Source organism: Pogona vitticeps, chromosome 5 (assembly GCF_051106095.1).
Source record: "Pogona vitticeps strain Pit_001003342236 chromosome 5, PviZW2.1, whole genome shotgun sequence".
Classification (NCBI taxonomy): Eukaryota; Metazoa; Chordata; class Lepidosauria; order Squamata; family Agamidae; genus Pogona; species Pogona vitticeps.
Window position 1 is genome coordinate 75,165,622 of NC_135787.1, and position 239,082 is coordinate 75,404,703.

A 239,082-nucleotide genomic window follows, 5' to 3' on the forward strand; every position below is an offset into this window, starting at 1 on the left:
TTTTTGTCTTGAAATTTTTAGTTCCTGCATTTGTTTTTATGCCCTTTTCATATTTCTTTTTGCGTCTTAAAATTCACTTGCAACTAAATCATTAAATGTTACTTTTTTGGGGGCATTTCATTTTCTTGGAATTTAATTTTGCTTTCAGGGGTCATTGGATTTAAGTGTCTTAAATAAATAAATAAATAAATAAATAAATAAATAAATAAATAAATAAATAAATAAATAAATAAATTTAAAAAAAGATATCACCGGGGGGAGGGGGGTGATGATAACTTCCTCAATGGCTCAAGGGGGCGTTTCTTTCAAAAAGGTTAAGAACCACTGTTCTAGATAGCAATGTGGAAGGAATAAAGGAATACCAGTTGTCTTGCTAACTAAGCTCCTCTCCCTACCCATTTATTTCAGAATGTGCTTTCTTTAATAATACCTGGTCCATTTCCATGTTTTACTATGCAATCTGTTTACCACAGTCTTTGAGGTCTGGCACAAACTCATACATCAAAGACAGGCAACTTGAGGGTTGCATGTAACTTTCAGATGTAAATTCTCTTATGTCTCATCCCTGCAGACAATGCTAAGAAGCTGAAAATTTCCCTTCACCAAAAAGAATGTGCAGGATTCCCTAGCATTCTTGATCAATGTTCTGAGGTTGATATTTTCTATATATTTGTCAGGGTTCCCCCCCACACACCTTTCCCCCCATATCTCTCCTTTTTGCACAGAATTGAGCAACTGAATTGTACAAATTGACCTACATTAGGATGACTGTTGCTTTATATAAACTTGAAACACCAAGTGGGTTGTTTGTGTCTGTCTTAGCCATCAGCCACTCTCTCTGTGTGTGCTTTGCTTCTTAAAGGGAAAAAAAATATACAAAAGACATTTTGCACAAATTACAGAGGACTTGATTGGAATTCAAAGGTCTTTTGGCCTTGGTTGGAAACAAGAAATATTGGGTGACTTTAACATTTTCTAGAGAGCCTAAATTGTTCAGGAGCAGCTAATTCATACCTAATTCAACACTTGGACACTCTTTGCAGGATGTAGAACCCTGCTTATATTTCTATAAATATAAATCGGGCACCAGCTTGACTTGGAGGAACAGATTCCTGTTTTCCTTGTTCCCTTGACCGCAGGAAAATTGTTCTTTTCAGCTGAGAGTCAAATTAAAGGTTACCTGTTAACCCACTGCTGGCAGGATAGCTCAATTTAAGCATCTGGCTGTGGAGTCAGAAGTTGTGTGAGTTCAATTCCCCAGTCTGACTATACATTCCCAGGGTGCCTCCAGAAGGAGGGAATGGTAAACTACTTCTGAGTATTCTCTACCTGGAAAAGGATCACCAGAAGTCAGAAATGATTTGACAGCACAGGATGGTAATGACTACCCCACTGGTCTTGGGCAGGACTGCAGGTATGAGAACAGAATTCTTGCCACTTTATCAATTATCCTTCTCATCACAATATCACATTGGCCCATTCACTGCATTATATCACAAAAGGAGATCTCCCTCAGGTCCTTACAATTTTAACTTTTGGACCTTTGTTCCTGCAAAAAAGAAAAAGAACAAATAGCAAGGTCCCACACTAGTCTTGCCCACTGCATAGCTTCAGAAGAAATCCATTGGGATGAATGCAAACCCCTTCCTTCAAAAGGTTCCTCCCCTTCCTATACAGGGTGATACAGAAATAAACTGCACTGGGGCTTAATTCTACAGATGTACTAAATTGCAGCTTTAAAGCTGTATATTTGCAGTTAAAGAAACAACCCAGTAAACTTATGTTTTACACTATCTTCCTACAAAACACTGGCTGAAACCCCATTGTACAGTATTAAACCATGCAACAGGGATGATATTTGGGGGAAGAAAATACTTTCTCAAGCACACAAACACCCAGTTTTCAGGAATCCTCTCCATCCTGGGGCAAACTTGTAGAACAGGAGGTGAAACCATTTAAAGCTGGGCAGGCTCTCAAAAGTGTTTTATTGCCCTAAAATGGCAGAGGCATTGCTGTCGCTGATTATATCTTTATAAGGATGTCAACCAGCCATCATCTACCAGTACTTGGTACCAAAAACTCACAAACTACTGTATCAAACATCAATACAGTCACAGTTGGGATCTCTGGATATGTGGATTCCATCCTCAAACCTCATGCCACCAATATATCTAGCTATGTAAGAGATAACACAGACTTTCAAAGGAAACTTTAATTCACTCAAGACCCCTCTTAACAACCCCATGATGGACGTAGAAGCTCTCTACACTAATATCCCACACAGTGACAGACTACAGGCTGTCAGGAATACCACTCAAAACAAGGATGAAGCACACCTTGTCCCCACCCTCTGTGATTTTGTGCTCACACACAACAATTTCACCTACAAATAAATACTACCTCCAGATCAACGAACAGCCATGGTTACACACATGGCAAATATATTCATTGCTGACCTAGAACAATTTTTAACTGTTGTACCCAAAACAACTGCTCTATTTGAGGTACATTGGTGCCTTTTTTAAAAATCTGGACCCACGGAAAGGAAGCTCTAGAGAAATGAGACCATGATTTCAATAATTTTCATTCAAATATTAACCTCAGCTTGGCCCAGTCTACAGAAGTGGATATTTTTGACCCCACTGTGAAGGTAAACATGGACATCTTAGCACTATGCTTTATGAAAATCCAAGGATTTATACATCTACCTGCATGCCTCCTGCTTCCATCCTGAAAACACCACTAAAACTATGATTTAAAGCCAGCTCCTCAGGTACAATCACATCTGCTCAGACCCATAAGATACAGACTCCAAACTCAAAGATTTACAAAATGCATGTTTCTGACTACTATACTCATCTAATATGGTAAAGAACAAATTACACAGGCAAGATGAATACTGTACCAAGAAGCAACTTACTGCACAATGCACCCAAAACGATAACAACCAAACACCACTAGTAACTGCTGAAGCGAACCAAAGTGTCCCCAGAGCATCCCTAGCTTCACCCCTAAGAGCTCTGTTAAAGGCTCCCACTTTTTCAGCCCACAACTGAGACCACTCACAGGCATCATAAATTATCTCCAATGCATTTTTGAGAGGAATAATTCACTCTCCCTAGCACGTGGTGGCAAGCCTATACTTCCTTACAATCTCACAGTCTCAAGATACTATTGGCACACAACAAATTACACAACACAGTTACAGGGATGTGTCTGTGTTGTGTAATTTGTGCCATCAAGCTGCCTACCATGTCACAGTCAGCTTGATGGCACACCACAGATACAGAGATGTACTATATCTGTGTTGTGTAATCTCAAGCTACTATTGGCACACAACAAATTACACAACATCATCAAGCTGCCTGCGATTTATGGCAACCCTATGAATGAGCAATCCAAACTGTCCTGCTCTCAGCAGCCCTACTCAGCTCTTGTAAAATTTAGCCTGTGGCTTCCTTTAGGGAGCAAATCCATCTCATCTTTAGTTGTCTTCTTTCCCCGCTGCCTCCCACCTTTCCCAGCATGATTGTCTTATCCAGAGAATCTTGCCTTCTCATGATATGCCCAAAGTATGGCAGTTTCAGCATTTTTGCCTCTACAGACAGTTCAGGCTTGATTTGATCTGGGACCCATTTATTTGTCTTTCCAGCAGCCCAGGGTATCTTCTTCAGCACCATATTTCAAAATACTAAATGCTTTCTTGTCAGCTTTCTTGACTGTTTTCACATCATATACAGTGGTGCCTCGCTATGCTGAAGCATCGTTGAACGGGGCAGGGAATTCCATTGGAACGCATTAAACATGGTTTAATGCATTCCAAATGGGCCGAATACTCACCGTTCAGTGATGCTTCTTAATGGCCGGCAGCCATTTTCGCGCCCTCCCCTCGCTTAACGAGGGCGCGGAAATGCTGCGCGCGGCCATTTTGGGCCATTTCCGGGCTTCCGGCGGCCATTTTGTCTGCCTAACAGCTGATCGTTGGGGCTTCGTTTTGCGAAGATCAGTAAGCGAAACGCTTACCGATCTTCGCAAAGCGAATTTTGCCCTATCTAAAAAACGTTGAGCGATCGCATTAGCGATCCCAAAAAAGGGATCGCTATGCGATTTTGTTGTTGTACGGTGCGCTCGTTAAGCGAGGCACCACTGTATGATGATCAGGAAGACAAGAGTGGATGATCTCGGTCTTGGTCTCCAATGATAGACCCCTGAACTTCATGATTTTATCGAATTCCTTCATTGCTGCCCTTGTGAGTCTCAGTCTTCTGATTTCTTAGCTGCAGTCTCCATTGGGGTTGATGATTGAACCAAGATACAGTGGTGCCCCGCAAGACGATGTTAATTCGTTCCACTGAAATAGCTGTTTTGCAAAAACATCATCTTGTGAAAAGCGTTTCCCCATTGGAATGCATTGAAATCCATTGTCTAGCGAAAATCGCCCATAGGAAAGCCCTTTTGCGAAGCGTCGATCAGCTGTAAAATCGCTGTCTTGCAAAAAATGGAAGCGCCAATCAGCTGTAAAAATCATCGTCTTGTGAAAAACGGTCTGCAAAGCATGGACCAAATCACTGTCCAGTGAAATTCCCCATAGGAAAAACCATTTTGCGGATCACTATAGCGATCGCAAAAAGTCATCGTCCTGCGGATTACCCGTTTTGCGGGGTAATCGTCTAGCAGGGTACCACTGTATACAAAATCTCCTATTTAAATTTCTTGTCAACACTAAAATTACGCAGTTCTTCCGTAATGATGGTTGCCTTCTTAATGTTCAACTGCACTTTGGCACTTTCTTCTTTCACTGAAAGTCATTTCAAGTCATTACTGCTTTCTGCTAGTAAGATGGTGTCATATACATATCTTAAATTATGTTTCTTACACTAATTTTTAAATGTGAAATACCACAATAATTATGTTGTTATCTGCAGTCATTTTCCATAGCCAGTTTAATTCCCAGCCAAAGCCACCCTTCAAAGGTAGTCAGTGCTTCTTATTACCATTATCTTGTTTCTGCTGCTGTTTCTATAGCCTGAGGTTCCTTTAGCTACTAATCATTGTTGCTGTTTATAGGACAAAGAAAATAACTAATTGCGAAACAGAAGACCTAAGTCATCATTACGTGTGCAATGCCACACTTACACAAAGTTTGAATCTCCTGTCTCTTTATTTTAGAGCCCTGTATGTTTTGCCATGTAGTCTCTGTATTCTCACTCCTATGTCAAAAACAATGGAAGCTTTCCATGAAAGCTCACATTCAGATATACCACTTAAGTCTTTAAGGTACCACAACATCTTTATCATCTTTATTTTTTCATGTTTGTTTTCTTTTGTGAAGGCTGCCAGGGAAGCTTACTCCGCTGTCTGGATAAGCGAAGCTTCCAACCAGCAGGTGGAACTCCTCCGTATAATACGTGATCTATCCAGAATTGGTCATAATGATTGGCCTCCCCTTACCATCTCACCTGACCAATTTGCAGCATAAAAAAAAAAATCTAAAGTGGAGGCCATCCGCCAGGACCTAACCCCCTATTTGAAAACAATAGATTGAGCCAAGACATCCAGTCATGTCAGATGAGAATTACTCAGTTTCAGCCAGTGATGTCAGTAGAGGTGGACAAAGTGCTTGATCACTGTCGTGCCACCACCTCTTCCCTTGAGAACAGACTGAAGACCTGGCTCTTCAGACTGTTCCCTCCAGATATTACTTAATTTCTTCCCCTGGTTTATGTTTGCTTGTTTTAGGTTTTTTTAAATTGATGTTTTTAATTCTATTGTTTTTTGGACTGTAAAGTGCCTAGATTTATCTAGTAGATGGGCGGTAAAAAAGGTAAAGGTTCCCCTTGACAATTTTTGTCCAGTCGTGTTCGACTCTAGGGGGCGGCGCTCATCCCTGTTTCCAAGCCATAGAGCCAGCGTTTTTGTCTGAAGACAATCTTCCATGGTCACATGGCCACTGCGACTTAGACACGGAACGCTGTTACCTTCCCACCGAGGTGGTCCCTATGTATCTACTTGCATTTGCATGCTTTCGAACCGCTAGGTTGGCGGGAGCTGGGACAAGCGACGGGTGCTCACTCCATCGCTTGGATTCAATCTTACAACTGCTGGTCTTCTGACCCTGCAGCACAGGCTTCTGCGGTTTAGCCCACAGCACCACCACGTCCCTTCAACGTGGGTGGTATAAAAGCCAAATAAATAAATAAATAAATAAATAAATAAATAAATAAATAAATAAATAAATAAATAAATAAATAAATAAATAAATAAATAAATAAATAAATAAATAAAGCCCACCTCTTCAGTTACCTCAAGGCAGCACTCATGGCTCTTGTCCTTCCCACTTCATCCTCATGGTAACCCTGTAAGCTAGATCAGTCTAAGAAGGGGTAAATGGTCTTTGTCACCTAGGGAGTTACATGGCACAGTGAGGACCACAGCCTTGAGTTCTCAAATCCCACTCCTGCACTACACATCACTGACTCTCACAAACAAAACCCTCTTCCAAACCTAAGCATGGTAGAGGATGTGGGGCAGTGGGGTGACCACAAGTAAGATTTAACTAGTAAGCCGATCTAACATTTGGTACACCATCTACTGCCAGAACAATATTTTCCCAGCACCCAGGAAAGAGAGATTTTCATTTTTCTCTGGACAAAACATGCACTCTCCTATTCAGCACTGCCTCCTTTTAAAGAGGCAAACTGGGTTTTTCCCTTGCAGCAAAGCTAACCCCTAAGCTAAAGATTCCCCTCTGTATGGTTGCCTGAAAAGTAACAATATAGCTAAGGACCAACGGTACAGTGATACAAATAAAAGGAAGTCACTGCCAGAACCTTACAGCAGTTGCTAAATGCTGGTCCAAAAATATTGTTCCAAGTCAACTTACTCTTGTGGTACCTTAAATATTAAAAAGCCTCATCTGGCCTAAGCTTACATTATCTCTATGCTGTTCTTTCAGATGCACAGTCTTGCCCTTAGACAAACCTTTAATTTTTAAATATCATTTTAATTTTATTTATTACAAACCAAAAGAAAGGGGGAAAAGCAAAGGAGAACTATTAGTTAGGCATACACATTAATGTAAGTTGACATTTCCAAAACAAATTCCATTTGGAGTTGGTGTCAATAAAACAGACAGACATTCCTATACACCGTGTTTCCCCGAAAATAAGACAAGATCTTATATTAATTTTTTCTAAAAAAAACACACATTATGGCTTATTTTCAGGGGATGTTTTATTTCCTTCATGTACAACAATCTATATTTATTCAAATACAGTCATGTCATCATCTTGTTGCTGCACAATGATGGAGGGTGGGGTTTCAATTGGCTTATTTTGGGGTAGGGCTCATATGAGCATCCGGAAAAAACATACTAGGGCTCATTTTCAGGGAAACAAGGCAGCTAAAGAAAGATCTTGGATCACTGAATGATGGATGGTGTATGTTTATCTTTCCAACCTTGCAATATAAGTATTCTGGCAATGGTAGGAGCTTGTAAGATCCAACTGCACTGACCATCCATTAACCTACTAGTATACAAACAATGTACAATGTTGGGGAAGTCCTTCTTCTAAAGCTATACTCTATGTAACTGAACATGTGATCCAGAGCATGAAAGCTTGTATCAAATAAAACTTGTGCGACATCAAGGTGCCATGAGACTGTTGTTTTGCTGCAAGAGACTCCTGGCCATTTCTACAGAGGCCCCGGAGTCTACTAATAACTAGCCATGCTGTCTGAGGCATATTAGACTTCATCCAATTACATATGGGCATGCAAATTTGGGAGCTACTGCCCTACAGAAAATAATCCACTAAATTTGCCTACTAATGCCCTATGTGAAATCCACCACTATACATAACTCTGTTTCTTCAGAAGCCATGGCTGTCTGGCAGTTCTGGGCTTTAACAGAGGCAGAAAATACTGGCCAGTGTTTTTTTTCAGGACAGGTATCTTCAGCAGCAGTGCTATCCCATATAGGTTTCCAAACTGGAGTACAGGTTAGAGTGTGATTAGATGGACATTTAGCCTGCTGTTTCGTTTTCTGTGATTCACTCCTTTTCCCAGCAACCACCAGCTGTAACTGCTGAAGCGAAGCAAAATGTCCCCAGAGCATCCCTAGCTGCACCCCTAACAGCTCTGTCAAGTGCTCCCACTTTTTTTGGGTACAGGTAGGATCGCTTTAATTTGGTCTTTTTCCAGCACATGTGATTACTGAGAATGAACTAAACTTGAAAGTTAACTGTCAGGGCTCCCTCCATTTTGAATTTCCAATATTGTGGAGTGGCTTAATAAGTGAGACACTTCAGGATAAGGGCAAATTGAATACTTTATCTGTTGCTCAGTGGAGGGGCAAGGGAAGTGATTGCTTTCTTTATGCTATAATTGATGCACTGCAACAGTTATATACAGTGGTGCCTCACATTATGACATTAATTCATTCCAACGAAATCACTGTAGAATGAAAACGTCATAATGCAAAATTAAAAAGCCCATAGAAACGCATGCGTTCCTAGGGGCTTGAAACTCACCGTCCAGCGAAGATCCTCCATAGCGCAGCCACTTTCACTGCCTGTGCAGCGAGGAATCTGTCCCAGAAAAGAGCAGGGAGCCAAGTTTTTTATCTGGCGGCCATTTTGAAACCGCCAATCAGCTGGCTGAAAATCATCGCTTTGTGAGAATCGGTTCCCGAAGCAGGGAACCAATCATCACAAAGCGAAATTCCCCCACTGGAAACATTGTTTTGTGATTACTTTTGCAATCGCAAAACTTTCAACGTAAAGCAATTTCGTCGTAAAACAGAGCACTCGTAATGTGAGGCACCACTGTAAACATTTTACAAATATTTTCTTTGCTTTGTCTTAAAGGGCCAGCTTTGCCTGTGGGAAGTTTTTCAACAAGCCCTTAAAATAACGCAGCTTTATAAAAATTATATAAGTGGTGCAGCACTTCAGTGATGGTCTACCTCAGGTTTTAAAGGATTTACTCCCTCCCCCCCCCGCCACTCTACCAAGCAGAGGAAGCGTTCATCCTGAAGTGGATCACTTGTTAAACCACTTCACGATATCAGAAATCTAAAATGGAAAGAGACAGACCACACAGGGTCATTTGAGCTCTGATATGTTCTCGGGATGCAGGCATTGGACACCTCCATCTAGCCCTAAGCAATTTTATTTAACCTACAGCAGCCCACTTCAAAATGACCAGTGTAGATGAGCCCTTAGCATAGTGTGAGCAAAAAGTAGAATGGGGCCTACTGGTCAATCTGCCTGATTTCTAGCTCCCACATTTCTAAAACACAGCAGCAACAAAACTACTCTTCCCTGGCCCTAACTATACAGCTGAAAAGAGCAACACGAGGAAGGGATGCAACCAGAAATAGATTTATAGACGAAACTGTTCAGGTTTGATACTCAACTGAAATTCCTGTAGCCAACATTCTTCAATCTTCTTTTGTGCACCTGGGTCTCGTTGATGGAGCTGGTCCCTCCCCCAAATAGCACTGATCCCATCTCTCCCCCAACACAGAACAGAGGCTTTCAAGTCAATGTACAGTACATAGTATTTTACTGTAACTTAACAGTTTCCAGTCACCTAAATCTACCAGGGCAATACCCAGCCCTTGCCATTTGGGCAACGACGTTCCAGAGAACAATTCTATTACCAAAAGATCTGAGTTATCCGATGTGATCAATTTACTGTTGGAACTTCTGCATGACTACCACAAACGCCGTTTTCCAAATTGGTAGCCAAGATCACCCACGCAGAGAGAAAAGCACCCCGCAAAGACGACAGTCCGAATACTACACGCCCGTGTTGTGTTGCGAACGTCTGGCAGCCAACTCCCCTCTCGACTTTTTCGCTTGCTTAGCCTGACCAAAGGTCTGAAGAACTAAGAAGCCGGCATATTGTTTTGGGGCCTTTAAGATGGCTTCATAAAACGTACTGTGAATTTTGAGACCCCGCTTCTTTGTGTCCCGAGAAACGGGCAGGCCTTTGGCGCGGCCGTCTGGGGACACGTTCTAGGAGCACCGAGGGATTACAAAGGTCGTTCGTTGCCCAGGCCCCAAGAAACGACGGGGAAACCCCTCAAAAGCCGAGCCGCAATGGTAAGCAACTCTCCGCCGGGATGAAAACGCACGCGCCGCCGCGCCTTCACTTTGAAGGCCGTCCCCGCCCGCCTCCAGGCCGCTTCCTTAAAGCTCACGGCGGGCTGGGCTGCAAGCCAGGGCAGCGGGCAGGGGACGACGGGTTCACCCGCCACCTCCCCATCGGCGCCCGGCGGCCCTGCCGTTCCCTCCCTGCCTCCCTCCCTCCTCTGGGCCGGGCAACAACAACAGCATGCAGTCAGGCCGAGCGGCCGTGTTTACTTTGGCCTCCCCTCGCGAGGGGCCGGCTCCCAGCCCTTGGCGCCCAAGCGCCCTCCACGCCTTCGCCGGCGGAAGGGGAGGTGGCGGCGGCGGCAGGGCGGGGGGAAGAGGCGCTGCTCCTTTCCCTCCCTGAAAAGCCATTGCTTGGCTTCCACAATGAACCGCAGGACCCCAGCCATCTTTTGCTCTTCCGTTTGCTCTCGCGGGATAAATCTCCTCCTCCTCCGCCCTTCTAGCAAACGCTGCCCACTCGCCCGTCCTCTTTTATGGCCTCCCTCCTTTTTCTCTCCTGATCCGAGCAGCCCTTCCCCGAAGAAGGCCTTTCTTCCCCCCCCCTCCTCAAGGCGTCCAAAGGAAGGCTCCCCCTGGCACGTCTCTTTCCCGTAATTTCTTCCCTCCCTCCCCCTCAAAATCACAACAATTCTTCCTCCACGTCATCGTTGCCTTCCCTTCGCCGCCTGGATTCCCACCCCCCTTTTTCCTCCTCCTCAGAAAACATCCTCGAGAGAAGGCTCGCAAGGTCCTGCTGTCTCGGACTCACACCTCATGCCTTAGAAGAGCCCGATCCCCCGGCCCCGTTGGGTCTCCGATGTTCTCCCTCCTTCGAAGGGCAGGGCCAGGCTCGGCTCCCCTCCCACTCCGGGGAATGGGAAGGCGACTCTTTAAATAGGGGCGGCGCGGGCGGGTCGGAGCCACTCGCCGGCCTGATCCTGCCCCGGGTGCGCGTCTCGCCGGGCGGCGTCTGCTCTCCACCTCCTGCCAGCTGCGGCATCGCCTTCTAGCCCGGGCGCGGGGATCCTCATCGCGGGAGGTAGGAGCCTCCGGGTGCCCTCTGGGTAGACTGCCGGTCGGGTGGGCGGGCAGGGATTTCCCGCTGCGGTTTAGCTTTTCGTGGGTTTGCTTTGCTCGGAAGGGATGAGCCCATCTTGTTGGCGTTCCCCCCCTCTCTTTTTTTAACGGGACAAAGGACTTTGGGCAAAGTTCCTTTTACAAGTTGGGTGGATTGTGTCTGAAATATTCATTTCCCCGTGTATTGTATTTCCGTGGTGTTCCTGAGTATATGAATATAGCTTTTACAGACCTTTCTGTGTAATCAACGGCATACCGAGGTCCCCTCTCTTCACAACGCTGCCTTTGTCAGCCCGTTTGAATGACTCTTGCGGTTTTCTGCACACACACCCCAAATCTTTCTCAGCTCTGCTTCCTGTATGAGGCTGACTAATAACGTTTGTCTGTCTGTCTCTCCCCCCCCCCATCACTCACTCTCTCTCACACACAAAAACTGTGTATAGGATTCCAGCATTAGGGCTCAGCAGATTCCTGGAGATTTTTGTTCCAAAAGCACTTATTGTACAGCTGCTCTGAAGTGGCCTGGTTGTCTTTGATGACTGGTAAAAATGATTCTACTTTTGCTAGGAATACAGTAATTTATTTCACAATTTAAGACCAGCCCATTGCGTCTGAATTAACCTGGAATAAGTATCACAACCCGGCTTCATAATTCATTATATATATTTTAAAGCAAGACCTGTGGTCTTTAGCACTCAGCTTGCAGTCCTAAGACATTTTTCGAAGGTAGGAAACATATTGAATTACCAATTTTCAGTAGTACCACATGTTACTATAACTGACTTATGTTTATTTACTAAATTTACCACATGTTACTATAACTGACTTATGTTTATTTACTAAATTTCCATTCAAGAAGCTTAAAGAAATACACCTGAGACTTAATCTCCCCTTCCTCCTTGCAGTGATCCTGTGAGGGAACTTAAGCAGAATGACTGTCCCTGGATGACTTAGTGAGGATTTGAAGTCAGATTCTGCCCCCATTCCCAGTCCCAAGAGTTTCTAGGCACAGTTTAAGGTACCCATGCAGAAGTTTTGTCCAACTTGAGATGAGATTCACCAAGTCTTGTAACAACAACAACAATAATCCCATGGGAACATCAAGTAGAGAAAGTGTCAAAAAATGAGGAAGTCAAGATCTTGTGGGATTTCCGGATCCAAATGGATAGACACCTTGAACATAACACACCAGACACAGTAGTAATAGAACGAAGAAATGTCCAGATCATTGACATTGCAATTCCAGCGGATTCCAGAGTTGAAAATAAAGAATTGGATAGCCTAACAAAGTGCAGATACCTGGCAATCAAAACATCTTGCTTGTGGATGAAACAATTCAGTGGTCCCTGTTGTCATTGGGGCTTTGGAAACAATATCAAGAAATTTCACAAAGTACTATAAGCAGTTGCAGATCTCAGAAATCATAGCATCAGAGGTACAAAAAAGGCAATATTAGGAACAGCATACATATTGCACTGATATTTAACAGATACTTAGGTTTTTGGTTAAAACCTGTACTGTATACCAGTCAGTGTTTTTATAGTTTTGATTGACTATGCAACAACAACAACCATAATAAATAATATAAATGTATGCCGTCAAGTCAGTTCCAACTTGTGGCAAACCTTTTCCAGGGTTTCTTAGGTAAAGAATACTCGGGAGTAGTTTGCCATTACCTTCTGGGGGCATCCTGGGATTTTGCAGCTTGCTCAAGACTACCCAGGCTGGCTTTTCTCCCAAGAGAGACAGTGGCGATCAAACTCCCAACCTTTGGCTCTGCAACTATATGTCTAAACCACTGAGCTATCCAGACAGGTATTATGAAGATTACAACTGAATAATGGCTGTTGCTTAGGGTAGTAAATTGCACTAGATTAGGCCCATTGCTTGGGAGGGAACAACAGGATTTCACCAATGTGTGTAAAGCACTAAGAATAATAACATGTATAAAGCACTGAGAATAATCCACCATTCTTTCCACCATGTTTCAGTTGTGTGTTTGTCAGGGGCTTTTGGCTGGGCGCCATAGACACAAACACTAAACTGAATGGACCTTTAGTCAGATACAGTCTGGTAATTCTACTAGTAAGTGATTAAATAGAATATCCGGCAAAAACAAATAAAAATAAAATATAAAGATGAAAAAAACATTATGGCACTTAACTGCTGAATTTTAATGTGAGCTTTCATGGACAAATCCACTTTCTCAGCTTTTGTGAACAAGTCCATTTCCCACTTCCTTTGTCTGTGAAAGCTCACATTAAAATATAACAGCTGGTCTTCAAGGTGCCTCAACATTTTTTATCTTATTTTATTTTTATTTTGTTTTTGCCTGTTACGCTATCACAGACTAACACTGCTACCTCTTAAACAAAATAGCCGGAGCTCCTTCTGGCCATGTTAATTAGTTAAATAGAGTCCAACAACAAAAGGCAAACAACGCTGGTGTGATAACAGTGGGTGAGGTTTTAGCATGCTAACTAAATGTGATCAGTTTAACCATTAGCCATTAAATCAAGGCTAATTTATCCATTCTTCTTTTTTTTTTTTGTTTAGTTGTTAAGTTGTGTCTGACTCTTCGTGACCCCATGGAGCAGAGCACACCAGGCCTTCCTGTCTTCCACTGCCTCCCAGAGTTGGGTCAAATTCATGTTGGCAGCTTCAATTACACTGTCCAACCATCTTGTCCTCTGTCTTACTCTTCTCCTCTTGCCTTCACACTTTCCCAACATCAGGGTTTTTTCCAGGAAGTCTTCTCTTCTCATGAGATGGCCAAAGTGTTGGAGCCTCAGCTTCAGGACCTGGGACAATATACAGCCTTGTCGTATTCCTTTCCCAATTTTGAACCAATCAGTGTTTCCATATCCAGTTCTAACTGTTGCTTCCTGTCCCACATATAGATTTCTCAGGAGGTAGATGAGGTGGTCAGGCACTCCCATTTCTTTAAGAACTTGCCATAGTTTGCTGTGGTCCACACAGTCAAAGGCTTTTGCGCAGTCAATGAAGCAGAAGTAGATATTTTTCTGGAACTCTCTGGCTTTCTCCATAATCCAGTGCATGTTAGCAATTTGGTCTCTAGTTCCTCTGCCCCTTCGAAATCCAGCTTGTACTACTGGGAGTTCTCGGTCCACATACTGGTGAAGCCTACCTTGGAGGATTTTGAGCATAACCTTGCTAGCGTGTGAAATGAGTGCAATTGTACAGTAGTTGGAGCATTGTTTGGCACTTCCCTTCTTTGGGATTGGCATGTAGACTGATCTTTTCCAATCCTCTGGCCACTGTTGAGTTTTCCAAACTTGCTGGTATATTGAATGTAGCACCTTAACAGCGTCATCTTTTAAGAATTTAAATAGTTCTACTGGAATGCCATCACCTCCACTGGCCTTATTGTTAGCCATGCTGTCTAAGGCCCACTTAACTTCGCTCTCCAGGATGTCTGGCTGAAGGTCAGCAACCACACTCTCTGGGTTGTCCAGGACATCCAGATCTTTCTGGTATACAGTAACTCCTCTGTGTATTCTTGCCTCCTCTTCTTGATGTCTTCTGCTTCTGTAAGGTCCCTCCCATTTTTGTCCTTTATCGTGTCCATCTTTCCACAAAATGTTCCTTTAATATCTCCAGTTTTCTTGAACAGATCTCTGGTTTTCCCTTTCATTTCTTTTCCTCTACAGTGGACCCTCGACTTACGGAATTAATCCGTATTGGAATGGTGGCTGCAGGTCGAAAAGCCTGTAGGTTGAGGCTCCATTGACCTACAATGCATTGAAACCCGGTTAATCCATAACTGGCCGTTTTTGTTCCATTTTTTTTTCTGGTCTGTAGGTGAATTCGGCTGCAAGTCGAAACTAAATTTTGCGGCCAGAGAAGTCTGTAATTTGAAAAGTCTGTAAGTGGAGCCGTCTGTAAGTCGAGGATCCACTGTATATCTTTGCACTGTTCATTTAAGAAGGCCCTCTTGTCTTTCCTTGTATTCTTTGGAAGTCAGCATTCAATTTTCTGTAACTTTCCCTATCTCCCTTGCATTTTGTTCCCTTCTCTTCTCTGCTATTTGTAAGGCCTTGTTGAACAGCCACTTTGCTTTCTTGCATTTCCTTTTCTTTGGGATGGTTTTTGTTGCTGCCTCCTGTACAATGTTACGAGCCTCCATCCACAGTACTCCTAGGCACTCTGTCCACCAAATCTAGTTCCTTAAATCTGTTCTTAACTTCCACTGTGTATTCATAAGGGATTTGGTTTAGATTATACCTGACTAACCCAGTAATTTTTCCCACTTTCTTCAGTTTAAGCTTGGGTTTAGCTATAAGAAGCTGATGATCAGAGCCACAGTCAGCTCCAGGTCTTGCTTTTGCTGACTGTATAGAGCTTCTCCATCTTTGGCTGCAGAGAACATAATCAATCTGATTTCGCTATTGCCCATCTGGTGATGTCTATGTGTAGAGTCGGCTCTTGTGTTGTTGGATAAGAGTGTTTGTGATGACCAGCTTGTTCTCTTGACAAAACTCTATTAGCCTTTGCCCTGCTTCGTTTTGAACTCAAGGCCAAACCTACCTGTTCTTCCTTTTATCTCTTGACTCCCTACTTTAGCATTCCAATCCCCTGTATTGAGAAGAACATCTTTTTTTGGTGTCAGTTCTAGAAGGTGTTGTAAGTCTTCATAGAAATGGTCACTTTTAGCCTCTTCAGCATTGGTGGTTGGTGCATAAGCATGGATTACTCTGATGCTGAAAGGTCTGCCTTGGATTCGTATTGAAATCATTCTATCATTTTTGAGATTGTATCCCAGTACAGCTTTTCCCACTGTTTTGTTGACTATGTGGGCTACTCCATTTCTTCTACGGCATTCTTGCCCACAACAGTAGATATGGCAATCATCTGAATTGAATTTGCCCATTCCCGTCCATTTTAGTTCACTGACGCCCAGGATGTCAATGTTTATTCTTGCCATCTCCTGTTTGACCACATCCAGTTTACCAAGGTTCATAGAGATCTTACATTCCAGGTTCCTATTCAGTATTTTTCTTTGCAGCATCGGACTTTCCTTTCACTTCCAGGCACGTCTGCAGCTGAGCGTCCTTTCAGCTTTGGCCCAACCACTTCATTAGCTCTGGAGCTACTTGTACTTGTCCTCCTCTCTTCCTCAGTAGCATGTTGGACGCCTTCCGACCTGAGGGGCCCATCTTCCAGCATCATATCTTTTAGCCTTTTGTTTCTGTCCATGTAGTTTTCTTGGCAAAGATACTGCAATGGCCTGCCAGTTCCTGCTCCAGGTGGATCGCCTTTAGTCAGAACTCTCCACTGTGACCTTTCCATCTTGGGTGTCCCTGCACACCATAGCACATAGCTTCTCTGAACTACTCAAGCCCCTTCGCCACAACAATGCAGCAGTCAGTGAAGGGGATCCATTCTTCTGCTCCAAAGCAAATGTAATTGACACATTGTAGAAAGTGTGCGGGCGGGGGGGGGAGAACAATCCAAGCAAACTGCCTCACCCCCACCTGCCATCAAGTCCCCTAAAGAAAATAATCAGAGAAATGCTTGTAACATGAACCACTTGGGTGTCTACAGGGAGACTGGCCACTCCAAAAAGCAGAGCTAGGCCAAACAGTTCTGAAATCCTCACATCTGTTTCACAGTGTGTATGTCTTGTGCAATAAACCCCTCACCACTCCACCGATTTGGAAGGGGAAGGAAGGGAACAAAAACTAGGGTGTGTGTGTGTGTGTGTGTGTGTGTGTGTGTGTGTGTGTCAGTTTGTCAGTTGCTAGTAATAGTTTAACAAGTGGCTTATAGAGTTTCAGGAAGGGAGAGAAAGAAAAGGGACTGCTACTCTATATATGTTCTGTGGTGACTTGATAAGCTGTGTCTTACTTAGTTCATGTAAACTTGCCCAGACTTTTCCTCTTTGTATGGCTTGTGGTCCTTGTTTCTCAACAGAGAGGCCATGGGAAAGATCAGTCAATAGGCCTATTTTGTTGCCTGCTACCTACCTTCAAGCTTTTCTGAGAATATGGGCCCTCCACTTTAATTAACTGAGAAGCCTGCTATGTTTATACAGGTCAGGAAGACATGAAACAGAAGGCGTATGGCTCTTCTCATCTAACAGACAGACCATTTAAGCCTCTTTGGTTAGCCAGAGTTATAATCTTACTTCTGTGCCCTTTCCTCCACCTCTTTTCCTACCTTCTGCAGTCAAGAAAATCTTGCTTCTGAAAACTCTTGCTGAAATATAATAACTTCTGGAGAGATTGGCATTCTCTGTGAAAGAGGAAAATCGAGTTCATGCTAGCTGGGTTTGCCCCACCGGGTATCAATGCTTGAAAAGTGATTTTGTGGGGACTGTAACTCAGTTCCTTAGCTAGTATGGTAAGCAGCTAGGCTGGCTGGGGATTCTGGCGGTTACAATCCAAAAAGTAATTTTTAGAGTCCAAAAAGTAACAAATGGTAGCACTTTTCAGATATTTGAAAAGCTGTCATACAGAGGAGGGGCAAGATCTGTCCTCGATCATCCCAGAGTTCAGGACACACAACAATGGGCTGAAGTTAAAGGAAGCCAGATTTTGGTTGAATATCAATGTTTTAAATGGGAAAAATCACTTCACGATGATCAGTTCCCTGCTTTGGGAACCGATTTTTCGCTTCACGATGATCAGAAAACAGCTGATTGTCGGGTTTCAAAATGGCCACCCACTGTTTAAAATGGCTCCCTGCTGTGCTTAGGACGGATTCCTCACATTACAGGCACCAGAAAATGGCCGCCCTATGGAGGATCTTCCCTGGACGTTGAGGTATTTCACCCACTGGAATGCATTGAGTGGTTTTCAATGCGTTTCAGTGGGCTTTTTCATTTTGCTTGACGAGGATTTCGCTTAACAACGGTTTCTGTATTTATGAAACCTGTTGTTTTCCACTTGATCTTGCAACCAAGACATTATTGTCATTACCAAACTCAGGGAATGTGATTTATTTGGACTATAACTCACAGCATCTCTTCTCCAATGTGACCTTCTGGCTGGTGATTCTCGAACTTACAGTCTAAAATGTAATTTTTCCAAGCTCTGATCATTGCAGTGATTCTCAGACTTTGGGAAACATTTTACTGCATTCCCTAGAATTGATGTAGGCTAGATTTAAATGGGATTCAAAGCAAATATCAAGCTTGATCAAGCAGGAACATTTAATTAACAAAAAGTGTTTCTGCTTAATTGAGAAATAATAAGAAAATATGACTTGGTTTTAGTGTTTTAAATGCTCAAAACAAACTCTGTTCCAATCTTCTTTCTAACCAGAGCAATCATGTTTGAAATTAAGAAAATCTGCTGCATTGGTGCTGGTTATGTTGGAGGACCAACGTGTAGTGTCATTGCTCATATGTGCCCAGAAATTAAAGTCACGGTTGTTGATGTCAATGAAGCTAGAATCAATGCCTGGAATTCGGACACGCTTCCAATTTATGAGGTAAATATTTTCGGTAACATACTTTCCCACCTTTTCTTAACTGTACTTGCCTCATCATACACTTCTTCCCTGTTACTGTTGTCGGCCTCTACAGAAATGCATGCCATCTTTATTAAATGGTCAGAATCCTATTAGTGTTTATGAAAAATTTATGGTACAGAAACGGCATTGGTCGTCCTGTGTGATGCCCTGTTGAGGGAGTCTGACAGGGGCAAAGTGTCTCTGCTGGTCCTCCTCGACATCTCAGCAGCCTTTGATACCATTGACCACGGTATCCTCCTGGGGAGGCTCTCCGAGCTGGGAATCGGCGGCCTGGCACTGGCCTGGCTCCGTTCCTTCTTGGAGGACCACCCCCAGAGAGTGCAGCTTGGGGAGAGCATCTCAGCCCCGTGGAGTCTCAATTGTGGGGTTCCACGGGGTCACTTATCTCCCCAGTGCTGTTCAACATCTACATGAGGCCGCTAGGTGGGGTCATCATGGGGTGTGGAGGCTTGTGTCATCAGTATGCCGATGACACTCAGCTCTACATCTCCTTTTCACCAACTGCAGGAGATGCCGTTCTGTCCCTTCAGCGCTGCCTGGGGACTGTACTGCAATGGATGCAGGAGAACGGGCTGAGGTTGAACCCTGACAAGACGGAGGTACTGAGGGTGGGCGCCCCCACAGTTGGGGATTTGGGAAACTCCCTCTCTTTTGGGGGAGTGACTCTGCCCGCCAAGGATGGGGTCCGCAGCTTGGGGATCCATCTGAACCTGGCACTCACTATGGAATCTCAGGTGGCGTCCGTGGTCCACTCCTCCTTTTTTCACCTTAGGCGGATAGCCCAGCTGCGGTCCGACCTTGATGTTGGGGCGCTCACTACCTTGGTGCATGCGCTCGTAATCTCAAGATTAGACCACTGTAATGCGCTCTACGTGGGGCTGCCTTTGAGGCTGCTGCGGAAACTACAGGTGGTGCAGAATGCGCCGGCCAGACTTCTTAGTGGAGTGAAAAAATACCAACATATCTCACCCACTCTGGCTGCATTGCATTGGCTGCTCATCCGGTTCCGCATTGACTTCAAAGTGCTGATGCTTACGTACAAAGCCCTAAACGGTTTAGGGCCTCGATACTTGGTGGAACGCCTACTCCCACCAAGATCTACCTGTGTCACTCATGCGAGCCAGGAGGTGAGGCTGAGGAGCCTAACGCCGAGGGAGGCCCGGAAGGTAAAGACAAGAAATCAGGCCTTCTCGGCGGTGGCTCCTTGCCTTTGGAACAACCTACCTCCTGAGATTCGCGTGACACCCTCGCTGGGTATCTTTAAAAATCAACTAAAAACATGGATGTTTCGGCAGGCCTTCCCTCCAGACAATTCCTGATGCCCTCTCCTCTCCCTTTCCTATTGTTTCCTCCCTCTCCTATAGTTTTTTCTATTTAAAATTCTTTATACTATTTTATGCTGTTAGCTGCCTAGAGTGGTCTTAACCGACCAGATAGGTGGGATATAAAATAAATAAATAAATAAATAAATACCTTTCCATGGCTAATTGTAGCTAAATTATGTTTAGTCATGTGCCCATGTACACATAATTTGTTTAGTCATGTACAACTGAGACATACATGGTCATCTCCTCAGTTAGCTGATCAAGTTCTGCATACCTTAGATGAACACAAACAGAATGCTGGCTTTTATGTTTGTACAGTTGATAATCTCATGTGTATCCCTCAGAGAGTCCAAGGTGACACATATGGGAACTTTCCATTTTTTGCCTTCAGAGATAGCAGAGTAAAACAGTAAGATGCTGATTGGCTGAATGGACTTCAGTCAAGTTTGTGCAATCTGTGCACTCCTCCTTTGCTCACTGTTTACCCAGTGAACTTTGAATCAGGGCTTCATTAGATGGTGAAACACTAACCCGTTTCAGCAGAGAGGAGATGGGTAGAATTTAACAGTAGAAGAGGAAGGGCCAGACATTGGCCAGGTAGAAACGTACTGCGATATTATTGATAAACTACTCTCAAATTGGCAAGCATCTGTTTATTTAAAATGTGTATACACTTCGGCTAGAAAAATCCGTGATTTTTTCAAATCAACAACATGGTCTCTGCCTTCAGGCTTGCAATATAAAATAAGGCAACACACAAAAAAGGAAGGGGAAGGAACCCTTTCTTAACGCTACAATGTTCTAGTAACAAACTGCTGTAATGCAGCTGAATTTTATTGGCCTGTTATAATAGGAACAGTTTAAAGTGAGGAAATAGCAAAAGTCACTAATCTCTCAGGTGAGCTGGCAACCCACATTCCTCTTTTGCAGCTTGATGGAATAGCTCCTGAATGAGGATTGGGGGAAAGGCAAATCTTGAGGGAGCTAATCATGAATTAAGTGCATGATCTTTCACACTAATCTGGGAAACTATGCATAATCAACGCCAGTTCTAAGGCCTGGCTATTCAGATAGGCCTTTCCTCCAAGCACCACATAATATCTTCTTATTTCCATCTGGAATGATTGTTAATCTCTGTAAATGATGGTATAACTATTTTATATGCTAATTGTTTTTATATTCTTTGTTGTGAGCAGCCCAGAATAGACTGTGTCTAGATGGGCAGCAAATAAATAAATAAATAAATAAATAAATAAATAAATAAATAAATAAATAAATAAATAAATAAATAAATAAATAAATAAATGAGAGGCAGCATGGGCTCCTAATTCTTACTTGTGCAAGTAGTTAGAATGGATTGTGTATAAAACTGCAGGTGTGGCCTCGGATCTAGAATCCAAAGAATGCAAGTACAGTAGCCTGGCTCTATGTGTAACTGTTATATAATGTATTCATGGCTGTATATGAGCTGAGCATCATGAGGTGCCTTAGCCAAAACTTAGAAAAGTTAGGGTTTTTTTTACTGCAGCTCCCAGTCTCCCCATTTGATGGCCATGCTGTCTGGTGGATTCAAGGAGTCGTTGTCTGGAAAAAGGAATTTTTCCAGGCTCTGCCCTTGGTAGGCTTTTCTCAAAGCACTGAAGAGCAGTCATATTTCTGTCTCAGAGAGAGACATCAAAGTGTAAATTTGCTCTTCCACCTGCATGATGTATTTGGGTTAATGGGAATGATAATGTCTGGAAGCTGATAATGTCAGCATGATGCTGTTTTGGGATCTGATTAGACCAGAGCAGGTTCATATTTCCCCAAGGCACATCTCTTTTTGAAAGGTGACAGTCTTGACAACTGGGGCATAGGATTGTCATTTATTTAATGTTGACACATCTGACATATCCAAGAAGTACAACTTAGCAACATACTGTGCAGAGACAGCACACTTTTTGACTAGTGTAGTACATCTGGACTACTTACCTCACAAATTGTTCTTGGAATGCAAGAGAGAAATGAAATAGGGCCCATTTCAAAATATGCAGAAGCATTCAAGACCATCAGAGAAGTGGTTAAGAGTGCTTTAGCACTTCCTTTTTTGAAAATAAGGACCATATCAGTGAGTACTCATTTTTAACTCAAAGGGAATTTCCAGTATCAAGGAACATTTGTGCCTATAACACTCCAAAATCCCAAAACTAGTGTCATAAAATACTGAGAATTACTGCTGCCATACCTTTTACATGCCTGTTTCATGGGTAGTACGTCATGACATGTCAGATGAGTTGAATGCTATTAGTTTAAAAGATGGGCTCCACATTTTGTCTGACCCTTTGTTGCCCTTCCAAGAATAATTTTGTTTCCTTAGCTTGGGCTGATGAATGGGGTGGGTGGCAGTACAGCATATGTGTGTTTTTTTGGTGAGACGTTTTCATTGCTGCTGTAGTAGTGTTACTGGTGGCAGTAGCAAAAATGCTATATAGTGGTACCTCTCAAGAAGATTACCCCGCAAAACGGATTTTTCGCTAGACGTTGACTTTTTGTGATCGCTATAGCGATTCGCAAAACGGTTTTTCCTATGGGAGATTTCGCTGGACGATGATTTGGTCTGTGCTTTGCAGACCATTTTTTTGCAAGACAACGATATAAACAGCTGATTGGTACTTCACAAAATGGCTTCCCTATGGGCGATTTTTGCTGGACGATGACTATTTCCCCCATTGGAATGCATTAAATGGTTTCATTGCATTCCAATGGGGAAATGCTTTTCGTTAGACAATGTTTTCACAAGACAGCGATTTCAATGGAACGGATTAACATCATCTAGCGAGGCACCACTGTAGCTGTATTCTAGACAGCAGACAATGGTTCTGGCTGACCCTGACCCCTCCCATTTTAACTCTCCCATCATTTTCAGTTGATTGTAGATGCTAGTCAGTTGGACAGCAGCACCAGCCCTTGATGCTGTCTATGTAAATACCCCATGCTGGTGGGATGCTGTTCATTTCTAACCAGTGATTTTGCCTATTCTTCTGATGTTAGCCTCTTAGTTGGCAGATTAGAAGTTTAGACAAAGCTACAGATTAGGCAAGAATCACGTTTATTTTTAATTTATTTTTTAAAAACACAGGCAATAAGAATTCTGTAAGGGCCTTAGCATAGTTAGACTTTAAAATGCTTGCTTATCTTAAGAATATATGACAGGTGTGTGACTCTTGTCCACTTAAGTTTAGTGGAGTTTGTCTTTACTGTAATCTAAACTGTAAAGGAATGCTGTGACCTTTGTTAAAGCCCCATGTCTTTGTTTCTGAGGCTGACTTGAATTTATAGCCAGATCATAAAACAAGAATGAGAAACCCACAGCCCCAGGACTGTATATGCCTCTTGACCTTATATAAAAAGTCAGCCATAATAGGTATAATACTCTTTGGTTTATGGAGCTATACATTCGTTTTCTTTTTAATGAGTTTTGCAAACACAAAGCACAAAAATGTGGTGTTCTTTAAAATAATGAAACAACAGTAATACTGATATAAACACAGTCCAAAGCTGGATGCTACAGTTTGTACACACCTGGATTTTTTTCACCAACACAAGAGAAGGAGTTGCTTGAAGCAACAAGGAAGAAGGCAAATGTCTCTTTGCAGCCAAATAAGAACAAAGTTTCAGATATACTTATTGATTGAGGTCAGAGATCCACAATATAAAGGAAACAGCTCCAAGTGTACAGTCTTTAAAGCATTAGAATAAAATACAAATTCAAACACGAATACATAATATCACCACATAGATTTACCCTTCCAGTACCTTTCCTGCACAAGCATATTGAAATTCTGTTACCTACACCAAGGACCTACATCATCCTCCAAGGAAACAGCCGTTCCTGCCTTCTCCTGCTCTCCCACCCTTTGTCCACTAAAATTTTGAATCACAGCACCACCGCCCCTAAAATCTCCCCACTGACTGAAACAAATAGTCCATGGGGTTACACAAGCAATTCAGAACTCTGGGAAAAGCAATCTTTCCTTCCTGAGGGTATATGTTGTGGTGGTGATGGTGTGGCAGAAAGATAAAAAGAAGGCAGGGAGAGAAAGGCGATATGACCAGTCTGGGTATTATATTTGAATCCCAGCAAAAATGCCTGCTGGTATATTAATCCTCATAAACTAGATGTGAGTTTGGGTATTTGTTTGAAACATGATTCGGGATAGTAATAGATAATCAGAGGTAATGTAAGTTAGGTCTCAGATCTAATTTGCAGTAAGATAGCAACAATAGAAAACAAAAAAGGGGACTCCGTGTCTTACTGAGGAAATGTTTGCTTTCAAGACTTAAGCCTGCACTTCCTAGAAAGGGAGTACAGTATTATACAGTAATTGTAACGGTAGCATCACGAGTCCATAAGATTGTATTGTATATTGTGAACCACCCAAAAGGTTATAACTTTAAGGGGGCAATATAGGAAATAATACATACAAAAATAATAGGCATTTTAGAGGACAATCTGGGACATAGACTTGATATTGGATTATTGACGGCCAAAAGTAAACAGACTATGCAAGACCCAGTGAGTCAGAGCAGAGCAAAGCAAAGAGCAGTACAGATAAGCAGAATCAAGGCACAGGCGGTCAGTTTGTTACGGGAACTGATGATCAGTCTTCCAGAAGGGTCTTCCTGTTCCCTCTATACAGTATATTCTGGGAAGCTAAAGCTAAAAAGAGCAGGAATTGAGAAACTTTGGCCCAATAAGCATGGACGACACCTGCCTTCATCCTTCTGATTGGTCCTTTCAGGTGGAGCTGATGAAAGTTGTAGGTCAAAACATCTAGATGACCAAATTTGCCCTACTCCTGCTCTAAAGTGAACTTGTATTGCTTGACTGGGCAAGGCTGTAGATTTAAAACATCCACCACTAGTATCAGATTTAGACTACAGAAATCATTCCTCTGTCTCCTTGATTAGGTTAAACCAGTTATTATATTCTTATGCAATTAATGTCACAAGTCTATTATGAATGACCATATCTTATGCCATCCTCCTTCTAACAATTGTGCTGCAAATCAGCAATATTTTAAAATGTCCACCTGGCACAAATCCTTATACTAGGCAACAAGGGCTAACTGGTGTTTTTTTTTTTTACAAAAATGTTAACTTGGACCCATTTTATTAGAGAAATGTAAAGAATGTGCAGTTTGCTTTCATAACTTCAACTAGTTTAAATGTAGGGATCCTCCAGAGTCTTGGGATTATCCATACATATTCAGTGTACTTGCAATCTATAATCAGAATTGTCCAGAGTACAGCAGTTTAACAACTCAGCAAAATATTGGGAGAGAAGATGCTCCTTTAACATCTATACGACAAGTATAAATTTCACAAAAAGCATTTTTGTGGAAGCCACTGGGAGTCACACCATAGGCAGTAAAAATGAATAATATTGTTATAACTTGGGCAAGATTTGAACAATCAAGATAACATAATTCCTTCAGTTGTAAATATCTTTTACACCCAAGAATTTTCCTAGAATTAAATATTTTTCTATGCTTTACTTCCCTGTTGTTCTACCCTTATTTCTGTATTGAGGATGGGCTCATTTCTTATCATTTGTTAGTTTTATTATTACAATAATAGTGTGCCATCACTTATGGCGACTCTTTTCATGTTTAATCCTAAAATAACTTGCTATTTTTTTTTTCAGCCAGGGCTCAAAGAAGTGGTTGAATCCTGCAGAGGGAAGAATCTCTTTTTCTCCACCAATATTGATGATGCTATTAGAGATGCTGATCTGGTGTTTATTTCTGTAAGTAATAACTTTTCCCCTTAAATATCTCAGATCTGCTGAGGATGGCAGCAGTTGTAATTGGGAGAAAATTATGAGCTATAGTCAGTTTGAACATTCATATTGGGTTAGGGAGAGGATTGCAATTAAAAAAAACTTCTATTCTGCCATAGATGGTGGGTTTCACAGGTACCTGGTTCCCACATGTTCAGCAGCAATATTTGCATAAGCGCTGGTAAATGTCAGGATTTCTTCAGAGTGAATAAGGAAAGGGAGATTGAAAAAGAGTCATCTTCCTGCCTCTATGGAAACTCAAAATGCATGATTCCTTCCTTTGTGGAAAATTAAGTTCCTCTAAGTTCACTGGGAATTAACTCCTAGATAATTAGCAGCAAAGGCAATGAAAAGTCTTGTAGCATCTTGAAGACAAGCACCTTTTATTCAGCATAAACTTTCATTGGCTCCAGTCCATATCAACAGATGCACTTCAACAGATGGTACCTCCATTGGCAGGTTAGCATCTTGCATGCTTGCAGGTGCAGGATTGTTATCACTGAGGTCAAAAGCAATTGAATACAAGTGGTTAACACTGATAACAATGACCAGTGACAAACAACAGTTGGGTGTTAACACTGGTACCTTTGATCACATCACTCACACGAGCACTGTCAGTGCATAAGTGGGTTGCAGGCTGAGTCTTCATGGAGATCACTACTTGCACAAGGCAACACTTGCTTAAGTGCCACTGACTGCAGTTATTACACTTGCAAAATCTTCTACTCACTGAAAGCTCAGTTGGTTTTTAGGCAAGAGGAGATAGATAAGAATCTCTGTAGGAATTCCTTATGCAGTTGAGATTTGTGCAGGAATCTGTCCTTGAAGTTATTTTGTCCAAGAAATAGATGGGTGTCCACGGGATTATAGTCTAGTCATTTGAATTTTTGTGTGACAATATGACAGAGGGCCATGTGAGAATGCTACATATGTATTTTTAAAATCTAAATTCAGATAACTTTTTGCATCATAGTAAGCTGCCTTGCTGAGTCAGTAAACTAGACCTTCTACTTTAGAACTGCTACACTGGCTGGCAGCAACTGTCTAGGTTTCAGAGGGAATCTTTTCCATCTTGACCATGAAATACCAGGCAAGGACACCCGTTCTATTACCAGAGTGAGGCAGTTGCTTCAGGCAGCGAATGCTTGGCAGCAACAGTAAAGTACTGGAAGAGAAACCACATGCGATCTAACTTGCCCTATACTAAAACACTCTCCCATCAGTATTCAAGAAAGATTCCCTTCTCACAAATGGGAAATGAGAGAGTGCTGTCTTTGTTCTTTGCTTCAGGCAAACAGATATCGAGGGCTGCCCTAATGCAGGGGGTTGAGTCTAGAACTTTTAGCACACAATACATGGGTTATTAATCGTGGTCTCAGAATTAGTTTATATTTTAGAATTAAAAATACCAGAGATGTGCAGGCAAAAGCCTCGACTGCCAGAATGCATTCTTGTTTATAATTTAGGGTAGATAGATCAAAGAGAAAGATAGGTTTGGTGTAAATTAGAAGGATCATGTGGCTCTGAAGTTGTAGAAATGCTCCTGCACGGTCATAATCCTCCATAAGGCCAGTGACATTTCTAGTAGCCATGTGGGAATTGACCTGCTAAATGATTAACCTGCCTGCCAGCCCACAACTGGATAGACGAGTGGAAGAGAAATCTTTCTTAGTTGGAAAAGCTTTTACAGGCAGTTCTCTTTTGCATCTTCTTCACATAAATGGAATGCAAGTTGCCACAGAGTTCAATATAGACAATTTTAAACCAGGCTGGCTATTTTTTTCTGGGCAGTCATTTTAATTGTTTGGAAAGTTTATTCAGCTCAGTACTGAATGATAAAGTCTATATTAATTTGGCCTACATTTTAACAAATTAGCATATGATTATGAACTGTGTAGCTACATATGAAAATGCATGTGTATATTTCTTGGGAATGGCAGCAGTCCTGCAAACTGAAGCTTGGTGCCATGGCAGCATTTCCAACAAGAAGATACATAGATTTGTCTGAGTATGGGACAAGGTTCTGCCATGTCAAAGGAGCTGATGGCAAGAGAAGTTGAGACTAGAAGATGACAGGGACAACAGAGTCCTTGAGCTGAACATATCAAAGAGCAAGTTGGATCCAGAAGCATTTCTAAGTATCAAGCCACCATAAGATCTGTGTTGGCTTGCTGGTGTTCAGGATGCCTCTTTGACCACTTTGTCATTGCACACTATAGTCTCAGATCATGCACATACGATCCAGTTCACAACCCACCACAATTTTGAAACTTCTCTCCCCCCCCCCCCCATATAACCTATACTCGTCTTGCAGTATCTTCATTCTCTGGAGCAGCCTTCTCCATGCTGATGCTGTCCAGATGTTAGACTTCAACCCCCAGCAGTCCAGACAGAAGAAAGTTGGAGAAGGCTGCTCTTTTTATTTATTTAAAATATTTTTATCCCACTCCCTCCTTTTAAAGAAACCAAGGTGGCTTAAATCATTAAAAGACAGTATTTAAAACTAACAACAGGGATTATACAAATACTAAAAAGGATCAAACAAATACCATACTAAAAACATTAGCAACACAAAAACACACACATTCAAAGCAATAAGGATCAACAATCCATTTTAAAAAGCCCCACTCAGGCAGCCAGTCCCTGAGGGGAAGTTTGTCTGAAGAGAAAGATCTTTGCTAGCTTGTGGAAGAACAGTCAAGGTGGGGCCAGCCTAGTTCTAGACCTTCCCAGAATGTCCTGGACAGTTTTCTTTCCCAAAACTGAATGCACAAGTTTTGCACAGTAGCCAAGAAATGAGATATCAACAGATTGTTGTTTTTTGGTAAGAATTCCAATTTTTCTTTACAGGTTAATACCCCAACCAAGACTTACGGCATGGGAAAAGGCCGGGCAGCAGATCTGAAATACATTGAAGCCTGTGCAAGACGGATTGTGCAAAACTCCAATGGTTATAAAATCGTGACTGAGAAAAGCACTGTCCCCGTTCGAGCAGCTGAGAGCATTCGGCGTATCTTTGACGCAAATACAAAACCAAACTTAAATTTGCAGGCAAGAGATCTGCCATTTTGAAATCCGATGGATTTTTACCTCATTGATGCACTTCTCATTGATGCACTTCAACTCAATTTTTTTATCTTTGTCTACAGGTTTTGTCTAATCCAGAATTCCTAGCAGAAGGCACAGCAATCAAGGACCTGAAGAATCCAGACCGTGTCCTCATTGGGGGTGATGAGACTCCAGAGGGCCAGAAAGCTGTTCGAGCTCTGTGTGCCGTCTATGAGCACTGGGTGCCCAAAGAGAAAATCCTTACAACGAATACTTGGTCATCTGAACTTTCCAAACTGGTTAGTACAACTGGAAAACATTTCAAGTGTTCACACTAGGAAAGTAAATGAAGTATCAGCTCTGTGGCAATGAAAGAGACTTTCATCTTTCATTAGCCTCTGAAAAGCATTGTTGTAAAAATATTGGATAAAAAAATACATTTCATTTTTTTAAACTCTTCCACTGATTTCATAATTACACAGTTTGACAGCATTTTGGCAATATTTACTTGGTTTAATTTGATTGCTTGTGAGTTATTATCTATGCCATTTCTTTGTTGTTCTAACATGCCATTTAAAATCCAACTGCATGGCTGAAGACTGACCAATTCTGCTGTGGGATTAGAATAGCAAAATGAATAATAACCGAAGAAGGCACTACTTTTGTGGCCTTGATGAGGCCACTGAAGTAGCAGAATAATCCATCAAAATATGTCCTCCTTTGAAACACAGGATGGAAAATCCCAGCATAACATTGGACTCTTCCATTGCTTAGACTAGGCATACACAGAGTAAACCCCCTATAGTCACCATTTGTTACTGAACAACAATCTTTTATTCCCCCAGTCTCATACAGCCTCCACCTCAGCCATTTAAGAGAATGAAGAAATCCCACCAAAAGGATAGGATTTCTTGTGTTCTCCCTTTTATAGAGATAGGGCTGAATTCCACCAGCTTCCCCTACCCAAATAGACTCTGGCAGAGGTTAACAGGAAATAGTAGCCTTTATTTACAGGATTCAGACACGAGTATGAAACATGGTGAGTTGGCTGACTGACAGAATTCAGTTGTTCTTTCATATTTTACTTTTTTAAAGCATTCCCTGAACTTCATATGAGCATGCTAACACTATGCTGCACCGCCCTGTTTCCTTTTCAAAATTAAACATCTCCCGAACGCCATACTGCTTTCTCTATCACTCTCCTTTAACTCACTGGCTCTTGAGTGATAATTACTGGATTTCCTTTTCCAGGTTAGGAATAATTCAGGTTAGGAATTCAAGGTTAGGAATAATTTTTAAACAACCGTTATGCCTCTAGCAGCTGTGTTTCGACATCTAGGAATAAAAACATATACCATAAAAACTTGCCATAGTACTTGCATGAGCAGGAATGTCTTATGAAACAAAAAGAATCCTGCACCAAGACAATCCGAATTATATGACTTGTATAAAGTATATAAATTGAGAAAATACTCTGCAGCTCATCATAAACAGGGGCAGCTTTCTATGAGGGCAATAAAAGGCCCCTTCCAATCATCAGAAGTCATTTCTCTAGCTTCTAGGTTTTCAGGAAGTGCTATCGACATCAGTATCTACATGCCTACGGGCTAGAAATTTGTTTGTACATTTATTGACAAAATGTGAGGTTCTCAGGAGACTGATTTCTGTGTCCAGTGCCAAACTTCACGCTTGAGCAGTGCAGTCTCATGTTAGAGGTGGTGTGAGATTCTGGCTACAGAGCAATAACTGTTTTGGTCCCAGCAAGTACTTCCGGTGAGAGCAACCAAGTTTAACACTGTGCAGAAGGTAAATGTAAACACAGGAATTTTATGTGATCCAGTTTCTAATACTTTCTTGCTCCAATATAAATGCTGCTGTTGTCTTTATGTACTGGTTACCTGCTGTGCTTCATATGTTTCAACAGAATGTAGCTCTCTGCATTTGCTTTCTCTTCTCCATCCCTAGGCAGCCAATGCTTTCCTTGCCCAGCGGATTAGCAGCATTAACTCCATAAGTGCCCTTTGTGAAGCAACAGGTGCTGATGTTGAAGAGGTTGCAAGAGCCATAGGAATGGACCAAAGAATTGGAAATAAATTTCTGAAAGCTAGCGTTGGTAATTTAAAAAAAATGTCTTTCTTTCGTTGTGACAGGGAATGGCCTTGAAGCTGGGGGACAGTGCCCTCTAGATGTTTGAGGGCTTTCGGTGCTGTAAATCTCAGCCAGAGTTACCCATGGACAGCAATTATGGGAGCTGTAGTCAAGCAAAATCAGGAAAGCCAGACGTTTCCCAGCCCTGTATTTGACCATGCATGTTTAGACCATTGGTTCCCAAACTTTTTCAAGTCACAATTCCCTTTTTAAGTTGCCAAGTAATCTGTGACACCTGCCCAACCATGTTTGCATAAAAAGGCATTTTTAAGGGGGTAAAGCCATCCATTCTCAGAAAGCAGAGGCTTCTTTTTCCTCCCAGAGAGCCTGCTTCTCATACATACTCTGTATGTATGGGCTAATTTTAATATCCCACTCTGAAAAATCAAGGAAGAGATTATTCAACAAGGGCTATAACATATATAAGGTGACCTGTGACTGTGAGGGTTCAGTTTTCGGGGCTGTCTGTTCTTCAAATAAAGGACGAGACGGTTGAGGTAAATCAAAGGGCTCAGTATTTATTGCAACATCAACTCCAACAGGATTCACACCTAAAAAGGGGTTCAAGGATTCTTGCAACATATTGCTTGGCTTTAACGGTGTCCATAAAACATTTAGAAAAGGGTTTGTCGTCTCTGGGTTCCAAGGTCCTGTTAATAACGGCACAGTCCCCTGCCCAGGGTCCAGTTCTTCATCTAAGGATATCAACGGTAGAGTCTCTTCATCCCCGCTCCACTCACCCCAGGACGACTCATCTCCTCCATCGACTCCCCAGGGGCCGGGTAACCCCCCAGTTTCCTCAACTCGGCTATATGCCATTGCTTCTTCCGTTCAAGCTCTTGAGCTACCGCTTCTCTTTCTTCACGGAGTTTCCTCCTCCACTCTTTTGCCTCGGTCTCACCCCAATACGAAGGGCGAGGCTTCAACCCCAGTTGGCGACGTTTCTCCGCCTCCTCATGGGGGACTCGGACCTGCTCCCATTTGTGGGAGGAGCCTCCATCCAAGGATCCTCCATCCAAATCCACTCCCATCCCCCCTGTATCTCTGCCGTCTTCCCCCTTATATCTCCCGCCGCCGCCTCAATCTCCTCCCTCTTTCTTCCCGCCAAAGATTCCCCGGGTCTCGGGGAAAGGGTTAACCCTTTCATAGTCACCTCCAAGTCTTGGGTATCTACCCCCTTACTCAAGGTAAGGGGTTCGGCGACCACTTGTCCCCAATCTGGGGTCCCCACGCCTTTCTCTTCCCGACGCATTGGGGACGGAGGTGGGGATGTCTGTGTGTGGAGGGTTCTCCTTGAGAGCGACGGCACTCCCACTAAGGCCTCCACTTTGGGGGCCTCACAGTGACACACACACCCAATAACACTTTGTGAACCCCCAGATTGGGAAGCACCCGTTCAGATAATTATAGTAGCTAGTAAGTGGCTATCCATGTCCAAATGAGTTCAAGTTCCTTTGGATTTGTTAAATGAGACTGCACTGCTTTTTGAGCTTTTTGCGTAGGTAGAGTAACTAGGACTGTAAATACAAAGGTATTTATTGTATAGCATTGCCTAACAGCTGTGAAAACATTCAGGAAGCAATCTTAGGTTCTTCTCACTGAGGTCTTCCCTCTGTGAAAATTAGAGGATATTTGGCTGGGGATGGCCTGGTAGCTCTCATGACAAGATAGAAAGCAATTGGTGGGGAAGTATGTGACCCTCCAGATAATGATGGGCTACATCTCTCTTTAGCCTTCTGAGGGGCTATCTCCTGAGATCTCAGGACTGCACACATTCATCCTTGGAAGGCTGCTCCTGAGACTCCCGCCCCAGTATTAGCTCTCTCTACCCTCAGGGGGCACAAGGGGACTTTGTGGAGCAAACCTTTTTCAAAAATTGGAGGAAGATGGGAGAGCTGGAAGGCCACATGTTGCCCTTATTCTGCTCTAGCCGACAGAAGGAGGCTGGAGGAGGGACATAGACCACTGTTTCCTTTTTATTAAGAGGCTTCTAAGCAACTGAAATTTCACCAAGATACCTGAATCTTGGCTTTCAAGAAATCTGATTTTATCCTACAAATTATTGGTTATATTGAAGTTTAGAACTGGGTTGTCTTGTTTAGATCTTACTCCTGTTTGTTTGCTTATTTATTTATTTGATCCATTTAAAAATGGTTATTTCTTGCTTCATAGAATCATAGAAAAGTGAAGTTGGAAGGGGCCTACAAGGCCATCAAGTCCAACCCCCTGCTCAGTGCAGGGATACAATCAAAGTATATCTGCCATGTGATTATCTAAGTTTTTCTTGAATGCCTCCAGTGTTGGAGCACTCACCATCTCCCAAGGTAACTGGTTCCACTGTCATATTGCTCTAACAGTTAGGAAGCTCTAACTTCAGAGTACTCAAAGCATTAAAACTCACTGTTATAAAACAAAGAATATTTTTCTATCAGTTTTATCAATAAGAGTTTGTTTCCAAAACATACTTTGTTTTTAATTTTTTATTAATTACTTATAAGACAAAACAAATAATAGCTAAAATGGAAATACAATAGGTGTCAACACAAAATTATAATCTCCAAGAATCAGGTGTATAATTTAAAAAGACACAAGCCTCAACAAAGATCAAAGATTGGTCCAATACAAAATTAATTCAAATAATAACTCCTCTCCAAGTGAGCTTATGACTGGGCATGACCATGGCATATGACTATCAAGAAAATACATCAAGAAAATCACAGCACTAATATTTAGATCAGTGGTTCCCAACCTTGGATAACCTTGGTGTTCTTGGTTATCTGTAATGCCCAGAAACTTCAGCCAGCACAGCTTGTGGTGAAGACTCCTGGGAGCTGCAGTTCAAGAACACCTGGATTACCCAAGACTGGGAATCATTGATGTAAATTATTTGCTCAGACCCTTTCTAAAGTATGTTGTAAATGTGATCTTTTGTTGAACAAGTCATAACGTATCTATAGGTGTCTCGGATACACTAGCAAGTGCTGTCTTCCACTGATGAAGGCAAAATCATACCATCCATCTCTGAGACCTTGTGCATCATATTTATTAGCTGACAATAAATACCTATAAAGAAGTAATGTAGGTCTATTTTCTTGGACTGATACAATAAGGAGGAGACTCTAAAGCACTCGGTACTGATGGACTGTATTTAGATAGCTACTGTAATTATAAATACTGCCATTTGGCTGAAGCTGGCAAATCATACCTACTTCTCAAGTAGGCAAATGGCGAAGATTCATCCAATTAATGGGTATAAAGTAAGGATTCCTCAAGGGACGTGGTGATGCTGTGGGTTAAACCACAGAAGCCTCTGTGCTGCAAGGTCAGAAGACCTGCAGTCGTAAGATCGAATCCACGTGACGGAGTGAGCCCACGTCGCTTGTCCCAGCTCCCGCCAACCTAGCGGTTCAAAATCATGCAAAATGCAAAATGTAAGTACAGTGGGGTCTTGACTTAAGAACGGCTTGAGTTAAGAACATTTTGACTTAAGAACCACTCTCATAGGAAAATATTGACTTGACTTACAGACTTAGATTTGAGTTAAGAACTGAAAAAAACCACGTGGGAGGCAGGGAAAGTGCAAAATTGGAACTTTCAGTTGACTGTTGGCCAGTGAAAAGGGTGCCTATCTGCTTCCTCACTCCTCCCCGCGTTTAGAGAGTGGATTGGGAGACAGTCTTCGGACTGCCTGGTACTGTACTGCCTGGACTGTATTTTCCCTGCCTTCCCTGAACCTTTCTTGACCTAAGAAAAAAAAGAAACAAAATATCCCCCTCTAGTGGTCGAAGGCAGAATAGCAGCTTCCCATTAGTTTCTATGGACGGAAAAGAGCAGATACGGATCAAATGGTTTTCAATGCATTTCTATGGGAAATGCAGATTTGACCTGAGAACGTTTTGACTTGAGAACCGCCTTCCAATACGGATTAAGTTCTCAAGTCAAGACCCCACTGTAGATAAATAGGTACCACCACAGTGGGAAGGTAACAGCGTTCCATGTCTAGTCGCGCTGGCCACATGACCATGGAAGATTGTCTTCCAACAAACGCTAGTTCTGTGGGTTGGAAACGGAGATTAGCATTGCCCCCTAGAGTTGGACACGACTGGACAAATTGTCAAGGGGAACCTTTACCTAAGGACTCCTCTGTCCAGGCCCTCCATAAAAAGGACTTCTTTCCATTTTTTAAAAGCAGGTTACCCCATAAAGTTAATTTAGCATGTGAAAATGGGTCAGATCAGAATTGTTGTGACATAATTCTCTTACTGCAGAGATTGTTGGGGGAATGGAATCTTTTTAGGCATACTGTATTTAGACCCCAAGACTGCCCTTGGAGAGAGGCTCTAGACAGGAGATTTCCAGGAAACAAAGATGGGTAATTTGACTGTAGAATACAGTTCTAATAATTAGTATATATTTTTAAAAACTGAGCTGTTAATGAATTGATAGGAAGTACTCATTGGGTTTCACTCACCTAGGAATACACTTCCTTATTTTCTTTGGTGTTTACTTCTAATTAATTAGGATCAGGCTGCAAAGAGGAATCCTTGTTGTGAAGGCTGAGTCTTTAATATTTTCCTCTCTCCAGGATTTGGTGGAAGCTGTTTTCAGAAAGATGTTCTGAACTTAGTTTATCTTTGTGAAGCTCTGAATTTGCCAGAAGTAGCTCGTTACTGGCAACAGGTAAGAATGGATATTTGGAAATTCTACCCTAATACAGTTGTTCTTGCATGTTGTTAATAAGAGCCTTCTATAATTTATAGTTGGCGAATAAATCTGAATTTTTATTAGAAATGTGTTTACATTGTTTGTGGTCCGGAGACTAGCTGTTGGACAACTAGTAAATGCAATAAATATATAAATGAAAATGTGTTTGTTAATATCCACTTTGGTCCTTCTAGTTACCAAATTATCCAAAAGCCAGTTGACATTAGTATTCCATTGGTTATATCTGTTTATCAGTGATACAGTATGGCAAATAGTGCCAACTTTGGTCCACATTAGAACAATGTAGAAACTTAGACTAAGGTTGCATGACAAATGGCAAAAGAACAGGCAAGCAAATCCACATCCCTTTAATATTGCATCTAGTGTTGTTTGCTTCTGATGTTGAATCAGATGCAATCCTGGAACAGAATTTGGGCTACATGTTCAGATGTTATGAAAGGAAGAGTAAATCTCAAGTTTGTGTGAGCACTCATGTTGGAGTCACGAAATGAGAAGGCTGATGGGCTTTGTGATGGTCACCAGATAATTAGGATAGCAAATAGTCTCTTAGTGACAGAAGTTAAAGAAGTAATCCACACACAGGGATGTCTGCCAGCAGTGCTCCTGATGGGCGACTAGTCTGAGGAAGCAGAGTGAGAAGTCTTCTCTGCCCTGGCCCCAGGAGGACTGTGCTTTTATTAACCTTACAAGCTCACAGATAGTTGACAGTGTACAGATAGTTGACAGAGTTCAGCTAGGACAGTGGTTACATAATGCCATTATGATTGGCCTAAGGAAAGGCTCTTTAAGCAAGCTCTCTAGCACCTATGAGAAAGAAGAATGGTGGGCAGTCATGCCCCTCAGAAGCAGCTGTGAAATCATCCAGGAGGGTTTGCCCTCTACTGTAGATTAAGCCAACAGCAACTTTGGGAGTGGCACCCCCACACGCTCATTGGTCTGTTTACCTGGGAAGAGAGAGAAGATGTCAGCTCTAACACAGTCATGGGGTCATTGGTAGCAGATTTATTCCCCAAAGACTTGTGAGAGACCTAGGAATAGCCTAGCTAGATGGGAGGCTAGTGTCAGCCTGTAGAATAGTCTCAGAATAGCTTTCCTCCTCTTAGTCATTCTCCACATATGTTGGATTACAATTCCTATTATCTCTGTCTGGCTTCTTCCGTGGCTTTGCTGGCCAGGGTTCATAGGAGTCCTGGTCTTATACAGCAGGAGGATGCCAGGTTCAGGAATGCTGTTGTAGAGATGCACTTCAAAAACATCCAGTATTTGAAAGCAAGGATTTTCTTCCTGTCTTGCTTGATCTGTATCAAGGTTTTCCATCCTTTTACTAGAACCTGTTTTATCTTTTGCCCACCAAAATGTGTTTCTTCCATAACATTACTCCTGGGTGGGGTTGGTAGGTGGGGAACCCCCAAGACAATCTGTTTCAGGCCGAATTGGGTTTAGATAAAAGCTTTGCATATACAGTGGTGCCTCGCTTAGCGATGTTAATACATGCAGCAAAAATCGCTGCTATGCGATTTCATCGCTAAGCGATTTTTAAAAGCCCATATAAACGCATTAAAACGCGTTTAATGCGTTCCTATGGGCTTAAAAACTCACCTTATGCGAAAATCCTGCATAGGGGCGGCCATTTTCGGTGCCTCTAAAGCGAGGCAAAACAGCGGGTGGCCATTTTGGAACCGCCGATCAGCTGTGCGAAAATGGGGCCTTTGGGATGATCGCGGAGGAGCGCTCCCCCGTGATCATCGCAAAGGCCCCGCCGATCAGCTGTGCGAAAATAGGGCCTTTGGAATGATCGCGGGGGAGCGCTCCCCCTCGATCATCGCAAAGCAAATTTTCCCCATAGGGGCCATCACAAAGCAATCACTCTTGCGATGGCAAAATGTCCATCGCAAAGCGATTTCGTCATAAAACTGAGCGATCGCTATGCGAGACACCACTGTATAATTGATACAGAAGAAATTGACTTGTACATGTTAGTGCCTTGTGAACATTTTCTTGATCCTTTGTTTCTTGGTTTGATTTTTTTCATTTCATTTCTCTGATCTCTAGCAGAATCATGGCAATTGTTATTAATATATTATGACTACCAAACTAGGGCACTTTGTAAATCATATTCATTCATTCTTTATAATTGCAGGTGATTGACATGAATGACTATCAGAGAAGAAGGTTTGCTTCTCGAATCATTGACAGCTTGTTTAATACTGTCACTGATAAGAAGATTGCTATTTTGGGATTTGCATTCAAAAAAGACACGGGAGATACAAGGTAATACAAAGCAAACCCAACTGGCAGGTGGAAATAGCACATAACGACCTTAGGTAGATTCAGTAATGCTGTGACCCAAAACAATTCCAGCTCCTAAACAAAGAAAACTCAAATCTCCTGATTAAAATGACTTAAAAATCTTTCTCCCCCCCCCCAAGAATGCTTATACCACCCTTATACTCAAAGGGTTCTTGCTGCGGCAGTTTTGAACAAGTCAGCTTAATTGTCCTGCTGCATGGCATACAGACATTCCGGAATGTGTAATTTTAGAAACTTTTCATTAGTAGCAAGGTACTTTCTGGAGAGGAATAAGTAAAATTGCGGCAAGAATATTTTCCTCTCCATTGACCACTTACAACTTGTCCACAACGTTTTTGCATGCAAGGGCTGCTGTGTTAATTGAAAAGTAGGGTTTGATCTGCACATAGCACATAAAGATGGATCTTTTCTCTCCTCTACACTGATAGGGGAAACCCTTGCAGGTTGGAAGAATACTCCCCTGTCAATTAAGGAAGCACTAGCTGGGAGAGTAGTAGATGCGCAGGAACTATAGAAGTCAAACTGCTTGCCCTACATCCATTATGCAAGTAGTTTGACTGACCATAGGAAATATCTTAGGCCAACAGGTGCAGAAGTTCCTCCTCCTCCTCCTCCTCCTCCTCCTTCTTCTTGTTCTTGTTCTTGTTCTTCTTTCTTTTTATTTTCTGGCTGGGATCCCAAATATTGCAATCCAACATCATCTGTAAAGAGACAAGTCCTACCTATAGGGCAACTCTAGGCGCTGCTGGATGAAATGGATTTTCTGGATCCATTTCAATCAGGTTTCAGGCCAGGTTTTGGTACGAAGATTGCCTTAATCGCCCTGTAAAATGACCTTTACCAGGAGAGAGACGGGAGGAGTGTGACCCTGTTGATACTCCTGGACCTCTCAGCAGTTTTCGACACCATCGGCCATGTTGTCCTTTTGGATAGGCTGGCTGGGTTGGGTTGTCTGCTCCTTCTTAGCTGACCGTGTCCAGAGGGTGGTGCTGGGGGACAGTTGCTCTGTCCCATGGTGTTTGTGTCATGGGGTTCCTCCGGGCTTGATACTGTCCCCCATGCTGTTTAAGATCTACATGAAACTGCTGGGAGAGGTCATCAGGAGGTTTGGGCTGAGGAGTCAACAATATGCTGACAATACTCGGCTCTACTTCTCATTTTCCACCAATCCAGGTGAGGCGGTTTCTGTGCTGAATTCGTGTCTGGACCTGATAACAGACTGGATGAGGGTTAATAAATTGAAACTCAATCCAGAAAAAACAGAAGCGCTGTTAGTGGGTGCTTCACCGGACAGGCTGGAGGGCCATTTCCCTGCCCTGAATGGGGTTACACTCCCCCTAATGGACAGGGAATTTGAATCCCAATTTCCTGGATCAAAAGTCAGGATTTTATTCACCCCAAGAGCCATATCAATCCTCCAGATACTGTCAGATCACAGCTCCCCTCAGTCCTAGCCAGCATAGCCCTTGGTGAAGGGCCATTGAAGGTGTAGGTTTCATATGTAGAGGATCATGTCTGCTCCACAGAAGTGAGCCATGCAGTGCCTTTTCTCCCTCTGTCAGGAGTTTAATCGTGATTGACTAGTTCATACATTTAGTTAAACTTGTTACATCCAGCAGGAGGGAGGGGATTTGTTATCTGATAACTTGTGTTCTAGTTACCTTTTACCTGCAGCAGCCTGTCCTTTTATCACCTTGGGGTTAACAGAACACACTCATGCAGTGACTCAGCAGTCATCCTCGGGTTTACCATTTGGGCTGTTGGCACTGTTAACTGCTAAGGTTTTATTAACCAAGGTAAACAGTGCTTGCCTGCATGGAGTAAAGGACATGAAATTATCACATAAAACAAAACACAGTTTACTTTCTGAAGATCATAGCTTTCAAAAATCATGCTTCTAGCTTCCATGGGGAACAGATATTTTCAAAAACTAGAAGGCTTATTTGAAAGTGCTACCTTTTTACAATATGCAGATCTATGGATGCTTAGTCAGAAATATGCCCCAGTGTGTTCAGTGGGATTCAGTCTCCAGTAAGCATGTTTAGGGGTGCAGTGGTAAAGCACTTTCTAAGAGCTGTCCCTAGTGTAGCTCATGTCCATCTTTATCCAAGAAGTTACACTTGATAGGAATTGAATGTAGCTATCTTGTGAAGGTTTCTGAGTGAAAGGCTGTTAAATTCATTCTTAGAGAATCCTCCAGCATCTACATCAGCAAGTATTTAATGGATGAAGGAGCCAAACTTCATATCTATGACCCCAAAGTAGTCCGTGAACAAATCATTCTGGATCTTTCTCACCCAGGTGTATCTGAGGATGATCAAGGTATGTGAAGTTTCCTTTTGACAAGTTCTTTTAGCTTTGAGAATGCAGACATGTCTATATAATTGAAATTATATTAAGGCTCGAACCCTCCCAAGGTGATGTGCAGAATAAAATAAACGATGCAAAATGCCAGAAGTTCAGTAACAGGACATTCAGGCTAATTCAGGAGTGGCAAAACTTTGACCTTAGTACATTTTGGCCGACAGCTCCTATTAGCCTCATGCATTATAAATCATGGCATGAGACTGTGGGAGTTGCAGTCCTTAACATCAGGAGGGCCAAACATCCTCCACCCTGAGGTAAACACATCCTTAATAACCTGGACTAGAATTCAGAATATGTTCCCTCCTCCATCTGTTGAAAGAGATTTTAACATAAGCACACTCTTCCAAAAAAAAAAAAAAAAAAAAAAAAAGCAAAGCAAAACAAGTATGAAAATCAGAAAGGAGGAACAGAAAGGAGCCTCTTGGGAAAAGGAATTCCACAGAACTGGGGCCCTCCCTGAGTAGGTTCCATTCATTGTTGATCACTTAAGTGACTAAATATAGCAGTGATCTTAACCATGATCTTAAAATAGTGAATGAACACATGTATTAGACTGTTCATTAGGGTTTATGTACTATATGTTGCAGTTTTGTGAACATACAGCATCAAAAGAGTTCTGTTCCCAAGCTGTGAAAAAGCAAAAGTTAGAAAGGAAAAATTGTATGGATTCTACTGATGTCCTAACTTAAAGGACAAGGTTGGCTTCCCCATAGTCCTATTTGTTTGTCTCAAACGATCTGAAATGATAAGTACTGGAGTGACAAGATTTCGAATGGCTGAGGTTGATATAAATTAAATTACCTCGTTGGCTACATCTGAAAATCAGTTTCTAGAATCCTGTTAGTCCCAAAAGATCTCTGAAATGGGAACAGCTAGAAATGCTGAAGTTGAAAGAGATACAGTACACGTATTTCCTGTCTTTAACTGGACTGGTTATCTCTCCAGATTGCTCCCTCCTAAAACCCCAGTTGGGCTCATCGATAGCTTGCTTTTAGTAATGCCTGATCATCGACACTGGTTTGTCTCTTATGGGAGGCTTGTATAAGATGAATGAGTACCAGCCAAGAGACAGAGAGACCAGTGGGAAAGAAAGAATTGGTGCCTGGGGGTGGGGGTGGGACAAAATATAATGGTGTGAGCTTTGCAGTGAAAGTGGGACTCCTGGGATTCTAATCCAGACAAAACTGAATACATTCCTTAGTATGGAGTGCAAAATTAAACTTTTGGGAACTCATGGTTCCATTGATTGTTAAAGGAACTCACTAGCCATTCTTGCCAAGGAGTTATGCTTGAAAGTGTATGAACAGTGCCTGCTGACGTATCTGAAGCCAGAGGTGAATAGATTTTCCAAGGATTGGGACTGCTGTGCTCTTGCATAAATTTTTCCTGTTTGCAAAATCAGAACGAAATATGCAAAAGTAGATATATTGGGCATAGCTTCATGATTTACATATGTGACACAGTTCAGCTTTTTTTTTTCTCTTGGGGGTTCTGTTTATTTGTTAGTGTAGAACAGTGATTCTCAACCTTAGGTAACCTTGGTGTTCTTGGACTGCAATTCCCAGAAGCCTTCACCAGCTGTGTTGGCTGGGATTTCTGGGAGTTGGAGCCCCAAACACCTGGGTAACCCAAGGCTGGAGATGACTGGAGTAGAATATATTATCCCCTAACTCTAACTCCTTCCTGAAATGTCATAGCAAACAGAACGGTAGTAAAAGCTCACAATGTGAGAGGTGAGGCAAGGCAAAGCATGAGCCTGTCCAAATTTGAAACTAAAGTTGTGCAAATGCTTGAAACCCTGACATTAAAATTAACAGGACTCAATTATAATGGTTTAGAAAATGTTTTTCCTTTCACTACAGTGTCTCGATTAGTCACTATTAGCAAAGATCCCTATGAAGCATGTGATGGAGCCCATGCCCTTGTTATCTGCACAGAGTGGGATATGTTTAAGGTAAGCAGAACACTCCTACAGAACAAAACGTATAGAAAATTACAGGGTCATAGCGCCTGTCACTGAAGTAGTCTCTGGGGTCATTTGCAGGAACTGGATTATGAACGGATCCACAAAAAGATGCTGAAGCCAGCTTTCATCTTTGATGGCAGACGAGTCCTTGATGACCTTCACAATGAATTACAAGTTATTGGCTTCCAGGTAATTTCCCCCTTTCCCACCTAGTGGCTCACAATCAGATCATAGTATGGCTTCATGGGGAAAGAGAGGAAGGATTTATTTCATCCCACACTGTCATCATCTTTGCACAGAAGTCTCTGTATCTTGGTGTGTTTGTAAGTGTTATATATAGTTGAATATTTTGATACTTTCCTGGATCATAAAATTTGCTACACCTGATTTTCTAGGTCTTATGATCTCAGTGCTTTTCTAGACCATTAGATAACACAATGTTAAAACATTTTACTCAGATAAAAATTAGTTTGTAGGAATTAGCCGGGACCATCCTGGAGCAGTGTATGTCAAGGGCGTATGTCATGCTAATTCCTATGTGAATTTTGATGCTGTCCTAAAACATCACCATTACAGAAAGAAGTATTTCAAAGATAAAACATTAGTATGGCACTGATGTTAGGTAAAAACAGGTTGATGATTTGCATTGGCATCTGCTACTATAGGGGACATAAGTAACTAGGTTACATGGACAGGGCTGATCACTTTGTTAGGAAGGCTTTTCCTCCAAGACTACATTGACTAAACCTGGAAGGAACGGCAGGTTGGAATGATCCTTTCAGGTACCTATCTGCAATGTATTGTGTGCTTTGTGGAGAAGCGTTGTCAACATTAGGTAGGTGGATCTACCCTGTATTAGGTGAGGCCAATGTAGTCCAAAATGTCAGAAGGTTATCCTAAGAAAAAGTTCTTAAGGCATACTTGCATATTTTTACGCATGATGTGACTGAAAGCTCGCCTCAGGAATGTATACATTTCATCAGCCATAGATGGTTGTAGCCAAAACATTGGGGATCCTCCTAACATAGATACTGAACTGCTTTCACTGTGCCAGGTTCAGAGTAACGGAGGTCCTTTATTCAGTTAGTCGTAAGATTTTGGTTTCAGGGTTGCTTTGTACAACCAATAACAAAAGCATGTAAGCCCAATGCTTGTTTCCAGTCATACCATCATCACCTTTATGGCCAAGTAAAAATAACTAATGCCATTTTAAAACAAGGGCCAAGCTAGAAGTTCAAAGCTCTCACATAGTAAAGCCCTCTTCAGACCATACTACTTCAGAGGGTAAGTACAGAATCAAGTACTTAAATGGATTCCTTGTTTTTCACCTTCAGAAATGTATACAACTATTCCAGGTAGAGCATCTGTCCAGCTTCTCTTGCTGCTTGGTGATGGAGGAGACTGCAGGTTGCTGGGATTCATATCCAAACAAACCTACTTTTCTTCTCTTTAAGAAAAATGTTGCTCTTTTAAGATATTTCTAAGAAAACATTTACAAAAATATACATCAGTTTCCATGCTGAGGTTCTGCTGCTGATGCTATTTTATATTGTTGTTGTTGTTGTTGTTGTTAATGCTTTTGAGTGCTAATTGAAACTTTTCTACTGGGAAGCTCTTGCTACAGATGTCAACAGAGAAAGCTCCATAATATTAAACTCCAACAACAATAAACCCTGATTTCTGAAGGAACAAAAAAGCACTGAAAATCATGAGAGAAGCTACTGTTGTGAGATAGGAGGAACATTGTGTAGGTTGCAGGGAAACTATCTGTAAAATCAGTGTAGACACTGATACATTCAGTAGAATGATGCTCTGTCTGGAAGAGTCCCCAAAATGGTTTAGAACAGTATGTTTTTCTCTAACCAATTTTCTTGTGTAATATTTTTCTTCCCTTCAGATTGAAACAATTGGGAAGAAGGTTTCAGCAAAAAGGATCCCATTTGCATCTTCATCTGACATACCAAAGTTCAGCTTACAAGACCCTCCACTAAAGAAGCCAAGAGTATAAGTTTTAACTGATATGGAAGGAGTGTAATGAATCTTCCCATGTGACCAGCATGATTTAAAAAGAAAAAATGGGTACATTTGAGGATGTGTTAAGCACCGAACCCCTTTTGATATCAGTATGAAAGTAAGCATATGCTTAAACATCTCCCATAGAAATCAATGGAACTGAAAAGAGCTTAACTGTGGATAGATTATGCTAAATATTTTCTCAGAATTAAGACATCATATGAATGGTAGCATTTATTTGGGACACTTCAATTTAGAATCTGTTTTGTAATCTCTATTTTTATAAATGGAATGTCACTGAAGTGAAAAACTATGACCAAATCATTTCAGTAATAATTTTTATATATAAATAACTCATTAACTTCAAACTGCAAGACTTCTAGTGTAAGAGGTTTATGGATTGCATTTTACATTTTTATGACATGTTTTAAAATCCAAAAGAAATAAGGAACTTCCCCATCCTCTTTTATACTCCTATACTATAGAACATTGTTGGAACTTTTGGTTCTAGTTGGATATGCACAGTTTACTCAAGGACAAGTTTTATAAACAAAGCCCAGAAGTTAACAGAGTATTCTGTGGTTATTATTTTAAGATGACACCCAGAACTCTGCCCACATTAGAGGCAGCTGGACATGAAGGAATGTCGGTCCTTTTTTTCATTTAGGCTGAAGTGCTACATAAGTGGGTTAGTAATTTTTCTATGCCTTTTTGGAGATTCAGGAAGGTGTGATTCCCATCATAGTCAGGACACCTCTGTATGATCTGAATAAGTTGTATATTTCCCTGATGAATGGATGTTGGCTGATCTGAATGAGATGCACTGTGACTGTCGTAGTGCAGGAAAGGGGAATCTCTGGCCCGTGAAGGATCTCTGCTTGTCATTTAGCATCCCTCCTTGACTAATTTCAAGGGAGAGGGAGTCTTTTTTATCTCCAGAGATCAGGGATAGAAATGATTCCAGTTCTCAAATGGTGCCTGTGTTTCCAGTTCAGGATTCAACAATCTCCTAGAAAAGCTGGCTCCAAGTACTTTGCTCCTCTTCCTCCTTCTCTGCAGAGGAAAGAGGAGAGGAAGAGTAAAGCCACCTACTTCTTAACTGGCACTTCCAGGAATTTAGCTGGTGCTTCCAGGAACTCCTGCAGTTACCAAGCGAGAGAGCGCTCTCTCTCTCTCTCTCTCTCTCTCTCTCTCTCTCTCTCTCTCTCTCTCTCTCTCTCTCTCTCTCTCTCTCTCTCTCTCTCTCTCTCTCTCTCTCTCTCTCACACACACACACACACACACACACACACACACACACACACACACACACACACACACACACACACACACACACACACACACACACACACACACACACACACACACACACAGGGGAGAAAGCAGGGTCACCTGGTACCTTAAGAACTAGCTGAGTTGTCAATTTGGATATCAGCTATCTTTGTGTGCCCAAGATATGGCTTCTTTACAGCTTGTGGAAATATCTCCTTAGTGGTGTAGTTCTTAAGACCTGTGCATGTTGATGAAAGGGAGACAGGTTCCTCCTTCCCTTCTATCAGAAACTAGAATTTTAATCAGTGCATAGAGTGAATGGGAGTGTGATCCCCACCACCATTGGTACTGAGTGTGCCACAGGACATGAAATGGCCAACATCTGTTTAATAGAATTGCTTCTCTGCTTCCTTATTGAATAGAGACCTCTCACAAAAATACATCCTGTAGCCGCACCTATCTGCTTTTCTTTGTTTAGCTGTAAAATGCCTTTTTGTCAAAACTGTCTCAAACCGTTTTTCTTGACTTGGGGAATCTCATTGGATCGTTTGCAGAAGATTTATTGGTAATTCCTGTTACCAAGGGGAAATCACATATCTTATAAATCAAGGACAGGGACCATGTGGCCCTCCAGCATTTGTTGAATTGGAAGTCCCTTTTCCCCCTTCAGTTGTGTGTCTAACACTGACTTGAGTAACAGTTCAACACCTGCAGGTCCAGATGTTCCTCAGTCCAAGACAGACACCATGAGTGTTCAGAACATTCAGTCCGAATGAAGCAATGACATTTTTATGAGTACCACATGATGTTCAATCCTTTCCCCCTGCTATTTTGATGCTTTCTGTTAACATAAATTCTGCAGGAGCCAATGTTCTGTGACTATAGCAGAACAAAATCTTTTTATGTATTAATCAGCTTACTACCTCACTCTGATTTGAAAATAAAATTTTTATGCTCTTTGGTATTAATCTGTGTTATTCAGCTTTATTTCCCCTTCCCCAGTTTTTAACAGAACAGTTCAAATAAATACATTTTGAAGGAAACATTTCCATTGCTTTCTCTTCTGGCTGAGAAAAGGATCAACTGAGCAACTTTCGTTAAAGAGCACAAGTACTACCTATATATGCATCACAGGCTTTTACACGACTGTGTTGGTGTGAATATATTGGGGCTGTTTAGCACTTTTTTTCCTAATGGAGTATTACTAATGAGTTGGAACTGATAGGACTTGTAGTTCACCATCTGGTAGGCCACAGGTTGCCACCTCGGCTCCAGCATATTTACATCTTTTCCCCTTCATGGAATACATTAAGAGCAGCAGAAACCTGAATTGTGAGTGACCTAGAAACCCCAATGAACCTAAAGAACAGAAGACAGAACGCGTAAAAGAAAAACACCAGTTAGGAAGGAGCCCAATTTTCCTTCAAACTGATGCAAAAGCTCTTGCTGACAGTATTAGTAGATGACCTCAAAAGTTTATATCCAGTTGTTAGTCCCAACTAGAAAAGGCTCATTGCATCGCTGGGATTTACCCAAGTGTAAAAATTAGATTTAGCACAGGTTCTTTTTATAGCTATTAGTGTTAAATTATCATGCATACTCTGAAACATGCTGGGCTGAATACAGGGTTTGTTACCATATAAGTTGTGCTTAGAATTTTCTAGCCAGTGGGTAGTGATGGATGTGGGGACTGTGGCTGATTTCCCTCTACCATTCTGTACCAGATTTTCCAACTTTCAAGCATTTCAGATGGCAGAGAGAAAAGGGAAACAATCAGCAAAAACTGCTTCCAGAAGCACCAATGTTTTGCTCAACTAGAACACTTTCCTCAACAGAAAAGTCCTTTCCATCTGTAGCAGATTTTAGATCCACCCTGTTATCGTTTTTTAAACCTAGTATTTTGGCAAAAGACTGAGACCAAATTTATCCAAGTAAAGCGATAGTTTCAATTTTAGTGAAGTTTAATTTGCTTATTATCTCCCCTTCTAATAGACTGAGTACAAATCATGTTATGTACATTGCTGATGGACTTTGCTGTCAAAATGTTCTGTGTAATTTCTTTGACTATCCAATACAGAAAGGGCCATAGCCATCCACCTCATAATTCTGTCTCCAAGGTAAGGGCACCATCAAGTAATAGTCTTCACATGGATAAATATATCATATAAATAGTTCCAGCAGTATTTCAAAGGTGCTTGCTCTTAGATGCTTCACGGTGCCTTGTGCTGCTGCACATAAAGCTCACAAAAGGAGAAAAAACATTATGTCTGGTCCCAAACACATGTACTATGTCTATGTACTAGTTTATCATAACAATTCCTTAAGAATGGTGTGTGCTACCAGTGCTAAGTATCATACCAGCTTTTAGGATGAAAAAAAAAGAATGTTTAAATATTTGTGTATTTGAAGTACTAACAAAGTTGCACACAGTGCCTAGCTGTTTTTATTTAATAACTAGTGTTACCCGCAAGGCATTTAAAATCTGCATCTAACTCTCTTGATTTTTCCAAAGTATATCTTTCATGGCTGTAGTTAATCCTCCCATTTTCTTTCATATATTACAACATAAAAGATTTAAAGCCATTTCATGCACATTAATCTATATTTTTACCATACTGGATGTGTAAGATTTAAAGAACAATCCAAATACTTCAAGGTTGGGTTTAATTTTGATTTTTAAAAAAGGCTGAGGAATGTCCATCCCTTACGCAGTTTGTTCTTCAATGCTGCCTTGAATATATTTAATTAAAGTAGTAGACTCCTCCTTGTGGATATCTGAGTTTTCAAATGTCTTTTGTCTTCCTCTTCTGTATTAGATTTTTCAAGAAAAATTCACCTATGTACAGAAAAACATGCATATCAGTTTCAACGAAGTTACAGATATTTTTAATCACATTTTGTTGATAGTATTCTAGATAACCCCAGAACACTAGCAAGAACTGCTTGCTAAAGATGTCTTCGATATCTGTCCTTAGCACTAGAAGCATTACCTTTAGGACAAATGGAAGAAGTTACACGTCTAAACAATTCCCCACATTTTTAACAAAATCAAACCTTTAGGCTGCAGTTGTACACTCATTTATCTGGGAGGTAATTCTGATAGTGGGATGTTCAAGTAGACAAACATAGGATAATGCTATTTGGATTTAAATTTAAAAAAAAATATTAAGGTTTTGGGCAACAGAAACAAAGATCCAAGTCACAGCCTTTAAAAATAGATTAACAATATCTGTATTTCTAAGAGATTTTAGTGGAGTGTATTCCCAGGCCGGCAGGTGTAAAATTATAACAGCCAGAGTCTTTTAAAAAAGATTTTTCTACCTTTAAGGAGAGGGCAACTGGAGCCTTTTCCAATGTATAAACCACAGTAACTAGAATACCGTATTTGCCGGCATACAAGGCGACTGGGCGTATTAGATGACCCCCCCAACATTTCCACTCAAAATATAGAGTTCATGGGCAGCGGCGAGGAGGGCGAGAAGGAAAGGGAAGGGAAGGGAGCGGCGGAGGAGTAGGTGGAGGGGAATGAGAAGCAGCTCTCCGGTGGCGCACGGGCGAGCTGGCTCACCGGCGCGCTCTGGCCGCTCAGGCATGGCCGGCTCTGCTTCCCTCCCTCCGTCCGGACCGACCGCCTGCCTGCCCGCCTGCCTTCCTCTCCACCCGGCGCGGCCCCGCGTCACTCAACGGTGGTGGTGGCGGCAGCTCCTTCCTGGCCCAAATGAAGTGCACCCGGCGTACAAGACGACCCCCCCCCCCATTTGGAGGCATGTTTTTGGGCCAAAAAAGTCATCTTGTATGCCGGCAAATACGGTAGCTACAATTTCTGACCCTTTTGTTACTTGGCTAGCTACAGGAGACACATTCAGAGCAGTAATAGGACCACTTGCAGATGACCGGTTTCCTCAGTAACTATCACAAGCAAATATGGCAATTGGGCATGACTGGAGGTTGCACAGAGATGGGCGCTATTCCATATGTAGCATTCTCTTGTAGACCTCTACTGGTACATCACCAATAACATCATTAGCAGTGGCAGGTTGCCATTGATTTCAGAACTGCTCCGAAAAGTGAAAAAAGGAACTTTTAAATTAGTAGCAATGAGCTGCTGCCAGTGACATCATTGCTGACTGAGTTCTGCAAGAGAATACACACCATGAAATAGAATGGAAGACACAATACCTTTCTGTTATACAGTCGTGCCCCGCTGGACCATTACCCCACTCTACGACGAATCTGCTTTACACTGATGTTGTTGCGATCGCATTAAATGGTTTTTTTCCGCTGTGCGATGATCAGTTCCCTGCTTCGGGAACCGATTTTCGCTTTACGCTTTACGACGATCAGCAAACAGCTGATTGTCGGGTTTGAAAATGGCCCTCCCCGCTGTTTTCTAGGACAGGTTCCTCGTTTTACAGGCACCGAAAATGGCTGCCGTATGGAGGATCTTCGCTGGATGAGCAGGTATTCAGCCCATTGGGACGTATTGAATGGTTTTCAATGCGTTTCAATGGTTTTTTTAATTTCGTTTGACGACATTTTCACTCTACAGCGATTTCACTGGAACAAATTATCGTTGTCAAGCGAGGCACCACTGTATTGAGTCATGTGAGCCAACTCTGATTTCAACATACTTTAATATGTTGACTCACCAAATCCCTGTTGATTTAGTGGGCCTACTCTAGTGGAACTCACTAAGCAATAGGATTTCAGCCAGTTTCTCTGACCAAAACTCTATTGAATTAAAAAAAAAAGAGTGCATAAGGATAGCTATGTAAGCATTTCTCCCCTCTTGCTGGTTGCCCAGATATGTGATCATCTATCTGTTCAACCCCTGGATGTGGGGGGAGCTCAACAGTACATAATCCAAGTAGAATTGCTTGAGTGGTTTTCCATTAATCTTCCATGTTTGCAGGAGAATTCTATTGAACATATCAATACTAGCAGTGCTTTATGGTTAAAGTTATTCCAACTAGTTACATGTTTTACCTGCTTTGTATGAAGAACGCACAAGAGGTCCACTAGCAGTATAATGAAATCCAAGGTCATTTCCTACTTTTTCCCAATATTTAAATTTCTCAGGAGTAACATATTCTTCAACCTGCATAGAGGAATTTAATTAGATCACAATCTTTGTTATGCACCATCAAGCAGAACTGACTGAGTCTAATTGTGTTTGCAAGGTACATGAAGCATTTCAGAGTGGTTTTACCAAACCCAGTGAGTTTCCATGGCTGAGCCAGGGAATCAAACACAGGTCTCATGAGTCTTAGTTCATAACTCTTTCTACTACAACACACTGGATACCCCCCAATCATGATATTCTGATATGGAATGATATTTCCCTTAAGTCCCAACAAATACAAATTGCACCAACCGGAAATACAAAATAAGAAGATACACTAATCCGTGTCCCCACTGTAAACAGAAGAGGGTGCAATGGCCTAACCTTATGGGATTTGTTTTATACTGTTTGCGGAACAACATTTTAAACAACAATTAATTAAACTTTAGGGAAGGATGGGCAACCTGTGAACCTCTGAATGGTGGGTTGCAACTCCCATCAGCTCTAGTCCCATGGGAGTGGGAGTCCAACAATACTTGAAAGACCACAGTGCTCCTCCTGATTTAAGAATAAAACACTGTCACAGCTCCCTTGTGCAAGGCAAGGCAATAATGGTGCTATTGGAGTGACAGACCCAATCTCACCACTGTATGATATTGTGCTTGGCTTTTCTTACAAAGAAAGTACACTGATTTGTGATAATGCATACACTAGTTGTTTCCTGTGTGTGGTCGGCTACTTCATGTAAAGAACAACAGCTATAGGTGTACACTGGGTCAGTGATAAGTCTTTACACCAGAAGGTCATGATGTTCAAATATTGCTATATTTTCAATACAAAACCAGATACTTCCCTTTAAATGGCGCTTTGTTGGTTGCATGTATTGTCCCAAGGTCAAACAATCTACATCTGCATCACGTAATACTATAAGAAGAAATAAATGTACCATTAGTCGGAAATAGAATCATGGTATAGCATTGTCATGGCTCTATAAACACACTTACATGAAAGTAAGCCTTGCTAGAGCTTATGAATAAAAACTGCTCGGGTCTTGGTGAACAAAAGCACACCACATACTTAAAGTCAAATAAGCACCTAGGATCTGGAGATTACTGGCTTTCTTTCTTTTGCAAAAAAATGCAGGTCAGAAGCTGCACAGCTACCACAGGGCCTTTAAATGACATACAGAACCACTGAGCTGTGATCCCTCCTCCTTTGAATCATGGTCTCTTGTGCACCCGGAATTCTTACTTACATTTCAGCGTGGAGAGTATTTGTTGATCGGTTTCACCTAGACCAAGCATGATGGATGTTTTAGAAATTACATCAGGCTGAACCTTCTTTGCATGCTTCAAAACGCTGAGGGACTGCTCAAAATTAGCTCGAGGATCACGAACCATTCTTTAAGAAAAAGAATAGCAGTAACATGTTTTGAGCAGAATAAAAGTGGTTTTAATTATGGTTCTCAAAAAGCCTTTGGCAAAGGCTACTGGATCAGAGCCCTCAAACTACAGAAGATTACCCAAATAAAGAATATCTCCAAAGTTCAGCATAACTAGGTTGAGAGGGCAATAAGAATCTGGTGATAGTGATAGAAACAGATTATTCATTTCAGGACAAAATGGGGAATATCAAATTCTGGCTGAAATCCTGTTGTCTTAAAAAATGCTGTGTAAGGCTAATAGTGTCAGCAGCAGCAATCTTCAGAAATTAAACACCTCCCACTACTGTTCCAAAGATGTTAAGGTGGCTCTATAATCCCTTTTCTTTTAAGGAACTTGTGGTGGGTGTAAAATGGGAAGAAGCTGTCTTTAATTACCAAAAACTGCTGCCTACAGCACGGTCCATCCGGTGGTGGCAATTTTTAGTAATTAAAAATTTCTCTCTTGTTCAGAAGCCCTCCACAGCTTATCAACAATAAAGGGCATTCCTTCAAAGCTTCAGAATGGAAGGCAAAAATGTTTTTTTTTTAAAAAAATCATTACTGCTTATGACGTCATCACCATTATGCAGCATAGTTTACAGCAACGATATTTCAGTCACTGCGTTTTCTTAATTACAGAATCTGATTTTTGCCATCTTATTTTCAAAGGCTTGAATCTATGTCTACCTATGCACATACCAACATTTCAGTTTATTAGTTCTAGTATCAGAGGAAGGATGCTTTGAAAACCACTTGCTGGGAAACACACCCCTCGGGATGCCATGATATTCATGCCGTACGTCCCCTAGGCATCAAGCTGGTTACTGTGGAAACAGTGATTTAGATGTGCCCTTTGTGCTGCTGCAGGAAAGCTCTTCTTAAATTCTTCTTTTCAGTGATGATGGCCAATATCCATGCTTCTAGAAATTGACTTGAATCCAGCTAGCACTGCCTTTCACATCTTCTGTCTCACCAAGTCTTTTGAACTACAGCTCCCATTAGCCACAGTCAGCATAGCTGATGGGAGCTGAAGGCCAAAACATATGAAAGGGTCTAAGTTGAAAAACACTGATTAGAAGTTCACAATTTACAAATTGGGCATTTTAAAAGGGCTAGATATATAAGATACATGTGTAATCCAATTAAACAGAAACAATGTGCAGAAATCAAACTCTTGACTGAATGTAACAGAACATGAAGAGCCAGTTTGGCAAAAGTATGCTTATGTTTGTAGGCTGTCTTCCTTTACCCAGAAAGGAGCTAACCTTAAGAGATACTCATGATAAAAATTTCAGAATTATGATTGAATGACGCAAAGGTAGAAAGAATTTAAGCATATATAGTTTCCGTGATACATAATCCCCTTTAATAAGTGCAACAACAATAAGCAGACAGAACAAGTATTCTGCATGTATATTATCCCAAATATGGATCTATTGTTCTGTCTTCTATAAGGAAAAAACAGCTAACACAGTGATGAAGTGCAGATCACTAGTCTGTCTTAACAGAACTCTTTTAAATTCAGGAGCCTCTAGCTAACAAACATCAAAGTAAATATATGAAAGCATTTAAGCTAAGCAAATCTTTTTTTCTGTATATGTACATTTATCTTACTGTCTATATATATAGATCACCTTTAATCACCTCTGCAATTCTGGAACTGTTTCCACATTGTGGGCAAACACATCTAATCCTGACAGAGCAACTTTCTCCACAGCTTTAAGATCCCCTCGGAAATCAGGAGTTAAGCATTCCACTAGAATTCTGGGATTCCTGAGAAAATGGATTAGAAAATAAATGTGCATTATAAAGAAAATATTGCAGCCAATTTTTAGAAGTAATCCAATTAAATGTACTGATATTCACATTTACCTTTCTTTTAAGTGTGATACTGTCTTTGCTAAGTGTGCTGCTCCACCATCAGGGATATCTAAAACCAACACGCTGCAGTTATTTTACATGCAGAACAAGCTTCTACCTTTACACAAACCTAGTAGCACTAGTGTGCATATATGATTCCTGTACATTTCACTCTTGTACATGTAGACTGGCTCAGCCAGAAACAAAACATGCAAAAGCCCTTGAAGGCAATAAATACAGGAATCAAATCCACCAAAAGAGAAACAGACATAATTTTCAAAATTCTATTTTTTCAAGTACAGTTAAGAACAGAAGGGACAAAAAACAAACAAAAAAATCAAACCATTTAAGATTCATGGAATTCCACCCAAAGCATTCATTAATCTTTGTTGTAATTTTGGCACTGGAGCTGCAACTCTAAAGAGTTTATAACAAAATTTATCATAGGCTCTTTTCAACTGCATCAGTTCTATGGAACAACACTGTGACATTTAAGTAGAGAAAATGTTTTGCATAGTTTAAAAATAATTTAGATGTGCTTTAAAATTGTACTGGCCAGATTCCTATTGTTGATTTATGCCAACCTAACTGCTCTTGAGCAAAGTGTGTCAGCCAGTTGCTGCTAATGAATGGGTTAACATTCACATTCCTGGTCATAAGCCAGCAGCATGACTTGGAGCATAATGCAGAAATGCAAATAGCAATTTGTTAATTAGTGGTGTGAGTGGGTTCAAGCTTAGATTCCTTCTAACCTCCCTTTCGCTCCTCAAAAAGTAGTGATGGCTCTTCAAAATGCATAAACTTTTAATTTAACGATAATGGAAAATCATGCACAACTACTTCTATAGGACCAACAGGTCCATCTAGTATATCCCTCTTTGTCCAACTCTTTGAACTCCCGCGCAAAGAACGACTTCAACAGGGGTTCACCCCAAAGCACTCACAATCCGTCGGCTTCCTGATTGGGTTCCTTAGGCTGGGGCAAACAGTCCCACAACAATGGTGTCAAGCCCTCTCTCCTTTTGTAGTTATCTTGGGTTGGGAGCTCGGCACTAGCTTGCCTCCCTTTTTCCAACGATCCCCCTCTTTTGGATACACATACACAGTCCATTCTATCAGTTCTTTTTCTTCCAGTTGCATGGATATTCTACCTCTTCCCCCTTTTTGAACCTCCTCTCTCCTTCTCTCTCTTTTAGCTTCTATTGGGGCTGAAGTATGATATTGTTGCCTCCTCTCTCTCTCTCTCTTCAAGGGGCAATTTCATATGGACTCTCTCCCTGGTCCATGGAACCTCCATCTCTAGCCACCCCCATCCTAAGGGTATATCTTTGCCCTTCTCCTCACTTCTCTTTTTCTTCCCATCCTCCTCCTGTTCTACCAGTGTCTCCCAGTCTACCTCTCTTACCCCCTCCTTTACCTCCATCATCAGATACCCCTCTTCTATTGGTGTTTCCTCTCTAACCATTGTTTTCCTGCCTTTTTCCTCCTTTCCCACTCTTTTTCTTTTGTATTCCCCAACTGAGCCATTGCCAGTAGCAGAGTATGCACGGTTTCGTAACCCTCCATGGTGGGAGTCTGAGGGAACGGCTCACTCTCCATTCTTTCTGGTGGGTTTTGTTCCATCTCACAAGTGGTTATTCACCACCATAATATTTGCAATTATACTTATTTTGGCATGAATCCACAATAAGTTTTAGGCATTATTTTTGCATTAAAAATAACTGCATTTTCCTAGGGCAATAAAATACTCTTACCATCTCTATCCACAGAGGTCAGAACGACATAATCCAGCCCCCACTCAGCTATTGCTTTTGCTGTATTATATGGTTCATCAGGATCTAGTGGGGGAGGGACTTTTGCTGTTTTTACTGAACAGAAGCGACAACCTCGTGTACATGTGTCCCCCATTAGCTGATAAAGAAAAAAAAGGTAGTTTTTAAACGAACCTATTTAAAAAGCACAGACCTTTACTATAAAAATTCAAATACTATCAGCAGGTAGCATGCCTCTCAATATCAACTCCCGGGGAACATAACTGGAAGACAGCCATTGCCTTCACGTCCTGCCTGTGGACTTTCTGTATAAATTTGCTTGGCCACTGTGGAAAACAAGCTTCGTCTAATACAGCAGAGGCTCTTCCTGACTTCTCAAAGGAATAAACGTCCTGTTTGAGAGCTTCCATAGGCAACGTAAGATATACAGAGCCTGAAACTTCTAGTTTCAGCACACCTAGTTTCTAGCACAATTGATGAATTAATGCATCAGTACATAAACAACAACAATCATCATCATTATCTTAGAACTGCAAAACTTAAAGGGATCATCAAGTCCAGCCCTTGTCATGGAGGCACAGTGGAGAATTGAACTCCCAACCTCCGGCTCCACATCCAGATACCTAAACCACTAAGCTATCTATTTTGATACTGTGGCTTTCTCAGCAGAAATTAAGCTGCAGGTCTCTTTCCAAATGTTTATCTTAACAGTATATCACAAATGAAAGCCCTGAACCACAACAAAATGGGCTAAACTACGCCAAATGCATCTGAATGCCCATATTGTCCACCAGGAGGACACCACTGCATACAGATTAACAAATCAGGAATGATATTTATAGTTTGTGAGCCAATTCTTAAGCACAGTTGCAGCTTTTTAATAGCTGTATACACTTGAGGTACTGCTAAAGCAGCTTGTAGTCTGAGTGGGCTATGGGGCAACCAAACATACTAACCCCAAAATAAAAGGTTTATTAACTCCAAAGTAGCATGCTCAATGCACAAAGCACAGGGTGCTAGTACACTAATATATTTAGATAAGAAGAGGCAGAGCTGCCCCCTACAAGCCATATTAGAGAGTGTAGCCATGTTTTATGCTCCTCCTTCCCAAGGTCTCCTTATTTTTACTTTGTAGAATAACATAATGACTTATAGCACCATGCAATGAGAATTCTCAGAAGTATTAAAGACACTGTTCAGATAACATAAGAAGCAGACTCAAATGCTGATTACAGTTCCACTTTTTATAATGACAGGTAACAAGACAAATGTTTTCTCTTGCTGCATTCTTTGTTCTGATACTATCCTGAATAACTAAAATAAGAGTTTTCTGAAAGTCCAGTTTTGCCATTTCTGACCCACTTACCATTATAGTTGCTGTTGCAGTAGCATATTCACCTCCTCCCCAGCATTCTCCAATGTTTGGACAACGTGCTTCTTCACAGACCTGCAGTTAATGAAACAATCACTAATAGTGTAGGAATAAATATATGATAATAGTAAATACTACTATTACAATTATCATTATTTCACAAAAAGGAAATTAACATTCAGGGGTCAAAATCACAACAAAATGCAGTAAACTGCAACACTAGATCATTTCTAGGAGTGAGACTTAACACACGAACCAGCCCATCATGCACATAATGTACCCCCATTAGAAACAGACTGCAAGGAACAAGAATATAACATATTGACACAAGTCTTAGTTACATCTAAGCTAGACTATCAGAATGTGCTCTGTGTAGGGCTATATTGAAGAGTCTTCGGAAATTTTAGCTGAACCAAAGAGAATCAATATTAGTGGATGTTTGTTCATGAGATACATGCTATACTAACAACTGCACTCCTGCCGAATCTGTTCCTGGGCACATTTCAACAGCTTTCCTTAAAACCAGAAGCACTTTGGGTATGGAACATCTAAGAAATCCTATCAGTTTGTCAATAGGCTAGGGTCTGATGGATAGACAGTTCTTTATGGTGCAACTATAATGAAGATTCACCAAATAGGAGAAGCAAAATGAACTTTTTAATCCATTAATCAAGCACAAGATTTACCGTATGGAGATTTAAACTGCGCAGTGTGTTCTTCAGCTTGTTGTAATTTTTTCCAATTGGGATCTCAGTTTTCAGCCACGGAGGAAGTCTCAGCCTAAAAACAAAGTACTGTACTCATTTTGTATTATCAAATTTTGTTCTATCAGACAATTTGAATTGGAGGAATTGATTTAGTTCCCATATGTCTAACTTATCCAATATAGAAATGTCTTTTTTTTAAAAAAAACCTCTCACCTTCTCTTAAGTACATAGGAGCGCCATTCAATATAGCTCACACTACACACAGAGCTAACATAGATTTCTAAAAATTATCTCTCACAAGTTTTATAATAACCTGAGCCTAAACAGAGATGGTAGAGTGCTTAATAGTTTACATTTGTTTGTTTTAGGCTCTCTTACAATTTAGGGTACAAATCTTTGGATGTAGTTACAACCTTTTGCTATCAAACCCCATCCACCTCAAAAAAGTCTTCTTGCAAGGCTTATGTTCTATTCACTTTGGTTGCAGAGCTGTTAAAGAAACAATATTCATTCAGATACAAGGAATTCTGCATCAGGCCACAAAAAGCATGAAATTGCATCAGATTATAAATAAAGCATTCTAGTATAGAGAATAACTAAGTTCTTTTACACACCTCTCTCCTTTTTGGCGCTTCAAACTGCCTTTATATTCGGCCCACTTAGTTTTATCCGAAAGTTCCCCAGACACAAAGTCTTGCAAATCAGGTCCATTTTGCAAAAAAACCTTCTGTTCCTCTGGCAATGAGCCTGATGCTCTGGATTGGTTACTGCTTCCAAACACCTAACAAAAAGTAATTCCATTTATTTGCAAATTCAGAATTTGATAAGATACTGTATACAGAACTAAAATATGTAAATCAGGAATGGAGAAAATATTAGCTCCTTTACCTGTTGCCAGACTGCAGCTTCCATCATCCCTCCCAATGGCTATTTTGTCTAGGGTCAATAAGACCTCCGATCTAACAATAACTGGAGAGCCACAACATCTCCATCTCAGTTACAGACCCAGACTCAAGAGGGAAAATAAAAATGGCTGATTTCTCAGCTAAGTCAATGGACTGGCTTTTCCTCCTGTTTCCTCTATACCACAATGGACAACTGGTGGCCCTCAGACGTTGCTGATTGGAACATCCATCATGTCTCATAATTGGCCACACTAGATAGACCTTAAGATAGTCCAGCATCTGCAGAGTCACAAATTGTCCACTGGCTTCCGACAAAATAGATCCTTGAAGATAAAGGTTAAAGCTGTCCCAGCCATGGCCAGACTATATAGCTCCAGGGTGACATCTGGACAAGGAAAAACCAATTCAGCTTGTGCCTGTATTTTCATTCTTTTATAAGCTTTCCACTCTCCATTTAGAAAACAGTGGTTTAAACATAGTAGACAAACCAATAAAAATTATAAACTAACTACAATACCCTAAATAAAAAATGGTGACCCTTTTCTAGACACTCAGGTTTATGATTCCCTTCTTCTGGGGGGTATCCCGAGACTGCGCAAGGCCACACAAGCTGGATCTTCTAGGACAGTGGTCAATAACCTTGGGCCTCCAGGTGTTCTTGGACTACAACTCCCAGAAGCCTTCACCATCACCTCTGCTGGCCAAGATTTCTGGGAGTTGAAGTCCAAGAACATCTGGAGGCACCCAAGGTTGGGGACCACTGTTCTAGGATGCACAGTAAACTCCCAGCCAGATACTTAACTCACTGAGCTACCCAGACAGCTAAACACAGTGTTTAAATTTTTCTAACTCTAGCTGCTTCTGCTATTCTGGATAGCTCAGTGATTTGGGTCTCTGGCTGCAGAGCCAAAGGCTGGGAGTTCAATTCCCCACTGTGCCTCCTTGACAGGGACTGGATTTGATGGGTGCCTTCCAGCTCTGCAATTCTAAGATGTTTCTAAGATGATGATTATTCTTTTTTTCTGAAAGGTTTAACATGAAGACTCAAGAGTGGAACCTAAATCCTGAAATGGGACAACAAACACACTGTCATAATGTTAAGACCTGCCCAAAACATCTCCAAGAGAGAAAAAAAATTGCCAGAAGTAAACGCCAACAAGAAATTATGACCAATAAACTGCAGAAGGGGGACACTTGCAACTTCTCCCTCCTCAACTGGAGAATGCAGTGTTTTCCCTATGCCGTTTTCCCCTTCCTCTTATCAAATATTCTCTTATATACTCTTTACATTTAATTGAACAAAAATACTTTAGTTTCTTACTTTTTCATGTTATTATTAGTCTACCACCCATATACTGTTTAACTGAGTGCTATAGACAAGGCAGCACGCAAGACACAAAACACCAGACACAAGAGAAAATTCGAATTAGAACAGTACATTTCCAAAGCACCTACTGAACTGAAAATAATCAGCATGCAACCGTTAAAGTATGTAAGTACTGTATGTATGTATATTAATGTACATGTGCGTGTGTATATAGATGTAGATGTGTGTGTGTGTGTGTGTGTGTGTGTGTGTGTGTGTGAGAGAGAGAGAGAGAGAGAGAGAGAGAGAGAGAGATGCACGGAGTGGGGGCGGGCGGGCGGGCAGGCGGGCTCTCCCCCTTCCCCGAGGCTGGCGGTCACTGTCATGCTGGCTCCTAAAAGAACGACAGGAGGGACGCCTCCCTCCGACACCCACCGGCCTCCCCAGTCCTGGGCCTCCTTTCAGGTTCGCAGTGATGGCAGCTGCGGCGGCGCCAGTCCCCCCGGGAAAGCCTCGGCGGAGCAGAGCCATGTGTAGCCTCGGAGCCGCCCGGACAACCCGACCAGCAACTGTTTTTCCCCCGAAGCTCAATTTCTCCCCGGGTCACAGTCTTTCAATCGAAGAGCTCAGCACTCAGCTACCCCCGCCTTCATTGTCGGTCAGGCCAAAGGGCGTTGTTCGGCGATCGATTGATCTGGTCTCCGTTCAGAAACTAACCGCGAACGTGCTAGCGTCAGTCGGCCTATAAGACCGTGATGACGCAAGACGTTCCTCCTTTCTTCCCTTCCGCTCGCTGAGAGGTGAGGGCGGTTGCTTCTTCTTCTTGAATTGGAGGGGGACGAATCCGGTTCCATCTGGGAAACGGAGGCCGTTTGGGGTCTTGAACCTCGCGCCGCGGCGGTAGGCAGGCATCCACGTAGGCAACGGGAATGACTCTGGCGGCGGGTTTGGCTGGGCTCGGGAGGGAGAGAGAGCCAGAAGTCCTCCCTTCCTCCCTCTGCCCCGTTTTGCTGTGCCGGGGCGCGCGGGCCCAGGTTTTAAGTGCGCCTGCGTGAACTGACCTGTGGACGAGGGCTACTGTTTGTACCCTTGTTGTTTGTTGTGCTTGAAAAGGGAAAATGTTGGGGCTGCTCTTTATTTTCAAAAGACGGTCGTTGTGAAATAAGAGGAAGATTATGCCAGTTCCAGACATAGACACCCATGTAACGGAGTCTATAGATAGATGTAGGTGTTCTGGTGTGCATCGTTGTTTATGGTTTTCTCAGGGCAGGTTGCTTGTTGTGTTCACTGGGGTGGCCAGCCTTTGAAATAACCGGTAGTGCTGAATGGTAATATCAAGGTTTTAATTCGGGCTGGCAAGTCTCAGATACGTGGAAGCCTGTTGGCACTGCTTGCAGCACCTTTCTTTCTTCCTGAAGTGTGACTAAAGCATAGTTTTGCATTTCATCCAAATGGCGCTTTTAAGGTGGTTTGGTAGCCTGGATTGTTTCATGTATCAGTTGCTCTCTCATTGTGTTGTCAGGGCGTCATTAGACAGAAGAGAACAGAATGAGATTCAGCAGTGTAAGAAGCAGCGGGCTGTGTGAAATAAGATTTTGGGATTCAGTGATATAGCATGTGGTGTCTCATTTCACTTGAAGTTGTATGTGAATGGCACTAAAAGAAGAAGCATTGCACAATGTATTTGAACTTAATTATTTTTAATTATTTTGTTACTTTAGTATCTGTACAGTATTTGAAAAAATACTTTGCTTCACATTTTTCTAGGTTGTAGGTCTCTGAAAAAGGTGAACTTAAAGCTTAATCAGTAATGTGCCCATGTATAATATTTCATTTTGTTTTTCATGTTAGATTCAAGATGAAGACCATTCTCAGCAACCAAACTGTTGACATTCCTGAGAAAGGTATGAATATGTTTTTGAAAAGCTTTAGTGTTATATTATCTAGTTGAATTACAATGTTAATTTTTCTTTCTTTTTTTCTCCCCAGTTGACATTGCTCTGAAGGGGCGGACAGTTATTGTGAAGGGCCCCAGAGGAAGTCTACGAAGAGACTTCAACCATATCAATGTGGAACTTTCCCTTTTGGGAAAAAAACGCAAGAAGGTAAGGAAATGTACTGTATTGAAGTTTAGCATATTTCTCTTGTTTGTTTGTTGATTCATGCTTGCTTTTCTGTTGAGAAGTAAAATAGCATTCAAAGTGGCTTTTCTGTTTTTATTCCGATTCTGTGTCAACTTTGTTCATCACCCACAAGCTTTTTGGAATTTTTTGGTTAGAACCTGCAGTAGGTTGGTGAGCCCGTCTGTGTTGTGGTAAAATAATGGCATGAGGAGTTCACAATGGGAAAATAGTTCACCATGAGTAGGGGAACTCTCTCTGTGTCTTAAATATTTCTTTACTATTTCCCCTCATTTTTTCTCTATTGTAAATGTAGATCTGGAGCACCTGTCAGGACAGATTTTCTGACAGACACAGCAGGTGCGGAAGGGTTTGTCGTGGAAATATGTGGTCACATTTCATCAGCTCCCTTTATCTCTCACCAGTGGCTGTGCTGGCTAGGAGTCATAGGAGGTGCTGTTTAATAAGTTCTGTGGGTTCACCTGTTCTCTATTCCTGGTTTCAGTTTTTACCTGCTGCCAGTAGTTCCCTTACCTTTGTGCTTTTAGCACTGTTGAGCCAGCTGTAGAACATGTGTTTGTGGTATATGTCTGGGAGTGCAAAGTATTGGATGTGGCAGTCTGCATTGACTAGTAGATCCCAGAAGTTCCACATTTCAGTGTTTGGTTCAGGAAGAAAGAGGCATAGGCAGGGGAGAGGTTTTGAAAATCTAAGGTGGATTCTATACACATTAAAGTACAAGGCTAAGGATCAAATTAGGTCAAGATAGTTAATACAGTGGTGCCTCGCTTAACGAGCGCACCGTATAACGATTAAATCGCATAGCGATCCGTTTTTTCGGATCGCTAATGCGATCGCACAACGTTGTTCCCATAGGGAAAAATTCGCTTTGCGAAGACCGGTAAGTGTTTCGCTTACTGATCTTCGCAAAACGACCCCCGCCGATCAGCTGTTCGGCGGCCAAAATGGCTGCCGGAAGCCGGGAAATGGCCTAAAATGGCCGCGCGCAGCGTTTTCGCGCCCTCGTTAAGCGAGGCGAGGGCACGAAAATGGCTGCCGGCCATCCTGAAGCTTCGCTGAACGGTGAGTATTTGGCCTATTTGGAACGCATTAAACGATGTTTAATGCGTTCCAATAGAAATCGCTGCCCCGTTCAGCGATGCTTCAGCATAGCGAAGGTTAATCCGGAACGGATTAACCTCGCTATGCGAGGCACCACTGTATTACTCCAGTAGAAATGTACTGCTTGTAGTTCAATAGCCTTATTTGAAATGTGTTAATATATCACACCATCAAGTGGAAGAAATATTGTGCAGTAAAATGTTTGTTCTGTTTATTAGTATAGTTAGTGTCAAGTGTTTTTAGCTACTTATTATATGCATATGTACAGATGGTGTTATGTTATTGAAATAGTTACATTTAACACTGATTCTAGACAGGGTTTCTGAGAATATTAGCCTTCAGCTTTTTCAGAGCCATGACCCATTTTAATCCCATTTTACAACAATCCTTTTTCCACGATATTCCCACTTTTCATAATTAGTAGGGCTCGTTTTTAGTGTTTTAACATCATACTTACCACATCTCAGATGATATAGAGTTGCCTTTTCTTTAACTGCATTCCTTAAGAAAAGGAGCGTCTCACTACGCTTAGGGTAATCCTCAGGTTTGCAGAAATGGACTAAAGAAATTTACTAAAGAAAAAAAGCCCCCCCCCCCAAATTTCCAAACCTAGCCTACTGAGGATGAAGCATGATCAGTGGGCGTGGGATGCTGACTGAAGAGGGAGAGGATGGAATGGAGTGGCCTATAAGAGGAGCTGGCTGGCTGTTTGGAACTCTGAATAGGAATACTTTCCCCTGTAACATTTTGTTCCTAATACTGTTTGTCTGGCCAGATATGATTGTAGAATGTCTATAGGTGGGCACAAACCGTTGATTTGGCAGTTCATGCAGGTTTATTTAGCAGTCGAACATGGGTTGAGTGCTTCAGAGCCCCTCCTCCACTCCCTTCCCTGCCTCCTGCATTGGTTTGTGCCCATCTCTAAATATGTCCTAGTCATAATTAAAGTAGTAGAAAAGAAATTCAAGCTTCAGTCATTTGAAATTTTCTGTTTTTCACACAACTGTTCTTGACCATCTCCGGATAATCTAGCATGTGAACTGAGTAAACTGTGTTTCCCCAAAATAAGGCAGGGTTTTATATTAATTTTTGCTCCAAAAACACATTAGGGCTTATTTTCAGGGCATGTTTTATTTTACAGTCATGTCATCTTCAGGTTGCTGCACAATGGTGGAGGACGGGGTTTCACTTAACTGGAGCTTTTGGGGGGTAGGCTTATAAGCATCCTGAAAAATCATATTAGGGCTTATTTTCAGGTTAGGTCTTATTTTTGCGGGTTTGTGGTCTTATTTTTATTAGGTCTTATTTTATAGGGTATGTGGCTATAGTTAGAGAACCACTGACAATTCCTGGGCTGGAAGATAGCTTGAAAATGACACTGAAGTTGCAGAAATTGCTGCTCTCAAATTGAAGCTATGTGTGGCAGTTTACTTGCTCTGTTGTTCTTATATGCCTAAGGGCAGTGTGGTTAGGTTGAATCATTTACAGAGAGTGCAGTTTCATGGGTGAACCAGCTTTTGGTTTATCTGAAATGGCAACATGTCCTTTTTATTCATAATATTTTAAGAATTGTTCAGATTTATGTGCTAACAGTGTTGATAAGTATATTAGTGCTGCTTTAATGCTTGCTGTGAGACAGTGAAAGGAAATTCTGTGTCGTCTGCCATCATTCAGTGGGGAAAGGGCCATTTTGTCAGTTGCAGCAACTCTCACTGAGCCAAGGCTGCAAAAGGAAAGATCAGCTGCTCTAAGTTCCTCTAACACCCACCCAATGAAGGTGCTGCTTGAACCACTGGATAGCTCAGTGGTTTAGGTATCTGGCTGTGGAGCCAGAGGTTGGGAGTTTGTATCCCTAGTGTGCCCCCCTGACCAGGGCCAGACCCGAGGATTAGAGATGGAGATATTCATATACAAATACCCCCACACAGCTGAACTTAATGAGGTTCGGACCCCTGGGCCGGACCATCCACTCATGCATCTGCTGGCAGCAGCCTCAGTCAGCCTTCCAATTGCTCCTGGAGCGCTGCTCTCTTTCTGCTCATCTAGCCACTTGGCAGCCGTGCATGGATACTCGTCCTCCCTCCCCGTTCCTGGAGTTGGCTAGATGAGCAGAAAGAGAGTGGCACTCTAGGAGCAATTAGAAGGCTGGCTGAGGCCGCCACCAGCAGCAGACACATGGCCCCACAGCGAAATCTAGCTATGCAGGGATATTTGTATTCATATACGAATACCCCCATCTCTATTGATGATCCATAGGGTTGCTTCCAGTTCTGCAGTTCTAAGATTAAACCCATGCTAGATCACTTACCAGTAGGTGCTGTTTATGTTCCAGGGTGCCCAAATCATTCCTGCAAGATATATAGGGTGACTTTGCATTAGTCAAGCTTTCCAAACCAGAGGAAACTTAAGTCTTGCTGGATATTTGTGTGGCTAATAGAAGGCCACCATGGGGAACTTCCTGCTTCCCCAACAGTCACAAGTAAAAATGAGGTCAGTGGTGGCGAACCTTTTTGGACTCGTGTGCCCAAACTGGGGGGGGGGGGGGGAACAGTGGGTGGTGTGCCGCCGCCACAATGGCGGCAGACCCAGAACCGAAAGTGGCGGCGGAAAGGGGAATCTTGGCATGGAGGTGCCTCAAGACCCCTCCGCTGCCAGCACCAGCTACAGCCACCTCCTGAGTTTTGGCTGCACTGGGGGGGAGTAGCGATCTAGCAACCTATGGCTCGTGTGCCAGCAGAAAGGGCTCTGTGTGCCATAGGTTCGCCATTGCTGAACTAGGTAATTCAACAGCTATAATAAGAGCAGAATGCCTGGATCTTGTATTAGAGAATAAGAAAACTAAATTAACAAATGCAGTAATAAGCCAATTCAGATAACTTCTTTTGCAAATATAGACAGGACAAAATAAGAAACTAGGTTCCTTGGGTCTAATTATTTAAGCATTAGATCTCTTTTGTACTTTAGGCAAGACACAGAGTGTATTTCACCAGAGTAATAGGATGCAGAAAGGATACAGAGGAGATAGTGAGGGTGTTACTTTGTGGCATCACAACCTTTTATGTTTGTGATCTAGCAATAACATCTTCCAGCAACCAGCCAGAACCAGTAAAAAGCAGAACTTCCCACTGCTGTATGTGTAAGCTGTCATGGGCAGATGAAGTGCAGTAACTTTCCCAGTTAGTATTCCTTGCCAGTTGACATGGGCAGGTGCTAATAATAGATAAGCAGATGTACCCTCCTGGGATATTGTACATTAAATTGTTGTGAAAATTCATCTTGCAGCTCACCCTTTCATTCTGCCATGGGCAGATGAATTACCTTTGTCTTTCTTTTCTCTTTCTTCCCTTTCCTTTGATTGTTTTATGAATTTTTTAAAGTTGGAGATCAAAACATGTCTTCATCTCTTTTTAAAAAAAATGATGTGAGCCATTTTGGGAGCCCATTGCTGCACTAGCTTGACAGGGATTACTCTCCTCCCCCACCTTACAGCTCTCAGTACTGCCTGTTTACTGTCCCCCAGGAACAGATTTTGAGGGTGTAAGAGAACCTCTCCTCTGTTTCATTGAAAGAAGTACAGTAGCTCCATTAGAAGAACAGCCATATTGGATCGTGGCCATTATTTCTCTAAATGTTATAATAATAATCATATGCTGTCAAGTCAGTGCTGACTTACGGAGACCCTTTTTCGGGGTTTCCAGGCAGAGAACACTCGGAAGTGGTTTACCGTTCACCCTGGGACTGTGCAGTTTGCCCATTATACAGACTGGCTCTACTCTCAGGAGGCAAGATGGGGAATTGAATTCCCAGCTTCTGGCTCTGCAGCCAAATACCTAAGCCATTGATGTTTTTTAAAAAAATTCTTATAGATGCTGAGGTAGAAGGTCATAGAGTGAAACTTTTTTTTACTAGCAGTAATATTATGCAAAATACTAGTGTATTATAACCATGAGCTGGACATGAACAACTTGGCATGCTTTCCCCCCCCCCTACAGCTGCGTGTTGACAAATGGTGGGGAAACAGAAAGGAGCTGGCAACAGTGCGCACAATTTGCAGTCATGTGCAAAACATGATCAAAGGTGTCACATTGGTAAGTCTTAACCTTAAAAGAGAGCTCAAAATTCAATCTGTGTTAATCAAAGCTTCATCTTGGCAGTTTTTCAGCTGTGTTATTTTAAATATGCCATGCAACATTTGAAGCATTTGTAGTACTTCTCATTTGCAGTTTTGAAGGAAAAAATATTCAAGATCTTCCTTTATGTCTGTTGTATGTATGAAATCTGTATGATTTTAGGGCTTTCGCTACAAGATGAGGTCTGTGTATGCCCATTTCCCCATCAATGTAGTTATACAGGAGAGTGGTTCACTGGTGGAAATCCGTAATTTCCTTGGGGAGAAGTATATCCGCCGGGTACGCATGAGGCCAGGTAAGGAACTAGATTCTTCAGTGGCTTTTATTGCTCAGTTTGAGATATAAAAGGAAGTGGACCAAGAGAGAATCACTGCAATAACAGATCCTCTATTGTTCTCTAAAAGCTCCTGGCCAAGCTCCCATTGGTCCCGTGCAGCCTAAAGTATTGTTGGATAGCAAGTTACAACATTCTAAGCTCCCAAGTGGCTGAACTAACCTTGTGCAGCCAAGACTGTATTGCACCAGAGAGGGCTATGCACATTAATCAGATGGTGCTGGCAGAAAGTTCTTCAGGATACTGTCCTAGAAATGTGAATGACTGGAAAAAAAATTTTCTCATTTTTTCAATAAGGTCACAATAATAAATTATGTTCATTGCTTGTCTTCAATGCTTATGCTTGAATATAACTAATGTATGTGTTATATTAGTGGCTCCCAACCTTGGTTCCCCATATCATACAAGTCCCAAAAATCATAGCTAGTGGTGAAGGCTTCTGGGAGTTTTAGTCCAAGAACATCTGGGGACCCAGAATTTGGAACCATTGCATTAGATCAACTGAATGTGTCAAAGCACCAATTTTTCTTTTAACTTTTTTCTCTTTTTTTAAGATGGGTAATGTCATTTAATGATCTTTTCTGAATAAACAAATATATTTTAGGTGTAACATGTGCATTATCTCAAGCCCAGAAGGATGAGCTGATCCTTGAAGGAAATAACATTGAATTGGTATCTAACTCTGGTATGTCAGCTACATATTTTCCTGTTCTAGAGGGAATGTTTTGCTATGTTGTGTTTTGTAGTGCTGTATGAACAGGATGTGTTATGTTTTCCCTTCATAGTGCGTTTCTTTCTAAATTACTGAATATGGACAATGGATATTGTAATGGGAGAGTTTGACTTGGAAATGGAATAATTTTAATTGAAGTTAGCAATGTCTGCCCTAGCACTTAAATCTGGTTAATAGAGTACTCTTAACTTAACATAATCTTCTTTTCTTTATAGCTGCCTTGATCCAGCAGGCCACCACAGTCAAGAACAAAGATATCAGAAAATTCTTGGATGGAATCTATGTTTCTGAGAAGGGAACAGTCCAACAGCCAGATGAATAATAAAACAATAGGTTGGTAGCCTTTCCACATGTCTATATCATGTGTTGTGGAAAAGGCTGAATTTTTCTTATATACTGCAGAATTAGCAACCCGTAGCTTTTTGATCTTCAAAATACTAGGGAGCAGTAGTGTCAATGTGATGGAATTATCTATCCTCTGGGTAACCCCACTTCAAATCTCGATGTTTATGGCCTGTGGGCGACAGGCAGTGTTCCAAAGCCCCTGGAACTTTCATGGAGATAGGATTTTCCATTTTAAGACTAATTCCCCCCAGCACCTTTTATGGGGGTGGTGGAAAATTTACAATGGAGGCAGAACATCCACAGTTGCCCACTTCTACAGAAGGACACAGATGACTTTTCACAACATAATTAGTCACAGTATTTATTGACTTGATTAGAAATCCTGGGTGACAGCAGTATGGAAAGATGTTCCTTCTCACTCAGAAGAACTGTAAGCATTTATGGTGCTAAGCGGTCTCACTGTTACTGTGTTACCACTTGGTAAATGGTCACATATCTTCACTAAGTGTGACTATTTAAGCGATTCTGATAAAATTACCAGTGTGGAGTGGGGAAGCTTACTTGCTGATCCTGCTCCCCTTTTTGGAATTTCTCATTGCCTTTCCAGATCTTGGTATTCAAACTTGCCTTCTTTATGAGGTTCCTGTTAAGGTACCTTTTCACACAAAGTTGATCCTTTCTGGACACTCTTCAGCATTTGCTTATTCAGAAGGCTCTAGCCAGCAAGTGAGGGTATTTCTCTGGTTATTAGTTAATAGAGATGCATGGTGGCAAAAGCATTTCTATAACTAACCATCTGAATGGATCTCTGACTGCTGGGTCCTGAAATTAATATTCATCACCTATCAGACTATTTAATGGAGGAAAATGCTGTATGCTTCTTGATTATCTTGTATTATTGCTAGGGATTGGGAGTATTCGTATTCATACAGTGGTGCCTCACTTAACGGGCGCTCCGTTTAGCGACGAAACCGCTTAGCGACGATTTTGCGATCGCAAAAGTGATTGCGATGTTTCCTATGAGGTTTTTTCGCTTTGCAATGATCGATTCCCTGTTTCGCTAACCGATCATCGCAAAGCGGTGATTTTTTTAACAGCCGATCGGCGGTTCCAAAATGGCCGTGTTTTCGCACGGATTCCTCGCTTAAGAGGCAGCAAAAATGGCTGCCGTATGGAGGATCTTCACTTTAAGGTCAGTTTTTAGCCCATAGGAATGCATTAAACAGGTTTTAATGCGTTTCTATGGGCTTTTTAAAATCGCATAGCGATGAAATCGCTTAGCAGCGATTTTTGCTGCATGGATTAACGTCGCTATGCGAGGCACCACTGTATATGAATATCCCTCCGTAGCTGGAGTTAATGAGGGTCCAGCTGCTGGGGCTAGACCGTCCACTCACACATCCGCTGCCGCCACCCCTGCTCATCCTTCCAATCGCTCCTGAGCACCATTCTCTTCCTGGTGGTCTAGCCACTCTTGGCAGAGGGAGGGAAGACAAGTCTTCCTGCAAGTGTTGCTCCAGAGTGATTTGAAGAAAGAGAGGGGCTGCTGGCGAATGTGTGAGGAGATGTCGTTAACTCCAGGTGTGCATGGATATTCATATACAAATACCCCCATCTCTGATTATTGCCTATATAGCACTGTCAGTGTGCATGGTACTGTATAGGGCAGGCAAAAGCAAGGAAGCTTACCATCTTGTGTCAAGATCTGGTTGCTAAAACAAGAGATAAATTATCACAGCCTTTACTGATAAAAGGGAGAGAGGTATCTAACCGAATTGAATATGGACAGTGAGTTCCTATTAACCATAATATCTCCCACTCCACCTGAGCCCCCAATACTGTCATGCTCTTGAGAGGCATATTTTAAAATATTTGAGACACTTGAAATGTTCCTTGCAAATGAGTTTTCCTAAAATGTCTTCAGGAGCTATTTGAAACACCAAGGGCTGAATGATCATTTGAGCCCAGGACGTTTGCATCTCTATAGACCAAAGAATGTACTTGTAATGACTACATAAATTGGTAATATATGCCACAATTTTTTTTATATTGTACAAGGCAAGATACGACAGGTTACTTTGTTGGTTGATTGCTTGAAATAGGCAAGTTTGAATTCTCAAGACTAGTGTAAACTGTGTGTGGCTCTTAGGGAGATGAATTCATCCAGTATTCCTTTTCTTCCAGTATTCCTAGTATTGTTTCTGCACAGACTCATACAATGACTTTTTCATGAACTAATAACAGACCTGGATTTGAAGTAGCTTGCAAGGGAGCCTGATCTGCATTTTCCTTGATTTGTATCATGTGCATGTATAAGATATAGATATGGTTGATACAGAAAAAAGGGTAAGAATTTCTCTAGGAAAGGGCAAGGGAGTCAATACTTTTGACATTGACTTGTTATTTAATATACTACTTTTAGAACTGCAGAGCAGGAAAGGACCCCACGGATCATCAAGTTCAGTCCCTGCCAAGGAGGCATAGTGGGGAATTGAACTCCCAGTCTGTGGTTCCACAATCAGATGCTTAAACTATTGAGCTATCCAGCAGTTTTAAGCTATAAATTACAAAGAGCCATATAATTGGATTTTGGGTTGTGTTTTTAAAAGGCAAGAAAATTTAAAATAAGTGGAGTTAGGTGAACAGAGTTGAAGTCAACTGATTTTTGCCAAGACATTTAATTTTATTTCCCAATAACTAGGCTTAAAGACTAAGGGAGGAATCTGACATATTACTGAATGCTTTATCATGGGCTAGTTACTATGAAATTTAGGTTTTTACTGATTGTTCTGACAGTTTAATCTGCTTCATTGTTCTAGATTGACCATGAGAACCTGGGCTTGAGCATACATCCTACCTTCAGGCTCCATCAACTTCAATTTATATGGAGAAAAATAAAACCATCTGTTTCAAATGTGGTTTTGGGGTGTGTGTGACTGAGCATGGAACAATTCTGTGCTGAATGATTAGCTTTAAGTATATCACACAATTTATTCTTACATCTTTGAAAAGCAGTGTGAATGCTTTGAAGAGGTCTTCTGGTTCGATTCTCCTTTGCCATATAGAACAGTAGTAGCAAGCATCTTCAGATGTGCTTCCAAGCCTTTTTCATTATTCTTACAAGTGTTAGGTTATCTTTGAGAATCTGTCAAGAATGTACAGTAGAATAATGCTGGTACTGTATAAATCTCCAATTTATTCAAAAATTAGGGGAGAAATAGAATATTGTATCTCAAAATTATCTTAATTTAGGGTGAAGGAAGGCTTGCCAATGAGTGTACAAGCACAGCAGATAGTGAGGTTTGGTTTATACCCTGTTTCTTGCCCTAACTGAGGCACCCATAGTAGATTACAATATAAAAATGAAGCAGTCGGATATCAAAGAACTGCAGTTACATAAATGACATCCAGTTCAATCTTCCTTGCATTCAGATATGGTGACATTGTATGATTGCAGGCTGAATATGAGTCAGCAGTGTGGTGTGTCTGCTAAAAAGGCCAATGCTATCGTGTTCCCTGACAATAAGACAGGGTCTTATATTAATTTTTGCTCCAAAAAAACATTAGGGCTTATTTGGGGGGCATGTTTTATTTCACAGTAATGTCATCTTCTGGTTGCTGCACAATGATGGAGGGTGGGGTTTCACTTAATTAGGGCTTATTTTTAGAGTAGGTCTTATATTACGAGCATCCTGAAAAATTATACTAGGGCTTATTTTCAGGTTAGGTCTTATTTTCATGGAAACTGGTTATTGTAGGTGGTGTTAACAGAAGTATAATCTCCAAATCCCATGAAGTACTTGTTCCCCCATGTCTGGTACTGGTTAGGCCCCATCTTGTGTACAGTTTTGGACACCACACTTTAAGAAGGATGCTAACATCTGGAGCAAGGTCAGAAGATGGCAAGGAGGACAATCGGGACTGGAAACCAAGCGGTATCAGGAAAGACTGAAAGAACTGGGCATATTTAATCTTGAGGAAAAAAGGCTGAAAAGTATGATAATACTCTTCAAGTACTTGTCATACAGAGAGGGACAAGATTGGTTCTTGATCAGGAAAAATGTCCAGACTTTGAGAAGTAGGACAGTGGAACCAATTACCTCAGGAGGCATTGAAAATAAGCTTGGACAGCGATCTGTCAGATCTACTTTGATTTGGATTCTTGCACTGAGCACGGGTTTTATTTTTTAAAAAATTACCCTATTTTTCTTAGAAAAGGACCCAAGGTGGCTTGCAGCATCTGAAGACAATAAGAATAAAACAATGAGTATACATAATTAAACAGCAATACTTAAACATAGAAACACTAAGTATAGAAATATTAAAAACAAAATACCCCTCTTAGAAATGGGAGTCACAAGCAATATTAAAAACAGAAGTGATACATAAAAATCTGTCCAAAAAGATCACACTCAGGCAACCAATCATTGAGGAAAAGCTTGCCTGAAGAGAAAGGTCTTCAGTTGCTTGCAGAAGGACAACAAAGATGGGGCTAGTCTGGCCTCCTGTAGCAGAGATTTCCAAGGTCTGGGAGCAGCAAGACCCTCTTGTGTTTCCATCAAATGCACCTGTGAAGCTAGTTGGACCAGGAGAAAGGACTCCCCTGATTATCTTGGTTCTCAGTGACCTCATAGGTCCCTTCCAGCTTAATTCTATTATCCCTGTTCAGCCTCAGAGAAATAAGTGGTATGAAGACCGTAAGTCATAAGGGAATTGTGTTGAGTAATAACTTTTTAAACACTACCTAGTAACCATCCAAAGAAGCATAAATGAACAAGGTTCCACTATTGTTTTTCTGAGGGATAGTATATGCATCTTAATTGTTATTGGCAAACCTCCCCCACTCCTGAAATATGAACTGAACTGCACAATATACCATTGCTACGTGAGCAGCTTCAACTGAAGAAAGTAGGAAAAAACTACTGGCCTTGTCTATAATCTAAACCAAATCTCTTATGAATACGCAGTGGAAATGAAGAACAGATTTAAGGAACTATTTGGTGGACAGAGTGCCTGAAGAACTTTGGATAGAGGCGCGTAACATTGTACAGGAGGCAGCAACAAAGACCACCCCAAAGAAAAGGGAATGCAAGAAAGCAAAGTGGCTGTCCAACAAGGCCTTACAAATGAGAAGAGAAGGGAAACAAAATGCAAGGGAGATAGGGAAAGTTACAGAAAATTGAATGCAGACTTCCGAAGAATAGCAAGGAGAGACAAGAGGGCCTTCTTAAATGAACAGTGCAAGGATATAGAGGGAAAAAATAGAAAGGGAAAAACCAGAGATCAGTTCAAGAAAATTGGAGATATTAAGGAACGTTTTATGCAAAGATGGACATAATAAAGGACAAAAAGGGTAGGGACCTTACGGAAGCAGAAGACATCACGAAGAGGTGGCAAGAATACACAGAGGAATTATACCAGAAAGATCTGGATGTCCTGGACAACCCAGAGAGCGTGGTTGCTGACCTTGAGCCAGACATCCTGGAGAGTGAAAAGTGAGCCTTAGAAAGCATGGCTAACAACACCAGTGAAGGTGATGGCACTCCAGTGGAACTATTTAAAATCTTAAAAGATGATGCTGTTAAGGTGCTACACTCAATATGCCAGCAAGTTTGGAAAACTCAGCAGTGGCCAGAGGATTGGAAAAGATCAGTCTACATGCCAATCCCAAAGAAGGGCATTGCCAAAGAATGCTCCAACTACCATACAATTGCACTCATTTCACACGCTACCAAGGTTATGCTCAAAATCCTACAAGGTAGGCTTCAACAGTATGTAGACCAAGAACTCATAGAAGTGCAAGCTGGATTTCGAAGGGGCAGAGGAACTAGAGACCAAATTGCTAACATGTGCTGGATTATAGAGAAAGCCAGAGAGTTCCAGAAAAGCACCTACTTCTGCTTCATTGACTATGCAAAAGCCTTTGACTGTGTGGACCACAGCAAACTATGGTAAGTGCTTAAAGAAATAGGAGTGCCTGACCACCTTATCTACCTCCTGAGAAATCTATATGTGGGACAGGAAACAACAGTTAGACCTGGACATGGAACAAATGATTGATTCAAAATTGGGAGAGGAGTACCACAAGGCTGTATATTGTCTCCCTGCTTATTTAACTTATATGCAGAATACATCATGCAAAAGGCTGGACTGGATGAATCCCAAACTGGAATTAAGATAGCCGGAAGAAATATCAACAACCTCATATATGCAGATGATCCCACTCTGATGGCAGAGAGTGAGTAGGAATTAACGAACCTCTTAATGAGGGTGAAAGAGGACAGCACAAAAAATGGTCTGAAGCTCACAATAAAAAAAACTAAGATCATGGCCACTGGTCCCATCATCTCCTGGCAAATAGTAGGGGAAGATATGAAAGCAGTGACAAGTTTTACCTTCTTGGGCTCCATGATTACTGCAGATGGGGACAGCAGCCATGAAATCAAAAGACGCCTCCTTCTTGGGAGGAAAGTGATGATAAACCCAGACATCTTAAAAAGCAGAGAAATCACCTTGCCAACAAAGATCCGCATAGTGAAAGCTCTTGTTTTTCCTGTAGTGATGTATGGAAGTGAGAGCTGGACCATAAAGAAGGCTGACCGCCGAAGAGTTGATGCTTTTGAATTGTAGTGCTTGAGGAGACTCTTTCCCTGGACTGCAAGGAGAACAAACTTATCCATTCTGAAGGAAATCAACCCTGAGTGCTCACTGGAAGGACAGATCCTGTAGCTGAGGCTCCAGAACTTTGGCCATCTCATGAGAAGACTAGACTCCCTGGAAATGATCCTGATGTTGGGAAAGTGTGAAGGCAAGAGGAGAAGGGGACGACAGAGGATGAGATGGTTCAACAATGTCAGCGGAGCTACCAACATGAATTTGACCAAACTCCGGGAGGCAGTGGAAGACAGGAGGGCCTGGCGTGCTCTGGTCTATGGGGTCACGAAGAGTCGGACACAGCTTAATGACTAAACAACAACTTGAGCAGCTGATCAAATTTCCCCCCCAAAAAAACATCTTTGTGAAGCATCGCACATGCTTATTTATTTATTAGATTTTTACCCTGCCCCTCTAGACCATGTCTTATAGCTTAGGGATACATGTACTGAACTATGTCACATACACATCTCCCTCAAAATTAGATTTAGGTCATTGAGGGAGGAAGACAGCCTAGTCTACTTTTAATTAGCAGTTTCACAATTCAGCAACTGCAATAGCTTTATCTGATAGGATAGTGGAACTGAGAAAGAATTCCCCCAAAGATCTCAAAGTCTGGCAGGCTTGTATAGAAACTACAGTTCTTCAGGTGTTCTCACTCCAGTCTCCTAGGAATTTATTGGCCATAATAGAGCACTTTGAACTATGCCTAGCCCATACGCACAGCAACACTGGACTAAATGAAGTTCCAAGCAGCATAATAATGGCTCCAAACCTCCAGGTAACATATTTGGTGATTTGACACCTGAATCTGCCTTCCAACATTTTAGAAAACACCTCTTTAGACGCAGATTCACTCATGCCAAGAGAAAAGGAAATTGACACATTTTTGCAGGCTGAAAGTACAACTTTAATAGGTAAAGTGTATATCAAAGACTGACAATTTCTGACTGGTCTGAAGAGAAATATTTCAACATTAATATAGAATTATATGCTTCAAATAAATATGTAATGGCTTCATCAGTCACGGTACATGACTCAAACCGGTTAAAAAAGGAGGTGCATTTGTCTTAAATGGAGTGTCAGCTTTTAAATAATGGCCATTAATAAACTGTTAACAGTTATGTGATTGTTTGAGGCAATATACTGAAGTTTTTTTAAAAATCCAGGAAATTCTGACTGCTGAAAACTGAATGTTTTCCAAGCTTCTTTTTAAAAATATTTTGTAGTTCTTACCTCTCAAATGTGGCGGGACACAGAAAAACTGGCCATCCTGGCTGGAGGATCCTGGAAGTTGCAGTAAACGCACATGCACAAACAAAAAACACATCTACAAGCTGTGTGATATGGCTGTGCCTTGGGAATGCCCACCCATAAAAGCCTTTTTTCCCTATTTGCAGCAACATGTAATATGGCCCACATTAACTGTAGATTCTGTGTCTCAGAAGGCCAGATAGACATATACGCCCTCAAAACAATCCTTGACATTAAAATAATTCATCTAGCCCCCATAATGAAATCCCTGCTTGCTTCAGACTAATCTCCACAACCTGATTTTGACTTGTGTTGAGCCTCTTTTAGATTTGTTCCTTTACTGTCTAATTTCACCGTAAGTAATGATAGGCGATGCTACCAACATGAATTTGACCCAACTCTGGGAGGCAGTGGAAGACAGGAGGGCCTGGCGTGCTCTGGTCCATGGGGTCACGAACAGTTTATTTATTTATTTATTTATTGGACTTATATACCGCCCCATAGCGCTACAAGCACTCTCCGGGCGGTTTACAATTTTTAATTATACAGGCTACACATTGCCCCCCCAGCAAGTTGGGTACTCATTTTACCGACCTCGGAAGGATGGAAGGCTGAGTCAACCTTGAGCCGGCTACCTGGGATTTGAACCCCAGGTCGTGAGCACAGTTTTAGCTTGCAGTACAGCGTTTTAGATAGGTGATATAACATATAATTGCTGCAGCAACTGTGGTGATTACATAATCTTAAGGAGGCCTTGCTTTTGAACACAGGAAAACTGACCTCCAGATATTGTTGGGCAGCAACCCTAAGTGTTTCTTCTCATTAGCTTTGCTAGCTGGGGCAGATGGGAGTTGCAATCCGAACAGCTAAGACCTGCCCTCAATGCACTGCCACTTTTGAGAAACATTTAATTATTCTTGTTAATGCAGGTTTTGCCTTTGCAGCAGTAAGGACCAGAGGTATCTTCATATCGCAGCTGCCTAGATGAAACTTCCATTTTGCTAAAGATGGACTACCGAATAGTCACATTTTGGCAAATGATATGTCTATGGCTCATTTGAAAAATTAATTGCAGTTTGTAGTTTAACTAAAAACCAAACCAAACCAGAACAGTCTGTTTCACTGGCAAGTCACAACAGATGACATAGCTTAAGAACTCGAAAATCGTCTTGTCTGCTTTGAACAAATTAGTTTATATTAGGATATACAAGGAAAGCCTTAGTACTTAAAATGTCTGAAACCCCAAAGCCATGCCTGTCGTGTCAATGCACATATGTGGATGTTTCCAAGGAATTACACCAAGAAGAACACCACTCCTCCTTGGGTGTGTGGCACAACTGGTTGTGCAAGCAGTCTGTGCGAGAGGTTGTACAACAACACCTGGAGAACTGCTTACAAAAGATGGGTTCTGCTGTTACACAGATTTTGCAACCACTTGCACAACTTAAAGTTTACACCAGTGTAGCTACACAACAGGGAACTGGCCAACAGATTGGAAAATAAGTTATCTCTACTAAACTTTTTCTTGTCAGGAAAAAAAACCCAAACAAGCATGAAAAAATAAAGAAGACAAAAATGTTGTGGCACCTTAAAAGCTAACTGCTATATTTTGATGTAAGTTTTCTTGGACAAGCCCACTTCCAAGACCACAACATTTCTGTCTTTTCTTCTTTTTGGTTTTGCCTGACACGCTAGCACAGATTAGTTCTTCTAAAACTTTCCTGCAGCCCTTCTGTCCTAAAGGCTTGCTCTCATCCAGAGATATCCAACCATGAGATCAGTTAGATTAATCAGACTGGTAACATGTTTATATTATACAATCAAAACTGAAAAAAAAATGAAAGAAGAATTTGTGCCCCTCCCCCACCTGTATTGTTATATGAGAGCATAAAGAGAGGAGTTCAGAGCTCAGAGTGTGACTTACAGGTGAACAAGCACATGTGGTTGAATATCCTGGACCTTCTGCTGTATACCTGTATGCCTTAGTGAGATCTGAGCTGCTCCTAGCCCTCTGTTTCCAGCCATCTGGACCCACCAACTTCTCAGCATTGCTAGGACTGTGTCTCATGTGATACCCTGCACACACTTACCAGTGACTGAGAAAGCTTGCATTCTCTCCCTTTATATTTAGTTTAGCTGAAGATCTGATGGCTTAACACATTTTGCCACATTTTACATCCATGTTTCTTCCACTCCACCTAGCCCGATGGCAAAGTCTGGAGAACTAACTTGCACACTTTTGCAAAATGGCATTTGGTTCTAATAAATGTATTACCTGACTGCAGTTTTTGTTTGTTAAATATCCTGGAATTCTTTGACTATATAAATATAAACCGATGGAGATTCTGGGTAACAATTTTGAATTAACCGCCTTGAGTACTCTACCCAGATGTGCTGTTTCTTTTACAAGTACCTCAGTATACTTTAAGTGGAGTAACGTGGAGTGCTTTCAACAATCTTTCTCACCTTTGCTAGGGGCATACATACATAAAGGAGGCAAACCTATATCTGGTTGAGAACATTCTTCTGTCTAGTTTTAACAGGAGCATAGATTGGATGGATGTTTTTTGACCAAGACCATTTCCTTCTTTTCCTTTTGTGAAAAACAATAATACTTAGGAGCAAGATGAGTGTACAGACAAGACAACATCCAAAGAATATCAGTGGCTTTTTTTGCATTAGAAATAGGCAGAGAGTACAGGGTGCTTTTTCCTTTGGTTGATTACACATCTTGTCTGCAGGCTCCAAGGGGAAGCCATTGTTGCTGATTAGAAGGTTGTAGAATTGGACAGAAGACTTGGCTTTGGATTCAGAGGTGAAGAACCCAAGTCTGGGTCTGGTGATCTCATCAGTCAGTTTAAAAGCAAAATACCCTCGTACATTGATTTTGTCCATATGATAAGCTGAAAGCAACAATAGAGAGATAAAAGTTAATTATTGAATTGTGCCAGTCTATTGAGTGGAGAAGCCATTATACAGCTCTTACAGGTATCATTCACCCACAATAATTGTTTTACTCTTGTCTTTTCCATTCCTTACCCACACTCTTTTATTTTTCATGGTGTCTCCCCTTGAAAGGGCAGGTGCTGTTGGACGATGACATTTCCCATAGCTTGTTTCTAAGCTAGTTGCACAATTTAAAATTATTGAACCATTTGAAGTATAGGTAAAATTAAAAACAAATTAAAATGTTAATATCATTCCATTATCCTAAGGGGGCGCCATCCCCACATACTGGGGCAGAAAATTACAGAAAATAACTGTGTGTGAAGGAGTACCTTCTTTTGTTTATCCAGACTCTCACATTGGTCAATGCTAAATTCTAGGAAGTTAGAAAGGAGACCTTCTTTTGGTCTACTTTTTCTAAATGAGGCATCAAAACTATCTCCCATTATTTGTCTCCAAAGGTCAACCATGATGTCCATTCCCCCTCAAAACTGTCACTCAGCCCCCCCCCCAAAAAAACAGCATTTCCCACATAATCAACTTACTCTGGTTGTTTGTCCTTCTCAGACTAACAGCATAATACAGTATATTTGTGTAAGGGTAGTTTTACAGTTTCCTGCCATTATCAATAACAGCTGCCACCAGATGGAGTTGTTGCAACCACAACGAATATGCATCAGGTGGAACCTAAGGGAAATCCTTGCATTTATTTTTCTCTCCTATTTTGTCTTGCGTACTCTGCATCTTTGGGGAAATGAGGAGGAAGAGGCCAATTGCTATTCTGCCTCAAGCAGCAAAATGTCTTAGGGTGGCCCTGATTCTCACAAGCATCAGTTGACGAGAAACGTCTGTCTGACTCGGGAACTGAGACTGTTGGCTTTTTGATCACCTACTCACCTTTTAAAGCTTCTTGTACATAGTTTTCAATGTAGTATTTACGGAGGGCATCGTTATTTGCAGACTGATCATCTACCCCGCTGGCTGTGATGTAGATAGCGATGTCGCCATAATGCTTTTTAATCCAATTTAGGACTTTCCGTAACCCTGAAGGTACCACCGCCACACGAGATGGGGAAAGTAGGCATGTGAAATCTTGCAGAAACTGAATGTCCTGGTCAATTTCATATCGACTTCCATTTTTGGATTCATGGATCACAAATCTTGTGGTGAAGTGGTTCAAGGCATAAAAATCAGCTGTCCCCTTTACAAGTTCCTTCTCTCTGTCTGTGAAAGATGGCAAAGAGGAACTGGAGAGGCCTTCGCTCTTCTTATAGGCAAGGTATTTCCTCATGGCTTCTGGGTAGTCTCCTGTCACAAAGATGGGATCTGAGAACCATGCTATTTGAAACTGAAGAAATCTTTCAGCAGCTTGCCAGTGGGTATCAAGAAAGGGATTGGCTGGTTCTGCCCAATCAGAATGCAGGGTCAAGGATATCTGACCATACTGAAAGGATCGATATTGTTTATCATAGACATGCCAGGCCAAAGCGTGTGCTATTAACAAATGGTGTGCTGCCAGGTAGGTGTCATTACTGCTGCTGTTGTAAATATCGCTCAGTCGGTTGGGCTCATTTATTGTGATCCAGAATTTAACCAAGTCCCCAAGTTCCTTGAAACACATTCCTGCATAGTTTCTAAAAGCTTGGATAGTGGACCGATTCAACCATCCGCCATTTTGAAGTAAAGGACCAGGCAGGCCTAAGGAACGATGAGTTGGATAATATAAAGTGACCACGGGGTTCACACCGCGTTTGAGCATTTCACTGATCACACAACGATAGTAACGAAGGACTTCCCTGTTTATAGATGACAAATTGCCACTAGGCAAAAGGAGTGACCAATCGAGTGCAAATCTGTAGTGGGTGACTTTCATTTTAGACAGCAGCTCAAGTTGTGTTTTAATGCTGACAAAGTCAGTACATTGAGCTGGTCGTGTTTTCAGCTTCACCCCTTTCACCTCATAGAAAAGTCCATCTCCGGTAACATTCCAGAGATACAAGTTGGAATCACAGAACTGTGGAGAAGAAGCGACAGATTCTGCCTGCAAAGGAAAATAAAACATTGGATCCTTAATTATTCCTCCCAGGTAATGTAGAGTCGAATTATATAAATTATCCTTTTTGGGTATTTTGTTAACGGCAACTGCTGTCAGTGCTATGGATCTAAGCAGTAAATAGCATGCCAAGCTTTTCTCCTGCCATCACTAGAGACTACTATTCTATCCAATAGTTACTTTGCCTTAGTGCAAGAGCAGGAAACCTTCAGAGGGTGGGACACACATGTCTATACCTGGGCCCTGGGTTCCTGCAGCCCTCACTTTCAAACAAAGATCTTACAAAAATATGTGTGTATGTGTTTTAAGAGAAAGGCTTGCTTGCACTCTATAAAGGCCCTGAATCATTACAAAGACCAAGGGGGAGGGCTGTGCAGTTCCTTCAGGGTGCTGGATGAGCCACAAAACATAGTCAAATTGCCTCCAATCCTCTTAAGAGGGCACAAGGGTACATTTGGGCCCAATCCCCATAAAAGTTTTAAAATAAAAGTAGCCATGAGGAAGATGCTGTGATTCCATATTTGGGTTTTGGGAGGACTGCCTGTTGCCCACCCCTATCTAAGCAAAATGCCAAGGAGGGAAAAAATCAAGGTATCGACTATGAACATGTAAATTGCAGGTGGCTGTGTGAAAGCAAGTGGATGTACTAGTTCAGTGTTTCACTGGTCTGCAGTTGTTGTTGAACTTCAACCCACAGAAGCCCTGTCCTGTCCAACAATGTTTGGGATCCTAATTCGCAAATGACCAAACAATTTGGAGGAAGGTTAATCACCTTGAGACCCAGCCAAAGTGAATAAAGGCGCTGCTGTCAGGTGGATCTTTTGCCCAAATTAGTGGCATTCAATCTCATTAAAAGGGGTTGTACATGTACTAAAGCAGTGGTTCCCAACTTTGGGTAACCCTGGTGTTCTTTGATTGCACTTGCCAGCAGCCTTCACCACCAGCTTTGCTGGCTGGAGTTTCTGAAGATCACATTCACATTTAAAGCATACTTAGTGCTCCAGCACTTTCATTAGGGGCTCAATGCCTTCTGTCAGCTCCAATTAATATGTAAAAAATGACCTCACCTGGATATAGGTCATCTGATCATAATCACCCATGTTCTTCTAGCCTTCCATTTATCTCAGTGCAGTGGTCAAAATCCTGTTGCTTAGTGTAGTAATGACTGCACTAAGGAGCAGGACTTACTAAAGTTGTGACTTTAGCAAGTCCTCTTGCAGTTAGAGTTGATCCATTTGAATCAATAGAACTTACAGAGGAGCTGACTCACTAAATTTCTATTGGTTCAATAATCCTACTCTAGTACAATTTATTGCACTGAGCAATGGGATTTGGGCCAATGTATTGTATGTTGGGTTGTCCGTATGGTCCAGAAAACACATCTAGTTCAAAATTGGTCTACAAGTGGATTAACTGGACTAGGTATTTTGATTATGCAACACCTGTTTTGCTGCTGCTGCTGCTGCTGCTGCTGCTTATTAGTATTATTATTATTGTTGTTGTTGTTGTTGTTGTTCAAAAACAATAGGCACAGTCAATCAAAATTATAAAAAATTGATTGGTATTATATAACAGACACAAGTTTTAACCAAAAATCTAAATATCTGTTAAATATCAGTGCAGTATGTATGCTGTTCCTAATATTGCTGTTTTTTTGGTAGCTCTGATGATGTTATGGTTGTGGGTTTTTTGGGCTCTCTGGCCGTGTTCTGAATGTTGTTCTTCCTAATATTTTGCCAGTCTCTGTCGTCAGCATCTTCAGAGGACAGCACTATGTGCTCTGATGATGTTATTTCTGAGATCTGTAACTGCTTATAGCATTGTGTGAAATGTGTTGTTGTTGTTATGCTAAACAGCAGGGTTTCAGCTGGTATGTGCTTTCTTTGATGCTGTGATGAGATGATTACATGATGGAAGGGGAACATAGTACCATCGTGAACTACCACAAACTCCCCACAGCCAGTGTTGGCAAGGGAGGCTTTAGTGGCCAAAGGCACAGCTTCACTTATCCTTTAACATGTTCAGTCATTGCAACCACATACAGCAAGTTGTAAGACTGAAGAAGGAGAGAGAGTAACACTAATGTAGAAGGAACAAAATGAGCCACAAGGGAAAAAAATCTGCAAATGACAAGAAGCAGCATGATTAACAGTCAGCGTTTCTTTTCCCTCTCTATTTTGTCAGTAGCTGTATTTATTACTACATTTTATCATTCTGTATCTCTCTCTCAGCATTAATCCTTCTGTTTCACTGTCAAATTACCTTCTTCTGACCTTGCAAGGTTTTCTACTAAACTAATAAAAGAAATTATGTATATCCCCAAACTAACTATTAATGTGGATTGATATCAATGAGTAGTATGATATGTTTAAGCCTTTTTAGCGGTTGCTTGGAGCGGAGTTGAAATGAAATTATATTTCATTTTTCAACAATTAGAAATGTATTATAATGAAAAGAACCCACTACCACAGAATACGGAAATTAATATTTTAGCACTTTCTTCTTTCTTGGTGTAGCCTCCCTGCCCAAGAATTATTTTTTGGCATTCTTGACAAAACTGAACAATAGGCTGTGTGGGTTGGAGTGTTTTTCTTTTTAGTGTTGCTTTTTTGTTGTTGCACAAATTGATTTTGCAGAAATACAGCTTTAACATCAGTAATATTTTGACCAAAAATAACACAAATTGTGCAAAATGACAATGCCTATTGCTTTGTTGCATGTACTTCTATGGAACAGGAACTTCAGAGAGGTTATCTGCATCCTTTTAAACAGACAGACAGTCCTCAATCACCACCTCCTCTGTGTTTGCTCTCTGCATCTCAAAGTGAAAGGATACTGATTTTGCACAAGGACAGGTTGCAAAATTATGAAGCCTATGGCCAAAAAAAATTAAAATTAAAAAATGCACTCTTTGTTTCATTCTCAGTTGCAAGCAAAGACTCTTGTGGAGTTTGAACATTATTCACTGAGGAGCCTTGTCAAGATAGTGCAACCAACAAGAATGAAGAACACAGTGTCTGTTTTATATCCCCTAGAGCAGCGGTCCCCAACTGTTTTGGGCCCGCAGACTGGTTAGGGGGGCTCTGTGCATGGGGGTGTCAACACAACACACACACCACGAGTGCAACACAGCCCTGCACATGTGACATACCCACCATCTCCGTGGCCCAGTTCCGGCAAGCCCACGGAGCAGCACTGGGCTGCGGACCAGGGATTGGGGACCCCTGCCCAGACCACTGCCCTAGAGGCTATGAAGACTGCTGAAGAGAATGTCTGTTGTGATAGTGGCAACATGCTGAAGGAAAAACTTTCTGAAGCGAGGTTTGCCTGCCATATTTATAGCCTTTCATTCACTGAGCAATTACTTTTTTTTTACTTAGGCCCTTTAAATATTTTATAATTGTTCCTCTCCATTTTAATAAATGATATGTTGTATCATTAACACTCTACCTATTTTTTGAGTCATGCAGACACCCTCTGTTATGAGGTAACTAAAGAAACATAGTTATCTAGTAAGTTAAATAAATAAATCTAAGTGGAAATCTCAAACTATTTTCAGTGATCATTCTATATAAGAGGCAATATCATTCAGAGAAGGTTAGGAGATACCGAATTTATGATATCTAATGTTTTAGGAAACTCTGAATAAGCAAAAAGTTCTTGTTTAATCTATTTGATCTCAATGCTATGTTACAATTTATTATGCTTACCTTCATAACTGACTCTGTTACACCCCAAGAGAAGTCACAGGGAAACTGTTTGTGCAACGTTGTGATTGATTCATTCCTAGGAAATCCATTTTCTTGTATGATTTGCTTGTAATATAATGCAGACGTCTTAGGAATCCGTTCCTTTTCTTTACTACTGAAATCTATATAAAATAGTCCACGTCGGTTTTTTACACCATGTTGCCATTCATAGCCATCCAGGAGGGACCAAGCCATGTAACCAAACACATCAATTTGATCATATTTAATAGCTGTGTAAGGGAAATATATGTTATTTTAGCATAACTTGAGTATTATTTGCATCAGCAATGTGCATATAAACATAGTTTTGGGACACGGTTCTTTACGTAGGAAGCTGCCTTGTATCAACTCAGACAACTTGCCCATCTGGTTTTGTTGTTATTGAGATCTGTTCCTCTAGGATTAATCAATGGTGGGCTGTATACTTTTGGTAGAAAGGACAAAATAGGATACTTCTATCTTTTTGCCACTCCTCCTCTCCTCTCTCCTTCTTCTGTTCCTTTCTTTTTCTCAAACAGAACATCTTCATCTAGTGATTGGTGTGTGTGTGGGGGGGACACCAGGTAGCTCTTGCCAGATACCCAAATGGATTTCTAGCTTTGAAATTGGGCAAAGGGCTGCAGGTTACCTAACCTATTTTAAATCGTTGGCTCCAAAGGGGGATTTCCCCTTATCAAGGAAGGCAAGGCATTTTGCCATGCCTGCTTTGAGTCTATTACTTATTAGCAGAGAAAGGTGATCATAGAATCATAGAAAAGTGAAGTTGGAAGGGGCCTACAAGGCCATCAAGTCCAACCCCCTGCTCAGTGCAGGAATACAATCAAAGTGTATCTTCCAGGTGATTATCTATTTTTTTTCTTGAATGCCTTCAGTGATTTACATTTCAAAACTCTTAAAACACAAATATGCAGCTTTCCATCGTTTTTTAAAAAATAATACTGGTTTTTTTCTGTGAAAAGTGGGAAACCACTGAGGAAACACAGATTGAAGACTGTTTTTTTGATAAAACTCTGTGAATGAGGCAGTGTGATTGCACAGTAAAAAAACACACTGCACAGTAAAAAGCACACAGACATCCAGACAGACATTCTATGTAATGTGATTCGAGTAATATACCAATTTTAGTACCAAACAACATTACAAACCTTGTAACACCTTATTGATAAAATTCTTCATTAAGTAGATAACAGTGGTGTCTTCTGTTTGTACATGGCCATTTGTGAACCACCCATTTTCTGCAATCAAGATTCTAGGATTGTTATATTCCAGTTTAATCCAGTTCAATACTTCCCTCAGGTTGAGAGAGAACGTTTGTCCCATTTTGGGGAGCTTATTTGGTGGTGTAAAATTATCGGGACCAAAGGAGAAAGCAAAGAAGTCAGCAGTCCCTTTAATGTAGTTTCTCTCTGCCTCAGTAATATTTGGCAAGAGAGAGGTGAGTTCCATCTTCAGCTCTTCTGGGTAATCCCCATCCCCATGTATTGGCTTAGCAAACCACCCCAGCACTTTCTGCATGGATTGCTGACACTTTGCAATGTCTGACGTGTCCTTGAATTTGTTCGGTTCAATCCAGTGGGATCCCAATGTTATTGACAAATATCCTTTCTGATGGGGTCGAAAATGGGTGTTATAATTATGCCAGGCTCTTGCATGGGCCTAAAGGAGGAAAAATATGCAAACACAAATAGTATTTGAGTAAATATTATAACAGTTAAAGTTTACAACAATACAAAACAATTTGAGTTTCATAGTAATTTTTACAGATGGAGGGTGATACAATTATTAAATAATGACATGATAATCTGGTTTTTTGTTCATTACTGAATTGTTTACTATATGCTTTCCATTGCAAAAACTATTTTTATTGTTATCAAGATACATAACATTTAATTCATAAAGTAACAAAGCTATAGGATGAGATTACAGGACTGTAAAGAATGTCAATTCACTGCGATCAACTAAAAATGACTTTCCACAAATCAGCATGTAAGGCAGGAAGAGGAGCATCCTCTTTCTTTGAGTTTACAAAAGTTTTGTAAAAACGGTGTGCCATCCCCTTTTTCTCGTAACGCCTCGGCTTGAGCAGTTAGCTTTTCTGTAAGTCCTATGTACCAGAGGTCACTATACCAATGAGAAATGGTAATATCCATCATGCCCTTCCAATGAGCTGCAATATCCAACCTGACAGCTAAATATAACATTGAGACCAGCTATTTATGTAATAAATTTGCATTTTCTCATTGAAACAATGTCAGCAAGCCGAGAGGGGGCGAATTGGATTTTTCGATTTGTAATTTTCTCCATCTGAAAGTAGACTGCATTCCAAAACATTTGAACTTTTCAACTGTGTATTAATTTTAAATTGTGTTCCCTTAGTTTGACTGATATGTTCTGAAATACTGATTTTTTTCCACATTGACTGCCTGATATCATTATCAATGCTGCATTCCAGATCACTCTCCTAAGTCATTTCTAACTCCTCCTTAATGTCATATAATACTGAAATAAGCTTCAAAAGGAAGGATTTGTACAGACTTCTGTTTTTGGATGGTTAGTACCGTAGTACAGCGCTGAGCTATTTGGAACCAAGAATGTGTTACTCCTTCTAGCTAGTTATTTGCTCTGTTGTGTTTGGAGTTTGGTTAATAAAAAGACCTTGCCACCAATAAGGACGTTTACCTTTCAGTTCCTTAAACTGAAGGAACTTGTCTTTACCAAAATAGAGAGAGGGATCAGTGGAGAGGGAGAGATTATTAATCTTTTAAAGTATTTTAGCCATATTAAAAACATGTTCTTTTAAAAAGGGTTTAGGGTTTTCGAAACTATTTTTGATTGTTCCTACACACAAAAAAGAAGTTCACCTTACTTGATCTACTTTATATTTAGATTGGCTATCTCAAGAAGTAGCCAGGTCTGAGTTCTATCATCCAAAATAATGCAAATCAGTTGGTTCAATTTAAGTGCACCGCAGTAGGTTTTATGATGGAGAATCCAACTCCTCCTAATTTCACTGATCTGTACATAGCCGTCTTAGATATCCTCAAGTGTTTGCTCAGGTTGATAAAATTATTTAGCACTCCTTGCCATTGTGAAAAAAAATTGTGCCCAATACAAATTGGAATAGTTTGCAGTAAGAAGTTACCATATTTTTCCGTTTATAAGACACTACTTTTTCCTAAAATTGTTACACTGAAAATTGAGGAGCGTATTTTACATGTATTTTAAAATGCCCTGATACATTTGTGTCTTTAGTAACTAACATCCAACCGTCATGTTTCTATTTTCATTTCATTTTATTATGTTTTTATTATGTGGTTTTTAATGTAATTTGTATACTACCTTTTATACAGTGGACCCTCGACTTACAGACGGCTCGACTTACAGACTTTTCAAGTTACAGACTTCTCTGGCCGCAAAATTTAGATTCGACTTGCAGCTGGAGAATCGACGTACAGACCAGAAAAAAACCAAAATGGAACAAAAATAGAATAAAAACTGCCAGTTATGGGATTAATCGGTTTTCAATGCAATGTAGGTCAATGGAGATTTGACCTACAGACTTTTTGACTTGCAGCCACCGTTCCAATACGGATTAATTCCGTAAGTAGAGGGTCCACTGTACTGTTGTTGATTACCCTTGTTATTATGTTGTTGTTTATCCTCTTTGTAAACTGCCCAGAGTGGCTTTGGCAGTCAGATGGGCAGTATAAAAATCAAATCAAATCAAATCAAATCAAATCAAATCAAATCAAATCAAATCAAATCAAATAAATAAATAAATAAATAAATAAATAAATTTATTTATTTATTATTCATTTGATTTATACCCCGACTATCTGGGCTACCAGATAAAATAAGCTGAGATAGCTGCGGAGAGAAAAAAACGGCACATACCTTGCCTCTGTAAACAGGCTTTTTTTCACTCATGAGACTTAGCTTCCTATAGTCAGGAGATTTAGCTCCTTCCAATCATGAGCTTTATGGAACTTAGGTTAGCTGATGCTGTACAAACCAACTGGAACACACCTCGCTGGAGATGGAGCCTGTAGGCTCAGATGCAACAGGGACTCAAAGTGTCTGACTGTTCTGAGCCCAGAAGCTGAATCCTCAAAGCTTTCTCAGTTTTTGGGTTAGAAAAGTGTGGAGGGAGTGCTGTTACAAATGGGGGCATGTTATAAATTGGAAAATATGGTACTTTTGGAAGTATGATAAGTTTAAATGCTCCTATCTGTCCAAACCGCCCTTGAGCATTTCTTTGACCCCATTTAGGACAGGGCAAAAAATTCAAAGAGATGGCACTGGTAAGTTTACTTGAAATTACTATCCTCAAATATTTACTCATACTTGTACTCACGTGCATAATTGTAACATACACTGCTATGGACTAGAATTAATTTCATCAGAAGAAACTCATTAAAGCTTATGCTACAATGGCTGAAATCCAGTAGCAGTCTTGCGAGGCTGATGTGGTTTTGCCAGCTCCACATGGATTTTAGTAGCAGTTAAACAAACTATGGACCCTAACTGTGCTCAGCTAGCCTTAATGCAAGAAAAAGGCTTAACTGTTCTCACTTTGAGTAACAGCAACTGAGAAGCATGTACCAGCATGCTTGCTCATTCAGGTTAAACTTGTAACATGCAGCTCTCAGCCACAGTTTGAAGGGGACGTGTAGACCATCTAGTCCAGCCTTCTGCTCAGTGAGATAATCCAGTACTCAAAACCACAAGGTTTAGATACAATAGGCAAGAGCTCATGGTGTACAGCTGTGTCTTCCAACAGAAGGGAATGTTCTGAGCAGTTCAAGATAAAGAGAGAGGAGAGGAATGAAAGAGGGAAGCCCCAATTGTGGCAGCCTCCTGCTATTGTCCCCTCATCTCCTACCTCCAGTGCTTACATTTTAAGGTGCTTATCTCATTCTGCCTGATAATAAAGAAAGCCTCTGTGAGGTGAGAATACTGTAAATAATTTCAGGTTTTCCCATCATGACATGTTCAACTATGGAAAAACTGCCCCTGCTGAACCTCTGCCTGCCAGGTAGCTGTCACAGGTAGGTAGGTAGGTAGGTAGTGTTTTATACGGTACTGCATATTGCCAAAAGCTGTTGACATTACTTAACCTGTTAAGTGCATAATTTTATATGCTTTCCTCATGAATGACAGCTCAAGATGTATTGGATATTAAAGATGGAGAATCTAAGAGCACTTCCCAAAGGTAAATATATAATACATTACATTATTGACTACTTTTTGTTCTCAAGTGTATTTCCAAATATGCCACAAAAACTTCATCGTGTCTAATGTTAGGGCCTTGCCCACTATATGCCATGATCTGCCACGTAGTAGATGGTTATGTGCAGAGATGGGGATATTTGTATTCATAAACTAATATGAATATCCCCATCCCAGGTGCACCTAATGCGGGTCCAGCCCTTAAAACTGGCCTGTCCACTCACATGCCACTGTGCTGCCAGCCTCCCACTCTTTTTGCCAATTGCTGAAAGTAGCTCCATCACCAGGTCTTAAGGAGAGCCTTGAAATGAATTTGACCTATGTGAAGCAATTTGACCTCTCCTCCTTTGCTAAAGATGCCTGTCTGATTATCCAGAGATTATTTCTGAGGCTTGCATCTTTGACTTGGGATGAAGAGGCTATAGCTTCACATACAGAGGAAAATGCTGACAGATATTGGGAAACACTGCTTTGAGGTAACTCACCAATGACTTTGCAAAGCAGTTCTGCTTAAACATTATTTTATGTGGAAACTGTCACTAGTTGAGCATGTCTAATCTCTGAGTGGAACAGAGTCCAAGAGAGGTGGCAGCTTGGGGAATACTTTGAAATCTTGGGAAACATTTTGGAATGACAATATGGCATGACCTGGTATCAGCTGTTTTATGGGTTTCCAGTGCCACCCTTTATGTCAGAACATTTCATCAAGCTCTAGATGATTTAAATGAAGTTAAATGGAAGGGGACACATCAGCATCAGCCATGTACTGATAAATCCTATTAGCCATAACACTCAATGGATGGCCTTGGATTTAGCCTATGCAGGATAGCTGTGAAAATAAACTGGAACAATTGTAAGCTCTGTAAATAAAAATCAGGATCAATGTGTTGGAAGGGGTCATATTTTCTTCTCTAGAGGACACCTTATCACTTTCTGTTCCTGGCATTTATCCTGTCTTGCCCTGTCTCTCACTCTGACTGACAGACCACAGCCACAGATTATGAACAACTCATTAGATATTAATTTTTGAGCAAATTTTGATTAGAAAACTGATGCCTTCTTCTCCCCACCAGTTTCTATTTAATGCTTAAACCATTATACACCTTGAAGGTCAAGGCTAAATGTTAAGGCTGGAGTTTCTCAACTCCAGGCTAAAAGTTAAGTGGAGTTTCAGTCAATAAGAGGGGCTACTGTAAATCCTGGATATATAAGGCAATAATTTCTGCACATTTTCTTATTATTTTAATCAATGTCTCATACTAGATGATTTAATTTAAAACGATAGGGAATTTTTTAGAAGTTAGGAATTTAACCCTAAATCAATATTAATTTCTGAAATATTACTAATAGTAGACAGCAACTTGTGTTTGTTTGCTTTCCTGCAACACTGATGAACATACAACAACAAATTCCGGATACAGAATGCTTCTTAACCAAAAAACACTGGATTGCAATACAGCTTATAATATCTATTTCAACATGGCCAAAAAATGCTTCATTTATTTTCTTCATACTTTAAATGGAAGTTAGCAAAAACAAAAAACAAAACAAAATAAATTTGATCCTTCTGTACCTGGAAAAAATAACTACATACATTTACTTCATACAGTATCTTGCATTTAGCATACATACAAATATATATATTTACTCAGAAGCATGTTGCATGGGATTTAGGGTGTGATCTGACAGAAACAGCTTACATTTTGGATTGCTCATGGCACAGTCCAGGGCAAGTACTTTTGCAGCATTCACACAACACAGAGAGATTGGGAACCAGCCCAATCTGCTCCACACCCAAACTGGATGTTGGAGCTACCCATTTTTATGGATCCAGGCTGAAGCAATACCTGTAAGAACAGAAGGGCTGCTCTAAGAGAGATAACTCCAAGCAAAGCAACTCTTTCCAGCACTATAAATAAATAATAAAATTCATCCCTCCCCAGAAAGATTAGAACCACACACCAGAAAGGCCACCGTTAATGACCCATGATAATGGGTGGAGAGGGACTGCAGAAAAACGACCCATGATAATGGGTGGAGAGGGATTGCAGAAATGGGATTATTCCTCAACCCCAGTCCTTTGTCCTTCTAACAAGCCTATTCAGGACAGGGGAGAGTGATACCAATCTGGAAGATATATCAGGGATCTCCTACTAACTCTCCTCAGACTGAAGAAGCTACTTAGATGAGTAGTGAAACATTTCAACATAACAAGAAAGAAATCCAGTTGCCATGACTCAACTTCTAGATAACCACACCTGGATAACTGAGAATCCTTACAGATATACCCATTATTTTCTTGAAATCATGGGAAACAGGGGAGGTGCCAGAGGACTGGAGGAGGAACAATGTTGTCCCTATCTTCAAAAAGGGCAAAAAAGAAGAACCCGGGAACTACAGGCCAGTCAGCCTGATATCAATCCCAGGAAAATTCTGGAACAAATCGTAAAACGGTCATTGTGCAAGCACCTAGAAAACAATGCAGTAATAACCAGAAGCCAACACGGATTTGTCAAGAACAAATCCTGCCAAACTAATTTGATCTCGTTTTTTTGATCATGTCACCTCCCTGATAGACAGAGGGAATGCTGTAGACGTAGTATATCTCAACTTCAGCAAAGCTTTTGACAAAGTGCCCCATGCTATCCTGAATAGCAAGCTAACTAGGTGTGGGCTGGATAGATCAAGTATCAGGTGGATACACAACTGGCAACAGAATCTGAGGGTGATGATTAATGGTCCTTCTCTAACTGAAAGGAGGTAACTAGTGAGGTACCCCAAGGCTCAGTCCTTGGCCCGGTGCTCTTCAACATTTTTATTAATGACTTGAATGAGGGAGTGCATGGAATGCTTGTCAAATTTGCAGATGATATCAAATTGGACAGAATAGCTAATACCCTAGAAGACAGAAACAACATTCAAAATGACCTGGATAGGATGGAGCACTGGGCTGAAAGCAACAGAATGAAATTCAGCAGGGATAAGTGCAAAGTAATGCACTTCAGAAAAAGAAACCAATTGCACAATTACAAGATGGAGGATACCTGGCTCAGCAAAACTACGAGCGAGAAGGATCTTGGAATTGTCATAGATCACAAGCTAAATATGAGCCAATAGTGTGATGTGGCTACAAAAAATGCTAGTGCTATTTTAGGCTGCATTAATAGAAGTATAGTTTCCAAATCCTGCGAGGTGCTATTCCCCCAGTATTCAGCAGTGGTTAGGCCTCACTCTAGCCGCCTACAGTGGCCTTTTAGGCCAGATGGGTGGGGTATGTATGTACAGTGGTGCCTCGCATAATGATTTTAATTGGTTCCAAAAAAAAAACGTTATGTGAAACATCGTTATGCGAAACACCATTTTCCATAGGAATGCATTGGAAACCGATTAATCCGTTCCAATAGGCACGGATTGCCGTCCTTAAGCGAAAAAACCCATAGGAAACATCGTTAAACGATACAATGTTTCCTCCATTGGAATGTATTGAAGCTGACTCAATACATTTCAATAGCTTTGCGAAGTCAATTTTTGCAAAATTAAGTGTGTCATAAAAGGGTCAAAAATGGTTTTAAATGCTTGGATTAGCTTCTGCACCCTCTAAAACGGATGCAAAAGTTAATTTGGCTTTGATCTGACTTTTCGTTAATTTATGGTGAATTTTTCCCCCCAACTTTTGACAGCTGTCAAAATCTGACAGCTCCATTATTTCCTATGGGGGAAGAAAAAATTCACAAAAAAATAACGAAGACTCAGCAACTGTTCTAAATGCTTGGGTTCGTTAGAGGACCCCCTAAGTCGTGTGCAAACCTGATTTGGCTTTGATCTGAACTTTCGTTAATTTATGGTGAATTGTTTTCTCCCCCATAGGAAAGCATGGAGCTGTCAGATTTTGACAGGTCCATTGGTTCCTATGGGCCGAAAAAAAAATCACCATAAATTAACGAAAAGTCAGATCAAAGCCAAATCAGGTTTGCACATGACCTAGGGGGTCCTCTAACGAATCCAAGCATTTAGAACCGTTTTTGACCCTTCTAAGACACTTTTTAAATTGAAAAAAGAAACATCGTTAAGTGAAGCAGGGGACCTAAAATCGCATTTGTTATGCGAAGCATGGTCCCAAACTTCGCTAAGCAAAAATCGCCCATAGGAAACATCGTTATACGGTGCATATTATTTTCTTTAAAAAACACATCGTTATGCGAATTCATCGCTAAATGAGGCAATCGTTAAGCGAGGCACCACTGTATGTATGTATGTATGTATGTATGTATGTATGTATGTATGTATGTATGTATGTATGTATAAACAAACAAACAAACAAACAAACAAACAAATAAATAAATAAATAAATAAAGTATTGTGTCCAGTTCTGGACACCACACTTCAAGAAGGATGGTGACAAATTGGAACAAGTTCAGAGGAGGGCAACAAGGATGGTCAGGGGGCTGGAAACCAAGCCTCATGAGGAAAGGCTGGAAGAACTGGGCACGTTTTGCCTTGAGAAAAGAAGACTGAGAGGTGATATGGCACCACTTTTCAAATATTTGAAAGGCTGTCATACAGAGGAGGGGCAAGATCTGTTCTCAATCATCCCAGAGTGCAGGACACACAATGATGGGCTCAGGTTAAAGGAAGCCACATTTCGGTTGAATATCAGGAAAAACTTCCTAACTGTTAGAGCAGTATGACAGTGGAATCAGTTACGTCAGGAGTTAGTAAGTGCCTCAACACTAGAGGCATTCAAGAAAAACTTAGATAATCACCTATGCTTTGATTGTATTCCTGCACTGAGCAGGGGGTTGGACTTGATGACCTTGTAGGCCCCTTCCAACTTCACTTTTCTATGATTCTATGATATCAACTGCTAGTGTAAGACATTCACGATTAAAATTAGTATTGACTATGTATAACATTGGGCATAGGCAAAAGATTATCTTGAGCCACCTTCTCTATCATGCAAGAAAAATGAGAGGATCGAGCCAATACTGTGCTGGTTGAGCAAGATCTATTTTTTATTGTAATTAAGCCCAGGACCAACAAAAGACAATATCTTTTAAAGTATCAAAGGTCTTATGCTGACTAGATAACCATGGATTAGACAGTCAACTTCTAGTAACTTTACTGGTTACTAGATAACTAACATTTTATCTGAAGCATGCTCTGGTAAATAAAACTCCTAGAAAATAAAATCTAATTGTCACATATTCTCATTTTCTCCCCCTGCCTCAGATTTTGTATATTGCCATGTATACATTTCATTTCATAGTGTTGTGACACAGTTGTATTAAAAGCAAGGTGAACAACCACAGCCTTCCACATTTTTGCAGCCCAAGAACTTTAGTCACTCCAATCTGGCAAGGGGAGTGGCAAAGAATTCTAGGAATCCTTACAAACCAAAAACTCCTGGAGGGCCACAGTAGTCTATATTTCGACAATTTATAACTGGACGGGTTTTACTTGTGGAAGAGCCATGCATCATCTTCTGAGGGAGTAAAGCCGGGCCTTCCAGTCTGGCATCCACTAACGCTGCAACCCCCTGTGTGAGAATTTGCAAGTGGCCGTTCCTAACTGGCAAGGGAAAATCACTTTATATATGCTCTGAGGGACTCTTTTTAAAAATTACTTCTTACATTAAATTAATCAGTTTTCAGAGCCTTGCCTAAAAATTATGAGCTCAAGAGCCACCACATGCTGATATTCCTACACTGAAAGCATAATTTAAGGAAACTATGATGAACATTGTTTTATTCTGCATCAGGTTGTTTGTCTGCCGCTTTATCAGAATAAGTTATCCCAATCTTTTTTAGCTAGAGATGCTAGGAACCGAACTTTTTTTGCATGAAAAGGAAGGGTTGTGTCATTGGTGAGGGGGACCACATGAATCAAAAGACTGGGCTTCTAATCCTTTATTTTATTTAATTGGCTAATATGTTTATTTGATTTCTATATTGTTATTATGTTTTTGAGGTTATTATTCAATGTGTTATTGCTGTTTATTTTGTTGTGAACCACCCAGAGTAGCCTTGGTAGCCAGACGGGTGATATACAAATTGAATTAATTGAATGAATGAATGAATTAATTGTCAGCAGCAGATTGCCAATGATTTAAGGCTTTCTTTATTGGCTTCAGGGTGAGCATAACTTTGTCTCATTGCGTGCTTCCCCCCTCTCTACCAGAAAGAGCTATCTGAAACTACCACCTGAGCTCTAAAGTGGAGGGGAGCTAGAAGGCATCAGTGAATGTGCAGGAAGGGACAACTTGCAGAATTTATCTCAAGAACCTGTTTTTCATAGGCTATTTATCTGTACCTGCCCACAAATATTTATGGAGAGAACAGCCCAGAGTAGAAGAGAATGCTGCAAATAATGGGCTTGGTTATCACACAGTTAGCAACATGTACATCTCTTAGATTTTTTAAAATTACTTTGTGACAAGTGGTTAGATAACAACAATTTGGTAGACAATGAGTGATAACTGCTAAGAACTTCATAATCCCTGGTTTTACTGTTGTAATAATTGATAGGTAAAGCATTAATTCAGTATAGGACAATGAGAGAGTGAATGGCCAGCAACTAGAACCTGAAAACAGCCGGCTAGTATTGGCAAGGTGGTACAGGCTACATGGCACACCTGGCTCTGTCTTCCCATATTTCACTGCCACCTGCTTATTAATCTGCCTCTTCCCCACTCACAAGGCACTCACTCACACAAATGCTGCAACTCCAGCAGCAAGGGCATCGGTGTGCATCACATAAGCAACAGAGGCACAGAGGTGATGCCTGATGGAATCCACAGTTTGGGCTGACTGCTTGTCTACATACACTCATGATAAAGGTATGGTTTATGATGCTTGGAGAGACGGTGCCCAAGCAAGACAGTCAACCAGCCTAAGCCAACAAAAAGCAAACATTTTCCCTATCTGAATCCTAGGAAGGTGGAAACAGCTGGGGAAGCAACTGCCCCCCCCACTGTCCCCAGTATCTACCACCTGAGAAATCTGCCTCCTTTTGCCTTGTGCCTTGTGCCTTATGTTGGCAAACATGACCAGAATCCAAGACTCAACCTTGCAAAACATTCTGGTCACCCACAGGGACCTTGCATATTGTTTTTCAGAGAGCAGTGACTTTAGACGCTCAGTGTTTCTCCTAACCACCCTCTGCTCCATGGCAAACAGTTTTGGGATATAGCATAAGATTGGGAGTTTGATTCTTCACTGTGCCTCCTTGGCAGGGGCTGGACTTGATGATCCATAAGATCCCTTCCAGCTCTGCAGTTCTAAGACTATTAGAAGCAGCTGCTGTTAAAAAAGCAAGAAAACCTAAATGTGTCTGTGCAAGAGTTTGGACTTCCTCTTGTATCCCTTTCTTTCTGTAACCACAAGAACCAAACACCAAGAGCAGGAGAATATTTGGGGATTCATTCTATATCTTAAATAATTATGGAGAAAAAGTATCAACCAAATCCTCTAATGCATATTGTATTTGCCATGTTCCAATTTATATTTTAATTAATCCCCAGTTTGATTAACTATACAAAGTTTTAGCATATTTTAAACAATCATGAACCCCAATATTGTGAAGGACATGAGTTAAACAGAAAGACGCCGTTTACCCTACCCTGCAAGAAAGTAAAGCATTAGGGAAAAGTCCAGCTGACTCATTCAGGTGATGTTGGCAAAACAATTCTTATCTATATATGTCAGACAGGTAGAGGACCTCACGGATTCCAGTGAAGATCAAAACATGAGAATTCACCATAAAAAAAAAAACAAGTGCTACATATTTCTCACTTAGATCTGTGGGTTTGGTGAGAGGACTTCTCACTCAGTGTGATGACCTTCCAACTTGCCTGCTCTAAGACAAAAAGCAACAGAAATCAGGGCAATGTAGGGCAGTGATCCTCAACCAGTCAACCAGTAGTACATGTATCTCTGGTGGGACACACATAACCTTCACTAAGAATTTGCTCTCCCCTCCCTTGCCTTTTTGCAAGTGTGACATACCATCTTCTACCAACTTTATCTGTCATATATGATCCACCTGTGACCTTCTGGCATACTACTAGTGGCTTTGAACGCTCAGTGTTTCTCCTAATCACTTGTTATCCTGCCCTCCAACTTACTGTACTATAAACAATTATGTAATAACAGAAGTTCAGTACTATATTATAAACATATAAAGGTCCTTCTTGGAAAAAGTTTTTTTTTTAAATCATAGTAGGATTTGACAGAAAACTGGAAGAACACCACATAGGGAAGCTTGAGAACTTCTGATGTGGAAAATTTTCTTTATTCATGAACAGCTGTCATCCACAGCACAACACAGTAGCCCAGGTGTGCTCTACAGATAGATCCTAGACAATTCTCACTGGTTTATGGAGATTCCACCACCCATCCAATGTCAGGAATTGCTATCGACACCAAGGCATGTCTTTTATCAAGACAGGTAGAAACTGGTTTAGCTTCTACTAAACAGATGAAAACCGGCCAATGGCACTGATGTTTTTTTCTGAGACCAGCATTGGTAGTGTTTCCTACTGTAACCCCATACCAACTTTGGAAACCTTATGACTACAGAATAAAAAATAAAACCTGCCGTAAATGTCACAGAAGGTTTAGTGGAAGCTAGAATTTTACGGTCTTTCTCTGAAAGAAAAGCAGAATGGACTCAAGTTACAGATGTCTCCACTAAGATCATTGCTTAGATGGTCATATTTTAAAACAAAACATGTTACCCATCACTTGTCACCAGACAGGTTACCATTATCAGTATCACTGTTATTATCAGATAAATAATTTACTGCATTATTCCAACAACAGGTTAGAGAGTACAAGAAAATATACTTTGTTTATTTCAAATGGTTAGCTTTGATTCTGGACCTTGACAATATATAGAAAAAAAGAGAATACCAAAGAATTCTTCCCTTGCTACTTAGGACTGACAAAAGAATGGCATAAAGGATTAAAAATATTTTAAAATTTCCTCTGAAATGGCTTAAAACATTCTTTCAGAACAACTTTTTCAAAGTAACTAGGTGTTACTCATTACACCTAAGTAAATAGGTTACTTAGATGTTACTCATTACATTTAAAATTGTTTTTAACTACAAGGTTGTCATACATGTTACTGAAAAATGTAGTCATACACAACTACATTATGAATAACTAGCTACCTCTTAGCTCTGACTTAGATATACTGTATCTCAATTCAGTGCTACTTAGTGACTAAACTATTACAACACTATCCTATTTATCTTCTCTCTTCCTTCAAGAGATGCTCAGGTTTACCAGTAATTGAAGTACAAAGGTGCACACCTTTTCCCTGCAATTTTGTTATTATGCCATTTTAAAATAATATTTCAAAACCATGCATTTGCTTGAGAAGCAGCATCAAACAATTAAGTCTCCATAGACTTAATTTCCTCTGCTGAGGTCTCCCACAGCAGTGGTGGGGAATCCAGAACTTTCCTGGTTTAATTCTTTACTTTCTTGTTTCTAAACACATGTGCGTATTCTGTTAAAGCAAAGACAAATAAAATATTACTATGTTCATGGCTGGTGGCTGACCCATGAACATCACCTGATGACTTACAGCTGAATGTAAGAACCTCGTATGGTGACCTAATGTTCTACCCATGGTTTATTTGTGACACTCTTACACACAAGAAGATCATCACCATCTGATTTGCAGACATTATGTTATATGTGTAGGTGACAGTTTATTCCCCTTTCTCACATATCCATCCAAGAGTAAAAAGTCGATGGTGGCAGTGAACCTACTGGAGGGTTTTTGACAGCCACGAATGTACTAGACAGCCACGAATGTACTAGACAGCGTCCCTTAAAATATATTTCCCTGTCTATTATGATTAAATGGTATTTGGGAAGGTGTTGAGCCTGACCACTGGTTTAGACAAATAATTTACTGCATTTCGGATTAATACTACCAACAGGTGAGGAAAATAAAATGACACCAGAATATAGAATATTTTGTTGTCATTGTGACACAATCATGAGATTCTGTTGTCACCTACCAACAGAGGAATCTCAAATGTTGCTGCGTATTTCTATATATAGATATACAGTTCAATTAATTTTAGAATTATAAACCAATTTCATGAGACATTAACTAAGTCAACAGAAAGATGATCACTTGTTTTAGAGGTATAGTTCAATGGAGTAAGGAAAAGCTATGGACTCAAACCCATCATTAGTGAATTAAGCATCTAGAAAAACAGAAGTGGCTTGACGTCATTCTGAAGTTCTTAAATATTGACATAAAGGATGTCTCTTTGCAAACAATTAAACAGAACTTGGTAACCTGTTAGTTCAGTATAGTGGACACTATTTGCAATGTGATTTTATCAGGCTAGGACATATATTTAATTATTCTTCATTTATGGTTACTTTGTTCAACTATAATTTGTCACATTTAGGAGTACTTAATCTTTTTTTATGTTGACCAAATAACCTCAACATATGCAGGGTATCAGTATGGGACCAAGCAAACTAAGATGAAAGGAAATGCAAACTCTCTAGTAGAGGAAAAGTAATTAAAGGCAGAATCCAGCCAAAATAAATCATAGAACAGTAGAGCTGGAAGGGATGCCAAAGGTCATCAAGTCCAACCCCCACCAAAGAAAGAAATCCAAAGCACTGAAGAGCTGACTGAGAATGTGATGGCACTACTTGGAGTTTAAGACACAATAAATAAAATTTACTTCCCACTGGAGAATGAATGATGTGTATATATGACCTAACAACTGATATTAGAGGAACATAGAAGTTGTCAACTTTTTGAACAGGAGCAGAGCTCTGTACAAGAGCACATGTGTTCCATACAGAAAGCCCCAGATTCAATAACTGGCATCTCCAGCTAGAAAGAATCAGGTAACTGATCAGCAGAAAGACTTCTGCCTGATGCCATGGAAAGCCACTGCCACTCAGAAAAGACAATTCTGGGCTATACAGACAAACTATCTGGTCTGGTGCAAAACAGCTTTCCTAGCTTTGGCTGGTTCATGTCTCAACACACTTTACTAAAAGAAGAGGTGTAGTAATTTTTCCAACAAACAGAAAATAAGACTTACTTATTTTCTCCAGGCTTTTAGGCTACCAGAAAGTAAGAAATATTTATTTACAAAGGCTGGACATAAGCAATCCTCTTTCAAGCTTGTTGTGAGTCACATTATATTCTCATACTATCTTTCCTTCCATTAGTTGCTGCAGGAATACCCGATCAAAGAAAAAAAAATCTATTTGTACTGTACCTTGATCAGATTATGTCCTACTGTGTAGACATCTCTTTCCTGCCTCTCCCCAGGTGCATGAATCCCCGTGCCATACCCATGCCAAGCAGCTAGGTAAGGATTGTGGATTGTAATCCAGTACTTAACCCGATCTCCAAATGCTTGGAAGCAAAAAGTAGCATAGTCATTGAAAATGTCAATCAGAGAGTCATTTTTCCAGCCCCCATATTTCTCTTGTAGTGCCCAAGGCAGATCCCAGTGGAAAAGGGTGACTAGAGGCTCAATGTGTCTGCGGGCGAGAGCATCTAGTAGGCTGTTGTAGTAGCGGAGACCCTTTTCATTGACAGCTGTTACCATCCCAGTGGGGAAAAGCCTTGGCCAAGAAATTGAAAAATAGTAAGAAGAAACTCCCAAAAAATCCAGAGCTGATAAATCTTTTTCCAGGAGATTGTAGCTGTCACTGGTTCCATCTGTTTGGAAAGACTGTGAATGAATGAAGTGATCCCATATTGAGGGTCCCTTTCCATCCTTCCTCTGGCTGCCCTCCACCTGAAAGGCACTGGTCCCCACACCCCAGAGGAACTTTGGAGGGAAAGTGTCATGCAGGAACATCTGAGTTTCATTTATGGGACTTAAACCAGCCTCTTTTTCCCATATAGTTCTTCCAGTCCTGTCAAATCCTGTAGTGGTTTGTAGAAAAAGAAATATCCATAAAGCTATGGATCCTTTTGGTCGTTGGGTAAACATGGTGCAATTCTGGAGCATATGTTAGAAGTCACATTTCTTTTTGGAGTCTGGAGAAAATCCATTCACTCCCCAGGATCCCTGCTGCGCAGCTTGTCTCCATTTGCCACTAACTGCTGGAGTGTCTTATCAAAGCTTCAGCAAAAACCTTGTGACTGTAAAACTCTGTTAATCATTAGCGTGAACTACAGGACTTAGGATCAGTCCCTAAAAAAGGAAAAAAGGCAAAATAATCCCCTTCTTATAACAAGTGGGACACCTACATGGGGGTCTTTTGTTGCTTCAGGGAAAAAAAGATGCTATCATTAACGCTTCTCAATCAATTCATAGTTGCTCCACATGTCTGAGAGAGCAGTCATGCTGGCTGGCTGTCAGAGGATACCAGTTGCTGATTTGATTATGTTTGAAGAGAACAGAGAAGAATGAGTTTTTTGACACAATTTATCTAAATGACAAGCTGCCACTCTTTAACACGTAATCTAATAGTTAGGAGCAAACGCCACTGTTTCCAGTAACTGCCGCTGTAAAAACAGTAAATTGTTTTTTGGCTTGTGACAAATTTCTGGAGGCACAAGATTTCATAGGTTAGGGCTTCCTTCTTTGGCTGCAGGAACAGTGTGTTTCCTTGGAATCACTGGCACAAAAGCATATGGGAATCGGTGCAGGCAAGCTGCCACGTTTGAGTTTGGGGTGGGTGTTCCCTGCTTTGGTACCTTCAAACAACATGGATATAAATCCTGACAGCAAGACACTATGAGATCTTTATACATTTTCTCTACTTTAAAAATGAGGGTTTCATTAAGTTTTTCCCCACCTTAGTGATATTTCACATATTTAGGTGGTTCTGTCTTCTTCTAGTCACGACAGTAAAAATTCTGTCCAGGTCATTCTATGTAAGACAGCAGTTAAAAGATTTACATTTTAACATTTCTTTCCCATTTTCACAAATCTTTGTTGAAGAAATAACCATAGAAAAGATGTATGATGCATTTCACTAGGACTTTTTAAAAAAAAACAGAAAGGTTCATGATGGAAACTTTATAGCTATGCATAACTGAATTGCTCTTGGGACTAGTTAAGTCAGATGTTATCATGGGGGCACTGGAAAGGAACAGGTCAGTTTGCTTTCAGCCACCAGTATTCAGATTTTGAAACAGATTCCACATCATGCAGCAAAGAACCAATGCAAGGGTGCACACTTGGTTTGTCTAGGCTGCTAACCTGGTCTGTTGGGTTTTACTAGTGTCACAAGCAGAACATTTTGTTTGCCCAGAACACATGCAACACTCTCCAGCAACTGCATGTTGCACAGCAAGTTTACTAGTAGTTGGCATTTCTTTCCAGTATGTTTGCCTGCCATTACTTCCCTTCACATGGGCTTGTTCAACTGGTCTCTATGGAATGTGACTGTTCAGCTATAGTAGTACGTGGTGGGAAGCACCCAATAGGTTCTAGAAATAAAGTATACAGATAGGCTGTAACTTAAGCTTAAAATCACGATGGCATAAAATAACAAGTAAGCAGCAAACACTGCTTGAATCTATGAACAATGGAAGTCTTAAAGCACTGGTTATTCTTTTATGTCTGACATTACAACTGTGGTACTGCTCAAGAGAAAAGATGGTAAATGAAGATGGATTAGGCCCCAAACATACTAATTATCACATTTCTGCAAATTTTTCCTTGTTTGCATTCAAATATACACATTCACACACAGAGAGCAAAGAGTTACGCATATTATTTCTTCTTGTATGACACATTTTAACTGTTATTTTCATTAATGTTTTACTTTTTGGGGTAAGCCTTCTTATGAGCCAGTTCTGGTTGATGAGGAAACAGAGTAAAGAATATACAGTGTAACATACATATTTCGTCACTACATCGCACATGTCAAAACTACTGCAATTTCATTTTCTTACCAAGATATTAAGCCAGCTACAGTGTTGCCTCACTTAATGATTGCCCCGCATTATGACAAATCCGCTTTACGATGATCTTTTTGCGATCGCAATTGCGATCGCAAAACAATGGTCTAAATGGGGGAATTTTGCTTTAAGATGATCGGTTCCCTGCTTTGGGAACCGATTCTTCGCAAAACAATGTTTTTTTAACAGCTGATTGGAGGTTTCAAAATGGCCGCCGGGTGATTAAAATGGTTCCCCACTGTGTTTAGGGACAGATTCCTCGCTATACAGGCAGCGAAAATGGCTGCCGTATGGAGGATCTTTGCTGGATGGTGAGTTTTTAACCCATTGGAACGCACTGAATGGGTTTCAATGCATTTCAATGGGGTTTTTATTTTCGCTTTACGATGTTTTTGCTTAACAGCGATTTTCCTGGAATGGATTATAGTCGTTAAGTGAGGCACCACTGAACTGTGTTTTCTACATAAAAAAGATTTTTGTGTGATGTAGATTCTTTACAAAAAGCTTTTTTAAAAAAAAATCTGTGAGTGGGAGAGCAGGTTTGGAATTGGGCTTTCAAGATTTCCTCCTTGAGAACTACACTGTTTCTGGGATAAATCCAATACAATGCTAGTGCTAGCCTCTGGAGGGTTTCCAAGCCCTTTAGTGTAAGTCTTCAAGGCACATAATGGACTACAGGAAGGAGAAGAGGTCATCTTGCCTGATTCTATCAGTATAGGCATGGCATTACATATTGCCCTGTTTTCTACAGAACAATCTTCCTTATTTTCTCTCAACATATTCTACGATAGTCCTTATATTCCCTTCTAAAACTCTCAGACATCTCACACATACATATAAACACACTTGTGAAGAATTATTATTTGTTATGTTTTTATTGTTTACAGACTTATTCCTTGTAAGATCAAAGGAAAAGCCAGTATCTCAACAGAAGTGCTAATCATGCTGTGCAGTTCCAAAATGCCTGTAGGCAAATAATTTATATGATTCAGATGTGATTTCTGAAAGTGAAGGATGATATTAATGTGTATTTATTCTAGTGGTACTCTAAAAGTCTGTCTGAGATACAAACCTGGGTGGGATCTGAAAAAAAACAACACCAAGACTTCATCCAATGCAGAAATATGACAACCTATATCTGAATAATACCACAAATTAGCCCATTATCATTGATTTACAAAGGATACATTTATTTATAAAAGAGGAAACACACACAAAAAGAGTGCCTGACTTAAATTATATATGTGTGTGTGTGTGTGTGTGTGTGTATGTATATGTGTGTGTGTGTGTGTGTGTGTGTGTGTGTGTGTTTGACTTCAGATGGTCAGCATGTTCTAACCTATTACCTTTTACAGCCTTAATGTTCTCTTGAGAGATGGGATAGATATCCTATAAATAAATATTTAGGCATACAAAATTGTAAAGTGCAAAGTATTCTGTAAAGAGCTGTGAAACCTGTTAAACATATATAAACATAACAAAAAGGTAGCATATCAAAATTAAGGTTCCTCTTTCCTCTTTTATTATTCCTTTGTCCTTGAAAAGCAATATAAATTAGATTTTGTCTGCAAAATGCAAATATCAAATACAGATGCAGTTTAACAAAGAACAATACTGTATATACATTAATTATACCCATGAATATGAATTTGGAGAGGCAATTAGCAAAATGAGCTAAATAATTAAAAAGAATAGAAGGAAAGGTCATGGAGGGGAAAGATAAATGATCTGTAAGAAAAAAGAGGAATACAAAAGTCATAAATTACTCAATCTCAGATTAAGCAAACAGTTTTATATATGGCTAAAGCATGAATATCGGTTGGCAAGAACCTTGCATTTCAGATGAAGGGGAACCAGACTGTTGTATTATTTTTTTTCAGTGGGAGTCATAGTTTCTTGGCCCTTCTCAGTAAACCTGTATATGAACTTTACTTCCTGTATTTTTTTTTTGTAACCATTGCTGTTAATTTTTTTAGTTCCATTGTTCAGGTTCATTTTTGGACATACTCTTTTCCCACAGTATAACTCATCAGTGCTTAATGTTTACAGTAAAGATCCTAATTTAATCCTCCCTAGAAGTCACAATGTGTAACAAGGAAACATTCCTTATTATTTAAAATGCACAGTGACTAATTGTGATTATGTTCTTTTTTCTGAGAAGCTCAAGATTCATAATTTGGAGGAATCCATGGCACAGAAACATTTGATAGATCTATGTAACATATACTTGATTTGTTTCTATTTCTTCAACCAGAGGTGATCTACTCTAGAGATTCCAGGTTTCTGCCCCAGGACCCAAAATATGAGAAGGAAAACAGAAAGGCAAAATAAACTGAAAGTGGTCACAGTCCCACTGCCAGCTTGAAAACTGGCATTTTGAGATGTTAAAACACATTGGGTACAGGTTAAACCAATTTAAAATGCTGTTGCATCTGGAAGCTTCCAGGAGCAACAATTTACATTTTTTGTTGGGAAAATAGTTATTTTAGTAGAGCACTAGGAAGTCTGATAAAGCTAAAAACAGCCATCCCCAGTAACTGGTATCCAGAGGCATAATGCCTCTGATATGGGAAATAATACTGTATATGGTTGTTGTATGTTTTTCGGGCTGTTTGTCCGTGTTCTGGAGTCAAACAGCCTGAAAAACCTACAAGACCCATTGGATCCCTGCCATGAAAGCCTTCAAGAATACAATACTGTATATGTTTTTCAGATAACAAGGAAAAATGATATGTTTTTATTTATTTATATTATAAGCATAAGTAATACCTGAACTATCTCTGGAGACAAAAATGTTGAGCCTGAGGCTGTCCTACTTTGGATACATCATGAGAAGTCAGGATTCTTTGGAAAAGACAAGAATGCCGGGAAAGGTTGAAGGCAGCAGGAAAAGTGTTAGACCGAACACGAGATGGATTGACCCCCCCTAAAGGAAGGCACATTCTTGAGTTTACAGGAGCTGTGCTGAGCCTTTGAGGACAGGTCATTTTGATGACTGCATAAGTTGGAAGCAACTTGATGGTACATAACAACAATGCTCTGTTTTAATGCTAAGTACAGTATTTAGGGACGTGGTGGCGCTGTGGGCTAAACCGCAGAAGCATGTGCTGCAGGGTCAGAAGACCAAGCAGTCGTAAGATCAAATCCACGCGACGGAGTGAGCTCCCATCGCTTGTCCCAGCTCCCGCCAACCTAGCGGTTCAAAAGCATGCAAATGCAAGTAGATCAACAGGGACCACCTTGGTGAGAAGGTAACAGCGTTCCGTGTCTAAGTCGCACTGGCCATGTGACTACGGAAGATTGTCTTCGGACAAAACGCTGGCTCTATGGGGATGAGCACCGCCCCCTAGAGTCGAACATGACTGGACAAAAATTGTCAAGGGGAACCTTTACCTTTACCTTACAGTATTTAAAATAGGCAGTTTTCAAAAAAATCTGCTTCTGGTGGAGATAAAAATGATCACAGCTCATTGTTATAGAGATCATCAGACTGGCCTGCAGTTTTGTCCTTCCTTGAGGATGGGGGATTATTGTGGTGACTGTATCACTGCATCAGTAGCTAAACAACTAACAGCCACAGAAAGTTCTGCCCTCCCTTGTCGAATCATGTGTTTTAAGCTGACAACTCTCGTGTCCCCACATCCGGTGGCGGCAAATCCTTCCATTTTTAACCCATACTCTGTGTTAACAGAGCTCTTGCCTGTCCTGAATCCCCACAATTTATTTAAAGGAGACGAAAAAAACGTATCTCTGGATCAGCTTGGGGCTCTGCAAGTGCTCTCGGACTGCAGCTCCCATTCATTTTTGAGTACTTGGCTGCGCTGAATGGGGCTGAGGGGAATTGCACTCTCTAAACCAGTGGTTCTTAACCTTTGTTACTCGGATGCTTTTGAACTGCAACTCCCAGAAACCCCAGCCAGCAGAGCTGATGGTGAAGGCTTCTGGGAGTTGCAGTCCAAAACTCCTGAGTAACTCAAGGTTAAGAACCACTGCTCTAAACCACACAGGGAGGCCCGCCACTGGTCCAACCCTCGTTCTGTGACGCCTTCCGACGTGTTGCTGTTCGTCCCTCGTGTTCCAGGGTTGCCCTCCTCCCCCCCATGCCGAGTCCCCTGCGCCGGGATTTCTCGAAATTCGGCCCCTGAGGCAGTGGGGCTTCCTCCTCTCCCCGACCAGCAGGGCTTAGCCAACAGGCGCACGTCAGAAGGGTCCCAACACGATCTGCGGGGATCGCGAGCACCAACCACGGTTCCTACGAACTCCGTTGAGTTCCGCGCTCCCCCTCCTCCCGGCTCGCCTTCCTCTGACGAGATCACCCCGCGCGCGCCTGCGCTCTCGGCCTTGCGGGTGGCGTTGGCGCCAAGGGGACCCCGGAAGGCCGGCGGGCGGGGAAGGGGGGCCGATGGAGCCTGGCTCCGCTGACCTGCTGCTGCTGCTGCCGCTGCCGCAGCCAACGGCATAAGCCCGACGTTCCGCCGGAGGCGCTTCGGTTTCAGCCCCGGCGCCAGCCCGAGCATGGTGAGCCTGTGTGTCCGTGCGTGCGTCCTTGCCCGCTCGGAGGGCCAAAATCTCTTTTTTCCCCCCGACTGTTTCTATGGAGGGATCGGGGGAATGCTTCCTTGTTTCACTTCCACCCCCCGAGCAAAATAAATGCACGCGGGGCTTCTGGATTACTACAGGTATTATTGTCCTGAGCGGGCGGAAAGAAGGGTTGGGCGAGGGTGCCCGCGGAATAGTCTTTGCCCCGTCCTTACGTGGGCTCAGTGCTTCCCCGCCCAACAAAGAAAGCTTAATTTGCTTTTTTTTTTTTTGCGGGATTTGTGTGTGTGTTTCTTCCTCCCTGTCCTTCCCTTTCAATGGAATGTTTCAGCCCTTGAGGGTATCTGGATTTTTAAATCCAATCCCCAGATTTCAAAAGCCCAAGGAATTATGGTCAGAAAAGATGTTGAAGTGGGGTGGAAGCTTAGGGGATAATTGATTGTCTGGATGTTGACCTGGAGCTTCCATCAGCCACAGTCAGTGTAGTCCGTGGTACAAGATCCAGGGATTTGCAGTTGCAAACATCTGGAGCAGTGGCCCCCAACCTTGGGTCTCCAGATGTTCTTGGACTTCAACTCCCAGAAATCCTGGCCAGCAGAGGTGGTGGTGAAGGTTTCTGGGAGTTGTAGTCCAAGAACATCTGGAGGCCCAAGGTTGGGGACCACTGATCTGGAGGACCAAAGTTTCCCTATCCCAAATTACTGCAAAGGTTTTTCAGGGCGAAGCAAACTCGCTAGTCCCTACTTTGTTGACACAGATTTACTCAGTAACAGTCTACTAGGGAGTATTTTACATATTTCACCAGTGTTCCCTAACGTTGGCTTCTGTGGTGGTGTTAGACTTCAGTTCCTAGCCAACTTGGCCAGTAGTCAAGATGCTCTGGAAGTTGAAACCAACTAACAGCAACTGGGGATCTGAATTTGAAAAGCACTACACAGGAGCAAGTGGGTTTATCAGCAAGTGGAGGCTCAGTCGAGAACCACAGCTAATTGACATGCCCTGGTTTAAGTGCCTGTGTAATGCATAAGTTTGGAAACATTCAGTTACCGCATCCATGAATTTCATGTTCCACGTTTGTGTTTTAAAGGTCTGTGTATATTTAAACAAGTGTACGTAAGAAGTGCACTAAGGGGTCTCTTAGTAGGTATAGTTTCAAGCACCCTCACTTGTAGATATGAAGTCTCTTTTTTCCGTGATATGTCCCGGCTGCCTCTGGTGGCAGTTTGTGTGGCCTAGGTCACCCTTGGATATGCTCACATTTTCCAGATGGTGATTTCTGCTGTGATAACAGCCCAGCATTAGCTGGACATAATTCTTCAAGTTGCTTCCGTTCACCAGGCCCATGTTTATGAATGGCAGAGATTACGTGCTGCATTTGCCATCTAGATTTACACATGGGTATATAGGCAGGTTATGCCATACAAAGAATGCTTTGAGGCTTTTTCATCCAAGACAGTGCCAAGATGTTGGAAAATACAGAATATGCACGCATCCATTTCCACATGTACAAATACTAAAGGGTCCTGTTATGTATACACTGTAAATCAATATATTTCAAACCAGTATGAGGATGATGAAACTACAGTATATGTGTATGGCCCTGGTCAGAAGCTTAATCTCATGTAAAAATGGGATGCAAATTCAATAAATATTTGAATTGACCTACCTACCAGATAAGTACATTCATTGCATGTCAGTGTACATGCAGTATAACAGTTTCCTATGCTAAAGTAGTGACTGTGCAGAAGGCATCCCCTGTATAAAGCAGCCAAATTATTGTGAATATTTTTGTGTTTTAAATAAGTATACAAAGCTATCTAAAGGCATGTAAACTTTTTCTTATATGACCTCCCTTTCTAAGACACACTGGCCTCATTATCTTCTAAAAACTGAATTACGTACAAGCTTTATTAGCAGTCATTTCTAAGCTTTCCCAATAGAAAAAATTAAGGCTGGATAGTTTTTGCTGAGAACAGCCTTGTTATTGTACCCTTGCCATTAAAAAGGGTTATGAATTATGGAGCTGCGATCATTGGACCCAGTACTATCAACCACTGACTAGGATTCCCAAATCTTCTTTAAGAAAATATGGGAAATATGTTGAAAACCTTAGTAGTAAATATCAGGCATAGGTTTTCTGGGAGAAGTGGGAAGTCTAATTAATTAGTAACTAGGAAAAATAAAACATTTACTAGCAAAATAACATGCTAGTTCTAATTTTGAGATGGCTTAAAATAATTTATGAAGCACTGTCAAGGTAATACTTAAAAACAACAGTATTGTGTAAGCAACTCGGCTTCTTTACAGGTATTCTAGAATTGTGCAAAATAACTACTTGCTGATAATGAGGTAGGTGTTACAGAAGAACCTACTTCTATTATAACCGACAAAAAAACCCAGTTCAGGCCACACTTTGTCTCAGATAACCCACTCAGAAGGCTTTCTCTTGCAAAAGAATCTACTTCTAAAACATTGGACTATAGCCTTTGCCGAAGAAAGGAGAATTAACTAAGTCACAGGCCACACCTTCTTGTCTCATAAAAACCACTCAGAGGGATCTGTCTTGCTCCCCATTCAATGGCAGCTGTTAAGATGGCTGCCATCTCTGGGGACACTGCTTGTGAGCAGGTATGAAATAAATTATATGTTATAATTAAAAATGGTAAGCTTCTACCTCTGTGTTAGATCATGTATTTTGTGCCTGATATATTTTCAGTTTTGCTGTATACCCATTAAACTTTATTCTTTCCCCATTTGATATTTATAGTTTCTTTAATAAAAAAATGTTTTCGTGGTGAGGGCTAAAAAGAGACCTAGTGTTCAGCAGTCTAGTTCTTGAAGATATTGGTAGAGTCACCTCAGTATTATTATGTGCCAATAAATGATATAAAATAAAATGATGCCTGCTGTTTTTTAGTTCTAGTATTTGGGAATTCGAAATAGATTTTCAGTCAAGCTATGTTGTTAGTTAGAGCAGAAATGCTAATTGTTATCTATATGGTATTCAAGCAAATGCAGTTTAGTAAAGAGCGTAATAGTGAATTATGTTATCTTTAACTAGGAATCTGTTTAAGATACCAAACATTTGAGGAAAGTTTTATCTGGTGAGAATTAGCCAGTTAACTTTTCTTGAAAGCTTGAGTAGGATGGCAGGGTTTTGCACCTGTTCCTTTAGGTTAGCTTTGAACTGTGGCTTCAGCTGTAGTAATAGTAGTAGTCATAGTAACATAGCACCTCCTATTAATTCCTACATGTTAAATAACTGTTAAAAGCACAACCACAGAAAGCTGAAAATTCTAATTGTGAATTGGAGATTCATTGGATTTCTTGGTGTTGCTCTGTGCTCATTAAATTAGGAATCTGAGAATTTATTTACTGCTTTATTATCTTTGCTGGTTCCATTTGTTCATTTGTTATCTTCCTCATCTGTTTGCTGAAGCTTCATTTCACTTAAAGCAATCTTTAATGGTTTGCCTTTGAGTTACTTGATAAGAAATGTATCAGTGTGTTCATGTTCCATTTCATGTGATACTTAAAGTGTGATAGTACAAAACTATTTTGTTTGGAATATAGGATGGAAAATGCCAACCATACTGCAAGTGAGGGTGCTTGAAACTATACCTACCAGCTAACTTTAACTCCCCTCATACAAGCAGACTCAGCAGGGGCATCTGTCATGAATTTTTGAGACTCTGGCCTGGAGTTTTTATGCATCATCTGTGAAGGAGTGGTGTACAGCCTGAAGAAATCAGATTTTACTCACAAAGCTTGCAATTTGTGCATTTTAAAAAAGTGCTTCAATAAAAATATCACCCTGCATCTGCACTAGTGAGAATAGTTACTCCTCACTCAGTTCAAAATTTTGTTTTCAGAGATCATGGGGAGAAGATTCAGTCTGTAATCAGATTCAAACTGTTTAATTGTGGGGAGAGTTAAACCTCCTTGTGATTGAAAAGGCTAGAAATAATTGGATATAAATATCAAATTAATTTAGGTTAAATTTTAAAAACAGCAGCATTGCTGATCCTTTGGGCTTTATCATGGGAAAAAATATGCAGACTTCACCATCTCTCTCTGCGGTTGCATGAAATTGACGTAGGTCACGCCTGTGGCATCCTGCCAACATCTCTTTTGGAGGCATTTTGTCTAATCAGAACTTAGCAATAATTGCCTGATAGCAGTCTGAGTTCAGAAGGATAGGGCAAGGACACGGCTCTGTTCTCATCAAAGCTGTGCAGATGATTGCTGCAGTTATAAGTATACTTTGGAGTAAGTCTAATAGGCCCCAGTGGAAATTAATGTCTGAGAAGAAAATGTAGCATCAGTAAGCACACACATTGTACCAGGTTGTACATATTGAGGACTGTAGAGAAAAGGGTGTACTCTGCATAAAAACTGCAAATGAAGTCTTCAAAAATCTGTCTTCTGTAAATTATACAAACAATCCATAGGACATCCTTAAATCCTCAAATCTCAAGAGCCAACAGATCTGAAAATGTCTTTGTGGACAGCTAAGTCTGGTAGATTTATATATAATATGAGCCTTTCTTTTTCACTTAGCAGCATTACTATATGCAGAATTAAATTGTAACCTGTTATATTCATCTTCACAATAGGCTTGTGGGTTGGAATGCTGCTGAAGGCTATTCCTTATTCCACAGCAAATCCAGGATTTGAATACAAGGCTCTTATGCAGATTTCATATGTGCAACTTAAAATGCCCTTAGACCTCTTTCCACTAATACTGTATGTTTGTGTGAAATGCAGTAGTAAAGGTTTTGACTCTGAAAGGGGTTTACAATCATATTCACTTTTCCTGTTGTGTTTTTCTTTAGTGGACATATAGTCTTCCATTTACCATTTCTCTCAAAACAGCTTTTCTGCTGCATATTCCTAATCTTCTCTCTTGCTTTCTGTCTTTTTCTCTGGGTATGTTTGTTCAGAGCGTGGTCTTGTCAGTTTCACCAAGGCAGATCTTCTTCACTATAGTCTTTGCTCTTGTGTCAAAACAACAAGACTAGGAAAAGCTATGAACATTTCCTCAATGCTTGGAGAACTCTTCCTACTAACCCCTTTCCCCAATTCCATCACTATTCCTGATCCTTGTTTTCAAAAGAGGGTGTATATGCAGCAGTATTAGTATTTATTGTAACAATATATTTTTTAAAAATTCCATTCAGGAGTTGAGAAAAAAATCATGAGACAAGTGACGGTGGGTTGGATACTCTCTCTTATATTTTAGTGTGTTTGTAGGGCAATGTGGGCTAATATTTAGAAGAGTGGGTGGGAAGGTATTTTCTCCCATTCAAGCTGAAAGGGTCTGGTAAACTTTAAAATAGCTTGGCGGTTAGTAGGCATGTGCAGAAGTAGGGGGAAGATTGCTGAATGACAGGTGAACACCTCAAAAGGTGCTTTCAGCACTGCAGGTGTTAATGTTGAACTATAGCTGGGGGATATTGGCGGGGGCCATGTTGGGTAGCAGTAGCAACATACATAAATGGGAGGGTGGGATGATTAAGTGTTTATGGATTATACTGCTTCGTGGCACAGGAGGTCACAGGGCTGACAACTCTGCCATTAAAAAAGAGTCTCCCTGTACTTAGCAATTTTGGTATAACAGAGAAAGATTCTGGCACATCCTACTGCTTTGTATATTTTTTAAATGACAGATGTGTTTGATCCTAACCTGTGAATTAAAGTGATACAGTTCAGTAGTGGTTTTTCTACTTCAAAGCTGCGGCTTTGAAAATGTGACCCACTCTTCTTGGATCCCATGGAATCATTTTAAACAAATTTCAGACACATTGTTTGAAAATGTTACCGAGATCATTAGTAGTTACTTTCAAGTAATTTATTTAAAGTGGAGGGCAGGGTGGATTTGATTTAAATCAAGATTCAAAATTTAAAAATCAGGGTTTTTTTGGCAATTAAAAAATTTAAATCATGATTTCACTAAATTTGATTTTTTTAAAAAATAATTTATTTTTATCCTCTGGTGGAAGAGACACTATCATAACATCTTACTTAGGAATAAACTACATGGATTTCTGTGAGGTTGCTATAAATATATTCTAGCTATCACATTCTTAGGTAGATCTTTGTAGTATATGATATGTTGAGATTTCAAATTGCTTTATGGGAGTCATTTAATTGAAGAAAGTAACCTTTGAAATACTATTAAAAGTCTGAAGATTCATTTAGTCATGCATCTCTAAAAGTTTCAAAGGATATTGGCAAGTGACAGTCATCTTAGAATTGTTAAGAACTACTTACTGTTTAAAATACAGTGGTGCCCCGTATAGCGACGTCGCTATACGGAAACATCGTAAAGCGAAATAAAAAAGCCCATTGAAACGCATTAAAACCCGGTTAATGCATTCCAATGGACTAAAAACTGGCAGGGACAGGGTGGGTGGGGGATCCCGAAGGCTTCCAGGCAAAAGCCTGGAAGCCTTCGGGACCCCTCCACCCTGTCCCCGCTGCCCCGCGCTGCCTTCCCTAGCCGAGATCGGACTCCCAGGAGCCCGATCCAGGCTGGGGAAAGCGGCGGGGGTGGCTGCCAGCGAAGGGGACAGGGTGGGTGGGGGATCCCGAAGCCTTCGGGCCCCCTCCACCCTGTCCCTGCCGCCCCGCGCTGCCTTCCCTAGCCGAGATCGGACTCCCAGGAGCCCGATCCAGGCTGGGGGAAAGCGGCGGGGGTGGCTGCCAGCGAAGGGGACAGGGTGGGTGGGGAGACCCCTCCACCCCGCGCTGCCTTCCCTAGCCGAGATTGGACTCCCAGGAGCCCGATCCAGGCTGGGGAAAGCGGCGGGGGTGGCTGCCAGCGAAGGGGACAGGGTGGGTGGGGAGACCCCTCCACCCCGCGCTGCCTTCCCTAGCCGAGATTGGACTCCCAGGAGCCCGATCCAGGCTGGGGGAAAGCGGCGGGGGTGGCGGCCAGCGAAGGGGACAGGGTGGGTGGGGAGACCCCTCCACCCCGCGCTGCCTTCCCTAGCCGAGATCGGACTCCCAGGAGCCCGATCCAGGCTGGGGAAAGCGGCGGGGGGTGGCGGCCAGCGAAGGGGACAGGGTGGGTGGGGAGACCCCTCCACCCTGTCCCTGCCGCCCCGCATTGCCGAGCCCAGGATGCCTGACAGGCATCCGATCTCCCCACCTTCCCCCCACGGCATGGATCGGACCCGCGGGGGCTAGCCCTGCCATGGCTGGACTCTTGGGAGTCCAGCCATGGCAGGGCTAGCCCCCGCGGGTCCGATCCAAGCCGCGGGGGGAGGGTGGGAGAGCGGGGGGATCCGGATGCCTTTCAGGCATCCCGGGCTCGGATCCCACCCGCCGCCGGTTACCCAAGGCTGGGTAACCGGCGGCGGGTGGGATCCGAGCCCAGGATGCCTGACAGGCATCGGATCCCCCCACCTTCCCCCCGCGGCTTGGATCGGACCCGCAGGGGCTAGCCCTGCCATGGGCAACTGCCGAGGCTTGGATCCGAGCCTCGGCAGTTGCCGAAGAGCCCGGCCATGCCTTCCACCCCCCCCCCCGCAGCTTGGATCCAAGCTGTGGGGAGAGGATCGGAGGCATAGCTGGACTTCAGCCGGCTAAGAGGCCGGCGATCGGGCAGGAAGAGGTGGGAAGATTCCCCCACCACCTCCTGCCCGATCGCCGGCCTCTTAGCCGGCTGAAAACCCGGCGTTCGCTCGGGAGGGGTTGGGTTAAACTTCCCACCTCCTCCTGCCCGATCGCTGGCCTCTTAGCCGGCTGAAGTCCGGCTATGCTTCCGACCCTCCCCCCACGGCTGGGATCCAAGCCGTGGGGAGAGGATCGGAGGCATGGATGGGCTCTTCAGCAGCCACCGAGGCTTGGATCCGAGCCCCGGCAGTTGCCGAAGAGCCTGGCCATGCCTTCCACCCCTCCCCCGCGGCTTGGATCCCACCCGCGGCCGACTACCCCAGGCATGATCGGACTCCTGACAGTCCGACCATGGCCAGGGAAGCCGACCGCGGGGAAGGGGAATCCTGGCGGTGGCCTCTGAAGGACCCTTCAGAAGGGTCCTTCCGAGGCCACCGCAGGCATTTTCCCCCAGCTGAGCTGCGGGAGTGCTCCTTGGGAGGCTCCCGCCGCTCAGCTGGGGGAAAATGGTGCCTATGGGGAAAACATCGCAAAGCGATTTTTCCCCATAGGCAACATCAGTATGCGATCGCTTTTCCGATCGCAAAATCCGCATCGGTATGCGGATTTGTCGTTAAACGGGGCACTCGTTATACGAGGCACCACTGTAAATTATCTCACTAAGGTATTTCTGGTATTTCTGGATTTTACTTTTAAAATCATGTAGTTCTCCAGAATGAAAGATCATAAAATGCTGAATTGCTTTTTTAACTCCTTTCTTTTGTCAGGATATTCGGAAATTCTTTGGAGTTTTAACTCCTGTAAAGAAATATGAAGGCAACACTGCCAAGAAAAATGAGAAGTCCAAAAACAGGGAGGGGACTTCAGACGAGAAGTTAAAACTGAAGGAAATCAAGGTGAGTGTATAGTCCTAAAATACATGGCTTTTTGAGTTTTCCACTGCCTTTGTGGTTTGTTTAAATGTTACTAAATTCCTTTTAGTAATAAGGATTATGAAGTCAGAAATGGAGAATTAATTGAAAGAGAAAAGTGTATTCGTATGCAAAAAGCTGTTCTTAATCATTGTTTTTCTGATTGCAATTTTCTGTGTATCACTAATGCTTAGTGCACATACGATGTACATTTAATGCAAACCTGAGCAACCCACCAGGGTCTGTGGGGCTAATGCTGTGTCTGATTCCCGCTCCATGCCTGGATTCACTTGGTGGTGGTGCTCCTATAGCTTCTGTTGACTCACGTGCAGGCTTAACCAACAGTGGTGGCACTGTACCAACTTTTCCTGCTCTTAGGTCTGTCTGCTTGATTGTGCTCCAGAAAGAAAATGAGTGTCTCTTTTATGTCCATTTGTAAGCAATGTTTTGTGAGTGGGCTTATATAATAGTGGTGGTGCTAGAATAGTCACATAGAAAGGGAGGGAGTAAGGCTTGGTTGGTGCATGAGGGGCTTGTCAAAGGCAGTTTGTGGGGTTCCCAAGAGGTCAAAGCTGGGCCTGATCTCTTGTGCCTATTGTATTTTTGGATATGATGGAAGTTAATCCACTTGATTGCTCTCTCTTAGAATTAGGTAAACAAGAGAAAGTATTGCAACATTGTTTTGATTCATTCATAATTCAATTACAACTAGGTGAAAAATACATCTCATGAAGAAGATTTCAGACAAAAACAGACAAACAGGAAGAAGAGGATAATCTATGATTCAGGTAACATTTATGCTGCTGTTCTGATCTCTCTCTCTCCCCCCCCCCCCATTGTGAGATAGCTTTGGTCTGCTACAGCTCAACCAGAGAGAAGCCTACAGGATCTTGGCTGAGGTCTCCACAATCAAATGACTTTCAGTTATATATTGTGGAAAATACTTCTTTGCAATCATGATATTCGTTAGGGCCTGTGGAGGTTATAATGAATACTACTAATAGCATGGATTCAGCTTGGCCTATTTTTACTATTCTGCCTACTCTGTGACCATCGTCACACTATTGTCTTGTCCAATCCAGTATTTCTTGTTTTCATTAGCTATGGCTCCCTGAGATTTCAGACCATTCTTAGCCTTGTTTCTAGACTCCACTGAACTGGAGATACAAGCTGAAGAATGTAATACCTGTTTCTTTTTTATGAAGAGCATTGATAAACTTCAGCAGGTGAATAGATTGTATAATTTTGTACCAGTAGAAGGCTAAATTAATAGTACGCTCTAAAATAATAATTAATTAATTAATTTCTTGAAAGTATGCATCCACAGCTTTTCTGCCCACCATGTCCTGCAAACATACTTGATAGTGAGGTTTTAAAAGACAAAGAAGGATAGCTGAAGGACTGACAGTAAAATCTTTGTATGGAAAATTAAATACTGCCACTGTTGATTTGCAGATTCTGAAGAGGAGGTGCCGTTGGCAAAGAAATCTAAGAAGCCCCCAGACAGAAAACTGACTTCAGTACCTGATAAGATTCTAAAGAAGGATCCTGTTGTTTATGTTTCGGAGACAGGTAAAGGGTTTGGCATAACAGCTCTTAGTATATGGAGTTTATGCTCTATTGTAACATTTAAAAATCTTTCTAAAGATTTAGTTGGCATCCTTCAGTCTCGAGAGACTATGGTAACATGCTCTGAATAGAGGTCTTGGAACAGTGTCTAGTGTGGCTGAGAAGGCCAGTTCGAGAGTGACAATCCCTTCCACACTGAAGACCAATCTTCGCATTCTGAAGATTTAGGCTGTGCTATTACAGTACATGAAGATCACAGTGAAGAAAATTTTGCATATACAGTAAATGGTGGCTTCTGACCAGAAGACATTTAAACAATTTATACAGTGGTGGCCTGCTAAACGCTTACCCCGCATGACGTCGAAATTGCTTGACGACATTTTTGCTATCGCAAAACGATCATTCCAATGGGGAAAATCCACATTATGTTGATTAGGAGCCTGCTTTGCGAACCGTTTGTTCGCAAAATGATGTTTTTTCTGGCTCCGCAAAATGGCTTTCCTCCCGTCGCAAAATGGCTGCTTTCTGGATCCCTGCTTCGGAAGATAGCAATTTTAAACAACTGATCGGCGGTTCTCTATGGGCAATCTTCACTGGACTATGAGGTATTTCCCCATTGGAATGCATTGACGCATTCAGTGCATTCCAATGGGTTTTTTTCCACTTGACGACGATTTCGCTTAACAGTGATTTTCCTGGAACGGATTATCGTCTTCAAGCGGGGCACCACTGTATTTACTTCTAAAGACTGTTGTAGAATGTGATCTCTTACTGTGAAGAGACTGTGAGAGTTTTTGAATTCTTTTTAATGATTCATTTTTAAAAAAGGAAATAGCAGGTCTTATTGTTTGTGTAGTGTACCATCTTTCTATGGATGGGATTTGTTGATGGTGCAGAATGTGGTGTAATAGTTGCTGCGCTTTTACTTGTGAACAGATGTAGTCACTCGTAGAAGGATCACTAAAAGGCACCTGAATTACTGTTATATAGGAAATAGATTTTCTGGTGATAAAGTACTGGTTCAGTCAACTGTGTTTCTTGTTTGAGGCCAGACTCAGAATTTTGGCATGGAGTATGTTTTGGACACAATCTGTATCTTGAAACAGAAAATATATGACCAAACAAGTGGCCATAGCTCTCACTTTTAGATTAAAGTACAAGGATAAGCTCATAATGTGTCAGTTTATTCTTACAGTGTGGTCATTAACAGGTGATAATCCTCTATTTTCTGGGAGCAAGTCTCAATGAAATCAGTAGTTACTTCTCAGCAAGCATTTGGTATGCAGCCATGATGTTAGGTCCATAGTTGACAGAGTTGAGGATCTCTGAGTTTTGTTTTCTGTAATGGCTATCTAGTTTCGTATCACTTTCAAAGCCTCCCTGATTCTAGGATACCTACTTGTTGTGTGTTGTGTGTCTTAGTAGTTTTTATTGCTTTTTCACTTCCTTGACAAACCAATTTGTACATTAAAGACGTGTAAATTAGCCTGAACAAGGATTGTAAATGAGCTAGTAGAAAATTTATCACATTCTGTGAGTTTGTCAGTCCACAGAAATATTGGTTACTCGGTTTTGATCTAAAACAGGGATGAACAGTTCAGAGAGGCAGGAGATTTCCTGGTTGTCTAAATGAAGACGCTCATTGCTTTTTACAGGAAGGTAGATGTGCCATTATTTATAAGCTCATTTTCAAGTAACTACTAACATTTCAAATAACTATATGATAATATTGTTGTCGTTTTGACTTATATATACCACCCATAGCACAAAAGCATACTTTGGGTAATTTACAACATAATTATGCAAACAGCACCTTGTCCTCCAGTCAGCTGGGTACTCATTTTACTGACTAGGATGGAAGGCTGAGTCAGCCTTGCGCTGGAGACCTGAATCTGTTGGGATCAAACTCATGAGCAGAGGCTTGACTGGAGCACATAATGTATATGTGCAATTTTTAGCAGAAACCTTGTTTTCAGAAATAATCTGTACAGTAGTATTACATTTTTGTAGGCAGAGGGCAAACAAGCTATCTGATGGACTGTGGATCTTGATGACTAGCATTCTTGATGAACTGAGAATGAAGGGCTTTGGCTTTCAGTTTTCATAATGCACAGTCTCTGTAGCCTTTTCAGAAGTACAGTAAAGACTTGGAAATGTACCCAGAGGTAGGGCAACCAAAGATGTTCTGTATTATGTAACAGTGGGTGGTGCAGTCAATATTTTCCCTGTAAGACGTACCAGAAAACATTGGTCAATGTTAATGGTGAGATACTACAATTGCAGATCAAGGTTATTCTTATCTACTGAGTGCAGTTTAATAACTTGATGATATACTTTGTGATTGCCTGTACATAGGTGATCTTACCTACTGCCTATGAACAGTGTGGTGGCTGATAGTTATTTTCTCTTCCCACTGCATGCCTGCTAAAGCTCGGTAGCCTAGAAATATATGGAAAAATTTGCTATGCAAAATTGACTTCCACTGGCCATTTGTGTGTGTGCTGTGAACTTAACGATTGGTGTGAAATAATATTTAGGCATTCTATACAAGATCCACTTGACCCATGGCTCATAAATCTCTTTTCTTTCCACTTCCATAGCCCCCCTGGTCCATGTAACAGAAAAACAAATCAGCTTAAAAAGGAGAATCTGTGATCCTGGAAGTATACATTAATGTACAGAGCATGATGCTTAGGAGTAAAAAAAAAAAAACAGTCGCCACATCCCCTGCCTACACTAAACCTAATCCTAGTTTCATTTAAATGGTGGTGCAACTAAATCTGTGTGGGGCAAAATGGATTGAATCCAACACTTCATCTCTTTCTAAGGCTAACTCCTGCCCTTAAACCTTCTTGTTCTGTCAGAGCACAGGGACGTCTTTTTTTGACAGACAGCTTATCAGACCCAGCTGCCAAATCTCCAGATCATTTTGTTACAAGGCATCATTTGTCTGTTTACCTTTCTTTTCTGCCAGTGCCTGTCAGGGTGGATTTGATTTAAACCAGATTTTTTGATGATTTAAATCAGTGGTTCTTAACCTTTGTTACTCGGATGTTTTTGAACTGCAACTCCCAGAAACCCCAGCCAGCACAGTTCTGGGAGGCTTCTGAGTAACCCAAGGTTAAGAACCAGTGATTTAAATTAAAAAAAACCAATTTTTAAAATTTAAACCAACTTTATTTTAAAAAAAATAATTGCCTGAATAGGGCTTATGGGAGAAACGGGACTGGGACAGGATGTTGCAGTGGGTCTTATCGCCGTTCCAGCTGCTGTTCCTATCATTTTGAGAATGTGTTCTTAACTCCTTTTGGACATCAACTCTCTGGAATTGATGCATCTTCAACCCCCCCCGCCTCCCCCCCTTCAGTGTCTTGTGGAAAGCAGAACAAATGTTGCCTCTGGCTTTTGGTGAAGGAAATAAGATTGTACATTAACAAAGGGGATATTTTGTTATCGTTAGCTTCCCTTCATATTCATATTCTTTCTGTCCTTGATTTTATATGGAATAGTACCCGGGGAGCTTTGATAATGAAATTTCAGAAACGTTGTTCACAGGTTGCCAGATCAGTCCTGCAAAATATTCACTGATGATCTTATACGCCTGGGCTTTGATTATTGTAACTTGGAATTCTACATCTCTGAAAGCTAAGTTCTCTAAGAGCAGAACACACCCTTGTTTATTCTTATACAGAAGAAGTGTTCAGAATCAGCAGAAGTTTCAGAATGTCACCCCTGTTAAATTTGTTATATGCTAGATTAAGCAGATAAAGAAGTTGAGGGATTTGGTTGTATTATATTAGCACATGGTAATCAAAAGCATGGATACTAAGGGTGCAGTTTTGGAGACTGTAATTTCTTGGAGTGGGTAAGATAAATTTTGGAAGTACTGTACAGCTGTTCCTCCCCCTGCCAATTCAGTCCAGCTCCAAACCTCAACAAAATGTTCTTTTAAAGCTTGCTTTAAAAGCTAAAATATGGACAAGAATCTGAAGAGTGCATTGATCCTTTTGCCCTAAAAGATTATTTTAATAACTGTACTTGGAAGATCTGCTCATGATGCTTGTGATATTCTTGGGCTTACAGTGTAAAGGTTATAAAGGAAACCACAGTGTTTAGTTTCCAAAGCAAAACAACATAGTGCAAGTGTGTCAGTGTGCTGTGACTGAAATGGTGCTAACTGTGATTTTAAAATATCTGTGAAGTAATAAATACGGATTTAATACTTGGATAGACTCACCAGATGAATCATTAGAATTTTGAGTTTTGAGATTTCATTTGAGAAACGATAGTTGCAAAGAGCCACACTATTTGAAAGTAAATTTGTGATTCATCTCAGTTTAAAGCACATTTTAAAAATCTGTGTAGGAAATTACAAAAACCTGTGCAGAAGGGCAACAGCTGAGCAAAGGTATTAATGTCACAGTTGGGGCAGCACTGTGTCTTATTTTAGAGTCTAGAAAATCTTGACAAAGAGACTCTTATAAAGGTGGTTTACTTCTAGAGAAGTTGCTTGGTTCACATCTGGAAAGAATTTTCATGGGACTGCTGATCTTTATCTTAAAGGAGAGGTGGCTGTTGGAAATTCCTAAATTTGTGGCTTGGATCAAAATCTAGGAAAATGAGATTTATCAGTTTATATAGCTGCATTGTCTCAAAAATCTAGTGCTGAAAATCAAACACTCATCCCCTGCACAGCATGCTCTTGTCCCAAGATTTCCTACTGGTCATGATTTTCAAGGTGCCTTCTCTTAAAGCAGCACTTATGGAAATGGATAGAGCTGCTAAGTAGCTCAGTGAATTAAGCTCTGTTAAGTAGCTCAGTGACTGTGAAGCCAGAGACTGGGGGTTCAGTTCCCTACTGTGCCCCACAGAGCACCCCCAGAAGAAGGGTAAATTATTTATGCATACTCTGTACCTTAAAAAACCCTGGAAGGGAGGCCCCATGAGTCAGAATTGACTTGACAATGTGTAATTATTATTGTTGTAGAAATGGGGGGAGGTGATTATCGCCTATCTTTGTGTGTGTGTGTGTGTGGGTGGGTGCTTTTGAGGCCGTACTCCAGGAAAAGAAATGTTCCTCCATGAGGAAGAGAGTATCCTCATGTCAGGCTGAGGATTCTGAGATCATTCTATTTGTATTTTTTTCAAATTTACTGCAAGAATTTGTAGAATAAAGAAAAGCTGTTTTCAAAGAATACTTTGTTCAGCGTCTTGGTATTAATGAGCTTTTCGTTGCATTGTTTTGGCACTCAGATGAAGATGAAGACTTTGTGAATGCGAAGGCTTCCCAAAAACAAAAGGAGAATGGGACATCTGCAGGCACATTAAAAGTGGATGCCAAAGCAAAAGTGAAAAGCAAACCCATGTCACCTGTGAAACTGATACCAACCTCTGTAATTGATTACTTTGGAACTGGTAGCGTGCATCGATCGGAGAAGAAACTGGTGTCAAGCAAACGGAAAGAAGTGAGTGGCACAGAAGGATGACACTTTCTCCTGGGTCGCGTGTGACCCAGGCTATGGGGTGTTCCATTTATGTTTCCTTTCTTTTGTAGGGTGTGTGAATTGCATTTAAAGTAAGCAGCATTAGGGAGAAGAGGAGAGCATCCCCCTCAATTTGAATTAACTGATTTGTTTGTATATTTATAGGTTGACCTATAAAGAATGATATTGTTCCAGGAAGTTCTGAGGTGGAGCCTGCTTTCTATCTGATTTTGTACTTAAGTCATGTTAATTTACTTCCTCTATTAAACTGTTTTGCATATGGCAATACATTTATGTCACTTAAAAATTTATGCATTTATTTTGGCTGTATTGCCTGTTTTTAGCCCCAAGTGTTCAGAGCAGCTGGCAAGGTAAAAGTGTATCTACATTAAAATATCACATATAAAAAATGGTAAAACAACTTTCAAGAAAATAACTGTGACACAAGAGGCAACTTGAAAACAGTGGCCAAAATCCTGTGCAGCTTCTGTTCAGAAGGAAGTCCCATCAGTGTAATAATGTGCAAGTGGTGCCATAATTTAAATATTTTAAAATCAATTAAAAACTAAATTATAAAAAATGCAATTTTTAAATATTTACATTGTAATTTAAATTATGACTTAAATCAATCTGACTTGAATCAAATCCACCCTGTGCTATTGTGCAAGGGGTTATCTGTGAAGAAGATCCACCTTTTGCAACAACAGCACTATGCAGATGATGCGATTCTGTGTTACTGTACTGGCAGGAATTTCCTCTCAGTGTAGGTTCCATGGGATACTCATCATCAATCTTAGGAGTAAATACCCCTACCCCTATTGTGGAGTCACCACGGAAAAGCTTTAACGTTAGTGGTGATTGATTTCCATTCTTTGTAATACAGTATGTTGATTAAGGGATGGTTTATCTGATCCTATGAGTTGGATCCTGCTGCTGCAGAGTAAGGTTTGTCATCTTTCTAAATACAGTGGTGCCTTGCTTTAGGATTGCCCCACATTACGACGAAACCGCTTAACAACGACCTTTTTGCAATCGCATTTGCGATCGCAAAACAATGGTCTGAATGGGGGGATTTCACTTTGCGATGATCGATTCCCTGCTTCGGGAACCGATTCTTCGCAAAACGTTTTTCGAACAGCTGATCAGCAGTTTCAAAATGGCCACCGGGTGATTAAAATGGCTCCCCGCTGTGTTTAGGGACGGATTTCTCGCTATACAGGCAGCGAAAATGGCCACCGTATGGAGGATCTTCGCTGGACGGTGAGTTTTTACCCCATTGGAACGCATTGAACGGGTTTCAATGCATTTCAATGGGTTTTTTCGCTTTACGATGTTTTCGCTTAATAGCGATTTTCCTGGAACGGATTATCGTCAAGCGAGGCACCACTGTATAGCAGAGTTCAGAATTGGGTTGAACTTGTGGATGGCAATTTGGTTCATGGTCCAAAGCTGTGATTAGCTCAGTAATGTTAACGATTGTTCACCTAGCATCAAGAAAGAAATTGGTCATCTGCAATAAATGAGCATTTAAGGGAAGTGGAAAAGAGGTAATCATTTTATCTTACTGATTTTTTCAGAAGTCACGTTTGTGACTTGCTGGTGAAAGATAAGGGTCATTCTGCCCTTTACTGTAATATTGACATGTACCTTTAACTGGCAGGGTAGACGAGATGTGTTCAAATGACACACAATTCAACAAACAGTATCAGTTTCTCCTGTTCTTTATCATCAACCGTTTAGTCGATTAGTAGAGGATTGAATAATTTGCTCACTATCCTGCCCAAAGAAAATAGGTTACAGATTATGAAAGAAAAGCATGCCATATACTCTTCATTCCCTGGGACCAGTCATTCATTTGGTTCTATTAGAAACTGAAAGCAGGAGAAAGTCAGTATAGCACAGTGGTTACAGCGTGGGATTAGGGGTCTGAGAGATCCAGGTTCTGGTCCCCCTGAGGTATGAAACTGACTGGGTGACCCTGGGTTAGTCTGTCTTAGCCTGACCTATCTTCCAGGAGTGATGTAAAACTGGAGGAGAAGACCCATATCTTCCATGTTGATCTTATTGGAAGATGAAGAGGACATGACTGTGAGATCCATCTATCTGTTGGTCGGTCTGGTGGCTGAATTAATTTTAGCCCAAATTAAGGTGGGATGGATGTAGATTGAATCCCGATTGGTTCTTTTTCTAGTCTTGGACCTGTTTATTGCATGTGGTTGTCAGTATCAGTGTTTATGTAATCTTCCATGCAGAAACCTGTCAATTCTAACCTCTAGATTTAAGAAGCAAAACTGGCCCAGTCCTGCTTAATGCTTTAGTAAAGGACCTATGTTAGAACAGCACAGAAAGAAGGCAGGGGCCATGCAGAGTTTGTTCTATGTTTTAAGTGCAGTTAGGATGAGGTTTTCTGCTTTCTTATTTGTCTAAAAATGTTGCTTGGTGCACATCAAAACGATGGGATTGTGAAATCCCTTATGATTCTTCTCTCTTTGTGGTGCAGCCTTCCCAAAGCGGTGATTCTACACTAGATGATGAGGCTATTGCCAGGCGACTACAGCTTGAAGAGAATACAGAGGTAAAATACTTTCCCCAGTTTTTTAGCTGCCTTGATGCTGAATCTGCGTGGTCTCTTTTGTCCATGAAGCTCTTCTACTGAATTTCCCTTTTCCAATTTATTTAGCATTGTTTTTAGTTTCACTCCATCTCCTCTCCTTTCTTTCCCATCTCCATTTTTACTTGACTTTTTCCTAAGGCCATGACTCCCAGAGTCAGACTTTCAAGTTTCTTCTTGAACTTTGCACTTTGTGACCAAATATGCTGCTATTCTTCTCCCACACTGCTTAGAGAGTTATTGCCTTAAGCTTGGAACTTAATAGGCTTTTGGGAAGAGTAGGGTATAGATAGCTTGCTTGCTTGCTTGCTTGCTTGCTTGCTTGATTGGATTTATACCCCGCACCATCTGGCAACCTGGCCACTAGGCTGAGATACTCATTTATCCTCCCCCTGTTATAATCACCACACACACTTCCTGAGATTGCCTTAGTCTGATGTAGGTTTTTGGAGACAGTAAGGGGATGTGCAAAGAAAGAGGAACCAGTGAAAGCAGCTTACCATGCCTTGCTGCTTGCAGGAGCATTTTGTGAAAACAATTTGTCTCATGGAATGTTCCATTAGTGTAGAATTATAGCATCACAGAATAATTGTTTTGGAAGATGTTTTTAAGACCATTGAGTCCAACCCCCTGCACAGCGCAGGAATCCAAATCAAAGCAGATCTGATCAATGGTTGTCCAGTTTTCCCCTTGAATGTCTCCAGAATTGGAATGGTCACCAACTCCTGAGGTAATTGGTTTCATTGTTGTACTGCTTTAACAGTTAAGTATCAAGTACTAACATTCATTAAATCTAGTACAGTGGTGCCTCGCATAGCGAGGTTAATCCGTTCCGGATTAACCTTCGCTATGCTGAAGCATTGTTGAACGGATCAAAAAAACCCCATTGGAACGCATTAAACATCGTTTAATGCATTCCAAATGGGCCAAATACTCACCATTCAGCGAAGCTTCGTAATGGCCGGCAGCCATTTTTGCGCCCTCGCCTCGCTTAACGAGGGCGCGAAAACGCTGCGCGTGGCCATTTTGGGCCATTTCCGGGCTTCCGGCAGCCATTTTGGCCGCCGAACAGCTGATTGTCGGGCTTCGTTTTGCGAAGATCGGTAAGCGAAACGCTTACCGGTCTTCGCAAAGCAAATTTAGCCCTATTCAAAAAACGTTAAGCGATCGCATTAGCGATCCGAAAAAACGGATCGCTATGCGATTTCATCGTTATGCAGTGTGCTCGTTAAGCGAGGCACCACTGTATTAACATGCATTTTCCCATGTGGACAGTAGCATCTTCATGACACAGAACAGGAGAGAATAATAGTTTAGACTTTATCTGCTGGTAGATGTTATTACCCACATGGAAGAGAGCTTAAGCATATTGATACTATTATTAATCTTTAAACATGAGTGCTCTTGTATTCCCTATTTAATTCTGTAACCATCCAAGAATGTAAAAACTAGTCTAGTCAAATGTTGTGTTTCACAGATTATGGTGTTCTGCTATCTTCAAAGAAAAGTATTTGCTTGATAAAGGGAGTTTATTCTAGGGCTCAAAGATGTTGGTTCTCATTGCTAGCCTTGACTGATAAGCTTCAGAAACATAGTGGAGAAGTCTTTGCCAAGCTGAGGGAAACTTTTGTAAGCAGCAGGCAAAGGGTTTGTTTGTGTGGTGGCAGGGGGCTTCTTTCATCTCACATACTTGGTGCTCTGCTTGTTAAAATCCTCCTTCAATTTATATGAAATTGGGTCTAACTTATATTTAAAAAGTGAGTGTACCAGAGTGTTGTATCATCTGAGCTGTATAAATTCTATGAAAATAGCATTCTGATATATGCATGAGTTAGGTGGATAAATACAGTTTGCTAAAACACTTTCTGTACCTAGTTCATTCTCCCTTCATGCAGTCTTGTCTGCAGTCACGTACCTTGATATGGTACAGAGGAGCAAACAGGTAAAAACTTGGAAAGTGACTATGTTAACCTAATTTTTTTACTGTTTTGCCTGTACAAGTATGGAAAAGGGTTTCTGGAATATTGCTCAGAGACAACCTGGATGATCTAGTATTACTTTTGAACTGAAATTGGGAGCAACTGTGAAAGTGCTGGGTACCAAGAGTTATCTCTGGATTGTGATCAACATATGTGAGATAGATATATTTAGTCATATAGTAACTAATATTGAGAAGAATATTCTCACTGTTAAAAAGAGACAATATCACATGAAAGTCTTTATTTTTTGTTGTTGTTATTTATTATCCAAAAGACAAACAGTAAAACATTGGCAGAAACCCAGTAATAAGTTGTAATTAGAGTAGGCGCACTGAATCAGCGGAGCCTGCTGGAGGAGTTGACTCACCACATCCCCATTAATGCAGTGGGCCTGCTCTAGTTGTGACTTACTACTAGATATCAGTCATTGTCATTATCTACAGCAATACAACAGAGGCCCCCATCTGCAGGATCAATATCCACTGATTCACTTATCCACTGCCTGAAAACAATGAATAAATAAACCCTTACATATTTTCAGGGTGTATTTACCAGAACCGGCCACTAGAGGGAGACAAAGACCATGCAATGTATAGCATTCAATACTGTACTTACGTGGTGGTTTTTGGCATCTGCTGGGGGAGCTTGGAACCCATCTCCCACAGATACTGTCGACCTCTTGTACACATTGTGGCCTTTTATTAGGCTACCTTGAGATCTCCCCATATTACTTTATTATTACTGTTTACGTTTTACGGAATGAAAAATAACTGTAAAGAACTTCTGATACACCCATTTAAAAATGGGAACTTCTGTTAAAAGTTAATATGTGCTAAGTATGCATTAGCGTACTTAGGCAGCGTTAGCATAATCTCAAGGCTTCCCATGCTGCAGCTCCCCACAACTGTGCAAAAAGGGGCTTTTCTTGAGCACTGGCACGGTACACCAATAAGCAGTGCTCCTGTCCTGCCTCTGTACTATGGCAATACAATGATTTGATTTGTCCACTGAGGCTGGTGCCAAGAGCTGAATTCTCCACAACAATGCAAGATACTGTTGCTATGCAGTTTTTGCCAATGTAGTTTAAATATTTAAACCTGTAAGAATGTGCTTTAGAAATCGACAATTTAAAAACATGGTTTATTCTTATGATAATTTTATGTTTTAACCCAAGGATCTCTTCACAAGAATTTTTTTTCTTCTTGTGTTGTTTGCTCACTTGACTTCCGTTTTTGCTGTTGAGTTGGCGTTCAGCTTCATGCTGAAAACAGGAAAGATTAATGCTGTTCATTGGTCTGAATATCCTCCTGTGGATTATGATCACATAAAAGGAGAGCCTGTGGCATTCTTGTGCTTACAAAGTTATCTGTCTGAATCATGCACTGAGGCAGGTTTTGATCTCATTTTTGTTCAAAGATTTGATTTGGGTAATATGTGCAGCACAGCTCTTAGCAAAACTCTTGGCCAGAATGAATTATCTATCTTCTAAAAAGCAATATTTGATAAAAACAGGATGCTAGTCACAGTAGCTGCTGTCTTGTATTCAAGGGGGACATTAAGGGAAACTTGTTTTTGACCTTACTGAATTCAATTGAATAATCGCAAACAGGACTTGAGTGTGTATTGGGAGTAAAGAAACACATTTAAGAAGAGAGATGTTGAAAATACAGCTTGTAGGTTGAGAGTTTGTTGGCTTAAAGGGAGAATGATTTAGGGAAGCTCCCTCAGACTGACAGATCTATTATTTGGGCAAGCGATACCTAAAATGGATGGCTCTGAAATGGAGCAACCTGTAGGCCTGATCTGTCTAGTTCATAAATGCTGCGTGACTTACTGTTGCAGCTTCCCGTTGGTCTTGCAAAATAATAAAAAAGTTGCATTAATTTATACTTGGTTTAAATTTACTGATGAGGAATTCTCTACATCCGCCTGCTTGATTGCCATTCATTTGGTTCATAATAAGCTATGGTATGTATTTCTTCCCCACTTTTTGTTTCCCTCTCAATAAAAAGGAGAAGGTTTCAGTTGTTCAAAGTCAGTAAGTTAATTGCAAGGCTGGCAAGACAAGAGGGTCCAGTTCCATTCCCAAATGTCCCCACAGAGAGCACCCAAGCCTGTCTTGTCACCCACTAACGCATTTTCCTTTTCTTCTCATACTGCTAAGGCAGCAGCAGGCCAGGTGTCAAAATGGAGTTTTTTTTAGCATTCCACAAGGACTTGCTGAGAACTCAGTTTCTTAAAATACTCTTCTTTCCTACCATAGCAGCCCTGGAGGAATTGAGGGGAGGGACAGGGAGGAGCTCTCTTCCCTCTCTCAGCAATGGACTAAAGAAGGAGGAGGAGGATGTAGGTCAGTGGGTGTGTTGCAGGGAAGAGTTTCCCATCTTGGTTAAAAGTAAATTGTGCAAAAGATGAACTTGGCACTGGGTAGAGTACTATAACACTTGCAGAGTGTCACAGTGAGAATTGCAAGTGGAACAATTAATATTCCAAGACAACAAATTAGGAAGCATAGTGATACCACCGGTACAGTTTTCATTTGGAGGCATGCTAGACATCTGTTTATAAGCAACATCAGTGTACTTGTTAGTGCCTTTTGTGATATGTTGCATGTTCTTTACAGATTGAGAGACAGCTGCATGAAGATGAAGAATTTGCTAGAACGCTGGCCTTGTTGGATGAAATACCAAAGAAAAAGGTAACAGTTTATTATGTCATTGCTCAGTGTAAATCTGTCCTTGTTTGTGTGTTTCTGGGTAATAATCTGCAGTGAATTACAAGCATCTTGCATATGATTATGAGAATTGTCACTGTAGTACCTATCTACCTACCTACCTCAAGCATTTATACCCAGCCCTCTATCACAGGATCTCAGGGAAGGTACAGAGCCATATAAAATGATTTTAAAACATAAGGTATTTAAAACAATTTAAAATTAATCAGTTTACAACAAAAAATTAAAGCATTTATACTATTGTGAAACTTGTGCAGGCCTCAATGTTATCCATGCTTTTTTTAAAAAAAGAAGGAAGTCATGTCTTTGTATTAGAACTACTTTTTTCTTGTTCTTTAGTTGTTGTTGTTTTCCCTGAGGTTTTAAAAACAGCGCAGATCTAAGAAAATAGCTGCAGCCTATTTTTAAACTTTGAGCATTTCAGGATAAGACGAGAAAAAACAGTTTAGGATAAGTTGAAAGCAGTAGAAAAAGAGGAGCTTCTGAAATGAGATGGATTGACTCAATTAAAAGAAGTGTACTGCTAATTTTTTAAGGCCTGAGCAGTGCTATTACTGATTGCACCTTTTGGAAGGCATTAAATCATAATGTCATTGTAAGTCAGAAGTGACTGGATGGCACACACCATACACAGGTTTCTCATCTCTGTGTTGTGTTTTTTTTTTTTTCACTTGGCATTTTGTAGTGCATACAGTAAAGAGAGTGGTCAATATTTTCAGCCATGATTCTTGGAGTGAATTTCATTTTTTGTATACATCTTCCCTGAAAAGGTCATCTATACAACTATGTATAGATTATACTAGATTGATCTGAGGTTGGAGTGTTGGAAAGTTGGTAGACCAAGGAATTGTGAAGAGCCATCTTACTAACCATGCTGTCATTTGAAACTGATCTACACCTTGACATGCTCTAAGTGAAGATCAAAAAGAGGGATCCAAAATTGGTCTAATACTTGATCTCTGTGAACAAATATGTATGCCCATACTTGCATTTTGAACACTAGTTGCATAGCTAACTGGGTTGAGGGCGCAGAGTGGCATGGAAGAGCTTTGAAGATTGTTCCAAAAATCTTTAAACAAATGAAGCAGAAAGAACAAGTGGAACCTATGATAAAACATATGCAGATGGAGTGCCCTTGTTCAGGATTCCATCCATCTGATTCTCTTCCCCACATATCAGTTCTGCAGGATTCTGTGGGCCTGGAGTGAACTGGGGCTTTACTGGGCTGTTTTTTGTGTCGTCCCTCCCTTATTTCCCCCCTAAACTCTTTTCACATTTCTGCAAATCTTGGGGATTTTTAAAGCCCACTATGGCTTTCCTCTTGCATATGAGTGATGCTATTTTGGCTACATAAGAAATGGTACTCAGTCTGAACATTGCAGGTTAGGGAAGTTGTGATTTGTTTCTTGATCTCTGAGTAGATAATTGTACAGTCTATGTTCGTTGGAGAAGTGGCTTGGTTTTAAATTGCAAAGGGCAAGATTCACCAGCTCAAAAGACTTTTGATTCTTTTGATTCTATGTGTTGGATTCTGTCATATTTTAAAGAAACAGTCATACTGTTTTGAAATGCTGTTTTCAATCAGATATCCTTGCCTTTCTGTTTAGTAGCTCACAGTCCTATCAGGATTACTGGAAGAAATCTGACAAGAGAATGGATACTGCTTCCCTTTTATATGTCTCTATCAGGCTCTTTTTCCGTATAGTCCCAGCATTATGAATTAAGTAACAAATATGCATGTGATAATGTTATAGAATGACTTCTGGGGTGTATTCTATAAGAAATCTTAAGGATCTTAATAGTATGTGATCTTGTTTTAGGACAAGTGAAAGTTTATTTCCAAAGTTAGGTATCCATTTATTATGATTAAGTACTTCAGTACAGCTGCTTTGGGTCCTTTTAAGGAAAAAGGTGGGGTAGAAATATTTTAGATAAATAAATAAATACATATACAATAGTTATTTATGAATACATTTTAATCTGTTTTAGCCTCAAAAAGATCCAGACGAGAAACAGACAGTTTCAACAACCAAAATTAGTCCAGAGCAATATCACAAAGGTAGGTGTTGTTTAGTATAGTAGATTTTTAGCTTGTTGGGCTGAAGCACTTTTTCAATACTGAAGACTCTTTTCTCCACCCAGTTAAACCTAGCATTTCAACTCTTGACTCAAGACCTTGTTCTACAAAAGATCGGATTCACTCAGAAAGCACACGGACATCAAGTCTTCATTCAGAGTCTACTGTTAGTAAAGAAGGGAAGGATGGGGGAAACTCAAAGGCTAACTCCAAAAATATTAAAGTGCAGAATGGGACTCCGAAAGGAGACAAAATCAGAACAGAAAGTGTGACTCCAAGAGGAAAGACAGTGTCACCAAAGGAGGAGAAAACACCTAAAAAAGAGAAAATTTCTCCCCAGAAATCTAAGGTAAGCGTAAGATGCACGCTTGTGAGATTGCATTTTTAATGCATGATGAGGAAGCTAAAAGATTTTGTTTTTCTTCATTCAAATAATTTAGAACTTATTTCCAATGATGCTGCCTGGTTTTCTTTCTTTTTCTTGAAGTCTGAAAGCCCAGAAGATTCCGAAAAGAAGCGCATGAATTATCAGGCGTACCGAAGCTTCCTCAATCGAGAAGGTCCAAGAGCGCTGGGTTCTAAAGAGATACCACAAGTAAGTCAAAGTGCTTGTTGCAAAAGGATAGTGTGAGGTATGTACTGGTAGAGATTGTTGCTATGCTATTTGAGGTGGCTTAAGAACTCTTCTTTGACTTCTTCCATGGTGCCTGCTGCTGGAACCTCTGCTTGTAGTCATATCTTGAGATGTTATCTACAGCTTTCTAAATTATTCCTTGGAATTGAGGGAGCTGAAATCATTCTGTCTCCATCCACACATGTTCAGTTCTCAGATCTTGTGGTATCTATAGTTGTTTTAACAAATGTTAAAAACAGTGTGGAAACAAGAGTGAGATTTTGTTCCATCCAGGAGTATACAACAAGGCAGCTTTATCTTGTATGATTTTTTTAATGCAATGTACTTGTATGTACTACCAAAAATGTTTGCAAAGTACACATTACAGTATTGAATATGGTGTCTGTTCAGCCATGCGCACAATGTATTTTAGACTTGTAAGAACCCTGCACATAATGGCTTTTAAACTTGGAATGGTATGGTTCCTAGATAAAATCTTGCAAAAATGACTGTTCTGTGTGCCTTAAAATATTGATCTGGTCGGAGATCATGTTCCTGATCTGACAAGGCATGGCCTGTTGAGATGGGTGTGAGCAGTGACACCGAGACCTGCCTTTCTCCTTCATGTATCTGGCATCAAATCTGTACAGGACTAAAGAACATTTTTTTATTTGGCCAACAAAATACATAGGCTACAGTTGGCCTGCACCTAACTGCCATAACACGAGTACTTCTTTTTATACTGTTTGATATTTAGGGTGCTGAAAATTGCCTGGAAGGGATGACATTTGTTATCACAGGTGTCTTAGAGTCTATTGAACGTGATGAAGCCAAATCTCTGATTGAACGCTATGGGGGGAAAGTAACTGGTAACATCAGCAAGAAGACAAACTACCTTATTAAGGGTCGTGATTGTGGTGTGTCAAAGTGTGAAAAGGTAAGTTACTCTAGTTGGGATGGTCTGTTGGAAGTGTGGAAACCCTTGTCTTAGTAGTTAGCCACCTTTGACCCATGCATTTTCCTCTTCGAAGCTGAACTCTCCTACGTTTGTGGAGAGCACCTTTATATTGGGCACTCTGACAGATGGCACATAAAGTTTCTACACAGCCTAAAGGATAGTCACTGATCCTCTGTCATGTGGTATGGAAACAATCACCACTCTTCACTCAGAAAAAAAGTTGTTTTTCTTGGATCAGATCATGACCTAAGCAATGACTTTGGAAACTTGAAATCCACCCAGGATGACCGTGCTTGTTCTGGTTTTTGGCAGTTTGTTGCTTCTGAATCTCAGGGTTCTATTCAGATACCACAGTTCATAATTTTTGATTGATCTGTTCCTCCAATCAGGTTGCCCCATGCCTTTCAAAGGTGGCAAATTAACTGGCATTGCTGTAATCGCAGCAATGATTAGCATTTACTAATTGATTGCTCATCATGTGACAGTTTTTTGATTTCTGTGGCCCTAATCAACTCCTAAATCCAGCCTATCCTGGTGCCAGGATAGATCAAACTGATTTAAATCACTGTTTGAATTTTTAAAATTGGATTTTTTACAATATAAATAAAAAAATAAATTGTTATTTAAATCATTATTTAAATCAATTTGATTTTTTTAAAAAAATCATTGATTTTTATCTACCCTATCTGGTGCCCTCCAAATGTGTTGAGCTACAAGAGCTCACCATCTTGCCAGTTGAACTGGATGTGTTTTAGTATTGTATGTGGGAAAGAAGAATCTTTTCTGTCAGTTTTTGGCAGAAACCATTATAAGATTATAAACCTCCATTATTTACGAACTTCGTCACCCTCACCAGAGAGAGAGAGAGAGAGAGAGAGAGCACATCCTCCAGCCCCAGAATTGTTTCACTTTTCATTGTTATAATTTTACATGCTATAAAACATTGTTGGAGTATTTGATTTTGGAAGAGGAAAAAGGGGAACTTTAGAAGGACCCTGGTACATGGAGAGGGATAAATATTAGTGAACACATTGTTATTCCTTATTGAAATATCCTTATTAGAGAGAGAAGAATCTCTAACTCATGGGACTCCTCATGTTTGCTGAGGAATGGACAATAATTCTGAGTCTACTGTCTTTATATTTTTCTGCTATAATCAGAATTACAACATGAATGTAAAATAATGAGGATCTGGTATCATAGAAATGTAGGGAATCATAGAAATATAGAAATATAAAGTTGGTAGAGATCCCATGGTGCATCCAAATCTCTTGATGAAGCAGGACGTCCGTAGCTAATGGCCTTCTAGTGTCTGTTTAAAAACCCTCTGAAGTAGTCTGCGGTCAAACAGCTATTACTATGAAGGGGACCAGCATGATCCAGTGATGGTTTTCAATGCTGGTGCCAGGTTTGAAGAAGCCTGAGTGAATCCTCCCTCCAGACATGCCACACTGTGCCTCTCTCTCTGCTTGTTGGCCTATCTGCTGACTTCGTAGCAGGCCAGCTGTTCTCTTGGACCTGAAGCATGAATCTTAAAACGGAAGTACACAAATTATTAGTGGAGACATCTCTCATTCAAGATGTATATATTTGATTAAGCGGGAGGCCTATCTCCTCTTGAATCTGAACACATCGCTGGTATGTGGCTGTGCCAAACTTTCTGGTATTAGACATAAACCTAACTCACTGTGGTAGTTCTTCTATCTTACAGGCATCCTCTTTAGGTACTAAAATTATAGATGAAGACGGCTTATTTGACCTGATTCGGAATACACCAGGCAAGAAGTCCAAGTATGAAATAGCAGCTGAAGCTGAGGTGTGCACAGATTAACTTCCATCTCAGAAGAGTCCCTGCTAATCCTATGTAAATTGTATTCTCTCTGTAAACCTAAATTGAATCAAGCTGGCTCTTCAGCTGGTACTTTAGAAGAGCTGAAACTTTGATTTTTAATATTTTATTTATTTATTTATTTATTTATTTATTTATTTATTTATTTCTTTATTTCTTTATTTATTTCTTTATTTATTTTAATTATAGATGGAGGGACCAAAAATACATGATACTGGGAAATTTATGATTGGTTACTTCAGCTTGGGAGACGGTAGGCCCAGATAGGCTTTATATTTGATGCAGCCATTAGCGATGGGTTTTTCAGAATCAGTGAGCAGTCAGTCCCATCATTCAGCAGGATCCTCCCTCCGCCCAGCCAAATTGTGGGACATCCAGCCAGTAGGAGATGGAGTGGCCTTCTTATTGCCATGCTGTTTCTTTCTGGCCTTAGAAATGTGCCACGTTGCATTGTGGGAGTTGCAAGGTTTCCCTGCGGCGCACAGAGATGTGTGGGGAGCACTTTAAGTTCTCCTTCCGCATTTGTTCTCCTGTGCATCTTTGTAAGTTGTGGGGCTCTCTCTGACTCCCACAGTGCAGCAAGGCACTTTTAAAAGAACGAGTGTGGAGGTAACCAGTTTGATGACTCCCAGTCCCATATTTCCCACCGAATTGCCAGGCTGGGAGTTTATTGATTCCAAAACTCTCATTGGGGGAAGGGATTCTTCATAGAAGGAGGTAAATGTAGTTGTCTGGGATGCCTGATCTCATTGATGTTGCCCTGATAATCCCTGGAGAGCTGTCATGTTCCTACGGACACAATTCACATATTTTTGAATTAGATTTCAGGCCTGCCTGTTTTCACTTTCCTTTCAAGGTGAAGAAAATGAGATCAAAGAGGGATAAAACCCCACTGAAAGCTGAGCAGGAAAAAAGAAAAATTAGCCCCTTCAAGAGAGACAGTGAACCCAGAAAGAGAACCTGCACCTTTGAAAAAGAAGATACTTTCAAATCTGTCAAGAAGGAAGCTGTGGAAGCAAGGAGGGGTCTGGATTTTGATCAGAAAATCTTGGAGAAAAAACAGGTCTCTGCTGATGCTAGGAGCCCAGTTCAAGAAACGAGTGAAAAAGGAGTGGAGGAATTATTATGGGTGGACAAATACAAGCCCACATCACTTAAAGCGGTCATTGGGCAGCAAGGTGACCAGAGCTGTGCCAATAAACTCTTACGTTGGCTTCAAAACTGGTACAAGAATACGTCAGAGAACAAACATGGTAACTATACAGTAAATGATTCTCTCAATGTTCTGACATGGTTTTTCCAGTGTTTGACATAGTGGCTGAAATGCTGTTGCTACGTCTAGTGAGACACAACTAGTCTAGGCCTGTTAAATCAATGGGGATTTGGTATGTCAACTCCTTTGTAAGTTCCTCTGATTCACTGGGCCTACTCTGGTTCTGGCTTACTACACTAAGCAGCAGGACTTCAGCAAAGTCTGCCAAATGGAAAGCGTTATTGAACTCTGGTTCATTTTAATCCATTAAGTTTGATTTTGGTTACTCTAATGAAGGGGGTGAGCAATAAATAACCTGTGGGCCTGAGTCAGCTCCCACCCCCGAGACTATTTTGCAGCCCCCAAACACTCCTCTATGAACTGAACCTCTGATATTTGCTGGCAAATTACCTTGCCAGTATTCAGTGGTGAACTGCTTGCATGCATTACAACAGGCAGAAAATGCTTGCTTTAAATAGATTTCCAGGCCTTGCCTTGTTTTAATGCCTTTTCTCCAATTTGCTGCCAATATGCAGCAGTGAAATTTGCCACCTAACGTCTGTGGTTGCCAGGGCACAGAATAGATGTATTTGTGACATTCTCTAGCCCTGCTGTTATGGAAGCTACAGGTGAGTCAGGATCTTGCTTCCTCAGCAGTCATTGCCATGTATTCATCCAGAGATATTTTCCCACACATCACTCTCCTACTGCCCCCCAGTATGCACATAATCGGTAAATATAATATCACGTGAACAAAAATTGGCAGGTTCTGAAACCAAGAAAACTGTAGAACCTGGATTGTCAAACTGGGTTCACAAGTGAACATTCATCTTGACACTTTCTTTTTTTTCCAAATGCAATATTTAACAAAACAAATCAGGCTTTACCACTGGCTTCTGATGTAGGCCTATCTGAGAAAATTGTTGAAGCACCAGAAAAATCTAACATGAGATTTGTTTCAAATAAGATTTTAGGCTCCTTTTTATTGAAGAACTGCCATTCATGGTACATAAATCCTGTAGTGAAACTAATGTGTGATGTGCTTGATCCCTGTTTTTAACAACTGATTTAACATACGTGGCTGGAAGAATTGATCTACATATTCAGAATAATCATGTGGCTCTGTTGAGACTGTACAGTGGTGCCTCGCTTTACGATTGCCCCGCATTATGACGAAACCACATTACGATGATCTTTTTGCGATTGCAATTGCGATCACAAAACGATCGTCCGAATGGGCTTTTTCGCTTTGCGATGATTGGTTCCCTGCTTCGGGAACCGATTCTTCGCAAAACAACAATTTTCCTCCAGCTGATCGGCGGTTTCAGAATGGCTGCCGGGTAAATAAAATGGCTCCCCACTGTGTTTTTGGATGGATTCCTCGCAAGACGGCCACTGAAAATGGCCGCCCTATGGAGGATCTTTGCTGGACATCTTGAAAAGGGTTGGGGGCAGTGAAGGATGAACTTTATATAGTCACAAAAGCTTATCTTCCTAATAGTTGGGGATTGTTCTTGCTTGGTGAGTACATCTTTGGGCTGTATTTATAGGCTGATTTATTTGATATAGAGCAGTGGTCCCCAACCTTGGGCCTCCAGATGTTCTTGGACTACAACTCCCGGAAGCCTTCACCACCTGCTAGCCAGGATTTCTGGGAGTTGAAGTCGAAGAGCATCTGGAGGCCCAAGGTGGTGGACCACTGGTGGTAGAGGGTTCGATTTACAAGTTTCCCAGGCCCAAAAAAGACTTATGAGGTTGGCGGTGTGTTGCACTGAACGGAGATTTGCTTGTCTTCCCCTTTGCCATTATATCAGCAGGATAGGACAAAAGCTCTTTCCGTTTTCTCTGTAGGAAAACCCACTAAGTCTGGCAGCAGAGATGATGGTGCTACTTTCAAAGCAGCTTTGCTCTCTGGGCCCCCAGGGATTGGTAAAACGACTACTGCTTCATTAGCTTGTGAGGTGAGTTCTAGTTTTATAAATGGTGGGTTCATTTGAAGGACAGGAGAAACCTGGCCCATACTGATGGCTTTCCATTCTGTTTTCTCTGTGCACGAAGTGACAAATGTGCTGCAGAAATGCTTGGATTCTTTGGTATTTTGTGGTATAGTCAGCTGCGATAATTGCTTTTCACTTGGATCTACTGGTCAGTAAAAGCCATTCTCCGTGTTATGCCCGCCCTGTCAGATTAGCCACCCCGTCTCGTAATGAGAAGGCTTTGCCACTTTTATGGGAACATGCTGTACATGCTACCTTCCTTTTCTTGCCTCTCTCATCTAATCTTACTCCTTAGTACAAACTGGTGTCATCCAAATGTGTTGGCCTATACCACCATCATCCCTAGGCAGTTGATACGATAGGATTTGTAGTCCAGAACACTAAGGGGGTGGGAATGCTGCTTTTCCTAGGGATTGGAAAGAGGGGGAGCAGGTGAAAATGTCTTCATTTAAAAATATAAATTGCTTTTTTGTTTAATCTTTTGATTCTCCTTTATAGCACCAGTAAGAATTTATGATTGGCTCACAAACCAAGTGGGATCCTAATAGGATTCGAAGTGGAATCCTAATTTTTTAAAATATAGTTAAATTAGAATTCCCTATACGTGTCTTATTTGACCCAACTCCGGGAGGCAGTGGAAGACAGGAGGGCCTGGCGTGCTCTGGTCCATGGGGTCACGAAGAGTTCAACACGACTTAACAACTAAACAATAACAACAACATATGTGTCTTGCTGATCCAGTTTCATGTTGCAGAGATTAGCACCCTTAGAAGGCAGTCATGGTTGCTCACTGCTTTCTTCCTCTCACACAAAACTATTTAAAGAGTATTGTCTGCCTAGCTTGGAAGCCAGTGATGTGTACGTGATACTGGTCAATGGCTATGGGTAGTGTTGGCAAATTCCATGGGGATTTATTGGTGGATTTCTGGGCATCTCATAAAATTAACACATGTGGGTTATTTTTCTTAATGTCTTTTACTTTCGCTGACACCACTGTCTTGTTTGTGTGTTGGGACTAGGAACTGGGCTTGAACTATGTGGAATTAAATGCTAGTGACACTCGGAGTAAGAATGGCTTGAAGGAGGTGGTTGCTGAATCTCTAAATAACACCAGCATTAAAGGATTCTGTTCAGGTATCGTGATTTATCTTGCTTCTTACTTAGCTGGAAGAGTGATATGGACTTGATGATTCCGACTCACCATTGCAGCTGCTGTGCATGCAAGGCTATAAGCATGTTTTCCTTTCCCTCAGAATCTTGTAACTCTCCCCATCTTATATTCATCTTCTACAAAGAGCAGCATCTTTAGAAAGATTTTATATGAGAGTAAGAGCTCTGTGCCATCTCTTTGTGTTCATCCATCATCCTTAGGAATGTCATCTTCAGTCAGCACAAAGCATGTCCTAATCATGGATGAAGTGGATGGAATGGCTGGCAATGAAGACAGAGGAGGAATACAGGTAAAAAAAAATCAAACCCTTTCTTTAAGAGAGTGGCATGTTTACTGAGTAGAAGAATGGGAAGGGATACTCCTGGGATACATCTTTATGCATAAGTGGGCAAAGTGTGGCCTTGTGGATGTTCGAGTTCCCAGCATTCTTCATCATTGTCTAATGATGCGAGTTTTAGGTCATTGGAGTTGCAGTCCAACGAAACTTGGAGGGCTTCATTCGGCCCGCTCATTGCTTAAGGCAAGGGTGGGCAACTTGCATCCTCCAAGGCCATCCCAGGGCCCCCAGGTTGAATCCTCCCTTCCATTTTTGGCCAAAAAATGTTGTGAAGGCTTTTTAGCAGTGACTTGCATTTGTATTAATGAAAAGATGGTTTATATAAAGTTGATTTAACAGGAAGGATATTGCCTTCTGTGAGATTAACTTGGTGATAGCACTATGAACTATTAACCAATAGAGCTGAAAGCTAGGTGACATTCTTGAGAGTTCTTTTAACTGGCACAGTAAATTTTCATTATGGTCAATTCTACATAAAGGACTTAACAGAGGTGTTGCAAACCCTTCTTGCAGGAATTGATTGACCTCATTAAGCATACAAAAGTCCCAATAATTTGTATGTGCAATGATCGGAATCATCCAAAGATCCGTTCCCTCGTCAACTACTGCTTTGACCTTCGTTTTCACCGACCACGTGTGGAACAGATTAAGGTATGTTGTTGATGTAGAATGTATCAAGTGCTCTGTCACAACAAGGAAATAAGGTTGGTCCCTCTAGATTAGACTAAAAGCTTAGTTAAAAGTGGCCAAGGAGAGGTTTTATTGTCTTGGATTTATCAGGATTTTGGTTTGTTTAGCAATGATAAATCTGTCCTCCTTGCATTTAAGTTTCTAAATGGGTATAAGCTTGCCCAGGCAATCTGATCCGTGGGTCAGGAGTTGCTGCCCAGCATATTGTTGGGCGTTTTCAGGGATGACCCTGCACCTATGAAACTTCCTCCCTTCTTCCATCGCTATTCATTAAAAAAAACCCAAAGTATTTCTACTGCAGTTTATAGTTTATTTATTGCTGTGCTTGGATTAATTCATGGTTTTAACAGGGAATTATATATTTGATTTGGTCTTAAAATTTGTGAAGGCTGCTATACTACTCGGACTATTTTAATAAATTATGCATTACTTATAAATTTGTTTATAAGTTTTTAAAAAATCATTTATTAATAATAGTATACATTTATTTATAAGGCTTAATTTGTATTGTACTCCAGTCATTGTTATTAAGGGATTTACAAATCACTTATAAATACACTTATATTATACATTGCAAATATAGTATAATTTTATTGTATTGTATTTATTAGTGATTTATCAACCTTTTAATAATATGACTGAGGGGAGTAAAATACAAATTAAGTCTCCTTCTTTTCACCTTTGTTGTCGTCTTTGGGGTGTTCACTGAATCTTTTTTTCTGACAGGTTTCTTTTGGTTTCTTTCTGTGGACAATTTGGTGGAAAGCGCAGCTACTAGCAATCTGAAATTGTACAATATGGGAAAAACTTTGCCACACTTCTTTAGACTGAATGCGCTGAGACTGAGTCAAAGAAACAGTCATTAATTGTCGTGCATGTAGGACCGAAAGACTCTGGGCCCCTGGCTGGAAGGCTTCTGCTTCTTCCTGTTGCCCCTTTAGTGGCTGTTCTGGTTATGCTACAGAGCTCAGCAATTTCCATGGGTCTAGGGGGTCTGATTTGCTCTCCAGGACCAGCCAAACAAGCTGCACTTGTTTCTAGTACCACATTGCTGAATTCAGTGCTGAAATGTGATTGTGGTGGTGGCAGCAACAGCAAAAAAACCCAAAGACCATGTTCAGTTATAAAAGGGTAAGGGTCGGAAGCATGCACTTTGCTTTCCATGCCAGTTGTGCTTTAGATGGCATAGTGACAAACCTATTGGTCACTGGAAAAAAAAACAGTAGGAGGGGCCACATGCACCCTTCCTTAAATGTCTTTTTCAGAATTACGTGTCCCTGTTGAGCAAGAGAGCCTTTGTTTTGAAATGGTCTGGCAGACACCGGGATTTCCCCAGCAAGCTCATAAATCTGTATAGAGAGTTGAGAATTCTGTCATTTTTAAGATAGATTTAATAAAATAACAGGTTGATGTTACCAGCAATGTTGGTATTTAAAACTGTACAGTATGATTTTATTTTTTAGAGAGGAATGTGGTATGCCTATGTATTTTGATTTGCATCCATTCTGAAGCATTTGCTTCTTGCAGGGTGCAATGATGTCTATTGCTTTCAAAGAAGGGCTAAAGATTCCACCTCCAGCGATGAATGAAATCATTTTAGCAGCTAATCAGGATATTAGACAAGTAAGTGATTTGTGACTGCCATCCTTTCTATTCTGCTGTTTATTCATTTATAGCTCTACCCAATGTGAATGAAGCTTTAGATACCAGGCATTTTCCCTACAGTTGTCTTGCAGATTGATTTAGACAAGAGGCAGATATGATAGAAGGGAAGGAAGGGGTTCAAGTGGAAGAGAGATTGGGGGTCTTACATGATAGGCAAAAATGTGCCACATATGGCTATGAAATGCTTCTACCAGTGAGTCACATTTGAGTTAGATGAGTGATTTTCAAGAGCGGACTTGAGAAGGATGCAGAATATCTGTGTTTGGATGTCATGTTAAACCATGGTTCACTCTGGTTTGCATGCTTCTTCTCTTCTTTCCTTGTTCCAAAACTGTTGCTTCTATTTTCAATTAATACAAGCGTGCCGTAATCCTGAAATTGTTTGTATTAAAATTGTGTCTGTTCAATAAACTTCTGTCTGTGTGTGGCACTGAACATTTTAATATTGTTTTTTGTTTTAAGGTTCTACATAATCTTAATATGTGGTGTGCTAGAAATAGAACCCTGACTTACGATGGTGTCAAAGAAGATGCCAAAAAAGCTAAAAAGGATATCAAACTGGTAAGAGAGAACATTGATAAAAAGCTATATGCTTGTTTTCAGATCTGCAAAATGTTGATTTTTACTGGAAAGTCAAGTTGTATTCTGTTGAGTAATAAGCGATGGGGATGGATTGATCATGAGAGAATGAGTATGTTATTGTAGGACTAGCCCAGGACATCTTGCTATCCGAGGCAGAAAACCCAGTGGTAAACCCGCCCTTGCCATTTCCAAATATAAGAAACAGCCAAGAATGTATTACCTTCAACACACACAGCATTGATTTTAAGTAACATTATGTAGATTGATGTGTAATTGAAAGACGGGAGACCAGGAAGGCAATTCATTTGCTTCTAGTCATTCAGAAAGGTTGTGCCCGTGTAACCTGATCCTACACCTGTAGTCTTCTGAAATCAGCAACTGTTTTCTGAAGTAAATATACACAGGAGTGTCATCTCTGCAGTGCTAAGCAGGTCTGAACTAAGGCCGCCTAGCTTCTGTAGAAATTATTTCAGGCAGTGTGTGCAGAGTGGGGTGTGTTATAATAGTACAGTGGTGAAGAAGGTTGCATGGCAAGAGTCGCAGTTGAACACCCTCCAGCAGCAGATGGGGAGCAACCACAGGGAATGCTGGGTTATCCTGAAGGATCTCAGGTAGGGTCACGGTGGCACAGGAGGTGGGACTACAGGCAGCCTTCCCTGTCTCTCCTCAGGACCTGTTGAGGCAAGGCCATTCGTCTCTTCTTCCTACACACACTCTGTGTGTGTGTTACACTAGCCAGCTGCACTTGGAAACACACTGGTGCACAAATGGAAGCAAGTGCAGCGCAGACAAGACAGTGAAGTGAGGTAGACAGGAGCTCTGCTTTGCTCCCCAGTCTTCACTCAATATTCCTGGTGAAGGTTGTCTGTAAAATAGCCAGTGTTCTCTTAGCCACTAGCAGGAGGAAGTGGCGCCAGGACAAAGCCCATGTGAGGCAGTGAGGGAGGAACATGAACACAGACAACACAAGCCACGGTAGATGGCTGCTTTTCTTGACTGACGTGCAGGTTGCTGAGCTGGCTTTCTTGTCTCGAAAAAAGTAGCACACAGTATTTAGAAAGGCATAATTTGAGAGAGAAACCTTAGGTATCCATCCAGTGCATATCTTCAGAGAAAATGCATTTAAAATTACATATTTAAATGGAAATTTAAATGTAGTTTTAAAATATAGCTTGTAGATTAATGTGAATGTGTGCAGCACCAACTTTATCATTCTTAATACAAAGCAGCCATTTATGAATGCTTCTGTAAGACCACAGTGAAATTGTATTGTGTGTTCTATAACAGTATTAAAGCAAAGCATGCTGCTTATATACCGCCCCGTAGTGCTTCAAGCACTCTCTGGGCGGTTTACAAGTTAATTATGCAGGCTACACATTGCCCCCCCCCCCGCAAGCTGGGTACTCATTTTACCGACCTCAGGAGGATAGAAGGCTGAGTCAACTGTGAGCCGGTTACCTGGGATTGAACCACAGGTCGTGAGCACAGTTTTGACTGCAGTACAGCGGCTTAACCACTGCGCCACGAGAAAGGAGAAGGAAGGAGAAGGAAGCTGTAGGCTGTAATTTCTCAGTAATATCTGATTCTGGCCTGGAAAAGTGTATCTTCATTACATAGTGTTATCAGTTTGATGCTACTTTAGCTGTCGTGACTGAACCTTAGTGAACTGCAGCATTTGAGAAGGTATGTAGTATTCAGAGGAGGCCTTTCAGCATGCTAGCAGAGCGTCTTAACTGTCTTAGCAAACAGCAAATCCTAGAATGCAGTCATGATAGTTAAAGTGGGATCAGACTGATACAATTGTTCAGTGCAGTTACACTTTGACTGTACTGTATTCGCAGAAATGGTTTAGCTGTATAAGCCCTTTCTCTCTCTCTCTCTCTCTCTCTGTAAAAGAAATGCAGTAAGATTAGTCTGAGGAAAAGATGAATTTTCACATTACGGGAGGTTATTGTTATCTTATAGATCAGTCTTTGTATGCTCAGATCTAAATTTCCTGCCTTATAGGGGTGTTGAGATTTAGCAAATTCTGTATCAAGAATAGTTGGGCTTCTGGCTAAACTGACCAACCAATGCAGAACCTTTTCTTGACAAGCAGGATTAAACCTTCTTAACCAGAAGCTGTTTTTTTCACCCCCAGGGTCCTTTTGATGTTGTCAGGAAAGTTTTTGCTACTGGAGAAGAGACATCTCACATGACCCTTATTGACAAAGCCGACCTGTTCTTCCACGATTATTCTCTAGCCCCGCTCTTTGTCCAGGAGAACTACGTACATGTGAAACCAGCTGCTGCTGGGTAAATTTCAACAATCTTACTGAATAGTGTTTCCCCAAATTAAGAAAGTACCCTTGTTGATGATTAATATATGTAATTGAATTTTGCCTCTAGGGGTGATCTGAAGAAACACCTGACGTTACTTAGCAAAGCAGCCGACAGTATCTGTGATGGTGACTTAGTGGATCGGCAGATCCGCAGTCGACAGAACTGGAGCCTTCTGCCTACACAGGTGATCCATGTCTTTAGCTTCCTGTGCCTATTCCGTGATTCGTTGGTGGCTGCTCTGCTACGGACCAAAGACACAGACCATACCAATAAGCAAGATTAAGTACAAAGCAGCACACTTCTTTCTTTCTTCAATGTCTGAGATTTTGATCCATTGGCTCAGACAATTTTTAGCAAGCATTTGCAAGCAAAAATGTGCAGGAAATTGTAGTTGATTGGAAAGAAAACAGTGCAGCTGGATTAGCAGGAAGTGCAGCTTGATGGATTTCAGCCATCGTGCTCTTGCAAAATTCCTAATTTCAATGGTTAATAACTTTTTTAGTATACTGTGTATCAGTTGTAGTGGTTTTTAAAATGAGACATTTATTAGTTTGGGGTTTTTATCTTAAAAGATGGCATTGTGTTCCTTATAGGAAAATTCTGTATTTATTTAAAATATTTTTACCCCTCCTTTCTTTTAAAATCATACTTTTTCTGTTCCAAATAGTTAAGATTTTTAAAAAATGCTTGGATTTAAATACCAAAGCAGTAATTTACTTTTATCATACTGATCTCCAGAATGCATAACAAATAAAAAAACTGATGTTGTGGTTAAGCCAAAAGCGAACATGCAACATACCTTAGGTATATCTAGTCATTTGTGAGATCAGGGATATTTTTCCAGTACATAGCTTGGTCAGTAAGATGATTTTGAGGAAAAAGGAATTCTATGTTGATGGTGCTTAGAATAAGGCTGGGAAGAACAATAGTAGAACTTGTATTGTATTCATAATGGGACTGTTAAGTAGACATCATCCATCTTCAGTCTCCTTCATTCCAGTATTAATCTGTTGCAGCTCAAAGCAACAATTTCAATAATTGTTTATTGTTTACTGTCTATTGTTGGATATTTTTATTTTGCTATATGTATATGTTTTTGTATTTTTACCTGTCTGGAAGCCGCCTAGAGTGGTTGTATTGACCAGATAGGCGGGGTACAAATAAAATTAAATAAAATTAAAGAAAATTCAATCAATCAATCAATCAATCAATCAATCAATCAATCAATCAATCAATCAATCAATCAATCAATCAATAACTAAATAAATAAATAAATAAATAAGCAAGCCTAGGGTACTGTTTCAGCTCTTCTGTGCACTATTACCAAAACATGATGTCCATGTTTTGTTTATAATTAATGTTTATTTCATTATAGGCCATTTATTCAAGCGTTCTCCCTGGAGAGCTGATGAGAGGCTACATGAACCAATTCCCAAGCTTTCCAAGCTGGCTGGGAAAATTTTCATCAACAGGAAAACATGATCGCATTGTCCAAGAATTGTCAATGCATATGAGCCTGAGGTAACACTGGTAATTCTTTTTTAGTCCCCTAATTACTGTGGACCCTCAACTTACAGACGGCTCGACTTACAGACTTTTCGAGTTACAGACTTCTCTGGCTGCAAAATTTAGGTTCGACTTGCAGCCAGAGAATCGACCTACAGACCAGAAAAAAACCAAAATGGAACAAAAATGGAACAAAAATGGCCGGTTATGGCATTAATCGGTTTTCAATGCATTGTAGGTCAATGGAGACTCGACCTACAGACTTTTCGACTTGCAGCCACTGTTCCAATACGGATTAATTCCGTAAGTAGAGGGTCCACTGTACAGGATCCCCCCTTCATGGGTTGCTGCTTTGTCTTGGCAAAGGGGCTTGAGTAATTCAGAGAAGCTATGGGCTATGCCGTGCAGGGACACCCAAGATGGACAGGTCATTGTGGAGAGTTCTGATTAAACACATCCACCTGGAGCAGGAACTGGCAATGCCACTCCAGTATCTTTGCCAAGAAAACTCCATGGACAGAAATAAAAGGCTAAAAGATTTGACGCTGGAAGATGAGCCCCTCAGGTCGGAAGGCGTCCAACATGCTACTGAGGAAGAGCGGAGGACAAGTAGCTCCAGAACTAATGAGGTGCTTGGGCCAAAGCCAAAAGGACACTTGATGTTGGGAAAGTGTGGGGGCAAGAGGAGAAGGGGATGACAGAGGACAAGATGGTTGGACAGCGTCATCGAAACTACCAACACGAATTTGACCCAACTCCAGGAGGCAGTGGAAGAGAGGAGGGCCTGCCATGCTCTGTTCCATGGGGTCATGAAGAATCGGACACGAATAAACGACTAAGCAACAACAATTATAGGATATAATTGAAATCCATTTTAAAATATATTTTAGGCTTGCAGCCCCGGAATTAATTTAGTTTACAGGATCTTCCAGCCTAAGGCCTGAATTCAGTTTCAGAGATTTGATCCCAGTGGTGGGCAAAGTCAAGGAGGAAACAGTCAGACCAAAACTGCCAGCATATTTTAGCTGGAAACCTTTCCTATCTATAATTAACTAAATATCAGTGTTTTAGAATGGTAAGCTCCCATACAAAAGTTGTGAAACCACCAAACAGTTTCAGGGGAAGGGGGCATGACCACTTGGGGACTCTAGGAGGGCCAGATTCCAGCGCGTATAATTCCCCACCTGTTTACATGGTGTGACTTGCATCTTGGAGGCTGGAGGAAGGTGGGACAGCAGTCCTTCCCATGGTGGGAGGTTCCTATCCCCATGTTGCTCAACCACATTTGACATCCTGATTCTTGCAAATGCTTGTTTAGAATCTTGTGCATGTGATTAAGTTTCGTCCTTCTTTGTGGACATAACTCTTAATATGTGACACAGAGTATAACTTGAGATCTTGTATTCTGCCTTGTGAATTTTAATTGTTCTTAATACGGGGTGTCATTTCATTGATTGTGTTAATTTTTTATCTGAGTTAATACAGCTACAGCAGATAGTTGTCTTTTTCTGCCTCAAATCTGCATTGAAGGCAATTTCTGAATTGTGACTATGCTTCGCATGAGTAATTCAGTATTAACTAGCAATGAGTAACACATGTGAGCTCTGATTAAGTAGCCATTCTCTTCTTTTAAGATGTTGGATCTTCAACAAGATTCACTGTCAGGTGAATCACATTCTGTGTGTTTGTGTAGCAGTATGGGTGTCATTTGGACAGATGTACAGAACAATTTCAAATCAAGAGTGCTTCCAGGATGCAGCATCCTACTGCAGTGCTATTTGTGGCCTAGATCCAACATGATGCTGTAAGAGGAAAAAACTTTGCATAGTGTTGTCGTGCTGAGTTTAACTGTTGTGTGAGGAGAAGACAAAGAGGCAGTATATGCATGTGCTCTGCTTTGTACAGTGGCACCAAGCAGCAGCATATGTACGAGCTTTGCCAGGGAAAACCGCACCGGATCCCTTCCCTGTACTACATCTATGTATTTCTGCTAGTTTAGACTTTGCACAAGCACATGACACCAGCCCCTCTGATTATGATATTAGGCCACCTTTTTTTAGGATCAGTTCATCAAAACTAAAGATGTGTCAGTAGTCTGCATATAAAGTTTCCAGTATACTGTGCACTGTTTCATGTCTCCATGTTGCTCTTAATTTAGGATATGTATGGTTTTTGCCAAGTCAGACTATTGGTTCATCTAGCCCACTGGTTCTTAACCTTGGGTTACTCAGGAGTTTTGGACTGCAACTCCCAGAAGCCTTCACCACCAGCTGTGCTGGCTGGAGTTTCTGGGAGTTGCAGTTCAAAAACATCCGAGTAACAAAGGTTAAGAACCACTGGTCTAAGGCAGTAGTGTATCTTAATCTTTTTGTATGTGATGGTTTCAACTGGGAGGGCATTAAAATAAGCCAAAGTCTGAAGTTTTCAAACTTCAGGAAAACTTTGGGAAAGGCTACTAAATGCTTTTTTCCTTCTGTGTAGAACACATGCAAGCAAGAGAGCTGTAAATCTGGAGTATTTGTCATACCTTCGAGATGCAATTGTGAGACCTTTGACTATCCTGGGAACTGAAGGAGTGCAGGATGCGATAGCGTTTATGGATTCTTATTGCTTAATGAAGGAAGATGTGGAAAATATAATGGAAGTAACCAGCTGGGGAGGCAAGCTCAGTGCATTCTCTAAACTAGATCCCAAGGCAAGTTATTTTTATGCAGCTTGCTGACTATTGAATATATTTTGTATTCTTTTCTGAAGAAGAAATTGTTAAAATAAAAGAATGCATGTTAAAATGTACCTGATATTTCTGAACATTACAGAGGATTCTGAAGCATGGTGCAGTCAGACTGGTTGAGGCTTCTCCATTGCCTCTTTCCTGCATTTACACATTATAAGAAAAGGCTAGCACTGGTGACGAAACTGCTTATTAGAAAGAAGCACATCTGCTAGTAATGGTCTTCTGAGGCATTCCAGATAAAACTTGCAGTATAGCCAAAGTTTCCCAGAAAACAACCTGGGGATTTTAGGCTACAGCTAAAATTGAGCAAAAAGTTTTTGCCCACATCTCAAGCTCTAAATATTAAACCAGAAGAGACCAGGCTAAACCTGTGAAGAACAAAAACAACACACTTTGCCAAGTGGATGAATGCTGAAAAAGTGTCTCTCCCCAGAAAAAGACTCTAGCTGGACCATTTGGAATTCACTTAATAGACTCTAAAGTGAAGTGGGGAAATCAAAGAATAATCAAGCAAAATTGGACTACTTGGATACAGGACAGGTTTTCTGTGACTGGAGAAATTTAATTAATGCATCATTTATATACATGCAATTTACACCTCACCACATGTACTGAAGATCTAGTAAATGGTTGAGATAATGTTATTGAGGTAGCCTGCTTCTGCTCAAAAATAGTCTAATTATCTTAACATTTTAATTTATTTTTAATTCTTCCTATATTTCATCTATATCCATCATTTTAAAATGTGCAATACTTTGATACAAACGGATAAAGAAGAATCTGAAAATCATTGATTAATGGATAAAGAAAAATATCAGTGTTAAAGATTTATCTTTTACTTTTAACAGGTTAAATCAGCTTTCACACGTGCCTATAACAAGGAGGCACATCTTACACCGTATTCTTTGCAAATAGTACAAAAGTCAAAGCAGCGTGCCAGATCTATACAGGATGCTGAATTTAATGAAGAACAGGAAGCTGATGAAGTTAGATCTGAAAATGAGCAGGATAGTGTTGAATATGATGCAATGATTAAGGTAAAATTTTCAGCTGAGGCTTCAATTAAAATGCCAGAGAGCATTATTATTTTCAACCAGACTGCTTTTCAGAGATTGCTTAAACCAGGGGCTGATTTATTCAGTACTTCTGTTTTAGTAAGTATGTGAATGTTTGTAATAAATGTAACTACAAATAAAGGGAGGTGACTTATTTGAAATGTTGAGCCAGAGTACTGAGGCATGTAAAATGAACAAAATTGCCATATGTTGACAAGTATATACTGTAGGTGGAAAATGAACTGCAATATTCAAGCTTGTACTATAACACAGAGAGCCAGTATGTAGTGTAATAGATAGAGTGATAGATTAGGACTGAGGAAATTTGGATTCAAATCTCTTCCTGACTGTGGAAACGTACTGGGGAAGTAGCCATGGCAAACCATTCCTTGACTATATCATATAAAAACTATGGTAAGGTTGCCATAAGATGGAGTTAACTCGACAGCACATGAACAACTGTTAACACTATGGCCTCTATTGATACTACATGTTAGGCTGAAGAATAGCACCTATAACATCCTGCATCTATGGAACTCTCTTCCCTAAAAAATACATTTGGAGCCAACAATTAAATAAAATGCCATCTCATCACATAGGATATTTTTTTACTCGCTCCTCTGGAGGTTATGCAAGAGTAGGTGATACCTTTTCTTGGAACACTGAAAAATAAATAGCAAGCTTTCATGGATGAAACCCACGTCCTCAGATTCTAAGCACATACCCTTCACAGGTGTGTGCTTAGAGGCATGCATATGAAAAGATCTATGGATGAGGAGAAAGTAGTAATCTTTCCTGAAAAAAATGATATGGAATGCAGTTCCAGTGCATATGCATGCATGCAGATGTATTTCCATGGGAATATGTTCTATTCTTATTTCCATGGTACCCAACATTATGGTAGAGCCAAATAATTCAGGATTTAAACTATGTAGTATAGAATGTCTTTGACTCTCAAGAATAAATTATTATGAAAATTACTGAAGAAGTATCGCATTGGGAATTGTACACTTTATGTTCCTGTATTGGAATGAGCCTAAAGTTTACTCATTATTTTGTAACAAGCACAGTGGCATACTCTTTTGTTTCGTCTTCATCAGTGTGTTTTCTTTTAAACATTTTAGCTCCCTCACATGTTTTCCTTAAAAGTTGAGCGAGATTTACTGATGGTAAAGGGGATTGGTACTTTCGTGCTGAAGGTGTAAATTATAGGAGCAATTTTCATGTGATACAAATGTTTCTTGCTTCTATTTCAGTGCTAAACGAATAGAGCATAGCATAGTTGTATTTGTTCTGATTTGGCTAGCCTTCACCCTCTTGTTCCCTCCCTCTTCTTACCGAGTTCCCTGTTACTACTTTCCTTTCCTTTGGTATCGATTTGACTCTTTCTGGAAAAAGTATATACATTAATTCTAATGCTAGCACGTTTTTAAAATGGTTATTCCAACATGCTTTTAAAAATAGATTTTTTTCCCTGCAGAAAAAGACCAAGACTGTCAAACAACCAAAAGGAGAAAAGAAAGGAGAGAAGAAAGGAGGGAAAGCAAAGAAAAAGTCAAAATAAAATGTTCTGTCCTGCAGGCTTTACAAGAATATTACTTTGTTTTGGACTGTCGGTAAATTGGATGGGCTAAAAATGCCCCTCACTGTGGTGATACGACTACTGTGTTCCGCTACTGCTGTACAGCGCTGTAATATAATGACATACTCCATAGATCAGAACAAATCAGTGGAGTCATGGCTTTAACATCATTAACAACATGGTGGTAGTTGGGAACAGATAAAACATCTATTGACATTCTGTCTATGGTTCATTGATTGTAATGCTCAAACCCAACAGAGCTTGGCACTTTTTGTTGTCTTTGTCCCAGCAAGGCAGAGAGATAAACCTAGAAAAAAAATCCTAAGTTATTTCTAGGCATTTGAGGAAGAGACAAACCAAAGAGTTGGTTCCTGCCAGATTTGGATGTCATGATGATGAGACCGTACATTGAAGTGTATGGTTTGCCAGCTCATTCAAAACAAGCTAGAACCATAATAATTTTAGTTTGTTGTGATGTCTGAGCCTGTCCATAAGCTAACTGTATATGAAGCTCAACATAGGCTTCATTTTCAAATTTGTATAAATGGAGACAGAGGTTTAGTAGGCTAGATCTGGGAGAAAATGAACAGAGACCCTTTGCATTAACTCTGTATTTCAGTTTTACAGAGCACCTGCTATTTTTAAAAATATTACGTTGTAAAACCATGTATATAGTATATAGTGAACAACCCTTAAATTGGATATTACTTTTGTACATGAGAATGCAGCAATATGTACACGTTGCAATAAAACTGGTTTCATATTTTAGCAGATTAATTTTTCTTTTACTTTGTACATGGTACAGTAGCATCTCATCTTCTACCTGGGCATCTGTGTAACACATTAACCACTGGTGGACTGACATGCATTATTTATATATCATTCCATGCATTTATTTGATTCATCTACAGCCGACGATTGTGGTTGAGCAAAATGCCTGACTGGGTTTTCTGTTTCTGGTCACCAAAATCTTCTACCCAAGCTTAGATGGTAGCATACTTGACTGTGGGTATTTTATGAATGTCACGCAGCTACATGAAAGCGGGTATTAGTTACACTATACAGCAACTGGGGAATTTTAGTTAAACCAAGGTTATAATCCTTTATGGTTTCAGTGATGCATCTCAAAATGTGGGCAGTGGATAGTTTAGGCCAGGGGTCTCCAAACATTTGAGCTTGAGGGCCACATCATGTATTTTTCACATTTTTGAGGGTCAGAGGAACCCCCGCACCCCCCCTGCATGGATGCACGCACCCATGGACACGCAAACCCCCCCTCCTGCCCGCACACATGCACACCTGCCCCCGTGTGCACGGGCTGAAAGGAATGGGCTGGATAAAATGGCAAGGCAAACCAGATGTGGCCTGCAGGCTGTAATTTAGAGAACCCTTGTTTAGGCTGAAGGAACAGCAGTGATCAATTTTGGTTGAATAGCAGAGGCTTAAGGACAGAGAACAAGACACTAGCAATAGGCTAATAAATAAGGATACTTGACTTCTGGTCTGGCCGCACAGTTCTGATTGACCTAACTTCCAAGGGTCTCCTCCTCTCCTATCATCTGCAGGATGCTTAATGCCTGGATTATGCACATGTGTGAGTAAAAACCAAAAGGCAATAACCATTTGTGTGTGTTCAAGTGAGAAACAAGAGGAAAGGATCAAAACTGGAAGGAGTGAACTACATGTCAAAGGTCTGAAAAGTCGTCAGCTCTAGATCTGTAAAATTAAAAAACAATTCTGATTTAAATTTTATTGTAAACAAACAGAAAAGGCCATAGTACAAAAATTTCTATAAAAGATAAATATTTACAGTTTAACAATTAAGAGATTTGATAACTATGAAATAATTTCAAGCACAGTATCAAAATATGTTTACATTTGGAAGCTTCTCTATCATGCAGCATTTGATTATCCACCATCTGAAAATCAACACAGATATTTTAATAGAAACATTTCGTTACATTTTATAATAGACCAAGGTTTGGCATATACAAGTTTAGCTTCTAATTCCGTTTTAAGATCATCAACAGCTACACAGGCCTCAGCTTTCAAGGCTTCTGAAAAATTCAGAGCAAATCATAAGCTCAAATAGAGTAAAAGTACGTATCTTTATAAATTGAAAGCTACCCCCACAAGACTTGTCTCAGCTGTCTAGGCCTGTGCCAACCCACCCAGAGTCACTGAACTGTTAGGAAGATAATGGTAACACATACTTAGTGTGCTATGTAAATTAAACCTAAGACACACAAGATGAATTGAAGAATTGTTGACCTGTAGCCTCTGTCTTCAATAGTGTGCTTCCTTACTATACAGTGGTGCCCCGCTAGACGATCACCTCGCAAAATGGTTTATCTGGTAGACAATGAGTTTTTGCAATCACTATAGTGCTTTGCAAAACGGTGTTTCCTATGGGCGATTTTTGCTGGACAATGTTTTGGTCCATGCTTCGCAAGATGGTTTTTTTGGGGGACCGTTTTTCGCAAGACGACGATTTTGACAGCTACATCCGTGACTTGCAAAACAGGTGGGACCGTTTTTTCACAAGACAGTGATTTTGACAGCTGATCCGCCCTTCGCAAAATGGTCTTCCTATGGGCAATTTTTGCAAAACGACGATTTTCCCCCATGGAACGCATTAAATGGATTTCAATGCATTCCAATGAGGAACTGCATTTTGCAAGATGATGTTTTCACAAAACAGCCATTTTCGCAGAACGAATTAACATCATCTTGCGGGGCACCACTGTACTTAATAGCCTAGAAATATTTAGGTTCTAGAAATATTTAGGTTCTAGAAACCTATTTTATTTTATACTTACTTGATTAGGATCATTGTTCCTCTTCAGTCTTGAGGTATGGTGTACAATCAATGGTTTTCTTAAGGCTGGTGATGTCAACTTTTTCTGAACACATGGGGCATATATTTTCATGTTGTAACAAGCTGGTTGTAGGACAACACAAATGTGCATAATTTATACAGGTTGCAAAAGGCTATTCTGGTCTTACATTGAATAACCAACTTCAGTACAGAAAGATGAATCACATTTGGTGTTTCGGCTCACCTGAAAAAAGCCCTACAAACACTTTTTAGATGAGTGTGATAGTAGTAGTGTAGGGGATTATAAAGTCTCTCATACATCTCAGATTTCACTAGCAATCGTATCCTAAGCAGACATTCCTTCTTGCGTGTACAGTAAATACAGAATAAAGTTTTACTTCTTCAAACCAATTTTTACACCCTGCATGTTGTTGGAAATACATGGGCTTCATCTAGAGTAAGATTGGCATCTTGAAATGAATGCTACAGTACACTGGGAGGCCTACAGCAAAAGAAGAGCAGTTCCATATGGAAGGCAAGCTGCTCTGCTTTTTGTTTTGTTTACAAGGGAGCTGAAGTTTAAAACATTCAGAATCAGTTTTGTTGTTTGTTAATAGGCCTCTGCTAACCTAAACCCTCATGTTTAGGTTGAAAAATGGTTTCTGGGATGTGTGTGAATGGCAGAAATATTCTTTACCCAAATTAATGCACACATTTGCAGAGATCTTTGTTGTCATTTCATCCTCACAAGACAATGATGGCTTTCTTCATGTGTCCTAGAAGTATCCTACTGAACTTGATGATGTCAGAGTAATAAATAAGCAGTAACACCATGAATCAACAGAGCAAATTACCGTATTTTTCGCTCCATAAGACGCACCTTTCCATAAGGCGCACCAATTTTTTAGGAGAAGAAAACAGGAAAATATAATCTGTTTTCTTCGCTCCATAAGACGCACAGACTTTCCACCCCCTGTTTTGTGGGAAAAAGTGCGTGGGAAAAAGTGCGTCTTATGGTGCGAAAAATATGGTACATTAGTGTAGAGAATAAGGTTAATGTTTCTAAGACTGGTCATGCAGGTGATCCTACTTAATATGGATTAAAATGAAGAAAATCTCAAACAGCAGTTAGGAGATTAGGAAAGGATAGAGTGGGTCACTGAGAAGCTGGCGGGATGATTTATTCTAGAAGGTCTTGAAAAAAATTCATCTAGTAGGATGAAAAGAAGGCAGAGTGAAGAGAGTCTGATGGGTAAAGAAGAGGTGACAGTGGGAGGGCTGCATACACAAAAAACTAAGGAAGGAGGATGTCATTTTAATTTTGATCAGAAATCTATTAGACAAATGTTTGATTGAAGGCCTGTAGTATAGAGGAGGGTGATACATATCTAATTTGCTTTTATAATGCAGGATTTCAAAGGTTAGCATGAAAAACATTTCAACTTACTTTCTGAATTCTGAATACAGGGCAGGGAAGTCACAGTGAGGGCATACAGTCCAATCATCTTTTACCATATGTCGCCCCTGAAAGGAATGGAAAGGTTATCCTGGATGGCCAATGTTGTCTCCTAGTTTAGTCCAGATATGATGGAAAAGGACAGTGCCAACATATTCCAAATGTCTTGTTACTAAATTAATGATACTATCTTGTGGTAAATACTACAGGGCACAAACCCCAATGTGACATTCAGCATGTTACAAGCAGAAAAAAACCGAGAGTTTGTCCAGGAAAGAAAAGAAAAGGAAAAAAGTGTCAAGAGTTGTCAGTTTTTATGGACATGGTTCCAGGTAGCAGCTTGGGCTCCAAACATTTAATGAAAGCAAAAGTACAACCCTTAATTAAGAGCACCTACTGCAGTATTTGGATACTTACTGTTGCAATACAATATGGGAGGTTGTTTTTACATCCAGGACACAGAAGTTCACATTCAGGCAACAAGAACTCACAATATGGACATGGGGTGGTTGGCTCTTCACCTTCTGATGTGTCAGGCCGTCTGTTAGTAAATGTTAATTGAGAAATAAAAAGGCTGTTCTCTGTCTGTGAAAAGATTTATTGCCCTCCTCTGGCAACTATGTGGAGAATGCCAGCTCTTGTGCAGTGTAAATGCACGGGCTGTGATCTGAAATCTCTGTCCTTCAATCCTCACTTGTACCCTCAGGTAACCCACTGTAACTTAGCATCAGAAATACCCAGCAACATGGAGCCAGTGGATTGTTTTAAAGATTAAGACACTCATGATAACAGTACAAAATATTATTTGTGGAAATCCCGATAGCTCTGAGATGCCTCCAAAGCAAAGACAAATGGGTAGAGAAAATTAGGCCATTGATATGTTGAAAGAAATGCTGGTCCATTCCCCTCCTTGCAGTGCCTCAAAGGGATACCGGTTTGATAGCCACTGAGATTCTCTAATCATGCTCCCCGTAATGAACTGCTCAGTCCTATGTATGTTTACTTTAAAGTATTTTTACTGAATTTAATAACTTAATAAGTATCTCTAAGTTAAGGGTGCACAGAATTGCAACTTAAGGCTACTGCCTCAGCACTCTACTTACAGCAGTGGTCAGGGAACAGGGGTAAATTACCCCAAATGGGGTAAAAATGAAAATCCTGGGGGTAATGAGGACAGTCACAACAGGCATTTTACCCCCAGGCATTTTAGTTCTGACAATGCTGTGTGTAGGCAGGTGTTCCGTCGCGGGGAGAACAAGCCCTGGTGACGAACTGCACAGGGCACCCGTCTGCCCTCCTCGCTTCCAAAGTGGGGGAGAGGGTGGCATACAAGGCCAGCTGGACTCTTCGCCTGGCAGAGCCCTGGCTGGGGCTCTCCTTCCTGCCCACGCCCACCTGCCCGGTGCTCTGGTGAGGAGGCCCCCTTCCCACCCCGCCTCACCTGAGCTCATGCCCAGTGGACCTGCCAGCCGTGTGGTGCCCGCCTCCCCTCGCCAAGGACGCACTTTCCCAGCAGTGTGGCAGCTCCAGAGTGGCTGCCCGGATGGTGGCCACAGGTCCCGGGCGAGCGCAGGAGGGGCGGGGATCGGCCGCGGGTGGCAAGAGTCAGGGGGGTAATGTCAACGTAAATAATTTTTTTTGGGGGGGAAAGGTAAAAAAGTTCTGTGACCCCTGACTTACAGTGAGCGAGCAAGCTTATATCAATGTATTTTCAACTTCAGTTACACAGTGTAATAAAAGCTCACCGGACCATTGCTTCAATCTTCTTTTTATATTTCAAATCAATTTTATTCCGGTACTCTGGCCTCATCAACATGGCAGCAAAACCAAATGCTGACTTTTTCAGTCCTGCTCTGTGGCATTCAATCACTGTTGAGGTCAGGATAGGCACAATATCTATAAATTAAAGCACAGAAAAAAAACCTCACTTTTGCTCAGTAGTCAACCCTTACTGTATTTAACAAACAGCTGCTGATTTATTTGACTTTCTTAAATAACAACATTCAGATCCACTTTTTCTACACTGTCTCTGTTTATTATCTACTTACCAGAGACACCTAAAGACTGGAGTGAGTGGATACATGTGGAATAGATTCAATACAAGTAAAAGAATAACATATAATGAAACACTAGTAGAAGCCTCTATGCAGGCCTGTCTTGCTCTTGAATTTTCCCACAATGGCCAGAATGCGGCTGCTATTAGTGGAAGATTTGTGCAATTTGGTGCAGCCAATGTGACTAATTGATGGGGTGCCCAGCTGTAGCTTGTCAAGCATCCAAGTCTGCAACCAAGATGTGCTCAAGCACCCCATCAATTAGCAAGATACACAAGCTTCATAACTTAAACAAACACGAACAGCTTTCTGGCCAAATTCTGGACAACTTTATTTTTATTTTTTCAAATAACAAGATCTAAATCACCTGAAAAGATATCCACGAGTTTTACAGACAAGTTTCTAAATACAGGACAACTTAAGAGCCAGAATATATCCAGAAGATACTAGTTACCATATGCTGAAGAAACAACCTTTATGACAAAACAGGAATTACTGAAAAGGAAGACCCTCACTAAAGCTACAACCTTAAAAACATTCACTGTGGCATAAACACTGAGCACAATGCTGAACTCCTGTTATGAACACTTACGGGATGGAAACTTGCTGATATTGTTGGCAACGCGAATTAGCAAACGTGCTCCTTTCAAATGGTCACCACACTTGACATGAATCTGTAATACAAATGTGAATTATTCTACGCTCTAATAGCAAAAATGTTCACGATCTGTCCAGCCATTTCAGTTTGTGTTTGATGCAAGGAAAGAGACACATACATAAACAGATGTGACGAGGAACAGTCTAGGAGAGTTTAGGAGGAAAGGAATTTCAGCGGACATGATACGATTCACAGGATGAGCAAAGGACACTGGAACAAATCAGTGCATTTTAATAATTTTTAAAGCTTAATACTATGAAAATACAAAAAAATCCTAGATTTACATGTGTGTTGAGAATAATCTTTGTACATAATTAAAGCCATAGATGCTTCAGAAACAGTAGTACATGATGCATAAAAAAACAAAATTATCTCATGCTTAGTAATGACACATCCACGGGCTACCTGAAATTCTATGTTATGTCACCGATTAAAGTTTTATTTGATCAAGTTGTTTTTTTCCTTGAACATCCCTCTCCCAAGTACAGTGGGGTCTTGACTTGAGAACTTAATCCGTATTGGAAGACGGTTCTCAAGTCAAAAAGTTCTCAGGTCAAATCTGCATTTCCCATAGGAATGCATTGAAAACCATTTGATCCGTATCTGCTCTTTTCCGTCCATAGAAACTAATCGGAAGCTGCTATTCTGCCTTCGACCACTAGAGGGGGATATTTTTTCTTTTTTTCTTAGGTCAAGAAAGGTTCAGGGAAGGCAGGGAAAATACAGTCCAGGCAGTACCAGGCAGTCTGAAGATTCCCAATCCACTCTCTAAACGCTGGGAGGAGTGAGGAAGCAGACAGGCACCCTTTTCACTGGCCAACAGTTAACTGAAAGTTCAAATTTTGCACTTTCCCTGCCTCCCACGTGGTTTTTTTTCAGTTCTTAACTCAAATCTAAGTATGTAAGTCAAGTCAATATTTTCCTGTGAGAGTGGTTCTTAAGTCAAAATGTTCTTAACTCGAGCCGTTATTAAGTCAAGACCCCACTGTAGTTTAACTCCCCCCCATTAGCACACAGTTAAACTGTGGAATTCACTACTACAAATATAAAAATGGCCACCAAAGTGTACAGCTTAGATAAGGGATTAGACAAATTCACTGAGGACTGCTAGTGGTGAGGCTAGCTTACCCTGCTTTCAATACTAAAAACAGAACGCCTCTGTAGACTGTTGGGGAACGTGGCCAAGAGGGTGCTATTGCATTTATGGCATGTTTAGGGGCTTCCCAAACCCATCTGGTGTCAATAAAGTATCTGGCAGGACACTGACTCCTTGTTGATATCAGCAGATCTGAGGAAGATGTCCAATGCATCATCTAGTCAGCTTAAATTGGATCAGTTGCAGCCAGTGTGGTCTGAGGATGCGGACAAGGCACTTGCATGCTCCAAATCCACCATCCCCTTTCTAGATTCTTGTCCATTATGGCTGCTAAAATCAGGAAAGGAAATGATTGTGGAATGGGTTAGCCACATCATTAATGTGTCCTACATATCTGCTGTGGCAAAGAGTACCTTTTTGCCAACTTTGGTTGATTGTCCAGCTGCACATCTACCTGGATAAGAGATGGCTAACAATAGTTGTTCATTTATTGGTAATTTCTACTGTAATGTAAACTTCAGCAGATACAACCCGCGACAGCCAATTAATTACAGGCATCAGCAGATGTGAAAACATATATCCTGTCTTGGCACACTTTCATTGGCTCCCTGTTCATTTTTGTGCTTAATTTAAGGGGCCAGTCATAACCTATAAAGCCCTAAATGGTTTAAGATTTTGATATTTAGTGGAATGTCTCTCCCATAAAATAGCTACCTGTTCCACACACTCTTCGCAGTCCTTGATATTAAGAATTATAACACATAAGAAGGTAAAAATAGCCAACAAGAGGAACCAAGCTCTCTCATTCATTGTATTGACAATGGACTGGGACAAAGTCAAACAAACTCAAAATGAATCTTTGAAACAAGCTTTCCACAGAGCTTTGTCAGGCACTCTCTCTCTCTCTCTGTTTTTAGGAAGCCAATGAAGACTGAATTATATAAAGCTGCCTTCTACCAATTATAAATATTATTCTGGGATGTTCAAATGGTTGTCATTTCTGTATTTAGTATATTTTTAGTTAGGGACAGGGTTTATTGTATTTAGTCTATTTTTGTATTTATTAGATAGTGTTTTATTATTTTATTGCATATTATGAGAAGGGAGGGAGGGAGGGAGGAACAAAAAAAACACAGGACTAGAAATGACTAAGCTAGCAAAGCTGCTTTCTATGTTTTTAATATGCATTTCATACAAGTTTATACAATTTTCTTCTGTATTTCCAGTGCAGTACCTTTACTAAAATATAGCTATGTAGAATCATAAGGTTTGTAGCCATCTCTGAAGGTATCTTAATTTTCTGGGTTTTCAGTTCTGAATACATACTAAAGAGCACATCATGCGCATTTCGATAGTTTCCTTTTAAGAAGAAAGAACAAAAAATTAGTTTTCATATAAACTGCTATTCTGGTAATGACTTGCTCTCCTTCTAATTATACTCCATAATTTGTGCTGAACTAGATAGATTTATCAAGGCTATGCCATTACCATTTGCATTTTGTATGGAAAAGATCCTACTTAGTTAAACCCTTCTAAAAGAAACACCTTCTATTTCAAACCACAGTTGCTATTTAATAATTAAAGAACTCTAAACTATTAAATAATTATGACATTATCCACCACTGGATCATGAACTCCCTCAAGAGAAAGAATTTTTAATAGTTAAAATGAAGACAGATGTCATTAAAAACAACTTGCAGTGACATATGCTGCCAAATTATCTACAGCTCCCCTCATTTTTGCTTTCTAGTACAGTGGTGCCTCACAAGATGATTGCCTCGCAGGATGAAAAACCTGCAAGGCGATTGGTTTTTGCGATCACTATGGTGCTTTGCAAGATGGTTTCTTCTATGGCCATGCTTTGCAAGATGGTTTTTCCCCCGAGTCCGATGCTTTGCAAGACAAATACATTTCATTCGTCTTGCGAGATTCCCATAGGGAACCTCACAAGAAAATTTTTTCGTTTCTCGCGGAACGGATTACATTTGTCTTGCGGGGCACCACTGTATAAATTCTAAAGTATTTCTGCATTTAGTCAATTCTGAAATCTCTTTTTAAGAGAAAGTTAGGAGAAAAATGATGTCATTAATGTAGAAGAAAAAAATGGTATTTTACCAAGTGCTTCTAAATAAAGAGGTTACCTACCTGTAACCATAGTTCTTCTAGTGGTCCTCTATGAATTCACACAAATGGGTTGTTCTGCGCCTTCGCTGAATGTCTCGGAAGATTCTAGAGCTTAAAAGTACAAAGTTAGTGGGACATTCCCCTGTGGAGCACATGCTCCATCCACCTACGATCCCCCTTAATTTCTAGAATTTGTCTGCCAGGCAGAAGAATCATTTAATATAACCCATGATGGACAGAAGGAAGGACGGGTGGGATGTGTGAATTCACAGAGGACCACTAGAAGAACTATGGTTACAGGTAGGTAACCTCTTTTTCTTCTTTGTGGCCTCTGTGAATGCACACAAATGGGTGACTGGCAAGCTCCACTTACCGGATGGTGGGACGTCACGGTAGGAAGGATGGCAATACAAATCTGCCAAATCCAGCATCATTGAATGCTCTCACATCTAGGCGGTAATGCCTGACAAAGGTCAATGGGGTAGACCATGTTGCAGCATGACAGATGTTAGGAATCTCGATTCCATGCTGGGAGGCAATAGATGTTGATAGCGCTCTAGTGGAATGTCCATTCAAATGATAAGGAGGTGTTTCGCCTGATAGTTCATACGCCAGAGAAATAGTTTGGACTATCCACCTGGAAATGGATTGTGATGAGGCCGGGCCTCCTTTGTGAGGTGCATGGAAACATATGAAAAGTCTGTAAGTTTTCCTGAAAGCCTTAGTTCTGTCAATATAAAATGCAAGAGAGCGTCTTATGTCTAGCATGTGGAGCATGCGCTCTAGAGAGATTGATGGTGATGGGAAAAACGATGGTAATATAATTGGTTGATTTATATGAAATTCTGATACAATCTTGGGCAGAAAAGAGACATAAAAATACAAAGTCACCTTGTCTGGATGAAACTGGATAAAGGGTGGATTAGAACGAAGAGCAGCCAGCTCACTGGCTCTTTTAACAAATGTTATAGTAGTGGTCGGGGAGCAGGGGTAATTTACCCCAAATGGGGTAAAAAAAATCCTGGGGGTAATGAGCAGAGCGCTACCCCCACCCCACCCCCACCCCTGCAGCAGAACCTCAAACTGTAAGCCACCTCTCCCTGCTACCTTCCTTGGTTCCAGAACTTGTAGATCAGTTCTTTTAGAGATTGGAGATAAGGCGGCTTTATTGTTTATGGCTGTAGAACAGCCCAGGGCAGTCAATCTGGCTTGTGAAAGACTACTTTCCCCAGAGATGAATAAGGCGGGAAGGAAGGTGCGAGAGAGGGAAGGGTGGATTCATCAAGCTTGTTTTAAAGGTAAGATTGTAGAAAATGTAGGGAGGGAGGGTGGATGTATGTGAGAGACAGACTGACTTTTATAAAGCCATGAAAAAAGGAGGTGACTGCAAGGAGAGAAGGCTCCAATCAAGGCAGGAAGGTGCGAGAGAGGGACCAGGTGGTTTCATCAAGTTTGTTTAAATGTAATGAGAGGAAACGGACTGAAGCAACTGATTATTGAAAATTTAGGGAGGGAGGAAGTGTGTGTGTGTGTGTGTGTGTGTGTGAGAGAGAGAGAGAGAGAGAGAGAGAGAGAGACTTGACTCTTTGATAAAACCATGAAAAAAGCAACCTTTAAAATTTAATCTCCACTGCATTTAGCTCTGCAGTTTCTGCTGAGAAGCGCAAGTACTTCAAGATTCTGTTTAGACGCTGAATTTGTACTGGGCAGAACTGGAATATTTAGAAGAGTCTCGCTCACAGCAAACACCGAGTAAAAGACAACCAACACACCTGGGACTAGATGTCTGAAGTGTGTAGCAATTGCGTTTCTCTATTTCTCATCCCCAAAGCACGCAAGAGTATCATAGTTTATTCCCCAAATCTGAATTCCTGTCTCTCTGCTCCTGGTCCTGCTTTGACTGCAAGACCAAACAAAAGGTTTTACAAACAAAGACTGTGGCTTTCTTTATTGAGTCAATGCATCTCATCTGCATTCTTCCTCTTTTCCGACTACATTGCACTTTTTCCTGCATTGCTGCCTTTTCCAGTGAGCTTTTCTTCTCATGATGCCACTGTAGTACAATACCCTTTGTTTGGTTATTTTAGCTTCTAGTGAGAGTCCACACTTAATTTGCTTTACTTATCTCTCTAACAAGTTATGCTATCTGACAAGTTATGCTATCTTGTTGTTGAAATGATTGTGGATAGAATTGAGTCTGTATGTCGTTGGTATCGAAAGGATTGTTGGTTGGTGTATGATTTTGCTGTTTACAGTATTTTATAAAGGTTTTCCATAGTCTCATCTGTTTTCTGATGAAAGAGACCTGTGCTGTTGAAGGGAAGGTCTTCTATCCTTGGTATCATCAGACAATCTGGTGGATCTAAGCCAGGCGTGTCAGCGCAACACTATCGAGGATGCTAGGGTCTTCGATGCTATGTTGGCCGCTTGTCTAGCCACAATCCTTTGTAGTTTTGCCAGTGAGGTGGCCTCGGTATAGGCATTAATCTGTTCAGTTTTGATTGATTCAGGTGCAGATTCCAGTAGCGGGAGAATTTTGTTCCAAAGTTGGGGCTGATAAGTGCTCATTGCTGTTTGATAGTTGGCGACTCTAAGTGAAAAGGATTAGAGCAAATAAATTCTTCTACCGATTATGTCAATTTCCTGACCCTCCTTATAGTAGGGGCCACTGAAGATTTATTTCTGGCTTTGGATTGGTTAGACTCAACAATTATAGAATTGAGAGTAGGATGTTTGGGCAAAAACTTGGTGTCTGTTCCATGCGTCTTGTACAGGTTTTCAGTCTGTCTTGAGATCTGTAGTGTAGATGGTAGCTTGTCCCATGCTTCCTTGATTAGTTTGAGCATCGATGGAATAAAAGAGTAAGTGGACATTTCCTTTCTTGATTAATGTTGTCGAATATTAGATCTGCCTCAGGTGATGGAGGTTCTTCGACATGAAGTTGTAGGGATTTAGCCATTCTGGATATTATCTGTGAATAAGAAGTGAAATCCTCTGAAGGAGATGGAGGATGATTATCGATAGCACCTGAGGTTGGTGTAGGGAGGTTGGATGCTTCAGTTCTTGATAATATGAATGTCCTTGGTATGCTACCGTGAGATATGGATCGCAATACGGAACAACTTCCTCCACGTCAAAATGATGGTACTGTGGAAAATTGGAATACTGATAGTACTCTCTGTATGGAAGCATATATTGAGGAGGAGAAATATGTTTCCATTTCTCCCGATGTTTTCAGGGAGAGTGTTGAGGAGAGTCCGATCCTGAAAGTGGCAGGATTTCAATTGTCCGCCCTGATGCAGGGCTAAATTGGGCTGAGGCCTGGCTGGCTGGCGCACCAGCCACCAAGAGACCAGTGTGCTCCCATTCCTCCCGATGCCCTTGGGAAGAGTATTCAGGAGAGTCCAATCCCGAAAGTTGGAATTCAATCGCCCGCCCTGATGTAGGGCTAGAATGGGCCAAGGCTGGATGGTGCATCAGCCACTGAGAGGCCAGTGTGGTGAGATATTCTACCAGTTGACACCAGAGTGTGAGCCTTTTTTGTTCATGGCTGTCTCCCAAAGGTGAGATTGGAGCCTTTGGAGCCTTTGCTTAAGTGCCGGCTTGGTCAATTTTTTACATGCCACACAAGAATGGGTTGGGTGTTGCTCACCCAAGCAGAATAAACAGTGTTCGTGGCCGTCAGACAATAGGATCTTATTTGAACAGCTGACACACCTTTTAAAAGGAGCTCTTAAGACCATAAAGAGTGGGAAACCAGAGGGAGAGACGGTTGAAAAGATGGGAGGAGGGGTGGGAAGCCAAAAGTGGGAAACGGAACTGACAGGGGAACGTTGATTAGTTGATTGGAAAATAGGAAGGTAGTAATTTAGGTGTTGATTAGAAGAGGAAATACTAATATAGTCGCTAAAAATCACTCAGAAACACGCTCTATTCTTCTGGAGATCTGATCAGCACAGCGGAAAAAAGGAACTGAGGGGGATCCTAGGTGGGCAGAGCATGTGTTCCACAGGGGAACATCCCACTAACTGTGTATTTTAAAGCTCTAAAATCTTCCAAGACATTCAGCGCAGGCACAGAACAACCATTTGTGTGCATTCACAGAGGTCGTGAAGAAGAACAGTCTCAGAGCACTCTGTTTTTAAATTTGGTTGTTAATTTTTCAGGAAGTCTTGTCTCACAGCCTAATCCACAATCACATTAAAGTGGGATGTTGGAATTGAAATTGAAATTGGTTGAAATTCAATTGTGTGTGTGTTTGTGTGTGTGTGTTGTGGTGAGAGTATCAACTTAAGCTTTAAAATTTTGGGCTTAGCTGATTTGTGGACTCTTCCACATGTTCATGTAGTACAAAATACTTTGGTATCTCATAAGGTAGTGTCTTATTCAGACCTTCACTGTTCTACTCGCTGTTGCCCTCTTGAGTCATCTCTCTTGCATGGAAGAGACCTGCACCACTATGAGCAACAAGCATTACAGTAGAGTAAGAGGATGGGAGGTGAAGTAGAAGTCTTTGCCCGGCATACTTGCTAGCGTCCACAAAGAAAAGGCAATGTACTTGCAGTGTACAGTTTTCTCTTTGCTCTCCACTCCCCCCAGCTGTTGCTTCACCTGTGAAATCTGTTCTGCCAAATGGTGGGGCTGCCATGCCGTACCTGCACATTGTTCTTCTCTGGCAATTATTATGGCTGTCCGGGCAGCTTCATGGTATTGCTTGAGTGCCATGTACAACCGAAACAGATATTTGGCTTCCTTTGTCAAAATACAAAGACAGATATATTAAGGTAGCACACAGCCATTTATCACTACATGGGCTCCATACACTCTTCATCTAAAACTGTGTGTTTTCGGGCTTTCAATAAACAGCACTTGTGCCTGGAGCTTGCAAGGGCATAGAGAACTTGGGTTCCATAGTCTTTTACATCGCTAAACTAGGTTTTAGAATTCCTTCACAGGATTAAAGTGTGCTGAAATTAACATTAGAAGCATGAAAAGCAACTGGAATTATCTCAGCTGCATTTAGTAATCTCAGATATAGAATTACTACTTCAACAAAATATTCCAATACACTTTAACACAGAACTCACATTCCTCTATTATTCTCCATTCCTCTTACTAAAACAGCTTCATTTCTCTTAAATATGTTTTAGATTAGAAACTACTTCCATTGTTCAATCTTGTGTTTCCAATAAACCATTTAATCTATTTTGTTGGCAGTGTTCTGTTGTTGCAACTGAACAGAGTTTGATATGCTACCATCCATTGCCAATTTGCTCTTCCTTGTTGAGTAACATCTAGCAAAGGAACAACGAGCTGCAATTGGTGCTTGCTTTAAAAGGAAGCACACTAGTAATCTTGAAGATGGCAGCTGCCAGACTTCTTCTAAAGAAACGATTCTCTGACATGAAGGATTGTAACAATTTCTGGCCAGTCATAGATATTATTTACTTTTGACTGATCTTAAGATTGTGTTTTTTGCTATCCTTATACGCCTTGTGAACTGCCCTGAAGTTTTGTAAGCAAAACAGTGACCTAGGATCATTTAAAATGAATGAAGAAAGGAAAGTAAATCTTTAGAATTTCATTTACAGTAATCATACACAGGGATAGGACACCAGAGAGGAAGGTTCAGGCCTAGCTGTTGCCTGACATGTTTGTTTTTTGCGTGCAAGTCATGTTTTTGTGCAGAGAAGCATTGCATCAAGAAGTCCTTATTCACAGGCTAAATGACACAGTAGAAGCAGTCACTACCTCAGCAAGAACTAGTTACAAGCACTGACAACTAGTTACAAGCACTGATAACCTTATCCTTGTATACTATAATCTGTGGCCTTACCAAAAAGTCCCCTTTGCATTTTAAATATAAGCCACATATCACATTTAGTTAAAAAACTAAGCAGAGCATAGAATTCCACAGACCATAGATTCCCAATTTGGAACTTAATACCTTTGGTATCCCATCACTCTCTCCCATGAGGTAATTTATAAGCTGATTGGTCAGAGCTTCATCTTTTGCCTGTCCCACCTGGGGAAAAATGTGAACAGAGCAACATAATATATTATGGGGGAAACAACCAAGTTTTTATTCTGTGTGATATGACTATTAATATGTTGCCTTCAGTCTGCAACTCAGGTATTTTTATATGATTATACCATCAAGAAAGACGCAAGACCGTGGCATTTTCAGTACACCAAATTCCAATTTTGCAAAAAAGACAGAGTATAACATTTGAAATCAATACAGAATAGATACATATTCTGGTCCTGGTTCTCTGCTCAGTCAGGTATAACAGTGACAAGGAATTTCTGTGGGAGAGACTTGTATCTCTCCCATCAAACCACTCCCTTGCTTTCTAAGTAATGTTCCTTACCGTCTCTATTGCCATTTCTATAGCCATATTATCATCAGTATTTGGACTTTTCAGGAAGTGTTTCAATGCCTGGAAAAAAAGTATGCATGGCATTGAATACCTTCTATGTAAGCATTTCCTTACAAATAAATACTGTTTTGTATCTCTGAAAATATACAACAAACACAGAGCAGGAATCTAATTCTGCAAAGTAACAACTTCATAGAATCAAGCAAAGCAGTTTGTATTATTCAGAATAAGCATGTTGGCATTGTTATGTTCTCTTGCAATGTTCTTTTAGAGGAATGTGCTTTAGCAAATGAAATGTACTGAATTACATTCCTCCAATAAAATCTAACTACCTAGTCTGGGGATGGGTTAAAATATTATTTTGAATTAAAACTGGCTGAACAACCACCTGTGTATCACTTTGAAGACATGGAAGGCAGTTCCACCATTTTTTGAAGGCCCCAGAACCCTGTGGCTTCATCTCTTGCTCCCCCCCAATTGGACACTAGTGGGTACAGGTGGGCAAAAAAGGGTGGGGTGGAGTCAATGGAAACAGCCCCCCCCTCATGGTCTAGGGATGGGCATATGTCAGCCATGATCTTCTGGAGATGGCTCACCCCTGACATAAACAGCCAGTATCAATACTATGATGCTCTGCAAAATCTTTCTTCAGAACAAAATGTGCAGAATTCGTATCTCTCCATCAGACTCTATCATTCACATCGCCTAATTTCTTGCCTTGAATATATCCTTTTCAGAGAAGGAAAAATGTGAGCAACTCTCTCCTAATGGTGTTGTGGGGGAATGTGAAACAGGGAAATGGCAAATGGGGACAGTTAAACTTCGTTCCCAGCAATGAGACCTGATCCATATTAAATCCAAGTAGTGCTTCTTTAAACAGAAAGAAAAAGTGTTTGGGAGATCCTCTTACACAACCATCATGTATTGTAGCATCTAGTTTGAGCCTTATACTTATGGCTTAATACTAACCCGTGCATACTGACCACACAGAAGGAAGAATTTGCCCGCCTGAAAATGTTTTTTCTCCCCTTCAAAGTATAAGGCAATGCTTTGGTAATCTTCATTAGAGGTGTCCTCAGAACCTGCAGTAGGTGAGGCAAAACAAAAGAACGTACACCAAATCCAATTTGAAAGACTCCTTATTTTGAAAAAATAATTTAATTGGTATGGATCATAAATTCCCTTCCTGCACAAAAAAAAAAGAGTTCATAGAGTAGTTGTTTTTTTTAATAGCTCATTTTTCTGAAAATGAAAGTCTATGCTTGAGGAAGAAGAGTTCCTTGGGAACACTGTGGAATATGGTGCAGAAGGCTTGGTATCTCTCAGATAATGAAACATTTAAAAACAGCATAAGTTTATCCTCACTTATCTATGGGTAAGCCCCATAAACCTCAGAAGAAAACTACATTTGAGAGCACATATGTTTGCACCAGTAATGAATATTCAGGAGCAAATGCTCCACAATCAGTGCTGGATGTGGGAAAGCTAAAAGTCAAGTATTGATAAAGATTTTTGAACCACCACCTCAGGTTGAAATACTCACTGATTATGTCAGCATAGATTTCCATCTTATTGTGCTGCTGGGCCAGGGAAAAAGCTTCATTGTTACATTTGGACATCACCAAAAACTGGATGGCAGACCCATAATCACCCAATTGCAGAAAGAATCTAAACAAAATTAGCAACTGCATTATTCAATTCGCTTTAAAAAAAGACATTGCAATGAATAGAATCAGAGTTTTGGATTTACACATAAGGTTTATGTAGCAACTCAAAGGAACAACCCATCATATTTTTAAGCAGTAAAGTGGCAGTATTCGTTATTCCAGTAACTGAGTTATAAGTGAACTTTGAGGTTCCTTTTGAGAGCAGAAATGCAGATAGAAAATTCAAAAATGGAAAATTAAGAAGGATTTAAACATAACAAAAACAATAAAACAATAATGTCTATAATTCTAAAATGATGATGATGATGGCAATGATGTAGAACTGTTAACAGAAAAGGATAGGGCCTGCTCATAGGTGTTACATTCTATTGTGGAAACAACAGGCATGATCCTGCTTCCACCAGTAATATGGTGAGGAGAGGTGTAGTGATTGTGGACTTGCAAGATCATTAGGGGCCCGGCAAGCAGAGTTGCTTAAGCGGGTTTCTCTATTTTCCCTGAGAAAAGATGATGCATGAATTTAATCATTATCAGGTACCTTGCTGGCCCAGCACAAGTGAAAAACATCCTTCTTCACATTGACTCTGTAATATCTTGCTCACATTCAAGCTATTCTCTACTGAAGCACAATAAGCAGACAGATGTTTCCAGAGGACACAGGCTGATTAGTTGGCACAAAGTTTTCCATCTTCATCATATTTTGGCTGTACTAGTGCTTCTTAGTAGGAAGCAGCCAATGCTCCACAGCCTCTTGAATCATCTGGTCCTCTCCAAACCCCAACTTTTTCTTTACAGGTATGGAATTGGAAAGCCCAAATTAACACTGAATCTTACTCCTGCAGGAAAATGAAGGAATCTGGCACTATTGGAAACATTGAATGTGAAACCTTTCCCAATGCTTTTTCCCTACTCTTGTAATTTTAAAAGCATGTGTCTTTACACAGACATAGTCTCTTTCATTTGAAACATATACAGAAAATATGAAAATATATTAAAAGCATTTATTTTCTGGTATCAATCCTTGATGCCCAGGGTCATGGAAACTCCTGGGGAGTATGTGTGGAGCTGGTCAAACTACACTTAAATTTGTCTTGCTTACCTTGAAAGCCATGTTAAGATAACTGTAAGTCAATTCTCACTTGGCAGCACATAACACAACATCAGTACTTCTGTATCTATAATTTGACCAATTTATTAGATGTAATAGTTTTAAATTATGTTAAAAGTTTTAAAAACTAGTTTTTACAGCTCCTGTTACCTGGCTACCATCTTGGCTCCTTCAAGAGACTGTGTTTCCCTGACAATGCTAACAGCCTTTTCTGGATTGTTAAGGTGATCCAAATATAGATGGATAACATTGTCCCATTGCTTGGCATTTTCATATGCCAAAACAGCTTCTTTGTATCTAAAAATAAAAATAATCACATATCATTTTAGTTTAGCCTCTAAAATTCCTAACTACTATCCTGTTGTATATTTATGTCTGTGGAGCTCCAACCCTGTAAGCTGCTAGGGCACTCTGAGAAATTGCTGGTCATGTGTCTGGTCGTGTGTAGCTAGCACTTCATCAGATCACTGTTGTAGCTTCAGTTAGAGCCCTGTACGCATGAGATATTATACATTAAAGTATCCCTAGAGTTAGAAGATTTAATTGAATGGCAGTTAAATTAATTAATTTTTCACTAAATAACGCTAACATGCCCTCCTCTTCCCTCACCCTCAAATTAAAGGAGCGGCGAGTCACTCAATATTTAACTATTGCAATACACAGGGAACATGTTCTAAATAATTCTCTGAATGAGTCAATTTGCTGGTACATGCTATTCCAACATCAGTACTGAATGGGACAGAACAAACCCCCACATTTAAATATGACTGTAGACTGAGAATATACTTTTGAATTTTATTTTAGAAAGGAAGACATACCTGCCATCTGCTTCCTTTGCTTTGGCATACTGAAGATGTATCTTTGGAGAGGACACATGAGGAAGAAGTTCACCAACTTTTGCCCTAAATCATAGATATAAATCTCATCAAACTGCTGTTTTCCTTCTAACATATTGTATCAATTACCATCTCTCAACATACCGAAGCACATAGAAAAACAAGACAAACTGCTACTGGTCAATTCTGGAAAATATGAAAATACCTTGAAAATTTAAAGACAGGGAAATTTGTTGTCACATGCAATCAAGTCACTTCTGAATTATACAGACCCAATGAATTAATGACTTCTAAAAGCTCCTGTCATTAACAGCTCTGCTCAGGTATTGCACACAAAAGGCCATTGTTACTTGTTAGTTTTAATTTAAAAATATGGTGGGTGAAAATAATAGATTTTAAATAGACATTTGTATTGTACTGTATTGAACAATGGTAGTTGGTATTGCTCACAGGAAGGAGAATTTCACCCAGACCTTAACATCTCCAGCTGCTAGAATCCCCCAGGCCTTGAGCTCCACTAAATCTGTGATGGTCAGACACTGCAGCCTTCAACTTCTGAATTTCCCAGAAATTAAAACGCCAAACTTTAGAGTCATAGAGTTGGGAGAGACCATTGACGCCATCCTGTCCAACCCCCTGCCATGCGGGAACATCCACCAAAGTATTCCCACCAGATGGCCATCCAGCCTTTGCTTAAAAACCTCCAAACAAGGAGACTCCACCACCCTTTGAGGCAGCCTATTCCACTACCGGACAGCTCTGACCATCAGGAAGTTCTTCCTAATGTTCAGACAGAATCTCTTTTCCTGTAATTTGAAACCATTGCTCCATATCATTGTCTCTGGAGCCCTGAAAAACAAACCTGTCCCCTCTTCAACATGACATCCTTACAAATATTTAAACATGGCTATCATTTCCCCTCTCAACCTTCTTTTTGTAAGGTTAAACATTCCCAACTCCCTAAGCCACTCCTCGTAGGACATTGCTTCCAGACCTTTAACAATTTTAGTTGCCCTCCTCTGGACATGCTCCAGGTTGTCAACTTCTTTTTTGAATTGAGGTGCCCAGAACTGGACACAATACTCCAGGTGAGGTCGGACCAAAGCAGAATAGAGTGTACAATCACTTCCCTTGATCTAGACACTATACTCCTATTGATGCAACCAAGAATAGCATTGGCTTTCTTGGCAGCCGCATCACACTGCTGACTCATTTTCAGCTCGTGGTCTACCAAGACTCCTAGATCCCTTTCACAGGTATCGTTGTCTAGCCAAGTGTCTTCCATCCTATATCTGTGCAGTTCATTTTTTCTGCCTAAGTGGAGGACCTTACATTTCTCCCTGTTGAAATCCATTTTGTGAGTTTTGGCCCAGGGCTCTAATCTGTCAAGGTCACTTTGAATTTTAATCCTGTCCTCTTGGAAATTAGCAACCCCTGCCAATTTGGTATCATCTGCAAATTAATCAATATACTCTCTATTCCTTCATCCAAGTGATTGATAAAGATGTTGAATAATATGGGACCCAGAACAGAATGCCGGGGCACCCCACTAGTCACTTCTTTACAGGACAAAGGGGAGCCATTTGTGATCACCCTTCGGGTTCGGTCAGTCAACCAATTACAAATAGACCTAACAGTAGCACTATCTATTCCACATTCTACTAGCTTCTTTGCAAGAATATTGTGAGGATATTCTTTGACAAAAGTTTGTTTTGGCTGTGCCCAAAAATGAGGTATGTAAATACAAGGAGATGATACAACATTTGAGAATGGAGAAAGACACATGCTTCGTTTTTAATTGAGAGGGAGAGAAAATCTCTGCCAGCAGTAAGAATTACACAATAAGATGTGACTTATTGAGAAATGCTATGCCATGCTTTTATAATATTTGAAACTATTTAACCAAATAGATTTTAAATAACTTTTTAAAGTGACTTGTATGAGAGTTTATGTATTTCTCTATTTTAGGCATTGAGAATGTATTTTTAAGCATTGTATCCTTTGAATATTAAGTTTAGATTCAGAGCTATAGTATAAACAATACTATTTTGGACAGTCACACGTTCATTTTAGATTAAATACTATCTACGTATATGACAGTTTGTGTAAGAAGACTGTAGATTCTGAAATATATACTCATTGATTTTTATATATTTTAAAAAAATATATGCTTGCAACTTTGAGCTTTTTATATGCATGCTTGCTTGCTAGCTACATAAATTATAGAAAAGGAGATTTATTTCTGTACATTCAGTTCATAAAAGATACCAAAAGGATATCTAGGGGGAAAAGCTGAATTAATATTAAAAAAGGGTGGAAAATCCTCTGAGACTACAAATAAATTTTTATTTATTTATTTATTTATTACATTTATACCCCGCCTATCTGGTCATATTGACCACTCTAGGCGGCTTACAACACAAAGAGGAAACAAATATATAAAAACAATATCTAAATAAAAGGAAGTTGGTAGATAATTAAAAATTTGATAAGATGGAGAAAGAGAACATAGTAATGAAAGAAAGGGAAGAGGTCAGGGATTAACTAGGAGGGGAAGGCCTGCCTGAACATCCATGTTTTCAGTTGCTTCTTAAAAGTACCCAGCGAGAGAGCCGCGCGAATCTCCGGAGGTAGATTGTTCCAGAGGCGAGTCTTTGTCAGTTGGGTGCAAAACGTAAGTCGATAAGTCTCCCATGGAGAGTCTGCACAAAGCTGGAGCCCTTTGAGGACATTCAGATATTTCCCAATGAAATCTGATACCTTGGCTTCTTTTACTAAATCAATCCATCCCCTGATCAATCTTCCTCTTCTGCTGCTGCCTCCAGCTTTTCCTAGCATTGTCATCTTTTCCAGCGAGTCTTGTTTTCTTGTGATATGTTCAAAGAAGGATAGTCTCAGTTTAGTCATTTTAGCTTCTAGTCAGAATTCAAGCTAATCTGACACAGAATCCAATTATTTAGCTTTTAGGTGTTCCCTGGGATTTGTAAAGTTCTCCTTCAATACAACATTTCAGATAAGGCATTTTTTTCCTGTCAGCTTTCTTCACTATCCAACTTTCACACCTGTATGTAGTAATCAGGAACAGCACAGTATGGATTATCTTGGCCTTGGTCTCCAGTGATACATACTTACATTTCAGGATGTTTTAACTGCTGACCTTCTGAGTTTCAGCCTTCTGATTTCTTGGCTGCAGTTTCTGTTTGGTTTGATAATGATACTGAGATATCTTTTAATAATTTTATTGTTTTTCATACTTGTTGGATTTTAAAAGACCCAGACTGCAGCTTGAAGTATTGGTATCCCATCTATTGAAGATGATTTATTTCTTCTGGCTGCTTTATAAGAAACTTCTACCTCATGAGCAAATTGGGTACCTAATTTGCCATGAGTTGGATTCCAAAGTTCCCATGAACTCACAGAATGATCCAATTCATGCAAGAAGGAAAAGGCAATTTTTGATTATTTATCTTCTCCCTTGGGTCCTCATATACCCCTCAAAGAACTGTTCAGGAAGATAAGAGGACCTTCCAAAATATTATAAAAAGACAGGCAGATACCCAGAAAGGTAAAAAGATTTGTTTGGAAGTATATGAGGAAGAACCTGCAATTCTAGAAAATGAAGTGAAAACTGCTCTGAAAGCACTAGGAAGAAACAAATCACTGGGGTAAATGAGAAATTGATAGAACTATTTCAAGCCACAGAGACTGAATCTGACAAAATTCTAACAAGAATATGGGTTGAGTCCTTAAGAGCAGAGCAGGGATGCAGAAGACATGCTATTTTTGAGATAGCTCATTCATAGTGTTGCCATAAATCAGAGGTGACTTAACAGCACATAACAGCAACAAATTCTGTGCAATGGCACTGAGAAGTGTATGAGAAGGAGTACATTAGAGATAATTGACTTTCTGACTTGTTCTGCGACAAAGGGTACAAAATATAAGAAAAAAGTGAGGTGTAGCAATGCTTTCTTTATTGATTCCCTATTTTTCTCTCTGCCATTTTCTCTAAAATTTATAGCTTTGCAGCAACACTCTTACCAGTTCTTGCAACGGATATATACTGATGCTGCTTTGTCATAATATTGTCCTTTTTCATAGAGCTGGGCTGCTTCCGAAAATTGCTGGAACATAAGAAGTGGTACACATAGTTAGTTTAGAATAAATAAATTCCTATTATGTTTATTTCCTTTACTTACTGTATATTAAAAACACTAGCTACCTTCATGCTCTCCAGAATAGCACCGCAGTCTCTTTTCAACATCCTGCTGGGATGTTTGTTGGCTTGATTAATACCTCGTCGAATATCACCCATGCGAATGGACATTTGAGCTATTCCAGCTAGACAGGCCTCATCATGTTCTTGGCACTGGCAATCAAGAGTATCACACAAAGGTGCAGTAAAAATAAAAATATAAAGACATAAAAAAGGACAAACCGAAACAACATACAGAGAATTTACAAACACAACAGCCATTAGTATACATGTATATTTTAAAGAACAGAGGATTTTTTTTCTGTTTGGATTATTAATTTTTGTTTCATTTTGTGGCACATTAAAGATTTTTCATAATACAAGCTTTTGAAAGTTATAGCCCAGAAGCATCTAACAAATGTAGTCCACAAAAGTTTATAGCATGATGAAATGTGTTCATCATGAAAGACACTGAGGACTGATTACTCTTTCTGCAGTAACTGCATAACTACTAACCTGAATATTTATATCACTACGCAAAGAATAACCAAGCTGCATTTATACCACTCTTCAAATATATTCACTGGAGAAAAAATAATTATGTCATTGTCAAGCACATAGCATTGACCATTACTGTGAGTTACATTAGGCCCCCAAATACTGAAAAATTGACTGTCTTTGAAGAGTCTGGCCTTGCAGTGATCATGAAGTTATCTTTTCCATTATGGTTAATAAATTAACAAACATTTATGAAGAAAATAATTTATTTCCTTATAAGCAAGAGTTATCTTTAAATCACAATGTTAAAAAAATCAGTACAAAACACAGCTGTATCTAATTATAAACAACAGATTATTTTATTCTACTGAGGCAAACATTGGTATTTAAATAGAGAACTATAGATCTAAAACATAACCATTTCATTAATGTTCTCCAAAATATCTAGAATGGTCAACTGTAATATTTACAGCCTAAGAAATAAAAAAACATTTCTAATACTGTATTACTAAATCAACTTCAGCCTGAGGATACTTAAAAAGTGACTTAAGATAATAAATCACAACCTTAATATAAATAATTAGGCGTGCCAAAGTTTATCATAAAATAATTATAACAAAAACTGTTACCTTACTGTCACCTGTAATTCCTTTTTCATAGTGTGTCAAAGCATTCACATAATCACCCCTAAAATAAAGTCAGTAATGTGTAAATAAAGACAGATACAAAGCAATATATGGTGATATGAATGAGACATTTAAAGGATTCATAGAACATTTCCAAGTAAGGTGTTTTTTTGAGTGTCAAATTTAGTAAGTCAACAAAACTGACAACCACTGGAGGACTATACTAATCCATATGCAATCTATAGATCAAGTCAGTGATTTAGTATGAATCTCACTCCCATACACTCAAGCTCCCATACACTCAAGTAGTCCTCCATACTACTGCACCACAGATAAAAGACTATTTCCAGGTGCACACAACCCATCCAAAATGCAACAAGCTCACATGTATTTATTATTTATTTATTGGATTTATACCCCACACCATCTGGCAACCAGGCCACTCTGGGTGGCTAACAAGAAGATAAACAACACAATATCAAAACACGATAAAAATAAAATAAAACATACATTCAAACAAATACGATAACTAACGGGATGAATTAAAACAGATGTCTATGAAGGTGGTAAAAACGATCCTGAAACTGCCAAAGGAAACCTTTAATCATCTGTGATCTGCCACTGCTGATGATATCACCAGCACCGTGCATGCAGAGCTGTGCAATAAGATTTCAGCCAGTATGTTTTTCTGTGCATGTACAGGTACTGACTGGAGTCCTATTACATCTGTACACTGGTATAACATAGTCAGCAAAAATCTCAGCAATGAATATTCAGAAGTTAAAAAAGTTAGCAGAGGCATTTGCTGCTGCTTCCTATATCATGTGATGCAGTGCACAACAAGCAAATGCATTTTGACTTAGAGCACTTTGCTACTGAGGCTTTATTTATTTATTATTTATACTCCACTTTTCTCCTTGAAAAGGACCCAAGGCAGCTTACAACAGTAAAAGACAATATTTAAAAGCTAAAAACAATGAGTATACTGTACAATGGTGGTTAACATCATTAAATACAATATTTAAAGCTGCGAACAATGAGTATAAAGAGGCATCATACATCATTAGAAGACAATATTAAAGCTAAGAACAATAAGTACACAAATATTTTTTAAATGCTACCCTGAGAAAAACACAAAAATGGAAAACACATCTACTGATTTATGTCAATGGACAGAAGAGGACCCTAGCCATTATATTTTACTGTAGGAAGGCCCAAAAAGGTGCTTTGCGTGCATACAGTTGAAATTTTAAACATAAATATTAGACTTTTCTAAAAGTACATACGTGAATTCCAGCTGCACAGCATACTCCTTTGATATGAAGGGGATGAGCTCTGGTGCCAAGCGTTTAGCTAGCTGAAGTGCATTATCCCAATGCTGTAGGTCTCTTCTCATCTATTACCAGAAATAATGTGGATTTTAATGGAAAAAAGTATAGCCCACTCATCCTAAAAACACAGCGTTAGAAAATAAAAATAAAGTAGAAGTGGGTGTGATATTAGGCAGCTTAATTTGTTACCTCAAGTGCAGCAGCAGGGCAGGAAGACGCCAAATATAAGTCCTGAGCCAAGCTGAAGTTATTAGTATACATAGCAAGATGTCCTGCGAGAAGATTATGATCTTCTATGTCCTGAAGAAGACATAGAGATGCATGAGGCCCATTTTATTAATTTTTGAATTACAAATGTATCCATAGATGTCTTGGTACACACAACCTGGGAGGGTTAATGTGTATATATAAGGTGCTATTAGGGCAGGGAATCGTGGCCCCAGGACAACTTTTTTTTTATTTGAATAGCAATACATCACACACAGTAAGACAAAATGTATATTGAGAGCTTGGGAACACTGATGACCACAAATGTTCACAACAAAAACAAATGTTTTTTCTGTAACGGAGTGGTTTTTATTACTACACTCATCTGATACTGGCTCAAACAAATCCTATAAAATTGTAAACTGACCTTGGCTGGAACTTAGTTTAAGTTTGAAGCAGAAGAAAGTACTATTAGTATAAGTAGGTTATTATTATAATAACTATCTGAATCATCATAATCAGTAGCTGTATCAGCAGCAGGATCTATTATACAGTGGTGCCTCGCTTGATGAGGATAATCTGTTCCAGCGAAATCGCTGTAGAGTGAAATCCTTGTCAAGTGAAATAAAAAAGCCAATTGAAATGCACTGAAAACCACTCAATGCGTTCCAATGAGCTAAATACCTCAGCATCCACCGAAGATCCTCCATAGGGTGGTCATTTTCCGATGCCTGTGCAGCAAAAAATCCGTCCTAAAGCACAGCGGGGAGCCATTTTAGACAGCGGGTGGCCATTTTGAAACCCGACGATCAGCTGTTTTGATCATTGTAATGCGAAGAATCGGTTCCGGAAGCAGAGAACCGATCGTCGGGAAGCGAATTTTGCCCATTAAACCATCGTTTTGCAATCATAAAAGCGATCGCAAAAACCTCAGTGTCAAGTGGATTCGTCATTTAACGAGGTAATCGTTAAGCGAGGCACCACTGTATTTCTTGGTGGAATTTAAAAAAACCATTTACCCTCAAAAAGAAATTACAGAGATAACCAACTGATTTAAGTTCAGTACTTAAAAATCAAGTACTTACTCTCCTAATGCTAGAAAAATATTGTTGAGACCAGGTGAGCGTCCCTGGAGCCAGGCTCAATCCCTAATGCAATCTCATATAGTCTTTGAAGTACAAAACAAAGAGACAAAGAAATGTAATATTAAGTTCAAATTTACCTTTATTTGTTCTAAAGACATAACCATTCCTACATTTCTGATTGTCCTATAAACCCGTGTTGCAAATTCCACCTCCATATGATGCAAACAAGCTGTAGCTAGTTCATTCCATGAAGACAGATCATTCAGAAGTTTGCATACTTCCCACGACTCAGTAAATCTACACAAAGATACAGAGAAAACAAAAGCAATAACTGCACTAAGCACAGCTGGTTCCTGCATATTTGGGTGTCTCTGGTATACTACAGTATATGAAAAGAAAACCCACCTTTTCAATATTAAAGTTTGTTTAAGGATTTGCTTTAGTTCATTATACCCCAAGTCTTTCAAAGGCCCAAGGAAGCTATGAGTACTAAGCAAGATATTGTTGGTTTTTCCACTTTGAGTCTGACAGGTTAGTTCTCCATTGTACAGTAGCAATGGTTTGTGAGAATAAGGAACTCTGGTGTCTCCTGCCAAAATCACCTTGGAACCTATATAAAAATGGGACAAAAGTATGTCAATGTGCAGTTCAACCAAAATGAGCACTGAGTTGTATGAATAACTATGACAGTTATATAGTCTTACTCTTATGTCTGAAGACGTGGACTTGACCCATACATTTTCACATTACAATATAGCAGTCTTTAAGGTCCCACAATATTTTTATCACTTGTTGTTTTTGTTCTTGGGTTTTGTTTTTTGTTTTTTTGTTTTTGTCTGATATGCTTACACAAACTAACATGGTTACTTGTTTTGAAAAATCCAAACTTTAATGGTCATATGCATAGAACAGATGGGGGGCATGGGTTTTCTGTATCACCCCTATTTCCCTGGCCAAGCAGAAACATGTCTGTTTTGAAGAAGAGCCAAATGGAGAGCAGGTGTGTGTATACATGCATGGCCTGCGACCTTTTGTTTGAAGAACTGGAGTGTGAAATCTTACCCACAGCTGCCTTAGCTGCAACTTTAAAACAACCACCTTCCTGCTTCCCAACTCATCTAAGACATGTACATGCCTGATGAAATTCATCTTGCCAAGAACTTTACATCTAAGAGTAACTTCTTGGCAAACCCCATCTTGCCATAAATGTTTGGATTTTTGGTACCTGCTTTGAAGAACTGGGATTTATCCACGAAAACTTGCATATTGTATGATTTTTTTATTTTTTATTAGTGGCCTATAAACGTATCGTCTATTCTTGCATTTGCATAGAGCAGAGTTACTAAACACAAATACCCATAAAACAAATACCTCTAGAGACTAAGACATATGAAAGGTCAATTGAAAGTATAGTCACATGGTGTGGAAAAGGCAGAAAAAGAAAGAAAAAGTCTAGTGTCCTTGACTTGGGAGAAAATCTTTCTTGATCTCAGAAAGAAAGAGCATTGCATGTTCAAGCAGGTATTGGTTCTTCTATTGTCAGCCGTGGAGAAAACAAGCAAAATCTAAAATGCTCTTCCCTGAACAAAATAAAAATCTTTGAATTCTACTTAGAAACAGTGATAAATCACCTAATGCATACAACAAAGTCAACAAAAAAAATTACCATGACTGAATGATGCAGTCTACCTCTCTTAGTTCTGTCTCCTCTGCTATTGCAATAGTCTATCTATTTATTCCCATAATCACAATGTAGATTGCAACCTTTTAGGAGTGGGAATCCATATTTTGCTTACATTAATTTCTGGTATAATGAAACACACCCTATTAGCATAACTTTAGAACTTTGCAATACCTTGTATAGTATCTTTATGAAAGACATATGTATATATTTTGTCATCATCATAGGCAACAAATACTCCTTTGTCCATTGGCCAGTTCTCCCACAGAATGCCCTTGATGGTCGGCTGAAAATTTGGAATCTCAAAGGCAATATCAGTTACCTAAGAAAGGCAGCATACCAAATTATTTTGCAATCAAAATGACAATAAAATGGAATTAATATTCATGCTTGAATTATACTATTGTATTAGAAGACAAACTCAGATACATATTCCCTTCATGAATTAAGATTTACAGGCTAATTAAAAGTGCTTGTAAAAGGGATCAGACAGTAATCTCAGCCTACAGATTCAGATAAAAAATATATATTTTCCCTCCTCTCAGGTCACAAGAAAAATACAGGTATATCTGACAAGCAATATGAGCTGCTGAAAGAGGATACTATTAGCCAAATGAGAATATTAATTTAAATAAGATAGCATCACAGAAGCATTTGGAATATTTAAATACATTGTGAGTGACAGGACTTCCTTCAGTCTAATGAAAAGCAAAAAAGACTAAAACCAGACATTACAACTACAGCAAGCTATATTTGACTCTATATATGTTAATTTATTTTTTCTGATCCCTCAGGTTCACATGTCAGCAGACTGCATGGGAAATTGAGGATGGGGTACAGTGTTGGGATCCTAACTTGATATTAATTACGTTGCAGCTAGAGTAAACCCATTGAATCAATGCGAATTTGGTGAGTCAGGTCCTCTATAACAGGGGTCCTCAACCGCCCGCCCCCCCAACTGGTCCACGGTTCCAAAAAAGTTGGCGACCACTGCTGTGTAAGTCTTACTTATTTAATGGTCCTATTCTAATTGTGACTTTCTATACTAGGCAACAGGATTTCAGCGGCAAGACATCAAAAACATATAAGGGGAAAAGTCAATGAAAGCACTATAGCTTGGAGGAGATGTACTTCAAAGTAGCCAATTCTTGGGTTTAAACACCTGTAACATTCCCATAGGTTAAATTCTCCCCTGAGGAAGTACAGAAAATGAAGAAACAGATTTTAGAAATACATCAGCAAGTGGCTTGGATCCCCTTTGAACCTAGTGGTATGAGAAAGAAGTCAATTTTTGTGAAGGAAAGTACCGTATGTTGTTTGCAAATTTGTTTACAATTAATCTTCATGTATGATGGGGCAAGCAGTGTGGAGGATGCACACAGCAGCCCTCGGGGCTTTTTTTTATGTTCTCTAATTTAGAACTCCACCCTCCCAAATGCCAAATACCTAGGGAGAAACCCCAGCTCAAATGACCTCTTTTTGCTCTAGAAGTGGCCATATTTGCATTGTGTCAGTGGGGTCCTTCGACCCCTCCCACAGTGTCTGAGAATGTCCAGTTCCTTTTTCTTCTTCTTCTTCATTTGTGTGTGTGTGTGTGTGTGTGTGCGCGCGCGCCATTTCTGGGTCTGACAGAGTTGGGTGGTATTTTGGATCCCTGTCTCATCAGGGCTGCCTGTTCTTGCTCTATAGAAGGCTGTGTTTCACTCTGAACAAATACATTTTCCTTCTTCATGAAACAGATTAAAATAGCATACAAGAATCTCTGAAATATGTATGTTCTAATTACATAAACATTAGCAGTAACAAAGAATAGACATAAATACATATAAAACTAAAACTGTACAAATTATACTGTTAAATGAAATGGAATAACTTACTGGACAATAAACAAAACCATCACTTTTGTCATCAATGAAAACTAGTCTGGTTCCATTAGGGTCTGGGAAGATTTTTCTCACACCAACAGAATGCCGATATTCATTCACATATTGCCAGTCTTCAATGTAAAAATAGTGAATAACACCAGTCTAACAAATAACAAAAAAGGTCATACTAGTAATAGTAGAAATCAGGAAAACGAATGCATGTTGAGATGGGTTCTGTTCAGCTGGGTTATCTACACAATCTGTCAATCATATAACTTTGGACTGAAAAGCTAAAGAGTAACAATTGCAAACTAATCAATGAAACCACTCACTATATTATGTGAGTGTTGTCTGCCTACTAGCACTTCAGGAGCTGATATGAAGGGCAGAGTCTCTGACAAAATGTCAGAGAATCTCCCAGCCCAGAAAAATAATCTGGGGAAACAGATTCAGGGAGACCAACTTTCAGATCAAATCAAGTCTGGAGAAGCGTTGCACTACATTTTTCACAATCTGTTGGGGAAAATTCAAAATAGGTGTAAAGGAAACATCTAAGCCTCCGGGTTGGAGGATACAGTGACTTTATTAACAGTGCAGACCTACTGGACTTTTGGTCCATTCCCACTCCTCAATCTGCCTTTCATTCCAGCAATAAAGTAACTATAACATAAATAAATTAATAAAGTAAATAAATGAGGCTGGGAGCAGACAGGAATATGGACTTTTTGAGTAGTAAATAAAGGCTGAGCACTACCTAACAGTGCCTGTGAGGTTCCCCTCCCCAAACTAGAGCCTAAGGAGGCGTTATCATAGGACAAATGTGTTTAGTCCACAATTTCCATGCTGAAGACTCTTTCAGCAAGAGAAGGGATTAATGATCAAGGAGAAGCTGGTCAAGGAAAGAGAAACATGAATGATGTTTGCAAGCAGGGCGCTGGGTTATTGGGTGAGAGAGGGAAGAGGAGGTCAGGATGGGACAAACAGATGAATGGCATAGGTATGTGGACAGGGAGCTAGCAAGGAATGCCAACTCTTCTCCTTTCCTTTGTCCCTCCCCGACCTTCCTTCCATTGCTTCCCATTTATTTTGTATATTTGTAACAACTTCCTAAGTTCATCCTAGCCACATAGTGAAATGTATCTCCCGAAAATATGATAGTGCTATTCTAAATACTTCACATTTGAAACCACATGATGAGATTACGTTTGAAATAGACACATACTTACATTAGTACCGTAGATGAGAAAATCATTAGTTAAAGCATGGCACAAAATTTTACTTTTATCATCTGTATCTGGAAAAAGTCTAGTCTCCCGTTCTTCTTCAGTATTTGAACGTTCACTTTCTATCTAAAAACCATGCAGCAAATGGAAATTTCTAATTAGTAATGTAAAGGATTTTATGAACTCACAGTTTAAAATTAAGAAAGTCAGCTGTCTTATCATACACACCACATACTCAACATTTATTTTCTTTAGTTAATGATAAACCACAAGCAGCCACTGCAAAATCTCAAGAGGAATTTTAGAGCTAATCCTATTTACTCTGTAGTGATCTGTAATTGTTTGCCCTTCAACTGCATTTCACAAGTCCTGACATTCTTAATTTCATCTTATTCTTTAACCTCCTACAAAATTACTTTGGAACATGTAATTTCAACATTTCATGTACTTTTGGCTGAAACCTGACTCAGTCAGATAGTATACAATTGTAGTTTCTAATCAAATTTTATTCTCTCAGTTTGGAATGCTTTCAGAACCCAGAATTCTTAGTTTACTCACCATATGCAACTGCACTTTACCCTCAAACAGTGCAGCAGCATAGTCAGAATTAAGGCACATACTGGCTACTGTTCCTAGATATTCCATGTCCTTGAGCTTTTTCACACCTGCAAGGGTTTAAAAAGAAATTTATTGTGATTACACTTCTGTTGTGCAAATGTCAAAAGAACAGACTCAAGTGATGGAGTATTGTGGCACCTTAACAGCTAACACTTTTATTACAGCATGAACTTACACAGAATACAGTCCACTTCATCAAATGATTGAATGATTATCTTCAATTTCATGTATATACTTCAATAGACTGGAACTTCACAATGGACTGCCAATCAGTTGTCTCCCTCTGAAGTTTCTTATACCGTAACACTGCCTTTTTTGTCGAGGGCAGAGGTTGCAGTTTTCTCTTGCTGGGTTTTTTGGTCATTTCTGCTGTACGATTTGCATCTGCTTATTTTCCCCCCTTACATAGCAACTAGTCTATTACCTATTACCTCTATCTGAAATTCAGGAGGGCACCACTCACAGAAGGTGGCATATAGCACACCGGGGCAAGTGAAGTGCCATGTCACGTATGTTATCAAAAACACTTTGATGGATAGCTTGTTAGAGTTCAAAAAACTGAATTTATGGGGTGCACAGATTTTGCCCTAAAAAGTTATTTTCAATTGAAAGGTGCCTCAGAGATGTGCATTAAATGTGAAAGTATTACGAAAAAGTATAGCTGGGGAAAATAGTTTGCCTTACGAGCCAGTTGTTTTCAGAACAAAAGCTATTGATAAGATAACAAGGCAGTAGTGGCTCATTCAGTTTCATGCCATTTTTCTTGGTGAAAAAAATAAACACCTGAGTGCTTACATTATGTGAAACTGAGACAACAGAAAAAAATTGAAGTGCATTCTAAACTACCACTTGTGTTATGTTTTACTTATAATGTTAATTAACAAAGAGCTATCATAAAATGTATGTGGAAACCTATGTTAAACAAATGAGAATAACAATATATTGTACAATAGAAGCTTTTATAGAATAGTGTAAAAACAGAATAGGATGAATGCTATATTAAGCAGTTTGTTTAATGATAAGCAAATAGAGAAGAGAGGAGAAGAAGGGAAACAATGGTATCATTTGTTCTATAAGGCTTTAGCCTCATAATTAATAGTAACTGCATTTTGAAGGTATAAACTAATATATAATAGTACCTATGTATGAATAGACATTTGTATTGTATTGTACTATCCCAAATGTACTATATTACCAATGAATTATGTCATTTTAACAAGCACTAACTCAAGGGAGGAGAGATTTTACTCCAGCCCTGAAGGCCAGGAGCTTGATAAGCCAGGTCTTGAAGATGTACGAAGCTGGGCTTTGCAAGCCCCGAGAGGATAAAGTCTTGGGATGAGCCTTATGATTATAAACATGTAGGTTTCTTATTGGTTAAAAAGTATAAACTACTGTATGATGGAAACAGTTTTGATTCTGATGCAGCACTAGATTATTAATACAGAGCACTTGTGCAGGGCTATCGAATGGAGAGACATTTTATCTAGAGCAGGGGTGTCCAACCTTTCATCTTCCCTGGGCCACATTAGAAGATGAAAATTTGGTTTGGGACGCACATACATTTGGTTTGGGCCGCATGGGGGGGCAGCCCTAGCTGTCCTCCGCAGCCCCACTCCAAGCGCGCTTACCGGTAGCTGCGATCTCAGACAGCAGAGGGTGCCAGCTTAGACTCCAGTGGTTTTATGGGGCCGGGAGGGGGTCCACCTATTGACGGGGATGGCGCAATGCAGTCACGCAGCCCCCCTGTCCCCTCCCCTCCCACTACTTCCTTCCTTCCCTCTCTTCCCCTCTACTGTTGTGACATGCCCCGGCCACATTCCGGCCGCAAACGCCGGCAGTGTACGTAACTTGAAACTTCAGAATTTCTTTAAAAATAAAAAATTGCACTGGGCCACATTACGAGCTGACCTGGGCCGCATGCGGCCCTCGGGCCACAGGTTGGACAAGCCTGATCTAGAGGGAGCAGAAAGTACACAAGCTTTGTTCTCATGAAGTGAGACAGAGAATGGGACTCATAGTTAGCATATGAACTGAGTGCAGCAAAGAGATTATACTGCATTAGATTATGAAGTTTTCTCCTTAGACTTTTGCTGGGAAAACTTGGTGACCTTTTCTCTTTTGAGAGGTAATGTTAACAACATGCTTAGAGCTGAGTAATGTTTTTAATTTTGTATTTTCTTGTTATAAGAACTCTGATGTTCTTTAATGTATTTTTGAGAAGGTTTTCAAACCTTTCGGAACCATACTGCTTTTACTTTAAAATGAAATATTATAGAGATGTATTCTCTGCTTTTGTAAGCTATAAACTACTGTGTTTTAATGCTTTTGTATTTTGTATTTAAACATTACTAAAATTCTTGTCTGGACTTTGTATAACTGCAAGCTTCACTGAGATGTATTTCCTGACTTAAGTATTTGTCCAAAGCTTAAGCTCAGTCTTAATAGATTTTTAAATATTTTAAGCCTACTATTTTTGCATAACTGCTTGACTATATTTAATCATATGTGCCTACAGTCTTTGGTGGAAGAAACATCAATAATTTAAGGTATGCAGACTGTCTTTGATATTTTTTGGATTTGCTATTTTTAAGTACGGAATCTAGAAATAATGTAAATAAACAGAACTTGTACAGAATTAACAAGTTCTGGCAATCCAGATTATTTGGAAAGCTCTCCTCCAGCACCATATTTCAAACAAATCATTTTCCCCTGTTAGCTTTCTTCGCTGTCCAGCTTTCACACCCATACATGGTGACTGGAAATATAAGAGTGTGAATTATCTTGGCCTTGGTCTCCAGTGACACATGTTTGCACTTGATTATCTTTTCTCATTCCTTCGCTGTTGCCCTTCCGAGTCTCATTCCCCTTTTGATTTTTTTTGGCTTCAGTCTCCATTCGGATTGATGACTGAACCAAGGTATACTACATCTCTAACTATTTTCATTTCTTCATTGTCAACATTCAGGTTGCATATTTCTCCTGTACTCATGATGTTCATCTTCTTAATGTTCAACTGCAGTTATTCTTTGGTAGTTTCTTCTTGCACTTTCATTAAGTCATTTCAAGTTATTGCTGCTTTCTGTGAGTAAGATGATGTCATCTGCCTATCTTCAATTATTGATGTTTCTTCCACCAATTTTCACTCCTCCATCTGAATCTAGTCTGATTTTCTGTATGATATCCTTCATAACAGGATGCCTCTTCAAAGCAGTCTGTCATCCCTTTATCTCTTCCCATTTCTTTCAGAACTACCCATAATTTCTCATGATAGACATAGTGAAAGGGCTTTGCTGTATAAAGCATAGGTTGATTTTCTTTTCAAATTATTTGGTGTGTTCCAGTAATTAGTGGATATTTGCAAAATGGTGCCAGGTGTCTCTACATTTCGATTCGATTTCGAAACCTTTATTGGCATATAAACGGACAACAACAAAACATAGGTACAAGCCAAGCGATGATCAGAGTAAACGTAAAATAGGAGATACACTCAACAAATAGTATCATAGGTAATGGGTTAAATTGGAAATTTTTGGAATCCAGATTGAACATTAGGCATTTCTCACTCCATATAAATTATAACCAACACCTTGAGCATCACTTTGCTTCCATGGGAAATTAGAGCAACTGTGTTATAATTACTGCACTCCTTGGTACCTCTTTTCTTGGGGATTGAAATGAATGTTGAATATTTCCAGGTTGTGGGCCATTGTTCTGTTTTCCATATTTATTAGTGTATTCGTGTTAGGAGTTTTGTCAGATTCTCTGTGGCTTGAAATAGTTCTATTGATGTTGTTTGTTGTTTAGGCGTTAGGTTCATGACCCCATGAACCAGAGCACGCCAAGCCCTCCTGTCTTCCACTGCCTCCCAGAGTTGGGTCAAATTCATGTTGGTAGCTTCAATGACACTGTCCAACCATCTCGTCCTCCATTGTCCCCTTCTCCTCTTGCCTTCACGCTTTTCCAACATCAGGGTCTTTTCCAGGGAGTCTTCTCTTCTCATGAGATGGCCAAAGTATTGGAGCCTCAGCTTCAGGATATGTCCTTCCAGTGAGCACTCAGGGTTGATTTCCTTCAAAATGGATAGGTTTGTTCTTCTTGCAGTCCAGGGGACTCTCAAGAGTCTCCTCCAGCATCACAATTCAAAGGCATCAATTCTTTGGTGGTCAGCCCTCTTTATGGTACAGCTCTCACTTCCATACATCGCTACAGGAAAAAACATAGCTTTGACTATGCGGACCTTTGTCGGCAAGGTGATGTCTCTGCTTTTTAAGATGATGTCTAGGTTTGTCATTGCTTTCCTCCCAAGAAGCAGATGTTTTTTCATTTTGTGGCTGCTGTCACCATCTGCAGTGATCATGGAGCCCCAAAAAGTAAAATCTGTCACTGCCTCCATATCCCTTGGTAATTTATTTCTTCTTAGTGATTTCAGAATAGCTTTCACTTCAGTTTCTAGAACTGCACGTTCTTCATCATAGGATTCCTCTTCAAAGGAGTCTGCCATCTGGGGGACAGCCATCCTCAAGGTTGCTAAGCCACTGTTGTTGTAGTGAGGGCATACTCTCCTCTTTCTCATAGAGATAGAGAGCAAACTTCAAAGCCTTTCTTTGACCAATCCTAATTGGCATTATGTAACCATTACGCTATGTGAACTCTGTCAACTATCTGTATACTATCAACAATCTATGAGCTTATTAAAGTAATAAAAGAGAGTCCTCCTGGAGGCGTTGCCCAGAATTGGACCGTAGTAGGCACGGAGGACTCTACTGGCAGACATCACTGTGTGTGACTGACTTCTTTAACTTCTCTCTCTAAGACTATTTGCTATCTTAATTATCTGGTAATCACCTAACCTATCAGCCTTCTCATTTCGTGACCACAACAGCAAACCTTCTAGCTCTTTCAAATATGTCTTCAGTATATTGTTTCCCCCTTCTCTTTATTTTCTCCTGGTCAGTTAGTGTGCTTTCAGCATTCCTAATTTAGGCTTGAATTTCACCTTGATTTCTTGGATGTTCTGGAAGAGATCTTGTGTTTTTCCTCTTTTGTTGTGCTTCTCTACTCTTTGCACTGGTTATTTCAACTACTTTCTTTATTTCTATATGACAGTCACTGAAAAGCTGCATTCAAGATTTTGATTCTATTTCTGTCACCTTTTAACTTTGCTTCCCACATGTCCTTTACAATTTTAAGTGTTTCTCCCATCATCTATCTAGGTTTTTCTTTTCTTTTAATTACAGGAATTGTATTTTTGCATCCAATGTCTCTGGTATTAATCCACAGTTCTTCTTGTTTATGGTCAGTTGAGTTTTATTACTGCAAATCTGTACCTGATATAGATTTTGAATTCATCAGGAATATTGTTTAAATTATATATTTTGGCACTACAATTCTTTTAGTGTTTGTAAGAAGAAGGTAGAGACTGAGGGCGGGTTGTCCATTTCAAAAGAGAAAAGGAACTGTTAACAGATGAGATGGACAAAAAAACAGGGAATGTCTTTTTAAACAAAATGCAAGTGGAAAACCCAGGAAAGGAAGGACCAGCAGGGCCCTCAGTTTTGGTGGGAAATGAGGGAGGTAAAAAAGGGAGGAGAAGAACTCAGGTGGGTGGTAGATGAGTTCTGGGTTGAGGAGAAGGATATTGGAAAAAAGGACTGGGTAGAGATTATAAAAGAAGACCCCTGGACAGGGGGATGAGTGCCTTTGAAAAAGGGAAGTGGCTGAAAAATAGTGGAGTGAAAGACAAACATTTGATTCTGCTTTGTTTCTTACTTTTATGTTCCAGTCATCTATGTCAAAAGCATGCCTTGTTTTAGTGTGTGATCAGTTTGGATGCTTGCTATTTCACCTTCCCCAGCATCAGTAGCTGGAGCATAGACTTGAATAAGGGTTATGTTGATAGGTTTTTCATAAGAGTCTGATGAATATTATTCAGTTAGACCTTTCATTGTAGCCACTAAGTGCTTGTGCTACATTTTGTCTCAGTATTAGAGCCACCCAATTTCTTCTGAGTTTGCCATTTCTGGTGTAGAACACTTTGCAGTTGTCTGGCTGAAAATATCTCACTCCAGTGCACTTTAGTTCACTGACACCAAGCATTGCAATGTTTATATGTTCCATTTCTGGCTTTACAAGGTCCAGTTCACCTTGATTCATACTTCTCATATTCCAATGGTATGTGTTGTACAGTATGGAACTTTCCTTTCACTTCTGTACACATTAACCACTAGTCACCCTTTAAGCTTTAATCTAGTTGTGTCATTAGCAACAGTGCTATTCATATTTATTTTTGCTCTTCCCCAGTAGTTGACTGAGTGCTTTCCAACCTGGGAATCTCATCTTCCACCACTATCTCTTGCTTCATCATAGAGTTTTCATGGTAAGGAAAGTTCAGTAGTGGTTTACCACTGACACCTTCTGCACAGTACTAACAAAAGTTAGCTTGAGTGTCACCATGTTCCTTATCTATCAGTGTCACCTTCAGCTACTATTGCTGCCCAATAGCTGCCACTCCCATCAACTATTCTGATGATGTGGCTGGCCATTTCTCTTTAAGAGGTTGAATGCATCTCCGTCTCATGCCTCAGCTGTGACCATGTTTTGGGCGACCGTGCTAGGAGTCCAGGCTTGTAACAGAGTCTCGCCTTTGATGGTTCTCAGCTTCACTGCCATACTCAAACTCTTTCACCATGTTACAGTGTGCATTGAAGAAGGGGACGGACATCTTATCATGTGCACAAGACGAAGAATGGTTATGTGAACTTATTTTTCCATTATCTAAATTGAGGATGTCATAGTTGTCAAACAAAATATCAACTCATTTTTACCACCACATTATATGCCCTGATGCTTTAGGCACACTGAAACTGTCCTAAATGACCATAATTTTTTTAAAAAAAATGTAATGCAAAACACATAAACAAAAACTTTATAGAATGACCAGCAATTTAGAAAACCTGAACCAGAAAGATACTTACTGCTCTCTCCCAGAAGATAAAACCATGCCCGATTATTCATCCCCACAGCCAAGTGGTAATGACCTACAGCAACAAAGCTTGGCTCAACTTCCACCGAAACTGCGATTGGTAACTCCTGCGAAGAAAGACAGTAGTGCTTTAGCTAAAGAGTGGTGCCACTGAGTCAATCCTACAAAATGTTTAAAATGAACAAATTACCATACATTTTCAATGTGGTTGGCTACAGTAACTTCAAGAAGTGAAGTGAGGTATGCAATCCGTGTGCTGTATGAATCTCCAAGAATAGGAAGTTTTGTCAAGAAAACATGGACAAATCCTCGCTTTGTAGACACTGCCAGCAACTGTCCATCGTCTGTCCATGACAGCTGATCTAATCCTAAAATATCAATATTTTGTTTAAAAATGCATTTTGCCTCAGAAATTCAAAAGTGACAAAGATTTTAAAAGCTGAAATGTCAAATATTCCTCACTGAGACTGAGACTTCTATGGACACCTGTATGTTCAAAGTTAATCTATCAATATTATTTGCAATGTTACATGCATTTGCATGAGTACTTGCATGTTTAAATTGTCAGCCCAGGAAAGTAAGTTGAGCACCAGGTTATGCAAACAGTTGAAGAAGGATAGGAGTATACAAAGCAGAGTTCAAGAAAAAGAAAAGCAGAAATAGCAAAATCTGTGCTGAGCTAACAAAGAGGGGAAAAAACTTTAGGAAGAGCCAAGTGGTCTATGGTGTAAAGACAGAGTTGTCTTTGTGATCACTGCCTTGCCTAGGCACCAGTGTCTATGTAGAAGTGTCTCCAGGAAAAGGAACAGCATGTTGGGTTGCTCCTTTCTTGAAGAGAATGCAAGCCCAGTCCCTTCCTAAATTATTATTATACTGATAATTTCATACAGAAAAGTGTTATATTAGCAAGAAGCTGCATGTGCATTACACTTTTTCTTCAAGGAATTCACAACAATTTACAGTGTGGTTTTTCATTTCATCTTCTCCACAACTCTGTGAAGAAGGTTAGTTCAAGACAGGAGCATGGGATGTTCCCCAAGCCTTCCTGGCTGCATTCCCTCATGACCAGAGTTATTGTATTTTCAATCTATCTTAAATCTTATGCATGTACACACACCAACCATACACGTCATGATCCATTCCAATCCTCTTTGTTATATCTTGCCACTTGCCTGTGTGTGTTTTTTTTTAAAATATTAAATAGGTCTGAATGAGACTTGGTGAATATAGCAGTAAATGGGGAGGAGGAGACTAATCCTTTTTTCCTCCTCTCCAACATCTACACTTGTTTTTAAGAAACCTATCTGATGTGCGGGGAGGGGAGCAGAAGATCCCAAGGGCCATACTCAGCCTGCCGAGTGAAAGTACACCTCCCATTATCTGCAAAATGGCATGCTAATTCCAATTATAATCTAAAACAGTTTTGGGTGATTAGAGAACAAGCAACAATAGTCTCAAGTGCTAAGGATTCTGATCTGCAGAAAAACTACGATTTAAACAAACCACACAATTTGCCATGTTTTGTTGCTAACGGAAAAAATAAACTTCTGAAGTCTTCCCCTTCCCTCAAGAAAAGGGTGAGGATGGGGAATGCTAAGTCAATGTTTCTTGCTGCTTATTCCACATCTCTTGCAATTAGTTTGGAGGATTAGTTGGTTGGATTATTCTTAATTCCTCTAATATTTTTAGCAAAGCTTGTATTGAAAATCATCAGCTGTAGTGATTCACGTTGAACATTCTAGCTGGCACATATAAAATGATGCTAATTTAAATAAAATCTATTTGATTTTAGTTACTTGGGAACTGCCATACCTTTATTTTCATCTTCCAAATTTATTATTGCATACATTTCGCTCAGATCTGACAGGTCATGAATCTTGATGCTAAAATAAAAATAAATTTCTTTACTATTTATCACTATATCATAGACTACATAATGTAGGCATCCATCAGTTTCAAGAGTCTATGTTAACGTGCTCCAAGTAGAGGTCTTGGAACAGCATCTAGTGTGGCTGAGAAGGCCAATTTGAGAGTGACAATCCCTTCCACACTGAAGACAAATACAATCTGTCCCCTGTCCAGCTCCCTGATTTTGCTAGTTTCAGGACTGCTTCTTTGCCCTGGCCTGCTGAAAAAGGGTCTCTTCAAATTGGGAGAGGCCATGCTGAACCATCTGCCTCCAGGCTGAACTCTCAGATGTCAAGGTTTCCCATCTGTTGAAGTCCATTCCTAAGGCCTTCAGATCCCGCTTGCAGATACAGTGGTGCCCAGCATAGCGACATTAATCCGTTCCGGATTAATTGTTGCTATCCGGAAACATTGCAATGCGGGAGGGAAAACCCCATAGAAATGCATTTAACTTTGTTTAATGTGTTCCTATGGGGCAAAAACTCACCGTTATGCAAAGATCTTCCATAGCGCTGCCATTTTCGCCGCCTCGGTTAGTGAGGGCAGCGCGCGAAAATGGTTGCGGTGGCCATTTTGGAACCGCTGATCAGCTGTGTGAAAATGGGGCCTTTGGGAGGACCGCGGGGGAGGGCTCCCCTGCGGTCCTCCCAAAGCCCCCATTTTCACACAGCTGGCCAGCGGGCGCTTCGGAGCGGCTGCGGGGGAGGGCTCCCCCGCCGTCGTTCTGAAGCGCCGGCTGGCCGAAGCGCTTCGGAATGACGGTGGGGAGCCCTCCCCCGCGGCCGCTCCGAAGCGCCTGCCGCTAAAATGTCGCTCCGAAGCGCCTGCCGGGAACATCGCAATGCGATTGCTTTTGCGATCGCAAAAAACGAATTGCTATGCGGATTTGTCGTTAAACGGGGCGCTCGTTATGCGAGGCACCACTGTATCTTTGTATCACAGCTGTGGTCTCCTTCTGGGGCGCTTTCCCTGCACTAATTCTCCATACAGGAGATCTTTTGGAATCCGACCATCAGCCATTCTCATGACATGCCCGAGCCAACGTAGACGTTGCTGTTTCAGTAATGTATACATGCTAAAAATTCCAGCTCGTTCTAGGACTACTCTGTTTGGAACTTTATCCTGCCAGGTGATACCAAAAATTCATTGGAGACAACACATATGGAATGTGTTCAACTTCCTGCACAATCATGCAAAATAAATTCTTGACGAGAACTACATTATAGGGAATAAATTTAATGGAGATAATGAAATTAGGTTTCATGGACAATAATCTGGCATTGTGAAAACTATACGGGTGGAACAAAGTGTACTTAGAATAACATACTAGCAATAAACACAGTGTTCAGTTTTTATATGATACTTAAACAAGGCCTGTTTCTTCATTGTACACTAAAATCCAAAACAAAGTTGATGTACTACATAAAACATTAAGAAACAGTGCCCAAAATTCATGTGTATGTGTGCACACCTGAGAAGCAACACATTTACATCATTGGCAGCAGTAGATTGCTACCAATCTAGTCTTATGTGTGAGCCGTGGATACGCTGAAATTGAAAAATTAAGTATAGTGGATTCAGTATGTGGTGCTTCCAGTAAGAAGTCTGTAATCTCTCTTGTCTCCATTTGAACCAATAGAGCAGATGTGTACTTGTGTACACATCCACACAAACAGCACACACATGGAGACAGAAGCAATTAATGCATATATATAACACACACATATATATGCACACACATGGAGTAGGATCCCTGCTATCCACAGGGGATCTGTTCCATGATCTATTGCAAATGCCTGAAACCACGGAAAGTAGCAGACTCTGTATACAACATACAAGGAGGTGGGACAAAGGCCACAAGACCAGTTCCCTTGTGTCTTGTATACAGGGCTGTAGTAAACCATTGATAACTGCAATCATTAGTACTATGTATGTATAGTATCTTTTGTACAGGGAATCATTCTCTCCCTTGAAATAAACACAGCAAATCAAGTTCTCAGTAAGCAATACAGTTGTTAACAGTAAATCAAGATACTCTGGGGTGGTCACCTTTAAGGGCCATGGGTCAATACTTTATTGTTTGCTTTGCATTATATGGAATTTAATATGGCTCATACCACAACTCACCAATTGTCTCCACATGATGCAGCTTTGTTTATTGATTCTGATATTGCAATGCACGTCAGGTTATCTTTATGATTAGAAGCTTGAAAGATCTCATGACCGATCTCTTGAACATGGGTAGAAATCACCACAAAATAGCCAAGTGAGAAACCAACCATGATGTAATTATCTCCATATCTGTGGATATATTAACAATATAACTAATAGCATTCAGGCTAAATGGCCACAGAAAGCAGCATTTCAGGATGCAGTCCACACTGATATCTGGCTGTAAAAAAGAGCGTTTCTCAAAATAAACTGGCTATAATTCTATTGTATTTGTACACTGACATAATGCAAATTGGCACAAACCTCAACAGAGAAATGCAGCAAGTTAAATTAATTTGCAGCAATTCACCACCAAAATTCAGACCAATTGCACTATACTGTACTAGCAGGTGTAACTAATAGGCCTTTTGTCGTTATTGCTAAGAGACAAAGGATCGATTGCATTTATCCCTTCTCAACTGCAAGTTTGTATTAATCTACAAAATATTAAAATCTACTTGACTGTAACACAAACTCATCCAAAAACAAATTAAACCTCATCTACAGGTAATTAGCTGAGCCTGTTCTTGGAGGTGTCTGATTTGGCTATGATGACACATGCCTTCATCACATGTTGCTTGAATTACGGTAATGAACTCTACATGGGTCTGTTTTTGAAGATGGTTCAGAAATTTCAGTGGGTTCAAACTGTTGCAGCTAGTTTGGCTTCTTATTCCTGTCCTGCTGGCAATGGATGAAAGTCACCCTTTAGGTACCAAATTTCAACAATGAATTGTCTGTGTTTTTAATGTATCTTGTTTCTAATGTAACTGTTTCTATTACATATTTGTTTTCAGTATAATAATTTACTGTGTTTGTAGCCAATTTATACAGTGGTGCCTCGCATAACGTTTTTAATTGGTTCCAAAAAAAAACACGTTATGCGAAACATCGTTATGCGAAACACCATTTCCCATAGAGATGCATTGGAAACCGGTTAATCCGTTCCAATAGGCACGGATTGCCGTCCTTAAGCGAAAAAACCCATAGGAAACATCGTTAAACGATACAATGTATCCTCCATTGGAATGTATTGTAGCTGACTCAATACGTTTCAATGGCTTTGCGAAGTCAATTTTTGCAAAATTAAGTGTGTCATAAAAGGGTCAAAAATGGTTTTAAATGCTTGGATTAGCTTCTGCACCCTCTAAAACGGATGCAAAAGTTAATTTGGCTTTGATCTGACTTTTCGTTAATTAATGGTGAATTTTTCCCCCCAACTTTTGACAGCTGTCAAAATCTGACAGCTCCATTATTTCCTATGGGGGAAGAAAAAATTCACAAAAAATTAATGAAGACTCAGCAACTGTTCTAAATTCTTGGGTTCGTTAGAGGACCCCCTAAGTTGTGTGCAAACCTGATTTGGCTTTGATCTGAACTTTCGTTAATTTTTTGTAAATTGTTTTCTCCCCCATAGGAAAGCATGGAGCTGTCAGATTTTGACAGGTCCATTGGTTCCTATGGGCCAAAAAACAAAAATTCACAAAAAATTAACGAAACGTCAGATCACAGCCAAATCAGGTTTGCACATGACTTAAGGGGTCCTCTAAAGAATCCAAGCATTTAGAACCGTTTTGGACCCTTCTAAGACACTTTTTAAATTGAAAACAAAAACATCGTTAAGTGAAGCAGGGGACCTAAAACAAAAAACGTTAAGCGAAGCATGGTCCCAAAAACGCTATGCGAAAATCGCCCATAGGGAAAAACGTTATACGAAGCACAATCTGACTCTGAAAAAATAAACGTTAAGCGAAAAAAACGTTAAACGAAGCAAACGTTATGCGAGGCACCACTGTATTTATATTTATATTTTGTGATCTGCCTTGGGTCCCTTTATTGGATGAAAAGTATCATAGAAATGAAAATATAAACAAACAAATAAACAAATACGTTGCTGAAAAAGACGCTAGTCCTTAAATGATAACATTGTTAGCTTTCAAACTGCCGTAAGATTGCTTTTGCTAGCAGAGCATAACACAGCCAGAACTTAGAAACGTTTAAAAATTTTGACCACCCTCCTTCAAGCTGTTAGAATTTTAGTGAGCTTCTTACAATTTATAAGAGACAATGTTTCCATAACGGTGCTGAAATGCTAACTCTATTGGGTTATCTGGATCTTTGTAATTATAAAAGCAGAGATTTTTCTGAGCAAGCACAATGCACACCTGAAAAAAGAACAGGAAAAAGAAAATTATTTAATATAACCAGCATAATTTAAAATTGGTAATAAAGATTGAGTGGAGTTCTTAATTTTGTCCTAAATTGCATCTTCCCGGAATATTTGTCAATATACCCTAAATTCAGAGCACATCAACACACTACAAACATAGAACTGGAACTGCCTTCAAGGTAAGAGACTGGCAGATTCTGATGTAGACAGAGATCTGCCAATCACCTAACGGCTCATTTCTTTTCTATGAAGAACCTTCATGAACATATGTTTCAAGCTTATGCCATCTGCATATTTAGATTATATTATCTCTACAAATCAGTAAAGAGGCATAAAGCAAAGCTCTGCAGAAAGTATTATGTACTGTTGTGTACTGCCTTATATAAAAGGAGCCGTAGAAAGTGTCCCTAAGAGTTAGTGCTTTTTATAAAGATTAGAGATCCTTATTTGAATATATGGAGAGTTTTGTAAGCAAGCATCAGCCACAAAGAAAACAAAATATAAGTACATTACATTTTTTATTACTTTCTCATGAATTACAGAACTGCAATACAGAGAATCAAGCAAAGGCTTTTTATTTAACTTGAATTTGTTTCATGTTGTGCCAAACATAATTTGGATACGTATTTATTTTGTTATAATTCTCCTTTGTATTTTTCAGTTTTTGCATTTACCTTTAGATTGAACAAATGCAAATGGTTGAAGGTCATCTGCACACTGTTAATGACTTACTGTGGTATCGCTTCCAACTGTTCTGTCATCTGTCTTCATCACTATGAACTCCATGAGGCTGGGTTCTCCTCCCACTGTTGTCTGCAAAAATAGAGTCCCATCATAAATATAAGTAGTATAATTCAGGGCTTTTATTTTCAAAAAAAATTAGACTAACAGAAAAGTGACAGTATCAAGGCAAAGGTCTTTCTGCTAGGTCAGAGGTGAGTATCAAGAGGCTCACTGAAAGTGCCCAGAAATATTCTTTTCAAAAAAGCTATGGAATTTCACAGAACTGTGATTGTCTGAAGCCTAAAGAGTCTCCAACCATAAAAAACTGTAAAGATACATTGATCCGTATGATATGTTCGTTTTCTACAGTGGAAGAAAACGTTTGTCATGCATGGCTCCTGTTCATTCTTAAAGACAGGGATCTGTAAACCAAGCATGTTGGTTCCTTAATTAGTTGCAACATGGAGTTCATTAAAAACTCCCTATATGCATGAGCATCCACCTATTATTAATGAACTATCAATAGTATAATTAGCTCCTTGCTAGGAAAGTGAAGGGTAAATTGACAGGGAATGGTAAAACAACAGTGATGCCACACATAAAAACAACCATTATGGGAGATAATGGGTGAGCCTTCAAGCTTTATATAGTTACTCTTAGAAATCCTGAGCATTCTCAACAATAAAAGTTGGTCCAATACGTAAACACTAGAACTGTAAAGAGAGTTTACTGATTGACTGATTGATTTGATTTAAACTATAGCAGTATCGAACATTAAGCAGAGAACATTTTAATGTTATTTAAGCTTTTTTTCCCATATCCTGTGCTTATAATTCTGAAACAAACATCTAACTGGTGATGATATGGATTTAATTTATAACTGTCTCTCTTCTGCTTTTCCTCTCACATTAAGAACATTCATACATGACACAAACAATAAGAGAGAGAGATACACTTTTAAATATAGCTTCCATATAATTTGCTCATGGACTTAAAACCCAGAAGAGCTTCTTACCACTCTGATAGTATCTCCTTCATGGTTGCTAATTGTTACCAGTTTGTCTTCACCACCTAATGCTATAAATTTCCCACCGCTCCAACAACCACATGTGATCCGCTTGGTGTGCTTACCTAGTAAAACATTATTACCACAGAAAATTATAATAAATAGTTTTGTGCTCAGGAGATATTAAAAAATACTTGGAAGTGAAAAACATGTTTTAAACTACAGTTATCATAGTAAACTTGCCTAGAAAATAAATACAGTTTTCTAGGCAAATATCACTTAGCCAAGTGTTGTAAAAATGCATGTGTTAAGTAAACAGACATTCTTCTATTATATATGGTAAATATTTGCACTAGAGATCAATTAACTAGAAATTTACCAACATTAATACATTTCTGCTTTTATTTTTGCATTTTTAAGCACACTGAGTTTATTATGGTACTGACCGAGGATAGGAATCTTGCGAGAAGTTTGGCGATTATATATCAGTACATTTCCTTTAGATGTTCCAGCAGCAAGTAAGGCTTCAGCTCTTGACCAACGCAGAAAAGACATTGGTTCCCTGCAACACATAAACACACAAATGCTGCAGTCCTGTAATAGATTAGGAGTCCCAATGCACTGAACAGGATTTACCTTCAGATAAGAATATGACTGCTCTCACATTCCTATTGATATTTATTCAGAATTAATTTTCAAGGTGTTTGATATTTCAGTGGTTTAAGTATCTTGGTGTGGAGTCAGAAGTTGTGAGTTCAATTCCCTAGTGTGCCTCTTTTGATTAGAGTCAGCACGTGTAGCCTTGGCCAAGCTGTACAGTCCCAGAATGTCCCCAGAATAAAGGGATGGTAAACCACCTCTGAATATTCTCTGGAAAACACCAAAAAGGGTCACCATATGTAAGAAATGACTTGATGGCACATTATTATTAGCTAGCTGGGTAGCTCAGTGAGTTAGGTATCTGCAGAGTCAGAATTTGGGAGTTCAATTCCCCATTCAGCTTCTGGGGAGTAAAGCCATTCTGTGTAAGAACTGGGCAAGCTGAACAGCCCCAGGGTGCCCCCAAAAGAAGGAATGGCAAACCAGTCCTAGAGAATCCTGGAAAGGGTCACATGATTCAGAATTGACTGGAGGGGACACTATTATTGTTGTTGTTGTTAAATGTTTATACATATACATCCGTAACTATCCATTATAGCACTATAGTGCTACACTCAATATGCCAACAAGTTTGGAAAACTCAGCAGTGGCCAGAGGATTCAAAAAGATCAGTCTACATCCCAATCCCAAAGAAGGGAAGTGCCAAAGAATGTTCCAACTACTGTACAATTGCACTCATTTCACACGCTAGCAAGGTTATGCTCAAAATCCTACAAGGCAGGCTTCAGCAGTATGTCGTCCGAGAACTCCCAGAAGTACAAGCTGGATTTCAAAGGGGCAGAGGAACTCGAGACCAAATTGCCAACATGCGCTGGATTATGGAGAAAGCCAGAGAGTTCCAGAAAAGCAGCTACTTCTGCTTCATTGACTACGCAAAAGCCTTTGACTGTGTGGACCACAGCAATCTATGGCAAGTCCTTAAAGAAATGGGAGTGCCTGACCACCTCATCTACCTCCTGAGAAATCAATATGTGGGACAGGAAGCAACAGTTAGAACTGGATATGGAACAACTGATTGGTTCAAAAATGGGAAAGGAGTATATTACCATCAAGAAGGAGATTCAGGGTATTGAAAGCAAGGACAAGCAGATTCAAGAACAGCTTCTACCCAAGTGCAGTATTGAGTTTAAATGCGGGGTCATAAGTTTTTGGTGGAATTTTAATTGCTGCGAGAAACAGGGTATCTATATTTGTATGGTGAGTGTTGTGTATATTTTAACTTTTTTGTAGTGGTGTTGTCCAGTTTTACCTTGGGGAAGAGCACCTCATTTCGTTGCACCCACTTGTGAGTGCAATGACAAATAAATTTCTTATGTCTTATGTCTTATATTGTCCCCCTGCTTATTTAATTTATATGCAGAATACATCATGCGAAAGGCTGGACTGGATGAATCCCAAGCCAGAATTAAGATTGCCGGAAGAAATATCAACAATCTCAGATATGCAGATGATACCTCTCTGATGGCAGAAAGTGAGGAGGAATTAAAGAACCTCTTAATGAGGGTGAAAGAGGAGAGCACCAAAAATGGTTTGAAGCTTAACATCAAAAAAACTAAGATCATGGCCACTGGTCCCATCACCTCCTGCCAAATAGAAGGGAAAGATATGGAGGTGGTGACAGATTTTACTTTCTTGGGCTCCATGATCACTGCAGACAAGGACAGCAGCCACAAAATTAAAAGATGCCTGCTTCTTGGGAAGAAAGAAATGACAAACCTAGACAGCATCTTAAAAAGCAGAGACATCACCTTGCCAACAAAGGTCTGCATAGTCAAAGCTATGATTTTTCTAGTAGTGTTGTATGGAAGTGAGAGCTGGACCATAAAGAAGGCTGACCGCTAAAGAATTGATGCTTTTGAATTGTGGTGCTGGAGGAGACTCTTGAGAGTCCCCTGGCCTGCAAGATCAAACCTATCCATTCTGAAGGAAATCAACCCTGAGTGCTCACTGGAAGGACAGGTCCTGAAGCTGACGCTCCAATACTTTGGCCATCTCATAAGAAGAGAAGACTCCCTGGAAAAGACCCTGATGTTGGGAAAGTGTGAAGGCAAGAGGAGAAGGGGATGACAGAGGACGAGATGGTTGGACAGTGTCACCGAAGCTACCAACATGAATTTGACCCAACTCCGGGAGGCAGTGGAAGACAGGGAGGGCCTGGTGTGCTCTGCTCCATGGGGTCATGAAGAGTTGGACATGACTTAACGACTAAATAGAAACATAGCACTAAATCTTTTTAGTCCCTGGAACATGCAATCAGAAGACAATAACAGTATTCACCATTCACGTTATCCAATAGTAATGGCTTGTTTTATGAGGTATTTATGAGGAATAACAAATGAACATGGGATCTACAGCATTATTTATGAAAAAGGTCAGCCACATACCTAGAACTTCTTGTAAAAAAATTAGACTTTTGCTGCATTTCTGTCCTGTATAGGCAATGCGTACTCTATAAATCTCAACAACTTGCAGAAATCTCTAAATCCACGACTTCTGCAGAGAATTTCTTCTTTGTTGCCCCAATCCCTCAGTACCAGTAGTGGGCCCACCCACGCAAAGCATTTGTTCAACTTCCATTGCTCTCATGAAACTGGTACTACGTCCCAGTGTCCATATGACACAAGGCTGAAACAGTCAAAGCAGGACAAAAAACCCTACTCTCCAGGTTTTTTCACACTGCTGCCAGGTGTTGTTTTGTTGTTCTGCTTTGCTCCATTTTATTCCAATGAACAACCTGATTGTGTGGACCCCAGTAATATACCAATGTGTACTGATCTGTGCACTTTGGGGTTGTGTGTCATTTGATGTTTCCTTAGAGATTCACACCTTGCTATTGGCTCCTGCTTAGTTTTCTTGGGATATCAGTATATTCTGCATTTTGCTTTTTATCATTTTTGATGATGCAGCCTTTGCACCATAGCACAAAAGTGAAAAGAAAAAACAAAAAGAACTAAAAAATATCACAGCAAAAACATGAAGGATTGAAAACAGTGGTGTTGATGGTGGGGTAAAACAAGGAGGGAAGGATGAGAGACTGAAGTAGGCAGAAAGATGGCAGAGAAGATATCAGCTGTTCCTGTATTCTACTTAATTTTTTAAATGATAATGATTTTGCACCCTAGCAGATTGACCTGCTTAAGTAAGTTATTCTTACCTCATGCTGGTATCCATCAGTGTAGTTTTGTTTGTGTTAGCATCCCACAGATAAATGGAATTGGACTTTTCAGCAATTATGGCTAGGGTATCTCCATCTTGATCCCAGTCCATGGCAATGCAATTGCTAAGTTAGCACAGAAAATATTAACCAGATGCTCTAAAATAAATCTTGGGTAGAAAATATTAAACAGAGTGGAAACAGAAACTCTACTTGATTCCCTGACTTGTGCCATTCTTTGAAGAAAACATCAGTTTCCCATAGTTCTGATTTCTCCTAATTGTATAACTTTCTCCCAGACCATTACTGAAGACACTAATGAGATGAAAAGTGGGCCCACCCACACAAAACATTTGTTCTACTTCTCTTACACCCATGATAATCTAGATTTGTAGATAAATCATTTCCCATGCTTTCATTTGTTTTTGTAAATCTTATTTTGCCTAAGTGACACATTTCAATTTTACATAGTAGGAATCTGTTTTCAGACTTACCCTTGTAAATTAATTTCATTTTTCTTTTGACCATGGCGATCAAAGATTTTTACAGTGTGATTATGTCTAAATAAAGAAAAGATGAGAATAAGACTTTAACTTAAGATGACAGACATATCTCATATATATGAAATATATATAAACTACTTCTCATGACAAAATATGATTCCTCTGCTTAGTTAAACATATTTTATAGTCACAAACTACTGTATTTTTCTGTGTATAAGACACCTTTGTGTATAAGACGCTGTCGCGACTGCCACCTCCACCTACGTCACCACTAGAGATGACAGGCCACGATCCTTCTCACACACACACACACAGTACTTCGCTGCCACCAACCACACATAAACCTGACACTACAGACTTATAGTGGATTTTAAAATAAAAAGGATGATTTATTGATTACAGACTTAAAATGATAATCACTGATTAAAAGAATTACTTCTAATACTATATTTATCAGACCTTCACCCTGCACAGTTCTTTATTACTTTATTCACAGTTCCTTAATCACCTAACCTATACCTAACCCTGTCACTCTCTAATTCCCCAACCAACAACAACCCTCAACCACCTGCTCTCTCCTTGTACACCCCCCTTATATACACAAGCTCCACCCCTATAAGACCCACCTCCTGCCTTGCCATAGGCCAGGGAACTCCAGCCTTAGCCAAGACAGGCAGGTGACGTCATGGCACACGTCACATACCTTCCCCCTTTAATAAGTTGTTTTGTGGGGGAAAGCTAAGGTGCTTTTTCCCCAAAACAACTGCAACAAACACACAGCATTACATTTATTACACACTTTAACACAACTACAAATATACTTACACTTCCTTCCTACAGGTAAATAAAAACATGCAATGTAAACATTTATCATAATACAATACATAACTTTCAAAACACTTTACATTGCGATATACTATACACAGAGTCCATAAGTCCTTTAGGTGTCGTCTTCTGGTCTTCTGGATAAGGCGTCAGCCACACAGTTTATAGTCCCTCTGACCACCTTAACCTCGAAATCATAGTCCTGCAAAAGAAGCGCCCACCTCATCAGTTTACTGTTCTGTGATTTCATAGTCCGCAACCACGATAGAGGTGAGTGATCAGTGCACAAGGTAAAATGTCGACCCCAGATGTAAGCCTTCAGCTTCCGGATCGCAAAGATGATCGCCAAACATTCTTTCTCAATGGTAGAAAGATTCTTCTCCCTGGGAAGCAACTTCTTGCTCAGGTACGCCACTGGATGTTGGTCTCCGCTGTCATCCTGTTGGCACAGTACCGCTCCCACACCGGCATTAGACGCATCTGTGTAGATGATGAACTCTCTGTTGAAGTCAGGAGCATGCAGCACTGGATGGTTGGTTAGAGCATCTTTCAGCCGTCCAAACGCCATCTCGCACTCTTCCGACCAGGAAACGCTGTTGCTGCTCTGCTTCTTTGTCAGGTCTGATAAAGGTGCAGCAATCTCACTGAAACCGGGTATAAACCTTCTGTAATACCCTGCCAGACCTAGAAAGGACCTCACTTTCTTTTTAGTGGTAGGTCTGGGCCACTTCAGGATTGCTTCTACCTTGGCCTCTAAAGGTTTGATTAGGCCTCCTCCCACTATGTGACCTAGGTACTTCATCTCTGAGTTACCTAGCTGACACTTACTAGCTTTAACAGTTAAGCCAGCATCTTTCAACCTTTGTAGCACTAATTCTAGATGATGTAGGTGATCTTGCCAGGTGTTGCTAAAGACCCCTATGTCATCGATATAAGCTACTGTGAAGTCACTAAGCCCTTTCAGAGTATGGTCCATGAGCCTTTGAAACGTTGCTGGTGAGTTTCTCAGGCCAAAACTGAGGACTCGCAATTCAAACAGGCCAAATGGACTACCAAATGCGCTTTTCTCTTGGGCCTTAGGTTCACTTCTTCCTTCAATCATCTTACTTATGTCATCAAGCCTAGGCCTAGGATAAGCATCAGGTTTGGTTACTGAAGATAGCTTGCTGTAGTACACACAGAACCTGACACTGCCATCCGGCTTGTCTATTAAAATTACAAGGGCTAACCAAGCGCTAGATGAGTGTACAATAATTTGATCGTTTAGCATTTCGTCTAGCGTTCTGCGAATATTGTCAAAGTAACAACCTCTTGCTCTATATGGTGTTACAGACTGAGAAGCATTCCCGGTGTCAGTCCTGGGTAGCACTCCCTTGTCAACACCAGGTTTATTTGAGAACACTTCTTGAGGTTTTGTAACCAGTGTTCTGCAACTATTCTGCTGTTCTCTGGGTAGAGCAGGGCTGATCTGCACCTCTTGTGGATTGAACTTTTGTGGGCCCCTCCTTTCCCCGAAGGGCAACCCATGTTCCTCCTTATCAGCCTCTTTTATTGCAAACTGCACATGGATGGTCTCTCTGTGATAAGGCTTCAGGGCATTTATGTGAATGACCCCCCTGCCTAACCTTTTCAGAAGTTTGGATGCATGAGAGTTTCCTAAGTCTGTGTTTATCTCAGAAGCAAAACCCATCCTACTCCTGTAATTCACTAAGGCTTCTGCTACAGTCTGGGTCTCTATAGATAAAATAAATCTGTTCCCCCGCTTAGTGGCATTGGGCATTGGACCTATGATATCCACCCCTAGACGTGTAAAAGGAGTTGAAATCACTGGTAATGGGCATAGCTTTGCTCTGGTTTTATCACAACTAGAGCCCTGTCTCTGACAAATATGGCATCTTTGACAGAAACTCTTAATATGTTTACCCATATCAGGCCAGTAAAAGTTTAGGGCTATTCTTTGTTTGGTCTTGTTAATCCCCATATGAGCTGAGAAAATGTCTGCATGTCCCTTTTCCAGAATTATAGGGCGATATTTCTCAGGCACCACCAACTGTCTCTTAACTTCAGGCCCCCCTTTTGAAATATTATTTAGTTTTTCCCTATAAAGTAAACCACCCTTAATAATAAAACGTTCAGGGCACTCAGGTGATAAATCTTTATCAGTCACCTTTGCAAAACAATCTTTTAAGGTGGGATCTGCTGTTTGTTCCTTGACAAAGAGGCTTTTCTGAGGTATTTCAACTGAGAATGCCTCAGGTTGTGGTACAAATTTCTCTGGCTCTTGAGAGTCATTCCCACTACTGGCTTCACTTTGTACTGATTGTGCACGTGTTACCACCAGGGCACTCTTGACATGCTTTGTTAAGTCATTACCAATAAGAAAAGGGGTAGGGATCTCAGAAGACACCCCCACTCTCCACAATCCCTTCCAACCTTGATATTCAATTTTCAAGTCAGCTACAGGTAGTGAAACTAGTTCTGACCCAATCCCTTTCACAGATAGAGTCTGGTCAGCAATCATACAACTTTGTGGTACTATGTCTGAGTGGCATATAGAAATTTCAGAACAGGTGTCTCTCAAAGCTGAATAGTCATTTTCAAAAACTTTTATCCTGTCCCCAGCAGATTCCAGTAAAGCAGCATTGGTCTGTATGTAATAACAATGGACAACTTCAGCGAGAGGTAGCTCCTTCAATGTATCCAATTCAGAGCTCCTAACTGCCTCTGCCTGGGTTTCCATGACAACAGAGCTTTCACTAGAAGAAGCTTGAGGTTTACTCTGAACACAAAATACAGCCTTTGCTTCTTTTACATTAACTTTCTGAGGTGGAATTTCTTTATTTTGCCTTGTATTAAAACATTGTGAAGCAATGTGGCCCTTCTTTTTGCAAATGAAGCAGATTCTCTCCCCCCATGAGCTTTTCCCATCAAATCTCTCAAGTTTCTCTTTTCCCTCCAAAACTTGTTTACTGTGCTGGCCCTGTTCTGAGGGCTTTTCACTAAAATGGCCGCCTACTTTAGTCTGTCTCTGTGCTTGTTCTTTAGAGAACTTTGGGTCCCATGTTTTCCTCACACTTCTCCCCTCATAACAACTAGGACCCCTTATTTGAGAAATAAAATCAGCTATTTGAGCAGCGTTTCTAACATCAGTTGGTTTTCGTTCTTGAACTAAAAATTTAAGTTCCCCATGGAGTAAGGAATAAAACTGCTCCAGGCCCACAACATTTTTCAATTCCTGAAAGGTTTTTACATTCTCCTGTTCAAGCCACCTATCTAAACACTTTTCTAAGTTAAAACCCAGTTGGGTATAAGATTCATCTGCTCTTTTAGAAAGTTTTCTGAACTTCATTCTGAGATGTTCTGAGTTAATGCCAAAACGATTGTAAACCATTTTTTTGTACTCTGAATAATCTTTACTGAGCTCAACTGGCATTTCAGCATACACGTCAGCCATTTTTCCACTCAGGAGAGACCTCAAAATTATCATTTTCTCTGTTTCCCTCACAGAAAAATCAGCACAACTTCGTTCAAAGATTTTAAGGAAGTTTTCAGGACAATCCCCCTGTTTATATGTAGGAAATTTCTTCAAATCTGATTTTGATAACTGGCTTGGTTCAGTACCAGAATCTCTGTTGTTGTTGTTGTTTTGGTTCAGTATTTCCAATTTCCTAAGTTCAAAAGCCATACGCTCCCTTTCCAGAGCAATTTTCTCCCTTTCTATTCTTTCCTCTTTTTCTAGGGCAATTCTTTCCCTTTCTATTCTTTCCTCCTTTTCTAGCTGTTTCATTTGAAATTCATGTGCTTGAGCTAACTGAATTTTCCTCAGTTCTGGTAACTGTTCACCATTAGCTTCTTCCTGCACTGAGGCAACTCTTCCCTCACCATTAGACTCATCCCCAGACCAGTCTGACATTGCTTGGTCTCTTTGTTCACTCACTTCTGCCATTTGACTGCGCGTGAGAGGCATTTTAATCACACAGAAGGCTCTTTTCTATTTTCAAGCCTCTGTTTAAAACGTCACTTTTTTTTTCTTTCCTGTGCTAAGGTCTGACACTCTCTAACAGGGTATACAAACAGATATGGCTAGGCTTGTTACTGTAGTCTCTAATGGCTTCTGCCCCTTCACTGGGCCTCTTGCCAGATTTAGAGCTACTTTACTTTTCTGCCCTTGGCTCTACTTCCAAATCCACCACAGCTTCACCCTCTCTCAGGTTCTGTAGTTCACTAGAGAGATCCCAAATCTTCGCTGCCCTTGGTCTGTCTGTCCCTTCCGAGTTCTCTTAACTCTGGACTCTCAGACCAAGTCACAACAGCCTCCTACTTTGGGTCAATCTCCCTCACAAAATGGAAAATGGACCTTCTAGAGCTCATAAGTCAGTTCCCTCACTCTGAAGTTTTAGGTGCCTCTCTACTAGATCTGCTCCCCCCTGGAGACAAATCCTAGAGAGTTACCCACACCCCACTTCAGGTGCTCCTAACTGAAATCCTTTTGCTCTGGTCACACTAGCCAAGGCTTTTCTGGGCAACTGGGCAACTGGACAACTCGTATCCCACACGCTGGCACCAGTTTTGTCGCGACTGCCACCTCCACCTACGTCACCACTAGAGATGACAGGCCACGATCCTTCTCACACACACACACACAGTACTTCGCTGCCACCAACCACACATAAACCTGACACTACAGACTTATAGTGGATTTTAAAATAAAAAGGATGATTTATTGATTACAGACTTAAAATGATAATCACTGATTAAAAGAATTACTTCTAATACTATATTTATCAGACCTTCACCCTGCACAGTTCTTTATTACTTTATTCACAGTTCCTTAATCACCTAACCTATACCTAACCCTGTCACTCTCTAATTCCCCAACCAACAACAACCCTCAACCACCTGCTCTCTCCTTGTACACCCCCCTTATATACACAAGCTCCACCCCTATAAGACCCACCTCCTGCCTTGCCATAGGCCAGGGAACTCCAGCCTTAGCCAAGACAGGCAGGTGACGTCATGGCACACGTCACAGACGCACCCCCATTTTTCTAACCCAAAATTTCTTTCTTCGCAAGAAAGTGGAGGGGGACAGCAGGAATCAAAGCGCTTTGATGATTCCTGCTTTCCCCCTCCACTTTCTTGCACTTTTTTTTGCAAGGAAAGTGGAGGGAGAAAGCACTTTCCTCACAAGAAAGTGGAGGGGGAAAGCAGGAATCAAAGCTTTGATCCCTATACCTCCTTACTTCCATGTATAAGACGACTCTCAATTTTTAATCTAAATATTTTAGACAAAAGTATCATGGAAGAATACAGTACATGCATGCATGCAGCATTAACATTTTAGAATACTTAAATTTTTGACATCTCACCCTGTAACAGCAATGTAGTTTCCTAATGTTTTTTGCCAAGCAAACTGAACAGGGGAACTAGGTGCATCCTTTTCTGACAGAGTAAATACTCGCTGTGGAAAGAAAGAATGATAGACTTGTGAAGTATATGTTTTTGACATGTACTGTAGGTATTTACAAAAGACATCTAATCTAGTAAAAAGAGCATTCCCAACATTCTTTCCTAAAAGTATCAGTAAGAAAGATACTAAATTTTGATGTAACTACACAGACAGCTCCCACTGTATAGTATAAAGCATATGTGCAGTAGTCAGGCATCACCACAGGAGAATTTTTCCAGAGACAGTTGGGATAACAACATGTAGGATGTAAGCTCTGGTGGTTTCCCTTCAGTTTTGCCCATCACAGTGAGCTCCTTTCATTGAATACATTGGCATATTTAGGGGACACATTATCCCGAAAGTTTTTCCTGAAGAGGAGCTGAGGCAGGAGGTGAGCTGTGTTTGGGAGGACATTTTATTTGGTGAGGTAACTTCTAGGCTGACCTTTGTTCTCCCGCATGGTCTGAGGGGGCTGGGTTTTGGTTTTAAATGTGCGCTGGCAGAAGCTCTGAGCCCCTCTGATTCTATTTTTGACTCTAATCTGGTAAATAAGAAAGCCAAATAGCATTGCAAACACCTGGGGGGCAGGACGGTTTTAGGGGTAGAATCAGACTTCCTCCCTTTTTAAATTCACTGACCAGTCAGTCGAGATGGAGAGTGCAGGATCTGCGGTATTTGTAACACCTGTGGCATGTTTGTGGCTATATCTACTGATGGAAAAAGCTTCAGCAGTTAACCTCGAGGCAAAATCCGGAGCCAGAGTCCCGGAGGCAGTTCAAGTTGGTCTGGTAACTCTTGCGATGTAGCTGGAACCAGCTGTATTGGATCTTGCCTTTCCATTGGACTATTTCAGCGATATGGAGAGGGGAGATTTGCTGCTTGGTAACAGCCTATCCTCCATATTATTTTACCCAGGCTCTGGAAAGGACACTCCAGCTTCACATACAACGTCGAAACAACACGGGAAGTAGCAGTTACCGGTTATAAGTCTTTGCTCGATTGGTGTACAGCATGACTAGGGGCTACCTCCAATGGTGGGAGAGGTCATTGCACCTCTCTAGATAGCTACTGCCTGTATTAAGCTGGGCAGTCCCCAGCCAGTAAGGTGCTGCCTCGCTACAGTCTGCCTTGTGGCACAGTGGTTAAACCACTGTACTGCAGCCAAAACTATGCTCACGAGCTGGGGTTCAATCCCAGGTAGCCGGCTCAAGGTTGACTCGGCCTTCTATCATTCCAAGGTTGGTAAAATGAGTACCCAGCTTGCTGGGGAGGCAATGTGTAGCCTGCATAATTAACTTGTAAACCACCCAGGGGTGGTATATAAGCAGCACACCTTTTGCTTTTAATCTCACGGGGTGCGTGGGGTTTAGGGTGAAAGCCGACAAGCAGATCAATAACCCTGCATTATGCAATAATCAGAAGAAAATTTCTGCCTAACATTGGGCACCTGGAATGTTCCAACAATGACCCCTGGCTTTTCTGACGACCCGCAGGAAATAGATGACGTGTGCAAGACAGCTGTCATCGACATCGAACTGAGTAGGCTGAGAATGGACATTGTTGCCCAGTAAGAGACGAGATTGCCAGACTCAAGATCTGTCAAAGAAAAAAAAATCTCTTTCTTCTGGCAGGGAAAACCATTGAATGAGACCAGGGAACATGGTGTTGGCTTTGCAGTCAGAAATACTCTGCTGAGATCCATTGTTCCACTACTGTGGGGAGAGAAAGAATCCTGTCTCTACAGCTCCACTCATCAGCGGGACCGGTCACCCTCATTAGTGCATATGCAACAACGCTGTCATCCACAACAGATATCAAAGACAAATTCTATGACAATCTGCCAGCTCCTATCAAAAAAGTCCCTGAGAGACAGCCACTGTTCATTCTCGGAGACTTCAATGCTAGAGTTGGTGCTGATCACAACTCTTGGCCCACTTGTCTAGGCCATTTTGGCACTGGGAAGATGAACGAAAATGGCCAATGCCTGCTGGGGTTTTGCTGTTATTATGGTCTTTGTGTCAGCAATACGTTCTTTAATATGAAGCTTCAACACATCTTGGAGACATCCAAGATCGAAGCACTGGCATCAGCTCAATTTGATCCTCACTAGACGTTCTACCCTTCCTAGTATTACAATAACACAGTTACCAGAGTGCTGATTGTGATACTGATCACTCCCTGGTACGTAGTAGAGTAAAACTGCGAACAAAGAGATTGTATCACACAAAAAAGGAAGGAAGACCACTTATTGACATCAGCAAGACCCGCAATCAAAGAAAAATGGAGGAATTTGCTCAAGTGCTTGAGGAAACCCTTCCAGGCCCGACTGAGGCAAATGCACCTAATTGTTGGGAACATTTCAAGAATACTGTTTATAACACCACCTTGTCCACATTTGGCAAGCAAACCAAAAAGACGGCAGACTAGTTTGAAGCCCATTTGGAGAAGTTGATGCCAGCCATCAAGGAAAAGAGGAGAGCTCTAGCAGCATACAAAGCCTGTCCTAGTGAGTACAACTTGCAGGCTCTTCGAATTGCTTGTAGCAAAGTCTAGCAGGCTGCCAAGAGATGTTCCAATGATTATTGACTTCAGCTCTGCTCTCAGATAAAGATAGCAGCAGACACAGGTAACATCCAGGGAATGTACGACGGTATCAAGCAGGCTTTAGGTCCAATACAGAAGAAATCTGCTCCCTTGAAGTCTGCTACAGGCGTGATCATCCAGGACCGAGCACAGCAGATGGAAAGTTGGGTGCAGCACTACTATGAGCTATATTCCAGAGAGAATGTAGTAACCAAAGAGACATTAAATAACATCGAGTGCCTGCCGGTCTTGGAAGAGTTGGACAGCGAACCAACTTCAGCAGAAATAAAAGTGGCCTTGGATTCCCTCGCATCCAGCAAGGCACCTGAGAAGGACAGGACAACATCCCTGCTGAAGTGCTGTAAAGAGATCATCACCACCAGGCTGTATGAAATCTTTTGTCTTTGATGCAGGGAAGGTTGAGTACCACAGGACATGAAGGATGCAAACATTGTCACATTGTATAAGAACAAAGGAGACAGGGCCAACTGCAATTAACTACTGTGGCATCTCTCTTCCCAGCGTTGTAGGGAAGCTGCTTGTCCGTGTTGTGCTGAAGAGACTCCAGATGCTTGCAGACCGAGTCTATCCAGAATCACAGTGTGGATTCTCCCTCAGACAGTTGGAGGAGAAATGTAGGGAACAACAACAGCCACTCTTTGTGGCCTTCATAGATCTCACAAAGGCCTTTGATTTGGTTAGCAGAGATGGCCTTTTTAAAATACTTCCCAAGATTGGATGTCCACCTCTACTCCTTAACGTTGTCAGGTCCTTTCATAAGGAAATGAAGAGCACTGTAGTTTTTGATGGCTCAACATCAGATCCCTTTGACATCCGAAACAGAGTGAAACAGGGCTGTGTCCTTGCACTGACCCTGTTTGGGATTATTTTTTGCTGTTGTGCTGAAGCACGCCTTTGGAACTGCAACAGAAGGTGTCTATCTCCAGACCAGATCAGATGGAAAGCTCTTTAATTTCTCTACATGGAGAATGAAGACCAAAGTCCAGCTGAAATGCACGCAGGACTTCCTCTTCGGCGATGATGCAGCTCTTGTTGCCCATTCTGCTGAAGACCTCCAACAACTCATGATTTCTTTTAGCAAGGCCTGCTAAGACTTTCCTTCATGGATTGCTGCCTTGTCGTGGCGAAGGGGCTTGAGTAACTCAGAGAAGCTATGGGCTATGCCGTGCAGGGACACCCAAGACGGACAGGACATAGTGGAGAGTTCCGACTAAACGCAATCCACCTGGAGTAGGAAATGGCAAGCCACTCCAGTATCTTTGCCAAGAACGCCCCATGATCAGAAACAAAAGGCTAAAAGATATGACGCTGGAAGATGGGCCCCTCAGGTCGGAAGGCGTCCAACATGCTACTGAGGAAGAGCGGAGGACAAGTACAAGTAGCTCCAGAGCTAATGAAGTGGTTGGGCCAAAGCCGAAAGGACGCTCAGCTGTGGACGTGCCTGGAAGTGAAAGGAAAGTCCAATGCTGTAAAGAAAAATACTGCAAAGGAACCTGGAATGTAAGATCTATGAACCTTGGGAAGCTGGAGGTGGTCAAACAGGAGATGGAAAGAATAAACATCGACATCCTGGGCATCAGTGAACTAAAATGGACAGGAATGGGCGAATTCAGCTCAGATGATTATCATATCTACTACTGTGGGCAAGAATCCCGTAGAAGGAATGGAGTAGCCCTCATAGTCAACAAAAGAGTGGGAAAAGCTGTAATGGGATACAATCTCAAAAATGATAGAATGATGTCAATACGAATCCAAGGCAGACCATTCAACATCACAATAATCCAAGTTTATGCACCAACCAGCATTGCTGAGGAGACTGAAATTGAACAATTCTATGAAGATTTACAACACCTTCTAGAACTGACACCAAAGAAAGATGTTCTTCTCATTCTAGGGGACTGGAATGCTAAAGTAGGGAGCCAAGAGATAAAAGGAACAACAGGGAAGTTTGGCCTTGGAGTTCAGAACGAAGCAGGACAAAGGCTAATAGAGTTTTGTCAAGAGAATAAGCTGGTCATCACAAACACTCTTTTCCAACAACACAAGAGGCGACTCTACACATGGAAATCACCAGATGGGCAATATCGAAATCAGATTGATTATATTCTCTGCAGCCAAAGATGGAGAAGCTCTATACAGTCAGCAAAAACAAGACCTGGAGCTGACTGTGGTTCTGATCATCAGCTTCTCATAGCAAAATTCAAGCTTAGACTGAAGAGAGTAGGAAAAACCACTGGGCCACTCAGGTATAATCTAAACCAAATCCCTTATGAATACACAGTGGAAGTAAAGAACAGATTTAAGGAACTAGATTTGGTGGACAGAGTGCCTGAAGAACTTTGGATAGAGGCTTGTAACATTGTCCAGGAGGCAGCAATGAAAACCATCCCAAAGAAAAGGAAATGCAAGAAAGCAAAGTGGCTGTCCAACGAGGCCTTAGAAATAGCAGAGAGGAGAAGGGAAGCAAAATGCAAGGAAGATAGGGAAAGTTACAGAAAATTGAATGCAGACTTCCAGAGAATAGCAAGGAGAGACAAGAGGGCCTTCTTAAATGAACAATGCAAAGAAATAGAGGAAGATAACAGAAAAGGAAAGACCAGAGATCTGTTCAGGAAAATTGGAGATATTAGAGGAACATTTTGCGCAAAGATGAACATGATAAAAGACAAAAATGGGAGGGACCTAACAGAAGCAGAAGATGTCAAGAAGAGGTGGCAAGAATACACAGAGGAATTATATCAGAAAGATTTGGATATCCCGGACAACCCAGACAATGTAGTTGCTGACCTTGAGCCAGACATCCTGGAGAGCGAAGTCAAGTGGGCCTTAGAAAGCCTGGCTAACAACAAGGCCAGTGGAGGTGATGGCATTCCAGTTGAACTATTTAAAATCTTGAAAGAGGATGCTGTTAAGGTGCTGCATTCAATATGCCAGCAAGTTTGGAAAACTCAACAGTGGCCAGAGGATTGGAAAAGATCAGTCTACATCCCAATCCCAAAGAAAGGCAGTGCCAAAGAATGCTCCAACTACCGTACAATTGCACTCATTTCGCACGCTAGCAAGGTTATGCTCAAAATCCTGCAAGGTAGGCTTCAGCAGTATGTGGACCGAGAACTCCCAGAAGTACAAGCTGGATTCCGAAGAGGCAGAGGAACTCGAGACCAAATTGCTAACTTGCGCTGGATTATGGAGAAAGCCAGAGAGTTCCAGAAAAATATCTACTTCTGCTTCATTGACTATGCAAAAGCCTTTGACTGTGTGGACCACAGCAAACTATGGCAAGTTCTTAAAGAAATGGGAGTGCCTGATCACTTTATCTGTCTCCTGAGAAACCTATATGTGGGACAGGAAGCAACAGTTAGAACTGGTCATGGAACAACTGAGTGGTTCAAAATTGGGAAAGGAGTACGGCAAGGCTGTATATTGTCCCCCAGCTTATTTAACTTATATGCAGAATACATCATCCGGAAGGCTGGACTGGAAGAAACCCAAGCTGGAATTAAGATTGCCGGAAGAAATATCAACAACCCCCGATATGCAGATGATACCACTCTGATGGCAGAAAGTGAGGAGGAATTAAAGAACCTTGTAATGAGAGTGAAAGAGGAGAGTGCAAAAAACGGTCTGAAACTCAACATCAAAAAAACTAAGATCATGGCCACTGGTCCCATCACCTCCTGGGAAATAGAAGGGGAAGATATGGAGGCAGTGTCAAATTTTATCTTCCTGGGCTCCATGATCACTGCAGATGGAGACAGCAGCCCTGAAATTAAAAGACGCCTTCTTCTTGGGAGGAAAGCGATGACAAATCTTGACAGCATCTTGAAAAGCAGAGACATCACCTTGCCAACAAAAGTCCGAATAGTCAAAGCTATGGTTTTTCCTGTCGTGATGTATGGAAGTGAGAGCTGGACCATAAAGAAAGCAGACCGCCGAAGAATTGATGCCTTTGAATTGGGGTGCTGGAGGAGGCTCTTGAGAATCCCCTGGACTGCAAGGAGAACAAACCTATCAGTTCTAAAGGAAATCAACCCTGAGTGCTCACTGGAAGGACAGATCCTGAAGCTGAGGCTCCAGTACTTTGGCCATCTCATGAGAAGAAAAGAGTCCTTGGAAAAAACCTTGATGTTAGGAAGGTGTGATGGCAAGAGGAGAAGGGGACGACCGAGGATGCGATGGCTGGACAGTGTCTGCGAAGCAACCAACATGAACCTGACACAACTCTGGGAGGCAGTAGAAGACAGAAGGGCCTGGCGTGCTCTGGTCCATGGGGTCACGAAGAGTCGGACACGACTAAACGACTAAACACACACACACGCTAAGACTTTGGATTAACATCAGCCTGAAGAAAACACAAGTCATGGGCCAGGGCATGGACTCATCTCCTTCTATTACCATCTCTGGAGGTTGTCCTATTCATGACTTTGTGCACCTTGGCTCAACAATCTCTGAGACTCTCTCCCTAGATGTCAAGCTGGATAAATGCTTTGGAAAAGCAGCTACCATGTTCTCAAGACTCACAAAGAGAGAATGGCTTAATAAGAAGCTGCCAGCATATACTAAGATCCAGGTCTATAGAGCCCGTGTCCTGAGCACACTCCTGTACTGCAGTGTGTCTTGGACCATTGTGCACATCAGGAGAGGTAGCTGAACACGTTCCATATGTGTTATTTCTGGTGCATTTTTGGTATCACCTGACAGGACAAAGTTCCAAATAGAGTAGTCCTAGAACGAGCTGGAATTTTTAGCATGTATACATTACTGAAACAGTAACGTCTACACTGGCTTGGGTATGTTGTGAGAATGGCTGATGGTTGGATTCCAAAAGATCTCCTCTATGGAGAATTGGTGCAGGGAGATCACCCCAGAGGGAGACCACAGCTGAGATACAAGGATATCTGTAAGCGGGATCTGAAGGCTTTAGGAATGGGCCTCAACAGATGGGAAACCTTGACATCTGAGCATTCAGCCTGGAGGCAGGCGGTTCAGCATGGCCTCTCCCATTTTGAAGAGACACTTGTCCAGCAGGCCGAGGCAAAGAGGCAGCAAAATCAGGGAGCTGGACAGGAGACAGATTGTATCTGTCTTCAGTGTGGAAGGGATTGTCACTCTCAAATTTGACCTTCTCAGTCACACTAGACGTTGTTCCAAGTCCTCCATACAGAGCGCGTTACCATAATCTTTCGAGATTGAAGGATGCCTAATCTATCCCCACAGCATTCAGGTAAACATATCTATCCATTGCAATTCGCTGCTTATTTTGCTAGCTGGAAAACTAACAGTAAAGCAAATGAAAAGAGTTGCAGAAAATAGAACTCTTGAAATTACAGTTGGTAATGTATTTGTTGTGCCAGGACTAACTCTCTTAAATAGAGCTGGTGACCGAGCACTGAGTTAGCAATAGAATTAAAAGATGAAAGAAAAGCATCAATACATATTTCCACACTTTTTACAGAACGAACAGGGAAGTAGTCTGTGTATTAATCAAAGTATCCTACTACACTACATCTCCATGATAGCAGAAGGCTTCACCCGTTGAATATTTGCATGCTATAAGGCTGAAGGGGGGAAAAAACCAACCTCAAACTTATGTATTTTGCATTTCAAGAGCCACATGAGACAGGGAAAGCAGGCTCTCAGGTTTGGTGTTTAAATCTAAAAAGACAGATAGTTAACAAACAAATTGAACAGCAATATGATTCTTTAAAAGTGCCAACTTTTGATATGTAAATATTTATTTGTTCCCTGAAGATCGTAATAGCTAAGCGACAGGTAGAAATTCAACAGCGTGTGCTCTCTCACACAGAAAGGGGCATCTGCCCGCGCACGGAAACTACATCAGTTGAATTATCTGCCTGTCGTGCAGCTTTCAGAGGCACACCGAGAGTCGTACACAGCAGTGGAAGCAGCAGGCATAGGCAGTAATGACCACGACAGGAGAGACAAGGGGCATCCTGTTAACAGAGTGCCCAGCGACGCCTTCATCGTCCCAACAACGGCCCCTCATAAACAGGCGAGGCTAATCTCCCTCACGGACCTTTCGGAGGCTGCCTTCTAGCAACAGAAGACACAGAGAGACCCTTCTGAGGCTCAACGGTGCGCACGCGCACGCGCTCACCGCCCACCCTCCGCCATGACCCCTTTACGGCTTACCTGCATTTTGAATCTTCGCTAAAGTGTTGTTTAAAGGAAAGGTGGGAGGGGGAGGAAGAGAGGAGGGAAACAACGCATGCGCATTCTGCCTCTTAGGTTGAAACCACCCTGGTCATAGCGTCCGCGTCACCCAGGAGATGGCGGTTCCAGAGATAAAAAGGAAGAGTAGTTCGCCGTTGGGAATCGGTCGTTTCTTGGTTTATACTGACGTAGTATCTCTACATGGCCAGAAGGGCAAAAGGAAGGCCATACCTGCTGACGATTTTGGCGTAGCTATGACGACAGCCACCCACCAGCAGCATGGCCTTACTCCCCTTGTCAACAGCAGAAAATGGAGAGATTTTTCTAAAATGTTAGGTTTCCTTGCCTTGATTTTTCACTTTTTCTGACACTTCTATTCTCAAATATAAATAGTCCAAGACTGCCGTATAACAGTGAGGCTGGGTTCAGTTGAAGCAATGCCTCACAGCAAGCCTACAATGTAGTCCTCTCAGTATTGGCACCATATAGTACATTTTAATTAGTGAAGGTTCATTTGAGAGGAGCGTGCAAGGACCAAAGTGTTAAAATTCTTAATTTCCCCACCTATTTTCGTAGACAACTCTCGGCTGTCCTAGGGGTATTTAAAACGAAGTTCCATGAAATTAGAGGATCTAAATGGAGTCTCATTTTTTCTTATCTCTAGGGCCGGAATAGGGCGGGGAAATCCTCGGCCGGAGGAAATAGCGGTGGCCCCCTTTTTGCCGTCCTGCTGTGGCAACGGCCGCCTGGGCGAGCGCTTGCCAGCTGAGAAGCCCCTTCGCTATTAGTCTCTCTCTCTCTTTTTTAATTTTATTTTTAAATTAGCTATTCCGTTCTCTCCTCTGAGCATGAGTAGTCTCTCGAATTTGGTGATGGCCGATATCTCTTTCTTTCTTTCTTTCTTTCTTTCTTTCTTTCTTTCTTTCTTTCTTTCTTTCTTTCTTACTTACTTACTTACTTTCTTTCTTTTTTTCTTTTTTTCTTACTTTCTTTCTTTTTTTCTTTCTTAGAATCACAGCATTCCACAATTTTAAAATTATGGGTATATGTAACATATAAAGCTCAATCAAATTTAAAATGTTAAAAAGAGTAGACTATTTTTGACCAGAACTGTTACTTCAGTGTCGTTATCTTGGCCATTTACTAGATTTTTGGTACACGGATGTTGCCCAGGGGACGCTGGGTGTGAATTCGGCGTGGACCCACGTGGATTTTGCTTGCAGTATAGTTACCGTAATTTACATGCACCCAAAAGGATAATTGGCTCCCAACTTTTTAACACTGCCATTAACCACTCAAAATCATTGCCCTTGGATGAAAACAGCTTGGGATACTGAAGACTGGAAGATGAGTGGGTGGGAAGATTTGGTATTCCAATTCCTAGGCTCAGAATTCTGTAATTCAAAACTGTATGACTTTTGTACCAGGCTCTCACCGAGCAATTAAGAATGCAAAGTAGATCCTACAAGGCTAAGCCTATGACCCTGTTATAGATGGCCAGTATAATCTTACATGTTTTATCAGAAGACAATCCTATTGAATTTATATATTAGTTTTATTTATATGCCACATTTCTCCCAACAAGGGACCCAAAGTGGCTCACAGCATTAAAATTCACACAGTTTTGAAACACAATAAGTTAACTATTAAAAGATAAATTAAACATATGATTTTAAATTACAATTATTTAAAATCCCAACACTCAATTTGAGTGAATGTCCCCTAGTTCTAGTATTGCGTGAAAGGGAAAAGAGCTTCCTTCTATCCACTTTATCCATCCCCTGCATAATTTTATATGTCTCAGCCATGTCCTCTCTCAGGCGCCTTTTCTCTAGACTAAAGAGCCCCAAAGGCTGTAGCCTTTCCTCATAAGGGAGGTGCCCCAACCCAGTCATCATATTAATCGCTCTCTTCTGCACCTTTTGCAGTTCCACTATGTCTTTTTTGAGGTGTGGCGACAGAACTGTATGCAATGCTCCAGGTGCGGCCTTACCAGCATTTTGTACAATGGCATTATCATGTTGACTACTTTATTTTCAATTCACTTTTTAAGGATACCGAGCATGGAATTGGCCTTCTTCACTGCCACTGCACTGGGTTGACACTTTCATTGAGCTGTCCACTAGCAAACCAAGATCTCTTTCCTGATGTGTCATGGACAGCTCAGAAGCCATCAGCTGATACATAAAGTTTTCATTTTTTGCCCCATGTGCATTTGTGACGGACAGGTCAGTGACCACCCCTGTCCATCACAATGGAACCCTGATTCAAAAGCCAATGGTTGTACAGAAGAGGCAGAACTAAGGAACTATAAGAAGAATGGAAGTCAGTTAAAGATCAGTTAGAGGTTGAGTTAGGGATGAGTTAGGGATATGAGTTAGAGTTAGGGACTTCAGTTTGTTTATTTATTGTATTTATATGCCGCCCATCTAGACATAGTCTACTCTGGGTGGCTCACAACATATACAGTAAAAACAATTTAAAATATACACAAGTTTACATAGATAAAAATAAGGCAATATAAGATATAAATCATAAGTTTACCATTTTAACAATTAAAGTAAAGAGTTCCAAGATGGCATAGATCAAAAGGAAAAAAAAAGAGTCACTTAATTGACTGAAGGGAAGGCCTGCTTGAATAGCCCAGTTTTCAACTGGCTTTTGAAAACGCCCAGCGAGGGTGCCAGCCGAATTTCGGTAGGGAGGGTGTTCCACAGCTGAGGGGCCACCGCTGAGAAGGCCCGGTTTCTTGTTTTTTCCTTCCGGGCCTCCCTCAGCGTCAGACCCCTCAGCCGTCCCTGCTGGCTATGTCGGGTGATTCGGATAGATCTGGGTGGGAGAAGATGATCTGCCAGATATTGAGGTCCCAAACTGTTTAGAGCTTTATATGTAATCATTAACACTTTGAAGTCAACGCGGAAACAAACGGGCAGCCAGTGCAAAGCAGCCAGAGTGGGGGAGATATGTTGGTGTTTTCTCACCCCACTAAGAAACCTGGCTGCCGCATTCTGGACCATCTGAAGTTTCCGCATCAGCCTCAAAGGTAGCCCCACATAGAGTGCATTACAATGATCTAATCTCAAGATTACGAGCGTGTGGACTAGAGTAGTGAGGGCCCCCCCATCAAGATAGGGTCGCAGCTGGGCAATCCGCCATAGATGAAAATAGGCGGAGCGGACCACGGACGCCACCTGGGTTTCCATGGTAAGCTGTCCTAGGGGTCCAGACGTACCCCTAAGCTGCGTACCTCACTCTTTGCGGCAAGGGTCGTCCCTGCAAAAGAAAGGGAGTTACCTATACCGCTGATGGAAGGACCGCCCACCCTCAAGACCTCCGTCTTGTCCGGGTTCAACCTTAACCCATTCGACTGCATCCATTCCAATACAGTCTCCAGGCAGCGCTGAAGGGACAGGACGGCATCCACTGAGGTAGATGAAAAGGAGATGTAGAGCTGTGTGTCATCAGCATACTGGTGACACGATGCCCCACACCCCCTGATGACCCCACCTAGCGGCCTCATATACATGTTAAACAGCATTCGAGAGATGATCGACCCCTGCGGAACCCCACAGTTGAGACTCCATGGAGCCGAGATACTCTCCCCAATCTGAACTCTCTGGGACGGTCCTCCAAGAAGGAACGGAGTCAGGCAAGGGCCTGGCTACCAATTCCCAACTCAGAGAGCCTCCCCAGAAGTATACCGTGGTCGACGGTATCAAAGGCCGTCGAGATGTCGAGGAGGACCAACAAGGACATATTAGAAGCAGTTAAAGTTAAAGATATTAGAAGCAGTTTAGGCAGTTCGGATCAGTTTTGTGTTAGAGAAGAATAGAGAGATAGAGAACAAGATAAATGAATTAATACATGGAGTAACATGATTATACATAAGCAAATACTGTATAAATGTTATCTTTTTTATAATTTTATTTTATTTTCAAAGCTATTGGGTGATAGGGAAGGAATGCAGAAGGCAAAGGGCAGTGGAAGGGGTGGAAAGAGGGTTTTGAGTATAAGAAAACATCAAATATATAATCATTCAATCTTTTCATATCAAGTATGTAAACATCTAATCTATTCATGTTTCAGTAAAAGCTTTTCTTCTTCTTCTTCTTTTCTTCTTCTTCTTTTTCTTTTAACTATTTTGTCTATGTATTTACCCCTTTAGCTTTCAACTTATACATATAGTACAGCTTAAATCTAAGTTATTCCCACAGCATCAGAACACCAAGGCCAATTGTGAGATATATCCCCTCTTTCACCCTCCTTTTGTCTTGAGAGTACACTCGACAGACCTAAAATAGTATAGATTCTGCTCCCTTCTCCCCTTTTCTCCATGTGCTTCTTTTGTTTCTGTGACTCTGTTTTCTTCCATATTTTAAAAGGGGGAACAATATCATTCAAAGTTTGCTTTTCAACCTCAATTTTCCTAGCTGCTATTGCTACATCGCTTACTGGGTGACACTCCATCTCTTTTATATTATCTGATATTTCCATCAATACACCCATTTCTGGCATTTCTTTTAGGTGTAATTTAACCTCTGCTATTTTCTCTTCCTTAGAGTCTTTAATTAAGTCTTGCATCTGGTCAAGATAGTAATTTACCTGCGTAGATTTTTCCAACACTGTCATTTGAAAAGAGGTTTTCTAATCTAGCCATTGATCTCTAATTTTCTCAGGGGGAGGTTCCATTTTTCCAGTATATCTGATCTATATATACAAAATACTCTTCAGTTTCCACTATTTTATCCCTCACTTGAAATTCCCTCTCCCCTTTGCCGAAATATATATAATGTGTAGATCAACCTCGAGTCTAATATTTCTAATATTTCACATTACAACTATTACAGTGTTAACAGTAAAATAGCAGGCACACTCAAGCAAGAAATGGAATCTAAAACATGAATCTCTCAAGTGTCTTTGTAGTCCAGTCCCTTTTCTTGTCGCCGACCTCCAGACCGGTTGTTTCTTCTTTTCTCTTCTCAGAGTTTATTTTTACCTTCACCTGGCAAGACTATATTATTAGAATGTCATTTATCAAAATCCCCAGTTCAGTTCAAACCGCATGGCCCCCAGTTCACAACTCACAGTCCTTTCTTCTCCCTTTTACTTCCAAAGGCTTCCTTCTCCTCCCCCGAAAAGGGAGGGCCAGCAATCAGAGTCTCAGCAAATATATTATCCACGGAAACCAGAGTCCCACACAGTCTAAAAATATATATCCAAAGAAGAAAAGGGTCCAAAGTGAACAGCTTACAACAGAATTTATTCTTTCAAAGCCTGTCCAGTGTTAATTCTTCAGGAGTTTTTTTCCCCTTTAATGGAGACACGAGCTATTTCTGCCTGGCTGTTCCTTTAAAAACAACTCGACCTTCAGCTTGAGTAAAAGCTGGCATGCTAAATACGCCGCTCCTTATTTCAGTCATAAATTTTCACACAATCACTTGTTCTTCATTTTAATGGGGTTTTTCATAGAACAAGGGCTTCCACTTACTTTGATGTATATTTTCACCGTGCTTCTTGTTTTCTTATTCTCGGCGAATGAGGCTGTTTTGGCTGGTTGCCAAAAATGGCGCCCGTCTTCGGTTTGTGCTTAGTGAATTTCCAGAAGAAAGAAAAATTGAGTTGCTGCCCAATCTTCTAACCTCTGTGGCTCACCATCTGCTGCAGAAGGGTCTCTCCTGACCCTTCCTCGGTTCCCCCCATTTCTAGGGGGGTCCCAGACCGAAGCGGTTCTAGCTTCTCCAGGAGCTATTCCCAAGAGCTGCTAGCTTCACCAAGACGAAGCTCCTCCTCCTCAAATACTGTATAAATGTTATCAAAGCACAGTTGTTTGAATGAATAAAATAAGACCATCCATGATTTACTTTATATGATTTACTTATGAACATATAAACATTATTTTATTGAATAACACTGATTTAAGAGTCATATTTGATATAATGAGGAATAACTCCTCTGGTGGCCGCGGAAAGGGGTTGAAAAATAAATGTCATACCCGAAAGTGAACCTGGGTTGTGTGGAAGAACAAACAGGGGAACTGGGTGCATGTGACAGCATTACTTTACATTTTCTTATATTGAAACGCACATGGGTATGTGGGTCTTGTTAGACTCGGAATGCAGCCCATCTAGGAGAAGGAAAACTCCAATTTCAAACCTCCACTGCCTTGTGTCTATATCTACTGATGGAAAAGGCTTCAGGAGTTAACCTCGAGGCAAAATCTAGAGCCAGAGGCAGTTCGTGTCGTTCTGGCAACTCCTGTGACGTCACTGGAACCAGCTGTATTGGCTCTTGCCTTTCAATTGGACTATTTCAGTGATGTGGAGAGGGGGGATTTTCTGCTTGGGTAACAGTCTATCCATATTATTTTACCCATGCTTCATGCTCTGGAGAGGACACTCCAGCTGCACATACAGCATCGAAATAACACGGGAAGTAGCAGTTACTGGTTATAAGTCTTTGCTCAATTGGCATACAGCAGAAGTCCTCAACCTTTTTTATACTCTGGACTGGCTCACCCTCTGAGTGAGGTGGGACGGCCCCTCACGCTCATGCTCTCTGATGCATGTGCGTAGTGGTTGTGGAGTGCATGCACCAGAGCACTTTCCCCACCGCTTTGCGCAGGCGCAGGAGCGCCTGCCCCAGCCCTGCACGCAGGGGCATACTTGAAGGGGTGAGGGAGTGCGTGCCAGTGGCAGAAGCCTGGGAGTCTGAGCATGGCCGAGGTGCTCCCTCCGGCCGCTCACCACCTGACGGGCTCCAATGAGGCACTCCCCCCCTGTCCTTGCAGGGGGCAGCACTCCTCCCTGCCCTTGCAGTGGGAAATTTAAATGGCAAGGAGTGATGACGACTGATGTGGCTGCCCCAGCGAGCAGCCGCTGGTGCCGGTTTGGCTGTGCTTTCGTTCAAGCCAAAGAGAACAGCAAATCCATTACCACCCCTTTGTTCTTCAGTTTGGTACTGAAGAAATAAGCAAACAAAAGTGGGGGAAGACATCACAGAAACTTTCACCAAGGCTTGGAAGGAGAAAAATGGAACAATAACAAATATAAAAGACTTGGGCCATGAGGGCGGAATGGGGACCTTCAGGCTTCCTTCCCTCCCCTCCTCCCCATGGCTCTAGGTGTCCCTTTGAGCCTACTTATCTCCCCCAGTCGCCCCTGCTGAGAGAGACACGCTCTCCATTCGTGCCCAGTGCTGCTGTTGCAAGGGTGGTGAGGAACAGATTTCTAGAGAGCCCCTTCACCTCCACTCACCCTATTTTGCCTGCCACCGGTGCTGACGACAACTCTTCCCTCCCTCCTGTCAAGTGGTGCCCGTTCCCCACCCTCCTGACGTTGCATTGACAGAGCCCACCTGACACAGCCTTGCTTCGCACCTGGGTCCTGGTGCTCCCTTCAGGAAGGGGCCCCTTGGAAGGCTGGCAGATTGAAGAGAAAAGGAGGGAAAGAGGGCTGCTGAGGGTGGTGAGGAGAGTCCACCCCTGCCTCGTTGGAGCTTGCCAGGACGTGAGCAGCCGGAGCACCTGCCAATGCTCAGCCTCCCAGCTCTGGACCACCCCTGTTGCCATCACTGCACCGCAAAGACAGACCTCCCACCGCCCCCCCCACTCCCTTCGCCACAGCTGCTTTGCACGTGTGGGTGCATGTGTGAAGGGGTGAAGGAGCACTCACGCTGGTGCTGGCACATGTGTGTGTGCACAAAGCAGTTGTGGGGAGGGGAGTGCGTGTGGGAGGTCTCTCTTTGCGGCCCACTCTGGCTCAGGCCAGGGACCAGCACCGGGCTGCAGACCGGGGGTTGATGACCTCAAGATCTTGGAAGGCAAGATGGCGCTGAGGTCGGACGGCTAGCGTTTCTCTCCGCCGCTTCAGCCTGCCTCTTGGGTCTCTTTTTCTTCTTTCATTTCCCCTCTTTCCCCCTTTTTTGTCTCCCTTTCTCTCTTTCTCCCCCCCGACTGCCTGGTGCCTTCCCCGACTGCCGGTTTCCAACTTACCGGGCAAAACGCGGAGCACGGGGCGAAGCTTTGAGGACCTCGGAGGTGAGGCTGCTGCGACGCCGAGGTGTGGGGCGCACGGCTGCCGGCGGCTCGAGACGCGGAGCGCGGTCATTGCAGCTGGTCTGTCACTGGGGTTCGGGAGCTGTAGGCCTGTTGCTGCTTTGGGGAGGCCGGCTGGGGTGTGCTCGGCCAGAGACAAGCGGAGCCGGAGCGGAGCCTGTGCTCGGGACACAGGGGTTGCCTGCAAACAGCGGAGTTTGGAGCTCGGAGGCTCGGAGGGCAGCGTAGCCGGAGCTGAAGCTCACAAGCCGGGGCCGGAGTGGGAGCAGGAGATAGAGAGGGTGCTCCTCCGGCTTCTGGCGGGGCTCGGAGGCCCGGCAGCTCTTTTTGACCACCGGAGGAGGCTGGATTCGGAGCTCGGGACGTGTGGGTCGCTGGAACATCGCTCAGCAGACCCCTGCCTGTGCCCTGCCTGATCCTGGGAGGCATCCTAGCGGAGGCCCCGGCGACAATGCCCGGCGACGGAGAGTTTCGACTGGCGAGCACCCGGACAGTGATTAGATCCCGGCGGAGGGGTGATCTGAGTTGGAGCGCCGAGTCCGGAGGCAGCCACAAGGTACAGGGTCATTGTCGGACCCGGAGGGAGCCTGTGGGGTTACTGGAGTGATGGAGCGTTTGCATGTCGGTCGCCATGTTGGAAGAACTTCCCCCAGGCCCCCTCTCCCTGCTCGCTTCTTTCCATCTGCGACGGATGTCTCCTCTCTAATTCAAGGGAGGGAAATGGCTGGGTTTGAGTCCCATTTAGCTTGGTTCCTGGTGCTTTGGATCCTGTTGACTTATAACATCGTGGACCTGGGCTCCTTTGCTAAAAACTGTAAAAACTGTGACTACTGGCTCCTTAAAGAACACTGCACACCAGCACCGCCACTAACACCCAGGCCAACTATACTAGAAAGAACAAGGCCACGTGGGGGGGAAGGTCCGCTCTGGGCGCCAGGTGGGGGGTAATTAATCTGGTTTTCTTATTTTACTTATTTATTTACTTTTTCTTTTTTACTTCGATATTCTGATCAATTGTATTTAATTTACGCTTGTTTATTTTATGTTTATTATTTATATGCACTAGTAGTAGTTCAGTCGTTTAGTCGTGTCCGACTCTTCGTGACCCCATGGACCAAAGCACGCCAGGCCCTTCTATCTTCCACCGCCTCCTGGAGTTGTGTCAAATTCATGTTGGTTGCTTCGATGACACTGTCCAACCATCTCATCCTCGGTCGTCCCCTTCTCCTCTTGCCTTCACACTTTCCCAACATCAAAGTCTCTTCCAAGGAGTCTTCTCCTTGGAAGTCTTCTACAATAAGCTAGTGCATTTATATGCACTAGCTTATTGTATATGGTTAATATTTATGTGTTTTATTATTATTTTTTCCCTTTTTGTTTATCTGATTCACTTGTATTAAGTTAATTTTGCTTATTATTTTCTCCTGTCTCTCTCTATTTCCTGCCCTTTTTTCCCTCCCCTTTTTCCTCCTTCCCTCCTCCCTCCCTTCGATGGAATGGAAGGCCTGCGCTCCCAGCGAGGGGCCCCAAAACATTTCTGTGATCACGGGTAGAGGTAGATATGGCTTTGGCCCGGTCCCTACTCGTGTAAGAAGAACGACGGACAGATGTCTGAAGGCTGTCTGTTGTTCTGAGACTGGGACCAACCCTCAGTATCGAAGCAGCCAGTTCAGTCATCCTTCTACTCTTCGCCTGGTCTTGTTGAATGCCAGGTCTGTATCCAATAAGGCCCAGGTGATTCACGATCTTATCCTGGAGGAGGATGCAGACCTGGCATGCATAACCGAAACATGGATTGGCGGAGAGGGGGGTCCCCCCCTAGCACTCATCTGTCCACCCGTTTATGCTGTCCAACACCAGGGTAGACTGGAAGGACGGGGGGGAGTTGCCATTGTTCACAAATCCATCTTGGAGGTTACTAGGCACTCCTCGGTGGTAAAACCAGGTCTGGAGGCCCTCCACGTGTCGATAGGGGCCAGGGACGGTATTGGGATCTTGCTGGGCTACCGTGCTCCTCGCGACCCAGCCATTTCCCTACTGGAGCTGGTGGACTTTGTCTCTGCGGCACTACTGGTCTCCCCGAAGCTGTTGGTTTTGGGGGACTTCAATGTGCATGCGGAGGCAGAGACTTCCGGACCAGCTCTTGAGTTCTTGGAGACCATGGCCTTCTTGAACATGTCCCAACATGTCATCGGCCCCACCCACGTGGGCGGCCACACACTCGACCTGGTTTTTTCCTCCAGTTGGAGCGAGAGTGGTCCGATGGTGACTGACCTTGAGTCAGTCCCTCTGCCATGGTCGGATCATCACCTAATAAAATATAACCTCAACATGGCCTTCCCCCTTGCAGGGAGCAGGGACCTATTGTTATGGTCCGCCCTCGAAGGCTACTGGATCCGATTGGATTCCAGGATGCCATGAGAGGTGCTATGGCAGACCTGGCTGGCGCTCCTGTCGAGGCTCTGACGGACAGCTGGTTCGCCGCTGCGGTCAGGGCTGTAGACATGATCGCACCTAAACGCCCTCTCCAACACAGAGCTCGCCCGGCGCCATGGTTTAACCAGGACCTCCGGGCGTTGAAGTGGATTAGGAGACGGCTAGAGCGCAAATGGACAAAGGACCCGACGGATTACAATTGGATAGCTGTTAAGGTCGCCATTAACCTTTACCTGGCTAAGGTAAAGGCTGCCAGTCGAGCATACTTCGCTAACCGGATAAGTGAAGCGTCCAACCAGCAGGCGGAATTATTCCGTATAGTGCGCGACCTATCCGGAATTGGCCCGGGTAATGGGCCTCCCCCTAGTCTTACACCGGACCAATTTGCAGCATTTTTAAAATCTAAAGTGGAGGCCATCCGCCGGGACCTGTCTCCTTTTTTGAATACAGTGAGTCGAGCTGATATGTCCAGCGCTCTGTCTTGCCTGGTAATTTTTGACACATTTCAGCCTGTCACGCCTGATACTGTCGCCAGGGTGCTTGATCGCCATCGTGCCACCACCTCCTCCCTTGACCCCTGTCCGGCCTGGCTAATCAAAGCAGCCAGGCCTACAACAATGGAATGGGCCACTGCAATAATTAATGGGTCTTTCCTTGAGGGCAGATTTCCATCTGCTCTCAAGGAGACACTCATTAGGCCCATCAGGAAGAAACCAAGTTTGGCGGCGGACGAAATTGGCAATTATAGGCCCGTCGCCAATGTTTCTTTCCTAAGTAAGGTGGTGGAGAGGGTGGTGGCCGACCAGCTTCAGGCGCACCTGGACGAAACAGATGCCCTGGATCCGTTCCAGTCGGGCTTCAGGCCGCGCCACGGCACAGAAACGGCATTGGTCGCCCTGTGTGATGACCTACTGAGAGAGGCCGACAGGGGCAACGTGTCCCTGCTGGTCCTCCTCGACATCTCAGCGGCCTTTGATACCATTGACCACGGTATCCTCCTGGGGAGGCTCTCCGAGTTGGGAATTGGGGGCCTTGCACTGGCCTGGCTCCGCTCCTTCTTGGAGGACCGTCCCCAGAGAGTGCAGCTTGGGGAGAGCGTCTCGGCCCCGTGGAATCTCAATTGCGGGGTTCCACAGGGGTCGATCATCTCCCCAATGCTGTTTAACATCTATATGAGGCCGCTGGGTGGGGTCATCAGGGGGTGTGGAGCTTGGTGTCATCAGTATGCTGATGATACTCAGCTCTACATCTCATTTCCACCTTCCGCAGGAGATGCCGTTCTGTCCCTCCAGTGCTGCCTGGGGACCGTACTGCAATGGATGCAGGAGAACGGGTTGAGGCTGAACCCGGACAAGACGGAGGTACTAAGGGTGGGCGCCCCCACAGTCGGGAGCTTGGGAAACTCCCTCTCTTTTGGGGGGGTGACCCTTCCTGCTAAGGATGGGGTCCGCAGCTTGGGGATCCATCTGGACCCGGCGCTCACTATGGAATCCCAGGTGGTGTCGGTGGTCCGAACCGCCTTCTACCATCTTAGGCGGGTAGCCCAGCTGCAGCCCTATCTCGATGTTGGGGCGCTCACCACTTTGGTGCATGCGCTCGTAATCTCAAGATTAGACTACTGTAATGCGCTCTACGTGGGGCTGCCTTTGAGGCTGTTGCGGAAACTTCAGGTGGTGCAGAATGCGGCGGCCAGACTCCTTAGTGGGGTGAAAAAATTCCAACACATTTCACCCACTTTGGCCACATTGCATTGGCTGCCCATCAGATTCCGCATCGACTTCAAAGTGTTGATGCTTACGTACAAAGCCCTAAACGGTTTAGGGCCTCGATACTTGGCGGAACGTCTTCTACCACCAAGATCTACCCGTGTCACTTGTGCGAGCCAGGAGGTGAGGCTGAGGAACCTAACGCCGAGGGAGGCCCGGAAGGAAAAGACAAGAAATCGGGCCTTCTCGGCGGTGGCTCCTCACCTCTGGAACAACCTTCCCCCTGATATTCGCGCGGCCCCCTCGCTGGGTATTTTCAAAAAGCAATTAAAAACATTGATGTTTCGGCAGGCCTTCCCTCCTAGTTAATTCCTGATCCCCTCCTCTTTTCTTTCCTAATGTTTTAACCCAATTGTTGAAAGTTTTCCTTTTATGCAATTCTGTTGTTTTTATTGTGGTATCCCATGTTGTAAGCCGCCTAGAGTGGTCTATCGACTAGATAGGCGGGATATAAATAAATAAATAAATAAATAAATAAATAAATAAATAAATAAATAAATAAATAAATAAATAAATAAATAGTGTACAGCATGATGTTAGGGGCTACTTCCAATGGTGGGAGAGGTCATTGCACTTCTCTAGATAGTTACCGCCTGCCTTAAGCTGGGCAGTCCCCAGCCAGTAAGGTGCTGCCTCACCACAGTCTGTTAACCTCATGGGGTGTGTGGGATTTAGGGTGAAAGCCGACAAGCAGATTGATAACCCTGCACCATGCAATAATCATAAGAAAGCTTCTGCCCTAATGCTGGGCACCTAAAATATTCCGAGAATGACCCCTGGCTTCTGAAATGACCTGCAGGAAATAGGTGATGCGCACAAAACAGCTGTCATCGACATGGAACTGAGTAGGCTGCAGATGGACATCGTAGCCTTGCAAGATATGAGATTGCCAGACTCAGGCTTTGTCAAAGAAAAAAAATCTTCTGGCAGGGAAAACCATTGAATGAGACCAAGGAATATGGTGTTGCCTTTGCAGTTAGAAATAATCTGCTGAGATCCATTGTTCCACCTACTGTGGGGAGTGAAATAATCATGGCTTTGCAGGAAATGAAGGGCACTGTAGTTTTTGATGGCTCAACATCAGATCCCTTTGACATCCAAAGTGGAGTGAAACAGAGCTGTGTCCTCATGCCATGTGGGGCTTCCTCTTCGCCGATGATGCAGCTGTTGTTGCCCAATCTGCTGAAGACCTCCAACAACTCGTTTTAGCAAGGCCTGCCAAGACTTTGGATGAACAATCAGCCTGAAGAAAACACAAGTCATGGGCCAGGGCATGGACTCACCTCCCTCTATTACCATCTTTACACAGGAATTGGAGGTCATTCATGACTTTGTGTACCTTGGCTCAACTATCTCTGACACTCTCTCCCTAGATGTCGAGCTGGATAAACGCATTGGCAAAGCAGCTACCATGTTCTCTAGGCTCACAAAGAGAGTACGGCTTAATAAGAAGCTGACAAGCATTTACCAAGATCCAGGTCTATAGAGCCTGTGTCCTGACTACACTCCTGTACTGCAGTGAGTCCTGGACTCTTTGTGCACAGCAGGAGAGGAAGCTGAACATGTTCCATATGCGTTGTCTCCGACAGATTTTCGGTATCACTTGGCAGGACAAAGTTCCAAACAGAGTAGTCCTAGAACAACCTGGAACTTTTAGCATGTATACATTACTGAAAAAGTAATGTCTACATTGGCCCGGATATGTTGTGGGAATGGCTGATGGTCCTGTATGGAGAATTGGGGCAGGGAAATTGCCCCAGAGGGATTTGAAGGCCTTAGGAATGGACCTCAACAGATGGGAAACCTTGATATCTGAGCGTTCAGCCTGGAGGCAGGTGGTTCAACATGGCCTCTCCCGATTTGAAGGGACACTTGTTCAGCAGGCCGAGGCAAAGAGGTAGCCCCAAAACCAGCAAAATCAGGGAGCTGGAAAGGTGACAGATTGTATTTGTCTTCAGTGTGGAAGGAATTGTCACTCTTGAATTGGCCTCCTCAGCCACACTAGATGCTGTTCCAAGACCTCTATTCAGAACACATTACTATAGTCTCTCGAGACTTAAGGATACCTACATACATTGAAATGCATTTGCCATTTTGCCGCCCATTCTCCCAGTTTGGAGAGATCCTTCTGGAGCTCTTCAACAATCCCTTCTGGCCTTCACCACCCGGAAAAGTTTCATGGCCACCACACTGCTTATCCCTGTATCCAGGTCATCTATGAACAGGTTGAAAAGCACCGGTACCAGGACAGACCCTGGGGCACGCTGCTTTTCACCTCTCTCTATTGTGAAAATTGCCCATAATACGGTATTATTATCATATGTGGTGGGAGTGTAAATGGATTCAGAAATTTTGGAAACAGATTTTTAAGGAAATATGTGATATACTGGGAAAAGGTGTCGAATTCAATTCTAAAACTGCTTTGTTGTCAATATTTGATAAGATAGAACTTGATTATTGCTCAAAGGAATTGATTTCCAATTTTATGACAAGTGCTAGAATATTACTAGCTAGATTCTGGAAAGATAAAAATGATATTAAATTAGAAGATTGGTTTAATGAAGTATGAGACATTGCATTAAATGATAAATTGACTACTAAACTTAAGATAAAGAGAGGGGAAATAAGTTCAAATATTTTTGTGCTATTTGAGGTAGACTTGTTGAATTTGTATTAGTGAAAGGGGAAAGCCTCTAAACCACTGGTTCTTAACCTTTGTTACTCAGATGTTTTTGGACTGCAACTCCCAGAAGCCTTCACCATCAGCTCTGCTGGCTGGGGTTTCTGGGAGTTGCAGTTCAAAAACACCTGAGTAACAAAGGTTAAGAATCACTGCTCTAAACAACAATCAATTCAATTTTGGAAAGGAGGTTCATATTAAAAGTACTGTTCCAAAGGGTCCCGTGGGTATGGGGGAGTACTGTGGTTTAGATTGTATTAGTAAGTATTTTGTATTTGTTTTGGAAATTAAAAAAGGAAAAGGAAAAAAAAAAAGAAAATTGCCCAATTGACACCCCTCTGTTTCCTGGTTCTCAACCAATTCTCAGTCCATAAGAGGACCTGCCCTCTTATCCCCTGTGGAGTTTTCTCAGTAGCCTTTAGTGAGGAACCATGTCAAACACCTTCTGAAAATCCAGACAGACAATATCCACTGGTTCACCCGCATCCACATGCCTGTTGACCTTTTCAAAGAATTCTAAAAGGTTTGTGAGGCAAGACTTACCACCCTTACAGAACCCATGCTGATTTTCCCTCAACAAGGCTTGTTCTTCTGAATATTTGTAAGTGTTGACAGTGTTTTGAACCCAAGGGGTGAGAGAAGTGGTACACATAATCTCCACCCAACTCCCAGAAAAGACATTTTGGACTGAAGCTGATTCCTCTCTTAATAACTTTGTGTGGAGAACTTAGTGGTGGAGAAGTAATGTAGTTTGTAATAAATTTTGAGTTTGTTGTTTGAATGTTGATTTTGAGTTTTCAACTGAATGATGAATGACACAGTGATGGATGGTATAATTTGTGATCATCACCACCCCCTCAGAGGAGGCATATCTCTTCACACTTGCATATATCAGTAAGTCAGGTTGTGATTTAGTGAATTCTGGCTTTGATTATATTCAGATAGATTATATTAAATATAATCAGATAGTTTATATTAAATCCATTTCTACAAACAGATTACAGTATACTTTGTTAGCCCGGCACAATTAAATGCCATTGTTTGTTTATTTACAAATTTGAACGATGGCTTTTCATTCTGTTGGAATTCTGAGTTTTGTTCTTGACCTGCCTCCCCAGCTGTCCTACCCAAAAGGGCAGGTGACAAAATGTGCATAAATAAAATGGCCTAGAAATGATGAACACAATGTTGTCTGTGGGGTAATAGCGAATACAACAAACTATAGTTAGCATAAGCCATTGCTTAGTATCATGTGCAAATGTGGTCTGCATTTATGCCCTGTAGATGCCAACTAAATTCTGAGATATCTGTCTTCAAGAGCTGTGCACTATACTGAATAGTGTGACATTTGTGCTGAAGTCTTCTCAAACTCCTCATTTACTGATTTCATGATGGACACTCTCTCACTACTAAATCTGCTTTATAGAATTGCTGTGAATATGAAATAGCAGGAGGAACCATGAAGAAATTCAAGGTTCAAGAGATCTCCTTTCAGATACAGTATTACCTTTCATGGCACTTCTCCATTATGTAATAATTCACTACAATCATTTTGTGGAACCCAGTTGGGGGAGGGGTTTACCCAAAGGAGAAAGGCCAGGCCTCCTGGGGCTGGGGTCTATCTGCTCCATACCAGTTTGTTAAAATAACTGTTTAGCACTGATTTGGTTAATGCTCTAATTTCTTGTAGAAAGTATCCTGAGTGCTAA

At 41.1% G+C, this 239,082-nt stretch overlaps 6 protein-coding genes across 12 annotated transcripts; 3 read left to right on the forward strand and 3 right to left on the reverse strand.

Annotated features, from left to right (window-relative positions):
* The first annotated feature begins 11,041 nt into the window (after positions 1 to 11,041).
* Positions 11,042 to 46,675, forward strand: UGDH (UDP-glucose 6-dehydrogenase). The gene is made up of 12 exons (XM_020786276.3): positions 11,042 to 11,181; positions 18,506 to 18,674; positions 25,728 to 25,829; positions 28,713 to 28,913; positions 29,012 to 29,209; positions 30,876 to 31,023; positions 35,644 to 35,738; positions 37,924 to 38,054; positions 40,282 to 40,415; positions 42,323 to 42,414; positions 42,505 to 42,615; positions 44,324 to 46,675. Exons 2-12 carry the CDS (start codon positions 18,513 to 18,515, stop codon positions 44,432 to 44,434), a joined length of 1,485 nt encoding a protein of 494 aa, XP_020641935.1. The 5' UTR covers positions 11,042 to 11,181; positions 18,506 to 18,512; the 3' UTR covers positions 44,435 to 46,675.
* On the reverse strand, positions 46,676 to 60,783 carry LIAS (lipoic acid synthetase). 2 transcript variants are annotated; one of them, XM_078394000.1, is made up of 11 exons: positions 60,554 to 60,783; positions 58,522 to 58,688; positions 57,887 to 57,980; positions 57,195 to 57,275; positions 55,811 to 55,967; positions 54,069 to 54,126; positions 53,841 to 53,969; positions 52,029 to 52,174; positions 51,626 to 51,697; positions 50,698 to 50,808; positions 46,676 to 48,547 (listed from the first exon to the last, which is right to left on the reverse strand). In XM_078394000.1, the coding sequence occupies exons 1-11, from the start codon at positions 60,647 to 60,649 to the stop codon at positions 48,495 to 48,497; spliced, it is 1,164 nt and encodes a 387-aa protein (XP_078250126.1). In that variant the 5' UTR covers positions 60,650 to 60,783; the 3' UTR covers positions 46,676 to 48,494. The 2 variants fall into 2 exon arrangements, with proteins under 2 accessions (XP_078250126.1, XP_078250127.1); XM_078394001.1 differs by lacking the exon at positions 60,554 to 60,783 and adding an exon at positions 58,796 to 59,197.
* RPL9 (ribosomal protein L9) lies at positions 60,728 to 71,816 on the forward strand. Of its 3 annotated transcripts, none has more exons than XM_020786278.3 (8): positions 60,728 to 60,918; positions 61,970 to 62,022; positions 62,108 to 62,223; positions 67,353 to 67,448; positions 67,653 to 67,785; positions 68,429 to 68,509; positions 68,773 to 68,890; positions 71,722 to 71,816. In XM_020786278.3, exons 2-7 carry the CDS (start codon positions 61,977 to 61,979, stop codon positions 68,877 to 68,879), a joined length of 579 nt encoding a protein of 192 aa, XP_020641937.2. In that variant the 5' UTR covers positions 60,728 to 60,918; positions 61,970 to 61,976; the 3' UTR covers positions 68,880 to 68,890; positions 71,722 to 71,816. The 3 variants fall into 3 exon arrangements, with proteins under 3 accessions (XP_020641937.2, XP_078250129.1, XP_072857267.1); XM_078394003.1 differs by having other exon boundaries at positions 60,889 to 61,034; XM_073001166.2 differs by lacking the exon at positions 60,728 to 60,918 and adding an exon at positions 60,928 to 61,018.
* Positions 71,817 to 77,580: 5,764 nt separating this feature from the next.
* Positions 77,581 to 103,293, reverse strand: KLB (klotho beta). Its single transcript, XM_020786174.3, has 5 exons — positions 102,057 to 103,293; positions 86,704 to 87,214; positions 85,520 to 85,788; positions 80,654 to 81,797; positions 77,581 to 79,713 (listed from the first exon to the last, which is right to left on the reverse strand). Exons 1-5 carry the CDS (start codon positions 102,798 to 102,800, stop codon positions 79,313 to 79,315), a joined length of 3,069 nt encoding a protein of 1,022 aa, XP_020641833.3. The 5' UTR covers positions 102,801 to 103,293; the 3' UTR covers positions 77,581 to 79,312.
* Positions 103,294 to 109,084: 5,791 nt separating this feature from the next.
* RFC1 (replication factor C subunit 1) lies at positions 109,085 to 155,308 on the forward strand. 3 transcript variants are annotated; one of them, XM_073001161.2, is made up of 25 exons: positions 109,085 to 109,222; positions 117,631 to 117,759; positions 118,487 to 118,562; positions 119,230 to 119,346; positions 124,597 to 124,808; positions 127,327 to 127,401; positions 132,040 to 132,114; positions 134,140 to 134,209; positions 134,293 to 134,576; positions 134,715 to 134,822; positions 135,598 to 135,777; positions 137,510 to 137,614; positions 138,504 to 138,900; positions 140,751 to 140,860; positions 141,916 to 142,030; positions 142,268 to 142,356; positions 142,918 to 143,055; positions 144,622 to 144,717; positions 145,222 to 145,320; positions 147,482 to 147,636; positions 147,730 to 147,847; positions 149,039 to 149,184; positions 151,651 to 151,864; positions 152,752 to 152,940; positions 154,439 to 155,308. In XM_073001161.2, exons 1-25 carry the CDS (start codon positions 109,220 to 109,222, stop codon positions 154,520 to 154,522), a joined length of 3,384 nt encoding a protein of 1,127 aa, XP_072857262.2. In that variant the 5' UTR covers positions 109,085 to 109,219; the 3' UTR covers positions 154,523 to 155,308. The 3 variants fall into 3 exon arrangements, with proteins under 3 accessions (XP_072857262.2, XP_020641898.3, XP_072857263.2); XM_020786239.3 differs by lacking the exon at positions 109,085 to 109,222 and adding an exon at positions 111,388 to 111,871; XM_073001162.2 differs by lacking the exons at positions 109,085 to 109,222; positions 117,631 to 117,759; positions 118,487 to 118,562; ... (1 more) ...; positions 124,597 to 124,808; positions 127,327 to 127,401 and adding an exon at positions 127,470 to 128,167.
* Positions 155,309 to 156,275: 967 nt separating this feature from the next.
* Positions 156,276 to 222,554, reverse strand: WDR19 (WD repeat domain 19). Of its 2 annotated transcripts, none has more exons than XM_020786294.3 (37): positions 222,418 to 222,554; positions 213,581 to 213,672; positions 207,378 to 207,443; positions 206,884 to 207,009; positions 203,516 to 203,631; positions 203,079 to 203,194; positions 202,073 to 202,153; positions 201,223 to 201,335; positions 199,087 to 199,260; positions 196,864 to 196,934; positions 195,247 to 195,419; positions 195,044 to 195,158; positions 188,007 to 188,113; positions 187,452 to 187,574; positions 186,238 to 186,387; positions 184,535 to 184,682; positions 183,085 to 183,289; positions 182,817 to 182,976; positions 181,577 to 181,687; positions 181,343 to 181,452; positions 180,060 to 180,117; positions 178,960 to 179,106; positions 178,779 to 178,861; positions 174,720 to 174,803; positions 174,052 to 174,198; positions 172,670 to 172,794; positions 172,096 to 172,208; positions 171,118 to 171,186; positions 170,694 to 170,771; positions 169,402 to 169,498; positions 163,857 to 163,981; positions 161,461 to 161,542; positions 160,560 to 160,710; positions 159,232 to 159,355; positions 158,806 to 158,882; positions 157,360 to 157,481; positions 156,276 to 156,459 (listed from the first exon to the last, which is right to left on the reverse strand). In XM_020786294.3, the coding sequence occupies exons 1-36, from the start codon at positions 222,421 to 222,423 to the stop codon at positions 157,370 to 157,372; spliced, it is 4,035 nt and encodes a 1,344-aa protein (XP_020641953.3). In that variant the 5' UTR covers positions 222,424 to 222,554; the 3' UTR covers positions 156,276 to 156,459; positions 157,360 to 157,369. The 2 variants fall into 2 exon arrangements, with proteins under 2 accessions (XP_020641953.3, XP_072857261.2); XM_073001160.2 differs by having other exon boundaries at positions 156,276 to 156,597.
* Positions 222,555 to 239,082: the final 16,528 nt, after the last annotated feature.

Coding starts and splice junctions, on each gene's coding strand:
- RPL9 (XM_020786278.3), top strand. CDS start 61,977: ATGAAGACCATTCTCAGCAACCAAACTGTTGACATTCCTGAGAAAG. Junction 62,023..62,107: donor TGTTGACATTCCTGAGAAAG/GTATGAATATGT, acceptor TTTTCTCCCCAG/TTGACATTGCTCTGAAGGGG. Junction 68,510..68,772: donor TGAATTGGTATCTAACTCTG/GTATGTCAGCTA, acceptor TTTTCTTTATAG/CTGCCTTGATCCAGCAGGCC.
- WDR19 (XM_020786294.3), bottom strand. Junction 181,688..182,816: donor TGTCTTTAGAACAAATAAAG/GTAAATTTGAAC, acceptor TGTCTTCTTCAG/GACATAGAAGATCATAATCT. Junction 172,209..172,669: donor AATCTATGCTGACATAATCA/GTGAGTATTTCA, acceptor CACCTACTGCAG/GTTCTGAGGACACCTCTAAT.
- KLB (XM_020786174.3), bottom strand. CDS start 102,800: ATGCTCCAGAATTGCACCATGTTTACCCAACGACCAAAAGGATCCATA. Junction 87,215..102,056: donor TAGGACATAATCTGATCAAG/GTACAGTACAAA, acceptor TTCCTCCTTTAG/GCCCATGCAAGAGCCTGGCA. Junction 85,789..86,703: donor TATCAATAAGGTGTTACAAG/GTTTGTAATGTT, acceptor TCCCTTACACAG/CTATTAAATATGATCAAATT.
- LIAS (XM_078394000.1), bottom strand. CDS start 60,649: ATGGCTCTGCTCCGCCGAGGCTTTCCCGGGGGGACTGGCGCCGCCGCA. Junction 58,689..60,553: donor GCCCAGGACTGGGGAGGCCG/GTGGGTGTCGGA, acceptor ACTTTTTGTTAG/GTGTTTGGAAGCAGTAACCA. Junction 53,970..54,068: donor GTATCACACTTAAAAGAAAG/GTAAATGTGAAT, acceptor CCATTTTCTCAG/GAATCCCAGAATTCTAGTGG.
- UGDH (XM_020786276.3), top strand. CDS start 18,513: ATGTTTGAAATTAAGAAAATCTGCTGCATTGGTGCTGGTTATGTTGGA. Junction 28,914..29,011: donor AACCAAACTTAAATTTGCAG/GCAAGAGATCTG, acceptor CTTTGTCTACAG/GTTTTGTCTAATCCAGAATT. Junction 35,739..37,923: donor TAGCTCGTTACTGGCAACAG/GTAAGAATGGAT, acceptor TTATAATTGCAG/GTGATTGACATGAATGACTA.
- RFC1 (XM_020786239.3), top strand. CDS start 111,821: ATGGCAGCTGTTAAGATGGCTGCCATCTCTGGGGACACTGCTTGTGAG. Junction 117,760..118,486: donor TAAAACTGAAGGAAATCAAG/GTGAGTGTATAG, acceptor AATTACAACTAG/GTGAAAAATACATCTCATGA. Junction 134,210..134,292: donor TCCAGAGCAATATCACAAAG/GTAGGTGTTGTT, acceptor TTCTCCACCCAG/TTAAACCTAGCATTTCAACT.